The following is a 288,358-nucleotide window of genomic DNA, read 5'->3' as shown; positions in this document are numbered from 1 at the left end:
TTGGGGAAGGTAGGTGGGCAGTTTAAAATGCACAGCTTTCTCTTATCACAAAGCAGCTTCCTCTTTCACCAAGCCTTTCCCTGGTTGTTGTAAGTTTTTGAGTAGTTGCAGAGTTCTAGAAAAGATTTTGACACTTTTTGCCAGCTCATTAATTGTTTCTGTAGAGGGACGGCATTTTTGCCTGCTGTATCTGTCAGTTACTAAAAGAGAGTATTGAAGTCACCACCTATAATGGTTGGTTTGTTTATTTCTCTTTGCAGTTGTACCACTATTTTTCATCACGTATTTTAATGCTCTCTAGTTTGGTACATACATATTAAGGATTGTTAGGTCTTCTTGGAGAATTTATCATTTTGTAATGCCCCCCTTTATCCCTCATGATTTATCTTGTTCTAAAATCTGCTTTGTCTAAAATTAATACAGCCACTCCAGCTTCCTTTTGATTAGTGTTAATGTGGCATACCCTTTTCCATCCCTTTCCTTTTAACCTCTCTGTGTCTTTATAGTTAAAGTGATTTTTTTTTTTTTTTTTAAGCCAGGCATGGTGACTCATACCTGTAATCTCAGCACTTTGGGAGACTGAGGTGGGAGGATCACTTAAGGCCAGGAGTTCAAGACCAACCTGGGCAACAAAGCAAGACCCCATCTCTACAAAAAAATTTAAAAATTAGCTGGGCATGGTGCTGCACACCTGTAGCCCTAGCTACTCAGGATGCTGAGATAGGAGGATGACTTGAGCCCAAGAGTTCAAGGCTGCAGTGACCCATCATCGCACCACTGCAATTCAGCCTGGGCAACAGAGTGAGACCCTGTCGCTTTAAAAAATAAATAAATAAATAAATAATTTTTTTAATCCACTTTGATAGTCTCTTTTAATTGGTTTCTTAGGCCATTCGCACTTAAAGTGATTATTAATGTAATTGGATTAATAGGAACCATGTTTGTAACTTTTTCTTTTCTATTTGTTTACTTTTTAAAATTTTAAACACTCCCCTCTTTTTCTGCCTTCTCTGGTTTTAACTGACCATTTTATATGATTCCATTTTCTCTCCTGTTTTAGATTGTCCATTATACTTATTTTAAAAAATGTTCTTAGTTGCTCCAGAATTTGCAATGTACATTTACAATTTATCTAAGTCCACTTTCAGATAACTCCATGCTGCTTCATGGGTAGTACAGGTACCTTTTACTAGAATTTTTCAATTTTTCCTTCCCATCCCTTGTAACATTGCTATTATTCATTTCATTAATCTGTATGCTATAATCAGTGAATAAATTGTTACAATTATTACTTTTAACAGTTATCTATCATCTAAGAATAGGAAAGATAGATTTTATTTTACTTTCATTTATTCCTTCTCTGATGCTCTTCCTTTCTTTGTAGAGATCCTGGTTTCTTACCTATATCATTTCCCTTCTGTCTGAAGAACTCTTTTAAACATTTTTAAAGGACAGGTCTACTGGTAACAGATTCACTCAGTTTCTGTTTATTTGAGAAACTCTCCTTCAGTTTTGAAGGATAATTTCCCTGAATAACTTCTAGGTAGATGTTTTTTTCTTTCAACATTTTATAAATATTTCACTCTACTCTCTTGCTTATATGGTTTCTGACAAGAAGTCAGATGTAATTCTTATCCTTGTTCCTTATAGATAAGGTGTTTTTTTCGCCTCTGGCTTCTTTCACGATTTTCTCTTTGTGTTTGGTTTTCTGTAGTTTGAACATGATGTGCTTAGGTGTAGATCTTTTGGTATTTATTCTGCTTGGTGTTCTCTGAGCTTCCAGGTTGTGTAATTTGGTGCCATTAATTTTGAAAGATTCTCTGCCATTCTTTCAAATATTTCTTCTCCTTTGTCTCATTTTTCTCCTTCTGGTGTTCCAATTATACATGTGTTATACCTTTTGTAAGTTTCCCATCCTCGGATATTCTGTTCTGCCTTTTAAAATTGTTTTTTCTCTTTTCATTTCAGTTTGGAAAATTTGTATTGACATATTTTAAGCTCACCAATTCTTTCCTCAGTAATGTCCAGTCTACTGATGAGTTCATTAAAGGCATTCTTCATTTTTGTTACAGCAATTTTTATTTCTAGCATTTTTTAAAATTCTTCCTTAGAGTTGTATATGCTTATATTGCCTGTCATCTGCTTTTTCAATTAGAACCCTTAACATTTATCACGGTTATTTTAAATTCCCTATCTGATAATACCAAATCTGTGCTATATCTGAGTTTGATTCTGATGATTACTTTGTTCAGAATGTATTTTTTCTTGCCTTTTAGCATGCCTTGTAATTTTTTTTTAAGCCGATACAATGTATTGGGTACTAGGAACTGACCTAAATAGGCCTTTAGGGTAAGGTTTTATGTTAATCTGGCTAGGAGCTAGGCCATGTTTAATGTTTGTTGTAGGTATAGGTGCCAGAGGCTTCAGTTTCCTCTCCTGTCTTTGTTATTTTGTTTATTTTTCCTACCCTGTTGTCTTTGAGTTTCCCTAAGAATTTTTTTTAAAGTAGTCTGTGTCTTGCAACTCTTTCTGCTGTAATCCACTGTTACTGTATTAGAGCCCTGTTCACATGGTAGAAGGGTATGGGTCCTTCTGGGAAAGTGTCCTTTAATCTCAATCTTTTGTTGGGCCTGAGTCTGGCTACAACTTTCCTAAGTGTTTCTTAGTGCCCCTCCCCACCACACCCCCTCCTGTTAGGTAAAACAGGAAGGCTGGAATGGCTATAGTTGGCTAATTTTCTTTCTCCCAGGACACATAAGGCTCTGGTAAATTTTCTCTTGGAGTGTTGGCCTTCATTAGGAAGAACATTCTGGGCTTATTTCAAAACTGTTACTTTTCTATTGAGCATATTTCAAAATGGTTTCTCTCTCTCTCTCTCTTTCTCTCTCTCTCTCTCTCTCCCCAAAAGGAGATTTTTATTGGATCTTACCTCTGAGAGTATTTCAAGATGGTTACTTTTCCTCTCCTCTTACCCAAAAGGGGAAGAGATTTTTCTTGGATCTTCATAGTCAGAACCTGGAGAAATTCCTGGAGGTAAAGCCACAAGAGTACAGAGGGCATCCTAAGATTGGGTCCCTAGGAGTTCTCATTCACAAGCTAGTCTCACTTAGCCTTTGTCAAAATCATCATTTAAATTTTCTTACTAGTATATGACTCCAGTGCTTCCTGCTCCAGGTAAGCTGGTCTTGGATGTGATTCTCTGTATTTGCCTGTCTTTTTAGATTTCAGGAGATCAATTTGCCCTGTGACCTCAGTTCACTGATTAGTCTAAGAAAAGTTGCTGGTTTTTAATTTGTTAGGGTTTTTTCTTGTAAGGACAGGAGTGATGGTATCCAAGCACTGTATGTGTTGGAGCTGAAGCTGGAAGTCCTATGTTTGTATTTTAAAATTGGAAATATCTAGTTTTAAAATAATGTTCAACAAGAGGTTTTTAACTTTCCTATGAACCATTTGTTTAGCTGAGATGACTCATTCTCTGTTATTTTCATCCCCTTGAATTTCAGATCTCCATTTTCATATGCTTAGTAAGAACTTTTTCAGAACAAAATATTTGGAAAATTTAAGAACTTCATGTAGTTCTTGCAAATTTCTAATAACTTTATCATAAATTAACTAGATTTTACTGATTTTCTTTTTTCCCTTCATAACATTGTTTTTTGTTTTATCAGATACCTTCTATAAATCATGCTGAAGTATTTCTAGGGATTCTTTTCTTCACTTACTGTTTTGCTCCACTTGTTTCTGAAGAAGTAACTCAATTTTATAAGGCACTTTGAAATTTCTCGAGACTAAGTACTGTTTGAATTTGAAAAACTAATGAGAATAAACGCAATACTCTTACGCTGCCAGTGGTTTATTTTCAATTAACCTCGGAGTATGTATAAACTATAGATCCTGGTGACTTTAGCTTAATAAGATTACTTTCAGAATCTGTGAAATAGAGGACAGTTTAGCTAAAATGTGTTATTTAAGCAACTGAGAACATACTTTGTGTACTTTAAAGGCTTATAATGTGATTACTTGCTAAGAATTTGCATTTTGGGAGACTTTAGTTGTTATCTTTGGATAACAGTTGTAACCAACCTCGGATGACTGATTGAGACATTGTAAATTTTATTAACCTTGCCCTTTTTGTAAGGGTTCATTTTAAGTTTTATTTTCCTCACTGAATTTACCTCATGAGGACTAGCTATTAAACCAAGAAACAAATTAGCTGTATGATATTTAAGATTGCTTATTAGTTGGCAAACTCATATCATGTTTATTTTAAGAAATATTTTTCTCTCAGTTTTTGCAGTTTAAAATGAATATTGATGTTTGGGAATTAAAGATTTTTTTTGAAGAGGGAGAATTAAAATGTTAAACATTATGAATATAATTTTAATATAGTAATAAAATGTTTTGCTGTATTGAAAGGATTTGGTTGAAAATAATTATTTTTTGCTATGTAATATCAATCGTGGCCCATTTTTAAGGTAAGACGTATTTGTCTAGCATGCTCTGAATTAGAGGCAGAAACCTTTCACCATGCTTTTGCTTAGAGACCTTTCTTACTTAGGAATAAGGGCTATTGGGAAGGAATGGATGAAGACTAGCAGGTCTTCAGTAGTGGCATGGTTGAGTTATGCACCATGCCTTCCACCCTCCTCAGCAGATTAGTGAATGCTATCACTGTTGCTTCTCCTGAAAATGTTTTTTTAAAAAACTCTTCATGCATTATAACAATATGCTAGAAGAAACCCACAAGAATGAACAGTGTATCAGTAATTGAGTTTTAACAAAAAAACTTCCATGTGCTGATGATTCAACTGAAGAATAGAGGGTCTACATTCAATAAATAAATATTTAGATTGAGATCCCAGTTGGCAAGGACCTGACTGCCAATTCCCAGATAATGAGGGAGCAACAACTGCTTTTTTTGTTCTGATGTTGCTACTTCATGTTAACTGGGCCGGCACCTACCCTTGTAAAATGCCACTTCATTCACCAAAGCAATCCGTACCACAGCACCAGGATTGCTTGCCTGTTCCCCTCTCCAGAGACTCTCAGGACCAGGACCATCATTTTTGACATATCCTCTTTTACTTTTTGTCACCACCAAAACTCACTGGCCATCCATTAGCACAGAATACCTATCCTTGTACTACTCTATACATCCCTCAGTCTGATCCAGTCTTCCCTGACCTTTTCACTGTCCCCCTAGAGCTCCTGAACAGCCATTCGTAATTTTGCCCATGGCCTCAGTCTTGCCCCAGATTCACAGTATAATCTGGCTTTCTGTCCCTGGGCTTCTGCTGCTTCCAAGTGGATGCCTGAGGTAGCCCCTCTATGGCACGGGTCTCAGGCTGTGCTACTTCCTCCTCTGCCTGGTAACTTCACTGCCTGCCTTTTAGTTCCAGGAGTACAGTGAATTCTTCCCCACCTAAAATCTTTGCACCTGCTGCTTCTTTCATATGCAACAGTTTTCTCACCTTTTGCCAGGCTGACTCTGTCCAATTTCCTCAAGGCGTTATCCTCTGTGGAGGCTTTATCCTCTATCAGTGCCTTCTATTTCTTTTCTTCTTGGTGCTTGTTTAAATTTGCAATTGTATATTCATTTGCTCACTTGGCTTTTTTCTTGATTCTAAGATATACATTTTTCCTCACATTTCTGAAATTGGGATGCATCTTTTTTTTTTTTTTTTTTTTTGAGACAGTCTCACTCTGTTGCCCGGGCTAGAGTGAGTGCCGTGGCGTCAGCCTAGCTCACAGCAACCTCAAACTCCTGAGCTCAAGCGATCCTACTGCCTCAGCCTCCCGAGTAGCTGGGACTACAGGCATGCGCCACCATGCCCGGCTAATTTTTTCTATATATATATTTTTAGCTGTCCATATAATTTCTTTCTATTTTTAGTAGAGATGGGGTCTCGCTCTTGCTCAGGCTGGTCTCGAACTCCTGAGCTCAAACGATCTGTCCACCTCGGCCTCCCAGAGTGCTAGGATTACAGGCGTGAGCCACCGCGCCTGGCCTGGGACGCATCTTAAACTGATGCCTTTATTCCTTTCTGAGTGGTGAGTAAAATAATGGCTTATCTTATAATCGATTGTCTTAGATTTAATAAAATACTGCACTTTTAATTATGTTTCCCCCAGTTGATTGTGAATTCTACAAGTACAGGAATTCTATTTTATTCACCAGTAAAAACCAGTGCCAAGTATAGTACCTAGCACCTGTAGGCTCTGAATAAATAATGGTTGAATAAATATCATTATCTATTTGGGAGGTATTGGCCCTGATTCTTCTGAAGATGAATCAGTCAGTGTGTGAGTATGAATTGTTAATTCAGTTTCTGTTATTGAGTCATTATTTTTGGAGATTGCTTTCTTCTAGAATTGAAGGAGACCCTTAGATTTGTCTATTTTGTTCTCCCATTTATGTAACTTGTCCCATGATAGACATATGTACATCCTTGTTTATGATTAGTCACCACGTATGAAAATAAATCCACATAAACTTTTTATGTGGTGTGTCAGCAATTTTTTTTCATTAGGTAGAAAGAGTGAGGAAGGTATCAGACAGCAGCAGACTTTTAAACTTCAGACACTTTGACTGCTTGAACTTACTTTTTCATTTTACTTCGTCCTCCAAGGAGTGTGATCACTCAGCATGCCTGCTTCACTTATTTTAAGCAAAACAACAGGCAACATGAGTGACGGGAGTGCCTTAGGCCAACTCCTGGACAAGGTTCAGGCCTACTCCACAGCTGGAGGGAAGGTGTGGCTCTCAGTCCTGTTCATTTTCCGAATCCTGCTCCTGGGGACTGCAGCTGAGTCAGCCTGGGATGATGAGCAGTTTGCCTTTCGTTGTAACACTCGACAGCCTGGCTGTGAAAATGTCTGCTATGACCAGTCTTTCCCAATGTCTCATGTGCGCTTCTGGGTCCTGCAGATCGTATTTGTGTCAGTGCCCACACTCTTATATCTGGCACACGTTTTCTATGTGATGCGAAAAGAGGAGAAGTTGAACAAGCAACAGGTGAAAGAACTTAAAGTTGCCCAAACTGATGGTGTCAGTGTGGAGATGCACTTGCAGGAAATTGAAATAAAGAAGTTTAAGTATGGCATTGAAGAACACGATAGGGTGAAAATACGAGGGGGCTTCCTGAGAACCTACACAATCAGTATCTTCAGGTCTGTCTTGGAGGTGATCTTCCTGCTGATCCAGTGGTATCTCTATGGATTCAGCCTGAGTGCAGTTTACACTTGCAAATGAGACCCTTGCCCACATCAGGTGGACTGCTTCCTCTCTCGACCCACGGAGAAAAGCATCTTTATCATTTTCACGCTGGTGATGTCCTTGGTGTCTCTTGCCTTGAACATCATCAAGTTATTCTGTCTTATTTAAGAGCATTAAGGATCATGTGAAGGATTGGGAGAGTGATCCTTACCATGATGGAACTGATCTGCAGAGACCCTCCAGTGGCTCCTCATCAGCTCTTCCTCTCTCTACCACATCTCCTCCTGGGGACAGACTAGTTCCTGGAGAAAGAAACAATTCTTCCTGCCACAGTTACAACAAACAAGGAAGTGACCAAAACCGTGCCAGTTACAGTGCATAGCAAGATCAAATGGCGTAGACAGGAAGCGCCACCTCTAACTCACATGCACAGCCTTTTAATTTCGCTGCTGATAAGCAGAATTCTTAAAAACAAAACAAAACAAAAACCCAAACAAACAAAACTCTAGTTACTGAACACTAGCCATCCTGCAGAGCCAGCAGCCGCCTGATGACCTAGAGATCGAGATATTTACTTGAAAGCATCACTATTCTGCTCAATTATTAAAGAGAAAGAAGGTACAATAGAAAGTGTACCTTTGCTCTAGTAGAGGTGATACTAAACAATCTCAGTCATGAGTCTTAGCAGACACAAAGACATTAGACTACCTGAGTTCTTTTGGAGTATCTGGGATAGAAGGATAGAGAGAGAAGTATGTGTTAGTATTTAAAGTGGTTGACTAAAAGAACCTAAATTGCAAATAAAAGTTGCATTAGGTGATGTATAAGTAAGGGCTTTTTCTCTCCCATACTTCCCTAGAATGATTCAATGTACGTGAAAGAGTGATATTCACCATGTATTGATATAAGCAGATGCAACATAAGCTCACGAACATAGATTTTTTTTCTTTTCTTTTCTTTTCTTTTTTTTTTTTGAGACAGAGTCTCGCTCTGTTGCCCGGGCTAGAGTGAGTGCCGTGGCGTCAGCCTAGCTCACAGCAACCTCAAACTCCTGGGCTTAAACGATCCTACTGCCTCAGCCTCCCGAGTAGCTGGGACTACAGGCATGCGCCACCATGCCTGCCTAATTTTTTCTATATATATATTTTAGTTGGCCAGATAATTTCTTTCTATTTTTAGTAGAGACGGGGGTCTCGCTCTTGCTCAGGCTGGTCTCGAACTCCTGAGCTCAAACAATCCACCCGCCTCGGCCTCCTAGAGTGCTAGGATTACAGGCGTGAGCCACCATGCCCGGCCACGAACATAGATTTTTAAGTAGTACACACACAGTGTTCAAATTGAGCCCTTTTCATGGATTTTGTGGTGTGAGCTGATACAATGTTTCTATTACATGATTCCTGCTGGGAAAGTACATTTTTCCCCCCAAAATCCGCCCTCCATGTATCCTACTGTGAATACTGGTTCTGGTAATTATGATTAGTTTTTTTTTCCTTTTTTCTCTTTTATAGAATATAGCAGTGATGCTATTGCTCATGTGAATGATTTTCTTTTTCTGCAATGTAATCATTTATGCTTGACTGATAGAATTTCAGTACCGTAAACAGCCCTCATTAATGTGAGAAACTTAAAAGAAATGCTAAGAGCCAGACTATTAAATGCCCTTACATGAATTTGTCAGTAACTGATATTTCTTGGCATAGCCCTACTTAATACGCATTAATTCATACTTTGTATTCTGAGTTTGGCAGTCTATCTTTTGAGGTGACTGGCATTTTTAGTGTGTGTTTGTACTAAGATTTTATTTGGAAAGCGAGAGAGGTTGAAAGAGGTTTCAGTAGCACCATGTAACTAATTTGTTTGAAGTGTATCCTAAAGAAATTTAACAGTTTCTTCAAATGCCTGTATTAAAACTCATTACATATGATTGGTGAAAATGCTGAGCTTCATACTTTTGTTCTTAACAACTACATAAACAGTTTTATACAATGAGAAATACTAATTTTGTTAACATTTGATGTTAAACTACGATCATAATCAGCTTCATTGCATGCAATGTAGACCTAGGCCATCATACCGTATGTTCTAGATAGTGTTCTTTATTCAATATAGTTTTAAGAGAGCAGCTTGTGTGTCTGCCTCCTCTGAGAGCTTTTGGCTGCATTGATGTTAGCTAGTCTTTTGAACTCATCATTGGTACATCTTAATTTAAGCAAAATACATTGGAATCAGAATTTTAGGAATGGAATTGCAGTGACATTACAGGTTTTAGTATTAACATCTTTAATTATGTGTACCAGGATCATAGATATACCCACTATGTTCAGTTGTACAAAAAAAATGTAGCTGCTTTTTTTTTCTTTTAACTGATCCCACCCTAGGGCACTGGGGGAAGGAGAAGGTGGGGACGACTTAAACATTAAACCTGCTGATCCACAACATGTTGCTGACAGTTTAAACAGTTTCATTTGAAAACCCAGTCTCTTGGTTAAATGAAGAGTCTTTCAGATTTCCTTCTTACAAACTCTTTTGTGAGCGTGAGGAATAATTTCAATTATTTACTAATGAGATGTATGTGTCTACTGGGTACTACAAAAATTCTGAAACTCTGGAATCAAACTGGATACTGCCACCCTCACTTCCTGTTTCACATTCATTTTCATATATAGCTTTCTTTTTTTCTGCTTTTTATCTTGAGATAGGGATTCACATGCAGTTTTAAGAAATGATAGATTCCTTATACCCTTCAACAAGTTTCTCCCAGCAATAACATCTTACATAATTATAGTATAATAGCATAACCAGAAAATTGCCATTAATGTAATCCATCAACCTTATTTAGATTTCACCAATTTTACATCACTCATTTGTGCCTGTGTGTGTTTAGTTATGTGTAATTTTGTCACTTGTGTAAATGTGTGTGTCTACCACAGTCAAGATACAGAATAGTTTTATCACAAGGATCCCTTGTGCTACCTTTTATAGCTATAGCTGCATCCTTCCCTTCCCCTCTCCCTAACCCCTGGCGACCACTAATCTGTACTTCATCTCTATAATTTTGTCATTTCAAGAATGCTATTTAAATGGTATGATACAGCATATAACCTTTTGAGATTGGCTTTTTTTAATTCACTTAGTATAACTCCCTTGAGATTCATCCAAGGTTTTGTGTGAACTAATAGTTCGTTCTCTTTTTTATTGCTAAGTTTATTTACCTGTTGAAGGATTTTTAGGTTTCTAGTTTTTGGCTATTACAAATAAAGCTGCTATGAACATTCATGTACAGGATTTTTGTGAACATAAGTTTTCATTTCCCTGGAATTAATGCCCAAGAGTACAATTGCTGGGTTGTGTGGTAAGTAAATGTATAGCTTTCTGAGAAATTCGTGTACGCTTTTCCAAAGTGGCTGTACCGTTTTACATTCCTATCACTAATGTATGAACGATCTAGTTTCTTCACATGCTCACCAGCATTTGTTGTTATTACTATTTTTAATTGTTATTTTGACCATGCTAGTAGGTGTGTAGGTAATCTCATTATAGTTCATTGTCTGGTTTTTTTGTTTGTTTTTGCTTTTTAAAAAATTCATTGTAGTTTAAATTTGCATTTCTCTAATGGCTAAAAATGCTTATCTGGCATTTATGTATCGTCAGTGAAATATCTGTCTTTTTTCCATTTTTGAGTTAGATTGTTTTATTACTGTTAAGTTTAAGTTCGTTATATATTCCAGATTTAAATCCTTGGTCAGATTTTTTTTTTAAGAGACGGTTGCACTCTATTGCCCATGCTGGAGTGCAGTGACATAATCATAGCTCATTGTGACCTCAAACTCTTGGGCTCAGACGATCCTCCTGCTTCAGCCTCCTGAGTAGCTAGGACTACAGCTGTGCACCACCATACTTGGCTAACTTTTTTTATTTTTTTGTAGAGACAGGGTCTTTTTATATTGCCCAGGCTGGTCTCAAACTTCTGGCCTCAAGCAGTCCTCCTGCCTCAGCCTCCCACAGTACTGGGATTACAGGCGTGAGCCACCTAACCTGGCTAATTGGTCAGATATGTTTGAAAATATTTTCTCCCAGCTTATAGCTTGCCTTTTCATCCTCTTGACAGGGCCTTTCACAGGGGAAAAATTTTAATTTCTGTAAGGTCATTTATCAATTTTTTTCTTCAATGGATTGTGCTTTTGTGCCAAATCTAAGAACTCTGCCTGGTCCTAGATCCTGAAGATTTTCTCCTATGGTTGTTTCTAAAGGTTTTATAGGTTTACATTTTGTATTTAAGTCCATGATCCATTTCGAGTTAATTTTTGTAGAAGGTATGAGATATATGCCAAAGTCTTCTCCTACCCCCAACCCTGCTATGGATGTCCAATTGTTCTAGTACCATTCGTTGAAAAGTCTGTTCTCCCTCCACTGAGTTCCTTTTACAGTCAAAAATCAGTCAGGAAGATTTATGTGGCTTTATTTCTGCATTCACTGTTCCTCTTCTAATTTCTGCAAGAGATTGTATAATGATGTTAATTCTTCCTTAAGTGTTCAGTAGAATTCTCTAATGAACCCATCTGAGCCTGCAGATTTCTTTTATTGGAAACTTTATAATTACAAATTCAATTTTTTTCATAATTATATAATGATTTAAATTGTTTATTTCATCTTGGTTGAGTTTTGGTAGTTTGATTTTTGAAGGAATTGGTCCATTTCTTTTAAATTGTCAAACTTATGAATTTAAAGTTTGTACTGTTCCTTTATTTCCTTATAATGGCTATAGGATCTATAGAGATCTCCCTTGTTTGATTCCCGATATTGATGATTTTTGTCTTCTTTCTTTTAATATATATCAGTCTTTCTAGAAGTTTATCAATTTTAATGATCTTTTTGAGGAGCCACCTGTTTGCTTCATTGATTTTTCTCTATTGGTTTCCTGTTTTCAGTTTCATTGATTTCTGCTTTTATCTTTATTATCTCCTTCTCCTTGTTTTGGGTTTATTTTCTTTTTCTAGTCTTGAGGTAAGAATTTATCTTATTGATTTGAGACCTTACCTCTTTTTTAATATATATATTTATTTTATTATTTTTGGGATGGAGTCTTGCTGTGTTGCCCAGGCTGGTCTGGAACTCCTGGGCTCAAGTGATCCTCCCTCTTCAGTCTCCCAAGTAGCTGGGATTATAGGCAAGGCACCACACCTGGCTTAATGTATACATTTAATGCTATAAATTTCCCTCTCAATACTGCTTAAACAGCATCCCGCATATTATGATATGTTGTATTTTCATTTTCATTAAGTTCTATGAAATGAAAACTTCCTTTGAGATTACTTCTTTGACCCATGGATTATGTAGAAGTGTTTTGTTTCACTTCCAACTCTTTGGAGGTTTTCCTGTTGTCTTTCTCTTACTGATATTTAGTTGGAGCCCATTGTGGTCAGAGAAAATACTCTGTATGATTTCAGTTCTTTAAAATTTGTTAAGGTTTGTTTTGTGGCCCAGGATATAGTCTATCTTGAAAAATACACTATGGACTTTTATATATTCTGCTGTTGGTATTGTATTAATATTTTATGTATGTTGATGAGACCCTGTTGGTTTCATTTTCTTATTTTTTTAGTCTTCAGAAATTTTTAGGATTCCATCTTGACTTACTTATATTGTTTTTGAGTATATCAGTCTGTTTTGTATTCTAAGTTATTGTTCTAAGTATTACAATATACATTTGTAACTTATGACAATCTACTATTATGAGTGTCTTACCACTCAAGTGAAGTATAGATAACTTATTTTCATTTAGGTCCATTTATTTTTAAATGGACCTAAATTTAAATTTCGGTTCCTACTTTTTATTTTTATTTATTTTTTTTTTTGAGACAGAGTCTCACTCTGTTGCCCAGGCTAGAGTGAGTGCCGTGGCATTAGCCTAGCTCACAGCAACCTCAAACTCCTGAGCTCAAGGGATCCTCCTGTCTCAGCCTCCCGAGTAGCTGGGACTACAGGCATGCACCACCATGCCCGGCTAATTTTTTTTCTATATATATTTTTAGCTGTCCATATAATTTCTTTCTACTTTTAGTAGAGATGGGGTCTCGCTCTTGCTCAGGCTGGTCTCGAACTCCTGAGCTCAAACGATCCGCCCACCTCGGCCTCCCAGAGTGCTAGGATTACAGGCGTGAGCCACCGCGCCCGGCCGGTTCCTACTTTTTAAATATACATGTCTTAAATATTTCCTCTACATACATTGAGCACCACGTCAGATAGTTTTATAATTTTTGCTTCAACCATCAAATCTTATCTATGAAACTCATGAGAAAAAGGATAGTAGTATATTCCCCCCTTGTATTTTTGTAACCTGTTCTGATATATTAAGTTCCAACCTTCTTCAGTTATCATTTACTTTCTATTTAGAAAACTTCCTTTAGCCATTCTATAAAGGTAGGTTTGCTAGCAACTTCTCTTAGTTTTCTTTCATCTGAAAATGTCTTTATTTTCCCTTCATTCCTGAATGATATTTTTGCCTGATACAGAATTCTTGGTTGACAGTTCTTTCCTTTTGGCACTTGAAAATTATTGTGCCACTTCCTTTTGTCATCTATGGTTTCTGATGAGAATGCATTGTTCTTCAAATTGGTTTTCTCCTATAGGTAAAGTGCTGTTTTTTTTGTTTTTGTTTTGTTTGTTTGTTTGTTTGTTTTCAGAAGTTTGACTATGATATGTCTTAGCAGGGATTTCTTTGGGTTTATCCTGTTTGTAGTTCACTCAGCTTCTTGATAGTATAGGTTTATGTCTTTTGCTAAATTTGGAAATTTTTATTTGTTATTTCTCTGTTTTTTTTTTTCCAGCTCTGCACTGTTTATCCTATCTTTCTGAGACTCCAGTGACATGAATATTAGATCTTTTGTAATAGTTGTTCCTGAGGCTCTGTTCATTTTTTCCCCCATCTATTTCCTTTCCATTGTTAAGATTGGATAATTTCTATTTTGTCTTTAAGTTCACTGATTCTTTCCTGTTTTCTCCATTCTGTTGTTTAGTTCATTTTTTATTTCAATTATTATACTGTGTTTTTCATTTTGTAAATTTCTTTTTATATCTTCTATTTCTTTGCTGAGAGTTCTTATTTTTTTTTCATTTGGTTCAAATGTGTTTATAATTACTCTGAATTATTTGAATGATGGCAGCTTTTTGAAGTTTTTGTTTGATAATTCTGACATCTCTGTTAGTGTCTCTTGTTAATCTTTTCTGCATGTTGAATTTTTACTGCTTTTTAGAATGATGAGTGATTTTCTATTAAGACCTGGACATTTGGGATATTATATCATTAGACTCTGGATCTTATTTAATCTTCTGTTTTTTTTTTTGTTTTTTTTTTTTGAGACAGAGTCTCACTCTGTTGCCCAGGCTAGAGTGAGTGCCGTGGCGTCAGCCTAGCTCACAGCAACCTCAAACTCCTGAGCTCAAGCGATCCTCCTGTCTCAGCCTCCCGAGTAGCTGGGACTACAGGCATGCACCACCATGCCCGGCTAATTTTTTTTTCTATATATATTTTTAGCTGTCCATTTAATTTCTTTCTATTTTTAGTAGAGGTGGGGTCTCGCTCTTGCTCAGGCTGGTCTCGAACTCCTGAGCTCAAACGATCCGCCCACCTCGGCCTCCCAGAGTGCTAGGATTACAGGCGTGAGCCACCGCGCCCGGCCAATCTTCTGTTTTACCTGGCCTTCTCTGACACTGCTCTGGAAAGGGGGGTGGGTATTCCAGGTGTGGGTGGAAATTGAATTTTCTTATTCCACCTCTATTGACACCCACTATGGAGGGGCTTCTTGTTACTGCTTGGTGTGGATTGGAATTCCAGCTCCCCACTAGGCCTCTGGTGACCACCTTGGCTGGGAAGGCCAGGAATGTCTTGTTACCTGTACCTACATTGGCCTCCACTAACACCACCTTGGCAGCGGGTTGGACACATTCTCTACTCAGAATTTGCTGTCATGAGTGGGGCCACGGTTTTCACTGTTTTATTCAGCTGAAGTAGAATGGTTATTAAAAGTTTTCTTTCTAGACTGCTCCTTTCCTAGTTTTTTAGTTAGAGCAGGCTTTTGTTGGGACTATTTTTTATCTGTGCCCATGGGCTCTTCTGGGTTACCTGTTAAAGTGTTTTTATTCAGGTTGCTTTAAAATCCTTATCAGATAATTCCTACATCTGCTTCATCTCAATATTGTTGTCTCTTAATTGTCTTCTCTCATTCAAGTTGTGATTTTCATGGTTTCTGATATGATGATTGATTTTTTTTAATTGCATCCTGGTCATTTTGGGTATTATGAGACTCTGGGTCCTATTTAATTTTTTTTTGTTGTTGTTGTTGTTTTAAGCAGGTAGCCTCCCTGTTGAGGTGTAGGATGAGGGCTGAGTGGGATGTGTATGTTGAACTTCCCACTTGGCTCCACTGATACCACCTCTGCAAAAGTTTAGCTCTTACTCACACTGCCTCATTGCAGACAGGTGGGGTGGATGTTCAGCTTCTCACTTGGCCCCACCGACACCTTCCCAGTGAAAGTAGGATTCACACTGCCTTGTTGCCTCTGCTCAGTCCTGCAGACACTGCCCTGGCAGGGGAGCCACAGTGCTGCTGCCTAATGAGAGATGAAAGATAAGCTCCTTGCTCACCCCCACTGGCCCCACCAGGTGGGGGGAATGGGAATGCTGCCACCTGCTTTCTTGGGGAGTCGGGATGTGTGTGTGAGTGCCTTCCCATTTGGCTCTACTGAAACCTCAGTGGGGTGGTGGTGTAGTTTTTCCATTGGTGTTTGTCTGGAGTAGGGCAGGTATTGTCAAGTAGGTTTTCAGTTGTTAGCCCACCCCTTTCCTGATCTTTTGGCTGGGGGAACAGGTTTTTTGGGGAGCTTTTTTGGTATTTGTTGGTGGTTCCAGGTTAAAAGGCTTTTGAACCTAGAAAGGTACCCTGTTGGGGATATATAGGAGACAGTAAGGAAACCATGGAACTCACTGCCATGTTATTCTTGAAGTGCCAAAGTGCTACCTTCTTTTCATCTTGTCTTCCTGTGCTTATTCGTGTGTTATGTCGGGGATTTTTAGTTTTAAGAAGGAAGACCTGGAAGGAATGGGGCTATTCCATCTTGACTAGAAACTAGAAGTTTCTCTGTGTATGTGTTTAATATTCTGAAACATTTTATATAATAGTAACATTAGTTTATTCTTCAAATATACTATGTATCAGGCACTGTGATTGACTCTTGGGACTATAGGTAGGACTGAGACATAGTCCTTTCACATAGCTCACAGTTTTGTAGAATTTAAAGACCTGTGAAATTTTAAATTGTCCTGTGACACTCGAGTAGAAAATACTCACAATTCTTTTAGAAATAAAACTAAATCTAGCTCCATACTACCTGGCTTGTGGTATTATTGGAGCTCCTTCCCCTCCCATTGGTTGTTATAAGCCACCTTTGGTTTATGATGTACCAGGCAAATGGGGAAGAGGCCTGGTGCTTAGCTCTTTGTTGTTACCTTGGTTACCATTACTTGTTACTCTGTTTACCATTAAATCCTTTGCCAGGAGCTGCCATCCAGTAGGCAGTGGTTCCCTGGCCCTAAGCTGTCCAGGCTATGGTGCTTAGTGATCAAACGGGAGGAATCTGCAAATACCGCCACTGTCAGAAGTCCTAGACACCCTCTGCCTCATGCAGAAGCTGCAGCCCCATGATCCCCCCAGTCCTGGAAGATCTTCCAGTCCTGGAGGAACTTCAGCTCTCAACATTGACCGGTTATTGGATGGGGAGTTTGGCTCTACTGCCTTTGTGAGTCTGGACTTTATAATAGTAAGGACTGTTAGCTCTCCCTGAGGGCAGGAGAAGCCAAACCTCAGGGACACAACTTCATGCTCTCCAAGTTCCTTTGGAAACTTGCTTTTGATGATTTGGGAATGCCCAAAAGTAGAGCATTTCAAACTTCAAACTTCAAATGGTGGTGGTGGTGATAATGGTGATAACATTTATTTAACTCACATTTGTTCTGAGCATTTTACTTGCATCTTCTCATTTATTACTAATAACAACCTCAGGAATAAGTGATATTATTAAGCCTGATTTTCTCAGAGAGGAAATTGAAGCACAGAGAAGTAAAGTAACTTCTGTAAGGCCACTCAGGTAGGAGGTGGTGGAGCCAGGATTCAAATCCAGGCAGTCTGGTTCCAGAGCTGAAGTTCTTACCTTCCTTTGGAGGTATGACACCTTTGAGTTTCACTTTGCTTTATTATTTGCTTGAACTCAAGATTGATGTATCTGAAAGAAGTGCTTTTGGTGTTCTAAAAGGTGTCACACAACTAAATGTTACTAAAGAATGTTTCTAATTAGAAACAGGTTTTTTTTTTCTTTTTTATTAAACCACATAGATTTGGCAACAGGAATATGAAAAATAACCAGTACATAGCTTACATTTTCAACTGTTTGGAGTATAGCCCTCTGATGATCAGATTTTTTGGTTTATTTCTGTAAGTAGGAAACAATGACTTTGTTAGAAATCTCTGCTTCTTTGTTCGGTAGTTTAGGGCTCAATAGAAAATTTAACCAGATTGTTTCTCATTATGTACATCTGTTATGTATCACATTTCTTTATACATTTGTGATAATTTCTGTTGCTTTAGATAGATGCCTTTTCAAATACAGGTATTAGAATAACTAGAAAGGCATGATTCACAAGTCATCATATAAATATTATCTGTGCCAGTACATTTAAATTCTACTTTAGGGACTTATTGTGAAGTAGTTATAATGTAGCCAAGTTCTTCTATTCAGAGAAAATTCATACTGTCCCTTACCTTGCTTTTTCAGTGAACATTTTTAAATTTTTCCATTCATTTGAAGTGTGGAATCAGAGTTTCATTTACATACACATTATGTTGTCTGTACATGGTACTGTAACCTTAGTTTGTTATATTCTTTGTAAACTCAGAGTGTTGAATATAAATTTTTTGCCATGTTCTGTTAGGGAATAATGTATAGTTTCTCCTAAAGTCATCCATTAGTTTGCATTTTTTCATACCATTGACTCTTAAATTTTCACAGGCTCTTAGCCACAATGTGATTTATCTGAAGCCATTCATATTAATTTATCATCCATACCATTTGAACGCATTTTCCGTTTTGTTGATACAAAAGATTCTTTGTTCTAGCTCAAGAAACCACAGGAATAAGCTTTAAAACTTCAAATTAATTAATTAACCAGGCATTTGTTGAAGCACCTGCTGTAGTGAGTCCTGTTGGATGTTTGGGATAAAGGATGAGAAGGGCATAGCCAGTGACTATAGAGTACCCCACATTCTGGAAAGGAAAGGCTCATGATAGCACAGTGATTGGGGTGTGCTCTCTGCCCTTGAGGAGTTTACAGGCTGTCAGAGAATGAAGATGTAAAAAAAAAAGAACAGGTCATTCATTTCAAAACTCGGTTGGTCCTCTTAACGAGATAATATTTCAGTCATTACTTTCTGCCATGTTTTTGGTTATGTATCTCATTTCTTTGCCCAGTTTGTGCCTTGTCTCATTTCTCTTGGTCACTGTTCCACCGGAGATACTTAGAACAGCTGAACTGCCTAACTCATCCATTCTATTCTTTTGGAGGACCTTTCTGCTGTGTTTTAGGAACACAATTAAGTGAGGCCCCTACCCTCATGGATCTTAATTACTGTCTGGGCTGGGAAGTGAGGCTGTGTGGCAAATCATAGATCCCATTACAGTTGTGGTGCATGCTTTGCTGGAGGTATGGATAGGGTGCTAGGGATCACAAAAGAGGAGTACACAAAATGGGAAGGGTGGGGGGGAATCCTGCAGTACTTTCTGAAGGAAGATTTTGAAGGAGACAACAGAATGAACTAGAAGGAGGGCTGGCTTCTTGTTATTCAAGTAAAGCTAAAACATCACCTCCTTGGATGAATTGTCCAGTTTTGTTTTCTTTACAGCAGTTACCATTATCTTCTTATTCTGTTACTTGTTTACTGGTTATATGTCTCCTCCCTCCAGAATGTAACTTCTGTAAGAACAGGGGCCCCATTTGTCCTGTTTCCTGTGTATCCCTAGTGCTTAGCACAGTGCCTGTCACATAGTAGGAGCTTGAAAAATGTTTGTTGGTTGAATAGAATGAATGCTTGAGGCAGAGTGTGGGCAGATAAAAGCAAGTATATGTGAAGGCTTAGTTGAGAAACTGCAAATAATTAGGTGTGACATGAACAAGGGAGCTTTTTCCTAAAAATTAGGAAGTAAGGCATGAAATTAGAACTTTATATCCTGAAAGCCTTGGAAAGCTGCCAGACTGCATGGTATATAATATATCATTCTTTTCCTGAATTCCTGTGATTGACAGCCAAGTATTTTTAAAATATCTATTATGTGCAAAACTGATGACCTCACTGAGGCCTTTAGAGAATATTATTTGAAGAGGATTTTAACTAGAATACTTCAGTGATGTTCTTGACATCAGGTAACCAGACATAAAAATTTTGTTCAGGTTTATAGTGTTCTTTGGCTAATTCTCTGGAAACATTGAATAGCTTGAGACTTACATGCCACTATTGTTTTAATGGCACTGCCACTTTGGGGAGGTTTATCTCTTCCTCCTCCTCCTTCCTTTTTGCTTTAGTGCTCAAGGTAGCATATATAGGTCATCACACTTCCTTATGTGGTAGTGGTAATCAGTTCCTTTTCCAGGCCTGTGTGACAATATGATACAGCTCAGTCCAGCAGACATTATATTACATACCTACCATATGCAGATAAAATGCTGGGTACTTAGATGTAAAGACAAAGTAGACACAGCTCTTTGAAAAATAGTATGGGTTGCTGATTTGATACTCTTTCTGTGGTAAGAGAAAGTAAATCTGGCATTTTTTAGTATACCCCACAATGCATAATAAGATATAAGGGGGTTCTTACTAATTAATTAGATAATTTGAAAATAAGTTTTTAGGAAAAGAAAATAAAAGTTTTTATTACCTATGTTGAATATATTTTCCAGTTTTCTGTGTGAATACAGTTATGGCAAAAAGCAATGACTTGGAACTTTTTTTTCAGAATTTGGTTGTCCTGTTTCCTTGGTCTGCTTCTGTGTGAACACGTCAGAAAGTGTGATCATGGGGTCCCTAGAGGTAATCCAATGTCATTGTTTGAATAGGGAGTTTCTAGTTTCTCTTGATGTATCTTAGCAGTTTTTCCTGTCTTACAGTGTTATAGTGATTGTGCACTTGAGGGCCATGTGCTTAAGTAGCCTGAAGATATTATACAGAACATAATTTCTGGTTTTTTTGTTTTGTTTTGTTTTGTTTTTTTAAACTTCGGAGTTTTGTTAAGCATGCTTCTGTCCTGAAACCCAGCCATATTTCTCAGGAATTGGAAAAAATTAAACCTTGATGTCTTGGCTTTGTTTACCACATTTCAGTATTCTCTTTGTCTTCTTTTATAGAAAAATGTAAAATTAAGGGAAAATGTAAAATGTAAAATTAGCCAAAAATCAAGACTTACAGATTTTATATATATGCATCCACAATTCATCAGCATGTTGGTGAATAACAGCAAAAACAGGATCAGCCATTCTTTTCCTAAGTGGTAATTTATAACCATTTTAACTCTACTCTAACTTCAGCAGAGAGTATAAGTATGTACTCTTGGGCCTGGTTTTTGTTAGGACTCCCATGAAGCACTGAGCAACTTGCTCTGTAGTAGCTATGCTGTTAGCTTCCTGTATATTGTTTACTCACAAATAACTGCAAAAATTAAGTATGCCGACTTCGATGTTGGCTACATAACTAACTAGAAAATTTGGTCACAAGAAAGGCATAGTCAGTCCCCCCTTCATAAAGGAATCTGTAGCAAGCTGTATCTATCACTAGTTCAACAGAATATTAGATTTTTCTCTTCATTTGGACCATGTGTTTTTATACTGATCATCGGTCCATAATTTTAACCCTTTCTTTGTTTTTTCTTCTGTCACTATTCCTGAATCTTTATATATTTAGAAGGAATAATATTTTGGGGATACCTACCTAGTGATGTATCTGGTCAATAAATTTGTTTTTGTCTTCTGACCTTTTCTTTGATCCTGGCTCTAGGAAAGAGACCAGGATGAATGCCACTTTGTAGGGGAAATTTTTTTGAATATTAAAAGAGAAAGGAAAGGTGGTCCATTCAGGTGCCAGAGGAATGTAGGAAGAAGAGGTAAAGTTAAAACAGGCATGTAGTCAGGTATATATGTCTTAATATTCCCAACACCGCCACCACCTTAGGGAACTGGAATTCTAGATTTAGGGGGATAGGTAGGTTGAGGGTAAAGCCAAAAGTGAAGGAAGCTTATGCCCCATTCCCCTCTTGTAATTCAAGGAAGAAACTGCCTTGTAAGGTTGCTTTATTGCAATGTAAGCAGTGGCAGCAGAAAAATATGTAGCAGGTTGTGGTTAGGTAGAAAAGAGGACTCCTTGGCCTCCTTCAGCCAAGGAGTGGCTTCTAAGGAATCACAAAGTTACCACACACCCCAGGTAGGTGGGTTGAGAGCCAGCGAACCTGCCAGTGGGGAAGCTGTGTTGAGGGGCAGGCTGATACCAACACTATAGTTGGCAGCCAGGTCTCGGGTACAAATGAAATCATGGAGTCTAGATATCTTCGGCACCAGTTAAAGCTGGGAGGGAGCCAAACCAACTGGGCCAGCCCCGGGGTCTCTGAGCCAAGAGAGCACACCTGAGTCTACAGCCTCCATGGACCCAACAGCAGCATCAGGCCAGTGTCTGGGGTCCAGGCCTGTAAGGAACCTTGTCTTGGAGACCTGAGAGCTTCTATCTTACTACAGTGAAGTTCTATAACCCCACCCACATCCATGTATCCAGCTACCATCTTGGTAGAAGCAGGGAGAAAATCTGAAAAACTGAGCATTTATTTCAAAGAGACTCTAAACCAGTAAGGATTGAGCTACCGTAAAATGCAAGTTAAAGTCAAGGTAGGGGCTTGAAAAGCAAGGTTAAATCAGTTATAGAAAATTTAAAAGCTGTATTTTCTTGGCAAAGCTTAGTGTGCTATAAATTACTGTTCCTGCCACTGTGGGTTAGTCTTTGAGGATATATTTCCTGTTTTTAAATTTAAATTTTGTACTCTTTGTTCACAGTTGAACATAGCTTAAGTCCAATGATTGTCTGATTGAGGTTGTATAGATTGCCTGCATTTGGCATGCCTAATTAATGCTATCTTGGTCTTGATTACTTGATCACTAGAAGTGGAATTTTCATTTTCTCATTGTCTCCTCATTGTTATAAACTAAAGGCAAAATGAAATAGTAACACAATTGCACAACTGCAGTATAGACGTGATGGTTAATATTACTAAACTGAAATGCTGTCTGATAGACATCACCACCATGCTTTCTTTGAAGTTTTCATTCATTTGCTGACATACCATAATGTGAATTTGGTGTAGACAAGGTGGTTTGAAGGCATCTACATATAAATATGAAACTGTGGGTTATATGAAAATCAAATATATCTCAAATTTTGTACGATCTATAATTATGGAGCTAGATTGTTTTGAAAGTTCACCCATCTCTCCCTTTCTATTAAAAAGAGTTGGTATTTGCTCTACCAGAAGGGTTAACGACAATTGTGCTTTGAATGCCTCATTTTTCGTCTTGATAACTACGTGTACTTTTTGAACATTTTATTAATTACCTAATCTATAATATGAACATAGGGTAGTAAATTTATATTGGTCTGTAACTATGAGGTGAATTGTTTTTAAATGATTCATTTTAAATCAACCTTATTGAAGTATAATATACATGTAAAAATGTACCCACTTATATACAATAAGATGTACCCATTTTAAGTGTGTAGTTCTGTGTGAACTATTAATAGTCCCTTTAGTTCGTTCTTTGACATTAGCAGCCAGTGTCCCTTCAGGTTGGTATTGATCCACTATGACAGTTATACTGGACCATACTAGAAGTACTTATAAAAGCTTTCTGGGTCTGTGGGTTTGTTTGCATTTCTCAGTTAAGTGGTCCGAGATTTTTATGTGGTTTTGTTCTTATATTTGTGGCGCTCAAATGTCAGTCATCTAGGTGGCCCCAAATCTCACAACCTTACCAGATACTTTGACTTTTAATGTGCAAATAAAAATAGTTTAAGATTTCATTCTAAGTACTGTGGGAAGTCCAGTGGCCTGAGGATTTGGTGATCAGGTTACTACACAGCACTGTAAGCAACATAGGTATTAGCCAGTTACCAGTCCCATGACTATTCCGTCATCGGGAATGTCTCAGGCAGCTCAGACAGTACAAACGTGAGACATTAGTAGTTATGTAATGTCTCTGTTTTCGTTTTACTTTTTGCCAGGCTAGAGGAAATCTTACTAGTTTTGTCACAGAAAGAATAGAGATGACAGTAAAGGAGAAAAATCCTTATTGTTTCAGGTGGAGACATCAATAAATATCAATATATTTTTAAATTTAGTAAACCTTCTGATATAACTTGATAAATATCAGCGGCCTAGTAGATACAACCATTTTATAATGTATGAAGGAAATTTTTGACAGGATGGAAGCAACAGCGGTTTTGCAGTGCATTTTTAAGATCTGCAGGAGGCCAGAGTAGCCAAGTAGCAAAAGAGGTTTTTAATCAAGACTGTATAATTCTTTCTGAACATTAAGAGCTAATTCAAATTCCTCCCTACTAAAGGACTTCTGGAGAAGGCCACATGAAGTTCTGAAGGATCTTTTTTTTTTTTTTTTTTTTTTTTTTTTTTTTTGAGACAGAGTCTCACTCTGTTGCCCGGGCTAGAGTGAGTGCCGTGGCGTCAGCCTAGCTCACAGCAACCTCAAACTCCTGGGCTCAAGCGATCCTCCTGTCTCAGCCTCCCGAGTAGCTGGGACTACAGGCATGCACCACCATGCCTGGCTAATTTTTTTTTTTCTATATATATTTTTAGCTGTCCATATAATTCTTTCTATTTTTAGTAGAGATGGGGTCTCGCTCTTGCTCAGGCTGGTCTCGAACTCCTGAGCTCAAACGATCCGCCCACCTCGGCCTCCCAGAGAGCTAGGATTACAGGCGTGAGCCACCGCGCCCGGCCTGAAGGATCTTATATTGTGTTTCCTTCCATTATGTTCATATTTTGTAACTTTCTAAAGCATAGAAGAACAAATCTATCCTAATATGTCTCCTAGGGAATATGCTGTCCTTAAAAAAATTGAAATGGGCATATTCGTTTTCTGTGTTCTTGATTTGTTTGTTTTTCCTTATGTACCAAGGAATGTCTTTTTTCTTTTTAAAATTATGGTAGGAAAAAGTGTTTTCTGTTAAGCTTTGGTAGAATTAGTAAATGATGTCCAAAAAGAAGGACGAGCCAGGTCAGCGGGATATATGTTTTGAATTGGTGATGCAGCACAGTAAGACACTTGCACTAGCTCATCCTCTTTCTTGCCGAGCGCCTTTTCAGACCAGTCATACATTTATTTCTCTCTCACCAGCTTGCAGTCTAGTGGTAGAGTCAGACCTTGATCAAGTAATTGTATAAGTCTGTAAAGGTGAAACTTTATTTTGATTGATTGATTGAGACAGGTTCTCACTCTGTTGCCCTGGCTAGAGTGCAGTGGCATCATAATAGCTCACTGCAATCTCAAACTCCTGGGCTCAAGTGATCCTCCTGCCTCAGCCTCCCAGATAGCTGCGACTACAGGTGCACACCACCACACCCGGCTAAATTTCCTATTTTTAGTAGAGACGGGGGTCTTGCACTTGCTCAGGCTGGTTTCAAACTCTTGACCTCAAGCAGACCTCCTGCTTTGGCTTCCCGGAGTGCTAGGGTTACAGGCATGAACCACCAGGCCCGGCCAAGGTGGAACTTTAATACAAGTTATGAAGAAGAGGCATGTGTGGAGAAGACGTGGGACTTCAGACCTCATCATGGGGCTGTGGGAAGGCTTCCCCGAGGAAGTGAGGATCGAGCGAGGATCTGAGGGGTAATGCAAGGTTAAGTGGGGCAAGGGAGGGCAAAGCTTGCAAGAGCAAAGGGAACAGGCCCTAAAGCAGCAAGGAGCCTGGTGAGGAGGGCTGGGAGACCTAGGGAGAGGAGCCTAGAGAGCTTCTTTGCCCACTGGTGCAGGGGCTGTGATGTAATAATTAGGTCAGTGGAATTTGGGAGAGTTTTAAGGGGCAATGGTGGAGCATGAAATCAGATTTCTGTTTCCAAACAAAGAGCCTGATTGCTGAGGGGCTGAACATATTATTAGAAGGGTTGGGAGGCAAGGCAGTACTCTGGGTGAGAGTGCCAGGGGCTTGATCTAGGATGGGAGCATTCAAGTACAGAACAGTGAACCAATTTGAAAAAGATGTAGGAGGCAAAACCCAATAGCACTTGGGGTGACAGACTGAATGAGTTTGGAGGTATAGACAAGGGAGATGTCAAGAGTGATCCTAAATTCCTGGCTAGTGTTCACTGAGATATGGGACGGAAAAGGAGACAGGCCCGGGTTTAGTGGGGGAAGATGCAGGAACGGTTAGGCATTCTATCTAAATATTTTACACTCCTGTATTCTCATTTTACATCTGTATAAATGATTCATGGAGGGCAGATCCAGCCCAGAGAGGGTAGAAGGGATTTTATGTCTTCATGGAAATAAATGAGAAAATGGTTTGTTGTTTGGGAGTTTTATCATTGACTTGGCTTGAAGGCAATCATTTCCTATACAAAGTCTCTCTTTGTAAGATCATACTTCTCACGCCTTCCTTTTTTGGCTACATGCTATCTCATGTTCTTGATAAGGTGTTAATATTTTCATAAGACTATCCTTTTTTTAGAGACTGAGCATAAAGTAAATACATTGAATTTTCCTCATGATGCTTTTTAAAATGTAAGATTTTCCTTAAATACTCTTAACATACAATTTAATTCAAATTATGAACAGTCTAGAGTTTGCATCAATGTTTCCTTTGATAATATCTCCATAACGTGAACCTTAGTAGCAGTTTTGCCAGTTATTGGCGTAGGCTTGGTGGGACTCTGATAAATTGTTTTTGGCCAAATGGACAGCATCCCTGAATTTTTTTTAAAAAAGGGAAATAATATGTTTTTAATATAGCTTTTGGTATATATAATATTTTAATGGAACCATATTACAAAAGTTATTATAAAAATAATTATTTTATGAAAATGAGATAAGTGTAGACATTTTAGTGCCATGATTAATAGTTTTAATAGTTTTGGGAGAGTTGAGCTTTTAATTGTCTCTTTTTCAATTAAAATTTCTTTTCACAGTATATTAATCTTTACAGTAAAGCTTTACCTGGTCTCCTCAGCAAGTAGTCAGTCTCACATTTTTAAGGGGGAATGTTTATAGGGGAATACCACAAAACAGTTAAAATGAGTAAACTAGAGCAAAGTTTCTCTATTGATATTTGGGGCTGGATAATTCTTTGTTGTGGGGACTGTCCTGTGTACTATAGGATGTTTAGCAGTATCCCTTGTCTCTACTCACTAGATGCCAATAGCCCCCCATTCTATGTGATAATCAAAAGTGTTCCCAGATGTCTCATATGGTGGGGGCATAATCACCCCCAGGTGAGAATCACTGAACTAGAGTTAGTTTCCAATCTCAGATACACATTGTTAAGTTAAAAAAAATGCTGTTGCAAAAAGATGCATAGAATAACATGCTAGTTACATGATTTTTAATGCACAAAACTATAGTAAAATTATTTATGTTAAATTCATTTGTGCTTAATAAAAATGTGTGTGGGAATGATACATATCAACTTCAGGATAGAAGTTACCTCTGGGAAGAAGGAATAGGAATGAAAGAAGCTTTATCTGTGACATTTTACATTTCAAAAGGTAACAGAGAGATCAGAAGCAAATAAGCCAACATATTATCAATTGTTAAATCTGAAAGAGGTATACAGTTTTTCTATATTTTTGCATGATTAATCTTGTTTGAACTGTGACATATACCATTTATTATACATTTTACCTTTAGTCATGCACTTTTTAACTTATGGTCATGCATTATTACACACCAAGTTGTAAGCTTCTGTGTATATGAGACAGCTTTATTTCCTAACTCATGTCAAACACAAGATGCAACAGAAAACCTTACATAAAGCAGAGGCCCAATAGACATTTGCTAGTTGACTGAAACGCTCCTCTTCTTTGCAATAGATTGTTTCCTTCCTGATTTGGCCTGAAGTACTTAAGTTTAGCAGTAAATCTAACTTGTAGTATTGACAAACTATGGTGGTTTTCAAGTAATTAGTAATAAAGTCAAGGCTTCTTAAAGGATTTCTTGGAAAAATCTAGCTCTTACCATTATATATCATGAATAATATTTTATATTTCTGTGGTACTTGGCAAACGCATATTAGTTCTGTTATAATCTGCCTGTTATGGAGTATATCCTGTGCTTAAATTTACTTCCATTTTATAATTTTACTCATAATGTAAAAACAATTTTGGTCTAAGTTAGTTTAGAAGGTTTCTGCAAAATAAAAGAATAAAGATGGAAATAATGAAATATTTGCATATACTTTTAAGCTTATGAATATTATAACAGACATTATTAGAAAAATGTTTGCTAATATCCTTCCTCAGTGGGGTGTGTTGTGTGTGTGTGTTTCAGAATCCTTTTCCACAACATTATTTACATATATGGCTTACAGAAGCAGTATAGCATGATCATGATTGAGAAATGGCATCCAGAATCAGTCTGCTTGGGTTTAAAATCTCAGCTCTATTACATCTTAGCTGTGTGATCTTGGGTAAATTATGGAACTTCATTCAAACTCAGTATCCTCATCTGTAAAATGAGCATGATAAGGTCTTCCTCAGAATGATGATTTGAGGATTAAATGAGATAATCCACGGGAAGCAGTTAGCACAGGGCCTGGCACAAAGTACTTAAAAATAATCGCCTAAAATAAAACTTACCTTTTGAGGTACCATACTGGTCTGTAAAGTAATAGTGTCCATGTTTGTAGGGTTTTGCTTCTGCTCGAGGAGCATATCCGTGTGTGAAAGTGGTTAGACAGTTGGGATATTTGCATATAAAACCTCGACAGACATATTTAAAATACTTTAGTTGTCAAGTTACATTCCCTGCTGTTCAGATGAAGAAATAAAGAATTTCTCCCAAGGAAGGGCTTCCTCAGAGAGTAATTAGAGAATTATAGACTGTAGTTGGCCCTCCATGGCCACAAGTTCCACATTCATACATTCAACCAACTGTGGATCAGAAATATTCAGGAAAAAAATAAAAAATAACAATGCAACTACAAAAATACAAATTAACAAGTATAACAACTATTTACATAGCATTTATATTGTATTGGGTATTATAAGTAATGAAGAGATGATTCAAAGTATACAAGAGGATGTGTGTAGCTTATATGGAAATACTATGCTGTTTTATTGTCAGGGACTTGAATATCTGTAGATTTTGGTTTTGGAGGGGGTGGAATTCCTGGAACCAGTCCCCTGCGGATACCAAGGGATGACTGTTATAACCTTTGAAATGGTTTAATCTGTGAAAAGTAGAATAACATAGAATCAATATTTTTTCTGTTCTGTTTCATAATACATGTTGGATATTTTAATTTAGAGAGCAAAACATTTAGAAAACAATGACTCCTGCCACTTCCTCACACAATGTATGATCAGTTTAAAGAATTCACTGTTCCAGAACATAATTAAGTTACATAACTACATTTTTAAATTACTTAGTAAATTTTATGACTTTTTTTTTTTTTTTTTTTTTGACAGAGTCTCGCCCTGCTGCCTGGGCTAGAGTGCTGTGGCGTCAGCCTAGCTCACAGCAACCTCACTCTCCTGGGCTTAAGCAATCCTTCTGCCTCAGCCTCCCGAGTAGCTGGGACTACAGGCATGTGCCACCATGCCTGGCTAATTTTTTTCTATATATTTTTAGTTGTCCAGCTAATTTCTTTCTATTTTTTAGTAGAGATGGGGGTCTCACTATTGCTCAAGCTGGTCTCGAACTCCTGACCTTGAGCAATCCTCCCACCTTGGCCTCCCAGAGTGCTAGGATTACAGGCATGAGCCACCGTGCCTGGCCATGACTGTTAATACCAATTATTTGCTTAACCAAAATCTTAAGTAAGGGGTAATTAATACTGGGAATAAAACAATGACCCAGGCTGGGTGCAGTGGCTCATACCTATAAACCTAACTCTGGGAAGCAAGGGGGAGGGGCGGATTGCTTTAGGTCAGGTGTTTGAGACCAGCCTGAGCAAGAGCGAGACCTTGTCTCTACAAAAATAGAAAAATTAGCTAGGTGTGGTAGCCCACACCTGTAGTTCCAGCTACTCAGGAGGCTGAGGCAGGAGGATCGCTTGAGCCCAGGAGTTTGAGGTTGCAGTGAGCTATGATGACGCCGCTGCACTCTAGCTGGAGCTTGCTTTTTTTTTTTTTTTTTTTAGATAAAGACCCAAAGCTTTAGACAATCAGTAATGGGGGAATGAATTTATGGTTACAAATCTCTCTGTCCAATATGGTTGTTTAGTGATTGAGGCTTGATTTTTATGGGGTGGAAATCTTGAGAATACTGGAAGAACTATGGGCCCTCCAGATATTTGTATTTGTTACTGCTTGTAGCATTTATTTTTTGAATTCTTTTTCTGATTTTTTTTCATCTGAAGAAATTTATTCTGGGAAATGTTAAATGCCTTGATACAGTTTATTCACTCATGAAGATAATAGTACAATTCAGAAACCTTTATCTAAAATTACCTAATCTTTCTTTTTGCATCCCAAAGTATGTAACATAATTCCAATTCTGAAGTAGAATTAAGGGTGAGTATTATTAGTGGATTGGTGATATATTTTATCACATTCTTAGTTTATCACTTATAAGATGTCAGTTTTTAACTACCCCATCATTTAAACAGACTAAGACTGAAACAAGTAGCAAATTATGCCTATCATACTGACTATAGCTGGTGACATTCTGTTGCAGACATTGTGGGGACAATGATATGCTTTTGTGAATAAATTGAATTTAAAACACAAGTTCTTCAGAGTTATTTTTCATGTATTTTTCTTCTTTATCTATACCTGTATTATATATAGCATCTCAGGGTGGTGGTAGAACAAATAATAAAGCTTGGTATATCACCTCCCACCTCTCTATTGAATACCCATGAAAATATTTAAAAACAAAAACAGAAACTCGAGTAACAGTCCTGTAAATTAAGAAACTAAATATCGAAGATTGTTGGCAAAGTTCAAGGAAAATTTATTTCATTAGCAGTAATGGATTGAAAGCATAGTCTCGAATGTCATGCTATTTGTTTTACTTTGTGAACCCAAATCAAGCAAACTATCCGCAGGGAGTAGGAAAAGACTTGGAGCCATGCCCACAGGGGCTGAAAAGCAGACAGCCATCTCCCTGAGGTAACTATCATCTGACTCCTCTGGGGCAGGACTTCTCATCCCCCACTAGCCTGCATTAGCATCTGTATTAACAGATTTTTTCAGAGACTAAAACACCCCCAAAATACAGTAAGGCAAGAAGTAAAGAAGGATAGGAAGAGGCAAGCATTAATAGCATCCTAGGATTCGGAGTCCCCCCATCCCTACCCAGGAAAAGCGTGGTGAAGGTAGAGGGGTGGGAGCAGGCTGTGCTACAGGGTAAACAGCCAATGGCAGGTGTTCCTCCAGCTTATTTAGAGAGCCCTGCCCAGACAATTCAGCCTCAGACCAGCCAACCCCAACGATGCATGTGTACTAGCAATCTAGGTTTTGAAATGGGGCTCCGGCTTTATCAATCTGTATTTGAAGTTAAGGTAGCTAAAAAATGCAACTACCCTTTTTGCTGCCAAATGCCAGTCCTGGTAGATCTCTTTCCATCTTAGTAAGTAAGGATGAGTTTAAAAGAGGGGGCAGGAGGAGGATGCTATGAAAAGACATGAGAAGATAAAGAAAATGTTGCTCTGAAGATTTAGAAGCAACACATAGTTCCGAAAATGAGTTTTTGTAGCAAGCAGATGAAGTTAAGACATCTGCTTAGCTCCTGAAAGACAGCCAGGAGGATATGACCTCTACAAGAGAAAAAATAAGCTGAAACAAGGCAAAAAATGCAAAAGCTGGCTGAGATAAGGTAAGAAGATTAAAAAAACCTAAAATGGAGAAAGTAAAGAATAGAATTAATGTAGCAATTTTGAATAATGTACCCATTAAATGTTCATATATTAAATATTTATTGAACACCTACCATGTCCCTGCTCTTCTAGGTGCTGATGATGCAGTAGTGAACAAAACGTATTAAGCAATTATGAAAAAGCCAACCTAAAAGTTGTAAGGTTTGTGGTGGAAAATACTAGAAAAATGGGAGTAGAACCAACATTTAAGGTTGCTAGAAGAAACTTTCCTAATTTCATCTATTTCCAGGTAATATTAATTCAAAAAGTATACACCCACACTCCTCTAAATATATTCTGATAATTTAAAATTTTTATTTCAGAGAAAAGTCCTAACAGTATCTAGGCAGAAAAAAGAAGTTATCTACATTGTAACAAAAACCAAATTGGCTTCCAACTTTGCTATGACAAGACTGCATACCAGAGACCCTGGTCCGATCATTGCTCCTCATTTGGAGCCTTATGTGATGATGTTATCCTTCCTTCCTTTTAAGATCAATACACAAAAGTCAATTGCATTTATTCTATACACTAGCAATGAAAAACTGAAAACTAAAATTTAAAAATGCCATTTACAGTAGCTCCAAAAAGGTGAAATAAGTTTAATTGACACACAGTATATCAATCCTGCACATACATCTCACAATATACATGCAGGATTATATCATGAAAACGAAAAACCTAGAATTCCTATGCATTGCTGGTGAGAATGAAAAATGGTACAAGCACTCCGGAAAACAGTTTTGCAGGTATTTTTTTTACTTCAAAATATTAAGGGGGTACAAATGTTTTTGTTACATGGATAGCTTTTGTAATGCTTAAGTTAGGGCCATTAGTGTGCCCATCACCTGAATAGTGTTCATTGTACCCATTAGGTAGGTTTTTACCCCTTCCCTCCTTTCTTCTCCCCCCTTCTTGATTTCCAATGACTTTTACTTCTCTCTGTGCCCATCGATTAGTTCCAAATTATTAGAGGGTACATGTGGTGTTTGTTTTCCCATTACTGAGAAACTTCACTTTGGTTAATGGTCTCCAGTTCCATCCAAATTGCTGCAAAAGAGATTAATTCATTTCTTTTTATGGCTGAATAGTACTCCATGGTATGTATATATACACCACATTTTGTTAATCTACTCATGCACTCAGGTTGATTCCACATCTTTGTGATTGTGAATTGTGCTGCAATAAACATTCGAGTACAGATGTCTTTTTGATAAAACGACTTCCTTTCCTTTGGATAGATACCCAGTAGTGGGATTCCTGGATTGAATGGTAGGTCTACTTTTAATTCTTTGAGGAATTTCCATACCGTTTTCCATAGAGGTTGTACCGGTTTGTAGTCCCACCAACAGTGTATAAGTTTTTCTTTTTCTGGCCGGGCGCGGTGGCTCACGCCTGTAATCCTAGCACTCTGGGAGGCCGAGGCGGGTGGATTGCTCAAGGTCAAGAGTTCGAGACCAGCCTGAGCGAGACCCCGTCTCTACTAAAAATAGAAAGACATTATATGGACACCTAAAAATCTATATAGAAAAAATTAGCCGGGCATAGTGGCGCATGCCTGTAGTCCCAGCTACTCGGGAGGCTGAGGCAGTAGGATCGCTTAAGCCCAGGAGTTTGAGGTTGCTGTGAGCTAAGCTGACGCCACGGCACTCACTCTAGCCTGGGCAACAAAGTGAGACTCCGTCTCAACAAAAAAAAAAAAAAAAAAAAAAAAAAAAGTTTTTCTTTTTCTTTGCTCCATGCCAGGATCTATTGTTTTTGGACTTTTTAATAAAAGCCATTCTAACTGGGATAAGGTGATATCTCATTGTGGTTTTAATTTGCATTTCCCTGATGATCAGTGACATTGAACATTATTTTATATCTTTCTTGGCCATTAGTCTATCTTCTTTTGAAAAGCTTCTGTTCATCTCCTTTGCCCACTTTTTAATGAGGTTGTTTGGTTTTTTTCTTACTGATTTGTTTTGAGTTCTTCATAGATTCTGGATATTAGCCCTTCATCGGATGTATAGTTTGCTAATATTTTCTACCATTCTGTAGGTCGTCTGTTTGCTCTGTTGATTATTTCCTTTGCTGTACAGAAGTTATTTAATTTAATCAAGCCCCATTTATTTATTTTTGTTGTTGCTATAATTGCCTTTGGGGGTCTTAGTCATAAATTCTTTGCCTAGGCCAATATCTAGAATAGAGTTTATCCTACATTTTCTTCTAGAATTTTTATGGTTTTGTGCCTTACATTTAAGTCTTTTATCCATCTTGAATTAATTTTTGTGAGTGGTGATCTCTCTCCACTTGGGTCCTGTTTTATTCTTCTGCATGTGGCTATCCAATTTTCCCAGCACCATTTATTGAATAGTGCTTCTTTTCCCCAGTATATGTTGTTGTCTGCTTTGTTGAAGATCAGTTGCTTATAGGTTATAATTTCTTATGTTAGAAAATGTCTCTTCTTTTAAGACCCTTAATTTTCTTCTTGGAAAAGTATCTTATTATATGGATTTAGTTATTATACAACAAGACACTTTTATCTGCTTTAAAGTTGCTTTCATAAGCATACAGATCTACAGTGTCTAAGATGTGAATGGCACTGTCTACGGCTTTGCAGTACACATAAACTTACAGGGACCCTGAAGAATGTACAGTTATCTTCTCCAAAATTCTGTGCCTGTCAAGTTGCCATGCATGGATGAGGATGTTCAGACATGCAAAGTCTTGGAAAATAAGGGTACTTTCTAAGAAAAACATTCAGAGGTGCACTCTGGCTAAGCAAAAAATTAATGCAAGTAAATCACTCAAATATGTGAAAAACGTAGGAGAAAAGGACTGGTGGTAAACAGTGAAGCCCATTGAGTATATAAAGAAATATATATGAAATATAATAGCTCATGTGTGTATAATTACAAATTAAATATAACAGCCAAAACCTATTCTCAAAAATAAATGTATTTAACAAAATGGTATATGAAGAATCGGGGTCTATCACCTCACCTCAGATTAATTTAGAACAGTTTAAGGTCACAATAATTTAAACTTTTTCTAACATAAGAACAAATCAGTAGAGATCAGTAGAGCCCTCACTAGACTAGAGTTGACTAGAAAGCTCTGAAAGCAAATCTAGACTATATATGTAAGGATGCTAAGGTGTAACAAAGAACTATAAATCCATTGTAAAAGGTGTTAGGAAAATTGATTCAGTATTTAAAAATTATATTAAATCTAGATTCTCTTGCCATGTCATGTATTAAAATAAATTACAGCTGCATAAAGATTTATGGAAAGAAATTGAATCATTAAAATATCAAGACACATAATTGCAGGTGAATATCAACCATGCTCAGGCTAAGTAAGTACTTTGAGCACAAAAATAGTGGACATAATTACAAAGGCCTATATCAGTAAAATCGACTATATAATAATTACTTATATCCAGCAACAACAACAAAACCCTAAATAGTTCAATGATCACAACAACCTGGGGAAAATATTTGTAACAAAATTTAGCAATAAGTTCTCATCCAAGAATCACTAAGAAAAATATTATCCCTAGTAGACCTGATTTCACTTACCAGTTGATAGAAGAAAACTTCTCTGATCTCATTGAATTCCAGAGATTTTCTATAATTATATTTCATTTTGGCAACAGTTGTATAGGGGGTATTTTCATACACTACTGAAGGGCACTGTGAAATAATATATTTTTGGATGTCAGTTTGCCAGTACATATTGGGAGCCTTTAACATTCGTACCCTTTGAACCACTTATTATCACTTAACAGAATTTATGGAAAAGATGCAGATGTCGAAGTGTGTACATTGATAGACTGTTTAAATAACTATCCATTAAAAATAGTGGCTTTACATGGAGTTCTATTCTGTCACAAAAAAACAGTGGTGATCTAGCACTTCTTGTATTATCCTGGATAGAGCTGGAGCCCATTCTACTAAGTGATGTCTCACAAGAATGGAAAAACAAGCACCACATGTACTCACCATCAAATTGGTATTAGTGAGCAACATTTAATGTGCACATACAGTAGTAACGTTCATCGGATGTCGGGCAGGTGGGAGGGGGGAGGAGAGGATGGGTACATACACACCTAATGGGTGCGTTGTGCACCGTCTGGGGGATGGACACCCTTGAAGCTCTGACTCGGGTGGGGCAAAGGCAATATATGTAACCTAAACATTTGTACCCCCGTAATATGCTGAAATAAAAAAATAAAAATAAAAATAGTGATTTTAAAAATTATTTAATGACAGGTCAAAATGCTGCTTATATAATATCGAGTGAAATAAAAGGAATGTGCAAGATTACTTATAATATTACTATCAGAATTTGAGAAAAATTTGCTGGAAGAAAATATACTAAAATGTTAGGGTTATGAATATCTTGATGTCTTCTTTGTACTCTTCTTATATCCTTTTTATTCTTTTTATATTTTCTGTAATGAGTTTGTATTATTATTTTTTTTAGATCTTCAAGTTTGTATTATTTTTATAAGCAGTTTGAATACAAGTGAAATGTTAAATTCTTTCTAGCATCTTCTACTCTTAATTGCATGTGTTTTCCACTGAACACTGAATTGGTTTTATGTAGAAAACTTCATCTGTTTGGCTTCATTCTTTAAGCAAATACATAAATCATATATGGGGGGGGGTGAGTGTTGAGGAAAGGGGATTTCCATGGTATTGTTGAAAGGATAAATTAAAAAAAAAACATTTTATATGACCCCTTTAGCCACCTGTTTTATACAGTAAATTTAATTTATGAGATGCCAGGAAAAAAAAACTAATGTATTTCTTTAAGACCGTGTGAGTGTGCTAGTTATAAATTTAAATTAGTCTCATATCAGTGGACAGTTTTGAACTGAGTAAGATCTCTTGTAAAATCAGTCCAACAAAGTTTAGACACTTACTTAGGATGCAATAAAAGAAATGTATGTGGGGCTTTTTCAATTAGAGTGGAATATAGGATGGAATACTGCCTGGAGCAGTGCTCATTCGAGATGTGAATGGTTTTACTCTAGTCCTGAAAGCCCATCATGCTACACCTTTCTTTGTGCTGTGAGCAAAGCAAGAGGAAGTTCCTGATAGGGTTTGTTCTTTCAGTTATGCTGTAGGTAGGTTGCTCGCTAGAGCCATTTGAAAAGGAGTGAGGTAAGACCATGATATCAATGTATTATGAATGGGTAACATATGTGGAAGAATCACCCTTATACTACCTGGGTTAATATTCTAGCTGATAATCTCCCATATCACTTGGAATTGGCAGTTGTTCTTTCTCAATAATAAAGTAGTCATAACATCAGAAAGTACCTGGAAGACTGAGTTTCTTTAAGTCAGAAGATCCACTGATACACAGATGAGTTGTATCCTAAAAGTTGTCTGTACCCTACAATTCTATCTATTCCTCCATTAAAAACAAAAATGTAATACCCTTAAGTATCCTTTTACTCAGTAGTTTATGGCACTTTCAAATAAATTCTTTTTCTTATAATACAGATATGAAAGCTGATATTTTCTTTTATCAATGGGTAGATGAGAAACAGAAAGAGTTTTGATGTACATAGTTAGGACTCAGAGTTTGTCTTTTAGCATAATGATTAAAATGGTCTTTTTCTTTTCTCCCTCCCATTCCCTCCCTTTCTTCCTTCCCCTCGTTTTTGAAAAGGACTTAGGAGAAAAGCTTATATTTTTAATAAGTTAATGATTTGTACCCTGTTGGTTATTGCCTGGTATTGTGTCCAATTTTAAAGGCTTTGTTTTGATGCAGGGACAATGTTTTATTAAAAGATTTGATCAGAAAGTGTACTCAGAGTAAAAAAGAACAGGCCTGAGTCATTCAGGAGGCTTTCATCTGACATGTTGGCTTTGAAGAATCTATATTAATTATTTTACCAAAAGCTTTTTTATTCCTTTTATAGACCAGAATTAGACACAAGTTATTTAGTTTAGTGGTACATAGTTCTTAGCATTTGCATTTCCTTTCCAACCTTTATTTTCTTCTCCCCCAACCAAAAATAATTTAAAAAAAAAAGATTTTCATATTTTAATTTAAAGCAGGATTTTGCCCCCAAACTACTTTTCTTCAGAATATATAAATAAGGGTGGGGGGAAGGTGGTGATGGAATATTTATCTCACTTTGGGTTTGCAATGACCGCCAATAGGGAAAAGCTGGCGAAAACTAGATATGTTTGTTAGGAAAAGGTAAGTGAAGAGAGGTGACTTGGAAGAGCATTCTGCTACCAGCAATGATTAAGTATTGTAGAGGACCTTTCTTGGTCTTAGAAGCCCAATTAAAATGTGTCTCTCGGTTTCAGAGGGCAGTACAGGTGACCATCTATGCCACTCATCCTGGCACTTTTGAGTAGCCTCAAGACATTGACACTTCTGATTTATGATTCATACATGTTCTATCACCATCTCTGTTCTTTGCACCCCACCCTTCCCCCCTTCTCCTTTTCCTTTCTTGACAATATCTGCAGGGTGGTAAGAAAGAGAATTTTGGAACCAAGAAATGAGGGGCGTTGTGGGGAGGAGGATCTATTTTTTTTACTCTTTGGGTTCTTGCTACTCTGTCCAGAATATACCCCCAGGCAATTGGGATCCCCAGTCAGAAAAACACTGGAGAATGATTTTCGTTCTACCTCTTTTCCTTTGCAGGAAACACATGAAATTGTGGCGATCAAGAAATTCAAGGACAGTGAAGGTATATATATATCTATATATATATAGGTTTTTTTTCCTTCTATATTAAGTTTTTGTAAATAGAGTATGGAAGAGGTGGGATCTAGATGGTTAGACCCTGTCTGTTCCAGGAATTCTGAAGTCAGTCTCAGAAAGTGAATATAGCTTATTGCTTATCATGTGTTGCTCTGAAACATTTAGTTCTTTTTATGTGGCTCTTCAAATCTCACTATATTAGAAAATTCATCATGTATTTTAAGGTACAATCAACATTGGAAATCTTGCTCCAAAGGCCGCATAGAAAGCCATGTTATCTATACTGTTTCTATATTAAAATGAAAAAAACTGATTTGAGGTAAGTACTTCTGTGGGTTCACACTGGTAGCGAGTGCTATGTGAAAGGTTTCAGTATTGGTTACTGTGATCTCCGGTTCTTAGAGTTAGAAATACAAGGATAAGTGGTAGACAGTATCGAGGGAGTGATTTTATATTTAGAATGACTCACTGGGGGAATAAAAGCTTTTCAAGAAGAAATGCCATACTTGGAGGCCTTCATCACACATCCAGGGCATTTCAAACAGAATATTAAAAGTATCCTATGCGGTCAAAAAAGTTTAAAATAAAGCATTTCAGTAGTTCGTTAGTCTTTAAATCTAGACTGTGGGCTATCCAAAAATAGCCAAATAGAGAAACTGATCACAAAAATATGTATGGAGCTCTAGGCAGCATTTTTTTTCAAATTTTTTTGGACAGAGACCCACAGTATAAATATATCTTATATCCTAACCCAGTGTCCACACAAGTATTGTACTGTATAGCAAAGGTGTCACAAACTATTATATGAATGTGAGAGGTTCTCCACTTTCTGTTCTCTCCTCTTCATATAAATTTGTATAAATGCCTATTGTGGTATCAAATAAATTTATTTCACCACTAATTAGTCACAGCCTGCCATTTGAAAAACAGTGATCTAGGGGTAAGAGGTAGCAGCATAGCATCAACCTTGAGATCTAATCAGAAGTATGAAAATAACAATCATAGCTTACCTTCATCGGCACACATTTACTAAGTAGTGTAAGACCCAGCTTCTGTATTTATGAATAGTTCATTGCCCTCACCTCAAAGACTTAGCAAACATTAAATAACAAAAAGGGCTTGCTAACAAGTCCCAGGATAGATTCAGTATATTTGATGTAATCCATCTCTGATGTGCTGGTTATGTAGAACACATACATATCAGCTGGGAACTTCAGCAGCCATTGTGTGGGCAGCCTTAAAGGGAAGGCAAAAGAGAAATGCTTTTTGCTTATTCTGGAGGGGGAAAAAACATGCTTCAAATGGTGTACTTGTGCTCTAACAGGAAGCAGTAGCCCCAGGCCAATTCACTGTAAGACCATTGGAAATGAGCTCTTTGAGCAGTTGACTTTGGGCTAACGACAGGTGGTCGAGAAACAAATGGTGATCTCCTAAAAAGAGTGGTTGCAACAGATGATCAAAGCATAACCTTCGCATGCTGGCTGTGCATTCATCTTGCAGGGCACATTGGCAAGCATCGGTTGCCACCAAAAATAATAATTGTCATCAAAAATTTTTAAAAGGAGTACAATCTAGGCCATGAATGCCATCACTTTTTTTTTTTAAACTAAATACTACATTCTTCAATCTCTATCTTGTGCATACTAATTCTTAGCTTCAATTATATGATATGTTTTTACTTATGATATCTTCAAAATGGCAAGCAATAGTGTATTCTTTGAAATTCATTGAACCCTGAGCCAGGTAATATAAGAACTATGAAGATAACTCAGGTGTGGATACTTTCAAGAAGATTATGACCTATTAGTAGAATTAAGACCTGTAAATAAATAATGATAAAATAGTAGAAACAGTCAGTGCCTGAATGGAGACATGGAATTTGGATAATTTTGATGCAAGAGAGATTGCTTCTAGCTGTGGCATCTGGGAGTGCATGAAGAGCCTAGACATGGAAAACATTTGATCTGCCCTTATTTCATTGAGCTGACAAAACATTAATCTGCTCTGCCCTCATCTCGGCCAAATCATTATCATTCACCATCCCTCACAGGTATGCAGCCTTATCACCTACCCCACCTTGTCAGTGTACACCTACACATACATCTAGAGGGACACTTCCAAAACATCTCCGTGATAGAATCTGAAGGCATATCCAATTATTCATAAACTTTTTAGTTCCAGTCCCATTATAGGCCTACTTTGTTACTGTTTATAGTTCTCCCTGAGTGATCTAGTACTTTCTTTTCTGCTTTTACCCTTTTCTTCCTGCCAGAGTAGTGTCTTACTTAATTGAAAGAAAGGGTACATGTGTGGTGAACAATTCTTTTGAAGTGTGAAGTGTACATAGTTTCTTATAGGTGAGGAGGTCCATTTAATTCTCTGTTGGTTTATTATCTTCATTTTCAGCCAATTATAATAAAGTGTTATGATAATATTACCTTTATTGTCATGTAGTTCTCATTAATCCTTGATATTAGTTACTCCTCAATTTTTGATGGGGCTACATCCTGATAAACCCATCATATGTTGAAAATAGTATTAAGTTGAAAATGTATTTAATGTACCTAACCTGCTGAACATCATAGCTTAGCCTAGTCTACATTAAACATGCTCAGAACACTTACATTAGCCTACAGTTGGACAAAATGGTCTAATACAAAGCCTGTTTTATAGTTAAGTGTTGAATATCTTATGTAATTTATTGAATATTGTACTGAAATTAAAAAACAAAATGGTCGTATGTGTACTTGAAGTATGGTTTCTACAGAACATGTATAGCTTTCACATCATCGTAAAGTTGAAAAATCACAAGTTGAACCATTGTAAGTCAGGGACCATCTATATCCTCTCACTGATATTTTGTGAAAGTATATATTATCTTATGGTAACTTTAAAAGATTATGCTAATGTTCTACTTATTAAATTTATATGTATCCACAAATTTGTATAAAACGTTTTTGAAACTATTAATATATTTTATGGTGGATACTGTTCAGTTCAAGAGGTCCTTATCACAGGATAATAGATCTCTATTAAAGTGGGAACCAAAATTTCATTGTAAATAAAAGGTTATATTGGGACTTTAAGTTGGTAAAATGAAACTACAATTATGAAAATATGTTCATAGTTAACACAGTTTAGGTTCTAATAGCTTCTAATGCGCTATTAGAAGAAAGAATCAAGTGCTATCTTTTTGGGAGGAGGAGCAATTTTTACAGCAAAATTGTAGACTAGGCTAATGAATAACTCACACGATAAAAAGAGGGTCATTAAAACATATACAAAAGGCTTTATCAGCTTTCTCTTAATTTTTTTATATTCCTGTCCTTCTGGATTCGTCTTTTTCAGGATTTTATTCTCCAGTTTTTAGCTGATATGATCAGATCATTTATCAGTATCTTTGCCTATGATTCTCCTGAAAGACTTTGACACCCTGAGTCGGGATAAAGACTCCTGTTAAAAGGGAGGAATGTTTGAGTGACAAACTTTTGCCTGGGATCACTTCATTAATTAATTTTTTCTTGTTTAGATGACTTTTGCTTCTTGATACTTCGTAATTTTGGAGTCTCAGATAATGAATTCTTAATAATACCCTAAATGACAGTATTATAAGTTTGTCTATTAATGTAAATTCCCTCTGAGAAACTTCAGTAAGTACCTAAGCAACTAGAAGTCTCCATTGAATTAGTTCTGCCCATTATTTGGATTTTCTGAGAAGAAGGAAAAAAATGACCACAGACCATAAAGATACTAAAGATTATTTAGTTAAAAGGCACTTTTCAGACTATGTATAATTATAAATTTAGCCTAATTCTCTTACCCTTCCTATAACTTTCATCTTATACAAAGAGATTTGATGTTCAGACAGTGATCTTCTGTCATTATTGGATTATCATTCCCATACATACACATATGCAAGTGTCTGCTGTCCTCAATTTATTAAATAATCCTAGAACGCTGGGTTAGACTGCATAGCTTCAGACCAGCAAGAATTTAAAATACTGTCCGTTCAATCTTTACTTTAAGAGAACCTGTTGTCTAGAATGTTTTTGACATATGCTGGGATCTTTCTTTTGCTTCCTTGGACTTTTCACTGTTTCCTTGAATGTACAGATGATGGGGTGAAGAGGGATTCTCCCTACTTGTCACTGGGCTTCCGTACATGGTAAGGAGGCCGACTCCAGGGAGCTGTGCAGCAGTCCATATTTGAGATGGAATTTAGCTTGGGTCTCTGCTTTAATATCTAAATTATTTGCACTTCATATTCTGCTGCTTATGTTTTCTATAAATATTTTTCTCTTGTAATAGACATTGTTAATTATTAGAAAATATTTAATTGATCATATATTCTATCCTCTAATTTATTTTATTCTTATTTTTTGCTCAGACACTAGAAAGCTCTATACTGATCTCTGGATCAGGGGTACTCTGGTCTCTTATTTTATATAGCGGTACAAAACAAAAGTTCATAATCTTGAGTTCTTAAATTTAAGAGCCCGATTTCTCTGTAAGAGAAGCTTTGAAACAGTATTTCCAACCCTTGATTAAAGAATTTGATTAACTGAGCTTGAGCATTCTGATTCGTCATGATTTCACCACATTTCCTTTTCATTTCCAAAATGGTATGATTTAATAAATTTCCACTGTGCTTTTACCTGCCCTTCATCCCTGAAGATTAGAGGGTCCTCATCTTTTTTGTTATAAGATCAGCATTAGCATTCGAACCTCCTCGGCAACATGAATTGCCCTGCTGTTGATGTTCCTTCTTCAATGAGGGCAACCGGTCTCAAACATGGTAACCCCATGGTTTTGAACAAGGGTTGGTTGACTTTTCGTTTCTCAGTATTTCTTTTTGAAGGTCCATTTTTGGGGGCCTCTTGGCTATACAAATATGTCAGGTTTGTGATTTCATAAAGTAGGTTATAGCTATTCCTGGATTTCTTTTCCAAGCCCACAGTTCTTTAAAAATAGTTACAGTAGAGTTTCTGTTCATCTTTAGATTTTTCTCTTTTCATCACTTATCTTTGAATTTCTTTTGCTCCTGTGATCTTTCTTCTTAAAAATTGTTCTTTTACTTTAGTTGACTCTCTCTTGATTTTTTAGGGGTGCTAACTTGTCTAACTGGTAAGCTTAGAAGTGGGACAGTTTTTGGTTTGCTTGTTTTTACTTGACATCGTTTTTCTATTTAGTCTTCACTCAGTGGGGTTTATATGAGGGCTGTCTGGAAAGTATCCAGCCATGTAATTTGAAAAATATATTAACAGTGGCTGGATACTTTCCGGACAGCCCTCGTATATACCTGCACATAACTTTGTCAGAGTTGCTCCTGCATTCAGCTAAACCCCCTCAGTGGTAACTAATAACAGGACCAGGCAGCATGCATGTATGTTTTCTATAGCTATGGAGGTATGTCTGTATATGCCAAACCTTAGAGCTGGAAGATACATACCTTCAGAATGATCCAGTGTAACCCCAGCCCCAATTTACAGATGATGAACCCAAGGCCGAAAGTTGCACAGCTTGTGTGTGATTAACTGCCACTGAAATGCAGACCCAGAATCTTCATTGGGTTTTTCTTCTACTCATACTATGCTGCTTTACCACTCGGCTAAACAGCAACAGAATCTAGGCCTGAACCTGGGTGCTGTGACTCACTCTCCAAAGCTCACTGTTATACCATGCCACCTGTGTCCCTGTGTTCTACTCAGGCTATGAGGTAGAATGTGATCCTCGGTTCACTCACTCTGAGAAAGTTAGTGATCCTTTCTAGACTTGGTTTCTTCATTTGTAGACTGGAGGAGCTAGCTTAAATAAAGAATCCACAAGGATTGTTTCAACTAGAAGGTAATGATTTTTGTGCTCATTTTAGTGGGCTGTGTTACCTACCACCTTTTAAAAACTGTCTTGCTGAAGTGCTTTGCTACTTTCTGAACCTCTGAGGAGAGAAAGCATGTGTAAGTGGCATGTGCATTCCTTGCCCCCATCATCTGATAATTTAGTGCCACAATTTTCATCACAAAGTGCAGGGCAGGCCAGGAACCTTAAAAGCATTTAGAAAAACAAAATTATAGGATGCACCAAGTAATGAAGAGTGCTCATTCTGCATGCACTTAGGGAATTAACTCCACTTCCTGCCTGTTCCCATTCATTACATTCTTAGTGCTCAAGTGCTTACCTCAAATTTCAATACCTATGACTGGCATAAAGTAGAGAAGCCTTTATTTTATTAAAAAAAAAAAAAAGTCTGCTCAAATGAGGTTGTTTTGGTACTAAATGCTAGGTGATTTTGTATACTTCTTTTTGAAGATTCATTTATATTCTCTCTATAATCATTGTTAAATGGAGTCAGTATAGATTTGAATAATGTAAATATAACAAAGTACCAAAATTCCATGAGGTTTAGGCTTATAATCAATAATATTTTAATGAAAAGAAATCACAGATTATTAGATTTGAAAAAGGCCATAGGATTTTTGGGAGGTGGGGGACATTTATTTATTTTACTAATGAAAAGTTAAGTGGCTTGCCCAAAGTTATGTGTCACACTGTTAGTTGGTTAAAGGCTGAGTCCCCAACCTGGGTCTTCTTAGTCCTATTCGATGTTCCTTCTACTAAAACCATTCTGATTCGGCCATCTAAGGTGGCTTTATCTGTTAGCAAAGTGAAACTGCCACAAGTTGGTAATAATACAAAGTGCCCTTTTTTCAGTTGCTTTTCCGGTGCCAAGTCACCAAGCTTTTGATTAGGGAAGATACACCAGCTGTATTTACTTAGCGACTTTGTTAACATTTATTAGTACCCAGCTCCAGCATAGTTTATGGGTGCTTTTAATGATTTTTATATATATATGTGTGTGTGTGTGTGTGTGTGTGTGTGTGTATGTATGTGTTTGTGTTCTTGACTCTGAGTACTGTCAGTTTTCTAGATCCTCCATTTTTCATAATCACAAACTGTAGAAGACAACCGGGGACAGAGATGAATAGGGAGAGAGAAAGATAAATGCAGTGTCTTATTGCCTCCTAAACAGCCCTTTCAAAGGTCTGGAGAGAGAAGATTGACAGCACTGTACTGAGAACTGAGGGGGCAAAGTGCCTATTGTTTGTCATCCCCTTGCTGTTTCCCCCCATGTCTGAAGCAAGGAAGAACTAGACATATATGAGCAAAGATTTTCTCATGGCCCAGGTGAAGCATTCCCACAGGAAGAGTTTATTGGGCACCTCTTCATGCCAGGTGCAGTCCTAGGTGTTTGGGTGTATATTGTTGAAGAGCAGAACTTAGTCCTGTCCTCCTAGAGCTCTCAGTTTAGCAGGGATGGCTGCACAGATAGTAAACCAGTAAACAAACAGATATATCAAGAAAAATGGTCAGAAGTTTTGTGAAAGAAACGTCCAGAGTACTGTGATAAGGCTTAATGGGGAGGGAGACCTACTTGCTTTGTGGTCTGGGAGAGGCTCTTGAGGAGTGACATTTAAACTAAAACCTAACAGAGCCAGCCTATAAAAAGCCTGGGTAGTAGACTGAGCATTCTAGGCAGAGGGAATAAGTTAAGTGCAAAGGCCCTAAGGTTGAAAAATAAAGTTAGGGCCTATTTGGGTAACTGAGAGACTAAGAGGAGGGAGGAGGAGAGGGGCATGAGATGGGAATGGAAAGGCAGACAGTGATCATAAGTATTCAGTGTATTTGTCTCCTCTTGGATTAATTCCTTGTAGATCATTTGTTTCTTATTGAGATCTGTGTGTCATTCTGTCTCTTAGAGCTAGATGGATTTTAGTTGGATTACCCCAACCTTGAGAGTAACTCAGAGGGAATATCAGAGAAGCAGGTTCCCAGTGCAGCTTCTTTAGGAAAGTGGTAGTGGTCCCTCGGCTTCAGCACCTGGGGGCTACCACAACATTCTAATAGTCATGGAACACTACTTCTCTGGCTCAGCTCCAGCTTGCAGAACAGCTGGATCTTTGTCCCCTCACAGTCCTCTAAGCCACTTTGGGAAATCCTCTGAGTGCATCTCACACATTCCTCCACTGCCAGGTGGCATTCACTGTCATACTCTTTTCCCCTGACATGAGCCCTGTGACTACCTAGTTCCCAGTTGACCTCCCTGGTGTGGGCTGGGCTGGTTCACTGCGTATGCCACTGTCGGCCTTTCCTACTGCTGATTCTTATCTTCCGATAAGCAGCATCTCTCTTTGTCCTTTCCTAATCTGTGTCCCAGCATTCTCCAACAGCTTTCTGGCTGAAGTAGGAGAATACTTCTCTTACGTAACCAGTTCACAAAGGAGTGTTGACCTTCTTTATGCTCCTGGTCTGTTATAGATTCCCATGCTATGAAGCCCCTGCTTTTTATTACAGTCCCTTTTCTTAATCTCAGTTTAAGTGGGGGTTGGGAGAGGGATCTGGGATAGAAAATAATCTGAGGAAGTATTCCTGGCACTGCATCTAGAATCTTCCCTCTCCCTTTGGCCCTCATTCAGCCTTTTTCCTCTTGTGTACCTTGCTTTGAAAGCATTTCTTCCTAGAAGTCATATTCATCTTCCTTGCCCCTATTTCCAAATTCCATTTTCTTCCTCCTCAAACTCGAAGACATGCTTGAGCCTGCAGGTCACACAACTCTCAAGCTGGGATTCTGGCCCTTACCCAAAACCTTGGGGCCAAATGTGTTTTAGGATTCATAACTTTTGGGTTTTAGAATGGGAATATGGCATATTATATAGTACCTAATAATCAAGTAGTAATTCTACAGCACACCATATGAATGTTCACATTGGATGGGATAAAGAATATAAGTGGTCTCATGTCAGTTCAGGTTTTGCCTCTAAGTGAATTTGCCATAAACTTAGAAAAAGCTTTCAGTTTTTAGACTATTTGGGGGGTTTTGGTATTGTAGAGGGACTGTGAGCCTGTATCCTGGTACATACATACAAAAACATGGTAGTTAGAATTTCCCAGCTAAGTCTAAAGCTATCATAAAAGCTCATTTAAAATGAAATTATCTTTCCCACTCCCCTACCAATTAATCCATTAGAGTTAATATGACTTGTGTCCTTCCTCCATGACTATGGAGGTTAGCATGAGTCAAGTTGATGGTATGGAAGAGGGTATATTCATTCAGCATAAGTTCTCCATACCAGAACTACTACACCATCTGGGATGGACAGGTGGACATGCCATAGGAGGACAGCAGGAACCTACAACAGCTGCTGTTCAGAGAGATGATCAGGTACACTTAGAATTTGCTGCAACTTGGCTGTGAGCTGCATTGTGGATGCCTGGCACATGACCTCTGCTCACTGAGGTGACTCACATGCAGCCTGAGGAATAAAATGCTCTTTTAAGCCAAAGTTTTAGGCCTACCTTAAAAATGTCAACTACTGCAGATGCTGGCTGCATAGAGGAGGTTCCCTTGCACACTAATATGGTTGATTCCTACTGCCCTTTTAAGCTCCTTCTTCCCCAGTATGGAGTGTTAGGGTTAAAATGACAATGGTTTCATACATTGTATCTATAAATCTGTGTTTTATACATATACTTTGCAATAAAAGGGGAGTATAAGAAAATACAAGCAGAAAATCAAGTTCGTGCTGGTCAAGTAAACCTTTTCTTCTGTATTTTTCTTACTCTTGATCCTTTCAACAAGCAAATGTGTTATTTAACATTCCATTCCTGGACTTCTTATGCAGAAGTACTCAAAGTGGAAAGTGAAATTGGGATGTTTTCAGTATTCTTGGAATTCTTTGAACAGTAGTTTGTAAGTTTTCATTCTACTCTCTTCACTATTGTTTGTTTACGTTCTAGAAAATGAGGAAGTCAAAGAAACGACTTTACGAGAGCTTAAAATGCTTCGGACTCTCAAGCAGGAGAACATTGTGGAGCTGAAGGAAGCCTTTCGTCGGAGAGGGAAATTGTATTTGGTGTTTGAGTATGTTGAAAAAGTAAGTCGTTAGTTGCCAATGTGCAGATTCTCCTGATTCTTTTCTTTAGGGCTGTTTCTGACATTATTGAAGAAAGTATCATTGTCTGGTATGACTCATCAATGTACTCATCATCTGAGGACTTTAAAAATGAAGATATTATTCATAATCGTTAGAAGTCCTGAAATATATTTAAGGATTTTATACAGTTTAACTATACAGAGATCATCTTAAGTTTAAACAGTATACTGATTTGGCTTCTGAAGTCTTAGACTCTGTGTTCAACAACAAGTAATTTTTAGACTTAATTAAACCTAAACAAGGCCTCTGTGAGGGAAAAACAGGTAAATTGACAGTGATGGTGTAGGAGGTAGAGGTTAAAGGTATGTGTAAGATACCACGCAAACATAGGCCGGGTGTCTGAATCAGACCTCGGGTGGTGAACGAGCAGGCTCCTGAAGCAGCCTCTTTTGAACAGCCAGTGTTCTGGCTTTGTTTGCAGGAAGGAGATGTGCCAGGAGGCCTAAAGTAAGGCTTGAGGCAGTAGATGAGACCACAAGTAAGGAATTGGAAGCATGGGAGAAAGAAAGAAAAGCATGTGTTGTTTGAGTTGTCAGCACACTTGCCTTAGCACTTTTTAAGAAAAAACGATCAACTTGTCAGTGACAATTTTAATGACATGACCTAAGGGCAAAGGTATGCTACAGTAATCAATAATGTGTGCCTAGGAATTTCTTAGAGAGCAGTTGACCTATAGCAGTTGGTTAAGAACTTAAACAAATAAACACCTTAACAATAGTAGAAGAAACTGGAGCCAGGAAAACCTTTTAGCAGTTTCCTTGATGAATAAATAGATGGCACCCACCAATTTCCTGTGCTATTATCTAAAGGTTAAGATGAGAGAGGTTTATGTTTGCTGTAGTTCCATGCCCAGGTGCTTGCTATACCATAAATGATAGAGTATCACCATTTTCATTACCAAATGGAAAGCAGTGTTGCCAAGATGACATGGCCTCAAATTCATTCAGCTTTCACAAATTACTTTTCAAAATAAAAAATATATACATAGTAACTTCATTATTTGCAAACTTGAAAAATACTAAAAGGTTCTCTGTAGTTTTAAACCATTGCTTTTATTTTCCTTTTCCAAAACCTGTTTTAAGTTTCTTTTCCTGTGTCAATTTAGGTATTCTCCTAAGGTATCTTCTCTACCAAAATAAAACTAAAAGTTGATTTTTTTTAAGTTTTTTTTTTTTTTTTTTAAAAAGGATTGCTAAACTGGGATCCCAGGGAAAATCAGATGCTCTTTATTTTTTAGTTGTCACAAATAATCATGCAGTTTTCACTGCCAAATATTAAAATTTTGACAGATCTATTTCAGTTTTTTATTTCTCTTCTACTCGTGATTATTCACGATTAATAACAATTTAGTATAACTCTGTGTATGTTTTCCCAATGGGAGAGGCAATTTGGTGTGTCTGAGATCTCTCTCCTGGTAAAAGGCCAAGCTGCTACCTACCGGAACTCCAGTCTTGTCACCCCCAGGCTGGGATTCTTTTCCTGGCTCTGTGGTTCTTAGGTGGAAGGTGACCACCATACCTGCCCATCAGTGGCAGTGCCTAACAGTTGACAGTGTGTCTTAGGAGGGCAAGGAGAAAGATGCTGTAAGGGGTAGGAGATAGGTAACAAAGACCCAGGATTACAGTGGCTTAAACAAAATAGAAGTTTCTTTCTCCCTCACGTACAAATACAAAGGTAGGCAGTTCAGGACTAGTATGGCAGCTTTGCTCCATGGTGCAGGAGGCTCAGGCTATTTTTGTCTGCCTTTCTGCTCCACCACCTCTGAGATGTGGCCTTTGCCCTCAAGGTCAGGATAGAGTTCCAGCTGTCAGTCACATTCCATTGGCCAGGATTGAGTTGCATGGCCACACTAGTTGCAAGGCAGAGGGGAAATGTACCCTTTGTTCTAGGCAGCTAGGCCTCCACTCAAAAATTGTATTCCTATGGAATAAAAGAAGAATAGATATTGGGGGACAATATCTCTGCCACTGAGGAATTTAGAGTAGAATATGAAATGAAAGATACAATTTGTTTTCTATATTATAAAGCCCTCCTTTTCCCCCTATGAATTTGGGGCCTCCTGTGTATTTGTTAATTGAAACAGGCAATTCAAATAGAGAATTATAAAAAATGATTGATATATACTTTAAACATTTTATTTTAACTGGAAACATAAGTACTATATATATTCATTTACCACCCTTTAGAGGTAGGGTCAAGGCCTTTTGCATATTGCTCTTCTGATTGGTCTTTTTTACATACAGCGTACACATAATGCATCTTTAAAGTGAAGCAAAAGCTCAAAAAAGACTTGCAAAGCAATCTCAATGGAGAATTCTTTAATATATATGCTTATTACCACCAGCACCCATCCTTTGCCAGTGTTTTATAGTCATCTCACTCACATTTGATTAGATGGCAATATGCTTAGTGGCTTTCCTTTATGAAGTCTTTCCAAAGCATTCAACTTTGTTTTCTTATAAACAGCAACTCTTTAAAAAATATTATTTCATTGGTTTATATGCTATAATTATATTAAAATAACAAATGCATCTATTATAAATAAGTATAGGAGTAAACACAACTGATTCTCTACAGGTATACAACTCAACTGGTGGGAACAAAATTGTGAGGCTGTATTAGAGCAGTGTTTTTCTAACTTTTTAGTCTTAGGACTCCTTTACACTCTGAAAATTATTAGGAACTCTAAGAGCTTTTTATTTATGTGGGTTTTAGCAATGTTTCTCATTGGAAGTCAAAACCGAAAAATATTCATTAATTCATTTGAAAATAACAAACCCATTACATGTTAACATAAATAAGTTTGTCAGTCATTGTTGCAAGTAAAAAATGGTGTTTCACAGAAAAAGCAGCTAGTTCAGCTTGCATCGCAGTCGTCCAAGTGCTTTTCCTAAAGACAGCCATCATACAGATGGCACATATGCAGCAGAAGGGCTTTATGTGTATTCTTCATTTTATCATGTAGATTCTTAATAAGACATATACTCAAGAATCAAAGCTTGGTAAAAGTAGTATGTTTTACTGCTTTATCAAGGACATTCTTATCTAAAACTGCTGCTTTTTTCTTTTTTTAACCGTAAGGGTTAGTTGGATTAACGAATCCAATGCCTTGATTCATGCTAAGGTGCCAGCAGTTTACCCATTGTTGCTTTGTATCATCAGTGTAAATGCCAACACAGTGAAAAAGGCAAATGTCTGAGTGTTACTACGAATATAGTTTTGACTTCATGGGCCCTCCCAGGGTCTGACACCCCGGAGATCTGCAGGTCACACTTTGAGTACTGCTATCCTGGATGCCACCTACAAACAATAAGCTATGATAATGCTGGTGTGGGCCTTAGGCATTGTGATTTACAGAGGGAATGGAGAATGTTTGGTTGATGTGGAAATTCAGTGCAAACTAGCTCAGTGGAGTTTCTTCTTAAGAAAAAATTTTGCATGAATTTTATTTAGAATGGTCTCTGACTCCAAACGAAGGATTTTGATTATTGAATTGTTTGAGGTCTGTGAGTTTTTATTTCAACAGTATTTTCTAGCCTGTTTTAATTTTTGTACTAAATGTGTTGATCAGATCTAATCTTAGGGACTTGTCTTTTCTTTTTTTTTCTTTTAAGAATGTTGCCCAGATCTTCCAGAAATATTTTCAAGGCTTCATTTTATTGCAGGGTTCTATTGAAGATACATACTGTTCTGTGTTAAAATGACTGTTTTTCCCCCGCCCCCTTTATACATTACAGGGTCATATCTCTACTTTGTATTGCTTTTCCCTTCAAATTATTCTAAAATAATGCCTGAAAAGCTTTAGAGGGAGTGAAAAGTGCATAGGGTTATTTTTTGTAGCATCATTGTGGAATAGTAAAAATGTAATTTCTCATAAAAGAAAGCCTTGATTTAATGCAATATTCTGATTCAGCATGACAAAAGTAGATGGAAAGAAATAAATAAAAACAATAAAAAATTACATGCTGTGTATTGGATGAATTATCCAAGATGTTTTAAAAGAAACTGTTAATACATAATTTATGGGCCTACCTAATTTTTGAAATTAATGACTCAAATTTTAGAATATGCTTGAATTGCTGGAAGAAATGCCAAATGGAGTTCCACCTGAAAAAGTAAAAAGCTACATCTATCAACTAATCAAAGCTATTCACTGGTGCCATAAGAATGATATCGTCCATAGAGGTGAGTATGAGATTTTAGAAGTGGAAAATATTAAAAAATAAAATCAAATAACGGTAACAAAATACTTCACATATTGACATTTCCTTTTAAATTTAGTATTTTGAAAGTACAGGATGTGAGAAGTCATTTGCTCTCCAAATCTCCTTTTGTATCACCAAAAGGCTTGATCACAAATTTATATGGATGTTATGAAACCTCTGTGTTCGTATAACTAGATCCACTCTCAACTGTAGAAATGCCTAGTGATATAAGAAAGCTCAACAAATGTGAACTTTGAAGCTTACTTTGTGGTGGGGGGACCATTTATTTGGTCCTGCAGGTAGACTAGGTAATGTGAGACAACCCAGAATCAGGGTTTGTTTATAGGTGGTCCCTAAGTCACTGACCCCCATTGGTACTCACCTCTCATTCTCTCTTACACCCAGAATCTCTAGTATGTTTCTTCACCTCCTCATTTTCCCCACCCGTTAGTGAAAGTGCTCATTGTCTGCAGGTTGTAGGCATGATCAACCTTGCATAAAGGCCATAATTATATGTCCATAAACTCTTTTATTTTGTCCTTTACTACCATGAAGTGGGTGGTTTATAGCAATAAAAGGGAAATTACTTGCTCAGCGTCATCTTTGACTCTACATCATTTATCTTCTCCCGATAATCTCTCTTGCATTGCAGAGTTTTACAGTAGTGGGATACAAATTAATAAAATAATGAAGCTAAAAGATGTTTATCGGAAAATGTTGGCAATATTCACTTCTTATCTTTGAACTATCATATAAATGAATGCTACATTTTAATTTACCTATACAAACACACAAAGATGTCACTTTAAAAATAGTATTGTTTTTAAGAATAGCTTAAAGGTCATATGGAGAATGCCAACTTCTATTATTTCTAGAGACAGTTCATATTTCTCTTGCACTTGACTCTTATAGCAGTTACCTTATCAAGGTTGTTAGATAGATCTCCAAGTGAACTGGCCAGCTAATGTGTAGGTTAATATTTCTAATTACAGTCTATATAATAGTTTGAGGATATTAATGAGGAGTTGAATTATCATAGTTACATTTCCATCATGATACTGTGATTTGGTTAAGTGTATTATTAGTATTTTGTGAGTTAAAAATCGTTTCTTGAAATGTGTTGCAAATTACTGGTATGAGCTATGATTCTGAAATCTACAGATTTTACTACCCCTGCCTTTATCCATTTGCACCTCCACCATATGAGATAGATGATGGGGTACTATACTCTAAAGATAGAATTGTGAGATGCCTCCCAAAGGGAGAATTCAGTTGCATTTTCTATGAATCTCTACTCCCACCACATCTTCAAAAGATCCATGGAAAAAATTAGAACTCTTAACTTGACTCCTCCAGTATAGTTTCAGCATTAGACATTGATAATTGTGAACCACGCAGAAAAGCTGAAGAGATGTAAATATAGAAATTATATAGAAAACCAAAACAGGAAGCATATCTTGTATTTTATTCTTCCAGTAAATATAATGCTAGCTACTTACTCGTGTGTATTTTTAAGGTATCTTGTGGGTATAAACATTTTATATCCTATCTCCAAAAATTTGTATTATTAGTATTTTATGAAGTAAAAATAGTTTCTTGAAATGTGTTAGCCTAGATTCATTCACTCTTAAATTTCCTTCCCAGACCCAATTAGTCCTTTTAAGATTTAAAGAGAAAAAAATTGCTTTTGAAATTATGGCCCTGCATGTTTCTCAAAAAGAAATTAATTGAAACTTTTATGTACCAACATCAAATGTGTTACTCTGCTTTTCACTGCCACAGTTTTCTATTCAAGTTACTCTAGATATTTATAATTAGATGCTGTTATAGTGATCTAACAGTGTCAATCAGCAGAACATAGAACATTTTTACTAATTGTTTTTTAATCTTCATACTCTAGATATAAAGCCAGAAAATCTCTTAATCAGCCACAATGATGTTCTGAAACTGTGCGACTTTGGTAAGTTAAAAGAAGTTGAGTCCTGCTACTTACAGAATTAATTTAAGGTAACACATAGGTAGCTTTTAAAGGCATATTAAAAGTAATATTTATGTTTTGACATAAATTAGCAGAGGAACATTGTATTGAGTCATATGTTGAAAAATTGATTGCTAGAGGAGTACTACTCTCTCTTTGCACAGTATTGTATACTATTTTTAAAAATTTATCCTATGGTATTTATTTAATAAGAATTAATTCAAAGCAAATATGCGCATGTGCATATATTCATAAGCCCAGTATGTAATGATCCCAGAAAAAGAATTTTCTGACAACTATCACTATGGCCTTTTGGTTTGAGTAGGATAAAAAAAATATTTTAAACGTGGATAGAAATTGTTCTAGGTTTAATCATAAACACTAAAAATATGCCTATACAAATATACACATATGTACATGCAATAGTCATAGATCTATAAGGTCAAACGACATTTTAGAACACTTTGTTTCCTCTGAATGTTCGATGAATAAGATTAGTAACTGATGTATAAGATTTTAGCTCTTGATTGAATATATAGGAAACTTTTTGAGTTGTACTCTCTCCTAATAGAAAATTGTGTGTCTCCCATATAGATAAGTCTGTATTAAGCACTGTTAAAGATTTAAATGAAAATAATTCAGAAAAGTTTTTAAATTATAAATTAGGGTGTTTAGGTCATGGGTCACTTTTTAAAATTATAGTTTTGCCTAATCCATATGCTAAAAAATAAGAACTTTATTTTTTTAAAATTTTTTGTATAATTCAAATATAATCACAAATACTATGTAAACCTCCACATATAACTAAGAATCCATCCTTATCATAAGCAGAAATTGGATTAGTACATAGATGGATTGCACAAGTGAGAAACAGAAGTATTTTAAGAATTCACATTGTAGAATGACCTAGTTTGTCCAATATAGCAATTGGAAGCATGTGTAGCTATTTTCACTCAATATTTTCAAAGAATTTGAATATTATGAACCTGAACCTGCTTACTTGAGAAAAAATGTTTTACAGAACTTAATTTTCCTCATTCTTTATAAGAAATATTGCAAAGAAGAGTCTTGCTATATCCTAGATTTTTAAAGACATGCTTAGAATAAAAAGGAAATATTGAATACTGTATCAAAAAGATTTTGATCCTGGCATTTTTAGCATTTCCTTAGCATTATGAGTTTCAGGAACAGTATCTATGTCTCAGTTCCTGTCTGTAATTGTAGTCACTACCCAATACTGAGACTTTATGTGCCTCATACACCATTTACTAAGCATGTATGATTCTATGGGTTGCTGATCTGTTTAAGCTCCAAAGTTACTGAAGTTGTAAAGCAAGTTATAAATATGAAAGAAATGGCTGTAGAATGGGTAATAGTAGGAAAAGAGTACACCTGGTCTAGCATTATTTCCTAAAGAAAAGACTATTTTAAATGGTCAGGAAGTTCCCCCTGGCAGCACCACATATGACACTCTGTGTCCTATGCGTCCCCAGTAAAGACTTGCTAATTGCTTTCACTCCTACAGCATGCAGCTCCTTTGTCTGACTTGAAGAACCCCATTCAAAAATATGAGTATTTCTTCAGAGTATGTCGTACAAAGAAATATTGATTAACTGAAGTTAGGGGTTTTGTTTTTTATTATGCTTTTCATTTTTTACTGTTTCATTTTAAGAAACACTATTATCCGTATTTCAGAACTGACATATCTCTTAATTTTTAGCCTTAATTTTAGTGTTCTGGTTTTCTGTAAGTATTCACAATAAACCTATATTGCATTTGGTGAGTTAGATGGGTAATTAACTTATCCTGCTGCCTTATTTTGTGGCTATGCAGTGGCCCCCAACCTTTTGAAAGGGTTAGGGGGAAAAGTAGTGGTAGAGTCTATAAGGTAATTAAGATACCTCTAGTATGCTTCTCCGTCATTAGGAAATGATAATAATTTTGGCCTGCTTTGTTTCCATCACTGCCAACTGTTAGTTGTTTATATAATGGGTGGAACTGCTCAGCAACAATAGAAATGCAAACACTATGTAAGTCCCACATAGCAGAATTAATGACCATCTACAATATGCTACTTTGACTTTTAGTTTTTATGGGGACTTCATTTTGTTCCTAAGATTTGTGTTTATTGTGAGAGCTGATTTAAAAGTATGCTCTGAATGGTTATAAAAGCATGAGGTGACTTTGAAAACATGAATTTCTTTAGCATAGGGGAGAGACTAAATTTGTAAGTAAATACATTGTATATATTTCAAATGACATATGAACACCCTACTTTTTGAGATAATAAGCATATGATTATTAATAAATGACCCATTCAATAACAGTCACTATGTTCTTTTAAAGTATGAGTAGCACTGAAATATTTTTGCCAACATGAAATTATTACTACTTTTTCAAAGTTACAGCTTTTGGCTTTGCTGTCTTTCAGGATTTGCTCGGAATCTGTCAGAAGGCAATAATGCTAATTACACAGAGTATGTGGCCACCAGATGGTATCGGTCCCCAGAACTCTTACTTGGGTGAGTTACCTTCCCAAAATAGAATGGCATATACACATCTGCTGATCCTATATCATTGGCTTTGAGATCATCTATGGAAAATAAGAACTTCAGTTAATTAAATGTGTCAGTTACATATTGCAGTATAACAAACCACCTAAAAACTTAATGGTATGAAACAAGAACCACTTTATTTGCTCACAGTTCTGGGTGTCAGTAATTTGAGTTTGGCTGGATGATTCTTCCACTGGTCTCTCTTGGAGTCACTCATATAGCTACAGTCAGCTGACAGGTCATCTGGGGGCTGGTTGGTTTAGGGTGCCTCAGCTGGGACAGATCATGTCTGATCCATGGGAACTCATCCTCTGCTAGGCTAGTCCAGGTTTTTTCGTGTGATAGTGGGAGAATGCTATGCTGTAGAGGGTAAGCCCCAAAGCAAAGGTGCTTTTCAAGCCTTTGTTTGCATGGCTTTTGCCTCACTGGGCAAAGCATATGACATGGCCAATGTAATGGAGAAATAAATATGGAGAAATAAATCCCACCTCTCAATGAGAGAAGTGGCAGAGCCATGTAACAAAGTCGCATGTGTACAGAAATGGAAGAAATTACTGCAGCCATCTTTGCTGATAATCTTCCACAATAAGAATGTACATGTCCACACAGTTTGACATTATGGCTTATCTATTCATTTATTTAAGTCCAGCCACTTTGCCAAGCACATGGGGTAAATATTGAACCAATTGCTATTTTTCTTCTGAATAACATAAATCCTGTTTGATTATAAATGGCTTTTCAAACTAGCACTGCATTGATGATTTTCTCAGTAACACCTCTACATTCATCTGCTTTATGCCCACTCTTCCACTGTCAATGTTTTTTCATTCATCTGTTAACACCAAATAAAGGTCTTCTGATAAGGTTCTTTCCTATTTGGTACATTATAACTTTAGTGCCTAAGAAGGAGCCTATAGTCCTGATCTCCATCACATAGTTTTATTAATAATGCTCTACCTACCCTAGTTGTAATGTTTTCTTATTTTCTCTAGATTATAGTTCCTTCTTTGGGACCACCCAAGAGTGGAGAAAGAAGTTATACTCTAGGCCAAGCACGGTGGCTCATGCCTGTAATTCTAGTACTCTGGGAGGCCAAGGTGGGAGGATTGCTTGAGCTCAGGAATTCGAGGCCAGCCTGAGCAAGAGTGAGACCCCGTCTCTACTAAAAATAGAAAAATTAGCCGGGCCTGGTGGCAAGCGCCTGTAGTCCCAGCTACTTGGGAGGCTGAGGCAGGAGGATCGCTTGAGCCCAGGAGTTTGAGGTTGCTGTGAGCTATGCTGACGCCATGGCACTCTACCCAAGGTGACTGAGAGAGACTCTGTCTCAAAAGAAAAGAAATTACACTCTACAAATAAAATTAGACATAGTGGTATGTCTAATGATGACATGATGACAAATACATAAATTATAGGTTTCATCTCTTACCTTTAGTGTGCCATACGTGTATCTGGAGGACATAAGGAATTTAATTTTTAAAAGATACTTTTTATATAATAACAATATAAATTTCTGGATTTCTTCTAAAGAGCATGATGACTACATGTTTAAGTTACTGACTGAGGGTTTATTTTGATGTTAACTATTCATTTCCCAGTGTCTACCAGCCATCTGGTGGTAATTCTTGATTTGTTGCTAACCTAGAGCCTATAAGAATTATTGGCATCAGTTATTGAAAGCTTTACTAATTTTTTGAAATCAAAAACTTGCTTTATCCTGAGACATAAATGGTGATTAGTCACTTTATTATCTCTTCAACTTTGTGGACAGAGTTTAGAATTTCTGTGCTAATTTTTAATCTTGGAATTAGGATTGATTTTCTTTGTGTTAGTTTCTTCTGTGTACCTTTCTGGACCCACTGGGATGCATAGTTCATTTTCTCGTGGGAGGATTGGAATTTGAATTTACTGGACACTGTTAGGATGAACAAATGAATATGAAGTAGGTCATTCTTAGGACCCCATCCAAGGACGCAAGTATGGTAGAAAGACTCTTAATAATATGATTTTGTTTCTAAGAGGGCCTCACGGAGTACATTTTGAGGACAGCCATATTGTGAATCTTCAGAGTATTTGCTGCCTAATAACATCTATAGGAAAAGTGAGGTTTTGTTTAAAGATGTGTGGTAGCTGCCAAAAGTAGATGGGGACAGTGCAGGTAATTAGAGCTAAAGTGAATATTGCTAATTAAGTGATTGTCAAGTACTAGTTGAAGAACCATGTTTGTGTAAAAGTCCCATTGAAATCAGGTGATATTTGGTTATACATTAAGAATTTACATTTTTATATATTCTCAAGGCTTTGTCCTTGACATTCAAAATAGTTCCAGCTACATAAATTATTCAAATCAGATGACAAAAGAAACATAGCTTATAGTGAGGATGTGGAGATTTTCCATAGGTTTCTCCATCTAGCACTATGGAACAAGTTTTCTCTCTCGAACAGATGCAAAAGAAAGATCAGTATCCTTCTCTCCCAAACAAGCTACCAAAAAGATCTAAATGAAGTTTCCTCATATAATTTTTAGGTTTTTGTGGGAAGCAAATGAGATAAATGAAATATTGATTTATTGTTGCAATGATTTATTATCATAGAAATATATTCTGTATAATGTTAACAGTGCTTTAGTTAGAAGTTTTGTATTACTACTATATTATTTTAGCATTCCAAAATTTTATTCCATATTTTTTTCAGATATTTTATTTTGGGTTTCCCTTCTTAAAGCTTGGATTATTTATGTTTGAAACATATGTATGTTGATTCTTACTTAATTTGCCATAAATTGATTTAAGGCTATAACCTCCATTTGTTAATAGCAGCAACATTCCTTAAGCCCTCCGGTAAACTCAGACCCTAGAAGGGAGCTATAAACCCCTAAGTAAACTGACAAAATGCTTTTTAGGGAAATAACTATTATGGAGCCTGGTATAATAGGGCACCCCTATATTCAAGTAAATAATATGATAGAGTTTAACACAATCTTAGCTATTAGAAATTGTAATGCTAAGTAATCAAAGGTTAAATAATATTCAGCGTTTGTTTAAGAAGACATATAAGTCAATACATAGTACATTTTAATATACTGAACTCAAAAACTGGGTAAGATGTAACTTTTTGACATTTAGAGAAGCTAAAGGATAATTACCTAGAAAATATATTTCTTGGGAACATTTCATTCCCCAGGTGAGGTGTTACTCATCAGATATGTGTACTGAATTAGAGTTTATTAAGCCATTCATGTTTAATATATATCCAGACATGAACAGATTTCAAATTAGTGATATTAACTAAATTGTTATTAAATTGATAGCTTCATTAACATAGGTTTATTCACTTGTGTTCTGAAGTTTTACTTGGATATCTGTACTTTCTTTTATTCACATGATACTTTTTAATTCCTTAAATATACAAATGTGCTTTAAATCATGAATCCATTCAAAATAATTTGGAAATTATCAAAATATTATATTTCTTCAGTTGCCAAGGTAATCTCTCCCTTTGCTTTTCAGAGCTCCTTATGGAAAGTCTGTAGACATGTGGTCGGTGGGCTGTATTCTTGGGGAGCTTAGCGATGGACAGCCTTTGTTTCCTGGAGAAAGTGAAATTGACCAACTTTTTACTATTCAGAAGGTTCTAGGACCACTTCCATCTGAGCAGATGAAGCTCTTCTACAGTAATCCTCGTTTCCATGGTCTCCGGGTAAGAGGTTTTGCTAAAACCCAAAATGGAATCAATACTGCAGTATTTAAATCTTTGTTCATTTCACAACGAAATGTTAAACTATCCTTTGAATACTATTCCCTTTCCCTTTACAATGTTTATAATCTCTACTATAATATTTTATTTCTGAATCTTATATAATATTTGTGAATTTAAAAAGTGGTCAGAGTTTGAAAGTGGGAGCTGCTAATGTGTTTTCTAATTTTGTAAGTTCTAATTTTTCAAAATCTTTTTTAGCATATGCATTCTTATACTCTACACTTTGGTCATCTTAAACCATTTCTTTGTCCAAAATATTAAGTATCCCCCAAAGGTACAAAATGTATGAATGGCTATGGCTTCTTTGAGCAAACATATCTGAAATGATTTGAGGGTCATGAGATACTTGCATTCTGCAGATTTAAAGGTTCTTATTCTAGCAGATATATTTTTGTCCATTGACGGTGAAATATCAAATCTTCTTTTCAAACTAGTATATTGTACAAAACTTGTTTTCTGGGGATATGCTAAAAGGCATCTTAGAAAGCATGTACTTCCCCCAAATGAGGAGCATCCAACTCGCAGAGGTACCTTATTGGAGTAGCCAGGGAATTAAAGGTTGCTTCTCTCTTCCATCTACCCCCAAAGTGACTTTTTCAGTTTTCAACCACTCCTTTGGGCCTGCATGTCAATTGGTGGTCAATGTGGCAACTGGAAAATAATCTCACCACCACTTCCTTTCTTTCTCTGAAATGCATAATTCTCAAACCACGTTACCTTGCCATTTGCAAAGCACCCATTTTTTTTTGTTTTGTTTTGTTTTTTACTTTCTGGCCCTCAGTTAATTTCCCTTTGGAGACTATCACTGCTCACACCTGACAGCCCAACACAGTCCAAATCAATTCCTGCTGGGCTCAGTGAATATGGGCAAAATCAATGGATAGAGGCATACACAATGTCTCTTTTACCTCCTTCCTGCTTTCTCTCATTCTTCCAAATCTAAGTTACCTCAGGCAAGTTTGTCTTTTCTTCCTTTATTTTTGCTTTTGAAAGCCAAAAATTCACCAAATTCTGACCATTAATTAGGGTACTAACAGCAGCAACTTTATTAAACATTTGTCATACTAGATGCTGAAAATGTGACAATAAATAGGACTTGCCCTCAGTCTAGCAGAAAGGAAAATCTGTTATATTCAGGAATAAAGTTAGTCACAATTAATGAATTCTCAGTTTCACTGAGGATCGATCTAAATTCTTTGCCATGGCCTGTGAGACCTTGCACGATCCAGGCCCTTCTGGCTCACTGACTTCATCTCATACCTGTCTCCATCCCCCTCCCTCTCCAGATTTTCACCACACTTGTCTTTCTTGTTCTTTGGCTTCCACAATCATTCCAAGGTGTTTCCAGTTTCACGGATTTGGGACCTATGGCTTCTTCTCCAAGGAAGGTGTTTCCCTTGTGTGGCCCCTTCTTATTCTGTAAATCTCAACTCAGAGAATGCCCCTTCTCTCTGGCCACCTAACATAGTGTCCCCACCTCCTTCCTAGTCTCTCTCTGTCATAGCACCCTTCTTTTTTCTATCATAACATTTATCACAGTATGGAATTATTTTGTCTATTTGTTTACTTGTTTATTATTAACTGCCCAGTCCTCCCCTACTAGAATATGAGTTTCCCAAGGGCAGAAATTAACTGTTTTTTTCACTGTATTTCCAGCATCTAACATAGAACCTAGAACATCTAGTAGGCATTCATTAAACATTTGAGGAGCAATTGAACCAATCTAGCTTTCCAGAATCTGTATTATCACCATTCAAGCTCAACTATATTCTATTTCTCTCCATCATCTCTGATGCTTCTTTCACCTTGTCACCTTTACCTAACTATTGACAACCACTCCCAAACTGATCTCTCAAACTTTCTCTCTTCAATCTGTTCACATTTCTCAAATTGCACAATTAATTCTAACTCTCTTTTGTTTAAAAACCTCTGCAGGATTGCTGGTGAAGTTTAAATTCCTTAGGATAGCATTGAAAACCCCTTGCTTTGAGCCCTCTGGCCTCATCTCCACCCTTTCTCACCCTCTGCCTCTACTCTTCAGCCACATTGAAGCTCTTACCATTTCCTTGACATGTTGCTTCTACAGTCTGCATTTTCATTTCTATAATGCTGTCAACACTCACCCTACTTCCATCTCCTCCTTCTCTCTCCCCCAGACTCAGGCCAAATGTCCTCTCTCTATGAAGCCCTTCTAGACTATTCCAAACAGAACAGGTGACTCCCCCTTCTACCCTCCTATAGCACTCTGGTCGTATCTCTTTTGTAGCACCCATTGCATTCTCCTTTAAGTAGCTGTTTGCAAATATGCATACTCACTGGACTAATGAATCCCTTGAGAAAATGAACTGTTATGTTCACCATTTTATTTGTAGCACACCTGGAATAGTGCCTGCTAGATTGAATAGTCTGATGATTAAATATTTGACCTCAGGATTTTGCCACTAACTGTTGGAATATTAAGCTTGTTTTGCTGGCTGACTTGCTCTTGGCCTGGTTAATGAAACTCTATGCTCGATTCTGTGAAGCGAGTATAAACAGATCTGACATGGTACTTGGCCTTCATAACTTATAAACTAGCTGAAGAATTAAGACTTTCATCCATGAAATAATTAGAAAACAATACAGTGTATAAGAAAGTGTGGCATATAATAAAGTACTGTATTCTTTAATGTATTGTACTCTTTTCTAATATATCTCAATATGGTTTAGACCATGAAAAGTGTCAGAGGTTCTGGAAAGCTAGAAGTCATAGTTGGGGATTCATTAGAAAGGCTTTATGATGGAGCATTTGAAAATTGAAGTGGATATTGAAGAATGAATGGCATTTGGATTAGATAGGCCACACGAAGGATATCTTTTCCTTGTTTCTCTGTGGTTCTGTTTGTTCACAGTCCTCCTCACTAAACAATATTATCTATAAAATGCTAGACAACATATGACAACGCTGCTTACAAATACCCTTCAGGGAAATTGCTGCTTCCATGACACTTGGACTTTTATAAACCTTAATACTTTTACATTTTAGTCTGAAAGTCTTTGTGGTATTTTAACTAAATTAGTTTAATTTCTTTGGAGGCTTAATAACATCTTTTGAGGGAAGAGTTTTCTTTTATGATATTACTTGAGAATGTCTGGGACAGATAGCTAAGCACATAGGGTGTGTAAACTACAGCTGCTGTGAGCCACAGACTCACCAGTAACCAGTCCAGTGTGATGTGCATTTGGATTCAATTGTGTACAGATTGGAAAATCCACAAGATGTTACTCTAATGGTTTGCATTATTTGGAAAAAAGTAACAATTGATATCTCATAGTATAGGGCATGAGCTCTGGAGTTAGACTACTGGAGTTCAATGCCTGGCTCCATACTTACTACTTGAATGACCTCAGGAAGTTATTTCATCATCCTGTGCCTCTGCTTCTTGTGTAAAATGATGGTAATAGAAGTACTGCCTGATTGAAATGTTACATGTAAAATGCCCAGGCCAGTGCCTGACACATGGTGCTCAGTAAAGAGGCATTCTCACTGTATTGTATTGACCAAATGATTAAGAAAGAAAATAGAATAAGCTACTGATTGGGATATACTTTAAACCTCTATGAGTTTTGGCTGTTTGTTGAATGATCTCAGAATAGTAGATTTCATTGAAAAGCACATAAATTAATTTTTAAGTTAATTTGCTTGGTTATTTTTTATTGTAATATTTCTAATACCTTTTGACTTTTCAACATTAATTTTCTTATCAATGAAATGTTACCCCTGGAAAAAATAAAGGGTGAAGGGTATCTGGTAGCATAAGATAGATATCATAAGCAAAATATTAATTAAAATATACCAGTATAGGGTCTTTATCAAAGTATGGTAGGTGTCTGTCTCTTTGGGCTGATATTTAGTGCTCTAAAAACATCAAAAGGAACTTCCCTTAGGAGAGGCACCTAGGTTTAGAAAGAGTGTGGGTTTGGATCACAGGACTGGGTACAAATACTAGTTCTACCGCTTTTTAATTATATAACTTGCCTTGAACCAGTTATTTGAACTTTCTGATTGTCACCTTCTTCATCTCTAAAATAAGGATAATAATAATATCTAAAATGCCTTGCATAGCATCACTTCCCCCAGAAATAAGTTTTAGGTTATTGCCTGTGCATCTGTGTTAAGTTCATATTATTCCTTCTACTCCTTTATCTGGAAGGTTCTGTCCTACTTTTCTCTGTCGTCACATTTTTCTTATCTTTCAAAATCCAGTTCAAGTATTACCTATGGGTTCATTCTTCCACAGCTGCAAACCACCTTGATCACTCCTTTCTCTGAGCTTCAATTAGAATTTATGGCTGCACAGTTTAATACTGATTGCTTTCCCAACCCGAGAGCAGATTCCTAAAGAGCAAGGTTTAGATCTTACCCATCTTCTGTGTCTACTGCCATACCAAATACAGTGTGGGAATGATGTCATAAATCACTCCTTAAATACCCTGTTTGAAATTTCACTACATAATTAGTCCTCCCATCCACTTATTTAGCATATTTAGAGATTTCAGTACTTTGAAATGCTTTTATGTTGGTATAAAGGAAATATATATTAGAAGCAGACTAGCCTTCACATTTGGAGGAAGTACATGGCACTGGGCTCTGTCAGACATATTACCCAAAGCTTTAACATCCCCTGAGATACTGCAGAATGTGTTTTGGCAGAGGAAAGGACAATATCTAAATAAACTTGACCCCTTCCCCTCATTTTATTTAAAAATGCATTTGTTAATCTAGGAGCCTATGTTTGTCTTCTGTTCCAGTTTACAAAAAGGAAGGATTTGAAAACAGATCATTACAAAAGTATGTTAAAAGCAATAATAGAACATGTATCAAAATTCACTTTTTCTACTTTGGAGTGACCTTTTAGGTACCAGCCACTCACTGCCTTTTTCTCTTTTTTTACTTCTCTATTTTCAGGAGTAAATAATATGTTGTGAAAAAGATATAAGAATTCTGATACCATATCCCTTCTGCTAATCCCCCAATTACTGTTAGAAGTAATTATAAGTCTATATAAGCAAATTCTGTATACACTGTATTAGAACTGAATTGTTTCTGTAAGCAGACAGTATTCTATAAACTGTAAAATACAGTTTCAAATTTTTATATTTTATTAATGGTTTCTTCTACATGTCTCAGTATTGGCTGCCTAGATTTAAGTATCATCTTCCACCTGTGAGTTTTCCTGTTATTTAATACCCAATCCTATTAATCCACACTTAAAATACATAGACACCAAAAGTAATATACAAATACGAATTTGACTTATATTGACACTAGGGCAGTAACTTCTGCTCGTCTGCTCCCTTCTGCAACACTCACAAATGCTAACATTACTATTATGTTGTCCTTACAGTTTCCAGCTGTTAACCATCCTCAATCATTGGAGAGAAGATACCTTGGAATTTTAAATAGTGTTCTGCTTGACCTCATGAAGGTAGGACAAGTTGATGTTATCTGTATAAAATGTCTTTCGGTTTGTGGATCCTCTTGTGTCTACATGTGGCCATAGCATGCTTTTGTGAATGAAATGTTTTGTTAGGAGATGTATAATGGTGAATAATGGAGGACTATGTCACGTTAAAAGGCATGTAATTTATTTAAAATTGCAACAGGATCTGGTATTATCATGGTCCATCTAGACAGGACCACGAGATCCCTAAATTACATTCCTAAAATGGACAGAATAATAAAAATCTATTAGCACTCGAGCTGCTCGGGCATACGGCTTTAAAACAAATCTTAAAATGAATGTTGAAAGAAAAGAGATTCTATAACTTTTTTTTACATGGTATTTGTGGCCTCCCATAGTCTATACAGATTTGATCAGTGAACCTAACTCTTCTCTTTTTCTAACTTGGCCTCTTCTCTCCCAAACTCTTTCGGGCTCTGCTTTAGACATCCCAGGATCACTGCTACTACTGTGGCCTTGAGTATTCCTCCTTGTGCTAGCCTTGCTGTCCAGAAGTCTTCCTGCTCTGGACTATTAAAAACATTCTCAAATTTCTTTGTTCAAATTTTTCTTCCCCAGTAGACAGGCAGTCAGCCCCTTGAGTGAAAATTATTTTTCATATCTCTCCAGCTTTCACTGCAGCCAGCCAGTGCATAAATAAGCAAATGTTGATTGTTTGATAGTAGACCTTCAAAGAATACTTGTTAATAGATCAATTTTATTTTACACCCATTCAGTCAACCGTCAAAATCAGTGGAGGTTACACTGTGCATAGAGCCTTTAAAAGGCATACTTAGCACAGTTGGCAATTTCTGAGCAGCATTCTCAGAACTTCACTGTGCTTTAAACTATGTTAATCTGTGTTCCAGGGAACACAGTGTGAATAGGTGTGGGGGCGGAGGTGGGGGAGGGGGTGTGACGTTTGAGAAAGGCCACGTGCCACATAACCTTTTGTAGAGATTCACAATATTCATTAACCTATAAAGGCTTTCAAAAATCCCACAGTAAAGAAGAATTTCTGTCTCACCTAACATTCCCAAATTTAATTAAATACTGAATACTGTTTTTTATAAAACTGTAAAGCATTAGTGTTCTTCTGAAAACAGATTGAAAAATGCTACCCAAGAAAAATAATCCTCACATCTCTTTCAGTTCAATTAGGCATAAATTATTATTTAAATTAGATTTTTTTTCAATACACTCTTTCACACAGTCAATACTTATTGATCAGAGCCTTAGTAATTTGGTATCTTAAAATGTAAATAGAATTGAGAAATGGAATTAAATATAATTTCATATTTTCTGCCTTTTGTCTTTTTTTAGTTAAAAACAATTTAACTTTTTTGTTAAATCATTACCAAATATAATTACCAAGCATCATTGTGGTACCTGATTAAAAAGCTAGCACAGATAAAAGTAGAAAGATAACCTGAAACTTTCTGTGTTTCTACCAGTTTGGAAGTTAAACATTCTAATTTCTATTTATTTAATATAGTTACTGTCAGATTTCTTTAACATTAAGTAAATATTTTTGTTGAAATGTACATTCAGAAGGTGCACAAATTATGTCTATATCTCAGTTAATTTTTATAACATAAACGTATTTGTATAACCCTGCCCAGATGGAGATATAGAGAATTGTTAACACCCTGGAAACTTCTTATGACCCCTTTATGCCCCTGTCCCTCTCCATCCCCGGAAACCACATTTCTGACTTCTATCATCAAAGATTATTATTGCCTTATTGTTATTGAATGTTATATAAGTAGAATCATTCCTTTTTCTTTTAGCTATTATTGAAAATGAATTTGAAAAATGAAAAACACCAGTTATCCTTTTATGAAGAAATATTTTCTTTGCCATTCCCTAAAGCTGCCTTGATAATTTTGTCCAGATATAAGTACATAAAATGGCCATCTCATCCTACATCTGTTCATATCAGCCTTTTTAGTGGGAATACAAGTAACTGGAATTAATTCAAGCCTGTAATGATTTTAAGAATAGCTACAATAATTATATTGGCTCTATTTTAATTTTAAAAAATTATTACGAGCCGTGCGTGGTAGCTCAGGCCTGGGAGGCTGAGGCAGGAGAGTGGCTTGAGCCCAGGAATTAGAGACCAGCATGGGCAACATAGCGAGAACCCCATCTCTACAAAAAAAATTTAAAAATTAGCTGGGCATGGTGGCACATACCTGTAGTCCCAGCTGCTTGGGAGGCTGAGGCGGGAGGATTGCTTGAGCCTAGGAGTTCTAGGCTGCAGTGAGCTATGATCATGGCACTGCACTCCAGCCTGGGTGACAGAATGAGACCCTGTCTCCTTAAAAAAAAAAAAAAAAAAGTATGTTGGTTTTTTTCCTCCAAATACTGAATTTTAGAAACTATTTACTGAGTAAGTTTCATGCTTTCCTCATAATGACCTCATCCTTTCAAGTAATTTGAAAATTAACAGCTGTAGTCATAAATATAAATGTAGCTCTTTGTACAGTAATTTCTACTGTTGATATCAAATAAAATAGCACTAATGCTAGTAGATACTCTGAAAGGTCATAAGTACTTCTAATTTAAAAGATGACTCAAGGACTGACTCCTTTGTTTTTTAACTAGTATCTTACAGTTGAAATCTTTTTTTTATTTTTTTTCCTTTTCTCTCTCTCTCTCTCTCTCTCTCTTTTGAGACAAGGTCTCACTCTGTTGCCCAGGCTGGAGTGCAGTGGTGCAGTCACAGCTCACTGCTATATCCATCTCCTGGGCTCAAGTGATCCTCCTGGCTCAGCGTCCTGAGTAGCTAGGACTATAGGCATACACCACCGTGACCCTGCCTGGCTAATTATTTTTAGTTTTTGTAGAGATGGAGTCTCGATATATTGCCCAGACTGGTTTCAAACTACTGGGCTTAAGCAGTCCACCCACCTAGGCCTACCAAAGTACTGGGATTACAGGCATGAGCCTCTGTGCCTGGCCAAAACCATTTTAATGTTAACTGCTTTAACTGCCGGTGAGAATAAAATCATTTTTATACACTGCCACAGTTTTTGTTCTGTAATAAGGAAGAAGAAAGAATTGAGATAATTTCAAAATTATCTGAATGAACACGAATGTCCATTTTACTTGCATGAAATCAGTGGCTTGAGTTTCAATAACCAGAATTTTTGGTCCAAAGGGAATACGATTGTTTCTTGGTATCCTCAGGGGACTGGTTCCTGGACCTGCCTCAGATACCAAAATCCACAGATGCTCGAGTATCTTTTTTTTTTTTTTTTTTTGGAGACAGAGTGTCACTTTGTTGCCCGGGCTAGAGTGAGTGCCATGGCATCAGCCTAGCTCACAGCAACCTCAAACTCCTGGGCTTAAGCGATCCTACTGCCTCAGCCTCCCGAGTAGCTGGGACTACAGGTATGCGCCACCATGCCCGGCTAATTTTTTCTATATATATTTTAGTTGGCCAGATAATTTCTTTCTATTTTTAGTAGAGACGGGGTCTCGCTCTTGCTCAGGCTGGTCTCGAACTCCTGACCTTGAGCGATCCACCCGCCTCGGCCTCCCAGAGTGCTAGGATTACAGGCGTGAGCCACCGCGCCCGGCCTCGAGTATCTTTTATAAAATCGTATATAGTATTTGCATATAATCATCTCTAGATTACTTAATACCTAATACACTGTAAATACCACATAAATAGTTGTTACACTATATTGTTCTTTTATTTGTATTTTTGTTGTTGGGGTTTGGGGATTTTTTTTTTTTTTTCCAATTTTCCGTCGACAGTTGGTTGAATGTGCAGATGTATAACCTGCAGATACAGAGGACCAACTGTATTTCAGTATGTGGTAGGATCAGAATTCAGATTTTCTGTGGTGCTAGGTTGAAGGTGGTTGTCTGAAATTGAAGTCTGGCTTATTGGGAGCAAATATAGGTTCGCTCTCATTGTTTAACAGTGGGTCACAAAGAGCTTAAGTGTGGGTAAAACGAATGAAAATGAGCTAGAGATGGCTTTGTGAATGCTGGAATGTTACACTCAGCCCTTCCTCTGAGGGAGAATGGCAGTCAGTCAAAGAGTCAAATTTTATTGTGTTGTGTTAGGTTATGTTTCTTTACATATTTGCTTAATTTGTAAATAAAAATTAGTTTTAATAATGATTCACCTTGTAAAATATTGCCTAATTACTAATAAGATAAATAATATTGGAAAAAACATTTTAGTTGTAAAGAATTTAATATGTGCAACATAAAACAAAAGGTTAGTACCTTAATGAGTAAGGAACACTTGCAAATAAATAAGGATAGATGCAGAAATAGAAAAAGAAGAAATATAAGTAACCAGGAAACATAAAAATATTCAACTTCACTAGTACTCATAGATGTGAATTAAAACAGCTGTGAAATATCATTTTTTTAAAATCTAATTTATAAGTACTAAAAAGAGTGGGAATACCTTTTGTTGATGAGAGTTGCAGGAAATTGGTAGACTCATACAGTTGTTGACAAGAGTATAATTTGAGAAAACCTTCTTAGGGGGTAATTTGGCAACACGTAAATAATAATCCTTGAAAGTTTACATACCTACCAGTTCCATCTTTAAGAGTTTATCCTATGAAAGAGATCATGGATGTATGCAAAGATTTTGGGTGTTCATCATAGCATTAATTAAAATAGTGAAAAGTGGCTGCCATCTAAATGTCCAACAGTAAGAGGCTGGTTAAGTAAATCATGATATAGCCATACCACAAACTTCTACATAGTTATTAAAAAAACATGTTGTAAGGTTATTCGCTGCTGCATTGTTCATAATAAGAGAAGGGGAAACAACCTGAATGTTTATTCTTAAGGGAAGTGTTAAAAATAAACTAAGGTATATCCATAGAGTTGAGACTCTTTGTTGATATGGAATGATCTCTTAGGATCTTATGTCATGTGAGAAGAAAGCTAAGTCAGACAATTCTGTGTACAGTACTGTATGGGTAAAATAAAAAGAGCAGATAGTGATATGTACAGAACACCTATGGAAGGATGTACAAGAAACTGGTAGCCTGGACTCCCTCCATAGAGGGGAACTGGATACCTGGGGGACAAGAGAAAGATGAAGAATATATAGTCATACATTCTTTCATATTAATATATACTTATTAAAATATATTTAAAATGTTTATGTTATAAAAATGTTTTGATTAGTAAGTGAAAAATGCAGGATACAAAACTTGTATGTATAATATGAGCCAGATTTTATAAAAGAAAATATGTATATATGATATTCAAAAAAGGGCTGGGAGGATATATACCAAGGGGACAACAGTGATGAGATTATAGGTGATTTAGATAGTTGTTTTGATTTTTTTTCCCCTGAACTGTGTTTGCTAGATATTTGGCAATGACCATGTATTTCTTTTATAAAGAAAAAAATAAGGCTTTTATTAGAATTTAAATATGACTTTGTAATGTTCTTTTCAATCCTAAACTTTATTTCCTAAGAATTTACTGAAGTTGGACCCAGCTGACAGATACTTGACGGAACAGTGTTTGAATCACCCTACATTTCAAACCCAGAGACTTTTGGATCGTTCCCCTTCAAGGTCAGCAAAAAGAAAACCTTACCATGTGGAAAGCAGCACTTTGTCTAATAGGTAAATATTCCCTTTTAAGGAAATGCAGATGCAGTGTTGGTCTTACAAGTAGGTGGAGGAGGTGGCTGCTTAAATGATACAATTAGAGAAAAGAAGGAAAGCCGTCTTTATTCAAAAATATCTTCCTTATGCTTATTGCATGATTCAGAACTACAATTAAGTAGTTGTGTGGGTCTTAAAGACTTTCTCTTTACTAAGTATATTATGGAAACCTGTTCATTCCCTGGGAAAGGTAGCATTGGATTAGCATGTAAGGGGGTTTACAGCCTCAAGAGCTAGAAGATTCTGTGCAAATATGACCCTAGGGTGATGCCTAGAGGGAGAAAGATAGGGGAGGGCAAGGGGCTTCCTGGAGGGAGAAGAGGATACCAAACACAGGTGGGTGGGAAGGCAGGTAGGGTAATCTTTGCGACTGAACCAAGTAGATCTGGCTGTACAGAAGGGGCTTGTGTTTTTGTTGCTCTTGTCTTTTTAATCATTGAGCTGAGAAATTAATTTTTCATAAAACATGGAAATAGCAAAAATGTCATTAAAATTGATGCTTTTAAAATATGATTTTTCAGCATAATCTTTCAAAAACTTGTTTTCCAAAGAACACATACACACACACAGGATTAGACCATACAATCAGGTTGTCTTTCAGACCTGATATTCCTGAATTCTCTTGGCTGTGTATATAGAAGGACAGCATTCTAATCACAATCTCTCTGTCTTCATCTCCCAAAGAAGACCTTGTCATCTGGGTTTGTTAGGTTATGTGAGATAGGAAAGAATTTCTCTTACCTACTATTAGAAGAGAAATAGAAAACAATAATTCTTAATATGAAGCTTTTTTAATATGAATTTTCTACCCTCCCCCCACCCCCAAATGTTCCCTCCTTATAGAACAATTTTTAACAGATTGGAATTTTGAAAGCTCAAGACCTGGTACTTTTTAGGTCTGGGAGAGTATCCTTAAATTGGTGATAACAATTTATCGTATGTTTACTCTCCTTAACCATGATAGTATGATTGTGTTTTAGAGCTGCTTACTGTCTTTAAAATGACTGGTTCTAGTTATTGTTTCTCCTCATATATTACAGACCACTTTCAGCTGGCTTTGTTGTTTGTTATTTCTTTCCATGGGGTTTTAGTATACTAAGTCAAGGAATAGTACTCATCATTTGGTTGCTCCTTTGCATTTAGGAGGTTCAAATTATTCCTGTGTCATCTTTGGGGTCACTTTCAGTTCAGGTGCTTTTGTCTCCGTTCTACCTTAATTGTCACTTAGCTCCTCTAGTTTATATTTGCAAAGTAAAATTATCCCAGTGATATAAAGTTCAGTAGACTGATAAGTTTTTTTTTTTTTTTTTTTTTGAGACAGAGTCTCGCTCTGTTGCCCGGGCTAGAGTGAGTGCCGTGGCGTCAGTCTAGCTCACAGCAACCTCAAACTCCTGGGCTTAAGCGATCCTACTGCCTCAGCCTCCCGAGTAGCTGGGACTACAGGCATGCGCCACCATGCCCGGCTAATTTTTTTTGTATATATATATATATTTTAGTTGTCCATATAATTTCTTTCTATTTTTAGTAGAGACGGGGTCTCGCTCCTGCTCAGGCCGGTCTCGAACTCCTGACCTCAAGCGATCCACCCGCCTCGGCCTCCCAGAGTGCTAGGATTACAGGCGTGAGCCACCGCGCCCGGCCAACTGATAAGTTTTTGATTTGTGCTGTAGTGATTAGTGGCACAACCTGTGCTATCAAAGGGAGCCTGTGTATTTATCTTCTAGTGACTCACTTAAGACAGTTCTAGGAGTTAACCAGTGGGGACCTGAGGCTCCCCTTGGGAAACTTCTCTAGGGATCTGTTAAGGAGGATGTGTGTGGTTGATGGTGTTTTCAGGGAGTACAGAGGAGACAAGATTTGTATGGGTCTTTGAGGAGTCCTCCCAAGTCCTCTTTTGAAGTAGGTGTGAATAGAAATTATAAGTAAATAAACATCTCTGGAATAATTCATTTTCAGGTCTTGACATGTATTGAATATATTACAGAAAAGCCCTAAATGGTTTCTCTAGAAATGATCTTACCTCATTTTACATGCATCTGAGGGCTTTCTCGACACACTTGTCTGTGGTCCATACTTATTCCATGGAAACCCTTCTTGTTAGAACAGTAATTCTAGCTTGGATCTCAACACACACTGTGGCTCCTTTGGACTTCCCAACACCATATCACATTTGTTGCCACGTACACACTCCCCTGCCTTGTCCCAGGAGACACACACACTGGCACATACCGTGTGTTGCAGATTCTTTTCTCTATAGGAGAGACAGTAGACTCTTGCATTACTTAGCCCCCGGCCTGTCTCCTTCAGGCTCTCGTGAGGCTTTGCTCACCTCAGACATGTTGTGACAGTACTTCAGCTGCCCCACACTGCCACTCTCACCAGTCCTGTTTCGACAGCCTTCCCCCTCAAAAAGGAGCTTTGCGTCTTTGACGTTTGCTTTTAAAACTTTTTTAAACTAAGTACATTATCTATCCAGGCAACCATTTAAGAAGGGGGTTTATACATAAAATTTTTTTAAGTGGTTGGCAGTTTAACACAGATTCCTTACATTTGTGTGTCAAAGAGAGCTATGGAATTTTTGAAGCTGTTTTTTATTGTTGTGCTTTGGCAGAGCTCCAGTTTAAAGATAATATGACGCCCTTTCTACGTAGGAATTATGCACAAAGCTCAATGGCTTCCAATTAATCCTGAGACAAAAATGCTAAGAATAGCAGTTTAGACTCTTTGTACATTTATGGAAAACCTAAAGCTTTGACAAATGTTTCTACCTTAAATTTATAGCCTCCCTTTTCATGTTAGAAATTGTCTGTCATACGTTGCTCTGAATATGTTCTTCCAAAGATCACACGTAGGTTTGTGCTCAACGTTGATAGCAGTGTTTCTAAGAGTTCCAAAAGTTCTAGCAGCTGTCTTTACTGTTTTCTGTCCCTTTCTGGTCATGAGCTTAGGACATTTCCCAGCACCTGCATATATTGTCTCCCTGCCATTACTATCTCTAAGCCTAAAGGGGAAAAGGGAGCAAACGGGGAGTCCCGAGAGTCCAGGGAGAGCTGGAGCTGGGCAGGAGGAGTCACCCCGTGGAAGCTCTCATCTACAGGGAAACAGCTACAATCTGAGTCAGGGTGCCAATGCCAGGGAAGAGCAGGGAAGACATCCCCAGCCTCTTTCTCCTCTTGTCCTGTGATGATGCCTTCCACTGCTAAGCCCAACCGGAAGTTAGCCTTAGCCGGCTAGGGAGCCTGGGCATGGCAGTCTGCAGCATTGGGCTCCTGAGGCCCAGCTCTGGGCAGAGAAGGGTGGAGACTGGATTGGGGGTTGGGCAAATGGAGAATAACCAACACACTTAGATATATTTGTGGATGAGACTGTTACCGTTTGGGTTTGAAAAGTTGCTGAGATATTTTAGTTATCAAGATATAAGTTGACAAACTCTAATAGTTTAAAACTTGATGCCTTTAGGATACAGAGACTTTTATTGATATGAGGATAGACTCTGTTGGCATCATTTAACAGAAAGTGAAACTTTTCTTTCTTTTTAATTTCTTTCCAGGTCTGGGATTGCTATTTAGTTAGCTCATATTTGTGTCCTTAATTTAATGCTGCAATTCCAATGACTTAACTGGAAGAGATTAGTGAGTGCATTCAGGAAACGAGGCCTTCCACAATGTTATAGGCTTGCTTGATATCAGATATTTTTTGACCCTCTCAGGTAGTTCTGGTAGAGATTACCATCTGAAAGGTAGGCTAGAAAAAGGGCCCTTACATTATTTGATGCTAGAACACTCAGATTCTCACAGGGAAAATGGGAAGGCACAGTTTCACCATTACCATTCTACATGGTGGAAAAAAGTGACGGTTATTCCAATTATTAGTATGTGATCGAGAAAACTCTTCCAAATCAAACCGTCTTTAGCAATAGCAAGATTTGCAGCAAAATTTTCTGAATGCATAGTAAAAAGAGAATTGTATAAATCATTATTCATTTTTAAGCATTCTAACCTATCCCAAACTACAGTTGGTCCTTTCTATAGTTACAGTAGAACAAACTGACCTTGTTATTATTGTCAGTTTCAGCTTTCAAATAGAGGACAAGGCTTTCCTTTGGATTTATGTTTTATATTTTAAATCAAGTAGGAAATGAAGCTTTAAGGCCTAAAGAAGGCCTCAGTTGGTTTGGAATAATTAAATGTGAAATGAAGAAGAGAATAGTGTGTTTTGGAGAGAAATTAACTCTTTCAGATCACTATGACCCAGTACAAGATTCTTGTTTAGTGTACATGGAGATGTCTGTACAGTTCGTGGCACATTACTGTTTAGTGTACAAGGAGATATCTGAAAAGCCCCAAGTAATTGCTACTTGTCCAAAACATAAATACTGATCATCATGTTTTCCAACGAACCTTACTGGACAGTTTACATTTCTTTTTCTTTTATTGAGTAAATGCTAGAATTCTCATTTTTTTTTTTTAACTCTACAGGCTAAAGACAAAAAAGACGTTAGTGCCTGTGTGTGTGTGTGTGCTATGAATATATCTCTCTGAAGCAGGCTATGAGTTTCACAAACAAAGATGAAGTTCAAGGAATACAGTAGTAACCTTCAAGTCTAAATGTTGTCTTCTGACATTCAAGCAGACAAAAGAGTTACAAAGAATTTGTCTATAGCTCAGCTCTCTTCTTCTTAGCAGGCATTCTATAACAAACACTCATATGAGTACCAACATAATGGAAGCATGTTTTCCCAGATCATCAGTTAGAAACTGTGTTGACAGCAAGTTAGTTGAGTATTTAAGGATGCTAGAATAACTTCATCAAGGCCAGTGCTTAGTTGCAGAGTGACTTTGTCTTATTGATAGGTTACTTGTTATTGGTAGGCACATTCTTGGGAGAGTTAATGTTTTTAGTCTTTGAGGTCTGGTATTTTGAGTATGTGTTCTGTTCTTATTAACATGATACTTTTCATGTGTCTGCTATTGAGGGAAACTGATACACTTCTTTTGCTTTTAATGTAGAAACCAAGCCAGCAAAAGTGCTGCTTTGCAATCTCACCACAGATCTAACAGCAAGGACATCCAGAACCTGAGTGTAGGCCTACCCCGGGCTGATGAAGGTCTCCCTGCTAATGAAAGCTTCCTAAATGGAAACCTTGCTGGAGCTACTCTTAGCCCGATGCATACCAAAACCTACCAGGCAAGCACCCAGCCTGGGCCTACCAGCAAAGATCTCACCAACAACAATATACCACACCTTCTCAGCCCAAAAGAAGCCAAGTCAAAAACAGAGTTTGATTTTAATATTGACCCAAAGCCTTCAGAAGGCCCAGGCACGAAGTACCTCAAGTCAAGCAGCAGATCTCAGCAAAATCGACACTCATTTATGGAAAGCTCTCAGAGCAAAGCCGGTACACTACAGCCCAGTGAAAAGCAGAGTAGGCATAGCTATATCGACACCATTCCCCAGTCTTCTAGGAGTCCCTCCTACAGGACCAAGGCCAAAAGCCATGGAGCACTGAGTGACTCCAAGTCTGTGAGCAACCTTTCCGAAGCCAGGGCCCAAATCGCAGAGTCCAATACCGGTAGGTACTTCCCATCCAGCTGCTTGGACTTGAACTCTCCCACCAGCCCAACCCCTACTAGGCACAGCGACACGAGAACTTTGCTCAGCCCTTCAGGGAGAAATAACAGGAATGAGGGCACTCTGGACTCACGCCGAACCACAACCAGGCATTCTAAAACGATGGAGGAGTTGAAGCTGCCTGAGCACATGGACAGCAGCCATTCCCATTCGCTATCTGCACCTCATGAATCCTTTTCATACGGGCTAGGCTACACCAGCCCCTTCTCCTCTCAGCAGCGTCCTCATAGGCATTCCATGTATGTGACCCGGGACAAAGTGAGAGCCAAAGGCTTGGATGGAAGCTTGAGCACAGGACAAGGGATGGCGGCCAGAGCCAACAGCTTGCAACTCTTATCACCCCAGGTACAGTTTAGCACTTTGTCCGGTTCTGGTGGCTCATTAGGGGAAGGTGGTGCGAGGGATGTGAATAAGATCAGTCTGCAGTTTTCCCTACTGCAGGAGGTTGTGCTTTTCTTGATAGGATGAATTTAGGGAAGCAATACTTGAACTAATCTCTGATTTAAAAAAATTATTTAGATCAACTATTGAGTAATCAAGAGTTTGGTTTTGGTAATGTTTCCTTTGTGAAATGTTCCTTTCTGGCATATTTTGTTGAGAGAATCCCATTTTGATTTATTAACTGAATTCATCAGTTATATGGGCTAGTTTTCAGTTTTCTCAAAGTTCAGTGTGAATTCATGGGCATTTTCTCTAATCTCCCCAAACCACATTTGCTAAAATCAAAACTTTTTGCTAATACCTTACTCAGTATCTTAACTGAATTTAAAAGTTCTTAATTTATCCAGAACTATAGATAAATTTAACTTCAGGCCAGGATAAATGTTAATTTTCAGTCTTTTGGATTATTTTTAAATCTCAAGGCAGTATTTTTAGCATGATGCTTCCGTCTTGTTGATTGTCAGGCTCTAGAACTAATACTAACCTGCTTAAAAGAGGTAGCATTCTTACAACAGAACACGTTTTTAATATAATGATTTCATGTATAAAGCCCTGTGCCTGGTGCCTGGCACAAAGTAAGTGTCTAGCAAATTTTAGTTATCGCTGCTGCTTCTGTGATGGTAGGGGCTGTTATTTAGAGACTGAGCACCTTATCTATGCTGCATGTTCTTAGGTACTCAAAAGAGTCTGAGAGGGTTCTTGCCCTTAAGAAACTTACCTTCTGTCAGGGAGGGTTAAGTTATACATGATAACAATGAAATAATTAAGTCCTAAATTAATGTGGCACTGGCTATAAATAGGAGTTGAGAATAGGGAGAGGTCATTGTGAGCAGGAGCAGGTTGAAATGGCTTTAGGGGCAACTAAAGTCTTGCTCTGTCTGGGCTAAGATGTATAGACAAGCTTTGAATGGCTAAAGAATTAAGATGTGTTCAGGCCTGTCCTGAGCTAGGTACCACAGAGACTCTAGTTAGAAAGATGAAAACAATAGGGTCCCTGTCCTCTTGAGTTTATGGTCTGGTGGGGGAAACTTGCCAACCAATAGGGTTGTTCTGATACTGTGAGGTTGCATTCCAGATGCTATGCTAGAAGCATGCCTGTGTGCCGAAGAGAGGAGAGGAATGGGCAGTCCAGGCGAGAGTTGTGGGAGGCTCCCAGAGGAGATGGCATCTGAGCAGAGACTTTGAAGAGGGTTGGGGGAAATGTGACCACGACATCAGGAAAGAGGCTTGAAGAGAGGGAAGGAAAGAGCATTGGAAAAAGAAGGAAGGTAGTAGAGATAGACATTAAATGGCATGATGTGTTTTGTGGATTGCAACTTGTTCCACGTTGCTGGAGTGAAAAATGCAAGATTTGGAGTGGCTTTTACCATAATCCAAAACTGAGGTGAGGAGAGTATGTTTGGGATTAAGTCAGTGCCAGTGAGAAAACAGAGTGGATCTTAAAGCCTTCTTAGAAGTAGAAACAACAGAACTTGTGAATTGAAGGACTGAATATAGGAAAAAGGAAGACTTCAAGGTTTCTTTTCTAGGAGCTCCTTTTTGGAATGGAAGAAAGGGTTTTTGAAGTCACCTCATTCAACCCTTCATTTCACAGGTGGGCATGCTCAGGCTCAGAGAGGTTGGGTTAGTCACCCCAAGTTTACCCAACTAGTTCAGGGTGGGGCTGGAATTATGAGACAAGCTCCAAGTCCCAAGGCTAGCCTCTTTCCACTGTATCTTGCTGACATGTTGAGTTTGAAGTGACCTTGGGCCTCTAAGCAGAGGGATGCTCTAAGAGGCTGAAAAGACAGTCTAGCATCCAGGGGAAAGGAGAGGACAGGAGGTGCATGTTTGCAAAGGCCATAAGCAGAGTCGTAGGGATGGGCAGAGGAGCCCCTGAGGAGTCACTGTAGAAAGAAGAGAACCTCCAGAGCCTAGAGCCTGGCAGCTGCCCTTAGGTGGAAGATGGAGGTCAAAACCAGGTAAAGCGTGCTAGCATTACACATAGTGTACAACAGAGAAGTGAGAAAAACAACAAGCTGTTTAACTTAGAAAAAGGATGAATGATGGCTCTCTGAGAATTCCTGAAAAAGGATTTTTATGAACACAGTGGTCACAAACAAATTATAAACAATTATTGTGGGCTAAACACAGATCGGACTGTTACTGAATTTGAAGTCCAGTTCAGGAGGTACAGTGCCGAGCTGCCAGAAAGTACAAGTTTAAAAGCACAAAGGTGGCAGAAGGCTTGAAAAGTAACTAAAGCTGTGAGTGAATCTTGGTAATCACTCTCATGCAAAGTATTGTGGCCACCTTCAAAAGCATGGGGATTCTTACTGAGTTTAGGTTAGATGTTAATAGTTTATTTTCTTAAAATACTTTTCTAGAGGCCTTTGTAAGTGATACAGGTGGTTAAAGTCAAATGAGATCTTGTCATAAAATAGAAAGAAGAAATGCCACATTGGATGAATTCCTGCCCAGACTCCTTCCTCAGAGTACATTTGGGGAGTGAGAGGGAGAAAGAGAGAATCATACTTTAAATTTTAAATAAAATATTTTTTATATATCACGTAGACTTGGGGTAATACTCTTTCTGTGCATAATATGCAGATATGCAATGCAGCTAACTCCTAATGATTTGGTAATTTTGTTCCATAGTCTTCTGAGGGTAGAAAATGCTACATTTTTTCCCCCACAGTAAACACCGTTGTGGACTGAGTGCTATTCTTAGCTTGTGACTCACTTCCTTAGAGAGATAGGTAGTAATGGTAGCATCTCTGGAGATGAGCACCGTCTTGATTATGCCTAAGAAAACACATGAAACTTAACTGCTATTATCCTAAAATACTAAGATGAGAATTTAAGCACATAAACTGTAGTTAGGGAATTAGAAGACAAAAATTATTAAGAGGACTTATTCTATTCCTTGATACATTCAAAAATCATTTGTTTTCATCTGAATCTGCCATGTAAGTCCTTCATGAAAAATAATTTTGGATCCACACAGTTCTTTTTGGAGAACTCAGGCTAAAATCTGCTAGAGAAATTTTGGATTAACTAATAGAATCCCTAATCAGAGTGCTGCTCAGAACAATGACAATGACTGTCTAGATATTAAGAGAGGTAATTTTTTTTGTTTTTAATAATTAATTGTACTATTTTCAGACTAATTTATTCCCTGCTTGCCATAACTTTAATGAGAATTTCACTTTCCATCTGTGTGAGATTTGACTTATTTTACATTCATCAGATGATTCACTCTTTTATGGGATAATTTGTATTTTAGCCAACTAACATTTTTTTATTTTAGCTGGTTGCAGTCCTAGTTATACCAAATAAAGACCATGATTTTCATCCCTAGGAATGGGATGCTCTTATAAATCCTTTTAAATTTGACTTCCAGCCTGGAGAACAACTCCCTCCAGAGATGACTGTGGCGAGATCATCTGTCAAAGAGTCCTCCAGAGAAGGCACCTCTTCTTTCCACGCTCGTCAGAAGTCTGAGGTCTGAATTCTTCAGAGTTGCTACATCTTACAATAAAATGTGTCTGTAAAAATTGTTCATTCAGCATCATTACAGCCTAGCTTTTAAAATGTATTCATACCCAATCTCCCACAAATAAGTTGAACTGGTTTATAAAGTAGTTTTTCTCATGACATAATCCTGAGTTTTCTTTTTAAAAGATCATTAAGTAAATTATAGACTGATTAGGCACTGTTCTAATTTCGTAGGTGACATTGTCATCGATCCATGGTTTAACTTTTCTAAACTTGTTTCCTGCCTCAGGGTGGAGTATATCATGACCCACACTCTGACGATGGCACAGCGCCCAAAGAAAATAGACATCTATACAATGATCCTGTTCCGAGGAGAGTTGGTAGCTTTTACAGAGGTAAGCCTGCCTCTGGCATTCACCAGGGTCCCCTCTCTCCTCCCTTCCTCACCGCACCTCCAGCCAGGGTCCTCTACTACGTTCTCACTGCTTTGACTGACTTCAGGCATTCTCACCTATGCTTTTACCTCCCAGCAGTTCTCCCTGCCTCTGGTCCTATTGTCTAAGCTCAGGCCCTCTTGGCTTCTGACTGGGCTCAGTAGCCTCCTAACTGGTCTCCCTATCTCCAAGGTACCCATCAAAACAGTCGCTGGAATGATCATTCTGAAGCTGTGTTCTGACCATACCATGCATTCATTTGATCAACCCATAAAATATTTATCAATGTTACCTGCGTGCTTGGTACTGCTCTAGCTTAGAACGTGTCAGTGAACAAGACAGCCAGAGATCTCCATCCTATTCTTGGGAAGAGAGACCAACAGTAAATGTAATAATTATATAGAGCAGTAAAAGGTACTAAGTGCTATGGGGGGGGGGGGGAATAGAGCAAGGTAATCTATTACCCCCACTAATCCCCTCTCTCTCACTTGTTAAGAGGGCTTTGGTGGCTTCCTATTGGCATCAGGACAAAATTTGAATTCCCAAGAATGGTATTCCAGACTTTCCATGGTCTGGCCCTTGCCATGGTGCTCAGCCTGTGGAACTTGCACCCCTCTCCTTTCTGGGACAGCTTGTTTCTGTTCTTTTCTTTAAGGTCCTCTCCAGTGTAATGTCTTCTCTGCCCACCCCTGATGAAGTGAAGCATTTCCTTCTCTGTTCTGCCCATGGTACCTTGTCTATGCCTCTAATAGAACACTGACCACCTTGCACTGATTCTTTGTTTATATTTCTCTCTCACAAGGTTGTGAGCCCCTCAAAGATATTAAGTTCTCTTCATCTTTTCTTCTTTTTGTTCTCATTGACTAGCATACTGCTTGGCACAGCTTCATAAATATTTGTTGATTGAATTAAAGAAAAATTTCAGGTGTGCTTGGCCCAGCCTTAAAAATGTACTTTGGTATCTAACAGCTAAAGCAGATGCTTTTGGGGTTGTACAGATTTGGGAGACATTGGCAGAGAAAGGCAACCCCTTTGGGTAACTATGCAGTAACAGACCAAAACCCTTGGGAATCACAGCAAGCACCCTGGTGGGGAAATGGACAGCAAGCCCACAGGGTGGGAGCAAGGCCCTAGGGTTGGGAGGCTCAGCCTTACAAAGCCTAGAAGACTCACCACGACATTTTGTGGTCTCCTACACCCATGTTGCCTGACTTCCCACTCTCTCTGTTGTTTTAGGAGGACACCTGGAAAGGGGCAGGAATTGAGGGTATCTGTTGGGTGGGGGGGCATGGAGAACTGCTTGGTCATTTTAATGAGAAACTCAAGCTAAATAAATGCATAGAAGTGTTATTCAGGACTAAACGTATATTGAATGATTAGGCTAGTCTGCTCCCTTCCAGCCCTTCCTTTGGACCAAGCATAATGCATTGAATATGCCTTTTAATGGATTTCTTTCTGATACCATGATTACTATAGAATCTTATGGGACTAAACTTTTAATTCAGATTAAAATTAATTAAAACAAAATATTATAATGGACATGGGTAAAAGCCTTTTCTTCTACTAATGTAATTTTATTTCCAAAATGTACCATTATGTCATTTCTATAGGTGTCTAGAGAATATACTTTAATTTAAAATGCTCATGGGATTTAAATTAATTAGTCTTTGACCTCTGGAAATAGTTTTATTTTGATTGCAAATGAATTAAATTGGCTATTGTTGGAGAAACACCTCATTTTTCTATCTAACAATCCAATTCAGGGTTTGGCAAGTAGAACATTTTCATTTTAAAAAGTTCAGAAATAGAAATTATTTAAATAGATGAAATATCTGGAGACATGTCATTTCAATGATACTACTACGTCCTAGAGGAAGATTTAGTGATATCATTTAAATGACAGATGTTTCCAGAATGCTTCTGTTTTCATTCCTCCTGGTCAAGAGTCAAGTGAAATGGTGTCATTTATGTTGATATACAGTCTGTATATTCCTTTTGTGATGAAATTTGCAGTATATTTTGATTGTGACCAGACTTAGAAATCCACATAAAAAGTTAGCAACCAATCCTCCAAAAACAGAAAACTATTTACTCTCATACTTTTATTTTTGAGACATGGTCTCACCCTGTTGCCTGAGCTAGAGTGTAGTGGTGTAATCATAGCTCACAGCAACCTCAAACTCCTGGGCTCAAGTGATCCTCCTGCCTCAGCCTCCTGAGTACCTGGGACTACAGGCTTGTACCACCACACCTGACTAATTTTTATTTTTTATAGAGATGGGGTCTTGCTATTGCCTAGGCTGTTCTTAAATTCCTAGACTCAAGCAATCCTCTTGCCTCAGCCTCCTAAAGTGCTGGGATTACAGACATGAGCCACAGTGCCTGGCTACAGATGTTATACTTTGTCTTTCTGTTCATTCTTGAAATAAGAATTTAGAGAGAAATAATATTTTTGTAAAAATAACCAAATTTCTTTGTAATTTAGTTTAAAAATATATGAGTGACAGTGCATTTCAAGTGTCATGACTTAAACTAGTTTGTACATTCCAGCACACATATTGTTAAGACTTACTTTAGACTAAGGGTACATTTTACATAGTTGGTCTATAATAAGAAAGGCTTAACTTCAAAGAATGTCAAAACAGTGGCAAGGGGTAGTGGTAATGGCTATAAGATTCATACTTGAAAATATCCTCCAGTGTTCTTCAATTTATTGTTTAGTTTATTCAATGTTCAATTTATTAGCTAACAGGTCAGGTTTCTGTTTTGAATACATATTGTTGCCTGGTGTTAACTAATCCTTGCAGGTTAATGTGGTAAGTGGTGGGGTAGGGAGAACATTCCCTATAATGAATGCCTCCACCCTCGGAAAACACAAGTTATATGAAGTGCAGACAAGGATTTTTACTTATCTGTTTGTTTTATTTGTGTTAGAAAATACAATAGAATAATGTGAGAACTGCTTTGACCAAAAGAGTGCATCAGTGACTGACTTTTTCCTTACTCAGTGCCATCTCCACGTCCAGACAATTCTTTCCACGAAAATAATGTGTCAACCAGAGTTTCTTCTCTACCATCAGAGAGCAGTTCTGGAACCAACCACTCTAAAAGACAACCAGCATTCGATCCATGGTGAGTATTTTGGTTTGTTTTTACTCTTCTTTTTTCTAATTATAGATTTAAGAGTTCAAAGAAATCCTGGATGAACTTTTTAGCATTCTTTCTCCTACTAGACCTTTCTTTCTTAGGAGAGATTACTGGATTAGGAAAAGGTGAATTGTCATTATTGGTAATTTTTGTTTCAAGTTCATCATTTATATTAAATATTATATAAAAGAAAAAAAAATCTCCTGAATCATTAAACCCCTGATACACCTCCCATTGTGTTCTTTTGACATGAATGGTGATTTTTGCAGTCTCCTTTTATTGACATTGAACCATGTACAGACACTTTGCTTAACACTTTTTGTGCATTGTCTCAATCAGTTCTCACAATCGCACTTTGAAGTAGGGGTTCCTCCTGTTCTACAGATAAGGAAACTGAACTGAAGCTTAGAAAAGTCAAGGCACTTGCCTGATGCTGGACAGCCAGTAACATGGAGGGAGGGAGCCAGGATTCACACCTAAATGGACTCTGACTCCAAAATAATGTAGACTTTTTGTTCTCAGCTGCCCAGAAAGACTGCCCAGCATCTAGATGTGAAGGGTGTTTATCTAGGGTATGCTTCCTAGAACTCTAAGTTCTCCATCAACAGATTAAAATGAGACATCACTGTAATACACTGAATTTAGAATAAGACCGGTCTTTCAGAGAGTCCATCTCTGGTGTTTATTGCCAGAAGTCACAGAAGGGCTTTATGTCAGTGTTCCTGACCCTATGTGCTTTCACAATTTGGACCCTATTGGCAGGATTATATCAAGATTTTAGTGTTATTATGCCCTATAGTGATTACTTGATTATTCTTAAAACAATAATACAAATGACTTTTTTAAAGCTGTAGATACACTTTTTCTGTATAAGCACACTTTACATCCATTGCCTTATTTATAAAATGACACAGTCTTAACATCAGTGACTAAGAGTATGGACTCTGGCAATAATATATTTTGATTGATGGCAACTTCTAGCCCTGTGACTTTATCTGTCCCTTAGTTTCCTCATCTGTAAAATAGGGCTAAGAATAGCACCTCCCTCATAAGGTTCATGTGATGAGGTAATACATCAAAAGCACCTAGAACAGTGCCTGGCTCCATAAGGGCTCATTAATGTTAGCGGCTACAGTTATTATCATTAATGTCATGTAATTTCAGTATGACTTTTATCAGGTGTTTCCCCTCCACTTAACTGTGCTGATAAACTTTAGTGTGTTCTTCTTCCATGTTAATGTTTTGTGCTCCCTAGTATGTAGAAAAGATCTATGCATTAACCTAAGAGAACAAGTACAGCTCCTTTTAGATACCAGTGTTGACCATTTTCAGGTGTGGCTTTGACAAGCCGTGGGAATAGTGTCTAAATTGTGAGAATACAGAGGTATAAAAGGAATTTTTTTCTTTGTCATTGCATAATGGTGGTGGTTTAAAAGAGCCAGTACAATTACAGATTACCTTAGTCCTATGAAAATTAGGTAGATCAGATCAAAATTAAATCCAAATGTGGGATAGACAGAATTAGTGCTGTATTGTCTGTCTTTTTTATAGTCAGTTTGAGTGGAACTTATTTATACATGGGTATGTGTAAAAACCTGAAAACAGTTGTTTTGAAAAGAAACAGAGGCACAATTGGGATGTCGAGCTTTAGCTGAGCCTTCATCAGATCATCCTTACTCTAGTATTGCTGTCATGAGACTTGAGAGAGTTCTATAGTGCCAGCGATGACTTGGCTCTATTCTTTTGCTCCCACTACCCCTCATGATAATGCTGCTATGACACGGCTCCTTCCTGCGTCACTTCTAACTTAGTCTAAGTCATTAATTAAACTTGACTAGTCTTGATTTTTTTCTTGAACAAGATCTCTAATTGGTTTCATCGTATTCTTTATCCTGAAGAGAAATGGACATTTGATAATTGTTATAAAAACACTAAAGAGCCTTGTTTTGGTAACATAGTGAATTGCTGTTCTGAAATTATTACTGACCCAAGGGCAGTCTGTTTCTCCTTGATAGAAGTACTTCAGATTTCTTTTGGGAAGAGAATATTTTTACATTGTACACATTTCTTGCAATGGAAAAATCGAGCTACTATGTCATAGTTTAAAATAATAAATAGATATTATAATATATCCAGAGCTGATATGCTGGCCATCTCAGCTATCTAGAACCCACTTGAGAACCAGGAGATAAGTGAAAATATCTCAGAACAAGAAAAATAGAGTTAATGCATTCAGATTCCTCATCTTTACTAACAGCATAACACCTCCACCCTCCCTCAGGCCTGTTTACTCTCCTTTTATGCCCGGTTCCAGCAGTTGGCAGTGAGGTTGTCAGGGCAAAAAATAGTCCCAGGTAACAATGCAGCGTGCAGGAGAGTGATCTGAGCAATAGCTGTGGGGAGAAGTGGATGTTTCTTTCCTCAGGCCCCTGGTGGGAAAATCATACACATCACAGATCTCCATGTAGAGTGTATATTTATAAAATAGGCAGCTTCTACTTGGCTTTAAAAGACCACATATATAAATGTGTTTAGAAAGACTGTCATCAAAATCAAGTTAAAAATTTACGCTTAAACAGTAAATCAAATTACTTGGAAATCCTGCTAGTTAAGGTAAGTGAAGAATTGCTATAACTCATACAATCCCAGTCTTTTTTTTTTTCTTTTAAAGTTATGAATTTATTGGTATCCTTTAATCGCTTGTCACCATAACTCGCAGAATTACTCCTATAGAATTATTCACTGACTTTCTCTTCACACCCTAGTCACACTGCCAGGGTAGGGGAGGTGGCAGGGAAAGTGTCACAGAGTAATGCCCCTCACCTCTTCAATTCACCTTCCACACTGCTCCCAGAGGGATGATACTGAAGCCCTGTGAGTGTGACCCTGCTGCCTGCTCCTTCCCTAGCTATCAAATCTCTGGGTCCCCCCGCCCCCCCGCCCCCCAGGAGTCTGTGAGCTGCTTGAGTGAGATCAAATGCCTTGTTTTATTTTTCTCTGTATCTTCAACACCTAACACAGGGTCTGGCAAAAATAAAGTATTCAGCAAAATGTTGGTTGACTTAAATTAAGTTGGTTTTAATTCCTTTATTTAGGTAAGTCTTTGGAGTTCTCTCTTTCCTCTTGACCCCTTATGGAAATAGCTGTTGTGTTAGACGACACTGGAGTCCCCTGACTTTGGGAAGGTGCCTGTTTACCCCTCCTTTCATCCCCTTCCTCCTGTACTGTTTTGATCAGAACTGCTGCCCTGTATAATAATGTTCCAGGTGACTGGATGGGTGGCCCTTCTCAAAGCTTCTGTCCCTGAGATTGATGCAAGCCCCCCACTTACCCTTCTCCTGTACTGCTCCTCTTTTCGCCACTCAGCACCAAGCTGCTGTCTGTACCTGGTGGGATTGCAGGCCCCGGAATGCGCAGACTGGGGAAATGACCAGCCACCAGCCGTACTCTTACCCATTTGGCTCAGCGCTGGTTGTCAACATGCAAGGCTTAGTCTTCATTCCTTTGTGCAACACACAGCTTTTTAAGTGCCTTTGTTCCAGCCAGCTTCTCTCCCTCTCCCTCCCCCTCCCCCCTTCTCCCTTCTGTTAATTCCCTAGGTTTGTATATTTCTGGGTTTTGCTTTGTTTTTTTCTCAGAATCCCTCTCTTCTGACTTTCTTCTGTCTTTGATGATGCAAACATACTAACACTTGATTCCTAGCTCTCATCCTCTAGTTCAAAAGTAATTTATTTCCTTTTTTCTTTTAGCATCTGGCATCTTTCCCTTCCTGGATCTAACCTTACCACCTCGGCTCAGCCTCAGCTTGAAAATGTTGTCCTCATCATTCCTCCTTCCCCATCTGTACTCTAGTTTATTCAGTGCCTCTTGAAGAGACCCTGCAGAGAGTCATTGGCCACCTTTTCTGTGTCCTAGGAACCCAACCCTGCCGTATCCATACTGCAGACACTATGCTATTTTTCTTGCTCCTCCTTTCATTATCCTTCCCTTCCCTAGTCTCTCACTTTCATCTTATTGTCCATGTCATCCTGGATAGACTCTCCGCTTCCTATGCAAAATCCTGCTTCCTCCTAGGACTGGAGTCTCAAGCCTTCATTTCCTCTTGTGCCAGCATTAACATTCTTCTAATAATGCCTGTTCACATTCTGAGATTGCAGTCATGATGAACATGTCCCCCTTAAAGATTTGCTGAATTGGCAGAAAGCACTTTTACCCTTGGTACACGTACTTTGATGTTTTGTTAGACTTTCCTCCTGATTGGTAAAAACTTCTGCTCATTAATTTGAATATTTTCTTGTGCTTCTGGGTTATGTGCAGACACCGTTATGGAAGGGCATAAGCTGTATCATAAGCATATAATTCTTTAACTTCTAGAAGCTATAGAACATTAAAAATAGTATTGCTGGTTCAACTAGATGCTCTCTGAGGCTCCTTTTGATCTCAAGAGTCGTGCTTTTGTGAGTCCAGTGAACTGCATGGCTCCGCTCTTGTTCCCTGACAACCTCAAGTGACTGAATGCTGTAGCCTGGAGTTTGTCTTTAGGCCCCAAGCAAGAGGGTCATCTCCTTAATCCCAAAAGCACTCGTCATAAGAAACTTTGACCAAATTCCCAGGGCCTAGGCCCAGTCTGTCATTGGGATGAGTGTTTTTCCTAACGGTATGACACTGCATTTAACACATTAACTGCCATGTGAGGTGTATTTAACTAAAGCTAATTTTAAGCCCAGGGCCTCGTGAAGCATATGTAACTCACACAACTCTTCACCTTGGAGCTGCAAGAATTATTTTTCAAGTTGCATATAACTCTCGCACAGAAAACAATAAAAAATAACAAATTTTTCGTTAAATTAGAAAGGATTGTTTTGTTTTCAAAGTTTTTATTCTATTTTCATAATAAAACAACCTGGCCCCAAGGAAAAAAATTTTTTTTTTCTAGTGTGACAGTCAATGTGTTAAAGAATCTTTTAACTCTTCCCCATTCCGTTCTCACCCATTCCATCATGACTAAAGTTTTCTAGCTTTCACAATTATAAATATATTCTAGCTTTCACAATTATAAATATATCAATCTGAGTTCCAACACTAGTTGTTTTATCAGCTCTGTTACATTACAAAACTTTTACCTCATATCTTGGAACTTTCTCAGTGCTGTTTAAAATGGCAAGTCCTAATGGGTTGCAGGAACACTTGGACCTACAGTACACATTTTTACTCCCATGGTATTCCCATTAAGTTTTAGGCTAAACACTTAAGAAAAAATAATGATTGCTCCTTCAAGCAGTCATGGTTTTTATTTACTGCTTCTCCCTCCCTCTCCCCCATCTCACAGCCTTTTTCCTTGTTGTCTTTGATCTTCAGGTTTTGGTTTTTAAAATAAATTTTCTGTGGTTTGTAAAACCTATTTTATTATATCTATAGCACATATTTGCTGTTGAAAATTAAAAAGAAACTATAAATCAATAATCTTACTACCTAGATATGATAGCTATTAAGATTTTTTATTTTCTTCCTGCCTTTTAAAAAATGCATGTATATATACACATACATACCCTATTTTATACATTGGGGCTCATCCCACATAGAAAGGTTTGAATCCTGCTCTTTTCACTTAATATAGTAGTTTGAATATTTATTCCTTTATGTTAGGGAATATTTTGTGAAGATAGGATTCCTTTGTAATAAAGCTTTAGGGTGTTTTCTTTTTTTTTTTCTTTTTTCTCTTTTTTAAAGATGGGCTCTCACTCTCTTACCCAGGCTAGTTTAGTACATTGGCCCCATCATACTCACTGCAACCTCCTATGTCTGGGCTTAGGCAGTCCTCCCACCTCAGCCTTCCAAGTTGCTGGGACTTCAGGTACACACCACCATGCCTGGCTGATTTTTTCTATTTTTTTTTTTTTTTGGAGACAGGGTCTTGCTGTGTTGCCCAGGCTGGTCTCGAACTCCTGGCCTCAAGCGATCCTCCTGCCTGGGCCTCCCAAAGTGCTGGGATTACAGGCGTGAGCCCCTGCACCTGGCAGCTTCATGGTGTTTTCTATCGTGTGGATCTGTAAATAGTCTGCCTTCACATATGTTTAATCAAATAAAGGCAGAATGCTGATTTGCTCATATTTTCTTAGGTATTCTAGTTACTTTGTCACTGTTGGGTATTTAAAATCATAAATATTAATTAACTCTGTCACTTTTAACATTTCTACTACTCTTTATTTTAGGGACTAGCTGATAGAAGAAATCCAAACATTTGAGAAAATGGTTTTCCACGGCTATAAAGCTATTCAAATTTAAAATAGAGTCCACTGAAATGTGCATTTTTCAAGAATAACACCAGATGAGTTGCTTTTTAAGAACTATAAATTAGATTAAGCAATGTGGGTCCTCTTTTAACATACAAGTGGCCAACTTGAGGCCAAGATGTCCTGTTTTCTGTCTTTTAATGTCTTCTATTTTTATTAAAACACCCAGTGATGTCAGTAAGATTAAGTGTAACGTCAACATTTTCAGAAGCTTTTTTTTCTCCTAAGTGCTTTGCATTAAAGCATTCATCCTGTCTACATTTTTTTCTTATTATTTTTTATTTAGTTTTAAGAAATAGATAAAAGGTTTAATAAGTAGGACTTTTCCAGTTTCAGGCAATCTTTACTTTTACTTATAATATTTCTATAGTAGCATTGATTTTTATGTTTAATGTCCTGGCAAGCCACTAATAATAAACTTGTTGAGCCTGGTTTTGAAAGGGTAAATAGAAAAATGAAGGTATTAAAAATGTTTCTGTTCTTTCCCTTGGAGAGTTATAGAAAAGGCATCCTTTAAGCCAAGTACGTTTCAAAATCTGAGGTTTTCAACAGCATTAAAATGGTCCTGCAGCACGGTTACAGATCATTTGTAATAGTGCTCAAATTGCTATTTTGAGCATGTGCCAAAGGATAATCATTAACCATGGTTGATTAGATTCAGTTCCTCCTGTGCTTTTTAGAGGATCTTTACCTGTATGTTTTATTCCTCATGGCTATTTGAACCTGGTGTCATGCATTTTCAGTCTTCATTATATTTGTCACAAAATGTCAAGGGAATGATTGAAAGATCAATATGATAAAAATGTCTTCTCATTTAGGAAAAGTCCTGAAAATATTAGTCATTCTGAACAACTCAAGGAGAAGGAGAAGCAAGGTTTTTTCAGGTCAATGAAAAAGAAAAAGAAGAAATCTCAAACAGTAAGTCGATGGCCAATTTCTATATATAATGACATACGTTTCTGCATTATTTTGTGGATACTTTACACTTTGTACATGGCAATCAAGGTTGATTATTTTCGTACTGAGACTTGACATGCATATACTGTATGTGTCTCTTTCTGAAATTCTGTACAACTGTACTCCTGTCACAGAGCCTTTTCTAGATTCAACAGAATCTCCAGGAATAGAAGAAATTTAATTTCGATGAGAGAGAACACTTTAAGCCTCTCTCAGTAAACCTCTTATCTGTGTGGATTTATATTTGTGTAAAAACTGTAATGATGCAGGATTTGTTTCTCTCTGGGGGGTTAAAGATATACGAAAACTTAGGAAATGGTTTTGGTTTACGTTTAAATCTTGAAATTCATAAATAACTGTCATTCCTTATTCTCCCCCCGGCTGATTATAGAATTCTCCTGTTGACAAGTGTGTTTCTGGTCTGTATAGTCACAGAGAAACAATCGTATCTGGGATTTCAGGGCCTGCTTTAGAAGGAAAACATGTTTGCCTCTTGATTGCGCTATGAGATGGAATATGCCGTATCTCCTGGGAGCCATCTACCTGAACAAAGGTCTGGCTCCACGGGACCCTGTGCATCACTTCACTGAATCACGTAAGCAAGGATTGTGCTGGTTAGTGATGTGAGAAAACGTGGAGAAACCAGACCTCCACGATAGCAGCAGGAGTTCTTCACCCAGATGAGGCCTGCTTGCTCCTTTGCTTTATGACACCTCCAAAACTAGACAAGATTGAGTTAGCCGTTTTAAATGGTTTTGTTTCTAGTTCTGCTTCACATGTGATTTACTCTCATTTATTTGAAGAGGAAAAAAGGCATAATCAAAATGGCCTGTTTGGGTGGACTTCATTGATTTCATCTGTAAAATGAGTAGATTAGACTCAGTGTTTCTGTGGCCCTTTTCATTATGAAAATTCTAGGATTATGACTCAATGAGAAGTTAAAGATTAGATAGATGATAATAGCAAAATACATGATAACCTGAAGTAAGGATTTCTATCTCACAGGTGTTCTAGAAATATTAACAAAAACCTTCCTGGAATACCTTTCTTGATCATTCTTTCACTTGCTTGTTAAATTTATGTATTTCATTATAAAATAAATATGAGCTCATTACAGAAAAATTGAGAAAAAGAAAAAGATCGTTTTTAATCTTACCACCCTCCACAACTAGTATTAGGATTTGGGTATATTTCCTCCCAGCTTTTTAGCTGATGCTTATGTTTGTGGAGAGAAGGTGTATGGGGTTTTTATAGGTTTGTTTTAAATAATGGTAATCCTTCTAATGTAATTTTGTATTCTGGCTTTTAACAGTGTATCTTCATACACACAATATGTGTATTACTATACAAACGTTATTATCTTTGAGGTCTTGCTCTGTCACCCAGGCTGGAGTGCAGTGGCATGATCAAAGCTCTCTGTAACCTCGAACTCCTGGGGCCAGGTGATCCTCCTGCCTCAGATTCCTATGTAGCTAGGACTACAGGTACACAACACCACGCCTGGCTAATTTTTAAAAAAAATTTTAGGCCGGGGGCGCGGTGGCTCACGCCTGTAATCCTAGTGCTCTGGGAGGCCGAGGCAGGTGGATCATTTGAGCTCAGGAGTTCAAGACCAGCCTGAGCAACAGTGAGATCCCATCTCTACTAAAAATAGAAAGAAATTTGCTGGACAACTAAAAGTATATATAGAAAAAATTAGCCAGGCATGGTGGTGCATGCTGTAGTCCTAGCTACACAGGAATCTGAGGCAGGAGGATTGCTTGAGCCGAGGAGTTTGAGGTTGCTGTGAGCTAGGACACCAGGGCACTCTAGCCCGGGCAGCAGAGTGAGACTCTGTCTCAAAAAAAAAAAAAAAAAAATTTGTGTAGAGACAGGGGTCTTGCTATATTGCCCAGGCTGGTCTTGAACTCCTGGGCTCAAGTGATCTTCTTGCCTCGGCCTCCCAAAGCTCTGGGATTATATAGATGCAAGCCATGGTGCCCAGCCCTGAAGTGTTGATTTTTTTTAACTGCCTATATACCTAACTGAAGCTCACTCAAAGCAGAATGTCAAATCAAAATGCCCCTCATTCAAATGTTGCTACATTTGTTACTGAGACTAAATGAACAAATAGACCTGATTTAACACAGAGACGCTTAAAATATTTAAAATGTTATTAATAATAAAACTTTTATCATTGTCTATGGAAAATATTTATCTATCATGAATGTTAAAATTTGACTACTTCCTCCTGACCACTGTTATTTTCTGATTTTTTGTTCTTAACCACAGGTCTACAGCCATTGTGGCATGAGTAAGTGGTAGGAAGTAGGAAGGATTGAGGGATTAAAGGTGTCTTTGTGTATAGATTTAGATTTTGATGTCTGTTTGCCTTAGACCAACATTAAACTGAAAGTCCCTGGCTCACCATGGCATGAGTAGAGTATATACATGTTGCCTGACTTTATTATTCAGGATTTAGTTTAAATTTTAGATATTTAAATAGTATAGATTAGGGTAAATAGGAAAATTACTATTCTCTAACATCCTCTCCACTTAAACTTACTTTTTTAGGTTTTCATGAGTTTCAGTTTTGATATATAACCTAACTGCTAAATATCTTTGCATAGGTCATATGCCTTAAGCTTTCCAAACCAAAAGTTGTTTGTACTTCTGCATTTTTTATTCAAAAGGGAAAAAATTGAAGGGCTTTGGGTTCTAGCTTGAGCTTTCCAAAGAATGCTCGGTACAGCCTGCCAGACCTCAGGCTCTTAAGCCTGGCATTGGGTTCACTCTGCCTTTTTTGAATGAGCATTTAAACATAATTAAAGTTAATTATTTTTTACTTCCTAGAACTCAGCAAAAAGAAACTAAGTAAAACAAACTTTGAAAGATTTAAAGCATTGTGGCTTTTGCATAAGATTCCAAAAAAATTAAAATCTGATGCCCAGTGCACATAGAGAAGTGTGACATTTTAAAGCTGAGTTGGATCCTAAATCTAGTTTAACTTTTTTATTTCACTGGTATAGGAACTGAGCCCAAGCAAGTTGTGACCTGCCCAAAATCACACAATCAGCTGGGAGAACTAGAACTGAGTTCTCCTAAATACCAAGCCCAGGCTCAGTCCATGGGCCCACCTCTGTGGAGAGCCTCTGGGAGCTCTTCTGGCCTCTTTAGCAATGCAAGTAAAACTCTTCCCTGGGATTCCTGTCACTGGAACAGGAAAATTCATGGATGTTACTGAAATGTCTTCTTCATACACAGACACTTAAAAGATGATCTGAATACCTTCATGTACATTCTAGTTCTCTGAGGATTGAGATATCCAAAACAGGGAAAAGTGGTGCCAAAAAGTAATTCTGTATTGTAAAGGTGCCTGCTTTGACTCAGGCAAATCTGGAAGCTGCCTTGGGAAATCTGGCTTCGGTTACATATCCAGAGAGTTACATAAGCCCTCAGAGCATATGGTGACTTTGCCAACTTGGTAATTTTATTCTAGTTAGTATCTCAACTTGTGATTATGCTTCAATTTAAAGATTGAAATTTTTGTTTCTTCCCTTTGAAGACCAGTATTCTGAATTGTGCCAGGTATTTTTCACTGGGTAAATTTTTCTAATAATATAGAACAAGGCTTCTTACTCAACAGTAGTATCCTGCCACAGTGATATTCCTCTTTCTTCTAGTGGTGTTTTCTGGCTCAAGAGTTGACTAAATTCAAAAGGGTTTACAGTATCTTTTTTTTTTTTAACCTAATAGGCAAATTACATGATAGATTTTTTTAGTTGCTGAAGTCCTCTAGCAATTAGAAAAAGGTTGAAGTTTACCAATAGCTCTTTAAACACAATTCTTTATAATAATCATATTTCTGATATAAGTAAATTGTTTAATGTTTTGTAAGCTTAATATAAGTAGATGTCTGTAGATCTCTAGGCATTCCTACTAGAGGTATCAATCATGACCACATGTTATATACTTAGAAGAAGTTTGTGCTTGTCTTGAATTTACATTATTGACATCTTCATTTCCAGGTGAGAAATGACACAGAACCTCTATAGATGCACAGCAAAGAGATTCTTTTAGTGACTGTTAATATTTAGCAATTTGAGAGCTTCCAAGGGCTGGTAGTTTCAATAAAAGCATCCCTTTTTTTTTTTTTTTTTTTTGCAATTAGTTTATTTGTATCTTATATTGCAGACAGATTCCACCAACGGGGAGAATCCAAGCATCAAGAAATCCCTCTTTCCTCTTTTTAATTCAAAGAATCATTTAAAGCATAGTTCTTCTTTGAAAAAGCTTCCTGTAGTCACTCCACCCATGGTACCCATTTTTACGTATGGTAGCCCTGAAAACTACTCCAGTAAAACTTGTTTTACTGATGACAACAGCATGTCTTATTTTCATGGGGTCATATTCTCTTAATGCTAGTTAAGTACCTGAGCCAGTTCCATAAATTCACTGGGATATAAATTCTTTGGCATTCTGGATTTTCTGAATCAGTGAAGGAAGTTGAAGCATAAAGTCTATTAAACAAACTAGTGAAAGGCCGGTTTGTATTGCCTGATTAGCCAATTGTTGGCAGACAACATTCATAAAATCCTGTATTTCCTGTAAAGAATTCAATTAACATTTACAGTTAACAAATGTCTTTGCATTTGGCTCACAGAGTTTGTTAACACTTGGTTGGCAGTTTGTTTTTTTTGAAGCCAAGTTGAATTGACCAAATTGAATGAGCTAGCAGGCTCCATGAAAAAACAGCTTCTGTTAGTTGGTGACTTGCTCTTTCCTTGCCTGGCGCTAGCTTTTCCTGGTCATTTAGTTCAAAGCCAGGGCTTTTGCTTGGCATTTGGCATTACTCTCCTGTGTTCACCGAAATTGGTGAATAAACCAATTGCATTCATCTGGAATTTGTGGCACAAATTTCCAGCATTTTCCTAGTGCATAACACTAGACCCCGATTTACTGAGCAATGGTTTGGGAATATGATCCAAACCATACTTTCCCACTTTGCTACCTTTGAAAGCCTACTAGACTTCTTTGGCACTACCAAATACAGTGTTTGGATCATTTTCCCAGCAGGAAAAAAAATTTTTATTTTATTGAACTGGTTCATAACCTAACTGCAATATGGAATGAGGATACGACAGCAATTCCTGGTACAGCCCAATTTAACTGCTCTCTCTTACAGCGACTAAAACTAACAGCATGGGAATGCTTTAAGGGTTGAGGTTTTAACAAAGCTGCATGACATCTGCCAATTTTTCCTAATGCAGGGAAAATTATTAAGAAGGCAGAAGAATTCAACTAGCATCACTTGCATTGTGAACATTGGGAAAGATTTGGTTTCCTTTTTATTGGGTTCTTTTTTTGTTTTGGTTGAGTTTTGGTTTGGTTTGATTTGCTTTTTGTTTTATTTCTCTTCTTGGGTATGGGTGCATATTTTTATTAGGCTTATTGGCCTAATAAGAATCCTCCTTGTCCATATTTTGCTCTAGGTGCCCAATTCTGAGGGTCCTGATCTTCTGACATTGCAGAAAGCCATTCACTCTGCTAGCACTCCGAGCAGCAGACCAAAGGAGTGGCGCCCTGAGAAGGTCTCAGATCTACAGACCCAAGTGAGTAGAGCTTGCACTACTCCTGGACTCTCCCTCCGACTCAGCAGTGACTGTCCTGAGGGGAGGGGAGGGCATTAGCCTTCACTTATCAAGTGGGTAGAGGGTGGCGCGGAGGGCGGGGAGATGAAGACATAGTCCCAGCCCACAAATACCCTACAGCTCAGGAGAGAGAGAAGAAGATTTATAAAGAGCCATAATTCATGGTAAGAAGTGAGGCATGCCATAAAATGTTGGGCAGGGTGACTGGAGGTGATGGGAAGGTTAAGTTTTCATTAAAGGTGGTAGTATACAAATTGGGCCTTGAAAGACAGGTATAATAAGCTTCCTTGAAAGAATATTTTAACTTCTGAAATCCATATTATTTTTGATAGGAAACAGGCAATCAGTTGCATTAGGAACTACATATTAGACAGTATTGTGTAGTCATGTTTACCTGCCATAATGGGAGAATAAGCAGAAACTGAATCAGTACATTTTTCAGGTAACTGAGGTTTATCTCCTTTAAAAAAACTATTTTGATTGGAAACATCTTAATATTGTATCTTTTCAGTATCCCACAATGACCATAGTAACATAATCTACTTTGGTTTTTGATCATATTCAACATTTTATAAACGTACTATTCCTCTGTATTATAATTTCTGACAACCCCCATGAGCTTTTGAGGCTGTAGGGTTACTTGTGCCTATAAATGACCATAGATTTCTATGATTGGGGGGGATACTAATTTTTATAGGTTTTCTTTTTACTCTTTAACTGTAAGCTGTTACTTAGAGCTACTGACAAGAGTTCCTCGAATTATCATTCTGTTTGCCCAACAATATTTTCTGCTTCTAACATAATGTGGGTGGGGGGTGGAGGGGGCAGAGAATCAGATATCCAAGTTTACTGAATATGTATCCAAACTAAGGACATAAGTGAGGGCCCGATGCTCTATTGCCAATTTAAAAAAAAAAAAAATGGGCCTATAGAACCTTCTTAATGAAACAATTTCTTTTGCCAAGAAGCTCTTTTTAAGTAACTTTATATCTCTTTCTGTATCCAGATTATTGTAATTGCTCAATAGTTAGATGTGGTCAGGGCTATAAGAATCATCGGAGTCTCATGTTATCATACCAATTTAATAAAACACCAAAAAAAAAAAACCCCACTTTTGAGCATTTACGGTGTGCAGTGTACTATGCTATCTCCTACAGGAACCACCAAACTTTCTTGGAAAGACTTTGGAATGGCAATGGAGAATACTTCCCCAGGAGCGGTATCTACTTGAGTCAATTCTAAAGCCATTTACCTTGGTTTTCAACGCCCTGTTCCTTCAAATCTTACAGTGTTCCTTGAGATCTTCAGCATTGTATTCAAACTTTGCTGAGCCCTTAAATGCATGTCCCTTATACCATGGCACTCAAAGTAAAGGTACTCTGAGGATTGGCCCCAGAGGTGCCCCAAGGCTGGGGTTGTAGCCCGAGTAGCAGAGTCCAGCAGTAGTGATTGGCTGTATACTTTTAAGTGCTTTCTCTGCCTCTTCTGAGGTAGAGGTAGAGGTAGAGGAAGAGGAAGAGGAGAGTGAGCCACTTTTCACCATGGAGGAACCCGAGGCTCAGGAGTTGCCTAAGGATAGACAGTAAGGGGCAGACTGCTTCCCGGCCCCCACCTTCTACCCTGCAGCCAGTCTCCCTCCACAGTGCAACACCTTGTGGGGCCTTTGGCCAGCAGCCACACAGCGGACAGACAGACACGGCTGCTGTGAGCCCCAGCCCGTTGAATATTGAAGGACCGCTGTGAATGAATTGTCTTTTAGATTTTGCAGGGGTGTTGCGTGTTTCTCTGTGCTTTGCTTTCAATGCCCAAACCTTCCCTTCCCCCCTCAAAAAAAATAAAAAAGTAAAAGTGCAGCAAGGTAACATTTGAATTTTACAATATCAAGAGAAAGGGAAAATCAGGGAGATAAGAACAAAAAGAGCTGTTCCATTTCTAGCTGAGTACATTGCGACCTAACTTAAAAATTACATTTTATTAAGCTTCTCTTGCAGCTAGATGTGGTTGTGTGCCTGTGTTCTGGCCAATGAAATATAAATGGAAGCATTATGTGGAACCTTTGGGAAGTCTTCTCGAAAGGGAAAGGCACGTCCCTTCTTCTGTTTTCTTTCTCTTTCCTGCTGATTAAAGCATGAGACCCCCTGGTGAAGATACGATGCAGCCAGGTAGAAGGAGCCTGGGCCTTTGATCAGCTGCCATACCAGCTCTAGACATCTAATCTAGATTTCTAGGCTTTTACATTAAAGAACAATAGCTAGAATCTTGTTTGAAGAAAACCCAAAGAACAGATGCGGCTAGACAAGCCCCTCCTCCCACATGCTTGCCCCTCCCTGGCTACTTCTAGTCATCTCAGATCCGAGCTCCATTTCCCCCTGCTTTATGGTCTACTCTAAATGAAATCCGCATGCATTCTCATCCTTTCTTTCAGAGCCAGCCATTAAAATCACTGCGCAAGCTGTTACATCTCTCTTCAGCCTCAAATCACCCGGCTTCCTCAGATCCCCGCTTCCAGCCCTTAACAGCTCAACAAACCAAAAATTCCTTCTCAGAAATTCGGATTCACCCCCTGAGCCAGGCCTCTGGCGGGAGCAGCAACATCCGGCAGGAGCCCACCCCAAAGGGCAGGCCAGCCCTCCAGCTGCCAGGTCAGATGGATCCTGGTTGGCACGTGTCCTCTGTGACCAGGAGTGCCACAGAGGGGTCCTCCTACTCTGAACAGCTGGGTGCCAAGAGTGGGCCAAACGGGCACCCCTATAACAGAACAAATCGCTCACGAATGCCAAATCTGAACGATTTAAAAGAGACAGCTTTGTAATTTGTGCTGGTGGGGGGAGGGGGGTGGGCAAGCCAGTGGGGAGGGAAGGGGTGGGGCGGGCTGGGGAATGGGCTGGGCCAGGGTGGTAAGCCAGTATTTTCAGCTTTACGAAGGCGTGTGCAATATTGTATGTGTGGGGCCTTTGGGCTCCTCACAGCCACAAATGCTAGTCAGGGATCTTAGAGCCACAGGGGTTCCTTAGGGATCGCCACTCCCCACAGGTCTTGTGTGAGAATGGATAGAGTGTGCCATTGAGAAAGATGAAATTCTTGCCAGTTTCTCCCCCTTATACTCCAGCTTTAGTGCAATCTCTGTTGAACTTGGGAAAACCAGGACGTGTCCTGGCACTGCAAGGGATAGAAAAATCCGTGTTGACCGATGCCCTTACGACATATTTTTTTCTGCCTAGACTAAATGTGGGGTTTATTGTAATCCAAGAGTATCCCTTTGAAGGGTTAGCAGATAAACTGTATGTCTTAAATTGTTTTCTAAACTTCCATATTTGATAGGATTTGTAACATTTATTTATAATTAATATTGTACTGTTACAATCATACCTTTTATGTTATAATGTAAAGTTATTTTGAGCTGTTTGGAACATTGTGAAGCAGTGGGACAGCTACAGTAGTTTCTATAAAAACTAAACAGTAACATTTATATATTGCATCAGGAGTATTTTATTCTATATATAAATATATATATATGGTAAATATCTGTCTGTTTTATAAATATATTCATTTAAAGAAAGTATCGTTATGACACTATCTGCCATATTTTTATACATTTGTGATATGAAGTGAGTATTATACTTCTAATAAAGGGAGTTGAATTGTGGCTACATGTGACCGTAACAGTATGAACCTTGCTCAACTTTTAGGCCCCAGCAGTAGCCTCTAGACATGATCCTTGGTAGCAGATGAAATGCAGCATCTCTTTCCAAACCTGCAGGGGAAGAAAGTTGGGTAGGCCAGTGAGCATTCCAGCAGGCCTTGTTTCCATCCTCACACACTTGGCTCCTGTTTGTGTCCAGGGACGTTACTTGCACATGAGGGGAGAATAGATTGAGGCATTACTCATGGGTCTTTGTAGAGAGAATGTGCTCTTCCACTTAGCATTAGTGTAGAGCGTAGACCAAAGATTTGCCAGTGAACATTCCTTGCGAGGTTGTAAGAGGCACCTGTCTGCAGATCTTGCAAACCAGCTCTATGCTCCTGAACACTGTCCACTGTCCTAGAGACACTTGGCTGGTGGGGTGTGAGATACATGTGTGGCATTTCTATTTCTAAATGCTTTTTATTTTATTGCTCTTTCCAATACTATATTTTAAAGGCTCCTGGAACAATTCCAGATGTAGAGAAAATTGCTCTGTCCATTTTTTCCTCCTGAGACTGTCCATTTATAACAAGGTTATCATGTACACCTGTATATACGCACACACACACACACCCCCATCAGAACGGGACCTATCTTTCCCTCATTTGATCTCTTTCAACTCCCAAGTTACTCCCCAGTACCATCGAGGCCTTTGGCCACTAAGTATTATACCCCCGTGTCTTTGGGCCATCCTTGACAGAAAGCTCCTCAGCACCATCATCTATCAGTAGTATTAGATTTTTGGAAGTAGTCTCTTAGCAATAATACTTTTAAAGGTCCCTCCCACCCCTCAAAGAGCTAACTTCTCAGTATTTCTTACTTGTTCCAGAATTCTGAGAGTGTCAGCCCCTGGATCAAGTCAGCTATAACTAAAATGTGCTGAGTTACTGTTAACCCTCCCCCCAGATTTTGAGAATCATAGCTCTAATAATTATAAGGGTTATAAAGGAAAAGGTCCTAGTTTCTTTGAAGCTTAAATTGTGCACATATTGCATTTTTATATAAATACTATAACAATGTGTATTGATTATATATAGAGGTCATTTTAAGGTGCTTTTTATTTAATTTTAATAAGTGTAATAGGCACTAAAATGAAACTCAACTGGGTACTATCATTGAAACAATTTGATTCAAATCAATAGTTTTGCATGCTCTTTAGTTCTCTATCTTGTTTCTTTCACCAGTTCAGTACTGTTTGGGTAGCTCTGAATTCTGGCTTTTCCCAAGCAGCTGCTTGGTAATACAAGTGAGGTAGACCCTCAACAGTTTTTGCCTAGATACTAATGACTAAAAAGGTGTATATTTAACTCTTCTTTTTCATACTAGATATATACCTTGTATTCCCCCTTGCAAACCAGAAACTACGTTTTTTTCCTCTGGAAAGACTTCTCACTGTGCTGTACGCTTAGGAACTGCGCAGTCCCATTGCCATGCTGTGTGGCAGTTGAGGCTCGTTGTCACCTAGGGGCTGGTTTCCCATGTTGCCATCCTTGCTGACACTGGGATCTCAGATATTTGCAGAACATTTATATTCATGATGGTTCTTCAAAGAAGGGCTAGAATAATTGCCTTCTACCTAGAGCAACGTAAACCTAACTGATGAAGAGTCAATACGTACTTTTCGTACATTCCCGGATTTGAGCCAGAAGATATCTACAAATATCTACAATGTTTTCAACTGGTGTTTCAAGGTAGCTCTTTTATCCTCTTCTCAGCTTTTGTCTATTCTGACTTTTCACTGATCCTCAGTAAGCTGTAAGTGAACTACAATCCGCATTTCTAGCATGTAATTCTCTTCCTGCTCGCAGAGAGGGTAGTAAAGTTTTCTCTTAGATCTAACAGGCCCTCTCTTAGCTTTTAACTGTCGTTTTCCCCTTTGGTTGATGGAGAATTATTGACCTCACAAAAATTGCCGTCCATGATAGGAAGGACTTGAATAAAGTCACAAAAATTTGCATTTTCTTTAGGAAGGGGAATCTATAACATCCATGTTCTATTATCTTCCCTAACTTCCTAAAGGATAAAAAGGTTGAATGAAAGTTTATAAAGTACTTTGTTTTATGAAAGTATTACTGATCTCTTTTGAAAAGAAACTCTGCTTTGCTGTTTTTCTACTTCTCTGCCATCCTCGTTTTTCTTCTCTAAAGTTCTAAATGAACTTTAGCTCTAAAGTTCTAAATGAACTTTAACTGACCCTTGTTTGGTCTTGCTCTGAAGTTTAGCCTCTCTCCAGAGCCCAAGACCAAAAGGGAGTGCTCCCTGCTAAGAGGCTCAAGTGAGCTGACTCAACAGCAGTGGTTCTCGACTAAGGGCAAATCCGTCCCCTAGGGCACATTTGGCAATGTCTGGGGACATCTGGTTGTCACAACTGGGGGTGGTGGTGGTGTGCTACTGGCTTCTAGTGGGTAGAGGCCAGGGATGCTGCTAAACATCCTACAATGCACAGGACAGTCCCCCAAACAAAGAATGATCCAGCCCTAAACATCACTATTGCTGAAGTTGAGAAACCTGCTCTATACCATCCCAAGCCCACCAGTCTGCAGAGCTTGGCTCTGGCCTTGTTCTTTCCAGGCTACAGAACTACAGGTTTGAATTCTTCAACATCACATTCTTGTAAAGAGTCTTCTACCACTACTCTTGAATCCTTGGAATCCTATTGTTCGTTTCCATTGTCTTGGGCCTGCTAAAAGGTGCATACTTTGGGAGGAGACTAGAGTTATTTTATAGGTATTTGAGAACTTAAATTCTAGGTTAGCATCCTTAGAAAATCTTTCATAGAGCCATGAGGCTTATATTTAGAAGCAAGCAACAGCCTGGCAGATTGGCATGATTTTTACCAACTGCTCAAAGGCATCCATGGCTTTTAGCTGTGTCTCCTGAAAGAAAATGTCTTTGTTTTTTATTCAAGTCATTTAATAGCTCTTTACAAATATTAGCATATGGCAGACTGATTAGAAACAAAAAAAACTCTTTATTGGTGGTTGTGATGTGGCTGTTATAGACGTATTTGTGCTGTATGCTTTGGTTAAATCTGTTTTAAAACATGCTTTAAGATTCACCATATGCAGTTGTACTTTAATTCTAAGCTCCAAGCTATGCTGGTCAGTCTCTAGTCACGCCGTGTATTATAAAGTATGTTGTGGTTGTAGAGTTAGCCAGTTTAGCATGTTCCTAATCTGAAAATTAGTGGACTATACTAGGAAATGCTATCCCATTTTCCCTTCCCAGCACCTCTTAGTTAATATCATAGTATCCTCACTTCTTAAACTAGTGTGTAGAGTAAATAAGGAAAAAAGCCATTTATTTTCTTCTAGCCATGTATTGAGAGTGACTCATAAGTGTACAACTTTTTTTCAAAGGCCAGAGGATTACTTTCCAAGTGTGTAGAAGGGTCTGTCCATTTCTGTTCACCTAGGTCCTGGTGGTGACTGAACTCTTTCAGCAAGGGCAATAGTTCATTATGATTCATTGCTAGAGCTCAGCTGGGAACTCAGTAAATCTGCAGCTTCTCTCCTGGTCAGAACGTGTTTTCTGGAGAGCATCCCTTTTATATCTAGAAGTTCATTGGCCCCTTCATTATGGTGGGCTATTGAGCTCCATGTGGTTATTAAGATCCACGGACTCATACTTTTGTGACCTGGGAGTGTGGTATGATAACACTGAACCAAGTCCGAAAATAGTGAAATATTTCCTTGCCGCCTTCAGTTCATCACTAATTGTGTAGGCAGAGAAAACTTATTTATGGTTTAAAAACTAATAATTCTGGTTTCTTTGAAAGGGGCTGTAGAAAAGACAGTACAAGCCCAGGTGAGGTGGCTCACGCCTGTAATCCTAGCACTCTGGGAGGCCGAGGTGGGAGGATCGCTCAAGGTCAGGAGTTCGAGACCAACCTGAGCAAGAGCGAGACCCCATCTCTACTAAAAACAGAAATAGAAAGAAATTATCTGGCCAACTAAAAATATATATAGAAAAAATTAGCTGGGCATGGTGGCGCATGCCTGTAGTCCCAGCTACTCGGGAGGCTGAGGCGGGAGGATCGCTTGAGCCCAGGAGTTTGAGGTTGCTGTGAGCTAGGCTGACGCCATGGCACTCTAGCCCGGGCAACAGAGTGAGACTGTCTCAAAAAAAAAAAAAAGACAGTACAAATGTTGTAAGTGTCCTGTTGCTAATCCCCAAGGCCAGAATCTCACAAGAAAGTCCTCTCGGACTTAAAAGGCCGGCTTACAAAAAAAAAAAAAAAAAAAACAAAGAACAAACTTGTAAGTGGTTATGATTTCTTCCTTTTGCTTCTTGACCAGCTGAGATATAGAATATCTTAAGGTCTAGTTCAGGTGATTGAAAAATTCTCTCTTGGAAACCATGCAAGAAAATGAGACCCCTCATCTGCCTGCTTGCACGCAGTGTGGGAGAAGTAAGGTGGCTAGGAAACTCTGGGCCTGCTGCCCCATTTGGTTCTTTTTTTTCTTTTATAATTGAATGTGCTGTACAAGATGGTAGGCTTTTGTGCGAGCCAGTTACTACGTGACTCTTCATTTCCCACAGTGGTGTGTAAATTCAGCAGCGTTAGGCCTGGTCCTGACTCCACCTTTCTCTTTTCCAGGCACTGACCCCACCTTTCTGTGTATTTACTGTAGGCTATTAAATATGATCATGACCTGCCTTGCATTTTCATTCATCGACTGTTTACTCCCAAATTTAAGGGAGGTTTGTCTCGTTTTGCCAGAAAAAAAAAAAAATTGTAATAGTCTGCACGCTGGATGTGTAGGGCCAGTAAAACTTTGACAGTGAAATTGGTTTCACTTCTAAGGCCCTTCATTTCCCATGAGGTTAAGCTCTCTAAACCCCATTTGATCCTTGGGTCATATTTTGATCCTCCTTTGGAATCTGAAAATCGGTCTCCATGTTGTATGCAGATTAGAAGTTGCCTTGTTCGCTACTCTTCCAACACAGAGTATCAGGGAGAAAGAGGCCTTATCTGTTCCTCCATCCCCTCTGTTTTGACAGACTGCTAAGAATTCCTCAGGACTTCCTTTGGTTGGGGATTTTACTTTCCCAAAAGACTGATAAGATTTATTTCAGGCGTAGACAAACTTGTCCTAGTGCTCTGCTTCAGGTCTAATCAGAAGAAACCCAGGAATAGAAAAGGAAGATGCCTTGACTTTTGTCCCTGTTGGGGGATTAAAGTGTTTATTGCCAGAGTTGTCAAAAACTCCAGTTCAAACTCTGTAGAGTTTCACGGGGAAAAAAACCCAACACGATGCTTTTCTTCCTGGAGAATTTGTAAGTTCTCCACCATGGCTTTAGATTTTTCCAAAATGGAAAGCAAAGCTTGCAGAAAACCCATTTTCACTAGAAATATATAATTCTAGTCATCAGTCTATTTCTCTCTCCTTGTTACTCTTTGGTCACTGATTGAGCCAGGCTAGAGGGGTAACGCGGTGATTGAAAGAAGTAAATTCTCACCGTAAACTTGGATTAATTAACAGAAACAATTAAACCAAACAAAATTGTTGCCCGCAAATTTCTATCTCCAAGAATTGCTTTGTGCCGTTTCGAATTCAGGTAGTTATTCTGTAAATACTTAGACAACTATTCAGAGCTTCTTCAATCTCTAGTAAGTTTGAAGGTGGTATCTGGGAAGACACAGGGCAGGGTGACATTGAGGCCCTGTTCATTCTTAAACACAAAAATAGGGATAAGCCAGAATGATGTGACATCCAGTATGTGGTAGATGAAGAATCAGTGGAAATTCTTAATTGCACAGACTTTATAATCTATTATATAAAGTGTAATTCCATACTTTTTACTGTGGCAAGGGTGTGATGTGGTTGTTAATCTTTTTAATTTTTGAATCCAAACTGAATTTAAAGTGTTGAATACTTAAATCCTCACAAGTGAATTATGAACCATTTGTAAAGTGTTTCTATAACTCTTTGTATCATGTGTTGGTACATCTTATCAAGTTTTTTCTGGCATGTATTCCATTCTAAACTTCTGTAATATTTCTATTGTTGCTGTAAATACTACACAAATATCTACTACGTGGTAACCTTCATTATCAGCATGAAATGGTTAATTTTTACTGAGCACAATGTATTTTTGAATGGATCTTCCCAAATGTCTTTAATAAAATGCAGATTTTGCACTGACTAATGTGACTGCCAGGCCGTCCCAATCTTGAGCACTGTGGTCCTTCACGTTTGAACAGCAAACAGCTCCATTTTAGTTTCTTCTTTGGAAGAAAGAACACATTGGAATTCAAATGAGGGATAATGGGCCTTTGAAGTTGTAATCAGTTTAAGGGACAGAAATTAATGTAAAGCAAGACAAATCCTGTAACTTAATGATGTTGATAATTTGTTTATCTATTTATAAAGCTTTTTTCCCCTTATAGCATTTTGAAAACTTTGGTTTCTTTTATACTTGAGTGTTGTCACCTTGGCACGTTACTGGATGCTCACGTGGTGGTTTGAGGAGTGTGGGAAGAGATGCCAGCCTCGTGCTCGGTGCTATGGAGAAAGCAAAGATGGACAGCTTAATGAGGGTTTCTTCTAGAGCAGGGGTCAGCAAACCTGTTTCTGTAAAGGGCAAGATGGTAAATACTGGGGGCTCTGTACACCATAGGGTCCCTGTCACCACTGCTCAACTCTGTTGTTGTATTGCAGAAGTGGCATAGATAATATGTAAATGAGTCAGCGTGGCTGCGGTCCGATAAAGCTTTATTTACAAAAACGGGCCTTAGTGTACTGACCCCTGTTTTAGGCCCTCACTTTTGTCATTTAGGGTAAGAAGACCAATTGAGTAAGTAAATGCTCAATTGGGGGGAAAGAAATTTGTGGTAGCATGTATAAAATATTCTCCAGTTTATCTTTATCTTTCTAAACAAAGGGTAGGAGCTAAAACTCAGTGCTTTGCATTCTTAAAAGTACCGTGTCAACCAGTTCTTCATCCTGAGTATCTCCTTAAGTGGCATGCAAACCTGTGGCCTGTGATTTCAACTGTATTTTATCAAGACTGAATCAAAGTATCTGGGGCTTACGATTTTTTTATGTTCGTAGCACTTACTATGGCCAGGCACAATGCCAAGTGTTTTTATTATCACGTTTAGTTTTCACAACAACTCAATGAAGCAGGTACTATTATTATCTTCATTTTGTAGGTGAGGAAACAGGTTTGCATACTTTATGTTAACTTGTCCAAGATCACCCAGTTTGGAAGTGGCAAGGCTACGATTTGAAGCCAAATATCTTCACCATAAAGTCTATACCATTAAAAGTCATTGCATCTCCATGTATAGAAACTGACATGGAGTTTTAATGGTGGTCACAATCCGATATTGTTTTCTCTTTAGTAATTCAGGTTTATTCAAGTAACTCCAAAGTTCAAATATTCAAAAACAATTTCCAACACAGAGTATATAAAAAAGTTTGCCTGAAGGGACTCTAGGTGCAGAAATAAAGACAACTTAGTGAAGTGAAGGAGAAGGGTAACAGACTTAGGAAAGGCTGTCGATATTGATGGAATAAGTGTATTAATCGGAGCAGGTAATGATGAGCCCTCACAATGTAAAACATATTCTTTTCTGAAAGCTCATGACGGTTCATGCACTGCTTTCCATCCCATTTCCCAGCGGATGGTAATTGATTTGAGAACAGAACATTTCATTGAAACAAGTTACTGGAGGTTCAGAGACTCTGGGGAAGTGGTTAAAAGCCCAGGATCTAGAGTTAGATTGCCTGAGTGGAGTCCTGGCTCCATCCCCTATATCTCATGTGACTTAAGGCAAGGTACTGCTCTATGCCTCAGTTTCCTTATCTTTAAATGGAGCTAATCACAGTACCTACCTCATAGGATTGTTGTGAGGATTTAATGAGGTGATAACCTGCAAAGCACTTGATAGAGTCTTAACAAATATTAGCTATTATAGCATTATTGCTATTATTTGTGCCCCAGTTGGCAGCTCCAGGAAGTTGGGAAGGAATGTCACTGAATCTTGAATGCCAGTTATAGAGAGCTCATTGGGTGGCCACCAGAGCACTTTAGATGCATATATCCTGTTTGATTTTCATATCAGCTCTGTAAACTGGTTGGGGTTAAGAATAGCCCAGCTTGGAGCTACTCTTGGGATCACAGGGGAAGCAACAGCCTTTGTAAGCTGTTTGTCAGCGGGTCTCAGCAGTCAAGCTCCAAGTGAACAAAAAGATGGGCTTCTGTCAGCATCTGTTCAAAGGCTCATTTTATGGGTGCAAACTTTTGGGCTCTGAGAATGGATTCATAGCAGTACTTCTATTTTGAAATACCTTTGCTTTGTCCAAGTAACCTCCTCCCACACTGAGTACCAGAATCAGCTCAGATTTTTTCCTTAATACTGGCAATGCTTTAATGCTACTTCTTTGTTTATAACATTTCATTTAATTATTTAAAAATCTGCAAAATGTTGTGTACATTTTACCACAATGAAAATAAATCTCCAAGTGTAGACCACACTCTAGCATTTCTAAAAATAAAAGTAAACGTTAAAATAAGAGTGAGTTGTTGCTACATTATATATATTTCTTAATTGAAAGTTTCCGCCACAAAAGAAATGACACTGCAAACATAGTTCATGTGTTTCACTGCAAGGTTCTGTTAGGCTTCCAATTTCCCTCCTCAATACAATTTTTATTATACATTGTCACAAGCTAAAGTAAATAATTAATATGCTGTTGTAAGCAAATTTCCTACAGATAAATGTTTTATGGATCTCAGTTTATTAAATTCTGAGGTATTGAGAAATTTCCAATATGAAATCCCAGCTGGCTTCTTTGCAGAAATTGACAAGTTGGTCATAAAATTCATAAAGGAACCCAGAATAGCCAAATCAATCTTGAAGAAGAACAAAGTTGGAGGACTCACACATCACAATTTCAAAACTTACTATGAAACTACAGTAATGAAGACAGTGAGGTAATAGAATTGTGCATCCAGGAATAAATCCTCACATTATGGTCAGTTGATTTTGACAAGGGTGCCAAGACCATTCAATGGGGAAAGAATAATCTCTTCAACAAATGGTGGTGGGACAGCTGGATATCCCACGTGCAAAAGAATGAAGTTGGACCCCTATCTCACACCATATATAAAAATCAACTCAAAATGAATCAAAGATCTAAATGTAAAAGGTAGAACTATAAAACTCCTAGGAGAAAACAGGGGTAAATCTTCATGACCTTGGATTTGGCAGTGGTTTCTCAGATATGACACCAAAAGCACAAGCAACTAAAGAAAAAAAATAAATTGGACTTCATCAAAACTTTTTAAATTCTGTGCTTCAAAGGACTCCGATAGTTAAAAAAAAAACCCACAGGATGGGAGGAAATATGCAAATCACATCCAATAACAGAATTATTAATATAACTAGAATACACAAAGAACTCTTGCAACCCAATCAGTTGTAAGCTGGTTTTAAAATGGGCAAAGGATCTGAATAGACATTTCTCCAAAGAAGATGTACAAATGGCCAGTGAACACATGAAAAGATGTTCAACATCAGTAATCATTAGGGAAGTGCAAATCAAAACTACAATGAGATACCACTTCACACGTACTAGGATGGCTATAATCAAAGACAATAACAAGTGTTGGTGAGGATGTGGAGAAATTGGAACCCTCATACAATGCTGGTGGGAATGTAAAATGGTGCAGCCACTTGGGAAAGTAGTTCCTCAAAAGGTTAAACATAGAGTTATCATGTGACACAGCAATTCGACTCCTAGGTGTGTACCCAAGATAAATGAAAATATACATTCACACAAAAACTTATACACAAATGTTCATAGCAGCATTATTCATAATAGCCAAAAAGTGGAAACAACTCAGATGTCCAATAATGGATGAATGGATAAATAACAATGTGGTATATCCACACAATGGAATGATAGCAGTAAAAATGAAGATGGAAGTACTGATGTACTACAACATGGATGAACTTTAAAAACACTGCTAAGTGAAAGAAGCTAGTCACAAAATACTGCATATATATGATTTCATTTATAGGAAATGTACAGAATGGGCAAATCTATAGATACAGTAGATTAAGTGGTTGCCTAGGGGTGGGCGGGTGGGTTGGGTGCAGGGTTTCTCTTTGGGGTGATGAAAATGCTCTAAAATTGTGATAATAATTGCACAACTCTGAATACAACAAAATTCATTGAATTGTACACTTTAAATGGGTGAAAATTGTATGATATGAACTTTATCTCAATAAAGCTGTTACAAGACAAAATTTTCCAACATGAACAATTATTTGGAGAACCTTGATCCCCACTTCACACTGTTTCATTTTTTCCTTTCTTCCTCAACCACACTCTTCCTTGCCTCCTGTGTGTGCCGTGCCAGCTGTGGAAGTCCCTAACTCTGAGGCTATTGCCATTTTGTCTAACAGTCCGTGTTGTGATACAAGTTAATTCAACTTTCCAAATTAAGGGCTCCATTCAGGCATTCTGTCCAAAATAGATCTATCCACATGTCCTGAGAACAGGGATAGGTCCCTCCCCACACCCCAAAGTGATATATTTATATTTGAGAAGATTGGGCAGGGAAAAGCATTTTTCCAGGTTTAAGCTATATAGCATGGGTGTTAGAAAGATACTGGGCTGAATATAAAGTTATTCAGACCCTGAAAACACCAGGGAGGAGATTGGAGCTTTTAGGAGGCCACCCATTCACAGAGAAGGTGTCCAGGATCCTCTTGGTGTGAGTCTGTTCATTTGCCTCGGCATTTGAAAACAGAAAGTAACTCAGAGAAATGAGCTGCTAGCAAAGGCTACGCTGCGTCCAGGGCCAAGACAGTCTTTGGATGCCCCAGTGTCTTTAGAGTGCCCTCATCCTCTGACTCACCTCCTCGCAGCTCCTGCTTTCCATATACCTCTCTTGCCCCCGCCCCCATGGCAACAGCCTTTCCCAGGGAAGGGCCTGAAAACTCAGGCTGAGCTATAAATGACAAACGGGACTTAAACTGCCACCCTCCCCCCCCCCCAAACTCCCTGCTTAGCCTCCTCCGGGAAGGGAAGGGCAGGCCAGGTCCATTCCTTCTCAAAGAGGTCTCCAGCGTCAGGAGCAGATATGTTTGTGTGTTGGAGGGTGCAAGGCTTCCAGGGAAAAGCCATGTGGTCCTTTTATGGCGTGAGTCCTGACCACTTCCTGCAAAGCACGGAGTCAGCTAATGGGCCTCCTCCGAGTAGCCAGTGGTAGCTCCTGGGCCAGCTGTTCTCAAAATATGTTAAGTTTATTGAAAAGTGGTAGCCCTAGATAAAGGGAAATTCTGGTGTGTTCTGGTCATTTGGGCTTCCTACAGATAGGGAAACTTTGCTGCTTATACATGTAGCCTGTCCCGTGTGCTCACCCAAATGGTGACCACAGACTTGGGGGGTTTGCCTGAATGGGTTGCAGAAGGAGCTGTGTGTAATGAGCGCTCTGGACCCTCCCCAATCCCTGTGTTCACCGGGGTGAAAACTGCGAGGAGGGAGCCTCTCCTACCTTGGGCATTTGGGTGTTTGTTGTGTACAGGCTGTCAGGAGACCAGGACTATGGTGTGACATACCACATTCATCCCTGCCATCCAGTCACCCTTGAAACCTTCAGCTGCCTACATGGTGCTGGAGTCCTCTTTGGCCATGATTTAATGAAAACTTAACTAGGAGAAACTGCAAGCCTGCTCCCCTTCCACATTCAGAGCCAGGCTTTAGGAAACCGTGTGTTCCTGTCTTGAATGTGGTAAAGCAAAAGAATTTTCAAATTATCAGGGCTGCTTTGCGTTCTCCTGGGAGTGCACCTTTCACAGTGTCACTGAGACCAAAAAAAAAGACAGGAGCAGCAAATTACCACTGCTACTTAGGCTTTTGTAAGAAAATCATTTTTAGGGACATTTTCTTTGTTCTTTCTTTCTCTGGCCCTGAATGGGGAATAAGTTCATTTTTCTTTTTCTTTCATTGAAATCGGAAACTATTTCTTTTTTTAAAAAATGAAATATTCTCTACCCAGCTCTGCATTTAAAAGTGCTTTGTAAAATCCAGTCCTGTGCCTCCCAGTGGTATGTCAGGCGTCCCCCCACGGGCCCACTCTGTGCCCACCACCCACAGGCGGGCAACAAGCTGAGACAGGTGTCAGGCACACTTGCTGACACACTCCAGCAGCTCCATCCGGATGGCAATGCGGACGTGCCAGCCCAGTGGGATCAGGCGGATGAAGCGGGAGATGATCGGGGGTCGCAGCAGGTTCTGGACTGTGGAGGTTCGGTCGGAGTTTCCATAGAAGACCTAAAGAAAGAGAGGAAATTCTATCACCAGCACATCAGGGGAGAAAGAGGGAAGAACGATTCTTGTCTGGAGCTAGCCCCAGCTTTTAACATGGAAAATCTTCAAAAGTGGTTAAAGTGCAGAGAATTTGCAGGTGACCCCCAAAATCTGACCTTGAGTGATTGTCAAACACCCACACGCTCGGGGTATCTCTGGGTCACTTATGGGGACATCTGGAACTGCATCATCCAAAATGGTAGCCACTAGCCAATGTGTCTATTTAGATGAATTAAAATTACATTAAAATTCAGTTCTTCGGTCACATTAGCCATGTTTTAATAGCTATGTGTGACCAGTGGCCGCCATATTGCACAGCAAAGATAGGAACATTTCCATCATCACAGAAAGTTCTATTGGATGGCACTGATGGAAATGCTTCTTGACTCTTCTCACCAATTTTGTGTTTTTATCCTTTGCATTTTGACAAGAAGTTTAGAAAAAGCCCACATCACACTTACAAGAGGAATGTTCCCACGTTCCAAAGGTAGCCAAAGTGGGGCTCAAGTAAAAACTCAGGCCTGACTCTAAAGCTGTGAGCCAAAGCTTAAATGTGTGTCCCTACTTTAATACAAGTGACAAATGCCTTATAGACTTGGAAAAATTAAAAAAAAAAAAAAAAAAAAAGACATAAAAACTAGAGGGAAGATTCTGGAAAGGGAAAGGTGGTGCCGAAGTAGAGAGAAAAGGGGTTTCCTTTATGTTTTTAAGGATATAACATAAAAAGATGCCATGGATATTTGGCACTATTTCCAAAGAAATCATTCTTTGCACTCTTTCCAGAGCCATATTGCTCTGCCCAATGACACTGGAACGTTTCATTTCCTTCAAAGATTATCTCTTGGAAATATCTGGCGGCCACATTTGGACTCACCCATGCACAAAACAGAAAGGGCCTTGTCTGCCATGATCTTGCCTTTCTTCCCAGCAGCAGCATCACACACCGTCCCACGCCGCCCTCTCTAAGCTGTTTGTCCTTGAGCCTATTCAAGCGAGCGAGGGGCCAAGTGAAGAGGGGAGGACAGAACAGTCTCCACCAGATTGTTCAAGTGCCAGAGTGGAGTGCCTCTTTGCAAAGAACCGTCAAGGCCTTTAGAAACACAGGGCTTGAAAAACGTTCTAATATCTTTTGGAGAGGCCGACTAATAAGAAAAGAATTGGATGACCAAGTATCAAGATGATTTTTCCTATTGTGTTCAAACTCCTTGAAACCTCAGCCCATGAATGTCTTGCTGTACAAATTGTCAGACTGCAAAGCCTTCTGATTCTCAGCTACATATGTCTACTTAACCTGATTAAATATCGAAATTAGCCTGCAAATTTTCTTAATCTTAGGCAAAAGAACAGTTAACATTTCCAAACAGCTAGTGAGCCTTAAAATTCATTTCTATTCATTGCAAGAAGTGAGGCATCTATGGTGAAGAAGACTTCGATCCCAGTCCTCAGATAGGATACAGAGTTGCCCAAAGGTTCAAGTGCCTGTGTGTTTGCACTGAAGTCCTTTTTACCATTTACATAGTTCAGCAGCTAATTCACTAGGTTGTCAAAAGTTTCCCAGTAGTCGGTCTCAATAGTAAGGAGAAGCCATAAAGGATGATTATCTACCCACATCAGTAACAGACCGAGCCAGACCCATGAGGCAAAGAGACTTCAGTGATCCAGTGAGTTTGGAATAGTCCGAATGGCCAGTCTTGGGTATTCAAGCAACTATATGTTGATAATGAGAACTCAGACAGATATTTCTTTTGCACCGAAGAGTGGCACTTATCCACAAACTGCTGGGCACCGAGACTACAACAAGGCAAGGGAGCAGTGTGGATGACCCACTATGCGGCAGGGTCAGTGCTCTGAGCACAGGGACAGGAGGGGAGTACCAGAGGGTGTGAGCCAAAGGTGGTTTGGGGTAAGCCCAACTTACCCGATTGTTTCCGGTCTGGTCCTTATAGTAAATCCAGTTCAGGCGCTCATCCGTCCTGTACTGGACGCTGTACTTGGTCATCCACTCATCGATGTCACAGCGCCCCTGAGTAAGTATCCCCGAAATCACCTTGATCTCCTTCAGATCTATCTGTAACCACTGGGTGCTGTCCTGAAACTTGGAGAGCCAGGCGCACCTGCGGGAACACACCGAATCAGCGGGAGCCTTCCCCTGGGAATGCCGCGAGCCGCCGGCTCTGGCTTTGGGGGGTGCCAGCCAGCACCCCGAGACCCCCTTGCAAGCTTGGGCCATCTGAGCTGCAGTCGCGTAAGCACCCAGAGCCTTGTCTCTGAGAAACGTCCGGCTTGTTATACTTGCATCTCGTTCTCTCTCTGCCTGCACCTCCACCTCCCGAGAAGAATTGCCAGATTTAACCAATTTGTCAAAAAATGCCTTCAAGTGTAGCTGAAACCGCCTTTCGATGTGGTCGAACATGTCTCTTCGAAACCCGTGAGCACGTGGCTGTGCCACCTGCCCTTTGCGTGAGCTGCCCGGTGCTCCCCTCTCGGCATGTCACGCTCTCCGTCCTCCCTGCGACTCCCCCGGTGCTGCCACCCCTGCGTTCCCAGCACTGAACCGGCTGGATCTGGAAGGGCTTTGACAGGCGTGAAGCCAAGTAACTGTCAGAGCAACTAATTTGTTGGTTAGCTACATCGCTCGTAAATTTTGGCAACCTACAGTAGCTTCCCTTCTTCCTTTTTCCTGTTGGGGCCCGTTCATTAGCTTCTGGGGGCTTAGCCGTGGCTGCCTTTCCCTTTTCCAGACTCGCTCCGTGGGTGGCTCCTGGCTTTTTACTTCTACCCGAGACCTTTTCTAAATGTCAAATCGAGAGTCAGTTGCCGGCTCAGACAAGTTCCCCCGGATGTCTTACAGCATGTCAGCTTCAGGCTTCCTCTCCCTGAGCGCCACCACACCCTCCCGGCACCGTGCCGCCACCTGAAGCCATCCTGGGCCCTCCTCTCCACCGCCCCAGCACCCAGTCCCTCCATTGGCCCCCGTCTCCAAGCGTCTCTCAAGTCTTTCTAGTTCTTTCCATCCCCACGCGGCCACTCCAGCCCCTGTCCTCCTCCATTTTTGCCGCACTCCACGTCACCAGTCGCCCTGGAGTACTTTTGCCCCCACTAAACAGCCCACCGCCCGGGAACCAGAGAACTTCTGTGAAAACACAAATCGGCTTGTGATACTCCTCGACTTCAAACCTTTATCTGGCAGAGTCCACTAATCGCCTCCTAAAGTTGCCTTCCCATCTTCCTTCAGGGATAGGGCCTCTGACTTTCACCTGGGCAAATGGCCACCAGCCAAGATGACATTTCCCAGTCTCCCTTGCGGCTAGGTGGGCCCATCTGACCGAAGTCTGGTCAGTGGGACGTGGGCAGAAATGGCCCATACGATATGTTTGTATCCTTAAAGGCAAGGCGCGTGCGCTGTGCTCCCACTGACTAGGATGTAGGTGTGACAGTGGCAGCTAGAGCCATCTTGGGCCTCAAGAGGGAAGCTTCATGTTAAAGATGACAGAACAACAAGGCAGAAGGAGTCTGGGCCCCTGATACCATCAAGCTGCCATAACAACCCTAGAGTTCTTGGTGAAACTTTTAGGTGAGCGAGAAATACACTTCTACGTTGTTTAAGTCATCGTACTTTGCTGCGGGGCTCTTTGTCACAGCAGCACAAACCTGTATGCTACTACACACCCGGGGGCCTCCCATTATCCCTGAAACAAGGGCTAATGGGACCACAGTCACCAGGGTGACTTACAAGGTTCTGTACCATGTGACTTCTGCCTACCTGTCCGCCTTGTCTCACCTGTGCTCTAGCCTTGCGCCTTCCTTACATTCCCCGTCCACACCCTGGAGGTATTATCCCAACTCGGGCCTTTACACGTGCTGCACCCCAGGCCTCTTCCCCTCCCTCGCCTGCCCGACTTCAAGTCTCAGGTCAAACATCTTTTCCTTAGAAAGCCCTTCCTGCCTGTCAAATGGATGAGGTCTGACTTCATCTCCGCCCCCACTCATCTCGCTTGCTGAATATAACCAGTTGTGTGATGTGCTCAGAGTCCGTCTCCTCCTCTAAACGGGGCGCTTTCTGCAGGCACGGACCTCATCCGCCTGTATCCGTAGTCCTTGGCACGCGCAAGGCACTGTCAGTATTTGTTGGGTAAATAAGTGCATTCTGTGTCATTCATTTGTTAGACCCATTTTTTTCAAAGCACATGAAAAAGAAACCGCTGGGCCGCCTGTGTGGCTTACCCAAAGCCTTGACTGTTGAGCCGGGCCTTGTTTGCAGTCCACGAGGAATACCAGCCCACATACTGCTCTGGGTTGGAGCAGGTGATCTGGTCTGGCGTGACCTCCCCGGACTCGAAACCCAGGGGCTTGTGATATGGGCATTCTGGAAAAGGAAAAACAATGCACATTCGAATACTCATATCTCAACTCTCAACAAGCACGAGGTGACTGCAGTAATGAAACAAACCCATCTTGTTTGCGCCTTGCAGACAGAGAATGTTTTGCTTGTCAGCATGGTTCACAGTGGGTAGAGCTGGGCCTTCAACTGTTCACTACTCATGCGAGAAGAGAGGGAAGGGCCAAATAAAGGGATTGCCATAGAGACTGACAACATTCGGAAAAGAGGGAAGTGGTTCTATGGCAACCTCACAAGGGGGTGGGGTTTGAGAAATATTTCACCTCCTCCACCAACTTAGGGATCTAAACACCAAAAGGTGTGCAGCGGCGTATCATATTTAAATGTCATGTACATCTTCATTTCCCTCATTAGCCCAGGTTTAGCCATCCTGCATGATGACATCAAGGTCCCTAATTGTCCTTGGGCAGCAGATGATGCCAATTACAGGAACAAAACAATGCTGAGAGGCAAGAAGACAGACTGACTTCTCACTTGTAAATTGCAGTTTTCTCACCAGTCTAATGGCCAAAAAAAAAAAAAAAAAGGGGTGAAATCTGCCTGAGGGTCTGTTGAATGAGGAACAGCTGAAAGGGACTGCTTTTTCCAAATGGGAGTAGCCAAAGGTGGTTCTTACGTGTTAATCGTCTCCTGTTTCCTCTTGTCTGTCTTTTTCTCACATTGAAAACAGTGTTGGATTACCTGGTCAGAGACTCAGTATTCATTCTTCCCTTCCTTTCCACTAAAGAGCTCTAATTTTATTGGAGGCAGCAATGTGACCAGCTAAGACAAAAAATCTTTCCCAGCCTTTTTTGCAGTTAGAAGTGACCACATGATACACTTCCTGACCAGTGAGATATAAGAGGATGTTGCTGGGGATTTCTGGTCTGTCTGAAGGGGATTTTGCTTGCCCCTTTTTTCTTCCTGTTGCCTAGACTGAAGGAAGACCTAACGGCTGGTGCAACAGTAGCCACATTGCACCACGGGGATAAGGCCAACAGAACTGCAGAGACCTCAGCCCTGATAGCCTTAAGCAACCCCCAACCCCTAGTCTTTTTACCATGTGAGTTAAAACTCAACTCCTAATTCAACAAGCCACTATTTAGGGGGTCTCTTGTAACTAAACCCAGTTCCTAACTGAATTTCTGTAGAAAACAAATGATAAACTTACGTTAATACATTCTCCTAGTTTTCTGATTGTGAATAATAAACTCCAAATAAGGGAAATGACGTTATTTTCTCCGTGTGTAAATTTGAGTTCAGGTTGGAGAGCTGAACATATTTGCTGTAAAACCAGGGAAGTCTTTCTGGACAATTTTTCAAAAGTCAGTAAAGTTGAATGAATGAATGATGCAAAAGCTTGAACACCATCCTGAGGCTCTAAAACCTCTGTAGAGACAGTCATGCCCTGTCCCCAGAGGCTGAAAACAGGACAGCTTCAGACCTCTGGCCAGGGGGGTGTAACTTCCTTTCTGCCCTAATGCACCAAAGGAGGAGGCCCGACTCCCACCAGTACCTGCAGCCCAGTGGGGCTGAAGGCGAGGCACTGCATCTGCGGTTCACCAAGCACCCAAGACTTTGGGAGTCTGTTGCAATAACGTCAATTCCTGGGAGAGAGAGGAGGAGAGGAGTGCTTTGTGGCCCACTCAATCTTGCCTGGTGTGGCCGAATCATCAGGGGAGCCTGTTAAGAATGCAGTCTGCAGGAGTCCACCCCAGAGCTTCTGCATTTGTAACAAGCACACTTTCCAAGCGCACTTTGAAAACCTTGGCCTGCCAGGGAAGGCATTTTGTTGGTTGGCGGATTTGAGGGCCGAGGGCTCGGGGGCTCCTCCGCCCATCAACTCCCCTCCAGCCTGGAAGACAAGCCCGAGCCCCCGTGAAGGAGGCGCAGGGCCCATCATAGAAAGCAGGGCTGTGGGTGGGCCCTTGGCTGTCACTTAACCTCAGTTTTTTTAAGCTGTAAAATTCTAACTGTGCCTGTCTCTGAGGCCCCTCCACCTCGAGCATTTGATGCATTTGAGGACCGAACCTTCTTTTTTTTTTTTTTTGTTCAGGGCCACCAGCTCTGAGGGAGGTGGCAGAGGGGAAGGAAAAAATCGTCACCACCTCTCCCGATCACCTTATTCTTGGCATGTGGCTCTTTCTCTTTCTCTGCTTTGCCTGCACATCCCTTTTGCCATGTCTTCCCAACTAACCCATCTAATGGTTAAGAGTGGGCCGCAGGCGCCGAAGGGGGACCTGGCCAGTGGCAATGGCCTTGGAGGCCTATGAGGGCTCGTCCAGGCAGTGGAGAGTCTGTTGTTCCCTTTGTGATCTAAGACCTGTTTGTCCAGACTTGGGTGCTGTACTTATTCTCCAGGGGGGACGATGATCTCACTGTCCCTGTGGCTTCAGCTGGTGTCTGGGAGCCAACGCCTGACTCGCAGGCCCCAAGCCTCACCCCACCGCCCGCTGGATACTCTCCAGGTGAATATTTCCACCTGCCTGACCTAAAGGAGCCTTGTGTCCTGTATGTCCAAACCGAGCCCTTTATCGTCCAGCCTCCAAGCCTGCTCCCCGGCGCTCTGGCTCTCAGGCAGTGACGCCCCCAGCTCCCCATCTGCCTGCCCCTGACACCTGGTGGTTTGGCCCAGGGCACAAAGCAGAGACTCTAGACCAATGGGTCTTGGCCTGGGCTGCACCCTGGAGCCACCTGGGGAGCTGTAGATGCGCTGATGCTCGGGCCACACCCCCAGAGATTCTGATGTCATTGGGGAGCAGATCCTACTTCCCCTTGGCGCGAGTGTGGGCAAGCTGCCCTCTCTGGGTCTCAGTTTCCTCATCTGTCAAATGGGCACGATAGTAGTACCTGCCTTCATAGAATTGCCGTAAGCTTAAGTGAGATGATGTTTGGAGACTGTAGAGTTTGTAGATCACAGTGCCTGGCCAAAAAGCAGCAGGTAATGTTGGTGTGATGGGGTGAATTTAATTGACATCTTCTTGAGTTTTGCATGTTTTTCTGGCAAAGACTCAATAGGGAGGAAATCCAGCACCCTGTACCCTACTCTGTCCTGTCCCCGTCACCCCCCCCCCCCACACACACCCCTTCTCCAGAAAACAAGGCCAGCTCCATGTGTCTAATGGTGCGTGCTCTCCTTGCCCCAGGCAGGAATGGGTAGTGTGCGAGCCTGCGTGCACATGTGAGAGAGAGAGAGAGAGGTCTGAGAGAGGAGAATCTTGTTGGCAGCATGTCTCAGGCTCATGGACTTGGGAGATCTAGGCCTCAGTGGGAACTAAGGAACTAGCTGATTGTCCTGGAGGAGGAGGTGGCGGCCTCAGCTCAGGTAGCAGGTTCCCCTGGGGGCCGGACCATGGGCCTGGGAGCCTTGAGCTCTGAGCACCCCCGGGAAACTTGGGGAGGACCCTAGGACAGAGCTTGGCTCAGAGGAGCCACCAATGAGGTGTCCACCTTCCAGCGCAGCTTGTGGGCCCGGCAAGGAGCCTGCCACCCTGCCTGAGCCCAGGCCCTGCTCCCGGGCTGCCCTTGCCAGCTCACCGGAGCTTTGTGAAGTCCAAAGGGGAGAGAAAGGACCTTCAAAAATCCCATCTTTAGACTCCTCACGGGCCATAACAAGAGGGAACTCAAACTGGACTTAGTCTAGCACGGAAAATAGGAAATGTGATGTTTCTTCTGCTCTGTGCGCTGTGAAGTAAGCTGCCCTCCAGTTACACTCCCGGGACCCGCCCTGACTCCTCTTTCTCCTCTTCCTCCCTCTGAGGTCCTGGTTGAGGTCCCCTCCCCTCCTGCAGGCCAGGTTCCTGGCTGGCCTCCCGGGGCACAGCCTGTCGCCTGTCACTGAGCAGAGCGCCTGCTCGCCTGCTTGGGCTAGGCACTCTCTGGCTCACTCGTATGGACTGGAGGGATGAATGCAGGGATTAAGCAAACACTGTCACCCCACCTTGGGCGGCCACTGGGGACAAGCAGAGGAAATGTCAGAAACAGGCAGCAGTAACTCAGGGAGGAAGTAGAGGCCTGGAGAACTCCCTCTGGCCTAATCAGAGAGAAACTCTAAATCCAGCATAAACTAGGTAGAAAGCTATATAAATAATGTTGCCGAAGGAATTAAGGGATTCTCACCAGACACACAGAAAATATGACCTGCCTGGGTTTTCCACCCAATGTGACTTTGTCGTGGTAGCTATTAAAGCTGTTTCTACACTCATTTCACTCTTAAGGAAAAACCTGCATCTTTGGGGGCTCAAGTGGCTCCTTTGAGCCATGACTTGATCATTGGATGGATAAAGGTATATTTGCAGTATGCGGCTAATCCAAGCTACGCACACTCAACATTCTAGCCTTTATTCTGCCGTCAATACTTTCCGGATTTGTGGGCGTGGAGGCCAGACGTGCTTATAAAGAATGCCAACCCAAAGAAATGCAGAGTCCGGGGACATTCTGGACAAGAGATTCCAGGGAGACATGAATAGTATTATGCATATATTAGACTTGAATATATATGACAGTAGAATATAGAATAAAATATATAGAGTCATATTTATGGAAGAATAGATAAGTTCAAATATAATATAGACTATAAAATCTAGAATCAAAGTAAAGCATTAGTGAACCACTGGATTTCTTATGCTGTTGATACCTTCCCTACCCTATTTTCTGCTCTCAGAGTGCAGGGGTAATCTTGGCCCAAAGGTAGAAAAGACAGAGCTTTTAGTATTTGTAATAGCGCTAAGCTGAAGATTAGGAGGCCACAGTGAACCTAGCCTTCTGCTCTGGAGGGGGGCAGGGGGCGCTAACAGCCAGCACCTCCAAGTGACTCCCTGTCTTTCTGTGCCTTCTAGGGTCTTCTTCCCTCATAAGCCAGGCTCTGATGGAATCCCTGAATCTCGGGGTCGAGAGAGACCAAGCATCGTTCTTGACACACTGTGACAATCTGAGGTGCTGATGGGCAAGTGACTTCTGGAAGCCTGTGGCTGGTGCTGCTGTGGTGAATCAGCTCTTTCATGGAAGAATCAATTAACACCAGTGAATGAACATTTAACACCGAGGTTGTTTTTTTTTCCCTTCCTGAAAATATCTGCGTTGTTTCAAAAGACAAAAACAAAAAAACTAGCAGGGGGGAAGAGGACGCTTAAGCTAAAGGAATCTCTCATTTTAGAACTTCAAGTTCGTGGCAGTTGTGTAGGGGAGACAGCCTGGGGGACTGGGGTCAACTTCACCTCCCTGAAACACATGGTCCTTCTCGGTGTCACAGGTGATTGGGTCAATGAGGCCAATCTATATCAATAATCTCTTTTCAATTTTTTTCCTAGAACTTCTTTGGGATGGAATTCTGGTACGTCTGATGTCTCTAGTGAAAAGAACATTTGTTTCCACTAAATGGTAAATCTCTCCAAGGTGGAGACAATGCCTTCGTTTCTGTCTCTCTGTCAGTGCCTGGCACATACTGGGCACATGACGAAAGACCGGTGGAAGTGAATTATGAATGGGTTATTGAGGAGGGTGCTTCAGTCTTGGCTGAGCAGATCACAGCCGCATTTAATGGCTGCCTGAGCTCGTGTTTACTGCTCGGCTCATGCCTGGGACCCCACTGTTAATAGACTTCACAAACAACTTCCTACCCCTTTAGTAAACAGGAAAACCAAGGCAGTAGAAGCCATTGTACTCCAGCCCCCTACATGGCAATTTGCTATTTTAATGCAAATTTAATGAAATAATGAAGAGAGGCTCACACACAGACACAGGAACCTGTCTTCCCTGAGCTATTATTAGGCGATTATGTAAAGCCAATGAGACTGCATGGTGCCACCACAGCCCTGGAGAGGGGCGGCAGGGCCAGTTTCATGCAAAATAGCGCTGGAAAGGATCAAGCGAGGCAAATATTTGCTGGGACAGCCCAGGCCTCTGCAAGTTGGGTCTGCTCACTTCTTCCTCAGAGTGTGAGTTCTTAGGAGGCAGGAAGAAAAGGAAGTGACCTTTACTAGTTTGCTGGGTATAACACAAGCTGCTTTAATGCCTCATCTTATTTATTCCTTGTAACCACTCCTTAGAGCAGTGGTCAGCAAACTAGGGCCCTCGGGCCAAATCTGGCTCACTGCCTGTTTTGTAAATAAAGTTTTATTGGAACACAGCCATTTGTATGTAGCCAAATGCATATGTATGTATTTACATATTGTCTATGGCTGCTTTCAACTGTATACAAGAGCAGAATTGAGTACTTGGGACTGACCATTTGGTCCACAAAGCCACAAATATTTACTGTCTGCTCCTTTGGAAAGTTTGTGGCCCCTGTCTTAGAGGAAAGCATTTATTAGTCAAGGTAGGCTACCTTTGCTGCAGAACAAATTGTTCTGGAAACTTCAGAGGCTTCACATCACACAAGGCAGGTTTATTTTTCACCCAAGTGACTTGTCCATTGTGAGTGGGCAGGGGCTTCTGCTCCACATCATCACCCGGGGACCAGGCTGAAGGAGAAGCCACTATCTCAACAGGTGGCTTCAGGGCAGGGAAAGGGAGAACCAGAGAGTTGGTTGCCGGCCCTTAAACACCTCATTTTGAAAGTGGCCTGCTCACCTTGGCTGCACCTGCTCAGATGGCACCACCTGATTGCCCGGGGGCTGGAAAGCGTGGGGGAAGCACATGGCTCTCTGGCGAGCAGTAAGGATCTGGGCACGGTGTCATCACCTCCATCGCACAGAAAAAGAACAAAGTGGCAGTCCCAGAGTTCAGAAGTGATGCAGCCAGGATTCTAATTCCAGTCTTTCTGGCTCAAACTCCATGCTGCCTACCATGAATTTACTTTTAATCAGTTCCATTCATCAATTTCTTTTTTTTTCTTTCCTTTTTCTTTTCTTTTCTTTTTCTTTTCTTTTTTTTTTTTTTTTGAGACAGAGTCTCACTCTGTTGCCCAGGCTAGAGTGCCGTGGCGTCAGCCTAGCTCACAGCAACCTCAAACTCCTGGGCTCAAGCCATCCTCCTGCCTCAGCCTCCCGAGTAGCTGGGACTACAGGCATGCGCCACCACGCCCGGCTAATTTTTTCTATATATATTTTTAGTTGTTCAGCTAATTTCTTTCTATTTTTAGTAGAGACGGGGGTCTCGCTCTTGCTCAGGCTGGTCTCGAACTCCTGAGCTCAAATGATCCACCCACCTCGGCCTCCCAGAGTGCTAGGATTACAGGCATGAGCCACCGCGCCCGGCCCCATTCATCAATTTTATTGAACGTTAGGGGCCATCTTACCATCTCAGCCAGGCCAAGTGGAGATCCAGGAAACTGTTTCTGAACAGTGACCTCAGCGCGGTCTGTTGGCGCAGTGGCCAGTGTGAGATTTGAAGCTCAGAGGCCAACTGAAGAAAACCCAGAGTGTGGTATTCAGGGGTTAATTCAGCCAGGTTGGAAGAAGGAGGAGAAATAGGGTGTTCCCAAGGACTGTTCTGATGTGGCGCCCCAAGGAGAGGGGACACTCACCTGGTATGCAGTCCAAGGAGGTGGCGCTTGCAGACCACAGGGCGTTGGTTCCTCCTTGGCAATCGCACTTGCACGCCTTGTGGTACCAGGGTTCCTCACCCTCGTCCTGCGGGCAGCCAGAAGGGCAGGATGTCAGAAACGTCAGGCAGAGGCAACTGTGGTGCCGGCACCACTGGAAAGCTCAAAAACCATGCTCACTTCTTACGCATTATTTATGGCAGCTTTGCTACAAGCACAGATTTCAATTATTAATCCAGCCTTAACACACAGGTGCCACTCATCTTTCATTCTAAATGGGCAAATGTCTGCCACCATGAGTGCCCGGCTAATAATCTCACAGACACTCTCATGTAGAGGGCGATGTTCACCCCATTATAGTTAGCTTTAGGGGCTTGGGGAGCCCCAATCTAAGATTGGACACCTCGCATCCCCTGGAGGTTTCTATCTGGGGACCTGATTTTAAAAGGCACTGGACTCAAGCTTGCACCATCTGATTTAAGACCTGGTTAATTTTTATGCTTTCATCAAAACACCCATCTTGGAGCTTGCCCAGGTAAAACGTGCTATTGCCACCACCAGAAAGGAAAAAAAAAGACCTTAAAAAATAGATTTTTTTTTAAAAAAGTGATAGCCCTATACATTATTTTTGGCTAGGCAACTCTTCCAAAGCGCTACCCCAGCCTTCCCCCTACAACATACCTCAGTGGATGATAATCCCAGCGTGGCTGAGTGAAAGGACAAGAGAAGAAAAAGCACATTAATAAAAGAAAGAGAAATTCAACAAAGTCACTCATTACATGGAAAAGTCACATGAAAGGTAAAACTCCCTTCTGGAAGATGTCAAGCTAAGTAAACATCTACCAGGAAAAGCATCCACAGATGTTGAAAAACTAGGGACAGTAAAATGAAGCAGAAGAATAAGATAATGTTATTATTATTTTTGTTCATTATAGAGTTTTGGGAAATACATTAATGTAGCAAAGTAGGGGTGGGGCTGGCCTATATTTCTTACCATCAAAGGTAATGCTGTTAACATTTTAGTATAAATCTTTCCAGTCATTTTTCTTTGTTTTTTTAAACATATTTGAGAGCCCACTATCAAAACAATGTTGTATCCTGCTTTCTTTTTCCACTTAACATTAATGATGTGAGCCTTTAGTTTTGCTTATTAACTCTTCATGATCGCCATCATCCCCGTCACCCTGGTGCCTGCCCAGCGTGCTATTAAGGACTGGATTCCCGCCCAGGTCCCTCACTGGACCACATTTACATTATTTAGGGTTAGGACATTGTGTCGATACTCTTTTTTAGGTTTGTCTACATTGTACAGGAAATATCAAACCACAAAGTACAAATACTGTATAAATGATGTGGGAAAATCGAAAGTGTGCAAAATTGAACATAAAACTAACATCAGCTATCTTTTGAGAAGTATAAAGACAATGAAGACACAATTTAGCAGGAAAAGAGTTTATATATATTAGCATAAACTGATTGCTTAAAGCCGCACTGCCCAATACAGTAGCCATCAGTCCTATGTGGCCACTGGAATGTAAATTAAAATTAACAAAATTAAAAATTCCTCAGTCGGACCAGTCCCATTTCAAGTGCTTCGTAGGCACATGGGGTTGGTGGCTACTGTACTAGGTAACTCAGACACAGACATCTCCATCATCGCAGAAGCTTCTATTGGACAGCACTGGCTTAAAGCACTGATGGGGTGCGGGAAACGCTACCCCCAAATATAGGACCTGAATATTTTAGGCTGAAGGAAATTAAGAAAACCACAGAAGCAAGAAGGGCACTCTGACCTTGTCCCACCCCCTTTCTCCTGAGCCTGGCTGTAGAAACTAAAATGCCCCTCGCCCCTTCTTCTCTGAAGACCCTCACGGGACAGGTGTGCTGCCCTACACCTGGAGGGAAGGAATGTCACACAGGGCCACCAAGAAGAATCTGAACAGATTGTTATTCCCACTTGACCACTGTTAGATCATACCCTTTTGTCCTCCAGTCATATTTCCGCGTGACTGTCCGTAAAAATCCACAGATCTTCCCGTTTCTTTGAGTCTTCATTTCTGAAGGCTCTCGTGCCGTGTAAAACTTATTAAATAAATGTGTGTGCTTTTCTCTTGTCAATCTGTCTTTTATCATAGGGATCTCAGCCCTGAACCTTGCAATGAGTGAGGAAAAGATACTACTTTTTCTCCCCTTCGGCACCAAAACTCCATTTTCAACAAAACAAATAACCTTTATTTCTTTTCTGACTATAAAAGCAACACATACCCTACTGTAAAAATTTCAAACAAAACCTGAGTGTAGAAAATGGGAAATAAAAGTCACTCCTTTAACCATTCTGCTATTTAAAAAGTGAATCTGATGCCCACAAAAAGCTTTCAGATTGACGTAGAGAGGAAAGGAATGGTCTCATCTTTTTCATCACAAATACAAAAGCTATCATTTAAATAATACATTTTTACTCATTCAGCAACCACGTTTGCTGTCCACTGCGAGCCTGGCACTGTACTAAGGCCTGGGCTTTCCGAAATGGGAGCCTCACTCTCTGCCCACAAGGGGCTTGAAGACTGGGGAGCAGCCAGACCACCAGCAATGCACGCGGTGAGTACGCGGTGGATTATGCATAGGCCGCAATGGGAGTCAAGGGGGCATATCTCTTAGCCTGGGGAGATTCAGGGCCACCCTTCAACTGCAACCACCACACTGCTGTCTCTCCTAGGCCCTTGTTCCACCAGTTATGTACCCACTATGGGCCGAACTGACCCTCTCACATAACAATGAAGGTTAGGGAGTGCCATCTTGGTAGGAGGCCACCGTAGTCCCTGCTACAGTCTGGATGTTTGTGTCCCCCCAAAATGCATATGTTGAAACCTAATCACCGATGTGATAATATTAGGAAGTGGGGCCTTTGGGAGGTGAATAGGCTCTACCCTCATGAATGGGATTAGTGTGCTTATAAAAGAGATCCCAGAAAGCTAGCTCGCCCCTTCCACCATGTGAAGACACAGCAAGAAGGCACTGTCTATGAACCAGAAAGCAGGCCCTCACTGGACACTAAATCTGCTGACACCTTGACCATGAACTTCTCAGCCTACAGAACTGTGAGAAATAAGACTCTGTGGTTTATAATAAGCCACCCAGTTTATAGGATTTTATTATAGCTGCCTAAATGTACTAAGGCAGTACTATGGTGCCAAACCCCGTGCTGACAAAGGAACCTACCAGCAACTTCTTATTTTCAAATCCAATGGACTATTCCCAACACTGACCTTCCATCTTCACACTGCAGTGTTGGGTGCTATCAGTCCTCCCATCTTCCTTTAGCTTCCACCACTCTGGATAAACCTCCCAATCTCCTTTGAGAGCTCTGCTTCCTCTCCCTACCCCATACGTGGTGCTAAATCCAAGGTTCAGACTCTTGCATTGAATGGCCTACTGGGTATCTCCCTGTAGATGTCTCCTGCTGTCTAAAACTGGACTCAAGGCCATGGGGCAGCCTGAAGTCTCACATGTTGCTGATGGGGGTGTAAGGTGGTCTAGCCTCTTTGGAAAACTGTTTGTCAATTTATACTAAGGCTGAACATATATGTGCCCCGTGACCCAGAGATTCCATTTCTAAGTAGTTACCCACCAGAAATACACACATATATTCGTAAAAAATAAAACCAAAAACATGTACTAGATTATTCAAAGCAGCAGTATTTGTAATACCCCCAAACCGGAAACACTCACACGTCCATCAAGCGTAGAGTGGCTATACCGCGGTACGCTCACACAATGGAACACGATAGCACAATGAAAATGCACAATCTGTAACTACCCGCCACAGCGTGGCTGCATCTCACAAACAACGTTGAGTGAAAAGTCAGATGCTGAAGTGGATACACCACGTGAATCCATTTAAAAATGTACAAAAACAGGCAAAAGTAATCCATGCCACCAGACATGAGGATGCTGGCTACGCTTGGGGCTGGGGTGGTAGGGAGGAATCCCTGGGAGGGTGTCTGGGGCATTGGTCACGTTCTGCTGCCTGATCCGGATGCTGGTCACGTGGGCATGGTTGGTGGTGAAAATTCACTGAGCTCTATGCTTATCTGTGCTCTTCTGTACGTGTGTTATACTTCGATACTCATCTCCTTCCTCAGACTTTCTCCTTTCTCTATTTCTTACCTGCTAAATGGCTCCGCCATCCACCTACCACCCCATCCAGAGACCCCGGGCTCACCCTAGCTTTCTCGTGTGCCTAAACCCCATATCCAGTGGCCTGCGGGCCATCTCTCCTCTCCACCCGCTGGCACTGCCTGCTTCCCGGCCCCACTCCACTCCCCCGAGCCTCTCCCTGCTAAAGAGAGCCCGATTGTGTCACTTGCCTGCTCAAAATCCTTTGGTGGGTTCCCATTGCCAGGGTCCAAGTTCCACCTCTGACATTTATTAGTATCTCTCCATTTCCTCATCCCTAAGGTGACTATAATAATAATATGTCCTCCAAGGGCTTGTGTAGTCTATCTCTTGCCCACTTCTCCAGATGTATCTTTTGCACCTTGCGCTGCTTGCCATGCCTCGAGTGTGCCAGACTGTCTCATGCCTCTGTCCATAGAGCTTCCCTGCCACAAATGCTGCCCCCCTCCCCCGACCTCTCTGCCTGCATATCCCTTTCCCTATAAAGAGGACTTTTCCTGTCCCCCAGTTCACCACTTGCTCTTGCCTTTTCGGGTCACCTTTTTCTTGTCCACAGCTTTAAGCACCTGTACAATTATAGAAATTGATACAAAAGGTAGTTGATCTTGCCTGGCCCCAAAGCATGCATGAATTTCATTCATTCAGCTAGTATTTATTGAGCATCTACTATATTCCAGTTCCAGCTTTAGGTTTTAGGTGCTGGGGATAGAGCAGTAAACAAAACAGGAAAAACACCTGCCCTCATAGCATTTATAGGCGTGTGTGTGGTGTGTGTGTGTAGGGCAGGAGAACAAATTAATGAGCCAATGAACAAATAAAATATATAGTATATAAAATGACGATGTCTGCTATAGGCAAAACAAAGCAAGGAGGTGGGGGGAGAGGAACCAGTAGGCTTAGGGAAACCCTCACTGACAGGGTGATGTTGGAGCAAAGACTTGAAGGAGATAAGATAATTGTGGGCAAAGGGAAAGTTCTAGATACTTCCAGGCAGAGGGAATAATAGCAAGTACAAAGCCCCTGAGGTGGGCATTTGCTTGGCATGTTCTAGAAAGAGCAAGGAGACCTTGGGGCTAGAGCCAGAGAATAAAGAGTTTTAGGAGATGAGGAGATTGGAGGGTTTGGGAAAGCAGTTCCTGCAGGGCCGTGAGGACCTTGGCATTTACCCCACGTGAGACTTTGGAGGGACTTGAGGAGAGGAGGGACACGACTGACCATGGTGTCACAGGCTCCGTCTGATGCTGTGTCGTAGACTAGACTGGCCAGGGCAGGGGTGGCAACAGAGTCTAGTTCAGAGGTGAGTGCAGTCCTCCAGGGCAGAGATGATGGTGCCTTGGCCCAGGGTGGTGGCAGTGGAGATGATGAGAAGTGGCTGTATTTGGAAAGTAGTGCTAACAGGATCTGCTGACAGACTACACGTGCAGTGTAAAAGACAGAGAAGTCCGAGGCCCGTGCAACTGGGAGGACAGGGCTGTTGTTTACTGAGGGGGAGAAGGAATTGGGGGAAGATGGGGTAGAAGATGTTCTGTTTGGGACATAGTGAGCTTGAGAAGCCCAGGGGACACCCAAGTGAGTGGGCAGCTGGATGGATGCTCCTGGAGCTCAGGGGGAAGCCCAGAGAGGCTGGGTGGTGCCCTGTGCCCTTCGGAGTTAACTTCTACATGAGCTCATAGCCTCGGTCCTGTAGCTGTTCATCAAGAAATACAAAGGAAATGGGCAATTAGTGTCCAGTATTAAGTATTGGCTTGGGGTTGCTAACCCCACCCTCACCCCGCAGAGAAGCTGGGGCTGGCTGAGAGGCCGTTTCTGAAAGGCCCTGTCAGTTGGGCCAACATCATTTATGCCAAGACCCTCTTTTTGGGGGACCAAAGGCAGGGGGTGTTGGTCACTGCCGGTGTGGGTTTAATAACAAAATCAACTTGGCTCAAAGGCCGCGTCTGCCACTGAAGAGGGTCTGTTCTATTCAGCTGCAGCTGAGCAAACCCAGAGTTTAAAGGAGGCTCAGCGACTTGGCCTTTTGGGGACTTTTGCGTTACTGCGGGGCCATGGGTGGGCCCTGAGCAGTTTCCACATTCTGCGGGAGCAAAGCAGAAAAGGCAAGGTGGCGATTGATTCAGGGATCCAGCCCCTGTCGATGTGTGGAGAGGAAGAGGCGGAAGAGGAAGGCCCGGCTTCAGAGCCAATACCTGTGCGCCAGCTGGGGCTGATGTCTTGCATTTTGTTTCCTCTCAGGCTCCCCTCCCCAGAAAGCATTTGTCTCTAGGCAGCCTGGGATTCTGAGGTGCCAGATCTTTATGGAAATGAGCAGAGAAAGAAGGAACAACAAGCATTTTACAGGAAAAGCTGTCACCAAGGGAGAAGCAACGTGGCTGCTGTAGCCCCCGCACTCCCCCCAAATGATTTAATCACCAAAAAAACTGGAGAACAAAAGCAAAAGTATTTGTGACTACAACATATTATCATACTGGAAAATCACATTGTTGGAATGAGAAAAAGAAAAAACATCAGTCTTTAGAGGAAAAATAGTGCAAGATTTCCATTGTGTGCTTGCATATTTTTCTCCCTTCTCAGACTGGTTTTGTGATTCCTTCACCGGTTATGTGAGATGTCTGCCACTCACCAGTCTAGACATCTCACCAATCTTAGATTCATGCAATATGGGCTCGTTCTGCCTTTTGAACCAAAAGGCCACCCCGCTGGGGACACCTTTGTCACCACCGCAAGAAAATTCAAGGCATGCCTATTTCTTGAAATGTACCTTGCAAGCGCAAGAGGAAAAGCGTACATTAGGTATACAGAGAAAAAGACTGTTTTAGTCTCTTTGATCGGATATCACTAAACACACAGCGTTCCTTTCCACGGAAAGAGATGAAACAGAGGAGAAAAGCATAAAATTATGAATGATAAAAACCGTATCCAGCTTCAATCTGCTTGAGAAACACGTTTAAGACACAAAAGGAACCCAGCAGGCTGCAATAATGTCCCTCTTGTGAAGAAGAAAGAAGGAAATTGCTTCTGGTGTGAAAGTGTTACTATTTTAAGTGACAGGCACATTCATGGGTAAATCTGTTATCCGCACATGCTTCCACACAGATGAACCTCAAACACATATGCTAAGCGAAAGACAAAAGACCATATGTTGTATGATTGCATTTAAATGAAATGTCCAGAATTGGCAAATCTATAGAGACAGGGAGTAGATTTATGGTTGCCAGAGGCTGAGAGAGTGGGGAGTGAGTGCTTAATGTTTGGGGTGATGAAAATGCTCTAAAAATACATTGTGTGCTCCACAAATCTGTAAATATACTACAAACTATTGAATTATACACTTTAAATGGGTGAATTTAATGGTATGTAAATTACACCTCAATAAAGCTGCTTTTACAGAAAAAAATCCGCAATCCCTGATGGTTGATGCACCTGCAAAGGGGGCACATTCACCTGTAAGATAAGGCTGGATGACTTTTTTTGTTTGTTTTTATAGAATAAAAATGATTAAATAATAGACTAATACATTTTAATAAGATGGGTATTTTTAAAATCATTGTTGGCATTGAATCCAAAATGTGCAGTGGAAGATAAATAGTAGCCTGGCTCAGTTAGAAGACCTAGGGAGAGCTTTGCCATGATGATGTGTGCTCTCCCAAATGAACCTTCACCCAACACGTAAGTGAAGTCAATCCATTTACCTTATTTCACCGTAATGAGGAGCCACTGCCACCGAAGAACAGAAACAGTGAAGAGTGAATTAGAGAACCTTTGTCTTCAGGTTCCCAGTTGTGCAATGGAATGCATCTTTCCCACGCATGTTGGCCATATGTCATCCATCTTAGCCAGTGCAGAAATCGCGTCCTGTATTTTCTCCTCTGTCTCCTGGAGCACCCCTCTGGCTCACGGTAAAGCACACAGTAGGTCACCAAGCCACACTGGCCATTTTTGGCTGGCTGGTTTCCTTCCAAGCAGTGCAAGGGCGGAGGGCCTGGGTTAGGTGGGTAGGAGTACTTCAGCTCCCCAAGGCTTCCCACGCGACTACATTCCGTGCCACCTGAACAGATGATACTCTCTGCTCTTCGTGAACATTTCTGGAGCTCCCCAGCCATGCAGAAAGATTGGTAAGCTATAGCACAGGAAAGAGTGCTGTCCTCCGTGCCTCCTGACAGCCTGCCTTTTATTACTGATATCCACTAAATGGGCAGGTCTTATTTAAAACTGCTTTTTTTAATAGGACTTCTCATTTGGGGGTCACAGAGCAAGGTTGTTAGACTCAGCACTTTGAAAGCAACAAGGATCTGCCCTGAGTGTCCAGTTCTTACACAATGTTTGCCCCGTAGCAGATACTCAGGGATGAGCTCTTGAATGAATGGACAAAGGAATGAATGAATGAATCTCCATGCCAATCACAAAGAAATCTGAGGGGGAACACTGTGGATATCTGAGATCCAGGGGTATTTGGATCTAAGCCTGGGAAGATTCTGCTTAGATTTTCTCGCCTAGGAAAGAGCGAGGAGTATAAAGGAAAAACAACAAAACACCAAAAGCATCTTAAAGTATGAAGAGTTACTGGGACAAGTTGCCGACTATTACAAGGGGCGGGGGGGGGGGGGAATAACAATGGACAATTAGTCTAAATGATCCCTACTTAGAAATTTATCTTGGGGTTTGCAAAATGACCTTGGGATTATATTTTCGCAAGTCTTTCCAAATACTTTACCAATAAAATATAGCGAGACGGTAGAAAGGAGAATGATTGAAACCAAAGATTCTAACTCTACTTGTGAGTTTCGTTGTCTACCAGTCGTCCACCTCCCCGCCCTCCTCATTTACTGCCTGTAACACAAGTGCTCAATGACCACACAGAAGACATTAAACCAATTTCCAATGTCTGAATGAACCAGAGGAGAAATTCTGAGTTGATGACTTAAGGATTGAGAGAGCCATGAAAGAATGTTATTTCAAAGATTGAGAGAAAATTGAAAAGTTGAATTGGATGACATATTAGAGATTTGTCGTTAATTTTTCCTCATTTAATCATATCACTTCTGTAGGGCCATATTTAGACATTTTTAAATGATTGAGTGTATTGTGTCTTGGGGGCTTCCTGACTCTCAGTTGGATTATGTTTTTTATTAGATTCCAGTGGTACTCGGCATGTTACATTAATCCATATTTAAACTAGGGTGACCTCATGTCCTGATTTGCCCTGGAGAGTCCTGATTTATACCTGTTGTCCCAGCAGAATTATTAATAGCATCCCCCTCCACCCCCAACAGTATCTGGGTTTGGAAGATTAAATTCTACAATCACTCTAACTTTGACTCCTAAAAATTTTCAAGAATATGCCATATTTTCTCATTAATTATTGCAATTTATAGCTATTTTATACAATTTCTGAGAGCCTTCTTTCTTTCTGTTGGATTTTAAGCATCCTTTGAACTTTAGAAGGCTCCTCACAAAACTGGAAAGCCAGTGGCAGGACAAAGAGGACCACATCTGCAGAAAGAAAACTGTTGTTCATTAATAACACAGGTTAATTAATTAATACATGTTGCTATTAATATCATTATTCAGGTTAAGTTCCTATTTATCAACTATATCATTCATTATGTTATTAAGTATGTAATGAATGCCAATGGTTGAATAGCACATACCTTCATAGCCAAAGAGAAGTAGTAACAAGAAGCCTTCTATCTTGCGTGGCATTTTCCCCTCGTCCTTGGCCACGGCCCTACCTTACTGAAGTGGAGAGCTCGCCCAGGAACAGGGGATTAACTTGAGCACTGGCCGCATTAAGCATCTTATTCCATTTAGTTCTTATGTCTTCAGCTGAGCCCCATCAGGTTAACCCACACAGCTACCTGCCGCAACAAGGAAGCCTCACAGAAGATACTAGCATCAACTGAGGATGGTTTAGCAAGAAAGATATTGATTTCATTTAAATGTAACCAGGGAAGCAATGAAGGGAAATAGGAACTAGAATCAGAAGACTCAGGTCTTAATCCTTTCTCTGCCATCATCTTCTAGGGGGTGACATTGAGCAATTTCCTGCCAAACAAGCACTAACATTCTCCAGTTATATGAAAATGCCATGTATTCCCTTCTTAGAAAGCAACTTGGCATCATGTTCATATCTAGTCATTCAGGAAAATACTAAATGTTGGAGGTGGGGGGCGCCGGGCAGTTACACACAAAGATGTGCATTGCTGTGTTGCTTATAATGGCCCAAAATTGGAAACAATATAAATGGGCGAGATTAGAGGGCTGGTTAAGTAAATTAGGAGAGGCAGTGCAGCCCAGTAAAGCTAAGAGCATAGATTCCCAAACTAGGCTGGGTGCAAATCCCAGCTACCACTTGTTACATTGTGACCTCAGGGCAAGTGATCAACCTCTCTGTGCCTCAATTTTCTCATCTGCAATATGATGATAATGCCTGCTTCACAGAGTTATTTTGAGGCTTAAATAGGGTGATATATACAAAATATTTAAAATAGTGCTTGACAAAATTAGTTATTAATTTCACATATGAATTAAGAATAAAGTTGATGGGAGGAAAAGAGGAGTTGTTGAATAGGTATAGAGTTTCAATTTTGCAAGATGGAAAAGTTCTGTTTCTACTTCACAGTACTGAACTGTACACTTAAAAATGGTTAAGGTGGTTAAAAGCAATGAAGTTAATGAAGTGATTGTAAAAGTCATGTGTTATACTCTTGAGTTAGAAAAAGATGCAAATTTATACACTGCAAAAGATGCAAAACTGAGTTTTTTGCCCCCATCCCCCACCCACACCCTCAGCCTCCAGGACTCCAAAGGCCAACATTAAAGAAAACAAGAAACCCTCCCAAACGAAAGTGTGATGAAATAGTAAAGAGAAACAAAAAGGAACTGGAGAAACGTTTGGTCATTCAACCAGCATTTATTGGGTGTCTACAAGTTTGATATTTATTCTGTATGTGTATGAATTCTTCACTTAAACAGATGAATGTCTATTCCACAAACTCTACTGCTGCCTGAAAAAGGATTGTTTTTTGGTTTTTATTTCCTGCTCTGCATTTTAGAATTTAATGAAAAATTAAACTTTTAATCATACTCATAACGATAATAAACCTTTAATAATTCAAGTGCATTTCAAGGGCTGCTGTACTGCCACATTTTATTTGGAGGCTTGGGGGGCCGGCCTATCGCGGCTTGCAGGCAGCGGGCCGCGCCCGGTGCTTCCTACGACCGCCCGATTTTCCGAGGCCGCCCCGGAGTAGCGGGAGGAGAGGTGGGGCAGGGTCCGGCCGACCAGGGAAGTCCTCGAGACCACGACTCCGTCGGGAACCCCCCTCCGCTATTTCTCAGGTCGGACGATGGAGACCTTGACCTTGTAGGATAGGAGAGGGGAACCCCCCCTCCGCTATTTCTCAGGTCGGACGATGGAGACCTTGACCTTGTAGGATAGGAGAGGGCATCTGTCATTTAGCTTCTGTGATAAAAACACTCCAAAAACATTTTTTAAGGGGTATTAAAGTTCAAAATACCACTCCGCCATGGTTCCACTAGGGCTCGAACCTAGGACCTTCTGCGTGTAAAGCAGACGTGATAACCACTACACCACGGAACCACCGCGAGAACTGTTGCCATGGTTAGTGCATTCATTATGACGCATCAGTCCCAGCGCCTCCGCGGAAACCCCGCCTTTCCGCGGAAACCCCGCCCCTCCGCCGTATTCCCGCCCAGCCACCGAGGCAAGAACATCGTGCCCCTGGTGGCTCTCGCCTGGTCTCCCCGCCAGACTCTCTGCACCTGTGACCACAGCAAGGCAGGTGCCTGGGTTACCCTCCGGGCCGAGAGTGCCTCCCCCCTCAACCTGTCCCCAAACTTTCCCTCAGTTGAGGCGTGGGCAAGGCAGCTGGGGGGGCGGAAGTGCACTCTGGTCGGGCACTGCTCCTTCTGGAAGCTTCCATGAGTTGGTGAGGGACCCACGCTTTCCCGTTTTCCTCACCGGCAAACTGAGCCTCGGCCACCCGACGGCTTTGCCCGGTCTGAAGTCAGAACATGGTCGCTTCCGGCAGCCTTGTAGGCCTTGCCCGTGAAGCCAAAGATTCAGGCAGCGCCGGGTCGGGGGACTGAGGGCATTTTTACGGAGGTATCTGTTTTGCCAGGGTTGGAAAAGGCCGCTGGTTAGTCGGCCTCTTGCCCGAGTGTGAGACCTCTTACTGCCCCTGTCCTTTCCCACAGCCTTCTTCCCCTCCCGGAGCCAAGCCGTAGTGGGGATGGGAATCGCAGGGCCTTCGTTTGGTCCCGTTTGCCTCGGGCTGGGGGAGGTGTAGACGGGGCGCCCCTTTATGGCTGCCGGGAAGGAAGTGGTGTCGGACACATCATTTGAGGGGCTCGGTGCAAAATGAAAATGCCAGATCCCTTGTTCATAAGTTATTAAGAATTTCATACGGTGACAGCAGAGCACTAAACCCAGCGTGACTGCTCAGGTCGCTGCCCCTGAACCTGCCGCTGCGCCTCGAGGGCTGTGGTCCGGGTAAGGGGCCGGGACCTTCTCCCACCCTCTACGTAATCTCACTTCTTGGTTTTCACTGTCAGTGCCATTTGCCTTCTCCAGGGCTTCTGGACGGGTCTACGTCACCATTTTCTGATTGCTCACCATAGTCAAGCTTGAAAACCCACTTAAAACCATTCGAGGGACATCTTTCACCACCCAAGTGGACTCCGTCTGCAGGGAGCAACATCTTCTTCTGAGGTTGGCAGGGAGTGAAAGTTACCCACTTCGGCCAAGGCACAGGTGGGTGGAAGGAGCACTGATGCGGGGCGGGGGCATGGTCTGGATGTTCATCTTGCTCACTAGCTGGCTACTCGCCTCCGGAGTCTCAGTCTCCTTCTTTGTGAAATACAGGGGTTGGACTAAACACCTCTGCTTGTTGACAAAACCACAGCCTGTTACCTCTGACTCTGTCCCTACTCTGCCCCTGAATATGGCCCAAGAAAAACACACATCCAAGTTGACTGGTTTCACATTCAATTGATGACTACTTGGCTCATGTGAGCCCTTAACGCAGCCCAGAATCGTGTCTGCTTCTCCCACAAGACAGCTCTATATCTTTTCTCCCTAAACCTCTTGTCGTCCTCCCCGGCCCCCTGACCTCATGACCTTGCTTCCTATTTCAGTGAAAAAAATGGATGCAGTCAGAAGGGAACTTCCACAGTCCTTACCACATCTACCCCTCTGCCAGCATCTGTGCTCTCCTACTCTTTTTCCTCCAGATCAGGGCTTCCCTGCCATAGCCCTATGTGTTGAGACTGGCTAAGTCTGTTGTGGGGTGCTGTCCTGTGTATTGTAGGATGTTTTGCAGCATCTCTAGCCTCTACTTGCTAGATGCCAGTAGCATCCCCCCAACTCACCCAGTCCCGACAACCTAAAATGTCCCCCAGTGGGCAAAACCTTGGGGGCTATTTGGCAATGTCCGGAGACATATGGTTATTATGACTGGGAGAGGGGTACTACAGGCATCTAGTGGGTAAAGGCCAGGGTTGCTGCCAGACATCCTACAGTGCACAGAACAGCCCCACAACAGAGAGTTACCCAGCCTTAAACGTCCACAGTGTCAGGGTTGAGAAACCCTGCTCTAAATGAATTGTCTGCATTCCTGTCTAAACCCAGCCCCTGAGCTGGTGCACCAGATCCTGCCTGCTCTTGCCTACTCAACGAATGCCAACAATTCCCCCCTTTCTCCTACATCATTATTTACCCCCTCTCTATTGGATCATTTCGATCAGCACATGCTATAATTTCTCTCATTATTAAAAAATAATCTCTTAGTTCCACTTCTACCTCTAGCTCCTTCCATTTCTCTGCTCTCCTTTGTAGTGAAGTTCTTAGATTCCCCCCCCCCCCAAGTTGGCCCTTGCTCCCACCATTCCACCCAAATTCCTCTGATCCAGGTCAGCAGTGACTTCCACACTGCTGCACAGAATAGTTTTCCTCTTCATCTTATTTGATCTGTCAGCAGCATTTGAAACAGTCTATCACTCCCTCCTTTTTGAAGCATTTTGTTCTCTTGGCCTTTAGGGTGCCGCCCTTTTGTGATGTTTGTTTCCAGTTTCACCGCCTACTCCTTTTCAGTCACCTTTGCCAAATCCTCATCCCTTTGACCTTTAAACATGGTTGTGCCTCAGGTCTCGGTCCTTGGACTTCTCTGTCCATTCTCACCACCCTGGTGACCTCATTCAATCTAATAATGGCTTTGAGTACCATTGATAACCTAGATTATTCCACATGTATATCTCTAGTCTAGAATTTTCTCCCCAACTCTAAACCTACATATTCAACATCTCCATTTAGACGTCTATTAGGCATCCAAACCTAGTACACCTGTATCTAAACTCCTGCTTTCTACCCCCTAAATCTGCTCCTCTCTGTCTTTATCTCACATAATGGCAGCTTCATCTTTCCAGTTATTTAGGCCTAAAACTTAGAATCATACGTGATTCTTCTCTTTTTCTTAAACCCCCAGTGTAATCTTAGTAGCAAATCCTGTTGGCTCCACCTTCAAAATCTATCTAGAATCTTCTAGCTTTCTGCCATCTTCCCTGCTACCACTCTAATCAAAGCCACCATCACATTTTGCTTGGATCATTGCCACTGGCCTTAGATTGTGGCTTCCCGGCTTCTGCCCTTTTCTCCCTGCAGACTATTCTCTGCACAGTAGCCAGACTGGCCCTTTTTAAACCTGAATTAGATCTTGTCATTGCTCTGCTTGAAACCCTTCAATGGCTCCCCACCTTAACTAGAAGAAAAGCCAAAGCCTTACAGTGGCTTGCAAGGCCCTACATGATCTGACCTCCCCACCCATGACCTCTCTGATTATATATCCTATTCCTTTGCCTTTTCTTTTACTCCACTCCAGCCACACTTGCCTGCTTGCTGCTCTTCAAACACAGTAGGCCCCTCCTGCCTCAGGGCCTTTCCACCTGCTGGTCTCTCAGTCTCTCAGGGCTGATGGTCATGGGAATGGCCACTTCAGGTAGGATAGGGTTGTGGTTTCCTTGTCTCCTGGGGAGCCAGCAGTTCACAAATACAGCAGGGCACTTGCTCACTTGTGGCACAGTAACCAGGGTAGGTAGATTATAGAGTGGGCCATACATTTGTGGCAGATACTGCTAGTTGCTTATCCAATATCCATCCTGCTGCTTTTCCTCAGTGCTAAAAGAAAGAACAAATGCTTGTATAGTGCTCGCTATGTATTAGGGACTATTCCAAGCTCATTGCTCATATTAACTCATTTAATCCTCATAAGAACCTGCAAAAAAGATACTGTTATGCTTCATTTACAGGTGAGAAAACCAAGGCACAGAACAGTTAGGTAACTTGACTAAGTCACACAGCTAGTAAATAAGGAACAGGGTTTTAAACCCAGGCCATCTGGCTCCATAGGCTGTGTATAGTCTCAGCACTACACTGCCTGATTTTGAATTGGCGATGCATTGAGCTAAAAACAGCTTGATTTCCCAGGCTCCCTTACAGCTAGGAGAGACTACGACACAATTCTGGCCAATCAGATGTATGTAAATAGGTGTTCTTCCAAAACTATTACTTTAAAAGGAGATAGACTCAGCTGCTATATCCATTTTGCCCTCATTTCTTCATTCTCAGCCCAGAACATGCATGTGATGCCGGAGATTGAGCGTCACATCATTTTGTGATCACCATTTTGGGACGATGAATTGACAATTATGTAGAAGAAAGCTACGTGGGTTGGCCAAAAGAAGGAAGGTGCCTAGATCCCAGCCCCAGATTTCCTACTTCCAGATTCCTTGTTATAGGTGAAAAATGAAACCTCTAGTTTTTAATGCTGTTGTTTAGTGAGAGTTTCAGTTCATGAGGGAAAATAAAACCCCACTGATTCAACATTTCTACATTTCTCACCAGTAACTGTCCCCTGTACCATTTTGACAATGTCTTTAATCTGCCCACCAGCTGCTGAGAGATTGCCCTGTAATCCATTCCCTTGATTGAAGTTGTTTATTATCACATGTTTGCGATATGTCTAGGAGCACAGTGTTGGGCAGTGTGGGAGTTTTTAAAAAAGTATATGACATGGCTCCAACTCAAGAAATTTGAAGAACATCAGTTAATCCCAAGGACTCATTTGTTCCAGGATGTTAATGGAAGATAATGGCTTGATGTGGTTTTCCTAATGTAGGATGTTAATGGATTTTAATTTTGGCCTGTCTCCTCTCAAAGAAGAAACTGGAAGGAGGAGAAGTCATATGGGAGAGGAGGGGCAGGGTGACATGCAAAAGCCTAACTAGAAGTAAAGCAGGCCTCCTTTTCAGACTAGCTATCTATCATCTTCAAAATCACCCACAGTCACATTCAATGAGACTAGATTTTATAGAGATGGCCACTCGAGAAACAGATCAGCTCAAAATACTTTGTCCACCCCTCTTTTATTTATCTGTCTTGAGATGCCCCTAGTTTCTAGTCACTGACCCCAGAACTAGGTGACTGAACAGAGAACAATTTGGCTACTCCCCACTCCTATAGAGCCCCACTTAAAAGGCAGCATCTGACAACAGCCAGTGCTAATTGGTGATAGAAATGAAGTGGGTTACTCCCTCTACTTCCACAGCACTTACTGTCTTATTTAGGTTTCCACATGAATTCAGCTGTGCACACAGTAAGACTTGCCTCTAAGCTGTTCTCCATGGTCTGATGGAAAGATTTCAGGAGTGGTGTAGGTGTTAAACTAAAATCATATTATGTACTTTTATTAGTGATTTTAAGTATTTGGGATCTTTTTGATACAATTAGGGCATAGTCTGAAGGCTATGTACAATAATAAAGCCAAAACCAATTAGTAGGTTGTTTAACTCAGTTAGAGGCTATCTGCAGGCTAGCAGTTTCCCTTTGCTAAATTCTGTTAAAATGCAGTGGGTTCTATTTTGTGCAGAATGAGCAGGCTGCCATGACAACTGTCAGTGAATATTATTTCAATATTAGTCATATATTTCCAGTGTCTGCCTCTGGGCCCAACATTCATTTTAGATCCCAGATATACATCTATTCTTAAGGAATTCTCCTGGACATGTTTACAAAAAATAAAAACAAAACACAAGTACAAATTGATGGTGGATCTTGTTTTTTCTTTCAGAAAGCTGATTTGGATATGAATTTATATTGTGCATGCCTATAGATTTTACTACATATATGCACTAGACCAGGGTTTTGAAAGTTCCCCTCTAGGGGTATAGTCTTACATTAAAGTTATTATTATTATTATTATTTTTCATCTAACAGTATCAGAGGGAATCTTGTGGTCGATTGTGACAGAAGATCCAACCCAAATTGACTTAGCAAAACCAGTTTCAAGTGAGTCTTGTTTGAAAATTTCAAAGGTAAGATTTGATCCAGAGATTTATGATGGAGGGCTTCAGCTCCATTTCCCCACCCTGCTCTTTGTTTGCCCCTATTCATGTACCAGTTTCACCCCCTGGACTGGCTCTTCTCATGAGCGCTCTCCAGGAGCCCTAAGATTCACCCATATTGCCTGTCTTTAGCTACGTGCCCACCCCAAACACTCTTTTTTGCCAGGAGAAGAGGATGTGCTGTCTTAGGCCTGAGTTATGTGCCTGTTCCTGAACAATCACTGTCGCTTGGGAAGTGGGCTGTGCTAATTGGCTTAAGCCAGTCAGGGCTCACACTTAGAGTGGGGGTGGTGTCAGTCCCAGGCAAACCACACACTTAGAGTGGGGCTGGTGTCAGTCCCAGGCAAACCACACAGTTGGGAATAGGGAGAGGGTTGATTTCAAAAAGGAAAACTGTGGTCCTATGACAAGGAGGTTAGGGAACTATTTGCTAGCCACCTGGTTAGGGAATAGAATGCTGGCCTAAGAATAATAGCTAACGTTTTTTGAATACTATGAGCCAGGCACCATTCAAACTGCTTTACAGTTGTATTGGTTAGAGAATGTGTTTGCATGTAATGTGAAGGTAAGTGAATGTAATGCAGGTAAGTGAAATAGGGGCTTAACAGAGAGATTAGTTTTTATCACACATGATATGAAGGCAGGAAATAAGCAGCTTCACATCCACGTCTCAGGCTCATCCTCGCATCTTCCTGCATCATCTTTCTCAGTGTGAGGCTTTCTTCCTAATGCTCACAAGAGGGCTGCTCCTCCTCCAGGCATTGTGTCTTGTTCCAGGCAGAATAGGGGACGGGCAAAGAGGAAAAGCCTTGTGCCAGTTGAGTCTTTTCCTTTTTATTAGGAAAATAGCTTTTCTGGAAGCCTTAGCCAGTAGATTTCTAGTTATATCTCAATGACCAGAACCGTGTCACATGAGCACCCTTAACTGCAAGGAAGCCTGGCAAATCAGGTTTTGTTGGTTAAGCACATTGCCACTTATAACAAAACTGGGGTTTAATTGGTAAGGAAGACAGGGAGAATGGATGTTGGTTAGGCAACTATCAGTGGTTGTGTACTAACTCATGAATTCCTTATATCAACTTGATGTAGTCGGTACTATTATTATCCTGGTTTTATAAATGAAGAAACAGGCACAGAGAGGTTGTGTAATTTGCCCAAGCTCACATACAGCTGTTATGTAGTGAAGTTAGAACGTGAACCCAAGCAAGCTGACTCAAGAGCCTAATTCTGCTAATATTAGCTTCTAGATATATCCTAACCCACAGGCCAGGGGTTTCTTCTCTAGGATGTGTATCCACTCAGGAAATGCAGGCCTCTCCTAAAAATGGTAACTAATATTTGTTTAGCACTTCATAGTTTATGAAGAGATTTCCACTTAAATTTTTCCCTTTAAATATTATCCCCATTTTAAAAATGAGGAAACTGAGGTTCAGAGGAGTTATGTAAGTTGCCTCAGTTCTCCAGGTTGTAAGTGGCAAAGCTGATATCTCTTTGAAATTACAAAAACTTACTCCTGTTTCCCTTTCTTAATCTTCCTACTCTTCTATGCACAGAAGACTTCATTTCTAATTTTTTTAAAGACAATATTTTGCTCTAGGCCCTATATTGACTTCATAACCTTCTCAGGAAGACCAGTTCAGAGAAGCCTTGGATCTCTCACCAACTTGTTTTCGTAGTGTTCTTTTCACGTAGCCCCACCAGCAGGAACATGGTATATCAGCAGGACTTAGGTTTAGCAGTAAGTAACAGAGACCTAAAATGGGAGGTGATTTTTATCTCCCATAATATAAAATCTGGAGCTTCATTCAGAAAATATAAGTGTCAGTTACAAATGTTAATAGCTCTTATTGACCTGTTAAAGAGTTATTAAACATACAGAAATTTCTTGTCATTAGTTATATCAAATTAATTTATATTACTTTTCTTTAAAACTGCTTTGTAAATAGGACTTTTCACTGAGTAAGAATGATAGTCCATCTCACTGGTGTAAATTAGTGAAGTTTCACTATATTACTGAGATAGCTCAGTTTGCTTATAATTATTTTTTTCATTCTTTCCAAATATTTGAAATCTTTAACTTATGGCATTGCTTTATTTATATGTCCCAGCATTCTTTTGTTTTGGTGACACTACTGAGTAGACCGTAAAAATCACAAGAACATTGTAAAGTATAGTGTGACTTCAAAAGTTGTGAAAGAGTGGATTGAAAAATAGCAAATTAAAAAATAAAAACTGTACTATGTTGTAGAGCAGTGCCACTGAAAGTATGTTTCTCTGTCCCCTGGGAGCTTATTAGAAATGCAAATTCATGGGCCCCACCCCAGACCTACTGAATCAAGACCCCTAAGGACTGGGCCCAGGAATCTTTGGCAAGATCCCTAGGCGATTTCTAAGTACATTAAAGTTTGAGAAACACTGTTTTAGAGTTTTATGTAAGTGAGTTGTAAGAGACTCACAGATTGCGCATTCTTTTTTTTTTTTTTTTTAAGTGGCAGGGAAGAGGAGGGATGTGGGCCCCCGCCCCCTCCCCCCACCTTGTACACTCTTTGAATATTGGTGAAAATAAGAACTTTAGCTTTAGTAAACTAGACCTATATTAAACACTAGATTCTCCTTTGAAAGTCCTCCAATCATGGACTCCAGTTACCTCCTCCAGGTCAGGAGCCTTAGCTCAAGTGTATGCTTGACACCATCCCAGCAACATCTTCACCTAATTAATCTGAGTTCATCCCTCAGCTGTCAGTTCAAAGGTGACTTCCTCAGAGAAGCCTTTACTTGACCTCTTGACTCATTCTCATAACATGCACACCTATCCTTTGCAATTTCACATTCATTTTTATGATTGTTTGATAAATGTTTACTTCTCCCGCTAGGCTACAAGCTTCAAGAGGGAAGGGAACATGTCAGTTTTGTTAACTGGTACATCACCAGGGTGTAGAACAGTACCTGACACACAACAAATGCTCAACAAATATTTATTGAATGAATGTATGAGTGAAACCAAGACAAGAATAAGTGCTCTATAAGAAAATGCTCTAAAAATTTTTAAAGGCTTTGCCATAAGCTCTTACTCATCTGAAGCAGTAGCCGGAAGGGTTTTGAAAGGAAAGCCATGGATCTTTCCCAGGCCTTGCTTTAGCTAGTAGTTTTGACATTCCTCCCAGAAACAAACTTTTCTTTGTTTTCTATGTTTGTGAACACAAATATGGTTGACAGGGAGGCAATGGTGGCAAAAAGAAAGCTAGAAGAACCTGGAATCTGCCTTTCAAAAAGCAAGAAGTAGTCCTCTCCTCCAGGTTGTGTTGTCCACATTCCACTGGCAGGTACTGTCATATCTGCATCCTGTATTGTGGGATTGCCAAGGCAACTTTAAATGGAGATCTCTGAAGGCCTTTCTGAATAAGTTCTAAGGATCAGAGTATCTTACCATGTCACAGGCTCACCTGTTACAGGGCTCTGGGCTGAGAACCTCATGATGGTCCTGCAACACGACTCTATCATCTGTGCCTACATCAGTTTTGCCCAATTCCCAGTGCTGTGACATGAGAGGGAGTTGCATAAACATATATTATTTGTTTTACTTTTGTCTTGGAATGGCAGATTGTAGCTCCTGCAGAAGGAAAATAAGAAATAAGGAATTACCATTGCTCTGCTATTGACTCCAGCGCTTAGATGTCAAACTGAGATACATGCAAAACACAAGCACATACAAGATAAAGGAACAGATTGTGGCAATATTTAAAAATATCACAGCTCTCTAAATAAGAAGCAGTTCTGATAAGCCTATTTGGAATTCATGCAAAACACTCATAACTCTGAAAATCTGAATTATACATTGCCAAGGTAAATTATTTCTATGCAGTAATTCTAGGTAAAGGTATAGGCAGATTGTATGATAATTTCAGTGTCCCTTGGTTTACAGATACCCCTCTCTGCTCGGCTTCCTACTTTGCAGATTGCTTGTTAGCCTCCTTTTTTGCTCCCTCCTCTTCTCATTCTCTTTACTGTCTCTATTCCCCAGTGTCTGCTTTTGCCCCTATATAGCCTTCTTACCCTACAAGCTCTCCCTGGCTATTTTATCTTCTCTAATCACTTCAGCTATTGTTGGTAACCTGATGACCTCCTTAATCTGCCTCTTCAGACCTGATTTATTTCCTGGGCTCTAAACCCAGGCTTCTACTGCTATCAGGACATTTCAGGAGTGAGGTCTCACAGGCACTCACGTTTAGCACACCCCCAACAGAACTTATTTTTCTTCACTATAAACTTGCTTGTCCCTCCTCGTGTCAACTCTCGTACCCTTCAATACCCTACTGCAGTTAATGGCATCACCTCCTAGACTGTGAATTGCAAGAAGGCAGGGATAGTGTTTGTCTTGTCTGCCTAGCACGTAGCACAGTGCCTGGCCCATGGTAGATACTCAGTAAGTATTGCTGAATAAATGATGAATCCATCTGTTCTTCCAAACTAGCAACCTTGGAATCCTCCTTGATACCTCTGTCTCCTTCCCTCCCCATGCTCAGTCTGAGACCTATGGGGTTTATTACATAAAACTCTTTTATATTTGGCCCCTCCCTCCTCTCTGTCCTCACTGCCATGGCTTTGATTCAGCCCTCACCATCTATCTCCTGGATTATCGCAGGAGCCCCCTCACTGGTCTTCCTGTTGCCGGCTTTTCCCCAGTTTGTCACCGTCTGACCCCCAGAGTGATCTTCTACAGCCTGAATCTAATCAGATTACCTTCAGGTTCCTCTTGATTTAAACAGAGTTTGCAATCTGGCAGCCTCAAACTGAATCCATGCAGTCTTTACAGTGTTTTGAGAAAATAAGAATTTACTGCATTTTATTGATTCTAAGGTGCACATTTTTTCACATTTTAGCATCTCTGATATTGGGATGTGTCTCAAAATTGACAAAGTGTGTCATAGTTTGGTGGTGTTTTTCTTTCTTACTGGTACATAAAATAATGATGCATCCTATAATCAATGGCTTAAATTTTCTGAAATACACTCATGCTAACATTTAAAAATAAGGAGATCATACATAAAAGTATGTTTAGCTTCTCTTGGAAAATTACATCAGGCAGCACTGGGCCAGGATTTCTGGATGGCAGCCTAAGATGGAGCTACCAGTAAGTAGCAGCTGCTGCATTTAGACAAAAACTCCCTACAGTGTCTAATAGTTTCCACCCAGGCTACTTTATTCATTTATATTATCTGCCCCAGCATTAAGCATTTGAAAGTACAGTCCCTGACTGATAGGTTAAAGTCCAAATTCTTTGTTGTGATTTATAAGAACACTCACAGTTGATACTAACCTGCCTACCCCAGGTTAATGTCCCTTCTCTCTATATATCTTCCGTCCCCCAATCTCTGGAAACATTACTCAAATATAAAATGCTCCCATGCACCCTGGAATGCCTTTTTTCACCTTTTATGCTCTATGATACATTTTCTGCCTTTCTCAGGCAGAGCTAATTTCTTTCTGGACTCCAATAGAACGTGGGCGTATCTCTGTGCCTAAAACTCCTGTCTTGAAATTACTTGTGTGTATGCCTGTGTCCCTCATCACACTGTGAACCTGGTAAGGGAATGCATTATAATTTATTCACCATTGTCTCCCTGCCTCACAGCTGGAACATGCTCAGCAAGAATCTGTTGAGTAAAGAATGGATGGGCTGTACCTTCTGACTGGGATCTCTGTTTTTCAGTTTGTCCATGGGTAGAAAATGAAAAGAAAAGTCAGAGAGAAAGGCGAGTGTTCTTAGTGCCCTGAGTTTACAGTAGGAGATACTGCTTCTGGCTGTGATAAGGCCCTTGACAGTCAAGATCAGCTTATGGGAACTCTAATATCTATAGACCCAAAGGACTAAACTAGCTTTGTGAAGTTTTTTAGTATTTTTAAATTAGTCTACAATGCAATTGACTTGTTGTTGTTGTAGTACATGTGAATTTTACTACATGAATCGATTAGTATAATCACCACCATAATCAGAACACAGAACATTCCCCAAAAAGCTCCTCCTGCTGGCCCTGTACAGTGGCTCAGGCCTATAATCCTAGCACTCTGGGAGGCCGAGGCAGGAGGATCACTTGAGCTTAGGAGTTTGAGACCAGCCTGAGCAAGAGTGAGACCCAAGAGACCCCGTCTCTAAACAAACAAACAAACAAACAAACAAACAAAACTCCTCCTGCCAGCCCTTTGTAGTCACTCCCCACCCTTATCCATATACCCCTGGCAACCACCAATCAATTCTCTGTCACCACAGTTTGTCTTTTTGAGAATGTCATGTATATGTCCATAACCTTTTAGTCCTGGCTTCTTTTACTCGGCATAATGCCTTTGAGACCCATCCAGGGTGTGTGTATCAACAGTTCATTCCTTTTTATTGCTGAGTAGCATTATTTCACTGTATGGACGTCCCACGGTTTGTGTATCCATTTACCCATTGAAGGACATTTGGGCTGTTTTCAGAATTTGACCATATGAACCTGTATATAGGTTTTTGTGTGAATAGAAAATTTCATTTTTCTACAGTAACTACCTAGGAGTAGGATTGCAGTCATATGGTAAGTGTACATTCAACTTCATAAGAAACTATCAAACTCTTTTTCAGAGAGTTTCCCGCCAGCAAAGTATTAGAGTTCTAGTTGCTCCACATTCTAGCCAGCACTTATTGTTAGTATTTTAAAGAAATTTTAACCATACTAATAGGTGTATAGTGGTATCTCATTGTGGTTTGAATTTGAATTTCTGCTTTCCTGAATCCAGTCTGGGGTAACTGGAGAGAATAAAAAGGTAAACTCAATGCCAGTTCAGCAGTACTTCAAACTCTGATTTCTTTCCTCAATCCGCCTTCTACTATTTACTTTTCAGAGTTCTCAGTTATTTACTTATTGCTGTTTAACAGATTACAAAAAAATTTAGCAGCTTAAAACAACACACATTTATAATCTTACAGTTTCTGTGGGACAAGGCAGGAACTGGAGCATGGCTTACCTGGGCCCTCTACTTCAGGATCTGTGTTGAGCTAGTGTAATCAGTGTGTTCGCTGGGCTGCAGTCATCTGAAGGCTTGCTTGGGGAGGGGTCGGCTTCCAAGCTCACATGGTTCTTTGCAGGATTTAGTTCCTTGTGGTCTGTTTGGCTGAGGGTTCCTTGTTGGCTTTTGGTCAGAGATTGCCCGTATTCCTTTGCCATGTGGGACTCTCCAACATGGCAGCTTACTTCACGGGAAGCATGCAAGCTTTGAAAGCAATAGAGAGAGTCTGCTACCAAGACAGAAGGTCACAATCTTTTATAATCTAGTTATAGAAGTGGTATCCCGACACCATTGTCATATATTATTGATTAGAAGCAAGTCACTAGGTCCAGGCCACTCTGAAGAGGAGGGGATTACACAAGGGTCTGAATTGACCAGGAGGTGGGATCATCTGGGACATTTTAGAATCTGCCTGCCACAGTCCTCAAACAGCTGCTTCATGGATCCTATCCAGGTTTTATAGCTTCTTCCCATGGGAGAGACAGGGTAGAGTGCGTAGAATCGTAGAATGTCCTTATAACTTACCCAGACCAGAACTCTCTGTGAAGCTTTTTGATCTGATTATGAACATTCAGGGTTAATTTAAGGAATTTTGGTATTTTTTGGTTGGGGTTTTTTTTTTTTTAACGCAAGCCATCTAGGACCAAGCTAGCGTTAGATTAAGCAGTTGGTCAAGATTAAAATTCTTGTATCTGTTAATCTATTTATTAAGTCACCACCAAGGAAAGCTCAAATTTGTATCTAGGATGGAGCCTTTTCAAAGCTGAACTTCCAAGCTTAAAACATGACAGCTGTTTCAGCCTGTTGTGACTGCTGACCAGGTGACTCCAACAGACACATCTGGCAAGCACTGACCTTTATGAATTTCTCCTATCTGATAGTTGACTCATAACCCACTTTTGATTTCTTTTAATGATTTCCTAATGACTTGCCAAATCTGGCCTTTTCTTTTCTCCTACTTAATGTGATTTTTCAACACGCAGAACTCACCCTTGAAAATATGCTTGATGCTTTCTCTTTATTTGAATGTAGAATTACTTAGCATTCCTTTCCTCTTTTCAAAAGAGAGCAGGCCCTTTAAATCAGGGTTCTTTGAATTTTTTTGATCACGAACCCCTCACAGTAAAAGTTTTTTAAGAATGAACCAGGCATATTTATTTATTCACAACTAATACTACTGAACTCATCTGTTCTTGTGTATGTGATCAAATATACATGGAAATAGAAAAGTTAACAAAAATAAGAAAATAGGCTGGGCGCAGTGGCTCACGCCTGTAATCCTAGCACTCTGGGAGGCTGAGGCGGGAGGATCGCTCAAGGTCAGGAGTTCGAGACCAGCCTGAGCAAGAGCGAGACCCCGTCTCTACTAAAAATAGAAAGAAATTAGCTTAACAACTAAAAAATATATAGAAAAAATTAGCCAGGTATGGTGGCACATGCCTGTAGTCCCAGCTACTCAGGAGGCTGAGGCAGGAAGATCGCTTGAGCCCAGGAGTTTTTTTTTTTTTTTTTTTTTTTTGAGACAGAGTCTCACTTTGTTGCCCGGGCTAGAGTGAGTGCCGTGGCGTCAGCCTAGCTCACAGCAACCTCAAACTCCTGGGCTCAAGTGATCTTCCTGTCTCAGCCTCCCGAGTAGCTGGGACTACAGGCATGCACCACCATGCCCGGCTAATTTTTTCTCTATATATTTTTAGCTGTCCATATAATTTCTTTCTATTTTTAGTAGAGATGGGGTCTCGCTCTTGCTCAGGCTGGTCTCGAACTCCTGAGCTCAAACGATCCGCCCACCTCGGCCTCCCAGAGAGCTAGGATTACAGGCGTGAGCCACCGCGCCCGGCCTAAGCCCAGGAGTTTGAGGTTGCTGTGAGCTAGGCTGACACCACGGCACTCTAGCCCGGGCAACAGAGCGAGACTCTGTCTCAAAAAAAGAATAAGAAAATAGATAAAAATACAAGTTCTAATGTTTTATTTTTTGCTCTCCAACATCTGTTGTGTATCTGCTGTGGGGCAGGTACCCCAATTTTGGAGACTACTAGGGGTTAAGTGGTAATTGGGTGTGGTTGCCTACCATTGACCCCAACATCAGAAGGCTAACTCAAGTTGCCAGAGCTGGGAGGTCAGCCCTGGCCGAGTGTCCCTGCTTTGGTGCTATGGGGCATTGAGGTATCAGGGGCCAGAGTAGACAGTTACCTTAGATATCCACCACCAAACAGATCTGTACACATCGCTGTTTTGTCAATCTCCTCCCCAATCCAGCTGCGTTGCCTATATTCTAGCATACTTCTCAGGGTGTGTCATGATCAATAATGAGAGCAGCCTGTTAGAATTACTTTGCCTTGGCAGAAATTGGAACTGTGGCCAGCTTCAGGAAGCTTGGGAAATAGGAGAGGTTGCCTGCAATCCCCTCTCTCTCCCTTCTGAGGTAGGCAGCCTTCTCCACTCTCCTCTGTCTTTCCATAGTTTGTTACTACCCTGGACTAACCAAGGGTCCTGATTTGGGTTCCCTCAGAAGCAGATCCTGAGACAAGCATTTGAGAGCAAGAAGTTAATTTGGAAAGTAAAGGTAAAGCCAGTAGGGGAGTGGGGAAGTGAGAAAGGAAGGGGAGGCAGCCAAGAAAGAGTAAGTTCAGCCTGCAGAGATGGAGAGGGCAGCCAGTTTTCACTCTTAATAGCTGAGTACCTTCTTTTCCAGCTCCAAGTCTAACTGCAGCATTATCATTAGGAAGGCAGTGCATTCTGATTTTTAGTTCCTCTCTCCCATTTCACATCCTTGGTAAGTACCGTAGAATATGCATATATATGATAACACCCTCTTCTCTCCCAACTTCTTTGCCTCTGGCTCAATTGTCAGGTCTCAGCCTGGGCATCACTTCTTCTAGAAAGCCTTCTCTCATCCCCCTTTCTGGGATAGGGCTCTTTCTCTGGCTCCCATAGTGTCCTCCACCTGTTTCATTAGAGATTGTATCATACCATATTGCTTTTATTTCTTCATGTAATAGATATTTATTATGTGCCTGGCACTGTTATAGATACCTGGAATATATATTCAAATAGGGGAGACAGATTTTAAGTTATAATTTTATTATAGTTTCTTATTTACCTATGTGTTTGCCCCACCCAATCATGTGTATTTTGTTCACCATTTGTGTCCCTGTCTCTCAGCACAGTGCCTGCCACATGGGAGGTGCTCAGTTTGATTAACTGAATGGAAGAGCACAAGGATGATTTGGTGTTGCCATGGCCATTTCTGGGGGGCAAGTGACCGCCCACCTTTCCTATTGGCTATTTTCATATGATGTGCCTCTGAGAGATAAATGACTCACCTTGACTGTTAGGGGTATAAGTCTGCTAATGAGTGGGTTTAAACTGTTAACAGTACTTTGGCCATTGTTTTGTCTTTTTTCGGGCTGGGAGAACACATCCCAGCTCAGCTGCAGGAAAGCCAGAGAGCATCTGAGAAGAGGCTGAAAACTGAATTTTGCAAACACACAAGGCAGTATAGTGTAATGATTTTAAGCAGGAGTTCTAGATCCAAAGTGCCTGGGTTCAAATCCCAGTTCTGTTAACTGGGATTTGCTGTTTGATTTTGGGCTACGGTTCCTGTGTAAATAGGGATAACAACAACATATACCTCATAGGATGGTATGTGGATTAAATAAGATTAACACATATAAAATGAATAAGTACCTAGAACATGGTAAGTGCTCAGTGTTATCGTTATTGTGATTTATTTACTTACATCAGTGTTGGTTCATTTAACAATTGAAGGCTGGCTGTAGGACTTCTTGTGGTGCTCAAAGTAACATTTCAGTGTTCTTTCTACAATAGAAAAATACAATGAAGTTGTTCCTTTAGAGAAAATTCTAAGTTTTAAACAAATCACATAAAGGGCACAGCCAATCCAGTTCATGGTCCAGAGGCTGGCCATTAAAATAACCACTTAAATTCAAATTCTTTCCCTCCTCTCTTTTTCTTTCTGTGATTAAACAAATATTTGATGAGTACCTCTTTTGCATTCGGTGCTGGGGATGCCAAAACAAATGAAATGGGTCCTTTCCCTTTAGGAATTCACATGTAAAAGGGAAAATTACAGCGTACTTTAGGAAGCTCTATAATTGAACACACACTTGGCTTTGAGAGCCAAAATGCAGAGTGACTAATTACCCTTTGGTGATTCAGGAAAGGCTTCACACAGGGGAGGTGACATTGGAACAACTGTATGTAGACATAGCCATCATTTAATCACTGTGGATTGAATAGTCATTTGGCGGGGAAACCAGCCATGTAGCTGCATTGTCCACTATTTTTTCAGGAGCCTGGGTAATTATGTTATCACATACAATGTGTGTGGCAGCCTCATCAGATCCTAATCTTGGTGTACCCACCATGGGAACCCAAACACTTGTATTGCCTCATAACAAGGCCCTTTGATAATATTAAATATACTAATAGGGGTACTGAAGCCCAAGGCCGCCTTTCCAGTTATTTTTAAAGTGACTCCATCAGATTAAATAGCAAACTAGGTAACCACTTTACTAGATCTCATGTGGCTCTCAAATGCAAGAAGGAATTGGGCTAAAGAGCAGCTTGGAAGGGGTTATGAAATAATTATGGCTGGAGTCCTTTAAATCCTAGTGAGTGATGCCTAAGGACAGTAAGCTTGAAAACACATACACAGTGTAACCAACTGGGAAGATTTTGGGGGGAAATTGCTGGTGGTGCAGCTGCAGTTAGCATGAGACTGTGGGAATAAGACTACCTCTGGATTGCCTGGAAAGGTAGCAGAGCTGTGGCGTTCATTACTGACACCTGCACTTTGAGTTTTCAAGTATGTCTTCCTCTTCCCCCAAACTCAGCAGGTCATTTTTCCTTTTCCTTCCTGCTGATGAAGGGAGGTGAATCTCCCTTTCACAGATAGGTTCTCCAACAAAGAGCTCATTGAAGAGCTGGTGGAATACAAATGTCATATGAATTAGTTTGTAGCACTACACCCAATGGATGCTCTCTTGAATGTTTAGTTTTCCCACTTCTCTTAATTCTACCCAGGTTACTGTGATGTTTTCTAAAAATCATCCTCAGTTTACCGCAAGAATACTTTTTTGCACTTATTTACTGAAATTCTCTTTTCTACTTTGTACTGAAGGCAGATTATTTATGCAAACAGCAGCCTGGTCCTGCCTGTACAAAGCCCGGTCCCCTTGGAAGCAGTCATGTGACCGCTGACTTTGCAGCCCATTACTTGAGCACATCCCTCTATCTCCAGGCCAGGAGCAGAGCAGGGTTGGGGCAGACAGCTGTGGCTCAAAGGGCCAGCACAGCCTCTCCCCGATCCGATCTGTGGCTCTGGGCTCACTTTCCAGGCTGAAAGGCAAAGCAGCTTGGCCCTGTTCTAGTTATTTCTTTCTCTTTGTGGATGTGTGTGCATATGTTTATTTGTTTACTTATTTAAGCAAGAGCTCTCCCTGCAGAGATGTGAGCTGTGTGTGTATGTGTATGTGTGTGTGAGAGGAGTGCTCCAGAGAAAGCTGGAATTTTACCTCTCTTCTTTCAGACTTCAGCAGTCTCTCACAGAGAAGGGTTTTTTTTGTCTTTGTTTCTTTTGAAATACCTGGGGTGAGGAAAAACCTCTGCATTGACCAAGCAGAAGAAACAGGTAATATGTTTGCTTATTCCTGGGCATTTTGGACAAGCAGAATTCTACCTCATAAACAAATATCGTGTGGCAACGGAACAGGAGATGTGCACTCCTTGGAGTATAGTTTATTGCTTTGCAATTTCTAGGAATGACTTTTCTCCGAGATGCTGATTGTAAATCAGTTGTCATCAGTTTGAAAAGGTGTACAGATGACTTGGCAATCTGAAGGGTTGCAGCCTATTTCATATGAACTCAGTATTTGGAAAAAGTCTATGGCCACTTGGGTGAGAGTTAGAAAATGACAGAGGGATCCTTTGAGAAACGCTTCTAGGTCTCTCATGGGTTATTCCTCAAACTCCACTGCATGACTTCATATTTCCAAGTTATAGCTCCCTTGACCTCTTGTAATCTTAAAGGACCACAGGCTTTTCATCTCTGTAAGAAATGGAGATAGAATTCCTTGTAATGTTTGAGAATTCTCTTTAGTGGTTTAGTTCTTACACAGACTGATCCTGAAGCCAAGGCATAACTAGCCTTTTAGTGGACAGATATATTTGTTCTTTAATGACTAAACAGAGTGAGTCTTCAGTTCTGCTGCTAATCAGCTGTGCTAGGAGTACAATATTTAATTTCTGAACCTCAGTTTTTTCATCTGTAATATGGGGGTGGTGATACTACCTTGAAAGTTTGCTGTGATGATTAACTGAAATAATAGAAATATAAATCACATAGTAGTTCCTTAATAAATAGTAGTAATTTTAGCTATTATTATGATTATTATTAATGGTATAGCCTTCTTTCAGATCTTAGAGTTCTTGAGGGGGTGGAGGAAAAGAGCCCATTTCTTTGTGAGTCTTCTATTATCCCAGAATCTGTGGGCACCCAAGGGGTTTAGTCTCTGGGAGGCCCAAGACAAAGTGTTCTGAAGAAAGAGATTTAAGCAAACACTGTGGATACCCACCTAGGCATGGCTCCTCCTGACTCATCAGCTAAGAAGAGTTGCTCTTTGTGCAAGCCAGTTTTTCCCCCATCACTGAGCTCCTCATTAAGTCCTCGGTACAAGTCAGTAAGGTATGCATTATCATTCATGTTTTCCTATATAAGAAAACTGAGGTGCAGAGTAATTCATGACTAGCTGAGAATCTAGACCCCAGCTGTCTGACTTCTAAAGCCAAAGCCTCACTGGGCCAGCATTAGGCAGTCAGGAACAACAGTTGTTTTTTTTTTTTTTTTTTTTTTGAGACAGAGTCTCACTCTGTTGCCCGGGCTAGAGTGAGTGCCGTGGCGTCAGCCTAGCTCACAGCAACCTCAAACTCCTGGGCTTAAGCGATCCTACTGCCTCAGCCTCCCAAGTGGCTGGGACTACAGGCATGTGCCACCATGCCCGGCTAATTTTTTGTATATATATATTTTAGTTGTCCATATAATTTCTTTCTATTTTTAGTAGAGACGGGGTCTCACTCTTGCTCAGGCTGGTCTCGAACTCCTGACCTCGAGCGATCCACCCTCCTCGGCCTCCCAGAGTGCTAGGATTACAGGCGTGAGCCACCGCGCCCGGCCAACAGTTGTTCTTGAGATGCTTTACCTCAAAAGGGTCCCTTGCTAGGCATTTGGGGAAACAGAGGTCAGCTCTCTCTTAGATAGTTTACATGCACATTAACATATTGAAGGCTCTGAGAAGTCCTGCAGTAAAGAAACCTGTTTAAACTCTATGTCTCCTGTATTTATCTGATGGTGGGACTTTTTTTTCTTGCTTTATTCTTAGAATCATAAACCACACAGAACTACTCTTCCACGAACACACTTTAACAACCTGGCACCAGGCTAAGCTGCATCCTGATTATAATTCTGTCTGATGTACCAGCAGACACCTTCAGATACCTTCAGGTGGTCAGTGGAGTTTCCTCCCTTTTCTTATCCTTTCATCTGATGAGGCGCAGGAAGAATCACTAGCTCATGCTTGCAGACCTCCCGTATTCATTTAACACCACAAACTCAAGCAAATGCTAATGTTCTACTGGAAAGGTAGTGGTGGGAGGGACCTTGCTAGTGTGGTCTGCCAGGGACTCTACCCCACCCCTTAATTATATTTAGGCCACAGACATCAGGCTATAAAACCTCTGTTTTGATGAATACCAAAGAGAATGCAGTAGGGTGAGCCTGATAAGGTATCTGTCCTCCATGCTAGTGTCTATACAGTCCAAGTGGGGAAAGAATTAGTCCTATCTATTGAATTCCTACTGTGGTGGTGGTGGTGGTGGTGGCAGGGTGGAGGGTTTGGTGCCAATTGAATGACTGTGGGTTCCGGATTTGAATTCCTCAAGGCAAGAGCTAGAGTAGGAATTTCTCACAAAAGCCATCATCTCTAGGAAAAGCTGAGTTTCTAGCACGGGGACCTACACAACTGACATCTAGAATGCCAGAGGTAGAATCACGGTCAGGGTGGCTGAGCTAAGGTGTGGGAGTTGGATAGAGATGCACTTTAAAATAATGTTAAGAATGAATAAGAAAAGTGTGGGGATGCTGGGTTAGCACTTGGAGGGTGCTTGGTGGCAGAGGTTAGGTTGACTCCAAAGGCCGGTCATTTGTTCTTCGCTTGTATTTTCAGCATTGGAAATGAAGAATGGTTAGGATGAAGAGAACTGAAAAATATAATTTCTCCCCCCTCATCCCCCACACCGACACACATGCTTAGTATAAACCTTTTAGCAGAAGACTCCTTTTGCAGATTATAAGTGAGTGCCAATGATGAATGATTATTTTATGTTTACTCTTTAAAACCATCCCTGGTAAATGTTGGAAGGGGCAGCAGCACTGGGCGAATTTCTAGCTGTTTTTTGCCAAGGTCCACCTCAGTGGTTCCTGTCACTGACTAGGGCACCTGTGGCCTTTGTGGACGCTGCAGAAGCCCCCATCTCTTGAGCTGAGAACCCCTGTGAGGCCCCAGGGAATTGATCCTTCAGAGACTTCCTTAGTGCACTAAGTGCTTTTCTAATGCTGGCAGAAAGCAGAAAATGGAAGAAGCTTAGATTTTACTAAGTAATGGAAAATCCAAAAATCATTTTTATCAGCTTTACAGTCAGTCAGAGGTGTCCTCAAAGGCATGCATACTGCTTACAAAACTCACTTCCCCCTGTGCCTTGAAGTCTAGGTTGGGCACCATGTGGGAGGGGTAAGTGGCACTTTGCCTTAACCAGCTCATGTTTGGTGAGAATTAAAAAGAACTGACTTTTTTTTTGTCCTATTGCCTGAGAGAGAAAAACAGTTTAAAAGTAATTAGTTAATAATGTAAAAATTCCAGTAGCCAGTTTTTTAATGGATAACCAAATAATTCTATAACAATTATTATTCCCATCATAATTTTAACATTTTCTTTAAAAATGGATGTATAAGGACTTCTCATTTTCTGGTTTAATAAAAGGCTTTTGAATAATCAAATAGCACATATCTGTACATAAAGTGATGGACTGATAATGACTTTTAGCAATTAATTTTATAAAGGACTCTGGCTTAGAAATATTTATTCCTTTATTCATTCATTTGGCATTATCAGACACCTACAATATGAAAAGCACTGTGTAGATACCAGAGATTCAAGGGGGTATTTAGAAAGTTACCCATGGAGCTAACAGTCTAACAGAAATATATGCAAGTTTGATGCTTTTTAGTTCTTAGGGAATCTTTTATATGGAATTTTGCTTGTTGTGAAATGAATTAACTGAGAGGTGGCTGAGAACCCAATGCTGTTGGAGAGACATTGCTTTTTTTCTTTCTGGAAGAAGAAAATCGAGTTTGAAATGTACCTATTAGTCCAATCAGTTTCTGTGGCCCACTCAATGCCTGATTCTTATATATTCTTAAAAAGGGGTGGAAAAATTAGCATAAGGATAGAGCGAAGCCCAGGGGAGATATGGCTACTGTTGGAGAGCTGAGTTTCTCAAACTGAGATGTGGGGACTGCCTGCATCAAAGTTCCCTGAAGGGTGCACTTTAAATGCAGATTCCCAGGCCTCCAGACTTTTTGAATCCGAGTATTGTCAGTAAAAGCCTGGGAATCTGCATTCCCCCAGTAAGTCTCGTGAGTACTCAAGTCAGAGAGCACTGATCTAGGCACTTGGGGAATGTTGCCAGGACTAGATGAATTACTTCAAAGGGTGATGAAGGAACCAGCAGATGTGTTCTCATAGGCACTGCAGATGACCTTTGAGAAATTGAGATGGGTCAATAGTGTCCCAATTTCACAAACAAGAAAAGAATAGATACTAGAAGCCACAGACTTGTAGGCCTGACATGACCTCTGGAAAAATTTGACTTGAAATAGATGGAGTAAAGCATTTCTAGGAAAATATCATCATTACTAGGTGTCATGATGGGTTGGCTATAACATTATCTCTATCAGAGATTGTTAAATTTTGCTGCATGTTAGAATCTGGGAAGCTTTTAAAAAAAGTCTTGATGCCCAATCCCCACCCAATACCAATTACATCAAAATCTCTGGGGGTGGGATCTGGGCATGAGTATCTTTTAAACTCCCAGAGATTCTGACTTAATGAGGTACAGGCTCAGCATTGGAAATTTTAAAAGCTCCCCAGGTGATTGTAATATGCAACAAAGTTTGACAACCACAGGTCTCTATGATATCAGGCAAGTTGATTAATTTCCTTGTACTTTGTGGAAATCCTAGGTAATTTTGAAGATCTCTCCCACCTTTAAATTCCTATGATTCTGTCATGAAAAATCATGCCAAACTCATTTCCTTCCTCCCTTCCTTCCTTTCTTCCTTCCTTTTCTCCTCCTCCTTCTCCTCCTCTTTCTTCTCCTCTTTTTCTTCGTTTGCTGGGATAGGCTGGAATGTTAAGGTATCAAGATATATATCATAATTATATTAAAATATTTAGTAAAATTTCCCAGGATGTCTCACAGATAAATAATATGATAGTTATTATGGCTAAATTTACCACCTAACTGAACAAATATGCTCAGAGTATGAATGTAGTGGATCTCTGGTGACCTTGGAGAATGGTTTGTAATGGAATGCCACAAGCCTTGTTCAGCCCTTGGACCTAACCTTGTTAACATTTTTTATCCATGATGTAGGTAAGAAAGACATGAAAGAAATGCCTATCAAATTTAGAAATAACCCAAAGTTAAGGAGGGTTAATAAATTCAATATATAAGAGAATCAGGCCCAGCTCTGATCAGAAAATCTGTTTAGTAAGGTTATTATTGTTTTAAAAATATTCCCATAGTTCAAATATTTTTCTCATTTTAGTTTTCCCTTTCTTGAGTTGAAATTTTGAAGCCACTATTTAGTGCAGTACTAACAGAAAAATAGACATGCCAGTTGTTCTCTGACTTTGTTTCTATTAAGCAAGGTAAATGTATTAGATCACACTGGGTTGGAACATCACAAAATGAAGGAACCATCACTCCAAAAAGCAGTGAGACAGTATGCTATAGGAAGGAGTTTTGTTGAAAACTCCCATCAAGTGATTTTGGAAGTCAGCAAACTCATCAGAAGGCCTACTGAGCACGAGGGTAAACTTCCAAGGGGCCGCAGCAATGCCTGGAGAGCTTGTTAAAAAGAGCACTCTCACAGATTATGATTCCTAAATTTGGGGAGAGGTCTTCAGCCTCCTTTTTTTTTTTTTAAACAAGTGCCCCCAACTGATTCTGAGAAATATTGTCAAAGAATTCACTTTTAATTTTGGCATAGTTGTTTAAATATGTTGTTTTTGTCTCATAGTCAGCTTCTAATTCTGTTTTCAAAAGCCCAGATAGATTGAATTACTTTGAGCATAAAACCAAAACAGTTAATTATGTCAGTTTCTCCATATCCCGTTCCCTATATTTTAATTAGAAAATCGTATATTCTTACATTTCAATTTTTCTTTTCATTTTTAATGCTTTATTTTATATAGAGTTTGATCTGACCTAGACATGAGGAAACTATAATTTATGTTTAGCAGAAAAACAATCTATAGCTGCTCTGTAGCTGCTGTTATGTTTTGGAAAATAAACCAGGATTAGATTATGTCTGATCACTTTCCACATCACATGATGAACAGCGATTCAGTAGAAGCATAAAATGAATCCTGCTGAGCAGCCCCTTAGCTACCATGTTGTTAACTGTCGGTTTCCTTCCTTCCCTCCTGTGTGTTGCTCATTAGTATCTGTGACTGAAGGAGATCAGCTAAGAGTGGTTCCTCACAGCATAAAGTTGAATTCCTGGACACTTGCAATTTAGAAAGAAGTCATGGGCTGTACTGGTTCCTCAGCTAGAAGCAAGAGAGCGGCGAGAGGTGAGTACTGGGAATGTGCCTGTGTGAATGAATGAAAAAGGGCGAGTGAGCCAGATTCACCCTTTCTCATTTACTCCCACAATCCTTAAGCTGCCCTGTGTGATTTAGCACAAGGCATCATCATTTGAACTGAAGGTAAACTATTGGGGGAGCATGGGAAACTACCTTGAGGAAGATGTAGCTTTGAGTTTATGGTGTCCCATAAAGTATTATCTAAGAGATATTTTATGTTTGATTTAATTTCTGTTGAAAACGTACCAATATAAAATCTCAATTTAAAACTCAGTGGCAGGGAACAAGAAAGATACTGTAATTTATATCTGTTTCTTCAATACTCTTATAAATAGCTATATCTATACCTGTGTGACATTTAGTAGCATCATTGAATTTTTATTAGATTTTATCATTCAGTGATTACATTATTTTTATATTTATTCAATACAGAACTTCATGAGATTTGCCTGTTTTTAAAATGTTCTAGGGAGAATTGGGGAAATGCTAGATCATCCGTTTCCCAAAAAAGTATATTATTTCTGAATAGATGACTTGCCTGCCTCTACCACCATAGAATTAGGAGCTTAAATATTTCCTTTGTTTATTTTGTGTTGTAGTTCTTCTCATGGCTACTGGAATCTAGTTGAAATAAACTAGAGTGTTTAAGAGACTAGCCTCTACCAAGCAAATTAAAATAAAAACAAATAAGCTGAGACAATTATATGAATAATTTGCTCTTAAACTTCATTTCTTTGTTATCTAGGTTATAGATAATTTTCCCAATTTCTATTCCACATCTTGGTTTTGGAAGTTTACCCAGGCATAAGGTGGAAAGTTTAGGATGCAGAGTACTCTATACTAATTAGTGTTTGATGTTTTCCTTTGGGAATCAAATGTTCTCCCTCCCAGCTGACTTGTGCTGACGATTTAGCAAACTAATCTCTGAAAGTAGGAAGGGACATGGGAGGTGTGCTAACTCTTTCAAATCTTTAAGTGCATTGTGAAATAAATCTTTCAAAAGCTCCAACTGAACTAATTTCATAGTAGTAATTTATTAGCAGAGAGTAAAGAGAGTTATTGTCTATTTTATATCTAGCATTACCCACAGTTCTTTATATTTAGCCAAATTTCTTAGGTTAAAAAAGAAAAAAGGCCAGCTTGTAAAAGCAAATTCTCTCTCTTTTTGAAATACTTTTCAACTTTTAAAATGTTACATGTAAATGGAAATGTTAGCTTAGATTTTTGGATTGCTTTTTCTTTCAAATACCTCTAATTTAGTGAGGTGAAATTGACATAAAGTTAACCATTGTAAAGTGAACAATCCAGTAGCATTTGGTACATTCACAATGTTGTGCAACCACATCCCTTATCTTGTTCCAAAATATTGCTGTCACTCCAAAGTAAAACTCCTTATCCAATAAGCAGTTTCTCCCTATTTCCCTCTCCCCCCCAGCCACCAATCTGCATTCTGTTTCTATGGATTTATCTATTCTGGACATTTAAATAGAACCGTACAGGCCAGGCACGGTGGCTCACACCTGTAATCCCAGCACTCTGGGAGGCCAAGGCGGGAGGATCCCTTGAAGTCAGGAGTTCGAGACCAGCCTCAGTAAGAGTGAGACCACCGTCTCTACTGAAAAATAGAAAGAAATTAGCTGGGCCTGGTGGTGCACACCTGTAGTCCCAGCAAGACTCTGTCACCAAAAAAAAAAAAAAAAAAAAAAAGGAATCATACATCTGTGACCTTTTTTGTCTTTGTCCATGTTGTAGCATGTATCAGTACCTCATTCCTTTTTATTGCTGAATAATATTCCATTGTATGAATATGCAACATTGTATTTATCCACTCATCAATTGATGGATATTTGGGGTGGTTCAACTCTTTGGCTATTATGAACAATGCTGCTGTGAATATATGTTTTTAGTTCTCTTGGGTATATATACCTAGGAGTGGAATTGCTGGGTAATATGGTAGCTTTATGTTTAACATTTTGAGAAATTTCCAAAGTGTTTTCCCAAGTGGCTGCACCATGCTACATTCCTACCAGTAATGCATGAGGATTTGAATTTCTCCTCATCTTTGGCAACACTTGTTATTGTCTGTCCTTTTGATTATAGTCGTCCTAGTGGGTATGAAGAGGTATCTTATTGTGATTTTCATTTGTATTTCCTTAATGACTAATGACATTGAGCATCTTTTTATGTGTTTATTGGCTGTTTGTATATCTTTGGAGAAATGTCTAGTTGGAGCATTCACCCATTTAAATTATTTTTATATTATTTTGTTAAGAGTTCTTTATATATTCTAGAGACAAGTTCCTTATTAAATATATTATTTGCAAATATTTTCTCCCATTCAGTGGATTTTCTTCACACTTTCTTGTTGGTATTCTTTGAAGTACAAAATTTTTATTTTTGATGAAGTCCAGTTTATTTTTTCTTTGGTTGCTTATGCTTTTGGTGTCATATCTAAGAATCCATTGCCAAATCCAAAAAGATTTATGCTCATGTTTTAAGAGTTTTGTAGTTTTAGCTCTAACATTTAGGTTTCTGATCCATTTTGAGTTAATTTTCACATTTGATGTAAGGTAGGGGTACAGATTCATATCCAGTTGTCCCAGCACTGTTTGTTGAAAAGACTATTCTTTCCCCATTGAATGGTCTTGGCACTCTTGTCAAAATTCAATTGACCATAAATGTGAGGGTTTATTTCTGGACTCCCTATTAATATTCCATTGATCTATGTGCCTTTCTTACGCTAGTACCACAGTGTCTGGATTACTATAGTTTCTGTAGAAAGTTTTGAAATTGAGAAGTATGAGTCCTTCAACTTTGTTTCTCTTTTTCAAGATTGTTTTGGCTATTCTGGTTCCCTTACATTTCTATATGAATTTTAGAATGAATTTGTCAATTTCTCAAAAGAAGCCAGCTAGAATATTGATGGGGATTGTATTGAATCCATAGACCAATTTGGGGTGTATTGCCATCTTACAATTAAATCATCTCATCCGTGAACACGGGATATCTTTCCATTTATTTAGGTATTTTTTAATTTCTTTCACCAATGTTTTATCGTGTTCGTAGTATAAGTTTTACAGTTCTTTTGTTAAATTTAACCTAAGTACTTTACTCTTTTTGATGCTATTGTAAATGGAATTTTCTTATTTTGTTTTTGGATTGTTCGTTGCAAGTGTATAAAAAATTGAATTTCGTATATTGGTCTTGTATCCCAAAACCTTGCTGAACTCATTTATTATCTCTAATAGATTTTTAGTGGCTTGCTTAGGAATTTTTATTTACAAATCATGTCATCTACAAATAGAAGTAGTTTTACTTCTTCCTTTCCAATGCCTTTTATTTCATATTCTTACTTCAATTACAATGTTAAATAGAAATGTGAGAGTAGACATCCTTGTTTTCCTGATCTTAAAGGGGAAAAGCATTCAGTCTTTTTCCTCAGTAAGTATGCTATTATCTGTGGCTTTTTTGTAGATTCTCTTTAGCTCTTTATCAGATTGAGGAAGTTTACTCCTATTTATAGTTTGTTGCTTTCTTTTTTTTTTATTACAAAATGGTGTTTAATTTTGTCAAATGCTTTTTCTGCATGTATTGATATGATCATGTGGTTTTTGTCGTTTATTCTATGATATGGCATATTATGCTGATTGAATTTCAGATGTTAAACCAACTTTTTGTATTCTTAGGATGAATCCCACTTGGTTGTGGTATATAATGCTTTTTATGTGTTGCTGGATTCAGTTTGGTAGTATTTTGTAGAGGAATTTTGCATCTATATTTATAAGAGATGTTGGTCTATAGTTTTCTTATGTCTTTGTCTGACTTTGATATCAGAGTAATATTGGCCTCATAGAATGAGTTGGATAGTGTTCGCTTCCATTTTTTCGAAGAGTTTGGAAAGCACTCATATTAATTTCTCTTTAAATGTTTGGTAAAATTAATTCATCAATGAAGCTATCCGGGGTGGGATTTACTTTGTGGGTAGTTTTTAAATTACTTATTCTATCTCTTTACTTGTTATAGATCTATTCAGATTGTCTGTTTTTTCTTGAGTCATTTTTGGTAGTTTGTGTCCTTCGAGGAATTTTTATATTTCATCTAAGTTATCTAATTTGTTACCATATACTTGTTCAGAGTATTCCTTTATATTCTTTTTATTATTCCATTATCACTTGTCGAATATATCAATCAAGGTTGGCCAGGCGTGGTGGCTCATGCCTGTAATCCTAGCACTCTGGGAGGCCGAGGCGAGAGGATCATTTGAGCTCAGGAGTTCAAGACCAGCCTGAGCAAGAGTGAGACCCCATCTCTACTAAAAATAGAAAGAAATTGTATGGACAACTAAAAATATATATAGAAAAAATTAGCCGGGCTTGGTGGTGCATGCCTGTAGTCCCAGCTACTCAGGAGGCTGAGGAAGGGGGATTGCTTGAGTCCTGAGTGTGAGGTTGCTGTGAGCTAGGCTGACGCCACAGCACTCTAGCTCAGGCAACAGAGTGAGACTCTGTCTCAAAAAAAAAGAGAAAAAAATATCAATCAAGGTTTATTATGATTTCATAATATAAATCTGCTGAAAGCTGATGCAGTGGTGTTTACTTACATTTATCCATAACATTTTTCTCTCATTCAGAAACTTTAGAAAATATAGAAAAACAGTTGGAAATAATTATTATAATACTCCATTCCACTACCCAGAGATAATGACAACATTTTGATAATTTCCTTCAAGGTTTTTTTTTTTTTTTTTTTGGTATAGTATAGATTTTTGATCATCCTCAATATTAGTTTTTTGTAGCCTCACTTTTAGCACTAAGATGTTATATAAACATTTCTCAAGTTGTTATAAATGCTTTGTAAATATCATTTTGGTGGATAGGCCATAATATACTTAATTATTCTTCTAATATTGGACCTTTTATACTAATATAAATAACACTTTGAAGAATTTCTTTGTGCAAAGCCTTTTCCTTATTTTGGATTATTCCTATATATGCAAGTGATTAGATAAGAAATTACTGTGTCAAGGGCTATGAATAATTTGAAAGCTCTTGATAGGAAATAATAGCTATTATTTCCTGATTACTAACTGTATTCCAGAGAGTGTTCAAAATATTCTACATATATTTTATTTAATCCTTTCAATAAACCTGAGTAAAGTGTTATTATTCCTGTTTGTATAGTTGAAGCAGCTAGCAATGTAAGTACTTGTTAAGCTTATATAGCTTACAACTGCCAGAGTTGGGATTTAAACCCAAGCAGTTCTGACTACAAAGTGTTTTTTTGCTGTCAACCATTAATTACACCCTTCTATGCTGCCTCCTAATTTTACTGCCTTCAGAAATTAGCTTTAATTAAATTTACTTACATAAAGTACCTTTTATTTGCATAGTGCTTTGATAGTTGGCCAGGCCCTTTCACATACATTTATTTGATCTTCACAGCCTTGTGAAGGGCTGTTCTCAATTTGCAGAAAAGGAAACTGAGGCTTTGAGAGGCAAAGTGATTTGCTCAAGAGAACACAGCTAGTAAGTGGCAGAGCCAAGGCTAGTGCTTGATTCCTATTTCTAGTGGTTTGACTAAGGGTTTTTTCCCCCTGCTTGGTCGTTCAGCCCCACCACAGTACAGTGCCTCTGTATCATGGCAGTTTTGAGAAAGAGTAGCCTACATATAAAATTGAGGCTGTCTGCCTTTTTGTGGGCCACCCACCTTCCATGTAGAGAAGTAACATTGATTTTGTATTAACATTGTTATTGGTGTTATTTTACTTCTTTTGTGATATGCAACAGGTAAGAGAATACTAATAATAACTATCATTTATTGAGTGCATACTGCATTCATTATTTCTCACCAAAACTCTTGGAGGAAGCTTTGATTAGTCTCCTTTCATAGATGAGGCAACTGAGTCTTAAAGAACTGTCCAAAGTTACACATTAGTTGATGGTTAAGCCTGAATTGAAACGAGATCTGACAGATTCCAAAGTTCATGCCCCTCTGATATGCTAACCTGACTTGGAGAATTAGAATTTATCCACATAACAGAAGTTAACGTTGCAATTTCATTTTCCTGAATTTCACTTTATACTTTAAATTTTATGTCGATGGGTTTTCTCTATCAATGTTAATAATAATTAATAATCTATTGCTGTTTTTTCCCCATGGAGCACTTTGAGGAAACTGATATATTTTATTTCTTCCCTTGAGACCACTTAGAAATGCATTTATTTAATTTCTCTAAGTGCTAAGGAGCTAACAAAGGCTATACTTTTTTGGCTTAAGTTATGACAAATAGAAAATTTCTCTAATGGGGATTGTTCTTTTCGAAGGTACTTGTTCTTTATTTTTATTTAAAAATTTAAAAAAATACTAAATAGCAAACCAAATATTTCTTTAATTCTTGGTAAAACATCTAGTTAATTTAGTTGTTTAAAACTCTAACAATCAAGCCATTCACAACTGCTTGATAGACCCCCTCCCACACTCCCATCCCCATGTCCCCCACGTCCCCTCCCAATTTTAAGTCCTTTACAGAGATGTATATTTCAATTTGGGACCTTCGTGGAAAATAATAAATGACATTGGTTCCTTCATGTTTGGTGTTCCTTAAAGAATTTTCTCAAAGTTTAGAGGGCCCCTTCCCATTCTTCTTGTTATTGGTTCTTGGAGGGTTCTCAGTTATAGTTGCCATCAAGCAGTTTTCACTGGCACTGTGGGGTATAGCAGAAATCACTGTGAGCCCCACTTCATTTTCCTCCTCACTGAAATGCAGACATCAGATAAGATGCTCTTTAAAGCGTGTTGTCACTCAAAGATTATCTGTTTGCTCTATAGCTGTGGGGTGGGGAGCACTGATTTTCCTTCTGCCTCTCCCGTGTGGTCCCCTAGCTGTCACCCATCAGCGTCTTGACATGTGCAAATGCCTTTCCTCTTTTTTCCTTTTTTTTTTTTTTGGTTTGGATATATATTTTTTCTCAAGCCATTTTGTTTTGTTTTGCTTTTTTCCCCTCAACTTCTTATTTTTGAAAATTGCAAACCTACAGAGACAATGAAAGACTAGTACAATAAGCGCCCATATACCCTTTACCTAAATTCACCAGCCGTTAACATTTTGCCATCCTTTATCTCTCTCCCCTCATTTGAAAATAAGTAGTAGACATTATGATATCAACCTCTGTATACTTCAACATACATCTTCTAAAACGAGGGATAGTCTCTTATATAACTATAATACTAGATCACACTGAAGAAATTTAACATCGATAGAGTAACATTATCTAACATAGAGTCTATGTTCAGAATTTCTCAGTTGTCCAAAATTGCCCTTTGCAACTGTTTTTTTTTTTTTTCTTTCCTTTACAATAAGCCTTCTCTGGCCCTCTTGTCCCCTTCAGTTCCCCGCGCCCCCTCCTCCTCTTCAAGCTTGCTTCTGAAGGGGGCATTCACACCACTGTCTTCTACCTCCTCCTCTGTCCCAGCCCAGGGAAAATAATTTGACAGGTTCTTGAATGACCTCAAAGTCCAATGGAGGATTTTCAGTACTGATTTCACTCAACTTCCTGGCGGTAGTTGGCACTCCTGCATACTCCCTTCTTGAAATACTCATTGTCCTTGGCTTCAGTGACAACACATTATCCTGGTTTTCCTTTTAGGTCTCTGCTTGAACTGTTTATGTGGGTTCCACTTTCTCTCAGCTTTTTTTTTTTGAGACAGAGTCTCACTCTGTTGCCCTGGCTAGAGTGAGTGCCGTGGCGTCAGCCTAGCTCACAGCAACCTCAAACTCCTGGGCTTAAGCGATCCTACTGCCTCAGCCTCCCGAGTAGCTGGGACTACAGGCATGTGCCACCATGGCCGGCTAATTTTTTGTGTATATATATTTTAGTTGTCCATATAATTTCTATTTTTAGTAGAGACGGGGTCTCGCTCTTGCTCAGGCTGGTCTCGAACTCCTGACCTCAAGCGATCCAGCCGCCTCGGCCTCCCAGAGTGCTAGGATTACAGGCGTGAGCCACCGCGCCCGGCCTCTCTCAGCTTTTAAATGTTGGGGTTCCTCTGGGTTCTCCCTTGGCCCTCTTATTTTGTCACTAATGCTCTCCTTGGGTGACGTTGTCTATTCCATGGCTTTGACATCAATATGTCAAGACTGCCAAATCTTTATTTTCAGCCCACCATATAGACTATATACTATGTAGTTTAATGAGAATCATTTTAAACAAGTACTTTTCTTTTTAAAAGGAGACCACTTTCTTCCTCTGAAATTATGATCCCTCTCAATAACAATTCTTAGTTATATATTCACTTTTTGATATGTGTTGGCCTTGAGATTCGTATAGAATTGGTCCTACTAACACATTTATTGCCTGTGTGAAATAGGCAAAAAACCCACCCCAGCAACCTTTTAATTCTTTACCAACTAAATGCATCTTCATCTTTTTCTTTATTTGCTGTGTGATTAATCTGCCTTTGCTTTAAAATTTGCAAGTATTTTGAGTCTCTGACAGTGGCAGGGGCTATTTAGATATCCACTCTAGCTAGAATCATGAGCCTTTAGAAAGCAGAAAATACTGCTTAAAGGATGTGGAGTTCTGCCTCTCTATTTAAATGATTTTTACCAGCTTCCAGCCTATACTAGGCAATTCACAAAGAAGCCAGCTTTATAGTTGGATCATATTCATTGTTAGAAAATCCTGTTACAGAGAGGCATATTTCAACTCAGTGTAAGAAAAGGCAATACCTCAGCCCCAGTTGCCAGTTATTTCCCATAATCAGAATGCTTTTCTTATATAATTATGGCTTTATATTGCATTGGCTTTTTAGTAGCTGCAAAAGACAAAAATTAAATGCTGATTGTATTTGACCTCGGATGAATGAATTTGGCAATATAACCCAGATTAGTAATTAATAACAAGGGAGACATAAAAGAAAATTGCAGTCAAGATATTTAATTTTTTTCTAATTGAGGATTAAAGGTCATTATTAAATTATTGAATAGAACATATTTCCTATGAGAAAATATTTTAATAATTTTAAATGATAGTAATACTTTTATATAGCAAAATTTCTTCTACATACTTAAGAATATAATAGTTTTTAAAAATTGCTATCTTCATAATAATTCTTTCAGAAAATTGGCAAAAAATAATATGGTAGGGAGGTCACAGTTACTTGTAAACTATTGTTCTCTTGGTCTGAGTGCTTTAATAATTTGCCCTATTATTTTGGTATTGTATAGATAAAGCTTCACATTTTCCTGAATTAGTGGTATAGCCAAGGATTACAACTCTTCAGGAACCTTTCATAAAATGGCTTTATGTAATCTTTATGTTGTTCTGTTGCCCTGTTGAATAAAACAGAGCTTTAAATGAGGCACTTAAAAATCCTAATCCTAATAAGTGTAGGAGGAGTGAGTTAGAAAATCACTGTTTTGCAACCACTATAGAAATAATTGATTTAAGCAAAAATCATCAATGGCTGTTTTGGAGAACAGAACATGTACACAGTCTCAAAGCATGTTCCTGCAAATTGTTTATTAATTATAAAGAGCAAAGAAGCACTTCTACAGAAGAGATTTTCACATGAACACCACCTTAACCAGGTGATCCAAGTTAACATCACCAGTAATGAGACGAATTAACATTATGTGCCTCCTGATGTACATAATGCACTGAGAAAGACACATCACTTATGCCAAGATACATAACCCGAACCTAATCATGAGTAAATAGCGGACAGATCCAAATTGAGGGATATTTTACAAACAACTGGCTTATACTCTTTGAAAATTTCAGTGTCATTAAAAAGAAGGTAAGGCAGAGAAATTGTTTTAGAATAAAGGAGACTGAAGAAATGATGATGATATGTGTAGAGAGAATGTATACATGACAAAACATTAACAACTGTTCTATTCTTACCATTTTTCCATACACTTGAAAATATTTCAAAATATAAAGTAAAAAAAAAATCCTAATCCTGTGCAACCTGTGATAAGTTTATCAAGTTTGTGGTGGTTACAACCTAGGCTTATGTCCTTTGTTGGTACCATTTTTTAGCCCTTGTTTTTGCTGTCCACTAACTTCTTCATTCATTAAAGACTGTCCACCGAGTCACAGCATCATCCTGAGTATCTTCACTGTACACATGAATGACCCCAAAACGCTTTGGTATCTCAGGACCTTGATCTCCTAAATTCCAGCAACCCCCTCCTCTACTCAACTTCAGCTGCTTACTCCCATTTCCTGGCCCTGTGGTCACCTGGAACAGCTCCACCTCTGAAATCTTCATGATTATCATGCTGCTCTGTGATCGCTTGGTCTTCATTGAAACCTCTGAGCCTTAGATCCTTCTCATGTGTCTACCTCCCAGCCCCCTCTTGTCTTCACTTTCTTCCCCATCCATCTTTGCTCATCTTCTATTGGCTATCATTTGAACCAGTTAACAGATCATCCACAGTAATCATATTTTTGGCTATTTAAAGGAGAAGTAATAGGTGAACTGTTTAATGTTCCCAAATCAATTGCTAGCAGCCTTTGACTACAGTTCCTTGTTGGGAAAGCCAAAGATATTAGTGACTTGACTTGTATTTTTCTGCAGGGATGATTCCAGCTTATTTATTATTTTTGAGTAGGCTTTAGACTTTATCTTCTTAGTCCAGAAGTTGCTGGTTTGAGTGTTCAGTTTTACACATCATATTATGTCCTTGAATGGTTATTTTCAGCTTTGCTATGTGTAATAACTGGTGGGCTGCAGCTGTGGCATTAAAAAAATAGATGGATGAATTAGAGTATTTGATAACTGTGAAAGATCTTAGCAATCACATAGTCCAAAATTCTTATTGTGTAGATGAGAAACTAAGGACCTGAGGGGTTAAGTGATTTGCCTAAGGTTACACAGCTGGCACCTGGTTGAGTCAGGACCAAAATGGAAGTCTCCTGATTACAAATTCAGAACTTATTTTTATTAGCCAATGTGTATGGGGTTGGTGGGTGAGAGAGTGAGTTAATAAAAGTCACAGAAATGACCTGAAATTCTTGCTCTTCTCTAACTGGAAGGCCAGAGGGTTTTCAGAATGATAAAACTATAATCTCTTTTACCACTTGGGGAAAGTGATAGTTTTATTTAAAAAGTCATTATTTGGAGACTGGGCTTCATGCTTTGCTCGCATTTCCCTCTCATTTAAGAAAAACGCTTTTCAGGAACAAGGACTCTGTGTTGTGGCCTTGCTCTGCAGGGATGCCAGAGTTTGTGGATGACTGAGCCTCATAAGATCTTTGCCTTACTTGCTACCCTAGAAGCAGGCTTTGTGACTATCTCATGTCCACTGAGCTTGTGCTTCGAGCTGTTTTTCCAAGAAGGTTAGAAGTCTCCCTGGGACAGTCACACACTTTAGCAGATGGCAGATACAGAATATGTGTAAACAAAAATAACAATAAGGAAAAACTGTGGTCCCAGGCCAGAGTTCAGCCATAACCTATTCTCATCATGCTTTGAATAGCTGAGGTAATGGATACTTCTCCTTGCTTAAAGGCTTTTGCCACTAATGGATTCATTCTCCTTTCAGTTCATTTGAATTAGTTTTAATCAGCTCCATCACACTTGTGCCTCTGTCTCTTCCTGACTGGATTCCAGGCCCCTTAAAGGTACATTAAATATTCACTCATCCTGGTGCTTCCTTGGGAGGCCTCTGCTGGCATAATTTCAAAAGCAGAGCATCTTTAAATGCCTTATCCTTCTGAATGTGAAATTTCTTGTTTAAAGAACTGTCACTGGGCACCAGTGTGTGTCTGTAATCCCAGCTACTTGGGAGGCTGAGGTGGGAGGATCACTTGAGCCCAGGACTTCGAGACCAGCCTGGGCAAGACCTCACCAAAAAAAAAAAAAGAACTATCTGTCAAAGAAACTCTTATTTAAAAAACAAAAACAAACCAAACATAAAAACTACCAGCCAGCATGAAGAGAGAAACACAAGACACAACATCTTTTTTTTTTTTTTTTTTTTTTTTTTGAGACAGAGTTTTGCTCTGTTGCCCTAGCTAGAGTACAGTGGTGTTATCATAGCTCATTGCAACCTCCAACACTCCTGGACTAAAGTGATCCTCCTGCCTCAGCCTCCCGAGTAACTGGGACCACAGGCAAGTGCCATGATGCCTGGCTAATTTTTCCATTTTTAGTAGAGACAGGGTCTCACTCTCACTCAGGCTGGTCTCAAACTCCTGAGCTCAAGTGATCCTCCCGCCTCGGCCTCCTAGAGTGCTGGGATTAGAGGCGTGAGCCACTGCACCTGGCCACAAAATCTTAACTAGACAGTAATTTCATTCATTAATTCAACCAATATTTATTGAGCACCTACTCTGTTCCAGGGACTGTTCCAAACTCAGGGGATACAGCAGCTAACCCAACAGACCAAAATCCCAGCCTTTATGGAGATTGCTATCTAGTGGGAGGAGACTGACAATGACAAGCAAAATATATATCAATAGTATATCAGATGGTGATATGTGCTATGGAGAAAAAATAAGGAAGGAGGTAGGCAATGAGGAGAGGGGTGCCATGTAAAAAAGGGTAATCTGGAAAGGCCTCGCCCAGGAGTGATGCCCGAGCAAAGACTGCAGACTCTAAGGGAGTAAACCCGGTACATCCTGGCTCTTCTTGCTCTAAGCTTTTGAATTCTGAGATGGTAGCCTGGTTGTCCACAATAGTTTGTAAAATTTCTAATGAAATGTCATGTATAATTAGAAAGTCTTTGGGACACTAGAATTTGTTAGTCTGGAGAGAGAAAATTTTTTAAAAAGTATCTATCATTTCTTGTTTCCTATTAATATATTCCAGGCAGTGTGCTAAGCATTTTATATTAATCAATTAATATATTACTAATACCTGTGTCAACACATTACTAATACATTAGTATGTATTATTACAACAATCCTAGATGGTATTCATTCATTCACTCAACAAATGTCCATTGCTAGGCCTTGCCCTAGATATAGCAGTGAACAAAATGAAGTTTCTATTCTCATGCAGCTCAGCTAATAGGGACAGATAGACAATAAACACATAAACATATGACTGTATAGAATGTCAGATGGTAAAAAGTGCTGTGGAGAACAACAGAACAGGTAAGGGGAGAGGGAATGTGAAGTGGGGGAAGGTGTGGGCGAGAGCTACTATTGTATATACTGTCCCTTATGGCTGATTCCAAATGCCATGCTGGGTTTAGGTATAGCATAATGGTTATGAGCCCAGGTTCTAGAATTACAGAAATCTGGATTTGACTCCACATTTTCCCACTGACAAGTGATGTGACCCGAAACAAGTTATTTCTGAGCCTCAGTTTCCTTATCTGTACAATAAGGATAATGACACTTCATAAGCTTGTTAGGAGGATTAAATCAAATTAGATCAAATTAGATGATCCGCATAAAGCACCACGCACAATGCCTGGCACAAAGCAGATGCTCTGAATCTATTATTTGTCTTACTAACTCCCTACATGGATATTTAATTTCTTGCAAAATACCACGATAATGATCTCCACCAGAGAAAAGAACCTATTAAAAAACAAAGCAAGACAAAAAACAGCTTGGCACTAGAGAAACCACCTGTGCTGGGCACAGAAAATTGGCCAGATAACTTATTAAACCTGTGCTGTTGCTTCCTTCTAGAAACAAAAATAAAAGGCCTTTGGGACACATGTGGCAATAGCTTTTATTTATTTTTTCTGCACGGAATTAATGTGACAGGGAAGACAAGCCCTGTTACGTGGTAAAGCAGCAGGACCAGAAGCAAATCTAAGCTGTCCAACAAGTTCAGAACTGGATGACACAGATCTTTAGCTCTCCGGGCAGGGTTGGGGGTTTTGGAGCCAGTGACCCCTTCGGGTAGGGTCTATCATATCTACCCTTTGCCATTTTGGAGGTTTCTCCTCCAGAAGAGAGTCCTTAGCTGGCTAGTGTCTCGCAGTGGGTGGGTGGGCTGGCTCATAGGAATTAGGTGAGGTTTTAGAGGTCTGATGTTGGTATGCCCAACCCTGCCCTGCCAGTCTCTTTGCCTCTTCTGTAGAGGTTTCTTCAGCAACTGTATGCCCAAGGGACAACAGCAGGATGTGGATCATAGTGCACCTTATCAGCCGCCACACAAGTAATCAAAATCCCAATGTAGAACTCTAGTGAGGGCCTGAATTGGAGCACCTAGGAAGTTGGAGTCTCCAGGTCTAAGCAGGACCTATTTTTCCCGCCCTCCTGAGACTAGCTCATCAGGCAGGGTTCAGTCAGGAGGCAGAAACCACAGAGTGATTTGAACATAGAGAATGGAATGTAAAGAATTGTTAAGTAGATATCCAGGTGTTACTAGGTAACTGAACAGAAACACTAAGGTCTATAGAGGTAGCAACTACAAGAAAGTTACCATCCCTAGAGCTGAGAGAACAATGGGAAAAGATTGGGTTTATTCCAATTTAGGAATGTAGAGGAGGGTCTGCAGAGCTGAAACTAGACCTTTGAGAAGTGATGCTTCTCAGCTGGTGCTAATGTCCCAGGGGCTGCCATGAGGCTGGTTTTGCAAAGGCTAGATAAGCTGCAAGCTGGATCCAACTGCTGCTGCAGAGGGTGAAGAGCAGTTGCTAGGTTACACTATTAGGAACAGGAAGCAGACAGGAAGGAGCATGTTCCTTGTCCCTCTTCCGACCCCATTGGCAGAGCCTAACAGGGGGCAACTGGCAAAGCTGAAATGGGGTCTGCAGAGCCCCAGCCTCAGCCCTACTGAGTGACTGGAGAAGGGTAGGGCTAGGGCTGAGACACAATAGCTTAATTAGTGGCATGCATGCTCAGGTACAGTAGTGCAAGCATAGACAGAGATGGCTGATTCCCAAGTGGGGCTGGGGTGGGGGCAGTTCAGCTTCCTGACTTTGGAATAGAAGAGGAAGTGCAAGACAGGGAACTGAGCACGGCTGTGTACCTTCCGAGGCACAGTATCCATGCTCACTAGTAGAATCGAGCGTAATGAACATACTGTGTGCTCACCAAACAAAACAGCAGCTCCTCCCTTGGAGAGTCGGGTGCGGATCCCAGCAAGGGACTCCACAGAAGCAAGGCAGAAATGGGAGAGGGGGCCTAGCTTGCCTCTTTCACATGTTGGGGAGGAGTAGAAGTGCCAGCACATGCAAAGTGTCTGGCTAGTGCCAGGCACGTAGTAGGCATTCAATAAATGGTGGCCATTATCATTCAAAGGGAGGAAAGATACAAATAGATTAGGGAATGAAGTAACTGGTTATCGCGGAGGGAGCCAGAGGACCTGAGTCCATACTAGGTAAGTGACTTTGAGCAACATGCTTGCTTCTCTGAACTCAAAGTTTCCTTATGTGTAACATGGAGATGATAATACTTGTGGGGACTGAAGTAGACCCTTAACATATGGTAGTTATTTTGTTCTATTATTAATTATAGAAGTAATGATAAGCTTATTTATTATTGATGTTGCTAATACTAAATAGAAGAGACTTTAATGATCATTTATTCCACTACATCATTGTGCAGATAAACTGAGGCACAAAAGAATGTCGATAGTTCTATGGAGGTTAAGAGATTGGACTATGGAGTCAGTAAAACCGGGTTCAAATCCTCTCTGTCCATTTCCACTTACTGGTTAAGTGAACTTAAGTCAGTCCCTCGTCTCTCTCAGGCTCACAAAGTCCTGAAGACTGCAGGAACTAATACATTGCCTGGCCCTTAGTAAGTGCTCAGTAAATAGCACTGGACCAGCACTGTTGTGCTTGGTGAATATGAGAACCCCTGAGGTGAGAGGGTTGGTTCATCATGACAGTGACTCACACAAAACAGTCCTTTCTGGTGAGCCTAGGTTCTCCAGAATGATATTGTGAGAACACTTGAGATTTCAGCCTTGGCACTACCATTTGTTTGCCTGGCAATATTAAACAAGTCACTCTATTCTTCTCTCTGTGGTTTTTCCCTATAAAGATCATGATACTTGACCTTAAGTCTATTTCCTAGGGTTTTCTGCAAGCTGAATAATGAAGCAAGAGTCCCTGGAACCCAAGAGCCTTAGGGAAGCTCATAAATAAACCTCAGATGGGCTTCCCTAGCTTCCCTAGGTCCTGGCCTATACCACAGCAGTACTAAGCCAAGAGATGCTGGGACTGGAGGCTGAATCCCTGCTTTCAGAACTCAAATTGTTCCTGTTATAGCCAACTCTTAATTTTTATGTGCCAACTGGGAAAAATGATAGTGTGAATAAAAGGAACCAGCTGGTGTTGATTGCTCTTTACTCTCAAACTTGAAGAGGCACAAGAGACTAAATTTTAAATCTCATTATCTCTCACCTGATCTCTTTCTTCGATACTGTGAAGCTACAGGATGGTTCAAAGGCTACTAGCCCCAGAAGAGAGACAGCCTTACTACCTGGTCCACAAGACAATACTTATGGTTGCCATTTACTTAGCATGTGCTCTACACCAGGCATTGGGCTAAACTCTTGACCAATAGTACGTCCTTTTGTTCTCATAATGACTCTATGGGGGGGGAGTGTTTATTTATTCATATGTCTTATATCAATTAAATCTCAGATGCAGAAGGTGGAGTGAATCATACTTTTCAATTCATTGTACATTGTCATCATTAGTGTGTGCAAGACCCATTCTTATGTTAGTTAATTAGTTTATTCCTTTTTATCCATGTATCCAATGCTCATTCACCTCACTATAAATAACCCATCTATTATGTTTAGTGTGTATCTTTTCCTTTGTATATATTCTTATGAAATGTGCATTGTGGTTTTGTGTATGTATACTTTTAATTGATTAAAATGGTATCATGAAGCACTACATATACTCACCAGCAAACTGGTTTCCCTGAGTGCACATTTGGGAATAACACCAATTGGGTATTGGACAGAGGTGGGGGCTGGGGGAAGGGATGGGTGTATACCTACTTGATGAGTGCGATGTGCACTGCCTGGGGAATGGACACGCTTGAAGTTCTGGGGGGGATGGGGTGGGAGGAGGGGATGGGTGCACACCTACATGATGAGTGCGATGTGCACTGTCTAGGGAATGGACACAATTGAAGCTCAGACTCGGGGGGATGGGGAGGCATGGGCAATATATATAGCCTGAACTTTTATACCCCCATAATGAGCTGAAAAACAAAAAAAGAAAAGAAAAAAATAAAATGTAAGCCTAATCAGGGCTTTCCTACTCTTAAAAAAAAAAAATGGTATCATGTTATATTTCATTCTGCCTCTGACTTCTTAATAACTGTTCTAATGGAAGCAGTGTGTTTTTAAGACCTATCCTTGTTGCTATGGGGTTATTTAATCTATTGCTTCCAGTTGTAGTGTGATACTGCATGGTGTGCACCCATCACAGGCACACGTTCCCTTTCCTAGCAATGGACAGCCAGGCTGCCTTGGTATCAAACTCCCTACGGCCACAAAGAAAAAATTGCATCCCTGTATGTCTCTTTTGTGGACTGTGTGAGAATTGCTTCGCAGTATATAGTGAAGAATGGAATTGCTACTTCATAGAGTACATGTAGATTTAATATGTCTAGGTAGTGCCAAAGGTAGATGTTGTTATTATTCCCATTTTACAGATGAGGAAACTGAGGCTTTGAGAGTTTTAAATACCTTCCCCAAAGTCACATACTGTCTATGAATCTTAGCAGACCTGAGACTCAAATTCAGACAGTCTTACACCAAAACTTTTACTCCTAATGGCTATTCCATCATTATTCTCTGAGTGTTTGAGACTCAAGGGCATTTTATAAAAAACATAAAGGTCAATCTCATTGTTTGGAGTTTTTATATTCTTATAACCTAGGAATCCAGGAAGACTGTTTTTTGTTTGTTTTTGTGAAATACCTACTTCTTTCCAAGAGCTGCATACTAACTGTTTTCCTCTTTTATATCCTGTGTGTAAACAGTGCTGAAAGCCACATTGATCATCCAAAAGTGGTACCGAGGTTATAAAGCTCGGCTGAGGGCCAGGCAGCAGTATGCTCTTACCATCTTCCAGTCCATCGAATATGCTGATGAACAAAGCCAAATGCAGGTCTGTTTTGCAAACTTGTCTTCTTTTGGTAAAATGCTTCCCTTTACCCGCTCTTATTGAAAGAAAGTAAGTTTGGGTTCATTTTAAGCTGAGGAACCTTGGGGAAAGGCTAGCTATTGAGAGAGAGTGTGACTTGGGAAGAGGATGGTGTTGTGAAGGACTTTTGAGGACTTCAGTTTTGAAGTTCACATTTTTAAGAGGGCTGCCTGATGTCTAGTTAACTAATAAAAATAGTCTTATTCAATTTTGGGATATATGCCCTAATAGGAGGTAAAGTTGTTACTTTTTGAAGGAAAGAATACTTTAAGGAGTTAAAAAATGGAAGAATCTCTTGAGAATAAACCTATGAAAGTTCTAGAAGAAAATATGTGTGGGTGAGGAAGGACTTTTTAAAGCTTACAGAAAGAATTCATAAATCCAGCTTTAATGCTCATTAATTTTAAAAAGTACTTTTAATAATAAAAATGTCTCAGAAATATCTCCAATATAGTTGTTAATGAAAAAAAATCAACTTATAGAACAATATGTAGAATTTATCCCATATATGTGAAAGAAAAACATACAGTAAAAGTCTGGAAAAATATATACAGGAAATTTTTTACAGTGGTTAGTTCTGGGGACAGGAGTAGTATTGGTGGATGGGTAGGGACGTTAAGAGGGACTTCTTATTTTCATTTGGTATTGTTTTAGAGTTTTTAACAATCATATATTTATATATCACATTATAATCTTTAAAGATAATTAAGAAAATTCCAAAAAGAATTAAATTTCTGGATTTATTATTGGTAGCTACAAAAATGATATATTGTGATTCAATCAAATGTTTCCTTTGCCCACATTAGGAGCTCACAGCATTGACTGTCTTTTTTAAGCACTGTAGAACATAGTGATGAATATAGAGTGAGCCTCCAAATTGATATGTTTTATTCACAAACATTCCAGCATCAGTACATTCTTTCCTATTGACTCTTTTTTTATAACAGACTTGTTGAGATATAATTCACATACTACACAATTCACCCATTAAAAAGCATACAATTCAATGGTTTTTAGTATATTCACAGAGTTGTGCAACCATCACCACAATCAAATTTAGTATGTTTTCATCACCTCCCCCAAACTCCATACCCATTAGTAGTCACTTCCCCACTCTCACCTACCCTAGCCCCGGCAACCACTAATCTGTTTTCTGTCTCTATGGATTTGCCTGTTCTGGCCATTTAATACAATGTGTGGTCTTTTGTGTCTGGCTTCTTTTACTCAGCATAACGTCTTCAAGGTTCATCCATGTTGTAGCATGTATCAGGACTTCATTCCTTTATATGGCTGAATAATATTCCAGTATGTGGATAGACCACATTTCGTGTATCTATTCCTCAGATGATGAATTATTTGGGTATTTCTGCCTTTTAACTATTATGAATAATGCTGCTATGAATATTTATGTGCAAGTTTTTATCTGACATGGTTTCAGTTCTCTTGGGTATATACCTAGAATTGCTGGCTCATATGGTAACTCTGTGTTTAACTTTTTGAGTAACTGCTAAACTGTTTTCCAAATCAGGTGTACCATTTTACATTTCGATCAGCAGTGTGCACTCCAATTTCTTCATATTTTTTATTGATTGATTGATTGAGGCAGAGTCTCACTCTGTTGCCTGGGCTAGAGTGCAGTGGAGTCATCATAGCTCATTGCAACCTCCAGTGCCTGGGCTCAAGCGATCCTCCTGCCTCACCCTCCCAAGTAGCTGGGACTATAGGTGTGTGTCATTACACCCGGCTGATTTTTTTATTTTTTGTAGAGATTGGATCTTGCTATGTTGCCCAGGCTGTTCTCAAACTCCTCACCTCAAGTGATCCTCCCGCCTCAGCCTCTCAAAGTGCTAGGGTTACAGGCATGAGCCACCATGCCCAGCCTCTTCACATTTTTGCCAAGGCTTGTTGTTGTCTTTTTGATTAAAGGTGTGAAGTGATATCTCATTATGGTTTCTATTGACTCTTAATTGACAAACCCATTGACAGCATTAAAATCATAAATTTTGATATTTGTATGGAAAGTCTTCCTTCCCTCAACTCCCAGATCTACTCCCAGATTGATAAAGTTCCTTAGTGTTCACTATTCATGGGAGGAAGGCCTTGAAGAAGAAATTATTTATGCTATATAAATGCAAGTCTTTGCAGATAATTGGTGGGCATAGAGGCAGCACCTAAGTAATGCTTGGAATGCTGATGGATTTCTACCTTTCTCTTCCTTTATTTCTGAAATATATTTGATATTTAAGAGTATCCCTTAACTCTGAATCTCACCACCAAAAAGAAAATAAGAGATCATAATGAGCAAAATATAGTACTGTCTTAGATTAGATTTCTTAGAAGCAGAGTCAGAGACAGGGATTCTGGTATAAGTGACTTACTAAAGGAGTGTTCTCATGGAAAACTTATAAGGGAGTAAGGAGAGTGAGATAGGCCAAGTGAAGAAGCTTGGCAAAAATGTGCTTTCTGGGGGAGTCTGACCTTAGCCTGATCCCACTGGGAGCTCTGAAGTGTGAAATGCAGTACAGTTTGTCCGTCGCCAGGGGCAAGGGAGGTGGGGGACTGGGCTATTATATCCTTGATTCAGTCAGTCATTGGCTCTGGGCAGCCCTCTATGAGGGGTGTGTTTATAATATCCTCTGCAACTCTGGGTGAGATGCTGCCCATCTGGGAGAGCAACCTCTGGAGGCAGGTATAGGTGTGACTCTTAACACCTGCAGCAGCTGGGAGGTGAGTGCCCCAGAAGAGTAAGGTGACAGTATTTGCTACAGTAGCTGTTTGGGGTTCATTAATTAATGAATGTATTTTTATTTTGTCTAGCTGTCCAGCTTCTTTTCATACATGTTGGAAAATTATGCAGATATATGTAAGGAAGATTCAGGTAAGTGAAAAGTTTAGTCTTTGGAAAAGTACTCATTAAATAAATATTGAATTGCCCTCATCAAAAGATGTAAATTCTGAAGATGGGAGAGCCTTAAGAAATTAAGAAGATGCCCACCTCTTTTGTTTATGTGACACTCAGCAACTGGTGAAATCAGTTCAACTGCCTTTTTTTCCTCTCTGGATGGTGTGGACTAAATCGGCCATTTAATTTTTCCACTTTTCAAAAACCTAAATTAGAATTTATTCATTTGTTGAAACCTTCTCTGAACTACAATCTATTGATGCACAACAATAGCTTAGTAAAGAGGATCTTATTTTTCATCTACAAAACTTTTGTGCTGAGAGATCAAAATATCTTGAGTATTTCATGGAGCAGATCTAGGGGAAAATGATGGATTAAAGACAATTGGCCCCATTATGTCTCTGTTTGCTACCCTATGTGTATATCTCTATCTGTCTATGCCTGTCATTTCTATTATATATCTGTCTATCATCTAGTCATTCTGAAGCAGACAGACAATATATATGTGGTTCAAAAATGAATTTAAAATTATAATTATTCACAAAGCATGTATTTCTCCTGCAAAATTAAGATCTGCCTGTTATTATCTCCAAGGTATGCCAGACTTAAAAACTCATTTTTCTTTTATTTGGGCCAACTATTTTTTTGCTCTAATTAAAATGTATATGGCACCTAGGAGCATCTTTTAAATAATCTGGTGAACACCCTTCAAAGTGGTAAAAGAATGGTGTTTTAATGGCATGATTTGAGCTAAGTACATATGCATGAAACTAATTAAAGCATTTAATGATCTGTAGAAGCTTTCCGAATGGTGAAATAGCCAAACCTGGAGTCGGGAGTGGGTGGAAGTGGGTACTTTGCCATTTTCTTTCTTTTAGATAATTGCAGTTTGAGGACAGTTGCTTGTGCTTCATGTTCTTTGGCAAAAATGTTTTTGAGAGGAAATATAATAATGATGAAATGAAACAGCACTCTTTCTGCTAATGACCTAATATTTCAATCCCGGCTCACTTCATCAAAATCACTTAAGGAGTTTCAGAGCTACAGATGGCTGGGTTTCAGCCTAGAGATATTTACTCTGTATTTTCTAAAATATGCATTTAAAAAATCCTACGGGTGATTTTAAAATATAACAAATTATTTTTATCAAAGAAGGGGGACAGTGGTTTAATCTTTTTGTGTAAACTTTTTTTTTTTCAAGTGTAACATATGAGGGCTGTCCGGAAAGTATCCAGCCATGTAATATGAAAAATTATGAAAATTATGGCTGAATACTTTCCAGACAGCCCTCATATATTATAGGAAAGTACACAAATAATATGACTCAATAAATTTTCTTAAACACACTCATGTAACAGGCACCCAGAATAAGAAATAAAACATGATCAGAGCCATAGAAGCCCCCCTCTGTCGTCTTCTAGTTACTACCCAACCCCCACTCCACCCAACTACTTTCTTAACTTTTACACCCTGGATTAGTTTTGCTTGTTTATGAACTTCTTTATATAAATGGAAGCATATGATACATACTCTCTTGAGTCTGGCTTCTTTTGTGCAACCTTATATTTATAAGAGTCATCCTTGTAATTTGGTCATTCTTACTGCTGAATAATATTCCATTTAAATAATATACCATAATTTATCCATTCTGTTGTTTATGGGCATTTGAGTTGTTTTCAGATTGGTGATTTAAATGGTGCTGCTATGCACATTCATGTACAGTACATATCCCTTTTGGTAAACATGTGTATTCATTTCTTTTGCTATATACTCATTTTCAGTTATCTACTGCTGCATAACAAACCACCCCAAAATGTAGTGGCTTAAAAACAACAGCCATTTTATTGCTTGTGATTCTGTGGGTCAGGCCTTTGAACAGAGCTTACTGGGGACAGCTTGTCTCTGTTCAGTGTTGTATCAATTGGGCTCATTCATCTAGCTTGGCTGGGCAGGAAAGTCCAAATGGTTTTACTCACCCATCTGGGACTTTGGTATTGGCTATTAACCTGATTACCTCTATTCTTCTCATGCAGCCTTTCTGTCCAGCAGCATATTCTAGACTTCTTTACATAGTGGTTGGGTCCAAGAGGGCAAAGGCAGAAGCTGCAAACCCATTAAGGCCTATGGGCTGGAAGTCTGGAAAATCAGTTCTGCCATATTCTGTTGGTCAAAGCAAGTCACAAGGCCAGCCACAGATTCAAAGGGGTTAAGAAATATCCATCTCTTTCTGGGAGAAATGGCAGCAGTACAGTGTAAATGCTGTAATGCTGCCATTACAGGGAGGCATGATTCATTTGGGGACATTATTATAAAGATGTATCACAACCCAAGGATGGAGGTTTTGGGTTATAGGGCATATATATGTTCAGCTTTATTAGAAACTGACAAACAATATTTCAAGATGGTTGTACCGGCTATACTCTCACCAGTTCCAATTGTTTCATATCCTAATCAACACTTGGAACTGTACATTCTTTCCATTTTAGCCATTCCAGTGAGTATGTATAGTATCATATTTCTGCTTTAATTTGTATTTCCCTGGTGAGCAGTGAAATTGCTCACCTTTTGGTATGTTTATTGGTCATGTGGACATCTCATTTGGTGAAGTCCCTGTTCCAGTCTTTTGCCCATTTTTCTATTGGGTTATTGCGGGGAGTTAGCTATGCTTCCAGCAAAAAATCAGGTCCTTTGGCAGGGGTTGTCGCAAGGGATAAGGAAATAATAGAAATAGAACATAGAGAATATAGAAATAAAAGAAGACACAGAGACTAAAGTACAGTTTTAAAAGATGGGGAGCCAGGGGACCTCCAGCATTCCCATGAGCTGTGAGGCCATGAGTGAATTTCTGCATCAGTAGTAATTGGTACAGCCATCGGTTGCCAGTGTTAACAGATTTACATAATAACAGGTAGTTCATTTAGGTTTAAAGTCTCCCAAAAAGCTTCTAGAGATCCCTTAATTAACTCTATCTATGTGAGCAAACGGTTACAAAATCTTTCTAAGACAAACTTCTAAGTTCTAAGATAAAATTATCACTTAGCAGAAAGGCTAAACAGAAATATAATGGCTCTGTATTTCTTTATCTAGTCTTTTGTTGATTGAGACAGGTTGTCAGGAGTGAAGCAGGAACTGTCCCTTAGGCTAATTGCTTTTAGCCACAGGTAAAACTGACATCTGCAATTGAATGTTTATTGTAGCAAAATTCACAATTGCAAAGATGTGGAATCAACCCAAGTGCCCATCAATTCATGAGTGGATTAATAAAATGTGGTATATGTATACTACTCAACCATAAAAAAGGATGAATTAATGCCTTTTGCAACAATTTGGATGGAACTGGAGACCATTGTCCTAAGTGAAGTATCTAAAGAATGGAAAAACAAACACCACATGTACTCGCTATTAAATTGGAACTAACTGATGAGCACACATGTGCATAGAGGGAAGTAAAACTCAATGAAAATCAAGCAGGGGGAGAGGGGAGGAGGAGAGGGGCAAAAACCTACCTAATAGGATACTTTGAACACTATTTAGGTGATGGACACACTTATAGCTGTGACTCAAGCATTACAAAAGCGATCCATGTAACCAAAAGCATTTGTACCCCTTTAATATTTTGAAATAAAAAAAAATTTTAACAATAAAGTTTAGATTTTTTTTATCTTAAACTGTGATGTTATGTAATATATATTTGGTCTTTGATTCTGTTTCCTGGCATATAACTCCTAAAATCGTTAGAAACACCGAAGTGTTGTCTTTTTTTTTTTTTCTTTAACAGCTTTATTGAGATATAATTTACATACTATAAAATTCACCTGTTTCAAGTATACAATTCTTTTGTAAATTTCTAGAGTTGTGCAGCCATCCCCACAATCCCATTTTACAACATTTCCATCATGCCGTAAAACCCCCTGTGCCCATGTACAGTTGATTCCCATCCTCACCTTCAGTCTCAGGCAATTACTAATCTGATTTCTATCTCTGTAATTTTGTCTTTTCTTGACATTTAATATGAATGGAATCATACAATATGTAGTTTTCTGTCTCTGGCTTCTCTCATTGAGCATAATGTTTTTGAGCTTCATCCATGTTGTAAAATATAGCAGTGGTTTGCTTCTTTTATTGATGAATAATATTCCATTTATAGATATATCACATATCCATTCACCAGTTGACTATCCATTCACCAGTTGATGGGCATAGCAACATCATTTCACATTTTAACTGTAATGAATAATGTTGCTATAAACAGTTGGATACAAGTTTTTGTGTGGACATAGTTTTCATTTGTCTTAGGTAGATACCTAGAAATGGAATGGCTAGATGAATGGAATTTTTATGTTTGCCTTTTTTTTTTATTATTTCAGCATAACCTACAAAAGTTTAGGTTACCTATATTGCCCTTGCTCCCCCACCCCCCTGAGTCAGAGCTTCAAACGTGTCCATCCCCTAGACAGTGCACATGGCACTCATTATGTATATATACACCCATCCCCTCCCCCACCCACATCTGCCCGACACCAGATCAATGTTATTCCTAAATGTGCTCTTAGGTGATGATCAGTGAAACCAATTTGATGGTGAGTACATGTGGTGCTTAGTGTTGTCTTTTTGTATGCTAATGAGTTGACTGGTGGCTGGTAGCCACTATGTAGATTCAGGATGGGGCCTGGTTACTAGAAAGAACAAGGCAGGATCAGAGGGTTGTGACTTTCAGCCCACTCTCAACTTCCAGAGAGGGGAGACGGGCTGGATGAAGGTTAAGTTGATCATCAGTGGCCAATGATTTAATCAATTGTGCCTGGTAATGAAGCCTCCATAAAAACCCAAAGGACAGGGTTCAGGGAGCTTCCAGATAGCTGAACACGTGGAGGTTCCTGGAAGGTGGCATGCCCAGAGAAGGCATGGAAGCTCGGTGCCCCTTCCCCCATACCTAGCCCTATGCATCTCTTCATCTGTGTCCTTTGTAATATCCTTTATAATAAACTAGTAAACTTAAGTGTTTCCCTGAGCTGCTCTAGCAAATTAATGAAACCCAAAGAGGAGGTTGTGGGAATCCCAACTTCAGGCTAGTTGATCAGAAGTTCCAGAGGCCTGGACTTGTGACTGGTACCTGAAGAGTAGGGGGCAATCTTGGGGACTGAGCCCTTGACCTGTGGGATGTGATGCTATCCCCAGATAGACAGTGCTAGGGTGGAGTGCTAGTGCAGAGCTAGTGCATGTGGGTTTGAGAAAAATTTCTCCAGACAAAGATTAGGATAGAAAGAAGAAATTTATTTTACTTTCCCAAGCAGGAAAGGGTCAACACAGTGAAAGAGGAAGAGGAAGAGTATTTTGGCAGAGAGAATCAGGTATTCAGGCTTTTTATTTAGGAACTATAAAAAGGGGGTGAAGATGATTTATGGCTGTAGCCAAATGGGAGAATGTGAATGATGCATCTTCTCCTCTCTTTCCTCTGCAGGCAGATAACAGCAAAAGTGGCTATCACATGTCAAAGATCTTGTGGTGATCTAGCCCTTAAGATAAGATTTTGAGCAGGAAACTGAGGCCTGGCTTTTGCTCCCCTGCTGTTTGTCCAGGGGCTTTTCAGGAACTCCTTAAGGCTATAGAAACAGATTCTAAAGGGCAATGAGCTGATGAATATAAAGAGAGAGATTTACATTTTCTTTCTGTCTTTTGACTCTCTTCAGACATTTGTGAAAACAGAGTCCCTGCAGGGTGCCTGTCAGCTAGGGAGAGAAAGCACATGATTAGCTGTTATTAGGAAATTGTGGGATTAGATATTTTCCTGTTATTTCAGCAAGACCACCCCTTTCAGATAGTGTAAGAATGAAATTGGAGGACACCCAGTTGGTGCTTGCTGTAGAATTGCTTGCTTGCTTGTGATGGAGAGAAACCCCCACACTAGTGGTCGCAGAAGTCTTCTGTGTTGATTGTTATTGTTGAATGTGAGACTAGGAAAAAGCCCATTGAGTGTTGTTTTTTCCACTCATAAACTGAATAAGAAAATTTTAATATCTAGTAGTTGAGAATAATTAACACAATACAAAGAAAATTTCCAAGTAGTTAACTGAATTTTCTTGTAAAATTTCTTTGATAATAGGTCTTTTCACTACTGATTTATAATGCCTCTCTCATGATATACTTATCTACAGATGTATAATTGGGCCTATTTCTGGGCTATCTATTCTTTTTTTCTGTCTATTCTTTTACACATCTCTCTATTATCCATAGAGTCCTAGTGTCACGCGGATTTAATTATTATGGTATAGCAGAAAAGGAGATTTACAGATTATTATTGCAGGTTGATTTCTAATGGCCCTCTTTGGTGGGAGTGTTACCAGACACAGGTTCGGCTGCCTGCCACCCAAGAACCAGATACAAGAGGCGAGTGTTGGTGAAGGAAAGGTGGTTTATTCAAGTGCTGGCAGACTGAGATGGTAGACTGTTGTGTCAAAGACCATCTCTTCTCTTCTACTTACCAAGCAATTTATAAAGGGAGGGAGTAAAGGAGGTTGGTGGCAGAAAGCAAGCTTTGTGCAAGTCATCGTGACTTCCTTGATGGTTATCAGTAAACAGTAGATCATCTGGTGGATCTTGTCATTGGTATCTGCAGTTGGCCTATTCTGGACTCTTGATCTGCTTTTTCTCAAGGCTGTTTTCTAATCATGTTCCCCAGCAGCTGTGTAAGCAAGCAGCAGATTAATTCTAAACTTTTAAGAACAAACCAGGCCGGGCGTGGTGGCTCATGCCTGTAATCCTAGCACTCTGGGAGGCCGAGGTGGGCGGATCGTTTGAGCTCAGGAGTTCAAGACCAGCCTGAGCAAGAGCGAGACCCCATCTCTACTAAAAAAAAAAATAGAAAGAAATTATATGGACAGCTAAAAATATATATAGAAAAAATTAGCCGGGCATGGTGGTGCATGCCTGTAGTCCCAGCTACTCGGGAGGCTGAGACAGGAGGATCGCTTGAGCTCAGGAGTTTGAGGTTGCTGTGAGCTAGGCTGATGCCATGGCACTCACTCTAGCCTGGGCAACAGAGTGAGACTCTGTCTCAAAAAAAAAAAAAAAAAAGAACAAACCAAAAGCATACTGGAAGCAAAATGGATTCCCTTTAGCTAGCCTAGCATTATAGGCCGAATGGCCCTTGGGTTGTGCTTACATGAGGATTCCAGACAACCTCCACCTCAGCCTGTTTAACTGAAGTGCTATGATCTCTAAGAAGGGTATTTTTAGGGGCCAGAAGTTTATTTAACATTTCCAGATATCAGGGCCAGATTAATGGTTTTAACTGTGAAGCACAGAGACATTTTGGGTATTCCTAAAATGATAGGTGACCTGGAAGCAATAGTACTTGTCCTCGTAATCTTACTACCTCTTTCATGAAAATCAATTATGATAGTTTATCTACCTGTCATAATACTTTAGACTCAACGCAGAATAGAGACTCCACACAAATGATCCCAGTCCGCTTTTCACATCAGCCTCGCACAGGCAGAAAGCCAACGCCCCCATACACGGGTTTAAACAGAGACTGGTGGAAGTGGGGAGTCGATGGAGTGTGTGGAATTGTTGTTTTGACTTTTCTTTCTGCTTTGCAGATCAGCCAAAATGTCCTATCCGACAAGATATTTTATATTTTTGTTGCTATGGTGAATAGGACATTTTTCCCATTATATCTTCCATTGATTATTGGTAGCATTTATTAATAGTAAAGCTTTTATATCTACTTATTAATATCTTGTACTACTTTTAAATAATGAAATTATTATTATTGTTGCTGATATTTGTTAAATGTTTACTATGTGCCATGTATTTAAATGCTTTAAATATATCATTTCATTTAGTCTTCATGACAAACCAGTGAGAGTACTATTATTATCATCCCCTTTTTGTAGATGTGGGATAGGAGGCTTAGAGGGTAATCTCCCAAGGTTATTCATTTCATCAGTGGTGAAGCTGTGATTCAAACTAGTGTCATTAACTTCTATATTACATTTAATTCTCCTATCAATTCTGGGAGTTTTTCAATGGATTTTCTTGAATGTAGGTATTTAATCACATTGGCCACAAGTAACTTTATTTTTATATCTTTCTGTCTAATAGTTGCTGTTCTTATTTCAGCTTCATGTCTTACTACTGAAAGGGGCAGCCTTGCAAAAATAACAGGAAAGTACGTAATCCCACATAGGAAAAATACCTAATCCTACAATTTCCCCAGTAATAGTTAAAGATCAATCCTATGAGTTGTCTAAGTAACAGGTACCCTGCAGGAGTTCTGTTTTGCACAACTTCTGAAAAAGCTGAATGAATGGGAAAGAGATGTAAATCTCTCTCTTTCAAAATTGTTTTTTGTAGAATCTGCTTTTACAGGTTCCTGAGTAAACAGTAGGAGAATGAGCTACAGCCTCAACCATATCTTGAGGACAGAGTCACATCTACTGTGATAATCCCTTCTCCAAGGAAGGGCAGGAAACCAACTTTTGGACTTTGACATCCTTGCAGTTTTTGTTATCTACCTGCTACTGCTTTGTTATCAACTGCCATCACTTTTTTCTTCTCTTCATCCCCCTTAAAATCAGGGAGCCATTTGGCCTCACTGCTGGCACCTCTTTCTCTTTCTTTGGGTTGCCATGCCATCTCCCTGCTCTCTTCCCCCCTTCCCTTCTCTCTTTCTCTCTCTCTCATTCTCTCTATCCTTCTGAGAAGATAAACTTTTTTACTTTTATATCTTAATCTCTGAGTGAGAAATCTTTCTCCATCCGCACCATGAGCACCTATTAAGCCTTTCCACCCTAACAATTACATTGGCCAGAGATAGCAGAATAGTGTTAAAATGAAACACTGTTAAAATAAAATGAAAGTGGACATCCTTGTTTTGTTAATGACTTAATGGAAAAACCATTATTGTTGATTTAGATTTATAAAATTATGTTAAGGAAGTATCCTTCCATTCCCAGCTTTTCTGAATCTTTAAAAAAATCTGGAATAGATATTGAATTTTACGAAATGTCATTTTGGCATCTATTGAGTTTATTATATGGACACCAGTGGTTTTGAGCCAGATTCATAATTGAGAAATGAAATAACTATAAATGTGGCTCAATTGGTGCTTTTCTTTTCCCAGCGATATCTGGAGCTTGTGTTCAAAGTGACATGTGGGTGGTAGAAGCAAAAATTGTTTTTTAAAAAATTATGGACTTTAAATTTTTCCCTGTCCAGATTTTGAGTCTTTACTAGGTAAAAGAAAAGATTGTGTGTAGGGGGTGTTTTTAAAGGATTTTCTTTAGAACAACTTGTAAAAAGGTATCATTTGGTTATAATTCAAGATTTTATTACACTTAATTAGTTTAGATTAAATTTATTACACTTAATTAGTTTAGATTCATGTTGACAAAATTGTAAACCAAATAGGTAAGGATTAACTCTAATTACATGGTGCACAAATCTTTAAATATTGTTGGCATTCATTGAATTATTATTAGTTATAATAGTTATAGCCCTCAAGGACAGTATATGCATTAGAAAGTTAAAACTTTTGATTGCTTTCATGCATGACACATATTGACTACGGGAAGAGAATCTGTTATTCTTTTTTATGTTGCTAAAAACCAGAAGGATTATGATTTGATGTTGACTGATATTTCATATTGAATAGTTGTAACTAAGAGTTGATTTAGGGAAATGGTACTTTTCATATATTTGTCACTGAACTTTTAAGGAATGAAGCTCATCAAATCTATAGAAGGAAAGGCCATACTGAGCTCATTTTTTTTAAAGAAGAAAAACAATATTTTAATTTTGTTCTTAACAGACTCAGTTTTAGTAACTGGAAGTGATGGAATTGATTTGATGTGTCAGCTGATGGGAAAGGAAGAGATGATAGAGCATGGGTGAAGGCAATAATTGGGAAAGCAAAATGATTTCCTGTTTATACCTCACAGGGTTAGGATTATTCAGTAAACCAGTTATAAGTATAGAAATAATACTATATATATTGTATAACATAGTTATATTTTCATATGTAGTAAAAAATGTAGTGGTTAAGAGTTTGGGCTCAGAGCCAGCTTGAGTCTGGATTGAGTTCCATCTCTTCCGCTTATATACTGTGCCCCATTTTCCTCATGTATAAAATGGGTATAATAACCATATTGACCTCATAGGGTGGTTGTGATCGTTACATGAATATATATGTGAAAAGAGCTTAAAACAGTGCCTGCTACATAGTAAGCATTCAGTAACTGGGAGCTCTCATCATCAGCATTATCAACATGATGCCATGCAGAAGGTGTGGTTTGGGGCTCAACTTGGACAGGGGTTGTTTCATTTTGAAGGATAAGAAATTATCCAAAGAGGAGAAAGAAAGGGTAGTCCAGGGAGAGGGAACAGTGGGAATGATAAAGATAGAAATGGCAAACAATAGAGTGCTGGGGTGAAGGAGGAAATCTTCCTTCACGTGGTGCAGTTGTGAGGTTGAGAAGTGACAGTTTAGATTGGAGGAGTCTTCAACTATGTTTCATTGTGTTCCAGAGTCTGAAGAGAGGATCATACTGGAGTATATAGGCAAGAGAAGCCACCAGGCCTCTGAGGATTTAGAAGGGAGCTGGGTGGAACATCCCCATAGGCGTCCCCACATGCATATCTGTGTCCTCAACTTCTTTTCCTCTTTCCTTCCAGCATCTGGGTTTCTAAGCCAGGCATGCTTCAAAAGCTATGCTGCCTCTCGTGAATACTGCAATTGTGTCATAAATTCCTCCTCCATCTTAAAAACAGAATCTCCTGGTTCTGACCACGTGTTCCACATTCACTTTATATCTTAGAGTCCATAACAGAAAATAATCTTTATAACTCTGTTAGATGATGTCATGAAACAGCTAGAGTTTTTTGTGTTTTTTCTAAAAGTTGGTTGATATTTCAGTGTGTAGAGTCAGGAAAAGAAAAGATTTCTTTTGGAGCAAGATTCATCTCCAAGAATGACTACCAAATTGAAATGGATAGCTTGATTCTTAAGAAAGTTAAGTATTTAGGCTTTACTGCCTGCATAATGAATCTGAGATAAAGTTTCTCAAGATGCTCTGCATTTCTAGTTTCTAAATATAAGTTGAAATAATTAAGTTATTCTTAAATCTCAAACCAAATCCAAATGAGAAAAATAACCTCTGCTGGACCACATTGAAGATAAACATTATTACTGTTAAATTCAACTTCTTATAAAACATTGTAAACTATCACCAAGAAAATTGGAGCATACAATAATTTAGAAAATATTTTTTAATTACCAAATATTATGACTTACTCTAGAAAAATTTTTTCAAGTTTAGTTCTTAACTGTAATCTCTCAGCATAACTGGATCATGAAAAAAATATATTCTATCTACATCTGTTAACATCATACCTTCCAGACTTGACCACTCCAAATATTTAAAAAGATAGAAACTGTTTGCAGAGAACTTCTGATGAATGGCCTTTGTAGCAATTCAGCGTTGAGTTGAAGAGTATGTCATCATTCTCTGGGTCATTTATCTGTTACTGCAATAATACTGTGTATTAAACAATCACAGTATCTCAGTGGCATGTAATAAACATTTCTTTTTGCTAACAAGTCCACAGATTAGCTGAAAACTTCTGCTGATCTTGGTGGGCTTGATTTGGCAGTTTTTGCGGTCTTGGCTAGAGTTCACTCATGTGTCCGGAGGTCTGCTGGCTGATGGCTCATCTAGGACAGCCTTGACTAGGATGACTCAGCTCCGCTCCACATGATCTTGGATCTATCTGTAGGCTAGCCTGGGCTTTGTGTTAGTGGTACCATTCTAAAAAAGAGAGCATGGAGACATATAAGGCCTCCTGAGACTTGGGCTTGGAACTGGTACACATCACTTTCATCACATTCTTTACATTAATACAAGGCATGAACTCTGCCCAGTTTGAAGGGATGGGGAGAGAGACTCTTGATGGGAATCAAAATCACATAAAAAAATCATGGATAGAAATTGGGATAGAGAATTGGGGTCATTTTTGCAATCAATCTGCCACATCCCCTTTCATCTTTCTCCCCCTTAATTGTTCAGATTTCTGTTCTTGGACTGTTACATGAGCAATCCAGCAACAAGGACCCTGGTTTTTAGCACCTAGTAAAATGGGCAATCCAGCCAATCTGTTATATAGAAATGTCTCCCTGAGAGAGAGGTTCTTTGGGTATTTCTGCCTGTGGTTTGTCATTTAACTTTATCTGCTTTGTTACCAAGAAAAAAAAATCATGTCAGAAAATTTATTTTTATGTAAAGAGAGAAATCAATTATAGCTAAGTAAAATCCTCTGAAGTGTTTAACAGGAAAAATTGAATATTGCAGTCTAATTTTCTGTAAATCCTGAATAGCAGCAGATGTTTGAACCCAATGCAATGCATTATTATGTTTTCAGCCCTATTTGTAAAAACCTGAGATGTAAGAGTGGGCAAAAGATTTAGAGCTAGAGCTTTGAGCATCAAAATACCTTGATTAACCAGTTTTCTCTGTGCTTTTCCCTTCCTCCCCTCTTCATTGATTATGGATTCACTATTGTGGTAAAATGTCTGCCCAGGAGGGATGATGGTGTTCCATGTAAATGTACCTACTGGTCTCAGAATCAGTTAATCCTCATGGTTATATGTGGGATATATTGGTATTCATAACATTTAGCACAGTGCCTTATGTGCGCTAGGTATTCTAGAAGATATTCATTAAATTTAAGTATTGGAATGTTGATTTCTGTCTTCTCTTTTCCAGAATTAGTTCATCGATTTCTTGCAAGTCAACAGTGCGTCAAGGATAGACAGAAATATGTGGAATTCATAAGTGTTCCAGACTCCTATTCAGGTCCTCGGATACAATTTCCTCTCAGTGCTGTTGATATTGAGTATCTTCTTAAGGGCTTCATGCGCCAAGAGGCAAGTAGAAGCAGATGCTGCCTTGATTCTTATACATAACAGGTGCCCAATGACTGTTGAATGAATGAATGGAAATACTATAGCAGAAATGCATTTTTTTTTTTTGCAAAACAGTTCACATTAAGTGAGAGCTACCCTCTCTGCCCATTAAATAGAAGTCCCCTCAGGTACACAGCAAGCTCCTCTCGATAGACTTATAGCATTTCTTTTTCTTTTTCTGAGATATAATTTACATACCATAAAATTCGTGATTTTATTTTATTTTATTTTTTTAAATTTTTATTTATTTATTTATTTATTTATTTATTTATTTTTTGAGACAGAGTCTTGCTTTGTTGCCCGGGGCTAGAGTGAGTGCCATGGCGTCAGCCTAGCTCACAGCAACCTCAAACTCCTGGGCTCAAGCGATCCTACTGCCTCAGCCTCCTGAGTAGCTGGGACTACAGGCATGCACCACCATGCCCAGCCAATTTTTTCTATATATATTTTTAGTTGTCCAGCAAATTTCTTTCTATTTTTAGTAGAGACGGGGTCTCAATCTTGCTCAGGCTGGTCTTGAACTCCTGACCTCGAGCAATCCTCCCGCCTCGGCCTCCCAGAGTGCTAGGATTACAGGCGTGAGCCACTGCGCCTGGCCAAATTCATGATTTTAAAGTGTACAATTCAGTGAATTTTAGTCCATTTACAAGATTGTTCAACCATCACCAACATCTAATTCCGGAGGATTTTTATCACCCCCAAAACAAAGGCCATACTCATTACCATTCTCTCCTCCCCACCCCTGGCAACCACCATTCTGCTTTCTGTCTCTATGGATTTGCCTATTCTGGATATTTTATATAAATGAAATCATAATCTTTGGCTGTTTGTGTTTGGCTTCTTTTACTTCACGTAGTGTTTTTAAGGTTCATCCATAACATGTATCATTATTTCATTTCTTTTTATGGCTGATAATATTCCATTGTATACCACATTTTATTTATCTGTTTATCAATGAAAGGACATTTGGGTTGTTTCCATCTTTTGGCTATAGTAAACAATGCTGCTATGAATATTCATGTACAAATTTTTGTATGAACATGTGTTCTCAATTGGCTTGGGTGGCATATACCTAGGAGTATTCCACTGGGTCACATGTTAACTCTATGCTGTGTCATTTGGTAACTCTATATTTAAATTTTCCAGTAACTGCTAAAATGTTTTCCACAGTGTTTGCACCATTTTATATTCCTACCAGCAATGTATGAGAGTTCCAATTTCTCCATGTTTTTACCAACATTTGTTAATTTGTTTTTATTTTTATTATTACCATCTTAGTGTGTATGAAGTGCTATCTCATTGTGGTTTTGATTTGCATTTCCCTAATGACTAATGAAGTTGAGCATCTTTCCATGTATTCGTTGGCCATTTGTATACATTCCTTGCAGAAATGTCTGTGCAGATTATTTGCCCATTTAAAATCAGGTTATTTGTCTTTGTATTATTGAGTTATAAGAGTTCTTTCTGGCTATGAATTTCTTATCAGATATATGATTTGCAAATATTTTCTTCCATTCTGTAGGTTGTCTTTTCAATGTCTTGATAATGTACTTTGATACGCAAAAGCTTTGCATTTTGATGAAGTCCAGTTTATCCTTTTTTTTCCTTTGGTTGCTTGTGCTTTTGGTGTCATATCTAAGAATCCATTGCCAAATCCAAGATCATAAAGATTTACTCCTATGTTTTTTTCAAAGAGTTTTATAGTTTTAGCTTTTGCATTTAGGTTTATGAGCCATTTTAAGTTAATTTCTATATATGGTGTTAGGGAGGGGTCAAAATTGACTTTTTGCATATGGATATGCAGTTGTCCCAGTACTATTTGAAAGAACAGTCCCAGAGACTGTTCTTTCCCCTTTGAATGGTCTTGGCACCCTTGTTAAAAATGAATAGGCCGTAGATGTATGGATTTGTTTCTGGATTCTCAGTTCTATTCCACTGGTCTATGGGTCTGTCTTTATGCCAGTACCACACTGTTTTGATTACTGTAGTTTTTTAGTAAGCTTTAAAATAGGAAATTTTGAGTCCTTAACTGTGTATTTTTTTTTTTTCCCATTATGGTTTTGGCTATTTGGAGCCCCTTGTAACGAATTTGAGGATCACATTTTCCATTTCTGCAAAAAAGCCTGTTGGGATTTTGATAGAGATTGCACTGAATCTTTAGATCACTTTGGGTAGTATTGCCATCTTGACAATATTAAGTCTTCCAAACCATGGTGTCTTTCCATTTATTTATTTATTCTTTAATTTCTCTCAGCAAGGTTTTATAAGTTTTCAGTGGTCAAGTCTTTTACCACCTCAGTTAAATTTATTTATAGGTATTTTATTCTTTTGGTTGATATTGTAAGAGGAATTGTTCTCTTAATTCATTTTTGGATTGTGTTGATTTCGTACTCCACAACTTAGCTGAATATATTTATTAGCTCCAGTAGTTCATGTATGTGTGTATGTGTATTCTTTGGGATATTCTATGAATAGGATCATGTCATCTGTGAATAGAGATAGTTTTGCTTTCTCCTTTCTCATTTAGACATTTTTTATTTCTTTTTCTTGCCTAATTGTTCTGGCTTGAACGTCTAGTATAATATTAAATGAATAGCAATGTTGAAAGTGGGCATGTTTATTTTATTCCTGATCTTAGGGGGGAAGCTTTCAGTTTTTCACCATTAAGTTTGATGTTAGTTGTGGGTTTTTCATAAATGCCCTTTATCATGTTGAGGAAGTTTCCTTCTATTCTTAGTTTTGAGTGGTTTTATCATGAAAGGGTATAGGATTTTCTCAAATGCTTTTTCTGCATCAGTTGACAGGAGGATGTATTTTTTCCCCTTCATTCTATTAATGTGATGTAATACATTGATTAATTTTCTTATGTTGAGACACCCTTGTATTTCTGGGATAAATCCCACTTCGTCATGGTGTGTAATCCCTTTAAAATGCTGTTGGGGCTGGGCACAGTGGCTCACGCATGTAATCCTAGCACTTTGGGAGGCCGAGGCAGGAGGATTGCTTGAGGCCAAGAGTTTAAGACCAGCCTGAGCAACACAACAAGGCCCTCTTCTCTACAAAAGGTAGAAAAATTTAGCCAGACATGGTGGCACACACCTGTAGTCCAGCTACGTCAGAGGCTGAGGCAGGAAAATCATTTGAGTCCAGGAGTTTGAGGTTGCACTGAGCTATCATGACACCACTGCATTCCAGCCCAGGCAGCAGAGCGAGACTCTATCTCAAAACAAAACAAAACAAAACAAAATGCTGTTGGATTTGGTTTGCTGGTATTTTCTTGGGAATTTTTGCATCTATATTCATAAGGGATATTAGTCTGTAATTTTTTTTTCTTGTAGTCTTTGTGTGCCTTTGGTATCAGTGTAATACTGGTCTCATAGAATGAGTTGGGAATTATTTTCTCGTATTCTAATTTTTGGAATAGTTTGAGAAGTATTGGTATTAATTCTTTAAATGTTTAGAAGAGTTCACCAGTGAAGCCATTTGGTCTTGGACTTTTCTTTGTTAGGAGGTTTTTGATTACTGATTCAATCTTTTTATTTGTTGTAGGTCAGTTCAGGTTTTCCATTTCTTCTTGAGTCTGTTTTGGCAATTTTTGTCTTTCTAGGAATTTGTCCATTTCCTCTAAGTTATCCAATTTGTTGGTATACAATTGTTCATAGTATTCTCTTATAATCCTTTTTCATTTCTTTAAGGTTGATGGTAATTTCACCATTTTAGTTTCTAATTTTAGTTATTTGCATTTCTCTCTTAGTCTAGCTAAAGGTTTATTTATTTTGTTGATCTTTTCAAAGAACTAACTTTTGGTTTTGTTGATTTTTATCTATAGTTTTTCTATTCTTATTTCATTTATCTCTACTCTAATTCTTATTTTCTTCGTTACGTGAGCTTTGAGTTTAGTTTGCTCTTCTTTTTCTAGCTTGTTAAAGTGTCAAGTTAGATTATTGATTTGAGATCCTTCTTATTTTTAATGCAGGCATTTATAGCTATAAATTTCTCTCTGAGCACTGCTTTTGCTGTATCCTATACGTTTTGGTATTTTGTATTTCGTTTTCATTCATCCCAAAGTATTTTCTAATTTCCCATGTGATTTTTTTTTTTTTTTTATCCATTGGTTGTTTAAGAGTATGTTGTATAATTTCCACGTATTTGTGAATATTCCAGTTTTGCTTCTGTTATTGATTTCTAGTTTCATTCCACTGTGGTCAGAGAAGATATTTTGCATGATTTCAATCTTTTTAAATTTATTGAGGTTTATTTTGTGGCCTAACATCTGGTCTATCCTATAGAATGTTCCATGTGTCCTTGAGAACAATGTATAGTCTGCTGTTGGTGGGTGGAGTGTTCTATAGATATCTGTTAGGTCTAGTTGTGCGTGTGGTCTCTGAAATCTTTATTCCTTTAGCTTGTGTTCAGTTAGTGTTTTAAAAGAGATTTCCTTGAACACCAGGAGCCATAACAAAAAGAAAAAAAAAAGAAGAAGAAGAAAAGAAAAAAGAAACAAACCTCTTCCAGTCTTTACAGATTGGCTCTGTATTGGGGTACTCCTTCATTGCTTATCCAGGCCGTTTACAAATCTTAGTCTTTACTTCCTGCTTGTGCTGAACCATTGTTAAGTTTCCTTTTTCTTGACTTAGTGTTTGTTTGGATGCTGTAAACTTTGTATATTTTCCAGAGTTCTGGCAAAGTTGTTTCTGACAGTTTTTTGCTTGATTTTTCAATGTTTCTGTGGAAGGTTAGGACCTTGGGGCTACTGACTCCACCATTTTCTCTGATGTCACCTCAAAACCCTCATTCTTGGGTTAGAACCCTAAGGCTCATACCTAGGAGTAACACTGAAATAGAAGTAGACTGGCTCTGCAGGGATTGAAGAACAGCTTCGAATGAATCATGTAATTCCTGAAATTGAATTGAGATCATCTCAGATAGCTAGTGCCAACAGCAAATTTAAATCCTCTCTGGAAGAAAATAGGCCTGAAATGATTTCTCCAGTTCTTCATATACAATTTCCAGAACTCAATACAAATATAACCAGGCACAGGAGGTTATACGACACATGAAAGAAACCTCAGGCAAAAAACAAACAATGGCGAGGGCATTTAGTTAATGGCATTATCAAACTAAGAGTTTAAAATAAATATGCTTAATATGTTCATGGAGATAAAAGATACATTAATCCACAGAGCCATAATAGAAAAGATTGATAATTTTGACTTCATAAAAATAAAAATTACATTGTTAAGGGAAGAGTAAAAGGTTCAACACAGTGTACAGTGTAGTGTGTTCCCCTTTGTAAAAAAAAAAAAAAATAAGGATCATGTAAATTTTGATTTTTAAAAATTGAGATAAAATTCATATAACATAAAATTGATCATTTTAACCATTTTAAGTTATATAATTCAGCTGTTTTTAGTATATTTAAAATGTTGTGCACCTATCACCATGATCTAATTCTAGGACATTTTCATCACCCCAAACAAAACCCTGTACCCATTAGCAGTCACTCCCATATCCCTCCTCCCCTAGCTCTTGGTAACCACTGATTTACTTTCTGTCTCTATGGATTTATCTAATCTGGACATTTTATATAAATGGAATCCTAACAATATATGTGGCCTTTTATGTCTGGCTTCTTTCTCTTCGCATAATGTTTTCAGGGTTCATCCATGTTGTAGCATGTACCAGTATTTCATTCCTATTTTTAGCTGAGTAATATTACTTTGTATGGATATACCACATTGTTTAAGGGATTATATATTTGTACATGCATTTGCATATTCATGTGTGGTTATATTTATTTCTGTTTGCTTGAAAATGCAAAAAATATTTTTGGGAAAGATATTCAAGACACTTATGACAGTGGCTGTTTCTGGGAACAGGGATTAGAGGACTGAGGTCTGGGGAAGAGGGAAAATTCGTTTTTATTGTTCTACCCCTTTTTACTGTTTAAATTTTTATTTAAACTAAAAAAAATGAATTGTTTATCCATTTAAAACTACTTTTTTAAAAAAGAAATATTCTTTAAAGGTAGTATTTTCTTCCTTCAATGCTTTTAAAAGAATGTGAATATTTTATTTAAGTGGTTATTTAATCTAAACATTTATAAATAGAGCAGCCTTCATCTGAGTATTTAATATTGCAGTTATAAACATAGCAGTTACGATGCTATTGAAAGATAGCTTTATAAGCAACGACTAATATTACCAAAGTGATTTTGCCAATCTAAAGACGACTTGGAAAAACTATTTTAATATAAGAATTTTCTGTTGTTGCAATATATTCTCAGTGAATATTTGTTAATTTAACTTTTTATAAAAAACAAAACTGCCTCTTCAAACAGCAGTTACTCTGTTTAGTACTACAAAAGGACCAGAAAAGCTACAATGACAAATTAAAACTGAAGCTAGTGTTGGGAATTAATAGATTAAGTGTACAAACTGATATAAGCCATTATATAAAAGTGTTTTTGTTTGTTCCTTTAAAATGTGGCTAAAGGAAAGTTCACATTCAAATTTTGATTTAAGCTGTGGATTAAATGGATTTAGAATGCTTTTGTGGGGAAAATATGCAGCAGTATATTAGGTCTTGGATAGACAGAAGACATGGGCCTTTCCCTACTAATCAACATCCAGGAACCTATTTCTTTCTTCTTAATTCTCACATTGCTTCAAATCCTATTTCCTGTCTCTTAAAAAAATTATTTAATCGTGAAAATTCTCAAAACTTAAATTATATGTTTTAGAGTCTGGGATAGAAAATGATTTTATTATATTATTTTAATAGCTATGAAAATGGAAATTTCAGGACACCATGAGACAAGAATGGTCCAAAGGGTTCCACCTGCTCTTAATCCCATACCCAAAGCAGTATCTGAACAATATGTAGATATGACCCCTCCATCAGCCTTCAATAACCTAAACCAGTGCTGTCCAATAAAAATGTGAGCCATGTACATAATTTGGAATTTTCCAGTAGTCACATTAAAAAAGTAAAAAAGGGTGAAATTAATTTTAGTAATATATTTTATTTAACACAATATATAAAAATATAATTTCAATATATAATCATATTAAAATTATTGAGACCTTTTACTTGTTTTCTTCACACTAAGTCTTTGAAATCCAATGTGAATTTTCTACTTACAGCACATTTCAACTCAGACTACCCCCATTTCAAGTGCTCAATAGCCCCATGTGGCTAGTGGTTGCCAAATTGTACAGCACAGGTCTAAATAGTCCTGAACTTTAAAGTTGTATTAACATCTGTTAAATTTGTGTGGTAGTCATATCTCTGCTATATTATATTTTGGAGTATGTATTTGGAATATTTTATAATTTAAAAAAGGGAGAATGACACACTACATTAAAAAAAAAAATCAGCCCAGGGAGAAAACAGAGTAAATCTGTACAAAACAATGATCTCATCAACACTATAACTGGAGGAGAGCAATGGGATGAATAATCACTTATAGGAGATAATCCAAGTGTTTTATCTGGGTTTGGAATATGTTTTATACTTAGACTCTTATATAAATGTGCTGTTCTGAAAATTCTCAAGGCTGTACACCAAATATTGGAACCCACACCTGGGAGGCCTGACTCAGGAGTTTCTCTGGAGCTTGTCTGTCTGCCTCTTGGATCTCTGAGCCCAGCAACACTTAGTTTCCATCCCAGGTAGCAGGACGTCCTAACAAATGCAAAGCAACACCTCTTCAACAGACTCTCTCTTACTTTTTCTTTTTTATCCTCATTCTCCTTTTTCTCCTTCTCTTTTATTATTATTATTGTTACTGGGTTTTTTGTGGTTTTTTTTTTTGTCTGCACATTTCCTTAGGACCAGGGAGTGTCCTTCCCTGTCACCCCGTCTCCCCACTTCTCTTGAGTTCTAAGAACCAAGGATGATCAGAAATGTTCTACAGATGGATGATATCAGTTAAGAAGATGAGAGTATCAATCTCTTAGGAACTAGTCATTTATTCAATTATAAATATTTACTGAGGGCTTATTAAATGCCAGACACCGTGCTAGGATAATCTATTTGAGAATAATTTAGAGATATCCTGAAATACAGCAACCTGAAATGTGCTCATATGCTCCACCTTTATAGTTTTCTATACAATCATGTATTTCTAGTTCATTATATCTATTCCTCTGCTTCTCCCTCACAGATACTTCATGCTCGTTTTGTCATAGAAATGCTGTTTGAAACCAAAAAAGTCCTGCAGCAAATGCCAAATTTCACTCACATAGAAACTTCTTTATTCGAAGACATAACAATCTGTGGTAAGTTTCAGAGCTGAATTGTCAAATTAATATTTAGGAGCCTCTTGGTCCTACATCATTTGCCTAACTTGAAAACTGTGTAAATTGGACTGTGTTAAGGGAAAAATGTTAATATAGAATTATCTATCATGATAATACTGTTCCCCATCTTGTCTTTGTTTTGCATACCAGCTGGCAGGAATTAATTATGTGAGAAATTAAAGAACTCATAGCTTTTTATAAAAGCAGACAGCATTTTAATATGGAAAACCACCCATGGGTAGAATAAGCATTCTTTGCCCTCCATCTAGCTCTCATTATCTTTGTTCCATGTTGCTTTTTCTAGGCGGGCCTCTGTATGCCACTTATGCTGGGAAGAGAAAAGCCCAAGGCAGGGTGGAGATTAAATTCTTCTCTGCCCTTGGCTGCTGTTTTAGATTTTTCCAACTGGTCTCAGCAGCTTTTAGAAGAGTAGGAATATCCCAGAAATCTGTTTCTTGTTCTTCTAAATAACAAGATTTGAGATTTTGCTATCATATAGGCCAGCCTGGCAGGATATTGCTTCAAGAAACAGTACACATTGAAATTCATCGCAGTTGGTGCTCAGCACGCTTGCAACTGTTTGAGAGCAGGGTGTATGGAAGGAACAGCAATTCCCTTAACTTCTAATTAAGCCGTTAGGTTACAAAACAGTGATTGTTATTTTGCAAATCAATTCTTAGCCTGTATTTCTCTTACTCTGGCAAGTAGAAGTGAATTTGACAATCTAATTAAACCGTGTACATTTCTAGCATCTGATAGTGGTGACAAGGACTTGATGTAGCAGTACAGACCTCTCATGACATTCTCTGACTCAGGTTTTTGAAGAGTCTCTAATGGTTCAATTCCAACCTAATCAGGCCACCACATCTCTGACTAGCAGATGATGCATCTCAGCAGTGGAGGTCTTTTATTCAAGGCCTCCTAGACTTACTTTTCATGGAAATAAAGAAGTTTGGGTCATGAAGCCCAGGAAGCCATGCCAATCTGTGATGCCTATGAGGCCAGTGCTAGGTTTGCTATCAGAGTATATATAATAGGCAAAACAGAAAGTGGGATCTGCTCCCATGTGTTTCCAGTATACCTCTCGTTGCCATTGCAAACTTACCCTTGGCTAAGAGGATCTGGAAGAAGACATGAATTAATTAGAGGGCATGGAAGCCCTAGAATCCCACGGTATAAGAACTGAAGAGATGGTCTAGTCTATCCTTTCCTCTTATGGGTGAAATTGAGGCCCAGAGAGAAAAGTGTATTGCCTTCCATTCATTTCTATGTAGTAATTCCCTCCTCACGCAGACTCACTCAGCTAACAACTGGCAGGGTCAGAATTAAAAATCAGGTCTTCTGATTCCCAGGTTAGAGGCAGCCCCACATCTACTATCCCAACTCCCATGATGTACCTGATGGTTCATTTTCTATCATAAGACAAAGACTAGGGAATGGCTTGATTGGACAGTTCATTCATTTAAAGATCTCCACATCTTAGGCATTTATTTCCAGGCTTTTTCCACCTAGCACTATTGGTAGAGGGGAAAATGACGAGGCCAGTAGGTTTTTTCAACATAGAAATTATTATTTGCTGTTTTTAGTAGCCCATTGAACTTTGAAAAATTTGGTGATTATTTAAAATAAAACTTAAAATTGGGGTCCTATTTTCAAAGCCATCTTTCATTTAAGACAGTATTAGGAAAAAAAGAGAAATTGTGATGAAAATTTACCGTGATTTTAATTTCAAGATATACTTTTTACATACACATCTAAATATGCCTCCTAGTTCTTAGCATGCATGAAAAAAGGAGGTTTTTTAGCCTACAGTTATGTTATAAACAATAACCTATTCTGTACTCATGTTTGTATTGGCAGTAGAAATATCTTTTGGCTTGTTTTGCCATGATGCAAGTTTCCCTTATGCTGTCCAACTAAAAATATTTTTGTACCCTCAACTCTTAATATGCTGAAACAAGTTAATTGTTTTTTTTTTAGCATACAAATCTTTTAAAGACAAGTCACCCTGAAGAAAATTAGGAAAATAAAATAATTAAAAATATATATTAAACTAAGTAAAAAGTCCTTCCATCTTAATTTCCTTAGATTAGGAGTGAGACCATATGAAAGCCATGAGATTTAAGCATACAATAGCATTAATATGTTCTTAATCTTATTATTAACATTATAGTTCATATTTTATAAAAAAGCACTGGTGATAAAGGATTTTAATATTATTATTCCCAGTATATTTGAAGTCTTCTGTTGCATATATTTGGCTAACCTTGGTTGTGAGATTTTGAGCAAAGTGAGGGAGAGTATTCCTAAATTAAATTCTATGGTAATTATGTTAGATACAAAGAATAAAAATTAATGAGCAGAGCTTATGAAAGATATTTTACCTAGAAATAGTTATCAAAATAAGGACTTGTGAATATTTACATAATCTCTCTTATTTTTTAATTAATGGCTTCATATATTCATATGGTTTCCCTTAGTTGGCTTTCATTTTTATTTCCTGTATCTCACCAAAAGAATGCCAACTATCTACTCACAATTTTTAAATTTCAGATGCTACTGCTGGAGCATATTTAAAACATGGCTTTAAAAAGCTATGCACTTAGCAAATAAATGTATTTAAGTGCCTGCTACGCACCAGGTACTATGGTAGGCACTTGGGGATTCAATGCTGACTGAAATAGATACTGTTGCTGCTGTCCTAGGGATTACAGTATAGGGAGTACAGAGTAATGGCTAGCAGCTTGAGTTTTGAAGCAAGATAACATTGGGTTTGAATTCTAGCTCTGATACTTGATGGCTGGGTAACATTATGTAAGTAACTTAACTACTCTAAGCTTTATTTGTAAAATGAGAATGATGAAAATAATACCCATCTCATAAAGCAGTTGTAAGGATTGAACAAGATAATTCATGGAACACCCTTAGCACAATGCTTGGCCCAGAGTAAGCCAAGCCCTGTGTAAATGGCCAGAGTGAACAGGTAATTGCATTTTCAGATGCTGTCCCCACTATAGCAGGGGGAAAAGAGTGCTGTGGAAACAAATTGCCTGTCACATTAACATCATCATAGGGCAAAAACTCATGAGAACACTTGGAGTATATCAGCAATATTTCAGTTTTAAAATTCTGTAACAAAGTGAGCATTGCATCTTATTTCCTACTGAACGGTGATTTTTCATTTGCACTACAGGTGATTTGCATGGGAACCTGAATGATCTTCTTGTGATCTTCTATAAGGTAAATGATTATTTTGCTTAATATTTGCATTTTTGTTGGGAGAGGCCAGTCTTAGGGCAGATAATAGTACTAATTTTATTAGAGATATTTACAAATATAGATATAATACAGCAGCTTTTATCCAAGAAGCTCAAGGATTTGTAGAGGCATATCTTTTGATTTTTTTTTTTAATACACATCTCCTAAAATTTTTTACAAAACTTAATTTGGGTCTTTGTTCTACATTATTGTTATCTATATATCCATTAAGAGTTGTACTTGACTATACTTACTGTCTTTCTTATGTCATAAATATCTAGATGGTATAGGATGGGGAGGGAAACAGTCTGTTTTGTTTTATTTTTATGTTCAGAAATGAGCATGTCACATACCAGTCTTCTCTTTCAATGCACACTAATTATGCATGAAAGAAGTCTCCTATAATAAGTTCCAAATTGCTTTCTTCTGTCCTGTGATTCACCGTCTCTGGGCTTGGTTGCTCTTCCCATGCCATGACTCCTCTCCATTTATTGCATTTTGGTTGTGAGATCCAGCACAGAGAATACAAAGCAGCTTGGCTGGCATGGAGCTTCTCTGTATTTCCTTGATTGGATTTCTTTCTCTCTCTAAGCCAAGAGTTGCAACCATGAATGTTTACTTCTGGGATGACTGACTGCATATAGAAAACTAATCATGAGGTCCCTGCATTTACATTGGTACTTGTTTATACTGATATTCTGAATGTCCCTTTTTGATTAATGTGTTTATTGCCCACCCACTCTGTCATCCTCACAACTAGCATGTCAAGTAATAGGGCATAGCATAGGTGACTCAGATGGGTTGAAAGGAAATATATTCTGATTGTTAGGATGACCAATCAGTTCCACTCTTTGAGACTATGAGAACTTGAGTGAGCCACATAACCTCCAGGAACCTCAATTTTTTTTCTGCTGCAATATTATCTTGAGCTTCCACCCCATAAGAGGTTTTCTTGTAGCTAAAATAACATAAATATCCAAAGGTATTTTTAAAGTAATAAATTATAATAGAAATGCAAGGTTTTCATTTCATTCATTCAGAATGGAGGCTTGGCAGGGAATGGGGTAGGTCAAACCAGGAGTGGGTGAATGGAGCTGGCACTTGGGAAGAGATGCCATTGTGACTGTAGAAGGCCTAAGCAAGGATGTAGAGCATGATAGCCAGGGAGGGATCAGAAGAAGTGGGAGGCTGCCCAGGTAGTAGGCTGGCATAGGAAGTCCAGGCAAAGGTTTGCTGGTAGGGAGCTGAGGGTGCTGGTAAAGAGCAATTCTCGATGTCAGCCCCAGAATCTGAGCTGGGTAGGGAAGGACGAGAGGCCAGGAGGGTGATTGGGGCAAGGGTCATAGGAGGCAGGATGTGTGGGGACAGTAGGGGGAATAGTCCTAGGAGATGAGAGGGTCCAAGGTGGAGTCCAGAACATGGGTGGCCAAAGTTGAGTGAAAGAAAATATTGAAGATGGGGTGGGCAAGGACCTGGAAAGCAGGTGTTGGCCACATGGACCGAGAGATGAGGAGCAGGGGAAGGAAGTCTAGTCAGAGGTCATGGGCCTGAAAGGAGGGTGGCAGAATGTTGGTCTATTAGTGGTTCTGAGAGCAAGTAGACTCTCCCCTGCTCCTGACCCTGAAGTATGTGTCCTGGGGAGGAAAACCCATTCCTCTGAGAGGACTGCAGGACCCAGGAGTTCTGCAGCACCCTAAAGGGAGGCCCAGATTTATGGAGAGAAGTCTCTCTGAATGAGTTGAAGGTGGAAGGGAGTTTATTTACTGTGAAATAGGGATGCTACTGGCTACATTGGAAAGCCCTGGATGGAACGGTGAGAGAAAGCCAAGGAATTGTACAGTTTGGGGAATGGGGTTTGTTTAACTCAGTACATAGCTCCACACTGAATAGTCAGAAAGTTCAGTCCTGCTATTGTTGACAAGTACAACCTGAGGAAGGAGAAGGAAGCAGGGGGATGTGGAGAGCAACAACAAAAAATATGGTAATTCTTTCTCTAGAGGCTTTGGGAAAGATATAAAAGGGAAAATAGTTGAGTAAATTAAATTGGGAAAGTAGTCACTAAATTCCAAGGCATTTAGAAAAAAAAAATTTCTTTAGAGGTAGTCAAAGATATTAAGGTGCGATCAGGGATAGGACTCTGGAGTAGACAGATAAGAGAGAGAATTCCTACATGTTTCTTTAATTCCATCAGCAAAACTATATGGAGCATATAAAACTGGAAGGTGCTAATGTAAAGATTGAACAGGAGGAGGTGGGTGGCAAGAAGTACTATAAAAACAACTGAAGGTGAAAATATAGCATTCAAATGGAAGCAAGAAATATTTTGAGAGCTAACCAATGACAGTGTTCAGGAAGTGGAGATTGCCAGCCTAGTGATGAAAGAGTAGGGCACTATTATATTTGTGATGGATTTGGGTAGAGAGAGGTGAGAGGGATATTTGGAAAACAGAAATATGCAAGAGCCATGAATTAGAATTCTGGCAGGCTTGGGTGGGAAGAAAGTAAAATATATCTTAGACATGGAGTGAACCACATATACCAGGATCTTGATATTGCCTAGCTTAAGGGGGGAAACTGAGGGAAGAGCTATTGATGACAGCAAGGTATGAGAAGATCTCTGAAAAGAGATCTAAGGTACAACATGAAGACTATAGGGATTAAAATTGTACTGTATTTCGGATTCATGTTAAATGAGTAGATTTTAGCTGCTCTTGCCACAAAAACAAAAAAATGGGTAATTATGTAAGGTGATGGGTATGTTGATTTGCTTCATTCTAGTAACTTTTTACTTTCTATATGTATTCCATAACATTATGTTGTATACCTTAAATATACACAATAACATTTATTTTTAAAAAAGAAAATAGCAATTATGATCAAGCAGCAGGGGAAAAAGCTGATCAGCAATATCATTAGTATTTTCAACAGTGGTACAGCAAAACCCCTGAAACTGTATTATTATTTTAGAGGAATTTGTGATAAGTGAATAAAAATATTACTTTCGCTTATTAAAAAAAAAAAAGAAGAAAAAAGGAAACTGCAAAGGTGCTATAGTTAATGGTGTCTGAGAAGGGAGAATGCCACGGTGAACCTGTGATGATTGTGCCGGCTCACTTAGCTGATGGCAAATGAGTGTCCTAAGCTACAGGCAGTGAAATGAAAGGGCAGGACACAGAGATGTCTGAGGAAGCTCAGGCCATCTGATGATCTCTAACTTGCCAAAGTCAGCATTTTTCCCTTTTCTGTCTCATTTTTTGTCTGCAGTTTAAATACAGAATGATATTAATAGATTGCATGAGTGTGCTGTGGCCTAAAAGCATGAACTTTTCTGGAAACAGTGTTTCTACATGTATACAAATGACAGTGATACCCCACCTATCCAGATGTCAAACTTCAATCTACTTTACTTATCTTCACTTATCACTCATATGGTTCCAAACCCAGAATTAAGTAAAAAGGGTCTCTGAGAGCTTGAAATAGTTGTCACAAATCCAATGAACTTTACTCACAGGACAAGCTCTAGGCCCTTACTCAAAGACCAGTGAATGTGTACCAGTAAATCCTCCTCTCAGGCAAGTTTACGCTTGCCTGGTTACACCCCCAGCAGATTAGGGAGTAGGAGGGGAGGAAGAAAAAGTCAGATATAATGACAGTGATGAAAAGTAAAAGCTCTTCCTGACAGTTAGAGGAAATACAGAACTATAAAAATGAGATAGGAAATGAAGTAGTAATATTCAGTGATCTGGAGCTGTGTATTAGAGGGAAGAGAGTTCTAGACTTCTCAGAAGGGCCTGAGGGGATGTTTACATTGATGAGACTGCACGGTCAAGAAAGTTTCAAGTTACACAGTGGGTATATACTCTGTTAAGAAGTAAAGGGAACAAACGGCACATTTTAAAAACTCCCAACCATAATGATTAAAGTAATTTTAAAAGTATTTTAGCTTTCAAAATAAGCTTCAGTGATCTGGAAAATTCATTTAAGCAATGCTAACAATATGAGTGAATATCGTTATTGGGTCTTAGGTATAGGAGGATGAGAGAACATAAAAAAAGAGAAAAATTAGTTTGAGAAGCGAGTAATGGGCCAGGAAAGTAGATGAGCAAAGAAAGAACATCTCAAATGAGGAGAGAGGTGAGGAGTGATGGATTTCTCTTTGTGACATCAGATACAAAGGTTGCCTGCTCAGGGATTACAGCAGGTGCATAACTATGACCTAAGCAATCACTTGATTGCTTCAGGAAGTGGTAGAATTTCTGTGATAGTCTTTGATTCTCACTGCAATACTTTGTACTCAATGCATCATCAACTCATGGGATCCCAATTACATGCAATGCCTAAGTCTGGTTCATTGATAGGAGCCGTGAGGTTGAGTCACATTAGTGTAGCCACAGGCTCCCGATCTTCTGTTTAAACGTAGCTAGTGGCCATGCTTTAATTTGCCTTTATTTTGTTGTTTTTTTAAGGGAAACAGAACTTGAATTGTGGGGAATAGTTTGGCAAACTACATTCTGTAGGGGATTTAGGGGGCTACAAGTAAGCAGTTTATATTATACTATGACTAACTGATTTCTCTCTATCAACTCAAAAGAGAAACCAGGAAAACCTCAGCCTTTGAATTAAAGCAAAGTTTTAATCCATCTTTCAATTGGTGTTTTGCTAGATACTTTCTTCCTCATCAATTCTTTTATATGGTATAACATGAATAGGCTTTAGGGCTGGGGCTGGGGCTGGCCCAAGGCCAACCAGGGGCATTGCCTGAAAGGAAGTGATATTATGTTGGGTCACTGAGAAGCCTTACCATATCGCTCTTCCCATCCAAGTGGTTGGTTTTGTTCAAGACTTTCATTATATTGGCCGGGCGTGGTGGCTCACGCCTGTAATCCTAGCACTCTGGGAGGCCGAGGCGGGTGGATCATTCGAGGTCAGGAGTTTGAGACCAGCCTGAGCAAGAGCGAGACCCCATCTCTACTAAAAATAGAAAGAAATTATCTGGCCAACTAAAAATATATATAGAAAAAATTAGCCGGGCATGGTGGCGCATGCCTGTAGTCCCAGCTACTCAGGAGGCTGAGGCAGTAGGATCACTTAAGCCCAGGAGTTTGAGGTTGCTGTGAGCTAGGCTGATGCCACGGCACTCACTCTAGCCTGGGCAACAGAGCGAGACTCTGTCTCAAAAAAAAAAAAAAAAAGACTTTCATTATAAGTGACCATATGTGGAAGTGAATCTGTCCGCTATTTTATTCATTCAAAAACTTTTATCTGGCCCCTATAGTGTTTAGGGTATTATATAAAAAACCGAAGGAACATATAAAGATGAATACAAAGTTTTGAAGGTGTTGGTGGTATAATGGTGAGCATAGCTGCCTTCCAAAGTTTATTCATTTCACTTATATTTATTAAACACTTATTGTGAACTAGGTACTCTGCTAAGGGTTGGCGATATAGTATGACTAAGACACAGTTGTTGGCCCCCAAAACATCACAGTTTAATGGAGAAGGGTGGCTGATAAAAAGACAAGATGGTTTAGGGTGGGACATGTTATGTATGGGCTAAGCATGGAACTCCAAGAGAGCACATGGGCAGAGCACCTAACCCTTTGGAAGACTTCCTAGAAGAGGTGACATTTCTGACAATCCCTTCAAAGAATTTTAGTAATTTAATAAGTGCCTAAATCTTGAAGGAATGTTTTAGAGGATCAGGAGAGATTTTATTCTCATATACTTTCTGTAGTACACTGCAATAAATGATGGGATTTGTATGAATGATTGTTTTTGATTGGTTGTTTTGAGATTTTGGTTTCTTAATGTTTGTTGTCCTTAAAAATTGTGTCAGCATTTTAATACTAAGTGAGACATTTTCAGTTCAAACTCCCATCTGAGTTTGAAAAGGATTCTTCCCCCTTGTGTATCACACTCTTAACCATGACAAACCTTTGCTGAAAGGGCATCTCAACTTTACATGGCTTCAAATATAATTTTATCATCAAATGAAGCAATTTACATATCATTAGTTAGGTCATATTTTTAGATTTTATTTTCTGAAAAGGTTAATTTTAATCAGCCACTTTTGCTTAATTAGAGTGACCAATTTGAAATACTTCATTCAGTGTCTCAGCCTTGCTAAAATTACACGACATTTTCCCTCACTGAATAGAAAGATCGACATTTTAGATCAAGTATTGGCAGATTATTATAGTTTGTTAAATTGATGCTGTGTGTGGCAACCTTCTGAAGCTGAAAAAGAGATGCACATACATGGACAGAGAGAAGCTAATTAACTTTTAATCCTGTGGGTGTCATACTGATGCTGTCCAGGGGAAGCCATGGCCACCTTGTTTTCCTTTTTGGTTTTCTTTTCCCCACCATCTTCCACCCCCTACGCCCATAATTTTCCAGCTGTGAAGGTAATCAAACATTTTCCTTATTCTCTATCACTGATACACTTCATGTTGCCACAGTGGTTCATTTTTTCCTTTTGAAATTAAGGCAGTATGTTACAATTGGAAGAACAGGCCTTTGAATTAGGGTTTGCAAGAGAAATAACAATCAAAGTAATGTGGAGTTGAGGTTCAGAGGTTACTGTTTGATGTGCCTTGGGGAAATGTCCGAATACATTGGGATAACTTCCAGATGTCTGTTGTAAAATGTTTCAGTAGGAAACAGGTGAGACGATAGGGAAACATCTTGTTTTTGTCTGTATTCAAGTTAATTGATGTGGTCTGCTATTTTTTCCTCCTGCAGGTCATCTGAATGCTGTTCAGAGTTGTAGTTACTCTGGGTTTTCTATATTTGTCAACTTAATCTCCATGTCATAGATGATTTGTTGTATATTAGCTGCAGAATGAGCTAGAGAATTTGGTTCTCCAGAACTGAGTGAAGCCTGAGTTATGGCATGAGTTTTTGCTTCTTTGAAGGAAACCCAGGGAAATCTTAGTAGCCAGAAGCCTGAATATCCTAGAGACTCATATCCCAAGAAACTAGTTCCACATCATCCTGTTTTTCAGTACCTTTATTATTCTAAGACTAAAAGGATTCAAACCCAGACTATATAAAGTGATATGCCTAATCATGAACCAGTAGGACAGATCTTATATTAATACATCCAACCAAGTAAGTATTCTGTCTTTGAAGTGGTTGCCTTGAGAAGCTTAACACTTAGAGGAGGTCAGTATACATTCAGGATTCCTTTTAGAATCATTTTCAGAGACTGTGACATATTCTGTTAAACGAGCTTCATTATCACAAATCTTAGTCTTTGGAAGATGTGTGATTTTTTGAAAAGGTTAAAACTTGTTGGGTGTAAAGTGTGCTGTATAAGGATGGCCTAGCTGACCATTACTATTTTTGGTTTAAAATGAGGTTCAACTAAAGAAATTCATTATTCTTTGCTCTTAGAAGTGAAATAAGACAGAGGTAGCAAAGAATCCACCTACAAAAAAGTTTGGTTTAACTGGAGATAAGAAATTTTAGTACAAGAAAATCTGTTTTCACAGTGGAAAAGATGTTTATCATCCAAACATAATAAATATAACTTTAAACTATTGAATGCTTTACTCAAATTTTGAAATTAAGGTTATGCTGGTTTCATAAAATGAATTGGAGAGATTTTCATCTTTTTCTATTGTCTGGAATAATTAAATCCTTGGATCTCAAACTCAAACTTGGCTATACATTGCAATCACCCAAGTTATTCTAATGTATAGCCAAGGTTGTGAATCAGGAGTTTAAATAACATTAAAACTATTTACTCTTGAAAACTGAGATAGAGTTCCACTATAAAGCCACATGGGGCCAATGTACTGTTCAAGTTTTCTACTACTTTGGAATCAGTTTTGGTAGTTTCTAATTTTCAAGGAAATCATCCATTTCTCTATATTGTAAAAATACATTGCCATAGATGTCAATAGTCTTTATATATATGTATAATTCTTTTATTTCTCTGCATCTTTATATCTTTTTCAAAATCTTCATCTTACATATTTTTTCATTCTTTTTGACTTAATCCTCAATCAGATTCACAATGGGTTTATCAATTTTATCAGTTCTTTCAAAAAAACCAGCATTTGGGCTTATATATCTTTTCTTTTTGTTTGTTTTCTATTCCTTAATTTCAGTGTGTCTTTTTATTTGATTGGTTTTATTGTTCTTTTTCTTAAGATGAATACAGGCTTTTATGCACATCTTCTTTAATAATGAAGCCATATAAGGCTACGTATCTTTTCTAATTTTAGTTTTGGCTGAGCCTTCTGTTGAAGTTTGCTTTTAATTTTTTCTTTGATTCAGTGCTTATTAACGTTACAATTTTTAATTCCAAGGATCTTAATTGAAGAAGCTAGAATTTTTTCTAATCACATTTTTATGAGAATGTACTCTATAAAATGTTTCTTATTTTTGATGTGTTTTCTTTGAAGTCAAGTGCAACATTGGGTCTCATAAAGGCTCTATGGACATCTGAGAAATTAATTGTACAATTAACCCTTGAACTGTGTGGGTGGTAGGGATACTATCCCCCACGCAGTCAAAAATCCACATATAACTTTTGGCTCCCCTAAAACTTAACAACTAGTAGCCTACTGTTGACTGGAAGCCTTACTGATAACATAAACAGTTGATTAACACATATTTTATGTGTTATATACATTGTATACTGTATTCCTACAATAAAGCAAGCTAGAGAAAAGAAAATGTGATTAAGAAAATCATAAAGAAGAGAAAATATATTTACTGTTCATTAAATGGAAGTAGATCATCATAAAGGTCTTTATCCTCATTGTCTTCATGTTGAATAGGCTGAGGAGGAGGAGGAAGAGAAGATGTTGGTCTTGTTGTCTCAGAGGTGGCAGAGGCAGAAGAAAATTTACACATAAGTGAACCTGAGCAGTTCAAACCCATGTTATTCAAGGGTCAACTGTATTCTCTATTTGTAGTATGCAAAGTTCTTCATATATATATCTATTAAATCAAGTTTATTAGTTGTATATTCAATTTTTTCCATATTTTTTCTATTATATGTGTCTAAGTATGTGTGTTATATATTGCTATGTAACAAATTACCCCAATACTTAGTGGCTAAAACTATAAACATTTAGTATCACACAGTTTTTGTGGGTCAAAAATTTGGGTGCAGCTTAGCTAGGTGGTTTTGGCCTAGGGTCTTTCAGGGGTGACAGTCAAACTGTTGCCTAGGGCTGCAGTCATCTAAAAGGACAACTCGGGCTGGAGGACCCATTTCTAAGATGACTAACTCACATGGTTCTAGAGGCACAGCATTTTCAGTTCTTCACTGGCCGTTGGTAGAACAGCCGCATGGGCTTCTCCACAAGGCTGCCTGAATATTCTCATCACATAGCAGCTGGCTTTCCCCAAAGTGAGTGATCCAAGAGCAAGAGCAGGCAGAAAGCTGCACTGTCTTTTATGACTTAGTCTCTAAAGTTGCACGTTATCACATCTGCTTTTTTTTTCTATTCATTAAAAGCAAGTCAGTAAGTCTAGCCCATACTCAAGGGGAGGCAAATTAGGCTTTACCTTTTAAAGGGAGTGTCAGGAATTTATGGACATTATTTTAAACCAGTAATTCAATTGGAATAATGTGCTATGTATTTTTAAACAATTTGTTATTGCATTTATAGTAGTTAAATATATGAAGCAAAACTTGTTTTTTCATTTATTGACTACAAGTTCATGAAGTATATCTTTTTCATAAAGTACCTTTTATTATAACATAATATTATTCTGTGATCCTTTTTATCACTTTATTCTTAAATTCTACTTTGTCTAGTGTTAATATTTTCATTCTTGCTTTCTCTTTGTTGCATTTACCTTGTTTTCAGCCTCCTTTTATCTACTTTTTTCATGTGTATTTCTCACGAACAATATATACCTGAGTTTCATGTTTTAACACAGTCTGGTAATCTTGGTATTTTAATGGAAGAATTTAACCCATTTACATTTAGTATAACAACAGGTATATTTGAAAAATTTTCTTTCTCCTTTGCTATTTCACTTTGTTTCATCCTTTTCCTTTTCTTTTTGGTGTTTTGGTAGTTTTCTTTTTTGTTGCTGTTTTATTTAGAATTTTTACTGTGCTTTTCCAGATTCACTAGTGGTTACCTTCTCATTCCTGACATTTCTAATAAATAATGCGTGTGTGTATTTCTCAAATACCTATAACTTTATTCTTCCTCCATGATCCTCTCTCTCCCCCAGTAAGATAACTATTTTCATACTTTCCGTGTTCCCCATTCAGATAAGATTTATAGCACATTTTATTTTTCTCTTCTCACTTTTCTGGCAAACCCTTGCTATTGCTCATGCCATATTTTTAGTTCTTGACTGTTATTAGGTTTTCCTTTAGTATATTTCTTCTATTTCTAGAATTCTTGCTTGGTACTTAAATGTAAGTTCCATATTATCATATTGATTTATATTTAATTATATGTTGCAAGGTTCATTGTTCACGTTTGTATTCTTTCCTCTTGCTCTTTCCCTGGCTTGAAGACCTTTTATTGTTACCACTGTTGTTTAGTTAGAGTATTTTCTTGAGTGTTTTCCTTTATGGGACATGTGGATGCTTTCTTCTCTGAATGCAAGCTCCTTGAATGCAGGAACTTTCTATTATTTACTTCTGTGTTCCTACCACTCAAAACTGTCTGGTACATAACGAGCAATCAATATATGTTCACTGTTTCTGTGGTATTAGATTACTACATAATCCCATATGTCTTTCTTCCAGCCTGAACATTTATGTTGTTCGTGATATTTAATCCCTTGCACATGTGCAGGTATTTTTCTATCACCCTGCGAAGTTAATGTCTTGGCCAATATAGAATTCTTGGTTTATAGTCTTTTTTTTCTCTTTAATTTGTAGATTTTATTCTATCATCCTCTACCTCCCAACTACTGCAGATGAGAAGTCTGATGTTAGGCTGATTTTTTTTTCCCTTTGCTCTTTCTGTCTGGCCTCTTCTAAGACTTTTTGCCAGATAATAGGAATTCCCTCCACCTCCATCAATTGTGCATAGAAGTCATGAGTTCTTTCAAACTTCAGACTGGAGTCTCTTTTTAACCAGAGAAAATTTCCTCTCTTATTTTTGTAATTGTTGCCTCTTCTCCATCTGTTCCTTTTTCCCTATTCTGGAATGCTTATTATTGGCATATTAGGTCTCTTGGCTCTTACTTATTCTTCATGATTTCCATCATTTTGCTTTTTGCTCTGTGTGAGAGATTTTTCATCTGCTTGCTCTTTAAGGTCAGTAATGCATTTTCCCAACCATTCTTTCTTTTAGTTAGCTTTAATCCATTGATATTTTAAATTTGAATAGCATATTCTTAATGCCAAGAATTGTTAACTTTTTGCTCTTTATTTTATGCTTCTCTTATTATTTAAAAAATAAAGTGGCGCTCTGTTTTCTCCAGCAGTCCTGTTTCATTAGGGGCCATCTGCTTTAGCAGCTCTGATTGATCTGTCTCTCTCTGGTTGCTGGATCCTCTTAAGTACTAGCTTATTTCAATTTTCTATTTTCTGCTTAAGCTAGGTTAAGCCTTTCCATAGTTGGCGGCACAACATTTTCTACTCCTGCATCAAGAGTGTGAAAGTAACTCTCTGTGTTTCTAGGTGCTCCTAAATGCAAGTATTCCTGTTCTTTTAGCTTCAGGGATGTGGAAGTTTTCTTATACTTTTTCTAGTAAGATTCAACATTTTAACTCCCCCAAACCAGGACCACGCACATGCTCTGAGGCAGAGCCACCCCCTTAATCAAGTGTCCACAAGTCTTCTCAGGCCTGGTTCTTCCATGTTCTCACCCCAGGGCTCTCTCCTGCTGCTCCTCCAGCCCCCTTCAGACCTGGACATCCAGCAAAGTCTATAGCCTTTGACACCTCTCAGGCTCCTCCAGCTTACTCATCCCAGCCAGCTGAAGCTGGGGGAAGGAAAAGTATCAAAGATCAGAGATGCAGAATCCTTCCCCTTTTCTTGAAGTTTTGATGAGCAATAGCCTATAATTTTGCAACTGCTTTATACTGTCTAAGCCCAATGTGAATAAGGTTACATGAATTAATATATAAGAAAATGTAAATATTGAAATCTTAGAATTAGAAATAACATGGAGGTCATAATAAAATGAATCTCTTGCTTTATAGTTTTTATGCAATTTTATACACATAGTCTCACTTGAGTTCCAAAATAGTCCTGTGTGGTAAGTATGGAAGTTATCATCCCCATTTTACAGATGAGAAAGCTATAGGTCATAAAGGTTAAATAACTTGCCCCAGGACACATGGGTAAATGTGGAGCTGGACTAGAGAATTAGTCTTCTTACTATGTCACTGCTTGTTTGTTTTTTTGCTATCAATTGCCTTCAGAACATGTTATATTGCATAAATGATTTCTAGAATCCCTAAGTTATATGTTGTAACCTACATTATATTTTTTCAACTATTTCTATTATACCAGTGAACAATTTAACATGTATATAAATAGTATGATGTTGACTATAAAGTAACAAGATTTTCTTATATAATTTGAAATCTAACAAAAGAGGAATTTGAAAATAGTTTGAAAAAGATTAATATACCAGAATATGTATATTATTTCATGAAGGTAACTTTTTTGAAGGAAAACCTGTATTTTGCTTTATGAGTACTTAAATTTTTCTTTTTGTGATGTGTTTTTAAAACATCTGGATTTGGCCAGACATGGTGGCTCCTGCCCGTAATCCCAGTGCTTTGGGAGGCCAAAGTGAGAGGATTGCTTGAGGCCTGGAGTTAGAGACCAGCCTGGGCAATATAGCAAGACCCCATCTCTACAAAAATTAAAAAATAATTAGCCAGCATGGTGACACACACCTGTAGTCCCAGCTACTCAGGAGGCTGAGGTGGGAGGATCACTTGAGCCCAGGAGTTCAAGGTCGCAGTGAGCTATGATCATGCCAATACATTCCAGCCTGGGTGACAGAGCAAGACTCTGTCTATAAAAAAATAAAATAAAAAAATTTGGGGATTTGTCTTACTGTGCAATGGAAGCCATGCAATAGGGAACTCAGGCATGACATTGAGAAAATACAACCGTGTTACATTTGTTTGTTTTGTTTTAGAGTTTTGTAGTGTAGGACTAAACAAATTAATAGTTATAAAGACCAGATCTTTGTCCTGATCTTAGCTTCTTTGTGTGTTAATACTATGTTTAAAAGTATTGTCTCATACTCAAGAGTGATATTAAAAATATTTAGCAAGTAATATGGCCTGGTCAGTGATCATACAGAATACATGCCAGCTACACACACCTGGTATTATATCAGTGTGCTGGCAGTATATCAGCCCTGAGCACAGTCGCATTGCGTAGCTTCTTTCACTTGCCTGGGTACTTTCATATCCATTCTCTCAGGTGAACTGAAGGAGGGTTATAGTGTCATCCCCTTTTTGCAAATCGAGGGAATCACAGCCCCAAGAAGTTAAACATGGGACCCCTTAGAGTAAAAGATTTCTGGCTCTTAGATTAGTGTTCTTCCTTGGGTAGAAGTTTCTTCTTCTTTTCAGGGGAGAAGGAAGAGATGAGAATAGCTATTTTTGATAGGACAAATATAAGCTCCTTTCAGAGAGAACTCGTAATAAGTGGTAGGTAGAATGAGCAAACCCCCCCCCCTCCCTGAAATCTTCCTGTCCCAAGCTAATTCTTCACTTCCAGGTCCCTTGCAGAAGAAGCCTGCCCTAGAAGAGTGAAACTGACTGAAGCAGGTGAGCAGATTTTTCCCAGTGGAAGAATCTGGCTCAGCCTTTTCTCTCCATATTCACAGGAACATTGTACACAAAGCCTTACTTCAAAAGTACATTCTTTTAATTGTTTTTTTTGTCTTTCCTCCTTCCACAGAATGGTCTCCCCTCAGAGAGCAACTCATATATTTTTAATGGTGATTTTGTAGATCGAGGACAAAATTCCATGGAAGTCCTAATGCTCTTGTTTGCGAATTTTCTTGTCTATCCCAATAAAGTGCACTTGAACAGAGGGAACCATGAGGATTTTATGATGAATATGAGGTAACCCAAGCCTTTATATTTCTTCTTTTGTTTCCCATGCTGGAAAATGCTGCCATGTTTAGTTCCTAGTAGAGAGTTAGAGGTGAAGATAGAGAAAGCAAGATGAGGGGAATCTCAAGGAAGACCTCACTGCTTACCCCTATCTGCCTCTCCTATCTTCTGCTGAGTATCCGTTGTTCTGAAGCTCCCTTCCCATCTTCCAGTTCTATTCTTCTTTCTTCCTTCTGTTATATTCTTTCTCTTGCTTCATGCCCACCCTTCACGGCCAAATTGTGTGTTGGGTAATTGTGTTAGGCCAGGTTTGGAGGTGTGGTAGGTTCTATGAGCAGACTTGGATGGAATCGTTCTGTTGCTACTCTTGGCTTGCCTCAGATGTTGTCTCAGAAACTAGTACCATGTTTTTCACTGATGTGTGTATTTTTTTATGGCATGGTAATTGCTTCTGGCATAGTTGTCCATAAACATTTGAGAACAGCTGTAACATAGCATTTCAACTATCTGACTCACTGGAAATTTGAGACATGAAGATTAGTTAGATGGTTTAAGAATTTTTGCTGAAAGGCACAGTAGGTGACAAATGTTCGTTTTTCCCTCCTTTCTTCTTTTTCTTTTCTTTTTTAAAATCTTCTATTTTATGAAAAATAGAAATCAATTGGCTGTAGGGCAGTAGGATGTTAAGAAAATCATGCTTTTGATCCTTGGCCTTTGGGTGCCTTGATCAAAGCTCAGCAACTGATTAGGTTTGCCTTTTGGACAGTTTTGGCCCCTGGCCTGACTACAGAGTTTTAATTCTGATTCTCAAGATGTGAAAACAAATGCTAAGACTACAAAGGGAAAAAAATTCCAGGACTATTATCAAAGGCTCATTTACATATTATATAGCTCAATACTTTGTTTTGGGCATGCCATTTGTCCTTTCATTTTTCAGTTGGCCAGTCATATTTATCCAGTGCCTATAATGATTAATGAAAGAAACATGACTCCTGTCCCTCATAGTTTACATCTAGCAAGGAAGACATATATTGAGCAGGTTTTTCAAGTGTGATGAATGTGAACAGGGAATCTAACCTGGTCTGAGGGATGATGGAAGGTTCTCCTGCAGAAGTATAGCGTTAGCCTGAGTCCTGAAGGATGAATTGGGTAATCAAGAGAGAGCCATTGTGGGGGAATGGTAAACAGTGTCCACCATGAGGGGACAACTTACGCAGCGCTTAAGACAAGACTTTTTACACTTGAAAGAAGTTCAGGAGGGCGGGAGCATAGACTGAGGGGACAGGATGGTGCCTGATAGGGCTGGGGACGTAAGAAATGGTTGGATGGTGCAAAGGAATTTGGACTTTCTTCTAAGGACAACAGAATATCATTGAAGAGTATTAAAAAGTTTGTGTTTTAAAATGTGACAGGAAGACTGAGCTGGAGCGGAGCAAGAGTGGATATAGGGAGGTCTATTAGGAAGTAGCTGAAGAGATAGATAATGGATTTTCATTTAGAATAGGGTGGTGGCAATGGAGATGCACAGAAATACATTAGAAACGAGTTTAGGCAACGATGATTTAAGGCTCAGTAACTTGATGTGGGGGAGTTGAAAGAGGAGGAATCAAGGATGACCTCCACGTTCCTTGTTTGAGTTTGGGGGTACAGCAGTATCATTCACTGATAAGAAGAGTGGTTGGGATGAGGGAAAATGATAAGTTCAGTTTGCGGTAAGCTGATTTGAGGTGCTGTTGAGTAGACAGTTGAGTATGTATGTCCAGAGATCAGAAATGAAGTGTGGCCCAGAACATAGTCCTGTGGTATTGACACTAGATAATAACTGAAGCCCTGGGCAGGGACGAGACTGCTAAGGGAGAATGTGAAGGGAGAAGAGGGCCTAGGACAGAATCTGAAGGAACTCCAGCATTTAAGCCTAGGTGGAGGATAACTGCCAAAGGAGATTCAGAATAGCCAGAAAGGCAGAGGAAAGCCAAGAGAGTTTACTGTCACAGAATCCAAGAGAAGAAAAAATTTCCAGAAGGACAGTAAAATCAACTGTACTTAGTATATCAGAGAGGGTGAGAAGGGTGAGGACTGCAAGATGTCCATTGGATTTAGCAACATGGACACCTTTGGTGAGGACAGAATTAGTCTCAGAAAACATGTTACGCTGTGGAAGCCTGACATGACATGATTTTCATGGAAACCTGGAGTGAGTGTGCTGTGTGTACTTTACAGTGTTGGTTCTTAAGGGTACATACTATTATCCTAAAGCAAGGAAGAGTAATTGAAAAACATTTTCATCATCAAATCTCCCTTAGCTATTGCTACTCAGGCATTAAAATTCCTGACACTTTCTATTGAAACGCTCCATACCATTACATGACCTATATCAGAGAGAGCATAAAGAACCAACTTATTATCTTCTAGGGTTTTCTTTGTGTTTGTTCAGTCTTTTCTTTTTTCTAATCATTTACTATAAGATATAGGTTGTCTAAGAAATTCTATCTAAATGGAAAGCCTCCCTCACAGCTTCCCCCAGCTACCACAGCACACTTCTCTGAATACTTGCAGCATTTTCGCAACCTATCACATACTTCTTAAGTTGTCTTGTAATTGTTTCATGAAAATCTATCTTCTTTCCCTAACTATACTATAAGGTCCTTGAGGGAAGGGACAATGTTGTTGGCTGTTTTTGTTCTTTTCAATCATACCTAGCAAAGACTTGGGTAAATAATAGTTCCAACTGAAGTCTAGTTTCTTGAGTTCTTGGTACTTGCAATAGTGAGATGTCAAGGGCTCCCCTTTTTACATGACTCATGTAAGTAGGAGTTATTAACAATAATTAAATAGTTTAAATCCTACTTTTTTTTTTTTTTTAGGTATGGCTTCACAAAAGAAATTTTGAATAAATACAAGGTAAGACTCATACTTTTTTTTTTTTTTTAGCATTCTCTTTGCTGTTTATACATAGAAGTAAAAAAAAGAGCCAATAAAGATGAAACTAATGCTTTAGGAAACGTGATATGTCAATTAGTCACAATCTGTGCCAATAAAATAAAAGCACAGCAGGACACTCTGGCCATGGTAGACTCTTAGATTTTTTTTGTCTGAACTAACCCAGGCTTTTTCATTGTGACTTTTGTGTAAGTTTTAGTGTATGTATAAACATATTCCTTTACTTTAAAGGTACCTCGGTTTTATTTTACTCAGGTATGGTAAGACACACAGACACAGAAATGACTGTCATGAGGGAAAAGTTTTCTGTTCACAGTTCCTCAGAAATAGGAGGCACTGCATGCCACAGTGGGAGGAGCTCTTGGGGAAGTACCAGAGTAGGTCGGAAGGCTGAGGGATCAGGGGAAAACAAGGGCAAGAGCCTTTATTATGGTTTTCTTGGGAGGCAATGAATGAGGCACCTCAGTGTCGTCAGGTTTGGGATTGACTAATACCAGCAATTTCAGCCTGCTCTGGGGCATAAGGGTTATCCCCAGTTGTCCGGTACCTGGCTATTAAATTTTTTTAAAAAAAAATTCATGTTGAGAGTGGAAAAATGAGGAAACGTTAGCATTTCATATAGTTTCTAAAAGTGAAAAATCTTGATTTTTAAAAATTAAAATCTCAGTTAATTCATTTATATTATGGTCAAAGATATATAACATAAAATTTACCACTGATACCACTGGGGTGATTAGGGCAGAGGAATAGTGGCCCCTAGTGTGAGAACTCTTAAAGGAGGTGGTTGGGAGTTGGGCTTTGGATTGGTTGGTTTGCATATGAAGAGCAGTCATTCACTGTCTCTAGGAATTAGCTAGGCCTAGGAGGGGCAATCTCTCCTCCGGAAGTAGCAAGGCCCCAAGATGTCATAGTATCAAAAATATGGAATAAAAAGACATGATTAATACATGCTAGTTGGTTAGTGACTCCTTGCTGACTTCCTTTGAGTGGCATGAAAATTGTTGCTTTTTGTCCATATATGGGGATTATTCAATAAACTGAACCTCTAAGAAAAACAAAACTTAACTTAAGCTCTTACTTACAGGTATATGGAAGAAGAATATTAGAAATGTTGGAAGACGTATATGCCTGGCTTCCAATTGGTACAATCATTGACAATGAAATCCTGGTCGTACATGGTGGGATATCAGAGTCCACAGACTTGGATTTGCTCCACCGTATAGAAAGACACAAAGTAAGAAGTAATGTTGGCATGAATCTTGTCTCAGAGATTTATAAGGGAATGTGTACCTCTTTGTTGAGCCTAAGAATACTGAATTATAGAAATGCCCCCTGTATTTCTGGAGACAAGATTTGATTTCAGAAGTCAAATAAGGCTTTGCCTTAAGGAAAAGATAAATGTGTTAGTTCAAGAGCTGCCTCGTCTCAGGAGGGCGTCTTGCTGGTCAGTAGAAGCTGCATCTCAAGGAGACAGCTGTAAACTGGGCCTTTGGTTCTCACCTGTTTTGAAAGACAAGGCAGGCCTTCCTTAGGACCAAAGGTTGCTGGTGCTGCTGACAGGTGGACCCCCGGAGATGAGAGCTAATCAGATAGATATGCTATTGCCCAAACCGGGCCCAGATGAAACCATGCGGTTAAAGTAATTAACACAAAGCACAGCCCATGTTGACTTCTGGGATCATCTCTGTCTCCAAGAACACAATCACCAGAGCCAAGATGTCTCTGTTTGTTGCTAAAGTAATAGCCTTATCATAAAACTTAGAAGTTTGCCCCAAGAAGATTTTATAACCCATTGTTCCCCTAGTTAGAGTTAGTTAAAGGATCTGTAGTAGACTTTTAGGAGACTTTGACCCTAAAGCAAACTGCCTGTTAGTATCAAAATCCCGTTGCCCTTGGCAACCAGAGCCTGTATGTACCCTATATAATACCTGTGTGGAGTTTCAGTCGGGGAAATATTTGATGCGGGTAAAATATTTCCATCCGGATACCCTCCTTTATCTATTTTCATAAACTTTCACTTTATAAACTATATCTTTGGCTCTGTGTATTATTATTGCCATTACTTATACTTTTATTTCTGTTTCCTACTATATTTTTCATCCTTTGCGATGACCCCTGCCTGAGAGACCTGATCGGAAGAAAAAACCTCTTTGCAGGGAGCCTAGCTAACTCCCTGCAAACTGGCGTAGTCAACTTAGAGATCTGATCAGAGCAAAGAGAAAAGGACCTCTTTGCGGGGAGCGTAGCTAACTCCCCGCACCTCTTTTCATTTATTATATTGAATTGAGTTGTGTTTTAGTGGTTATTGTAACTCCGAAAAGATTAGTACAAATTTTAAGAAAATCTATGATTGCATGATAAAAGACTATATGCGTAACTTCTATATATCAAAAATACTTTTTTTTTTTTTTTTTTTTTTTGAGACAGAGTCTCACTCTGTTGCCCAGGCTAGAGTGAGTGCCGTGGCGTCAGCCTAGCTCACAGCAACCTCAAACTCCTGAGCTCAAGCGATCCTCCTGTCTCAGCCTCCCGAGTAGCTGGGACTACAGGCATGCGCCACCATGCCCGGCTAATTTTTTCTATATATATTTTTAGCTGTCCATATAATTTCTTTCTATTTTTAGTAGAGATGGGGTCTCACTCTTGCTCAGGCTGGTCTCGAACTCGTGAGCTCAAACGATCCGCCCACCTCGGCCTCCCAGAGTGCTAGGATTACAGGCGTGAGCCACCGCGCCCGGCCAAAAATACTTTTTAAAAAATTCATGTTGAGAGTGGAAAAATGAGGAAACATTAGCATTTCATATAGTTTCTAAAAGTGAAAAATCTTGATTTTTAAAAATTAAAATCTCATTTCATTTATATTATGATCAAAGATATATAACATAAAATTTATCACTGACACCCTTTTGAAGTATACAGTTGAATGGTATTAAGTATATTCACATTGTTGTGCATCTATCACCTCTATCACCACCATCCATCTCCAGAACTTTTTCATCTTTCCTAAACTGAACCTCTTTACCCATTAAACACTAACGCCCCATTCTCCCTCTCCCTCCAGCCTCTGGCAACCACCATTTTACTTTCTGTCTCTATGAATTTGATTATTCTAGATACCTTATATAAGTGAAACCATATAGTAGTTTATTTCTGAATTTGATATGATTTCCCTTGTAATATATTTCAAATGGCTCAGGATAATTTTTTTGAAATACTTTAATCCTAAATAATCATATTAAATATAATAAAAGCAGAGCAGGGACCTGTGTATAACCTCTGAGGGAAGTGTCCATGTGGTGCCTGTAAAGATTCCACACCTAGTAAAGGGCTCCTTAGATGGGCCTTACAGGGTCTCTGGAGTTGTCTTCCTCCTCTACCTGAGCCAAGGTAAAGCCCGCAGACTAGAGATGTAGGGAGTACCACGTGGGCGTGAGGACCAATAGCAGCTGAGGAGCCAGATGGTGTACAGTCCTAGTGGGAAACCTGGACCGTTACCCTTCAGGACTGATAATCAGCTTCCAACCAATCTGGGCAGATGGGGTCTAGAGCTGGAATTTAATCTGATAGAGACATAAATGTGACTCCTTGTTGCACACCTTGAGTTTTTAGAGCCTTTATACACATATGAATGATAATATTGGTACTAATGTCTTCTCATCCTTTTAATTTCAGCTTAAATACAACCTCCAGACTAGATCAGATCACCCTTTACATGCTGTCAAGCCCCTTGTGCATATCCTTCATAATAGTTACCAAAATTAAATAAGGAATTGTGGCACTGTTTACTATCTTCCTGTGCTTCTCTAGAGCACTGATAAAATCTCAGCACCTGAGATGTAGTATGTACTTAATATTTGTTGAATATCTCCTAAGAGATTTAAGACAAAAGCAGGACAAACCTAAGACAAAACCAGATAGAAACTTTTTTACAACCCCTTTCCTGATTCTGTGGTGATTTTACATACCTCCCTCCCCCACCTCACTGAGAGATGATCACACTTCCTGGTTTATCCCTGTTGTTCTGGTGTAATTGCTGGTAGTGCCTCCTTTCGCTCTCAAAACTATCCAAGTTGCAGTAAATTTTAAGGGCATCCTAAGTTTAAGGTACCTTTTTCATGATACCAGTGAATAGTCAAGTCAATAAGACGTTTTGATCAAGATGAGATAGTATTAACACAATAAGTGGATACGGTTTTAGCCAAGAGCAAGAGAACATGTTTTCGTTAGTCAAATATTGGCAAGTGTGTGGCACGAATGCTACAGTCCACCACCACACACCCTATGACTACAGTGCTAATCAGCCTTGGCAGCCACTACTAATTGAACAGATAGAAAACTTTTGCTTTTTTGAGGTTAGCCTGAGCAGCCAGCCCTATTTAGGGTATTTGGAGATATTGAGAACATGTTTCTGGAATGTCCCTTTCTAGCTCTGTGGAGACCCTAAGTTGAAAGCTACCTTGACATAGTAAAGACTGTGAGGTTCTGACATTAGACAGATTAAGGTCTAGGTTTACATCCTGACCCTGCCATTTGTGGCTGGATGACTGGACAAAGTTTTCTAATCCTCAGTTTCCATACCTATAAATTGAAGACAAAAATACCTACCATATTGGATTGTTGGGAGGATTAAATATAATTACCTAGGTGAAGAAATGGCATATATTGATAGTAAGTGCTAAACATATAGCTTTCTTCTCCAGCTCTCTCTTCTTTTTTCCTGATACTTGGATCTGAGGTTTGAATTTCAGTTACCAAGACAGACTCTAGGGAGAAGTTTGTGGGCCAGAAATTTTCCCAGGATACCTCAAATTTCACTTCCTTCAGGGCTCACTGTTCAGCCTGCTCATAAGACTGATTTTAAAGATAGAAATTTGATTTCTATATTGTTTGTGTCTTCTGTCCCTCCTAGAGTGAGGTTGAACTGGCAGCACATACTTGTATGAAATATGATTGAACTGTAGTGAATGTGGTAGGTTCAAGCCTTTGGAACTCTATCAGATGAGATACAAACGTAGCTTTTCAAGTCCGATTTTATAACCCCTGCTTTCCCCATCCCATAGTACCCTCCAACTCTCCAGGGTAGGAATGACCATACTTCTTGGTTTACACTTGTTGTTGTGGAATCATTGTTAATAGGGAAGCAGCAGGGTTGGGTGGACCTGATGACAACCTCCATTCTAGGTTCATTAAAGGTATTTTGTAAGGTGGGCAGATTGGGAGGTCAATGCAGAGGGACAGAGAAGGAAGATTCTATAAGATTAAGACCCTGGTTTAGTATTCTTCAAACTGCCCAGCAGGGTATGGCTATAGGACCCCCAGGACAAAATGGTGGTATGGTGTCTTAGGCGGTGCTAGGACAAAGTATCCCATTCCCAAGTGGCCTTGAAACCTGTAGAGCCACACATACTTAAAGACCATGTGGCCTTGCCAAATGAGTTTATCAAAAGTGAGTTGTGTGGATCCAAGTCCAAAGGATCCTCCCAGAATACTCTGCTTTATGACCTGGGGGCATTTGCTGGCAGGAGACAGGGAAGGTAGGCTGTGAACTAGCTAATCATAGCTGAGATTGAATTTCCAATTAGCTCAATGAGATAAGACCTCAGAATAAGATTCAATTTAATTTTGAAAAATAAAAGTAAGATTTCATATACACCCTAGTTTGTAGAAGAAACTAAGTGTTTACCACAGAGAATTGTCCATCATTGAATTATGGCTACCCGTGTAGCAAAAGTATTGTTTAAAATTGTTTTGTATAAAGGTATGATGCTACACAGAAACAAGTGTAAAATTACAGTCTCAGATTATGTGAGGGAACACAGAAGGTATTATAATAGTTGACACACTATCAGAAAGACAATTTATTTTCCACAGAAATATAGCCGCTTTGTTATTAGGATTAGGAACATATTCAATTGCTGGCAGGGTGAGGTTGAGAACTACACTGCATTTAGGTTGAAGGGCTTCCAGAGTTTTCAACCTATGTCCCCTTTGAGAACTTTCTTGGACACAGATGTGATTTTTCTCATTTCTCCTGGAAAACACAACAAAATGAAAAGCAGCCACCCTCTGAAGAGGTGTTTCTGAACTCCTCAATGCTTCAGGTGTAGGTAAAGACTCAGAGGGAGACTAGTTTTTCCTACACTTAGCATCTTCCATTTCCTGTGTTGATGTCTCAGAACGTGTCTAACAGCTACATCTGTACCTCTGGGATCTCTTCAAAACTCTAATGGGAATCTTCCCTTGTAGGGCAGTGTCTCTAGTTGAAACATGTACCAACAGAATTTAACAGGCCCATTTTATAGACATCAGCGGATCAACGAGATGTAGGAGGTGGGTGAGATGGAAAAGGTGACCATTGGGTTGAGGCACAGTATAGACAGAATCCCAACTGGTGTTAAAGTCTCTGCTTGCAGCACAATAAGCAGAGGACTTGGCTAAAGCAGAATTTGTTTTATAGATGAAGTCTGTGCTGATACCACCACTGGAAGTAAATAAAGACCATACCACTGAATTGGATGAAAGTAAATCAAGTGTATCTACTACTACGTCTGAGAAATCCACTTCTGAACCTTTATTAAAGTATGAATGGGAACAGGTAGGTAATCAGAGTATTCACCAGAGTGGCAACAAAGATACCAGCATGCATGATATTACAACATATAGATAAAAAATGACTTTATCCTTATAAGCAGACCATATCGTTCTCTCTGAATTTATCCCTATATTTTAAAAGCTTTATTGAGATATAATTCACACACCATATAACTCACCCGATTAAAACATAAAATTCAGTGGTTTTTTAGTATATTCATTGTATTGTACAACTATCACCATAATCTAATTTTGGAATATTTTTATTGTCCATAAAAGAAACAGCATACCTATTAGCAGTCACTCCCATTCCCTCCAGCTCTCCCAACCAACCCAGCCTTAGGTGACCACTAATCTACTTTTTATAGATTGTCCTATTCTGAACATGTTATAGAAATGGACATGCACAATACGTGGTCTTTTGTATCTGGCTTCTTTCACTCAGCACAATGTTCTTGAGGTCCATCCATGCTGTAGCATGTCTCAATACTTCATTTCTTTTTATTTCTTTAAAGCTGCCATGAACAGTCACAAGTTTTTGTGTGCATGTCTGTTTTCATTTCTCTTGGGTATATACCTAGTAGTGGAAGTACTGGGTCACAAGGTAACTGTAAATAAAGTTTAACATCTTGAGAAAGTTCCAAACTGTTTTCCCAAGTGGCTATACCATTTTACATTTCCATCAGCAATGTATGAAGGTTCCACTTTCTCTATGTTCTCACTAACACTTGGCTATTGTCTATCCTTTTGATTATAGCCATTTGGAGGGCATGAGGTGGAATCTCACTGTGGTTTTGATTTGCATTTCCCTAATGACTAATGATATTGAGCATCTCTTCATGTGCTTATGGGATATCTGTAGATCTTCTTTGGAGAAGTGTCTATTCAGATCCTTTGCCCATTTTAAAAATTATTTATCTTTGTATTATTGCATTATAAGAGATTTTTATGCATTCTAAATACAAACCCCTTATGAGATATATTATTTGCAAATATTCTCTCCTATTCTGTGGGTTGTCTTTTCCCTTTCTTGGTGGTGCCCTTTGCAGCACAACAGTTTTCAATTTTGATGAAACTCAGTCAAAAGTATGTGTTTTTCTCTGGTTGCTTGTGTTTTTGGTCTTATATCTAAGCCATTGCCTAACCCAAAGTCATGAAGATTGATTGCTTTGTTTTCTTCTAAGAGTTTTAGAAGTTTAGCTCTTACGTTTAGGTGTCTGATCAATTTTGAGTTAATTTTTGTGTGTAGTGTGAGGTAGGATTCCAAATTCATTTTATTTCATGTGGCTATTAAGTTATCCCAACAGCATGTCTTCAAATGATTATTCTCTCCTCATTGAATTTTCTTGGCACTCTTGTCAATAATCAATTGACCATAAATATAAGGGTTTCTTTCTAGACTTTTAACTCTTTTTCACCATCTATATGTTTATCCTTACGTCAGTGCTATACATTTTGATTACTATAGCTTTGTAGGAAGTTTTGAAATTGGGAAGTATGAGTTCTCCAACTTGTTCTTTTTCAAGATTGTTTTGGCTATTTTGAGTCCCTTGAATTTCCATACGAATTTTAGGATCAATTTTAAATTTCTACCAAAACCAACTGGGATATTGGTATGGATTGCCTTGAATCTATAGATCAATTGAAGTACTATGGCTATTTTTTTTTTTTTTTTTTTTTTTTGTTGAGACAGAGTCTCACTCTGTTGCCCAGGCTAGAGTGAGTGCCGTGGCGTCAGCCTAGCTCACAGCAACCTCAAACTCCTGGGCTTAAGCGATCCTACTGCCTCAGCCTCCCGAGTAGCTGGGACTACAGGCATGCGCCACCATGCCCGGCTAATTTTTTCTATATAGATTTTTAGTTGTCCATATAATGTCTTTCTATTTTTAGTAGAGACGGGGTCTCACTCAGGCTGGTCTCGAACTCCTGACCTTGAGCGATCCACCCGCCTCGGCCTCCCAGAGTGCTAGGATTACAGGCGTGAGCCACCGCGCCCGGCCTACTATGGCTATTTTAACAATATTATATCTTCAGTCCTGTGGGCATGGGATGTCTTTCCATTTATTTAGCTCTTTAATTTTAGCAGTGTTTTGTACTTTTCAGTGTACATGTCGTACACTTGTTTTGTTAAATTTATTCCTGTTTTTGATGCTATTGTAAATGGAATTATTTTTTTAATTACATTTTGGGTTGTTTATTGCTAGTGTATAGAAATACAACTGACTTTTGTATAGTTACTTCATGCTGTGAACTTTGATAAATTTTGATAGTTCTAATAGTTTTTGGTGGATTCCTTGAGATTTACCATATACAAGATGATGTTATCTATGAATAGAGATAATTTTACTTCTTCTTTTCTAAACTTGCTGCCTTTTCTTTTCTTTTTCCTTAATTGCGTTGTCTAGAACCTCCAGTACAGTGTTGAATAAAAGTGGTGAAAGTAGACATTCTTGTCTCGTTTGTGATATTGGGTATGCCTAGTTTGTTGAGTGTTTTTATCATGAAAGATTGTTGGATTTTGTCAGATGTTTTTTCTACATATATTAAAATGATCATGTGAGTTTTGTTCTTTATTAATATGGTATATTATTAATACATTGATTTCAGATTTTAAGCCAACCTTACATTCCTGGAGTAAATCCCATTTGGTCATGGTGTATAATCTACTTTATATGTTGCTGGATTCAGTTTGCTAGTATTTTTTGAGGATTTTTGAATCTATCTATCTATTTATATATGTATTTTCAGAGGCAACGTCTTGTTCTGTCACCCAGGCTGGAGTACAGTGTCACAATCATAGATCACTGTAACCTTGAACTCCTGGGCTCAGGTGATCCTCACAACTCACCCTCCCATGTAGCTAGGACTATAGGCACATGCCACCATGCCTGGCCAATTTTTTCTATTTTTTGTAGAGACAGAATCTCACTAACTTGCCCAGGCTGGTTTCCAACTCCTGACCTCAAGCGATCTATCCACTTTGGCCTTCTAAAGTGCTCTGGGATTATGGGCATGAGCCACCACACTTGGCCCTATTTTTGCATCTATATTCATAAGAGATATCAGTCTCTAGTTTTCTTTTCTTGTAATATCTTTGTCTGGTTTCGGTATTAGAGTAGGACTAGCCTCATAAGATGGGTTGGGAAGCATTAGCTCCTTTTCTATGCTTTGGAAGAGTTTGTGAAGGATTGATATTAGTTCGTGTTCAAATGTTTGGTAGAATTCATCAGCAAAGCCTCTTGGGATTTTCCTTGTAGGAAGTTTTAAAATTACTAATTCAATCTTTTTTCTTGCTATAGTTGTATTCAGATTTTTAATTTCTTCTTGGTTTGTGTCTTGGTAGTCATGTCTTTCTCAGAATTTGTCCATTTCATCTGATTTGTTGACCTAAAGTTATTTGTAGTATTTCTTATAATTTTTTTCTCCTGTAAGTTTGGTAGCAATATTCCCTCCTTCATTCCTGATATGAGTAATTTGAGTCTTCTCTTTTTTTCTTGGTCAGTCTCACTAAGGTTTGTCAATTTTATTGATCTTTTCAAGGAACCAACTTTTAGTTTTATTGATTTTCTCTATTGTTGTTTATTCTCTATTTCATTTACTTTTGCTCTGATCTTTATATTTCCTTTCTTCTGCTTGTTTTAGGTTTAGTTTGCTCTTTTTTTCTAGTTTCTTAAGTGGAGGTAATCTCGTTGATTTGAGATCTTTTTTTATTTTTTAATAAAGCTATACATTTCTAAGTACTGCTTTAGCTCCATCCCATAAATTTTACTATGTTGTATTCTTATTTCATTCATATAAAAGTATTTTCTAAATTACCCTGTGATGTCTTCTTTACCCCATGTGTTATTTAGGAGTGTGTTGTTTAATTTCTTCATATTTGTGAATTTCCCATATTTCCTTCTTTTATTGATTTCTAGTTTAAATAGTGGACAGAGAACACATACTTTGCAAAATTTAAATCCTTTTAAAACTTTTTTTTTCTTTTTTTGATAAATCCTTTTAAAACTTACTGAGACTATTTTTGTGGCCTAGCATATGGTCTATCCTGGAGAATGCTCCATGTACACTTGAGAAGACTATATATTTCACTCTTATTGGGTGGAGTGTTTTATATATGTCTCTTTGAACATACTTATAATAGTTGCTTTGAAATCTTAGTCTGCTAAGTCAACATCTAGTCCCTTTAAAAGCAATTTCTATTGCCTGCTTCTTTTTCCTTCTGTATGGGTCATACTTTTTTCTTTGCATGTCTTGTAATTTTTTGTCGAAGACTGAATATTTTAGATAATACATTGTCGTAACTCCACGTAGTTATTCCCACACCCTTGTTGTTGTTACTTGCTTTGTTGTTTATTTGTTTAGTGACTTGTCTTGATAATTTAGTGAAGTCTATTCCCCTTCAGTGTGCAGTTTCTGATGTCACTCCTCACAGGGTGCTGCCTTGCGCATGCACACAGTTTCCCTGACCACAAGGGATGGTTGTGGTTTTAGCTGACTCTCTTTGACTCTCCTGTAAGCTTCTGGTCCATCTGCCTCTATTTGTATCAAACCCAATTATTAGTTTTCACAAATTGCTAGCTGATTGTTCTATTGTTTTTAATAATGCTCTGGACCACAAACTGCTCTGCAGACTGATTCAGTTAAAGTTGTACCCCTTTGCGGGGGTAGGGTGTTGACCATCTTTGAGGCTTCCTCTGACCCCAGGAAGGCTCTTCTCATCTGTCTCTTTCCCTGATTCTGTCTGTTAAACTTCAAGTTGGTCTATTGTTGCTACTGTTAATAGTATCATGGAACTACCACCCTCCTCCTGAATGCTTACTCCCAAAATCTCCATTGTTTTCAACAGTGCCCTTAGGCATGAACTTCCCCATGCTCTGTGCCAAATCCTATTAGGCAGAGAGGCAGAGGTCTCTGTTCTTGACCTGCCTCTCCCCCTGGGCCAAACCTCCGTGCCATTGCACTGGAGCTTGGAGCAGGCATAACGGCTTCTCCTGGAGTGATAACCCAGTTAGTTCTACAAGTGGGTGGTAGGCAGGGATGATAGCCCCTGGTCTTCTTGGCTCACCCTTCCTGGCATGACACTTCCTCCCTATAAGTAAGTAAGGGTGGGGGCGATTGAGATCCAGTACGTGCATCCTACCATGCCTGGGGTAGAGCTTCCACCTAGTGAGTGGGGGAAATGAGCCCTACCTAGTCCTCTCTGCTGTGCTTGCTAGAGAGCATGAGGGATGCCCATCAGCTTGCCTCTTCTGGGGCAAAACCAGAGCCCTCTACTGGGAGCTGGGGGAAAGGCAGTCCTATTTTCTTGGATGTACCCACCTGGAGTAGAGCTCCCTTTACACTGGGAGGGATTAGAGTAGATCAGGACTTAAATGCCAGAAACTCTCTCTGTTGATACCAAAATTTAGTAAATTGTCTTAAATAAATGTTTCCCCATTTACTGTATGCCATTAGGACAATTTTCAAGACTTTAACTGTTTTTAAAGAAAAATGTTTTAGTTTATTTTTTATTTTTTTAAGACTAATATACTAGGCCCGGCGCGGTGGCTCACGCCTGTAATCCTAGCACTCTGGGAGGCCGAGGCGGCTGAATCGCTCAAGGTCAGGAGTTCGAGACCAGCCTGAGCAAGAGCGAGACCCCGTCTCTACTAAAAATAGAAAGAAATGATCTGGCCAACTAAAAATATATATAGAAAAAAATTAGCCGGGCATGGTGGCGCATGCCTGTAGTCCCAGTTACTGGGGAGGCTGAGGCAGTAGGATTGCTTAAGCCCTGGAGTTTGAGGTTGTTGTGAGCTAGGCTGATGCCACGGCACTCACTCTAGCCCGGGCAACAGAGCGAGACTCTGTCTCAAAAAAAAAAAAAAAAAAGACTAATATAGTAGTGAGAAGGGGGGAAAGAGTAGAACAAATAGTTTGATCTGTAACTGACTATAAACAATCAATTGAGGTAACTTACTACCTTTGGACCAGCTTGTTTAAAAGAAATTTTTAAAAATAATTTTCACAAGTTAAATGGCTATTTCACTGTGGAGAGGGTCTGCCAAGTTCCTAACACTGCCACTCCTGTTGTCATTATGTTTTAATCTTGAGAATTTTAATAAGCATTTCTATAAACATGGATGTGAAGGCAATATGACATGTACTCATCTTCGTGGCAGCATGCATATTCTAGAGCTGCCTCTCTGGAGTCTCTAACAGCTTCTGGCATGTAGTAAGAGCTATAAATGTTCTTCCTATTTATTCACTCATTCAACAAGAATGTATCAATCACTCTTGAGCACTCTTGCTCATTTATCTTAGTGAAATTTGGCATTTTCCTAAATCTCCTATCCTACATTTAACTGCTTTCCTGCCAGTTTTTACCCCATATGGCAGGGAAGAGTGGTGAAGGACAACTACATATATTATTTCATTGAATCCTTAAACTAACCTGATGAGATAGGTAGAATTATTCCCATTTCACAAAAGAGGACACTGAAGCTCACATAAGTTGAATAATTTGCTGAATGATCAGTTTGGATTTGAATCCAAATTTGTTGAACTCTAAACTTACCACTTTTAATTACTGGGTCATACCATTTCTCTCACAGTAGGAAGAGATGTTACAGGACACTGCTTTTCAACTTTTTAGACGAAAATTTCATGATCTTTTAGAAAGGTCTTTTGTAGACTTTTCTTCAGGTTTTCTGTTCTGAAAGAGTTGAAATAAAATTATTTTAAATGGACTGATGCTTAATTATAAAAGTATTCTTCCTATGGGCTGAATCATAACCACAATAAGTAGTTTTCTTGTTCAGATATAAACACACATACATGCATTTGTGTGCACACGTGTGCTTGCAAGTGCACATAAACATACACCCACATGATGCTGCCTAACATCTGTAGCTAGGAAAAATAATTGAACAAGGTACCAAACAGTGTTTAAGTTATTCACATCCCTTAGGTAATTGTTGAAGAAGCCTCTATTTCCTGATTTGGTACCCTTATATCTCATTGCTGAAAATGTTGACTAAAATGTGATTTCTGATGTAAAATATACTCTAATTGATGAGGGAAGAGAGAGAGAGAGAGACGGAGAGAGAGGTGTGAGGGCAGAGAAATGGAGGGAGAAATGGAATTCATCACTGGCTTGTGCATCTAAAATATTTAAAAATCAAGTATAAGAAACATAGCAAGTAGGAAAGGATCCCTCCTTAAATTTTGACATTCAAATTCCAAAGACTAAAGGTTAGAACAAGCTCTCCTAGGATTATCGTGAATAAAAAGGATAGTGCTGAAGAAATTAGAGTTGCAAAAAAGAAAATCATGGCCTCTGGACGCTTAGATGAGTTAGAGTGGGAGGGAGGGAGGAGACTGTGAGTCATTATTCTGCAATGGAACCTCCCTCTGCCACAACGACATAGATGTGGCATCCCACAGACTCCATACACATGACTGGAGCTCTGACATAGGGCAAAGTAGACCAGAAGTTCATTTCTGATATTTTAGTAATTTTAGTTGTATCCCTAATTTTCTTTCCTTAGTTCCTGGTACATAGTGGAAATGCATACATCAATTATCTAGAGTTGAAATTTCCAGATAAAAACAGCTCACAATTACTTTATTTCTTAATATCTATGTGCTATGTTATAATAAAGATCACATACTGTTTATTTTGTAGTCATGAAAATGCATAATTCTTGGTAGTTTTAAATTTTACCTCATGTTCCCTGGATGTGGGGGATATATTTACTCAGAGTTAAGTCATTGTACAGAGATGAATATGATACTCTTCCTTTAGGACAGACTTACAAGGAGAAGTCAAAGAGGTTTCAAAAATAATATTAATTATTTATAACCTGAGTGACTCCCTTCTCTTCATTCATTTAACAGGTATTTACTGAGTACCTATTATGTGTCAGACACAGTTCTAGGCTTTTGGGAAATGTCTATGACCAAATAAAGATCTGTTACCTCGCAGAGTTTACATTTTAGGGAGAGGAGTTAGATAATAAGCAATACAATATTAAGTAAGTAAATGATATGTTAAGTGATAAGTTCTATGGAAAAAATAAAAACTAGAACAGGGTTGGCAGAACAGGAGAACTGGACTTGGGGACAGAATTGCAATTTTAAATAAGGTAGTCAGCCTCATTGAAAATGCTGGAGGGAAATGATTTGTTTGAGGTCCCTTGGCTCGTTGGGGAGTAAAAGAGCAGGATTTGATCCCAGGGCTGACTTGAATGTCCCTGCTCTTTTTCTGAAGGGATAGATGACTCCAGAATGACAGGAGGTCTCAGGAAGGACATGACCTACTTTAGTCACCCTTCATTCAATGAGGCAAAGGGTGGGTGGACAAGAAGCAGGAGGAAGGTATCTAGAGAAATCTAGGTACCTGGCTGGAAGGTTTGGGCTGAGCATAGCTTTTAAAATAACATGTTCAAAAGCTGGATGGAGGACACATAACTAAGGGAAAATACAAAAAAATGGTGAACCTATAGTATTAATGTCTTAGAAGAGAAGCATCTAGATACATCTTTCAGAGCTATTAACTCTTCCCCCAAAGTATACTTTTAGAGACTGGATTACTTAGAGCTACAGAGAAGTACAAGGTAGTTCTTGAAGGATTTCTTTTAAATTGAGATTTAAAAGGCTGAGATACAAATAGATTTTTGTTGACCAGGTCATATAAAAGCTGTAGTTTCAGTTAAACTTTCCCATTTTTTGGTTTAAAAATTTTCAGGAAAGAATGTTGTAAATAATTAATCTTTCATACAATTATCACCCAAAGCCTCCTGCATTTCAGAGGATAGAGTGTTTTTGAGAGGAAAGAGATAGTTTCTACTGAGGAATTTGTTTCACCAATAAAGGACCCCTTATAGAATTTTTTTGTTTGTGAATTCTAGAATTAAATTTATGTTATGATCACAATCTGGGTAAACTTAGTCAAGTGAATGATTTCTAGACAGAAAAAGAAATGCAGAAGTCATGGAATGGATTCTGAAGAAGCTCATTTCTTAAAAACTGTTACCCCTTATTACTTCAAATCAAAGAAAAATGAGTGTTAGATATATCTTCCTCATTTCATTCACAATGACTAAGGCTTGAGTAGGTCAAATGACTTGCCCAAGGTGACATAGGTAATTATTTGAAGAGCTGATTCCTTGGCCAGTGCTTGTTCTAGTTCAACAGAGTCCCACCATATGTATATTTAATTGATGTAAATTTTAACTATTTCATATGGCAAAAAAGGAGAAAAATACTGTGAAATTTTATTTTCATGTATATTCTTTATCATATACTGTCCATTATCACATGTATAAAATATTCACATATCCATATTATTGTATAGGGTTGTATACATAAAATCATGTACAGTTGGCCCTCCATAACTGCTGGTTCTACATCCACAGATTCAACCAGCTGTGGATCAAAAATATTTTTAAAAATCCAATAAAAATAACCATAACAATAAAAAATAATACATATAAGAATACAATATAACAACTGTTTACATAGCATTTATATTTTATTAGGCATTATAAGTAATCAGGAGATGATTTAAAGGGCTGATACTTCCTACTTGGGATGAGTTTATCTGGAAGTAACCTATCGTAAGTGGAGGAGTGTACTAAATGCATATTGCTTTCACACCATCATAAAGTTGAGAAATTGTAGGGACCATCTGTATTCTGGAGGGTGTGCATAGGTTTTATGCAAATACTGTACTGTTTTTATAAGGGACTTGAGCATCCTGGGATTTTGGTTTCCACAGATGGGGGGCAGTCCTGGAACCAGTGCCCCTCAGATACTGAGGGACAACTGTGTACCGTACTTTAAGGGTAAGTTAAGAGGTTTCCTGGGGTAATTTTGGCTATAAATGATTTTCATCCCATATAGAAATTGAAAACTTTATCCCCTCCTAATAAAACACAACTGCTTGTGTTCCATGTTTCCTCTTTCGTTATACTACAGGTCAAATCATGTCCCCTATACATGAATTCATGCTGTAAGAGCCAGATATGACTCAGTTTAAATGCTAGTATTATTTTTGTCATAAACATCAGCAAAGTAAAGGGATTCCATTGTATTTATTTGTAGAATAGGATTATGCCAATGTTGGAATTCAGTGGGGAAGAAGGAGACTCCTGAGCTGACTTGTCTTTGAGCGGTTTTAATTCTCACTTTAATCAGTCATCAAAAACTCTACAAGTGTCTCTTATGTACCTGGCCCAGGTTTCTCTAGTTCTGACTAGGTGCTTATCATTCCACGGTAGCTCTCCTCCCAGTTCTGCTCTTCTCTTCTCCTCACTGTCTTTTCCCTCACTTATTTCTAACTCCCCTTCCATACCAAACCTATATGTGGATGTACAATCAGGTTTACTGGAGCAGCCGTTTCTGGTCCTCTTCTCAAGGCCTGATTTAGGTCTACTAGGATAACCGCACAACCTCAAGTCCATGCTTTTCATGCCCTAAAGAGTAACAAAAATATAGACTCTTAGAATCATAGTCTGTTAGAACTTTGAGATGCTTTACAGGTCTGCTGGCCCAAATGCCTGATTTTAAACATTTCAAAGTGAGACCAGAAGAGTTTTCTCAAGGTTGTACAGCTTTAGTGATGGAGAGAGTTTTTCTCACTACCCTTTAAGCTATTTCAGGAGAAGTTTAAATACAGAAACATTGTAGATAGATGAGAGCCACAAAGAGGGAGCCTCTGATTTTCTATGAAAAATATTCTTAAAAACTTGGGTCTTCAGTCCTGGGCATCGTATAACCTGTATTCGCCTCTTCCAGCCCCAAAAGGAAAAGTTATACTAATAAAACACTTGTGGATTTAGGAGAACGCACTGTGGAAACCAGTCAGTAGCTAAGTGTATGGCTGAACCTGAGAATGTACTTATCAAGGGGACAGAAGGTGAAGAAGATGCTTTAAGAGATACTCTTGGATGGACAGGTTTCTATATTTGTCATGGGAAACAGCAAGGGCTTTCTCAGGCTGGGTGCTCAACTGGACACAAACCCAGGCCAAAGCCACAGTGGGGAGACCTACGTTATCTCTTAATATGTGGTGATTGTGGAGAGCTATTTTCTCCTCTGAACATGAAAATGAAGCTCTTTTTAAGAGAAAAGAACTTGTGGATTGAACAATTATGAAACAATTGTAATGGGAGTTTTAAAGACAAAAAGGGGGGGACAGGGGCTGATTTTTCATGGTTACTAAGTATTTCTACTTTGGTTATTGTTGTTGCTAAATTGGTCATTGGGGATGAGTGGAAAGGGGTTTGGATGGCTATGGGCATTAAAATTATTCTGGAAAGGATTCATGGAGGAGATGAGTATGAAACAATTTTTAAGGAGAAATGAGAAGTAGCCTTTGGGACACCTTGGGTTAATATTTCTGGCAAATAAGTTGGAATCTAGAAAGACTCTCACTTGTAAATTGTGGTCTAATCTGGTTTGTTGTTCTAAGGTTATTGATATTCTGTGGAGTGATCCAAAAAGCAAAAATGGCTGCTACCCAAACACATGTCGAGGAGGGGGCTGCTATTTTGGACCAGATATTACCACCAAGATTCTTAGTAAATACCAGTTGAAGATGCTCATTAGATCTCATGAATGTAAGCCTGAAGGGTATGAAATCTGCCATGATGGGAAGGTAAGCTAATGTTTTTGGCAATGTTCTCATAAACACCCTTCCCCCAAGCATAGTCTTTTCTTCACAGTGTATGTCTGGCCTAGAAGCCCATGACAAGATGTCTTCCCTAGTTCCAAACAGAAACAAGAGAAAGCAGGGTTCACCTGGGTTGTTTGAAGGGGCCTCACTGTCCTTCACCCTAAGAGATATTTGGTTTATTTCCCTGATCTTCCTTAATTCCAGAAACAGAAATTCTGACACATGGCACTAAGTATGCACCCATTTGTTCTTTACTAATCGTAAGGCAGCTGTCCCAGACAGTGGGGTTAAGAATGTTCTTTTCCTCACAGAGCACATAAAAGGCAGCAGTGAATCCAGTTTGCTCTCTTTCGTCTTTTGCATGTTTCCTATGCAGGGCTGAAAACAAAAGACACACTTCCCTGTAACACCCTGAGCAGGTGATCTCCAGCAAGTTGCTCACTATAGTCAGTTTAGCTGCAGTCACTAAAATGGAGTGTGTTGTGTTCCTCCAATAGTGGTATCTGATAAGGCTAGAAGAGGTGAGGCCTGAGGAACTGGTTTCTTGTCTCAAGTTGTCCTGTGATGCCCCCTTTTCTATAGTGAACAGTGGTGGATAAAAACGAGTACCAAATTGTGTGGCATTTCCTTCTGTGTCAGTACTTTTCTGAACTCTATTAATTCATTTTTGGCTCATAATAACATTGCAAAATGAGTAAGGCAAGTATTATTTAGGGTTTCTTTGTAAAAAGAAAATAGAAAAGAGTGGTGGCTTATCTAAAATGACACGCTCATTAGGACAGAACTGGGTCTAAGCCAGATTCCTTGTCACCAACAAATATTGTCCTCCCATGTTCTACCACGGCCCCAAGGCTGGTCCCTTCCCAAGATAGTGGCCATGGTCCTGTATTCTCTGCCCTTAAAGTAATGGTTTTATGAGGCCCTGCACCTCTAGATCACTCGGCTCTAAGCAAAAGACTGAGATACTAGACAGGTTTTGCTTTGAATGCTCAAATATCACAAAGCAAGAAAATAAGGGATTTTCCCCTTGGAAAATTAGAATTTGCAAAACCAAACATTAAAGAGGATTCTGAGAGTCAGCACTAAAATTATATATAAGATTGCAGGGCCATGCACTGGGGGGATATTAGGTGAGTGGCTAGGAGGTGGTAGTACTGGGGAAACTGAGTAAAACGACTTGTTTCCCTCTAATGGAATCACAGGAAATCACATCAGAATTGGATAATTTGCAGGAATTATGAACTTTGTTTAATTTTTGCTTTTTAAGAATTGAACTGTTTCTAAGTTTATTGAATAACCTTTTGAGAACTAGTTTTACATGAACCTGTCCCTCTTTTTCTTTAATTAGGTTGTTACTATATTTTCTGCTTCCAATTATTATGAAGAGGGTAGCAATCGAGGAGCTTACATCCAGATGTGTTCCGGTATGCCGCCTCGATTTTTCCAGTACCAAACAACTTGGACAACACTCTTGAAACCTCTTCGCCAAAGGTGTGTATACTCTAAGGAGAATTCTGAGTACTGGCATTGGGGACCAAATAGAACATCCCAAGTGACTAAGAGCAGCCACAAGAGTGAAGACAGCCACTTATTGGTTACTCATTGGTATAAACAAAATGGAAATAGTTCCAGATGCCAAGTGCTGTTAACACACCCATATTTGAAACCAAAAGAGCAACTTTCAATGCATACATCTTTTTAGATGGATAAAACAATCAGCACCTACAAACATAACTGAATGTAAAGGAAAGAAAATCCCCATACCCACTCAGTCCCCTAACCTACAGTCTTCTCTGCCCCACAGTCAGCTGTGTCTGCTCTTGCTCCCTCTTCTCCACCCAGAAGTGTATGTGACTAAAACAGTTGAGTATCTCTCTCCATGTGATGGCATTCATAACTTATCTTCTTTTTCTCCCTTTAACATTATCTTTTCAAGATTTTTCACATTATAAAACTAATATGTTTATTGTTAATAAGTGAAAAAAACAACAAAGTGTAAAGAAAATGTTAATGATCTTTTCTCCCATTCTCAATGATCCTTTCCCCCAGAGGTAACTAAAACTAACAGCCTAGAATGACCCCTTATACTTTCTTTTCCTGGCTCTTACAAAAATAGACTAACAATCATGTATTCATTGAGTAAAAATCTTTTGAGCAACTACTATGTTTCAGACACTGTTCTAGGCACAGGTGCTATAGCAATAAATAAGATAGGCAAAAATCCCCTCATCAAACATATATCTCAGTGTGAAGAGAAAGAGATTAAACAACATGCATGCTTTTTTTTTTACAAAGATAGAATCACACTGCACACTCTATTCTGCAGCTGACTTTTTTCCCCCTAAAGATTATATCACAAACATCATTCCAAGTTAGTACATATGGACCTAATTCAGTTGTTTTAGTACGTGCATAATATTCTGTAGTATACATGTACCATAATAGTTATGGAGTGACCGACTAAATCTTCTTCAATTGATAGATGTCCACATTGGTTTCAGGATTTTGCATTTAGAAACAATCCTATAACAAACATTCCTATGTATAAGGAACTCATACAACTCAATAGCAAAAAAATAAATAATCCAATTTAAAAATGGGCAAAGGATTTGAATAGACATTTTTCCTGAGAAGACATACATACAAATGAAAAGGTGCTCAACATCACTAATCATCAAAGAAATGCAAATCAAAACCACAATGAGATATCACCTCACACCTGTTAGGGTGGCCATTATCAAAAAGACAAGCGAGAACAAGTGTTGGCAAGGCTGTGGAACTCTTGTACACTGTTGGTAGAAATGTAAATTGGTGAGCCATTATGGAAAACTGTATAGAGATTCCTTAAAAACTTAAAAATAGAACTACCGTATGATCCAGCAATCCTACTTCATGATACATATCCAAAGGAAATGAAATTAGTATCTTGAAGAGATAGCTGCACTCTCATGATCATTGCAGCATTATTCACAATAGCCAAGATATGTAAATAACCTAAGTGTCTATTGACAGATAAACAAACAAAGAAAATGTCATATATAGATATGTATATATCTATGTCACACATATCTCTCTCCGTGTGTGTGTGTGTGTGTGTGTGTGTCTCTCTCTCTCTCTCTCTCTCTCTCTCTCTCGATATAGTCGTCCCTCCATTTCTGTGGGGGATTGTTCCAGGAGCCTCCTTGGATACCAAAATCCACAAATGCTCAAGTCCCTTATATAAAATGGCCTAGTATTTGCATATAACCTATGCACATCCTCCCGCACACTTTAAATCATCTCTAGATTACTTATAATACCTAATACAATGTAAATGCTGTGTAAATAGTTGTTATACTATATTGTTTAGGGAATAATGACAAGAAAAAAAAGCCTATACATGTTCAGTATAGACACATACTAACTTGGAATATTTTATTTTTTTAAATATTTTTGATCTGTGCTTGATTGAATCTCCTAATGCAGAATCCACAGATATGAAGGGCCACATAAAAATGAATATTATTCAGCTATTAAAAAAGGAAATCTTGCCATTTGTGACAATGTGGACGAACCTAGAAGGCCTTACGCTAAGTGAAATAAGTCAGACAAATACTGTATGATTCTCACTTATATGTAGAATCTAAAAAAGTCAAACTCATGGAGCTAAAGAGTAGAACAGTGGTTTCCAGGGGCTGGGGATTGGGAATGGGGAGATGTTGGTCAAAGGGTACAATCTTTCAGTTATTAGATGAATAAGTTCTGGGGCTCTAATGTGCAGCATGGTGACCATAGTTAGTAATACTGTATTGTATATTTGAAATTTGCTAAAAGAGTAGATTTCAAGTGTTCTCACTACACACCCCCACCACACATAACTGTGTGAGGTGATGCATGTGTTAACTGACTTGATTGTGGTAATCATTCCACAATATATATGTATATCAAATAATCACATTGTATACCCTAAATATATACAATTTTATTTGTCAATTATACCTGAATAAAACTGGAAAAAAATTCCTCTGTATGTGTGTGTGCATATATGCATATATATATATATCTATAATTTTTAGTGATTTTATTTTTTAATGTAAGATTTTAAAATATGGAATTTATGGATTTCTATGTTTAAAATTTAATAGCTACTTCAAAAAGTTTGTAACAATTGACAATCTGAAAAGCAACATACCAATTTCTCCACATCCTCGTTAGTCTCAGATAATAATACTGTTTTTAATTTTTGCCAAGCTGAAGAATAAGAATGATAAATCTCATTGTTTTAATTAGCATTTTTTAGACAGCTGAGGTTACCCATCTTACAGTTTTTGGCCATTGCATTTTCCCTTTGAATTCTCTATATCATTCCTTTATTTTATATTGGGTTGTTTGTCATTTTGGGATCGATTTTTAGGAGCTATTTGCATATGGGGGATAGAGAATTTTTATAGGCATATTGCATATACTTGTTGGCTGTCTTGATTTTGCTTTAGTTCTATGATGTCATATTAATTTATAATTTTATTATAACTTTTGGATTTTTACCTTGTTTCAAAAAATGTCCCTACACCAAGGTTATATAACTATTTCCTCCCCTCCCTTTATACATACATATATATATATATATATTCTTAAATTTAACAGCTTTGTTGAGATATGATCTACATACCATAAAGGTTACCCATTTACAATTCAATATTTAGTATATTTACGGAGTTGTGCAATCACCATCATTACCTAACTTTTGAACATTTTTACCATTGTAAAAAGAAAACTCATATTCCTTAACAATTACTTCCCATCACCTCCCCCATCACAGCATGCAACCACTAATCTATTTTCTGTCTGTATAGATTTGCCTATTCTGGGCATTTCATATAAATGGGATCATATAATATATGATCTTTTTATGGCTGGCTTCTTTCAAGCAGCACAGCGTTTCTAAGGTCATTCTTGTTGGAGCCTGTATCAGTATTTCATTCCTTTTTTTTTTTTTTTTTTTTTGAGACAGAGTCCCACTTTGTTGCCCTGGCTAGAGTGAGTGCCGTGGTGTCAGCCTAGCTCACAGCAACCTCAAACTCCTGGGCTTAAGCAATCCTTCTGCCTCAGCCTCCTGAGTAGCTGAGACTACAGGCATGCGCCACCATGCCTGGCTAATTTTTTCTATATATATTTTTAGTTGTCCAGCAAATTTCTTTCTATTTTTAGTAGAGATGGGGTCTCGCTCTTGCTCAGGCTGGTCTCGAACTGACCTTGAGCAATCCAGCCGCCTCGGCCTCCCAGAGTGCTAGGATTACAGGCGTGAGCCACCGTGCTCGGCCTCATTCCTTTTTATGGTTGAATAATATTCCATTGTATGAATATACCACATTTTGTTTATGCATTCATGAGTTGATGGACATTTAGGTTGTTCCCACTTTTTGGTCATTATGAATAATGCTGTTATGAACATTCATGGACAAGTTTTTATGTGGACCTGTGTTTCACTTCTCTTGAGTATGTACTTAAGAGTGGAATTGCTGGGTTATATGGGTTATAAACTCTATGTTTAATACTTTGCAGAACTTGTAAAATTTTTTCCCAAGGGGCTGAACAATTTTACATTCCTACTGTCAATGTATGAGGATTCCAATTGTTCTACATTTTTGACAACCCTTGTTATGATCTGTAGCCCTGTTAGTGGATGTGAGATAGACTCTCATTGTGGTTTTGATTTGTATTTACAAATTGATCAATGAGGTTTAGCATCTTTTCATGTGCTTAGTGGACATTTGTATATCTTCTTTGGAGAAATGTGTATTTCAGGTCCTTTTTCCATTTTTAATTGAGTTATCATTTTTTAATTATTACATTGTAGGAATTCTTTATATATTCTATACACGTCACTTATTAGATGTTTGATTTGCAAATATTCTCTCCCATTCTGTGGGATGTCTTTTCCCTTTTTTAATGGTATTATTTGTAGCACAAAAGTTTTCCATTTTGATGAAATCCAGTTTATCTGCTTTTTTTCTTTTGTTGCTTATGCTTTTAGTGTTGTGTCTAAGAAGCCATTACCTAACCCGAAATCATAAAGATTTATTCCTGTGTTTTCTTCTAAGAGTTTTATAGGTTTAGTTCTTACATTTAGGTCTCTGATCCTTTTTGAGTTAATTTTTGTGTATGGTATGAGATAGGGGCTCACCTTTATTCTTTTATATGTGGATATCCAGTTGTCCCAGCACCATTAGTTGAAAAGACTATTCTTCCCCCATTTAATTGTCTTGGCACTGTTGTCAAAAATCAATTCACCATAATGTAAGGGTTTGTTTCTAGACTTTAAATTATATTCCATTTGTCTGTGTCTATCATAATGTGAGTACCACACTGTCCTAATTATTGTAGCTTTGTAGTAAGTTTTAAAACTGGTAAATATGAGTTGAACTTTGTACTTCTTTTTAAATATTGTTTTGGCTATTCTGGGTCCCTTGCATTTCCATAGGAATTTTAGAATCAGTTTGTCAACTTACAGAATGCTAGCTAGGATTTTGATAGGGATTATATTGAATCTGTAGATCAATTTGAAGGCTATTGCCATCTTAATTATATTAAGTCTTCCAGTCTATGAGCATGGAATATTGTTCTATTTATTTAGATCTTCTTTAATTTCCTTCAACAATGTTTCATACTTTTCATTGTACAAGTCTTGGACTTAATTTTGTTAAATTTATTTCTAAGTATTTTATTCTTTTTGGTGCTATAGCAAGCAGAATTTTTTAAATTACATTTTTGGATTCTTGATTTCTAGTGTGTAGAAATACAATTGATTTTTATTGATCTTGTATTGTACAATCTTGATGAACTTTTTTATTGGTTCTAATAGTTTTTTAGTGGATTCCTTGGTATTTTCTCTATACTAGATCATATTATCTATTAATAGAGATATTCTTCTTTTCCAATCTGAATGCCTTTTATTTATTTTTCTTGCCTAATTTTCCTAGCTAGAACCTCCAGTACCGTGTTGCATAAAACTGGTGAAAGCAGATATCCTTGTCTTGTTTCTGATCTTAAGGGGGATGCACTCACTCTTTCATCATTAAGTATGTTGTTAGCTTTGTATTTTTTGTAGATGCCCCTTATCAAGTGTTGGAAGTTCTCTTTTATGCCTAAAAGTTTCTTTTGGTTGAGTGTTTTTATTATTAAAGAGTGTTGGATTTTGTCAAATACTTTTTTTCTGTATCTATTGAGATGATCATGTGATTTTTGTCCTGTGTTAATATGGTATATTATATTGGTTGATTTCAGATATTGGGCAAACCTTGTATTCTTAGAATAAAACCCATTTGCTCATGGTGTATAATCCTTTTTATATGTTGCTGGATGCTGTTTGCTAGTATTTTGTTGAGGACTTTGCATCTATATTCATAAGAGATACCGGTCGGTAGTTTTCTTATGATCTTTGTCTGGTTTTTGAATCAGGGTAATACTAGCTTCTAATGTCAGCCACCTCTTCTGTTTTTTGGAAGAGTTTGTGAATAATTGGTATTAATGCTTCTTTAAATGTTTGGTAGAATTCACCAGTGAAGCCATCTGGTTCTGGGCTTTTTTGTGAGTTGTTCAATTACTTATTTAATCTTTTTACCTATTACAAGCATGCTCAGTTTTTCTATTTCTTCCTAGTCAGTGTCATTCTATCAATTTGTTCTTTTCATGTGGGTTATCTAATTCATTGGTATACAATTGTTCATAGTGTTCCCGTGTGATCTTTTTTTTACTCCTTTAAGGTTAGCAGTGATGTCCCGTCTTTCATTCTTGATTTTAAAAATTTGAGTCTTCTTTTTTTTTCTTGGAGGGTCTCAAGATATGTCAATTTTGTTGGTTTTTTCAAAGAATCAATTTTGGGTTTTACTGATTTTCTCTATTATTTTCTATTTTCTATTTCATTTCTTTCTGCTCTATTCTTTTCTTTTTTTCTGTTTGTGTTGGGTTTAGTCTTTTTTCCTAGTTTTTTTAAAGTGGGAGATTATGTTATTGATTTGAGATCTTCCTTCTTTTTTAATATAAGCATCTATAGCTATAAATTTTCCTCTAAGCACTGTTTTAGTTGCACGCCATATGTTTTGATATGTTGTCTTTCCATTTTCATTCATCTTAAAGTATTTTCTAATCTCTTTTGTGATTTCTTCTTTGACATGTTGGTTAAGATTCTGTTGTTTAATTTCCTCATATCTGTGAATTTCCTAAATTCTTTTCCATTAATTTTTAATTTATTTATTTTGTGATCAGAAAAGATACTTGTATGATTTTAATCCTTTTAAATCTATTAAGACTTATATTATGGCTTAGCATAAGGTCTATTGTGGAGAATGTTCCACATATGCCTTAGAACAATATAATTCTGTTGTTAGGTGGAGTGTTTTATACATATTTTTTAGTTCTAGTTGGTTTAGAGTGCTGTTCAAGTCTTCTATATCCTTCTTGATTTTCCACCTAGTTGTTCTATCTATTAGTGAAAGTAGAGTATTAAAGTCCCAACTATTATTGAATTGTCTATGTCTCTCTTCAATTCTGTCAGTTCTTGCTTCACATATAGCTTTGGGCTCTGTTGTTAGAGTCATATATGTTTATGATTGCTTTATCTTCTTGATTAACTGGCTATTTTATCATTATAAAATGTCCTTCTTTATCTCTAGTAACAGTTTTTGTCTTAAAGTCCATTTTGTCTACTATTAGTATGACCACTCTAGTTTTCATGGTTGCTGTTTGCATGGTATTTCTTTTTTTGTCCCTTGACCTTTAAACTCTTAATATCTTTAAAACTAAAGTCTATCTCCTGTAGACAACATATAATTGGATCTTATGTTTTATTTTTATCCAGTCTCACAGTCTCTGTCTTTTGATTTGATTATTTAATCCATTTGCATATGATGTTATTGTTGATATGCTTGGATTTACATCTACCATCTCTACTACCCGTGAAAGGTGATATGAAACCACATGTAGAAGAAGCATGGAGTAATCATGACCATTTTGATCCTCTGTTTCTCCTTTATTTCAAAATTTATTTTTGTAAGTGGTCTGAGATAGAGGTTTACATCCAGATGGTTAGCTATGCTAGTGCTATTTTTAAAAATTGTCCTTTTCTGCTGAATTGTAATACCTTCTGTTGTCATATATATTGTTTCCATATATAGTTGGATATACTTATGAAATTTCTATTGTGTTCAACTCATTATCTATCTTCTCTTGTGTCAATACCTGTTATTTTATTTTAGTAACTTAATGGTAAATTTCAAAATCTGGTTTGGCAAGTCCTTTATTTTCCTTCTTTTCAAATAATTGTTCATGTGAATCTTGACATTCAAAAGAAAACACGATTTGTAATCTTTTTAAAACTTCACAAAATGCTCACATACACACATATATACGTATCCTTATACATACATTTACTCTCTGGTAACATGGTATGTGTGAATTTAAGTAATTCATTTAAAGTGGAAACTGGTATATGATAACGTCATACATTAAAATGAAACAGAACAAGATGGTTTATGTAATTTTCACCTAATGTTTTCTTAACATAGGGTGAATACTATGGAAATCAATGCCTTCAGGATGCTAAAAGAAAGAATAATTTCACGAAAAACTGACCTCACTCATGCTTTTCAACTTCAAGATCATAGAAAGTCAGGTAATAAAATTATGTAACACCTACCATTTCTTAACATGGCAGGTTACATACAGATCAGTTTTCTTTTTTTTTTTTTTTTGATTCCTTAGGGTTTCAGTTCTCCATTTTTGCTAGAAAGGAATGATAGAGATAAAAATAAAATATAATCTATTATTTGCTCAATAAAAGACATATTTTTTCTTTTAAGCAAGCTTCTTTCAACTTAAAAAACCAACAATAACTCTGAATTAGACTTCTATTCTGGTAGTATATTAGACTAGACACTCTGGAGGGCCTTCCTATTAATAAACAGATAGATTCTGGAAGATGAAGAATTTTAAGGCATTTCTGGGCTTTAAAGAAAGGTAAATCTCCTGGCTGTATCTCCACTCCCCATGAAAGGTGATTTAAAACCACATGTGGAAGCATAGAGCAACAAACAAGCACAAAAGGCTAGATAAAATGGAAAAATTCCTAAAATATATATGTGTACATATACACACTTGCAAAAAATGACACAAAAACAAATAGAAAATCTGAACACTCTTATAACCATTAAAGAAATTGGATATGAAATTTTGAAACTTTTCACAAAAAAAATCTCTATATTCAGACTTCTTATTTATTATTTATTTATTATGTTCAGCTTTGTTAGCCATTACAATATATATTTGAGAAAGAAATAAAACCAGTCTTACACAAACTATTCCAGAGAATAGAAACAGAGGGAATACATCCTAGATTATTTTAGTAGGTCAGCATAACCCTGATATCAAAATCTAAAAAGAACATTATGGAAAAGGAAAATTAAAGACTAATCTCATTCATAAATTTAGATGGAAAAACAAATCCTAAGTGAAATATTAGCAAAAGGTAAATATATTAATATATCACAACCAAATTTGGTTTATGCTAGGAATTCTAGATTGTTTTTAACATTTGAAAATTAACTCACCACTTTAACACAATTAAAGAAGTCATACAATTCTATCAAAATAAAAAAAATTGATGTATTTCACCTTGGTTTCATAGTTTTAAAAAGCATTTAGAAAACTAAGTAGTGAACTTCCTTAATCTCATAAAGGATATCTACCAAAGCCTATAGCAAATAACATATTTAATGGAGAAATGTTAGAAAACTTTCTTTCTAAGATTGAGAATGAGAGGAGGATGTTGTGGTAGGCTGAATAATGTTCTGCCCGCTACTACGTCCACATCCTAATCCCCAGAATCTGTGAATGTTACCTTATGTAGCAAAGAGTCTTTGATTAATTTAAGAGTCTGTGATTAATTTAAGGATCTTTACCTGGGGAGATTATCTGGCATTAGCCAAATGGGCCTGATGTCACAATGGTCCTTATAAGAGGGACGTAGGAGGAGACAGAGTCAAAGGAGAAGGTGATGTAATGATGGAAGCAGATATTGAAATGATGTACTTTGAAGGTAGAAGAGGCCACAAGCCAAGGAATACAGGTGACCACTAAAAGCTGCAAAAGGCAAGGAAACAGATCCTCCCCTCAGAGCCTCCAGAAGGAACCAGTCCTGCTGAAATCTTGACTTTTGCCCTATAAAACTGATTTCAGACTTCAGAAGGTGATAGTAATTGCAGGGGATCACAAGGAGCCCTTTTGGATATTGGGAACGTTTTATTTCTTGACCTTGGTGGTGGTTACACAAGAGTTTCCCTTGTTATAATTCATTAAGTTCTGTATTTGTTTTGTGAACTTTTCTGTATGTGTAAAATGCCAATTAAAAAAATTATTATGTAGAAGGGGTGGGGAACCTGCCTTGGGGCCACATATGGCCTTCTGGATCCTTGACTTCAGCCTTTTGACTGAATCCAAATTTTACAGAACAAATCCTTTTATTAAAAGGGGTGCAGCAGAGAAAGATGAAGCTTTTCTTGCCTGCTTTGGTACTTAAAAAAGAACAATCTTGAAATCAGAAGGCTGCAGGTTCCCCACTGCTTGATCAAAACCCTTAAAAATCTGCATACCCTTTGATCTTGCAATTCCACTTCTAGGAATGATCCTAAGGAAATAATGGAATAGTTTCACAGCCATTAAAATGATGATGTAGATCTATGTTTATTAACATAGATGGATATCCATGATTTAATGCAAATAAAAACACAGGTTAGAGTAAATGTGTGTGTGTGTGTTTTGCCACATGCAATACATGTATATAAAACATATGCTAGAGTATAATGTATATTTGGTTTTAAGAAAGAGAAAATAGATACACATTTATGTTTATATACGTAGGCTAGGAATAACTTTTTTCTGTTTATTCAAAATCACTTAAAGTGAGCATATCTTTAATCAGAAAAAATAAAGATGTCTGTGTTTTGAAAAGTTGCATATAATATTGGGGGAAAAAAGGATATTAGCTGGGAAAATGACAGGTGAGTAATATACCAAAATATTTTTTTAAAAGTAAATCTTTCATCCTTTATATTCTTTTACATTTTCAAATCTTCTGTAACAAGCATACCTTACTTTGCTAATCAGAAAAAGGAAAAAAGATCTAAGACCCAAAGTCTGATTTCTTACAGGTGACAGTAGGGTGAGATATGTGGAATATTAAAGACTTTCTTCAGTTAGTCCTCCCTCAGGGCTAAGGGGCCTGGTTGGATAAATCACAAAGGAAAACAGCAAGTCCCCAGGCCTTGAAACCCCAGGCTGCCCACTGGCTCTGTCAAGGAGGTTGTGTTTTTTTCAAATCAAATTATAAATAAATTATATGGGTTTTGTTGTTATTGTTAGGAAAACTTTCTCTGGGCCAGTGGGCTTTCTGCATGGAGAGCGTTTTGGGGCTGAACTTACCGTGGAGAACACTGAGTTTGCGTCTGGTGAACAAAGACAAAGATGGAAATGTTGACTATATGTCCAGCTTCCAGGATATCCACATCAAAAATCCTGTGAAAGAGGCAAGTGAAACATAGCCCCAGCTAAAACCTGGCTGGGGCAAAACACCTTTTGGATAACCTATAAGATAACTTAGTCTTTTGAAAAGTTGGGAGAGGAATCATCTAAATCATCTAATGGATGAGAGCAACAGTCCTAGGAAAGGCAGGAAGAGAATCTCCAAGGTACATTGTGATCTGTTCCAGAAATTTGCATGTTCTCAGGAGAGGCAAAAAGAAAAAAAGAAAAAGCTTCAGCAAGGGAATGCACATAAAATACGGGATTTTTTTTTTTAAGTGCTGTCCAGCAGAAAAGCAGACATGCCACCCATTCTTTCATACAACATATCATTTAGAATACTTAACGTAGTCCTTGTTAAACTGTGAGTGTACAGACTTGCTGACATGACCCAAAATATGCCTTAAAGATTTCTAAAATGTAGAATCCTTTATTAATTAAATGTAAATACCCTGGGAAGAGTTACCAGATCCCAGTACTTACTAGTTAACAACTCATCAGCAATTAGTTATCACATTTAGCTGAAAGTGAGCTTATTGGAGCTAGGACTTGGGAGATCCTTTGCAGAGAAAATGAGAAGTTGAGAGCAGCAAGAAGGGAAGTAAAGTGCAGGTTGGAGACTAAAATATCCCCAGGAAGGTGGCTTTTGACTTCACTTCGGAGGCAGTTTACCATGGTGACTAAGATCAGAGGCTTTGGCATCAGACAGCTGAGATTTAAATCTCACCAACCATGTGACCCCTGGGGAAGTTCTTTTGTCTCTTTTCTAATCTCTAAAATGGACACAACAATAGTTCCATTCCTATTCCTTAGGGTAGCTATAGAGGACTGAATGAAATAATCCACAAAAAGCTCTCTGTAAATGGTGGAAGTTGTTATTTACTGCTGTCTTACTCACTTTGGCCCTGTCCTCTGAGAACACAGACTACAGAAGCCTTAGAACACAAGAGCAAGGTCTTTTCTCTAATTGAAGAGGGTTGGGCTGTGAAGGGAAGGATTGCCTTCTCATATTTATATCTAAATAACATAATTTGAATTGGTGATAATGTTTTAGTTGCTAAAATTGATCTGTGTCATTAATTCTATATGTTTTAAGATTTAGAAAATCTTTATTTTAGGTTCAGTCTACTATAATTGAAACTCTATACAGATACCGATATGACCTAGAGATCTTATTTAATATCATCGACTCTGATCACTCAGGTAAATGAATTTTGATTAGTTCAGTAGTAGTAGAAAGCAATAGCTAGTCTGTTTCTCTGAAATCAGAACTTTGTTTTTATCAAAACTTGGTGAAACTTGAGGGGAAAAAATAAACTCATGTTTAATATTATTATCATTTTAATTTTGCCACAAATTCTGTGTTTAAGAACATAGGGTCCTACAGAAGCCGATGTAGTCATTGGTAAACTAGACTGGCTCCTTTTATAAATCACCAGTACAGATGAAAAGATAATTCACTGTCCTTTTTAATATCTTAGTTACTCCTGGCAATAAAAATCATTCCTGGAGTTCTTATTCTGTTTTTGGGACTGAGGGTTATGAAAACTTATTTTCTACTTAACTTTGATGCACAGTTACTGAGTTTCAAACTTAAAACAAAATCATCAAATAATCCTCTACTACAGAGATCTTTAAACACCAGAAAATCAATAATCAACACATGAAAGTAAATTGTTGACTATAAAAAAGGCAGTGCCATTGTTTGCCATCCTCTTATTGACTCCTAGGATGTCTTCTCCTGCTTTGCTGTTGCTCTCCTCTCTGACCTCCCTCCATGTCCCTCACCCTCTGATTTTAGATCTTGTAATTTTTATACCACATTTAGTTCCACAGTCCTCAGTCTTCTCTCCATTTCTTCACTGTTTACTCATTCTGGCTTTAGAATAATTTCAGGATTACTTGATAGTTGACAGTGATGTATTGTTTCTTACATTTATGATCTTACTCTTCCATTTCCTTCAGTATCTTGATGGTCAGGCATGTTAGTGAGCTTCTAATTGGGACTATTCAATCAGTATGACTTCACCACCCCTGCCTTAGGTGGGTCTTAAAATGAACACTCACAACCTTCTCCTATATTCTTTTAGGTCTGATCTCAAGGGAGGAGTTTCGTGACACATGGAAACTTTTTAGTTCTCACTACGATGTTCCTGTCGATGATTATCAAGTTGATGAGCTCGTCAACACAATGGACTTGAACAAAGATGGAAGCATTGACTTTAATGAGTTTTTAAAGGCTTTCTATGTAGTGCATAAATATGAGACATTGAAACGAGACACACACCTTGCTAAAGACAAAGGAGAGCTTCCCTCAGGTTCCGTGTAAACAACTCGGCCCAAATCACAGACACAAGCCTTTCCAGTACTCTTGAAATTCATAGTCAGTAGTAGAGAAAAGTAGACCTTAGTTCACATCACAAGCAAATGCATAATACGAGTTTTAGAAGATCTGGCTCAAGAATTAGGACCCACACATTGCCACTGAGAAACTGGGCTTGAGGATAGTGTTGTTCTCTAGGATGCCACCTAACAAGGAGACCAGAGCAGTTTGAAGACCCACTAAAAGGAACCAAGAGAGCACCAGAGAAAAATTATTAAGTGCAACATCTGTGAATGACTGAGGGATGGGTGGAGGAATACCAAATTATTAATGGAATAAAACACTTTCATCTTTAAACTGTAATCTTCTTTGCAGATTTTATAAACCAGTGATCTTCAGTTAGAGAAACCACCCTTCAGGAGTGAGGGCCATATTAGATTCTTGGGGGAAGCTATGGGAATGTATTGTTTAAAAAGCATACTTTTTCATGTCTGTTGGAGATACAAAGTGAATATATATGGATTGAGCCCTACAATTAATCTCGTTTGACACCCTCATTGGTAAGATGGGGCCCTGATTATGAAAATTATAGGAAGCCATTGTTTTGCACTAAGCTCCTATACTAGGCCCCAATAGACCGGAATAAAATTCAAAATGAAGTCACTCATGCTGGGGTTCCATGTCACCAAACTGAAATTGAGTTGTTATCTGACTTTCTGAGAAATCAGGAGAGCAAGATAACAGCCTAATTTCTCAAACAGGCCAGTTTCAATTGGCATGATAATGAAGTTCCTTATACCTTTAATCCTTAGGAGGAAAAGTAACCTGATGTTAACCAATCAGTTATTTCTCTATTATTCTGTTTCCTTGTTTCCACCTTACAAGGAAAGTAACTTTGAAATGACCAACCTGCTTTTTGTTCTTTGCTTCTGTTTTCTTCAGCTTTTCTGTGTGTATAAAACCAACCTCCTCTGCTCAGCTCATCAGAACACTTGCTCTATTTGTATGGAATGAAGTGTTGCCTGATCCTAGAATCACAAATAAAGCCAATTAATATATTTAAACTAAAAGTTGCCTTTTGACAGGTCTGCCAACCAACAAAGGGACCCTAAGGAGATTTCTGATAATTCCCAAGACCCCTTGAGGAATGCGGAAGTGCTGCTGACCCCTTTGAAGTCCTCCGTCTTCCTCATGGAGCCCCGAGTGTTGTAAGTTCGTCTTGGGCCAGACTCTGCTTCTTTTGCATTGAGCACTCCCAAACTTTTTGGCTTCCCAGGTTAATGCTGTGTGAGAGTATTTGACCTTGCAGTATTGCTATGGTTTAAATATGGTTTATCCCCGTGAAACTCATGTTGAAATTTGATTGCCATTATGACCATGTTGGAAGGTAGGGTCTTTAAAACGTGATTAAGTAGTTAAGAGGGATTAATACCTTTCTCATGGGAATGAATTAGCTATTGAGGGAGTTTGGCCCTCTTTTCTCTTGAGTGCAAGTGCCCTCTATCCCCTTCCTTCTACTTTTTCGCCATGCTGTATAGCAGCATGAGGCCCTTACTAGATGCAGCTGCCCAGTGTTGGACTTCCCAGCCTCCAGAACCATGAGCTAAATAAACCTCCATTCTTTATAAATTACCCAGTCTCAAGTACTCTGTTATAGCACCACAAAACAGACTAAGACAAATGCCAAGGGTTAGTTTGTGCTATGAGAGGACACATCACTTTTGGGTTTGCAGTGACTGATGAGTCACCGGCAAGAGCTGCAGTTTTAAATGTAACTGACAGTGGTTGCTATAAATGGTTATTACTGCAGGGGTGAACTCTGGCTTTTGGAATTCACAGCTATCTATCCTCTTCATTTCTTCTCTTCTTGCTTGCTGAGGTAAGGAAAATCACTGGCTGATTGGTTAAGGGGATTTCAGAGATAAAGCTGTCTTGGCTCTGAGAGACCCAAGATCCAACATAAAAATGGGATCCTTAATTTCTAAAGAACTGAGTACTCTTGGTTTTAGGGTACCCTTCGTTAGTGATCTTTTCCCTCCCATGGACAGCTATTGTCTTGTTTTTGTGTCTTGAGAACTTTGGTCAACCAACCAAAAGGCTTGTTGGGAATTGCTGAGAATGTAGCTGAACAGAAATGTGGGTTGCACCCCGTATTTGTGACTAGTTTATGTCTAAACCTTCCTTTCTTGTGGTTGCCTTTGGGATTATCTCTGGATTTTGCTCTAGAAAGATTAATGAGAAACATAATGGGATCCCCAAATTCTAAGGCATGTGAAGATAGTCCCCTTTCAGGGACTCCAGGTAGCTATATGTTCAAATATCATACACATTTTTAAACCAGTGGGCAAATTATACCAAGGAAAATTTGGAGCTCCAGTGGCCTTTATGAGGACTGTTTGAATTTCCCAAGCTTGTTTTTATTCTTAGAACTAAATTAGAAGACCACGGCTCTAGGGTTAAAGTCTGAATGGGATGCATATTTTTGATTGGCATGTAGAGGCTTCTAAGTTGTTTGTCTTTCTTTCTATCCTCCCCTGCCTACTTAGAATCTGGTGACTCTTTTGCTTGGTTACCTGCCCAGGATTCCAAAATAGCCTTTTTAAAAGATTCATTGTGAAGAGCTAATGAAAAGCTAGAAATGCAAGATATCCCCCACACCAAAGACAGTAAAACTGACATAATTCCTACTGCTCCTCTCTATCCTACTTTGCCTAAATATTCAGTCTACTAACACTCTGTCTGAATTGCCTTTCTTCTCAGAACAAAACAAAAACAGATGAAAGAGGCAGAATGTTATTATACTAACAATGATATCAGTGACCCCACAAGCTGCACCTGGTCCACTTATGGGCCAGGCAACCCCGAAAGATTCCAAATGACCATTTGAAAGACATTTCCAAAGCGTTTCAGCTCTGTGGTAACCAGCAACCTAGAATGACTCTGGTTCTGCCCCAAGGCACCCCAGTAAGCAACCACTAAAACAACAGTTTCTTCTTCTTCTTCTTCTTCTTCTTTTTTTTTTTTTTTTGAGATAAGAGTCTTACTCTGTTACCCTGGGTAGAGTGCCATGGTGTCATTGTAGCCCATTGCAACCTCAAACTCCCGGGCTCAAGTGATTCTCTTGCCTTAGCCTCCCAGGTAGCTGGGACTACAGGCGCACGCCACGGCACCCAGCTAATTTTTCTGTTTTTTAGTGGAGATGGGTTCTTGCTCTTGCTCAGACTGGTCTCAAACTCCTGAGCTCAAGCGATCCTTCCAGCCTCAGCCTCCTAGAGTGCTAGGATTACAGGCATGAGCCACCATACCTGGCCTAATACAGCAGTTTCTAAAATATTGTTGTCATTTGTGCAAATGACTAGTATGTTGGAAAAGGGACTATCCCCAAAGATTTCAAGGGAAGCCCCTAAAAATGGGCTACCCACCCTTTATAATCTCCATATTAACCACCAGGACTGACAGTCCTGTAAAGAACGCTCTGTTAAATTTCTACCGGTTATTTTTTGCCCATTTGTTAAAAAAGCTCTGCCCTGAAGTGAGTGATCTAATTAAGGAACGAGATTTTGAAACTCTTTGCAAATGAAATTTATGTCTATAAAGGAAATCGCCTGTTGTAAGGGTGTCTCCCTCTCTGTACCTAAACCACTAGAAGCTTTTACAATAGGAAAGTCTTGGGCGTAAAAGTTTGCATAACAAACCTTATCTTTGTTTAAGGTGCTTTTCCTGGCCATCTTGTCTTAACTGGGCCTTTACCAAAGCAAATAATGGTGTTTAGATCTAAGTTATGTGCCTTTGAGATACAAATTTTCTACCTTGTTTCACTTTAGAATCATTCCTTTGGAAGTGCAAATTTAGGGTTGCCTGGCTAATGATTGCTCAGGGTGATGGAACCAGTGGTTGAAAGATTGATGGTCTGAAGGGAAGAGAAAGAAACATTTCAAAACTAGAAAATGAAGAATCTTAATGAAAGCTGTAAGATCTGCTGCTGTCTGTGTGTCAGTATGTCTATGTGGTATGTATATGTGATACTTTTCTACCAAAGTATATGAAAGAGCTCTATTTCATTGGCTTAAAGGAACAAAAGTGTTTAAATAACATCATTAATTATAAAGCAAGCATATTTTCTCCCTGTATTTCCTACTTAAACAAGCTTGTTATCTCCTAGATGCAGAAGACCATAAAGCTATAAATCCAACCAAAGAGCAAAATATACAATGAGATTAAATTGCTTGATTCATATCAGTTGTGGGAGGAAAAAAAGCAGAAAGGAAAAGCCATGTTTAACCTATTAGTCTTTTGGCTTCTGTGATATTTTAAATACTTGCCTGATTTGTAGAAAAATAACGAGATACTGTCTAGCTTTGTTTAATGAACAATTCAAGCATAATTGTTAAAAATGAGTAAATTAGGGTTAATATAAATGGGATTAAAGTTTATAAATGAGCTTTTCATAGGTTCAGAAATCTTTTTCATTAACGTAAAATCATGTTGTGATTAAGTAGTAGAAAATGATGAAATGTCTGGCTGAGGAATAATATTAATACCAAACTCTTGGTATTCTTCTCCTGAGAGTCAAAATAGTCTCCTGGGTGTGCTGTGTCCTCTCAAAAAGCTTTAAATGTTTGCACACAGCCCTCTGTCAAACATCAAATGGTCTCTCATCTGCTGGAAAGATAAAAACTCAAAGAAATGTGTGATCATGAGGACACCATAACTTATGAATGACATGTTGGGACTGGAAACCCAAAATGGTGGTAACTGAGAGTAGTCCTGATGCCCTAAGTTTTGGTCAGGCTCTCAGAGAAAACCTGACCAAAAAGGTGGAATTTTTAAATAAAAATTGTGGGAGGCCATTGTTTTAAACTAAGCTCCTGTACTAGTCCCTAGTAGACTAGACTAAAAATCAAAACGAAGTCACTTGAGGTTTCATGGAGTAAAAATCAAAATGAAGTCACTCAAGCTGAGGTTTCATGTCACCAAACCAAAACAGGCTAGGTTCATTTGGCATGATAATGAAATTCCCTCTGCCATTAATCCTTTCAACAAAAAGTAACCTGATGTTAACCAATCAATTATTTCTCTATTTTTCTGTTTCCCCGTTTCCGCCTTATAAGGAAAGTAACTTTGAAAAGACCAATTTGTTTTTTGTTCTTTGTTTCTGCTTTCTTTAGCTTTTCTCTGTGTATAAAACCAACCTCCTTGCTCAGCTCATCAGAACACTTGCTCTATTTTTATGGAATGAAGTGTTGCCTGATTCCAGAATCACAAATAAAGCCAATTAAGATATTTAAACTAAATTGTTGTAATTTTGTCATTTGACAATACATTGTGCAATTTATTCTGCTATTCTGATTGTATATAGAACATAATAATGTCTGTTTAAAGGCAAGTATATGTTTCTTTTTTTTAAAGTTTGAGAACTTTAAGATCTAACAATGTGCCAGATTAGATATCCTGCAACCCTGTCTGCTACACACACCAGAAGTAATGGATAAAATATAACAAACATCTTTTTTTTAAGTGCATAGCTGAGCTTGCAGGAAAGTAAAAGAAACCTCTAGGGGCAGAAAAAAAGAACATAATTAAAACTGTTAGATAAATAGTGAGGGATTCTGGGTCTCCTAGGGATGAAAGTGGACGCTGTTGCCTTGGTGCAATTGCCCCACCTGTGAAGAAGGATGAGGGTGGGCCCCAGGCCCCCATCTTGGTCCTGGCCCACCCTAATCCTTTCCCAAGTGACTGCCATACCTGGGGAAGGAGGGAATACCCTTCAGATCTACCAATCAGAACTTAGCATGCCAGCTGCAAAAGAATGCAGAGAGCTCTCTAGCCCACAGGCCAAGCAGCATAGGTACCATAGACTCTGGAAATTGACCCAGAACAACCCACAGGCATAGTAATGCAACTCTCAACTGTCGAATCAAACTGGTTCCATGGTGACCTCTGAAACATGAGGGAGGTCCCAATCCGGGCACTATAAAACAAGATGCAGACCATAACCAGGCCTTTTTCTGTGCCCTTCCCTTTGCTCTCCCTTTGTTGCCACAGTGGGTCTTGTCGTCATCTGTGATGTATGTATCATGCTCGGTAAACCTATATCTTGCGCTTGCCCTATAATCCTATCTTTCTCTCCTCAATAAACCTCATTTTTGTGCTTGCCTTACTTTGATATATCTGATCATTCTTCAGCCATGAGCGCACTAAGAAAAACCTGACAAAACCATAGCAATATTAACACCAGACAGGATAGACTTGAAGACAAAGTATATCATTAGGGCTGAAAAATGGTCATCATTGAATGCTAAAAAGAATAATTCACCTGCAAGGTATAATAATTATAAACTTATATGTACCAAATAACAGATCTTTAAAATTTATAATGTAAAAATTGACAAAACTACCAGGATGAATTCATAGAGGGATATTTTCAGTATATCCCTGTCAGTAATTGATCATGCATATAAAAAAATTAGTGTATAGAAGATTAGATAACCCAGTTAATTCAAATGATCATGTGTATGTGTAAATATGTATTTATATATACACTGTATATAGGTATGTACACATGTATACACATACTGTAATCAATTTTAGAGAATAGATATTATTTCTAAGCATACACGGCTCATTTATTTTAGAAAATTGATCATATATTAGACTATAAAGATACTACATTCTCTGATCATAGTGCAAATAAGTTAGAAACAAGTATAAAAAGATAAGCATAGGCATGAATGAGTGAAACAGGGGTATAACTATAGCTCTACCAGAAAATGCTGGAGAAAGTTTACCAAAATACTAGGAATAATTTTACACCAGTGATTTTTAAAACTAGATGAATGGACTATTTCATAGGGAAAAATATAATTTTCTAAAGCTAACTCAAGAACAAAAGAAGCATCTGAAAAGACAAATAACCATTAAAGAGTGTAATGGCTTTGTAATTTTGTCAATTTAGCTAGGCTGAACTACCTTTCTCAGAATTCCCTTTCTTGTATGTTTCTGGTTAGGATGGGCCACAAGGAAGATTCTTGAGAGACTGGAAGACAACAGGAAAGCAGTAGCCATTTCATAGATCAAATATGCTGTTGCTGATTTGGTGATTCACCTTATTGGTGTGAAGCAGCAGCTGGGCCTGTAATTTGTTCACCTTTCTCTTTTTCTTGTCAGCTTCCCTGATTTCCAGGCTGTGTACATATGTTTAGCTCAATGACAAGGGCCTTGGCTTCTACAGGACAACTCCATCACCAAGGTCAGAGACAATAAGAATGGACACAGGCTTCATTTCATTCTTTTGGGCTGCCACCTTGTGCTTGTGCGTTTCAGCCGGCCTGTGATCTTCCTTCCTATCTGCCCGGTAGAGTTTGAGCTCTAGCGTCAGATATGGAGATTGCAGCCTTACAGAGACTGCTTAACCAGCTCCTGTATTTGCATAAGCCACTTCTACTGGTTATCTACCTACCTACCTACATATCTATATCTCCTTGGTTCTGCCTTTGGTTTAACCCTGATGAATACAGAATTTGATACTGACAGTGGTTCCAGAAGAACAGAATCTTAAGGATGAATGCTTCAAATTGGTTCTGGGTTTTCTGGAATTGGTTCCCTAATCTGATATATTTAAAGGCACTAAAATAATCCTGTTTCCGGTGATAAAGATGGTGCTTGTAGTCTGTTACATAAAGTGGCAAAACAGTTACTCAAATTATCACCTTTAGATAATTGTAATCAAGTACCTATGGCAGTCAAGACCCTAGGAGAACAATTATTTGCTAACTTAGAACATTTTCATCAAAATAATGAATATAATAGGTTGGTTAGCTGGTTGCTGAAGAACTTGGGGAAAGAAAATGATCATCTCAGGACTTAAATTCCCAGCTCAAGGCCTATATAAAGGACCTGAATGTTTCTATGACTACCCTGAATGAAACTCTTACATCCACAAGGCTGAAATTTCTGAAAGCCAAACTCAGAGTCTAATCCTGTGGATGGTTGAATGACAACGCAAATTGAATCCCCAACTGCATAGAGTCTCTTGTTCAAGTGAGGACATTGATTGGGAAGGCATCCTAAAAATTGGAATGGGGACCTACCAGCAGATTCTGATTCATATCTTCTTTGCCAGGGGAAGCAGCCCTTCTACCCTTGCCTGCGGAGGTTAGTCTTCCCGGTTTTAGGCCTGAAGGACGTGTAATGGCTTTCCCTGAGGTACTTGCCTTGCAAGGCACTGCTGATCTTTCTCAGGACCTAACCCCACACCTTCTATCTATTTGGGTGTGCTAATCTGACCTTATATGAAAGATCAGAAGAGCTTGAAGGAATGAAGAGCATTGAAATGGTAAATGTGTGGGTAAAATCTAAATGAATAATAACCTATTATAAAAGTTAAAATATACAGAGACTAAATGATAACAATGGTACATAAGTTGAGGGGAGAATAAATGGAGTTAAAGTGTTCTAAGGTCATTTTATTGTTCAGAAACATGGTAAAAGGAACAATTAACACTAGATTTTTATAAGTCAAGAATGCATGTTGTAATCTCTAGGAAAACTGGTTTAAAAATAGTAATGGTATATAATTTCCAATCTATAGAGAAAAAATGAAATAATAATATGTATATTTTTTAAAGACACGAGGTCTCCCTTTGTGGCCCAGGCTGGAGTGCAATGGTGCGTGGTGTAATCACAGCTCACTGCAGCCTTAAACTCCTAGACTCAGCAATCCTCCTTCCTCAGCCTCCTGAGTTGCTGGAACTACAGGTACACACCATCACAGAATAATAATAATTTTAAAAGAAGTCAATAAAAGGGAAAAAGGAACATAGAAGAGATAAGCCAAACAGTAATATGGTACATTTAAACCCCAATATAATAATTATTACATTCAATATAAATTGATTAATTGCCTTCAGTGGGGAAAAAAATCAGCTGTGACGCTTTGGACATTAAATTTTAGGGTAGTTTATAATGTGTGAAAAACTAAATGGTAAGGAAATTGATATCTACAAGTGGAGTGCTTTCCTAATAAAAACTGTAATATTTGTCACCGGCTTTGGAACAAGGCATTACAGCAGAGACTGGAAAGGCAGTGAAAGGCTAGAACAGCAAAGGCTAGAAAATTAGCTAGGAAACTGCTATAGTAGGCTACAAAAAATGGTTACATGTTATGTGATTTTGAAACAATTTCCAAACTGTAGTCTACAATAACATAGAAGATGAAAAAGATTCTAATAAACTTTGGATTTGACTAAAGAGATCTCTAGCCAAAATATTGAAAGTGACAGCTGGTCAATCCTAGCTGTGCATAATAAAGTATAAGAAAAGAGAGGTGAATTTGTTTATCAATTCCAGTAGTCTCATGGCAGAATCTTTGGGGTTTTCTAGATATAAGATCATATCATCAGCAAAGAGCGATAGTTTGACCCCTTCTGTCTCCATTTGGATGCCCTTGATTTTCTTCTCTTGTCTCATTACTCTGGCTGGGACTTCCAGCACTTTGTTGAAGAGAAGCAATGATAGAGGGCAAACTTTTCTGGTTCTAGTTCTAAGCGGGAATGCTTTCAATTTTTCCCCATTCAGTATGATGTTGGATGTGGGTTTGTCATATATGGCTTTTACCATTTTTTAGGTAAGTCCCATCTATGCCTATTTTGTTAAGTGTTCTTATCATAAAAGGGTGCTGAATTTTGTCAAATGCATTTTCTGCATCTATTGAGAGGATCATATGGTCTTTGTTTTTACTTCTGTTTATGTGGTGAATTACATTTATAGATTTGTGTATATTGAACCATCTCTGCATCTCTGGGATGGTTATGATGGATTATTTTTTTGATAAGCACCTGAATTCAGTTTGCTAGGATTTTGTTGGGAATTTTTGCATCTATGTTCATAAGGGATATTGGTCTGTTGTTTTCTTTTTTTTTTTTTTTTGTTGCATCCTTTCCTGGTTTTGGTATCAGGGTGATGTTGGCTTCATAAAATGTGTTGGGGAGGATTCCTTCTTTCTTAATGTTGTGGAATAATTTCTGCAGGATAGGCACCAGTTATTCTTTGTAAGTCTAGTAAATTCAGCAAAGTTTCAGGTTATAAAATCAATGTACACAAATCAGTAGCATTCCTATGTGCCAACAACAGTCAAACTGAGAACCAAATCAAAGACTTAATAGCTTTGATGATAGCAACAAAGAAAATAAAATACCTAGGAATATATTTAACTAAGGAGGTGAAAGACCTCTACAGGGAGAATTACGAAACACTGAGGAAGGAAATAGCAGAGGACGTAAACAGGTAGAAAACCATACCATGGTCATGGATCGGCAGAATCAACATTGTTAAAATGTCTATACTACCCAAAGTGATCTACAGATTCAGTGCAATCCCTGTTAAAATAACAACATCATTTTTTGCAGATCTAGAAAAAATAATTCTACCCTTTGTATGGAACCAGAAAAGACCCGTATAGCAAAAGCAATCTTAAGCAAAACAAAACAAATTGGGAGGCATCAATTTACCAGACTTCAAGCTATACTACAAAACTATAGTAATTAAAACAGCATCGTACTGGCACAAAAACAGAGACAGAGACCAATGGAACAGAACTGAGAACCCAGATATAAAACCATCCTCATATAGCCATCTCATCATTGACAAAGCAGACAAAAACATACACTGTGGAAAAGAATCCTTATTCAATAAATGGTGCTGGGAAAGTTGGATAACCACATGTAGAAGACTGAAACAGGATCCACCCCTCTCACCTCTCACAAAAATCAACTCATGGTGGATAACAGACTTAAATCTAAGGCATGAAACTATAAGAATTCTAGAAGAAAATGTTGGAAAAACTCTTACAGACATTGGCCTAGGGAAAGAATTTATGAAGAAGACCCCAAAGGCAATCACTGCAACAACAAAAATAAATAAATGGGCCCTGATCACATTAAAAAGCTTCTGCACAGCCAAGGAAACTATCATAAGAGCAAACAGACAACCTACAGAATGGGAGAAAATATTCGCATGCTACACATCTGATAAAGGTCTGATAACTAGAATCTATATAGAACTCAGGAAAATCAGTAAGAAAAAATCAAACAACCCCATTAAAAAGTGGGCAAAGGACCTGAACAGAAACTTTTCAAAGGAAGACAGACTAATGGCCAACAAGGGAAATACAAATCAAAACCACAATGAGATATCACTTAACTCCAATGAGAATGGCTTTTATCAAAAAGTCCCAAAACAATAAATGTTGGTGTGGATGCGGAGAGATAGGAACATTCATACACTGATGTTGGGACTGCAAACTAGTGCAACCTCTGTGGAAAGTAATATAGAGATACCCCAAGGAGCTAAAAGTAGAACTACCATTTGATCCAGCAATCGCATTACTGGGCATCTACCCAAAGGAACAAAAGACAGTCTGTAAAAAAGACATCTGCACGAGAATGTTTATAGCAGCACAATTCACAGTTGCAAAGATGTGGAAACAACCCAAGTGCCCATCAATACATTAGTGGATTAATAAAATGTGGTATATGTATACCATGGAGTACTACTCAGCCACAAAACACAATGGTGATCTAGCACCTCTTGTATTATCCTGGATAGAGCTAGAGCCCATTATACTAAGTGAAGTCTCACAAGAATAGAAAAACAAGCACCACATGTACTCACCATCAGATTGGTATTAATTGATCAACACTTATGTGAACATGTAGTAACACTCATTGAGTGTCGGGCAGGTGGAAGGGTGTCAGGCAGGTGGAAGGAGGAGGGGGGATGGGTACATTCACACCTAATGGATGCAGTGTGCACCATCTGGGGGGATGGACACGCTTAAAGCTCTGACTGGTGGGGGCAAAGACAATATATGTAACCTAAACATTTGTACCCTCATAATATGCTGAAATAAAAAAAAAACGAGAGAGGTGAGTCAGACTTGGCAGCTCATGCCTGTAATCCTAGTCCTTTGGAAGGCCGAGGCAGGAGGATTACTTGAGTCCAGGAGTTTGAGACCAGCCTGAACAAGAGCAAGACCCCATCTCTAAAAAAAATAGAAAAATTAGCCAGGTGTGGTGGTGCATGCCTGTAGTCCCAGCTACTCAGGAGGCTGAGTCAGGAGGTGGATCACTTGAGCCCAGGAGTTTGAGGCTGCAGTGGGCTATGATGATGCCACTGCATTGTAACCTGGGTGACAGAGTGAGACCCTGTCTCAAAAAAAAAGGAAAAAGAAAAAAAGAATGAAAAAGAAAAGAGAGGTGAGCTTAAGCAAAAACTGCTCAGTTTGCAAGCAGAATTTAGGAGGAATATAAAAGGGCCAGGGAAGCCTGGGTTGGAAAATAAGTGTTTTTTTTTTAATCTTTGTCATCCAGCTAGCAGAAGATTTTCACAGTAAATTGAAACCTGGAGGTAACTTCTGCTTCTGGCCAAGATGGAGTAACAGGGACCAAATTTATCCTCCTGCCTAAAACAATAAAAACAAAAGACAAATATATGAAACAATGGTTTTCAAAACACTGGACATCAGGCAATCATGGACAGTCATTCTGGAGAGACAAGAAATATGAATGAGGTAAACCTGCAGTCTCCCCAGCTTACTGCCTTAAAAGAGTTCACAGGCTGTAGTACGGGGAGAGGAAACTCAAGCAAAGCCCAGAAGAATCCCTACATTGGGAGACCAAGGTGGCTAGAGTTTGTAGGACATAGTACTGGAGAAGAAACAGCTGCACAGAGAAAGAACTCTGGAGATCTGCAGAGGATTCCCCCTCAAGTGTTCAGCAGAGGACTGAGCAGTGCATGTGCGTGAGGAAAACACCTGAGGCCAGGGAAAGAACCACCTGGTGCTCACGTAGGGCCTGGAATAAAGCCTTGTGCCACTGACTAGTGTGGAAAATCTCATAATTTATGGGGCGTTGGGTAGAGTACTCCAAAGGGCCTTGCCTCAGTAGTGGGGAATAATTAGCTTTAGACTAAACACTACTCAGATCCTGCCTTACGAATCTTAAAAGCAAGACCTGAAAGGATTCAGCTGTTTCCAAGTAGTTCAACTGTGTCCCAGAACAAAGCCCAAGAATATTTATAGGAATATAAAAATATCTAGCACCCCAAAAGGTAAAATTTGTGATATCTGGCATCCCAACAAATTTTACCAGGCAGGAAAATGCCATAATAAGGAGAAATATCAATTGAAATTGACTCAAAATGAACACAGATGTTAAAATTGGCAGACAGGGTTATTCAAACACTTAATTCCAAACACAGAATTCCATATGTTCAAAAGTTAAGAAGAGACATGGAAAATAGAAAAATATCTAAATAAAACTTATAGAGATGAAAAGTACAATATTTGAGATGAAAAATACTTGTTTAGGATTAATAGCAGATTAGGCATTACAGAAGAAAATCTTAGGAACTTGAAGACACAGAAACTATCCAAAATGAAAGAAAGAAAGAAGTTTTTTTAAATGAACAGAGTATCAGTGAACTGTGGTACAACTTCAAGAGGTCTAATATATGTGTAATTGGAATGTCCAAAGGAAGGGAGGAGACAGGATAAACATTTGAAGAAATAATGGACATTTTCCAAATTTAATAAAAACTATAATCCTACAGGTTGAAAAATCTTAGCGAAACCCAAGCACAAGAAAGCTGAAGAAAAATACCCTGACACATCATAAAGTTATCACAAATTATACTCAACAATAAGTTCTAAAAAATACATTGTGACCAAATGAGGTTTATCCAAGGAATGAAAGTTTGGTTTAATATTTGATAATCATTCCATGTAATTCATCACATTAACAAAGAATGAAACACCATGTGATGATCACTGGTTATGAGCAGACATTAATAATAAAGGAATATTGTGAACAACTGTGCCAATAAATACATTTGATAACTTAAATAAAATGGATACCTGCTTTCAAAGACACAGACTACCAAAGCTCACCCAAGAAGAAATGGAAAATCTGAATAGACCTTTATCTATTAAAGAAATTGAATTTGTAGTTAAAACCTTTGTGCGAAGAAAACTCTAGGCCCACTTGGCTTCACTGATGAATTCTACTAAACATTTAAGGGAGGAGTAATACCAATTCTATAGAAACTCTTCTAGGAAATTGATGAGGATGCAGTAATTCCCAACTCATTCTGTGGGGCCAGCATTACTCTGATATCAAAACCAGACAAAGAAATGGTAAGAAAAAAAAAAAAAAACCCCTACAGACCAATATCCTTTGTGAACATAGTTGTAAAAATGCCAAACAAAATTTCAGCAAATCATATCCAGTAATACCTTTTTAAAAATACATCATGACCAAGTGAGGTTTGTCTAAGGAATTTAAGTTTGGTTTAATATTTGAAAATCACTCCACGTAGTTCACTTTATTAACAAACAAAAAAGAAAAAATTATATAATTATCTCAGTAGACACAGATGTTAGATAAAACCCAACATCCATTTCTGATAAAACCTCTCAGCAAACTAGAAATAGAAAGAAAATTCTTTAACATAATAAAGGGCATATATGAAAAACCTACAGCTCTGGCCAGTATAATCAGGCAATAGAAATAAATGTATCCAGATTTGAACAGAAGAAGAAAAACTGTCTTTATTTGCAGATGACATGATCATCTATGTAGAAAATCTGATGCAATCTACAAAAAAGCTACTAGAACTAATAAGTGAGGTTAGCAATTTTCAGGATACAAAATCAATATGTAAATCAATTTTACTTCAATATACTAATAGTGAACTTCAGAAATTAAAATTTAAAAACCAATACTATTTAAAATAGCTTCAAAAAATGAAATATTTAGTCATAATGTGACAAAGGATTTGCAAGTCCTATACACTAGAAGCTGTAAAATATTGCTGAGGGAAATTAAAGAAGATCTAAATAAATCTTGAGATATACTGTACTATTGGGTCAGAAGACTCAATAATGTTAAGATTCTCAATCATCCCCAATTTATTGATCTATAGATTCAACATAATCCCAATAAAAATCCCAGCAGTTTTTTTTAAAAGACATAAATTGACAAACTAAATCTAAAATTCATATGAAAATGCAAAGGACCTAGAATAGGCAAAACAACGTCAAAAAAAGCAGAACAAATTTGAATAATAAACACTACCTGATTTCAAGATGTATTATAAACCTCCAGTAATTAAGATAGTTTGGTATTGGTGTAAAGATAAACAGGTCAATATAACAGAATAGAGTACAGAAATAGATCCATACATGTATGGACAACAGATTTTTTGTGTTTTTACTTTTTAAATAAAATTTTTATTTTAGAATAGATTTAGATTTACAGAAAAGTTGTAAAGTGGTACAGAGAGTTCTATATACCTGAAGCCCAGTTTCCCCTATTATTCACATCTTAAATTGGCATGGTACATTTGTCACAATTAATGAACCAATAGTGATGCATTATAATTAACTAAAGTCTATGCTTTATTCAGATTTCCTTAGTTTTCACTTAATGTTATTTTTCTGTTCCAGAATCCCATCTAGGACTTTGTATTACATTCAGTCATTTTGCCTTTTTAGGCTCCTCTTGGCTGTGACAGTTTCTCAGACTTTACTTGTTTTGATGATCTTAGCAGTTTGGAGGAGTACTGGTCAGATATTTTGTAGAATATCCCTCAATTGAGATTTGTCTGATGTTTTTCTCATGATTATATTGGAGTTGTAGGGTTTTGGGAGGAAGCCCACAGAGGTAAAGTACAATTCATGTTATATCATATCAAGGATACATAACTATCAGTGTGACTTATCACTGTTGATGTTAACAATTTTTCTAGAATCAACACTTGTAAGTCTGTTTGGTGACCTGTGTCACACTCCAGGACCCAGAGAGACTGAGGTCTCTTGACCCAAACAGAAGGGAACCCAAGCATAGAACCAGACACGCCCACTGTGTGTATCTACTGTGTTGGGTACTGTACTTAGCAGTTTGCATGAATTATGTCATTTCATTCTCACACAAACCCACAAGGGAGATGCCATTATCCTTTTTGTTCTACACTTGAAGAAACTGAAGATCAGAGAGATTAACACAATGACTGCCACACTAGAAAAAAAATTTTTTTCCTTGGGACTGTGGTGTTTTATTATGAAAATAGAATAAAAACTTCAAAACCAAAATGATCCTTTCTAATTTAATGAGAAGTTTGTTATTTTTTATTGTTTTCTGTGAATGAGTTATATGCAACTTGAAAAATAGTTCTTGTGGCTCTCAGTGTGAAAACACATGTGAGTTACATATGCTTCACGAGGCCCCAGGCTCAAAACTGGTGTTAGTTAAATACAACTCACATGGCAGTTAATGTGTGAAGCACCTGGCCCAAGGTTGACCACCACAGCATGTTTTATGCTTCACCATGTCTCTCAGTTGCAGCCAAAGGGAGGCAGTTCCATCATTAAGAGTGTGTTAATGGGAAAAGCTGGAAGACCTTGCTGTAGTCCCCATCAGAAGGGCCAGTAGCTGAGGTGGGCAGTCTGGGTGTCAGCCAGGCCCCTGCGGTGGTCATCAGTGGTGGTAGTGGGGCTATAGTAGGGGGGTCTCTGGGCTCAGATCACTGGAGGAGGCTGTCAAAAGCAATGCGAGACCATCCGAGGTTAGAACTAGAGCAAGAAGATCTCAAGGACGAAGTTGTTAGAAGTGGGATATACAGTCAGAGCAGGATCAAAGGCAAAGCTGACTTGACCCAGAGTCAGCTCAGCTCTTCAAGCTGCTCCTGCCTAAAGGTTGATGCCCTGTTTCTGGGCAGGAAGGGCCTGGAGGCCTGAGCATGGGAACAGAGAAGGCCTGGGGACCAGAAGCCGGGCAGGGCCTCATGCTCAGGCATGTTATTCATCTCAGCTGGCCCCTTAAGCTCCTTATGCTGATTGGTACTTTTTCCTGCTCCTCTTTCTCTCTTTCTCAAAATAACTTTATTGAGGCATATTTTGGATCATATAATTCATCTTTTTCAAGTGTGCAATTCAATGATATTTTAGTAAATTTACCAAGTTATGCAACCATCACCATAAATCAGTTTTAAAATGCTTTCATCAGATCAGTATGATCCTTAATGCACATTTATAGTTAACCCCCACACCTCTCCCATCACTACCCACTCCATCCACTCCCCAGGAAACCATGAACCTACTTTCTGTCTATAAGATTTGCCTTTGTGGATATTTCACATAAATGGAACCATACAATATGTGGCTTCTCGTGTCTGACTTTTTTCACTGAGCATAACATTTTGGATGTTCATCCATGTCATAGCATGTGTCCATAGTTCATTCCTTTTTACTGCTGACTAGTATTCTGTTGTGTGGATATACCACATTTTGTTTATCCACTTACCGGCTGATGAACATTTAGTTATTTCCAATTTTTTACTCTTATGAATAATGTTGCTGGGAACATTCAAGTGCAAGTCTGTGTATGAATATATGTTTTCATTCTCTTGTCCTACCCTCTCTCTTTAGCATCATTTCTTTTTATTGTGTTTATTGTACATTTTCTAATTTTAAGATTATTCTTCCTTTTTTCAGCTTCTTCACTGGCTTCTTATTGTCTTCAGCATAAAACTCATCCCCTTAGTGTGGTCAAAGAAGATGCCTTCCTTCCTGTTCAACCTTATCTCTTGCCACTCTCTTTTTGAAGAGAAGAGATATATCAAAGAATGAAGACACATGGAGACACACAATCTAGAAAAAGAAGTATTTCTCAGGTAATGTTTTAATGTTACTTATTGCCAATCACCCATATTAGGATAATCTGAACTAATGATAAAATGTTCTTGATTTGATATAGTAACTAAGTGACCATTTTGGACAGTGCCCAGTGCATAGTAGGGGCCTAATGTTTATTAAATATTTAATTTAAATTAATTCTGGTGCACAGCAGCAGGCATTGATGAGAGTAACTAGAAAAAGACTGACATTAGTTTTCCTATGGGATTATGGGCAAAGTCTAGAACAGAATTAATGAGAATTAGGAAGTGGACTTCAGTTGCTTAATGGCTGCCCAAGCCCTTGTCCAAAGCATGGAAAATAGAATTGTGGTATATCATTGCTATTATATTATGTGCAGGAAATACAAGGAGAGGCAGTAACTCCTCAAGTCAGTTGCTGCTTTAAAGATCAAATTCCATGCTTTGTTAAAGCAGTAGCTGTGAAAAAAATGGAGTCTTCAACCTGATGTACACAGAGCTCTCGCTTCATTATCTCACATGAAAACCCACTGATGATCCTGGGATAGTGGTTTTGAGAAATGGCTAATTCTTCCTCTGGCAGTACTTGAGTCCTTTCTGTTGCTTCCTGAATATTGTTCAGTTACTTATTCTCAGGGTTCTTTCGGAAACTCATTTTCTCCTCAAGGCTTCTAATCTCTGGAATTAATTAAATGCCTTTGTTGGACATTTTACCTAAAAATGCATTTTGATTTTACTAACTATTGTTGTTTAATGTTGTAAAACTTCTGCCTGACACGTGAGTTGTACTTAACTACACTCCAATTTTACAAATTGTGTGCATGTGTGTATATATATCACTTTATGTATTTCTTAATTGCAAATGAGAGTGAGCATTTTTTATTAGTTTATTGGCCAGTCTATTTTCTTCTGCTGTAAAATGCTTGTTCTTATCCTTTGTTCATTTTTCTAATGGGTAGTTGTATTTTTCTTATTGATTTCTGGGAACTTTAAAACTTTTTGATACCAATCTTTTGCTCTTTATCTGTGAAACAGATACTGTCTTACGGTCTGTGACTTGATTTTTTTACTTTCTTTCTGGCATCTGTTTTCATGCAGAAGTTTTAAATTGTTATTTGTCCAATTTGTCAGTCTTTGCCTTGAAAATATCAGAAAGATACAGTCAGTCCTCATGATTCACAGATCTCGTATTTGCAAATTCACCTGCTTGCTAAAATTTATTTACCTACTCACCAAAATCAATATTTGCAGTTGAGCATGTGCAAAGGCAGTAAAAAATTAGAGTCATGCACATTCCCAGCTGAGGTCAAAGAAAGGGACACTCTGCCTTCTTGTTTGAGCTTTCAGGCTGTAAATGTGTCCTTTTTGAGGTATATTTAGTGCCACATTTTTCACATTTTTGTGGGTGAATTTGCTGTTTAAAGTGGCTCCTAAGCATACTATTTAAGTGCTGCTTAGTGTGGGGCTAAGTACAAGAAGGCTGTGATGTGCCTTACAGAGAAAATATTAATATGTGTGTTAGAGAAACTTCATTCAGGCATGAGTGATAGCACTGTTGGCCATGAGTTCAGTGTTAATGAATCAAACATATATATTAAATGAGATGTCTTTAAACAGAAACACACATAAAACAAGATTATGGGTTGATCTGTTGACAAAAATGTGACCAAAGGTTCATAGGAACTGAACATTGTATTTCCCCTAGGAGCAATGAATGGTTCAATGTTTGCTTATTAAGTGTTCACAGAGAGTTTATAGAATATAACTACTGTGAATGAGAATCAACTATATTCTCCAAGAGGTTTTTTTAATTTTGCTTTTCAAGAGCATTTAGGTCTTTCATCCACTAGAAATGATTTTGGGGTATGATGTGGGAGCATCATTTATTGAATAGTTCATTCCTTCCCACTCATTTATAAGGCCACCTCTGTCATATAGTAAGCTCCCATATATACATGGGTCTATTTTTAGGCTCCTTGTTATGATCCATTGGTCTGCTTATTTATCATCTACCTCATATATTAAATACTACAGGTTTATGAGAGTCTTGATATCTGGTAGTATGGGCCCCTCCCCCACCACCTTTATTCCTCTTCAAAATTTCTTTGGCCCTTTAGCCCTCTGTACGCATTTTAGGATCAGTTTGTCAATTCTGTGAAATCCCCTGTTGGATTTTGATGGGAATTGCATTAAATTTATAGGTTAATCTGTAGAAAATTGCCATCTTTACCATATTGAGTCTTCCTATCCATGAACATGGTGCATTTTTCCAATTGTTTTAGTCTTCTCTGATATCTTTTAATGATGAATTTCTTATCATTCCTATAATTTTTTAAAAAAAATTTATTCCCTGATACATTATGAGGTTCTTGTTGTTCTATTTGATTTTTTTTCAATTCTGCTTGCTCTTTTTCCATAGAGTTTAGTTGTATTCTTAGGATTTTGTTGCATCTTTTCTAGTCTTCAGTTATATGTTTTTAAAAATAATCTATTTCTGGTTATCTCTATGTATTTGAAGTTTGTAGGGGGTATAATTATACATTTGTAGTATATGTGGACTCTTGATTGGGTTGGATTCTTCACTCATGGGCTTTGTAATTTTTTATTGTGAACTCATTAGCAGGACTTGTATTTTTTTTTTTTTTTTTTTTTTTTTTGAGACAGTCTCGTTCTTTTGCCGTGGTTGGAGTGCCGTGGTGTCAGCCTAGCTCACAGCAACCTCAAACTCCTGGGCTCAAGCAATCTTACTGCCTCAGCCTCCCGAGTAGCTGGGACTACAGGCATGCGCCACCATGCCCGGCTAATTTTTTCTATATATTTTTAGTTGTCCAGATAATTTCTTTCTATTTTTTAGTAGAGACAGGGTCTCACTCTTGCTCAGGCTGGTCTCGAACTCCTGACCTCGAGTGATCCACCCGCCTCGGCTTCCCAGAGTGCTAGGATTACAGGTGTGAGCCACCGCGCCCGGCCAGGACTTGTATTTTTTTTTTGTGCGAACATCCCATGATATCTGGGATGTGGGAGCTTCTCTTCAAAGAAGGTTTTTGTTTGCTTCTGCCTTGTGACCCAGGAATATCACTGTGTGAGGAATAATTCTCATGTTACTTATTAGTCTGGAGTCTCTGAACTATATGTGTAGAGTAAAAGCAATGTGAGTTATGCCCTTGTGGTTTTGACTTCTCAGAGAGCTTTTATTACTTTTTTCCCATCAAAAGCCCTGTGCTCTGTGGTCTCTCTTGTTTTTAAATCTTTTCATAAATATAATAATTATTTGAGGGTCTTGGCTTTATGTAAAGTTGTCAGTTCAATTCCTTACCTCCCAGAGCCCCAAAGCCTCATTTCCTGCCCCTATGTGTGCATTAAATCCCAAACCCCTAGGCTCTGTAGACAAATACCCCCCATTAGCTCAAGCACTCACCCCTTTGCTTTTTCATTTCCCTCTTTGTTTCTGGCACCCAGGGATTTGCTTTTATCATTTGTAAGCCTAGCTGTACATTTAAAATAATTATGTTACATTTTACCCCGTATTTCTAGGTGACTATAGTAAAAGGATTTTCAGGTTGTTTGATTCCATCATAGTGTTAGCTGCTGATAAGTGGACTTTTTATAGTCTTTGGTATTTGTTAATAATCTTTAAGCTTCATATTTTTACCCAATGATTGAATATTCATGATATACCATGTGCTTGAATTAGGTGAAGGAGCTCAGGAAATTTCACCTCAAAATATGACTCCTTGGTATAAAGAATATTTTGAATTGCAGGCCCCTCAAGATGAACAAAGCATTGGAGAGGGCTTTCCCTCTATCTGCATAAACTGGACTGACCGATCAAAAGATCAAAGGGGGCAACTGACTTCCCTTCTTCTCCCCGTTATCTCAATATATAGCAGAATGCAACCAGACCTGACCCAAATCATTAACCTGTGTCTCAGGTTAATTTACAAGTCAATCTGTTTCCCCCATCCATTCATTCTCCCTAGCAACCGTTTATCACTCCTAAACAGAATTACCTATACTCTTCACTTTCCCCCCCACTTCTAAAAGGCATGTATAAAAATATCTGAACTTCACTGGGATATTGGGTAATCATTCTGTGATTCTCCCCATGTGCATGGTAAATAAGCCTTTCTCTTATTAGTCTGCCTTAATCATGAGCTGATCTTTCAGCAAGCTTTCCCAGGAAAGGGCAAGTTTCCCCTCACCCCTACATAGGCAACATGCATCATTTACTGGGTCTCAATTTTTAAACCTTGGTAGGACTTATTTCTGAATTTCTGTAATTTTTTTTTACATAAATTGTATCATATTATACTTTTTTTTAAAAAAAAGGGCATATATATTTTTTTCTTTCACCTTTCCTTCCCCAACATCAGCATGGCCCTCATCATCCCTTTTCCCTCACCTAGGGAAGTCATGTTAACCTGCTCTTTGGGCTTCCATATTTTTATCTGTCTGCATATAAACCTATACAGACCCATATATGTCCTCATATATGCTTATGTTTATACATAGTAATATATAATCTGAGTGGTTTTATGTTGTATGCTGTATAAAAACAGCATTATATTATACATGATTTTCTCCATTCTGTTTTTCTCAACCAACAATACCTAGTTGAAATTCCTGCAAGCTCTTATGACTAATTTTTTTAATACACATATCTTTAGTGTACTGCTTGATGAATTTCCACAGTGAATACACCCATGTAACCAGCACCCAGATCAAGAAACAGAGTATCACCAGTGCCCAGAACTGCCCTCCTCCCCTGACCCCATGCCTCCTTCCATTTGCCTCCCACCTCCCCAAGAGTAGCCATCATCCTGATTTGTAACAGCATAGATTTTTTTTAGCCTATTTTGTGCATTGTATAAAAGGAACCATTCAGTACATATCCTTTTACATTGTATTTATGATATTCACAATGTTGCATGTGGTCGTAGTTTGTTCATTCTGATTACTGTATGTTATCCCATTGTGTGAATATACCAGAATTTTTTTATCCATTCTATGACTGATAGACATTGGGGTTGTTATGGGTAGTGCCACCATGAACATTTTTGTTCATTGATTCTTTTTTAATGGCTATATGATATTCATTATGGAGGCCCACTCTTTATTCAGTCACCCTGCTTTTATTAGGTGTTTACTTTCTTTCCTGTTCTTGACAGCTAAGGCAAAGCTGCAATAAATATTGCATATATGTCCCTACATAGAAGTGCTAATGGAATAGATTGCTGGAAGTCAAATTGCTGGTTAATATAGTATTTGCCCTTTAAAATCAAGAGCTGTTGCTTGATTATCTTCCAAAAAAAAACCTGTGGCAATGCCATTAGCATCAGCAATGTCTGAAAATTCCCTTTTCCCTCATCTCTACCAGCACTAGATGTTATAGTTCTTGCTATGTTTTGTGAATCTGATAGGTATAAAATGCTATCTCATTAGTATGTTATATTCCCTGACTACTAGTGAATTTGAACATCTTTTCATGTGTTTGGACTTATTCTTCTATGAACTGTGTATTCATATTTTTGCTCGTATTTTTATTTTGGGCTATACATCTTTTCCTCATCAATTTGTAAAGATATTTTTGTATACTGTAGAAATTAACCCTTTATTTTTATATTTGCATTACAAATTTTTGTCCACATGTATTGTTTGCCTATTGACTTTGTTCATGTTACCTTTTGCCATCCAAAAACTTTTATATTTTAAATAATAAATATATCCATATTTGCTTTTATAATTTCTAGACTTACAGAAGGTCTTTCTAACTTCTCTAGATGACACATTTACTCTCTTGGATTTTCGTGCAAGATTTTTATTTTTTGCATTTAAGTCTTTACATCTAGGAATTTATTTTTATATAGTATAATATATGGTTTATTTATATATTACCCCATATAGATACCAGCCATATCACACCAGCCTCATTTATTGAATGGTCCATGCTTTTCCCCCTGAGTTGAATGATCACATTTGTCATATACTAATTTCTCAAATATACTGGCACTTAATTTTAGATTTTGTAGATGCTTCCATTAATTTATAATTCTCTTAGCTATTCTCAGATATTTATTTCTCTGTAGGAACTTTAAAATAATTTTATATAATTTCAAGAAAAGCCCTGTTGATTCTAATTAAAATTAGATCAAATTTATATATTGCATTTGGAAAATTTTACATTTTTATGATATTAAGTGTTCCTATCTAAGAATAATTTATAACTTTCCATTTGTTCATAAATTGTTTTCTTTTAATAAGGTATTATAGTTTTCCATTTATGGGTCTTATGTCTCTTTTATTAATTTATTCTTAAATATTTTATACTTTTTGATCACTATTGTAAATGGAAAATTTACCACCACTTGCATTTCTAGGTACTTAGAGTAAACTTTTAAAAAGCTGTTTACTGTTGTAATGTATCTGTTATCCAGTCTCCTTACCAAATATTCTTATTGTTTCTGAAAGTTTTTTAATAGGGTCTCTTGGGTTTTCAAGGTAGACAATTACAGCATCAGCAAACAGAATTTATTTATATTTCTTCTTTTAGGGTTGCCAGCTTTCACAAACAAAAATACCGAATCCAAATGCCCAATTAAATATGGATTTCAGATAAACAATGAATATTTTTTCAGTACATCACAAATATTGCATGGGACATACTTATATGAAAAGATTATTCAGTGTTCATTTGAAATTCAAATTTAACTGGCTGTTTTGTATTTTATCTGGCAATCCTACTTCTTTCCTAGTGATGATGCCTCCTGTTTTATTTTCTTTTTATGTTGCATTTGCTGAAGACTCTAAGACTGTGGTTCTCACCCCAGGCTGCACATTAGCATCAGCCAGAAGGTTTTTTTAAAAAAATTCCAATGGCAGGCCCCTAGGCTCAGAGATTTAATTGATTTGTATTTTAAAAGCTTCCCAGATGATTCTAATGGGCATCCAGGGTTTAGAACCACTGCCTTAAAACAGTGTTAAATAATAATAATGTTAGTGTGCATCAGGAATCTCGTTTTTGATTCTAATTAAATATTTTCAGTGTTTTGACATTTAAAATAATATTTGTTGTTGGTTTTTAATAAATACTCTTAGTTCTGTTTGCATAGTTTCCATTTAGTACTTAATTTTACTTAAGGTTTTTATTAAGAATAGTTATTACCATCTATTAATATGATTATATGGTTTTCTCCTTTAGTTTATCAATGCAAAGAATCATATCACTAGATTTCTTCATATTGAAGAGCTTTCTAATTCTTTTGTTCCATGCCAGAGTCTATTTGCTAATATTTTATTTAGATTTTGCACCTATATAAACAAAATTGAGGTTGAGGATCTGTTATTGTTAGAATTAGCTTTGTCTGATTTTGGTATTTAAGTAATGCCGGCTTTGTAAAATGAACCAGGGAACTTTATATCTTTTTTTCTTATTGCCTGAAATAGTTTAAATTGTTGCTGCTCAACATGTAGCCCATGAACCAACAATATCTGCCTCACCTGGGAGCTTGTTAGAAATATAGAGCCTCGGGTCTCATCCTAGCTCTGTTGAATCCAAATCTGCATTTTGACAAGTGCCATAGGTTATTTGTGTACACTTTCAGTTTGAGAGCAGCTACAAATAACATGGGACTCATTTGTCCACTAAAGATTAGATAAAACTCACCTGTAAACCCATGTGGTCCTGGTGCCTTTTTTATTGTGGATTGCTACTCCCCTTTCCAATCTCTTCTGTGGTAATTGGTCTATTTAAGTCATTGGTCTATTATGGTAGCTTCAATTTGCAAAGAAATAATCCCTTTCCTCTACATTGTTCAAATTTACTTGTTACTGTGTCTTATGACTTTAAAAGTTTCTTTTTTATCTGCAGTTATTTCACTTTTCGTACTCTTCTTGTGAACTTCTGCTTGCTTGCTTTTTTCCTTGATCTGACTTGCAAGGGATTTGTTTCTACTGTTAGTCTTTGCTAAGTACCAGCTTTTGCATTTATTTAACCTTTGAGTTCTTTGAAGGGGGGTATCTGTTTTCTATTTCATTTGTTTCAGCTTTTATCTGTACTAATTCTCTCTTCTGATTTCAGATGGTATATTTTTTTGCTGTTCTTTTCCTAATTTCTTAAGATTGGTATATGTTCTTAATTTTTAGACTTTTTAAACAATAATGAAGATATTTAAGGCTATACATTTTCTTTTAAGCCCTGCTTTCACTGTATGCTGTTGGTTTTAGCGTGAAGTATTGTCCTTTTCATTAGTTTCTAGGCAGTAATTTCCCTTTTAATTTTGTCTTTAGGGGGTTTCCAGGAGTGTTTCTTATTTTTCATATTTAAAATATTTCATATTTTAAAATTTCATCCTTTTATTATTCCTTAAAAATTTAACAAGATTTTCTTTGTGGCCATGTACCTGATCTATTTCTGTAAATGTTTCATAGACATACAAACAAAATGTATAAAATATTTGAATAATATAAGGATCTCTATGTATTTGTTACATCAAATAGTTAATTATATTGCCCTTACTGACTTTTTTGCTTATTAGGTATATCCAGTCCTGAAAGACGTGAACTGAAGCATCCCACTAAAAGCATATTTTTATTATATTCATGTCAACCTAAAATAATCAAAAAGGTCAGAATCTAGTTTGAAGAGAGTTTATTCAAGCACAAAGGTTGAGGACAGCCAACTCTGGAAGCATAGATTCCAAAGAATGGAAGTCAGTGTTCCAAAGTGTAGAAGCTTGGGATCATTTGTATAGACAAAGGTCAGGGAAGTTTAACAGAATTTCAACATCTTTCTGTGTAAGGCTTAATGCATGGTTACAACGATCTGATAGTCAAGGTGGTCCTTTTCTTTCAGGAAAGGTATATTTTACATTCCACATTGAAGATATAGCTGTCATGGGGTCTCTGTTCAGGATGCCATCTGGTCTGAGTTAGGTACAGGACAATAAAGGAGGCAGTTCATCTAGAACAAAGATCAGTGAGTAGAAGTGGGGAGGTCTGGTCTCTGGTCTTTCCTAGTCATTTATAGAACAAGAACAATGAGGAAGAAAGTTAAGCTATAATCTAAGAAGCAGAATTGCAAACATGTTACGTGAGTCAGGTCACAGTCACATCTCTCTCAAGGCTTAAAGTGTTTTGGGAGTTTCAACAGCTTTTACATTTTTTATTTTCACATTCTGTTTGTATAGTTTTTTGTTTTATGATTTGGGCATCTGTGTTATTTAGTACACATAAGTTTATGAATATTGTATGTTCTTAATTGTTTATTTTTATTATATACAAGTTCTTCTTGATCCTGTTTAGGGTTTTGAGCCTTAACTTTCTCCTTACCTCTGCTATTCATTCCTGCTTTCTTCTTCTTGACATTTTTTTCTGATATCTTTATGGCATTTTATTTTCAATCTTGCTCTGTCATTTTATTTTACACATTTTTCCTCTAAGCAGCATATACCTGAATTTTTGTTTTTAACTCTACCTGATAGTCTCTGTGTTTCATTGGGTGAATCCAGTTTAATCACCTTTGATAAATTGACTGATACACTTTGTTTTATTTATATTACTCTATTTATTAAACTGCTCTTTTGTTTTCTATATTTTTCCAGTTTAATTAAATTGCCATTCATTCCATTTTCCCTTTTAATAATATCTTCTGTAGATAAATAGATTTGTAATGCAACTTATAGGTATATAGGCTTTTTTCCAAGTCTTTCACGTGAGATTTTAAGTGATAAAGCAACAGAGAGAAATTCTTGGAGTTGAAAGTCAAACCAGTGTCCTTTTGACTCTAATCCAACTGATCTTTCCACAGTAACAGGAATTCAGAGCAAAACAAAGCATTTCTAACTGGAAAGCATGACTCGTGCTCAGCCCAGCTTAGGGTCAGGGTTATCACTGTCTCTGGGCACATCAGTGAGGATCTCTAACGGGCTAGACTGAGCGTCTTAGGTGGGAATGGCCAAGCCTCAGTGTCCCGTGGCTCCATGGGCTGATGGGGCCAGCACTGCAGGTCTGCTTGGTGTACTCTTTGGGAGGCCGCTCAGGCGTCCTGCCTTCTGGGAGCACATCCTCACCAGTAGTGGGGTACGGCCTTGGATTCTCGCTTCTCAGGGCAGGGGCAGAGCTCTGTGCTCTGTATCCAGAGATCTAAGAAGGTGGTATTCTGACAGCCCCAATGGCTTTTGTGGCTGTCACCAAGGGAAAGGGGCCCAAAATCATCAGAGTGGTAATCTCTGCCTTGGGTACAGGCTCAAGGCCCTGTTCCCAGCACCAGCTATTAGGTCCTTTCCTCTCCTGCACTGCTGTCTCCTTGGGTCCTTACCCAGTCATTATCCTAGGGGGGCTTAGACTGCCATGGTGGGATCAGAGTCCCTGGACCTCCTGGGTGGGCAATCATCTCAACAGGAGTCCATTAGGTGTTGTCATTTTATAAAGTCTTCCAGGGAATATACATGGAGCTCTAAATAAGATATCTTGGGCCAACGAGGATGTCACATTTCTTTGCTTTTGGCAGCAATCCCAGCTCCTCAGCTTGGGAGCACCGTTTATCCCATGCTGAACAGAAGCTTCTTGGCTATTATGCTCATCTTCAATTGATAAATTATAGGAGAACAAATTAATCTACTTATCACTTGCAGCTTGGTAGATAAAATCTTTCAAAGCATAGGGAACATGAGCTGATAAAAAGATCTCTGCTGGAAACAAGCTGGGGATCCTTGAGGCCCCTTACGTGTTGGGTCTGCGTATATTAATAGCTCTTCACTAAATAGCTCTCCGAGGACGCACAGCAAGGGCAGGGTGCCCTGCCCGCCCCTGCTGGCCTCCAGGGATTGGCATGAGGATCTGAGCGAGGTAATAGCACCGAGACTTGCTGTGCCCTGAATGTGTGTGCTGAGTCATGAGGGTGGTTGCATCATGGCTATAGGGACCCTGCCTACATGGCCCTGCTGTGGCTCAAAGTGACAGACAGTCCCTCATTGCCTCCCTGTGCTACAGACCCCACCCTGCGAATCTCCTAAAGGGAATCAGTGCAGTAGGACCCTGGGGAACAGGTGGAAGAGCCCTGGGTGGGGTGTGGGAAGACTCAGCTCTGCTGGGGCGTGCTGCCTATGTGAGATGGGGCTTGTGATTCCTCGCCTACGACAAAGTGACTGGATGGGATGCAGGGAAGGCCCTGACACCTCCCCCAGTCTGGGAATTCAGCCTCTGCCTCGCCTCCTGCCTGCCGTTGTCTGTAAAGCAAGTGAGGCCCTGCTCTGGCAGTGCTCAGCCGTGCCACAAAGGGTCTGATGATGATGATGGGGGATGGTGATGAAAACTAACACGTGGGCACTTCCTCCGAGTGAGGCACTGTTCTAAGCAGGTCACACATATTAACTTGTTAATATTCACAGCCAGCCTGTGAGGGAAATGGTATTATTACCACTCCCATTTTACAGAGGAGGAGACTGAGACACAGAGATATTAAGCCACCGGCCCAGGTGGGACTGCTGGTAGGTGGTGGAGCAGGGCTTTGAGCCCCGTCGGGCTCCGGGGTCCGCGTCGCACTCGTCTGTGCCCTCCAGTACCTGTCCTGGCAGCTGACAGGCACTAGACAGGTGCCAAAAGCTGCACGAGGATCATGAAGCTTCATTTGAACCTGGAGTTTCAACCTCCTCCGTCTCGCCAAATTTTACTTTTTAAAAAAATAATTTCAGATACCAGTAATAGTCAAAATGGCCCAATTTCCCCCTACTTTTATTCCCCCTCCCCCTGGTGGCCCAGGGGCCACGCATGGGGCAGAGGAGCCACTGGTGCTGGTGGGAGGATTCCCTTGGTGCGGGCCAAACCCCCATTCCTGCTTTCCTCCTTCCTGGCTGCCCAGTGCGACCCTGAGCCATGTCCAGGCCTCAGGCTTTGTCCCCAGGAGGGAGAAAAAATGGAGGGGACAGAAATCCTGAGCCAAAGTATAAAGGCCCCAAATAAAGCAAATATAAATGGAAACTCTGAGGCTGTGTGATTCACTTAACCAACATGACTCATGTTCTGCTAAGGTTTCCGTGAACAATATGTTCACAGTCTGATTTAATTATAGCCCAGAGTCGCTGCTGCCTCAGTGAGCCTCCAAAGCGCACCTCGCTCCGCGCTACCCCCGGGGGGGGGGGGGGGGGGGGGGGGGCGGCGCCAGTTGAAATGCCTCCCAGTGCGAGAGTGGGAGAGGGCACTGGAGATGGTTTAATGCAGGTGCCATTTGTCACATCATACGCACTGGACAGCTCTTGAGGGGACCTCAGCTGGGGTCAGGCTCCTCCAGGAAGTCAGAACAACCCCATGCTGCAGCTCAAGCCCACCCGGTGCTGTGCCGCCTGGGCTTCCCCCATGCAGAGCTGGTGCACAGTTGGGATTTGCTGGCACTGAGCATGGGCGTTCAGAGTGATTGATTGAGAGAAAGAAAGAAATAGGATTTAGTCAAAGCTCCCTCAAGCGAGGGTGGAGGGAAACCCAAGGCTGCCTGCCAAGCTCCGGGACGTTGCGTGCATGCAAGGACCCGAGAACACCGGACAGAAAATGTCCCACTTCTCATCCGCTATGTGCTTTCGATGAGCACACCTTGGGTTACTGCATTTGAAGGGGACCATTTTACAAATGTGAAGATGTGGCCACAGTTACATCCTCGTCATCGGACAGTAGTTCCCCTCCGTCTGCAAAGCATGAAAACACAAATGTACATTTCAGTCTAAAATGCTGTCTCCCTCATCCGGCACTGTGTGGAATCCCCACCACCAGCCTCTGTTTGAACTGAGCCATGGTAGAGGGCAGCTTGCTACCACGGGCTTTACGGTTGCCAGATAAAATACAGGGCACCCAGTGAAA

The 288,358-nt window shown here is 38.8% G+C and overlaps 3 protein-coding genes, 1 non-coding gene and 1 pseudogene across 4 annotated transcripts in view; 3 read left to right on the top strand and 2 right to left on the bottom strand.

Annotated features, from left to right (window-relative positions):
- Positions 1-100,551, top strand: part of CDKL5 (cyclin dependent kinase like 5) — a 115,123-nt gene extending 14,572 nt beyond the window's left edge. Inside the window, exons 3-17 of the mRNA XM_069463973.1 lie at positions 38,044-38,089; positions 47,896-48,032; positions 52,157-52,277; positions 54,198-54,257; positions 56,707-56,797; positions 60,337-60,526; positions 65,974-66,054; positions 71,536-71,687; positions 76,739-77,705; positions 81,184-81,285; positions 81,568-81,673; positions 84,721-84,844; positions 91,971-92,070; positions 97,581-97,700; positions 100,165-100,551. Coding sequence (XP_069320074.1) covers positions 38,044-38,089; positions 47,896-48,032; positions 52,157-52,277; positions 54,198-54,257; positions 56,707-56,797; positions 60,337-60,526; positions 65,974-66,054; positions 71,536-71,687; positions 76,739-77,705; positions 81,184-81,285; positions 81,568-81,673; positions 84,721-84,844; positions 91,971-92,070; positions 97,581-97,700; positions 100,165-100,551 — 2,784 coding nt within the window. The remainder of the gene's footprint in view (positions 1-38,043; positions 38,090-47,895; positions 48,033-52,156; positions 52,278-54,197; positions 54,258-56,706; positions 56,798-60,336; positions 60,527-65,973; positions 66,055-71,535; positions 71,688-76,738; positions 77,706-81,183; positions 81,286-81,567; positions 81,674-84,720; positions 84,845-91,970; positions 92,071-97,580; positions 97,701-100,164) is intronic.
- On the top strand, positions 6,686-7,685 carry LOC138378398 (gap junction alpha-1 protein-like; annotated as a pseudogene).
- A 13,016-nt stretch (positions 100,552-113,567) lies between the features above and the next one.
- On the bottom strand, positions 113,568-135,493 carry RS1 (retinoschisin 1). Its single transcript, XM_069464042.1, has 6 exons — positions 135,442-135,493; positions 126,299-126,324; positions 125,600-125,705; positions 117,981-118,122; positions 115,675-115,870; positions 113,568-113,720 (listed from the first exon to the last, which is right to left on the bottom strand). Exons 1-6 carry the CDS (start codon positions 135,491-135,493, stop codon positions 113,568-113,570), a joined length of 675 nt encoding a protein of 224 aa, XP_069320143.1.
- A 1,827-nt stretch (positions 135,494-137,320) lies between these two features.
- TRNAV-UAC (transfer RNA valine (anticodon UAC)) lies at positions 137,321-137,393 on the bottom strand. Its single transcript has one exon. It is a non-coding gene; the product is annotated as a tRNA-Val (tRNA).
- A 36-nt stretch (positions 137,394-137,429) lies between these two features.
- On the top strand, positions 137,430-257,809 carry PPEF1 (protein phosphatase with EF-hand domain 1). The gene is made up of 16 exons (XM_069464313.1): positions 137,430-137,595; positions 180,123-180,250; positions 183,104-183,164; positions 195,953-196,113; positions 204,320-204,434; positions 207,649-207,695; positions 221,581-221,747; positions 224,603-224,639; positions 225,763-225,912; positions 231,136-231,273; positions 242,725-242,910; positions 244,277-244,419; positions 252,471-252,577; positions 255,322-255,485; positions 256,599-256,683; positions 257,571-257,809. The coding sequence occupies exons 1-16, from the start codon at positions 137,430-137,432 to the stop codon at positions 257,807-257,809; spliced, it is 2,094 nt and encodes a 697-aa protein (XP_069320414.1).
- The last annotated feature ends 30,549 nt before the right edge of the window (positions 257,810-288,358 follow it).

The sequence above is a fragment of the Eulemur rufifrons genome, chromosome 30 (genome assembly GCF_041146395.1).
Source record: "Eulemur rufifrons isolate Redbay chromosome 30, OSU_ERuf_1, whole genome shotgun sequence".
NCBI classification, from domain to species: domain Eukaryota; kingdom Metazoa; phylum Chordata; class Mammalia; order Primates; family Lemuridae; genus Eulemur; species Eulemur rufifrons.
The sequence above is the reverse complement of the archived record's forward strand: the minus strand, read 5'-3'. Positions and strand labels throughout refer to the sequence as shown.

Excerpts from the sequence above, each read along its gene's own strand:
- RS1 (XM_069464042.1), bottom strand. The coding sequence starts at position 135,493 with ATGCCACGCAAGATAGAAGGCTTCTTGTTACTACTTCTCTTTGGCTAT. Across the intron at positions 126,325-135,441 it reads ACTTCTCTTTGGCTATGAAG|CCACGCTGGGATTATCATCC; the intron begins GTATGTGCTATT and ends CCTTTCACTCAG. Across the intron at positions 125,706-126,298 it reads TGGGATTATCATCCACTGAG|GACGAGGGTGAGGAACCCTG; the intron begins GTATGTTGTAGG and ends GGCTGCCCGCAG.
- PPEF1 (XM_069464313.1), top strand. The coding sequence starts at position 137,430 with ATGACGCATCAGTCCCAGCGCCTCCGCGGAAACCCCGCCTTTCCGCGG. Across the intron at positions 224,640-225,762 it reads AAATTTTGAATAAATACAAG|GTATATGGAAGAAGAATATT; the intron begins GTAAGACTCATA and ends TCTTACTTACAG. Across the intron at positions 244,420-252,470 it reads TTGAAACCTCTTCGCCAAAG|GGTGAATACTATGGAAATCA; the intron begins GTGTGTATACTC and ends TTCTTAACATAG.